Below are 267,212 nucleotides of genomic sequence, written 5' to 3' on the forward strand. Positions count from 1 at the left end.
CACATCGGCGGTCTATTATGAGAACCTGCTGATATGCACATTATATTTGCCATTGTTCATTTAGGCAACACCCAAAACTCCTCCCTTTTGACCCTGTGACCCCCTTAAGGCGGTATGTTTGTAAGTATAAATATGTGTAGCTATATGCTGTTACCCTTGTGCAGCTTTTTTGTACCTGATGAAGGGGAGTGATTCCCCGAAACGCGTTGTATCGCTGCAATAAAAGATTCCTTCTTGATCCTGGTGACTGGCTGATGGTAATTTGCGCCGTGGGACGTGTTTTGTTCTCTTACCCCCATGTCTAGGGCATCTTCATGCTTTTTACATGGAATCTCTCATTGTCCCGGCTCACAAAATGGAGCCCCAGCACTAACACATGGTTACAGCCACCTGCCCACACCCAGGCTTCTTAACAGGTCAGCTCCTCCCTGCGGGTGTCACCCAATTGTAGGGACCAGTCAGGAAAGTGATGGCGCTTCATACACTGCAGGTTTTATTGAAGACATTTCTACTTAGGTCTCATGCACACTAACATATGTTCTTTCTTTGTCTGTTCCGTTTTGTTTTGTTTTGCGGACCGTCTGCAGAATTATTCATTTCAATGGTTCCGCAAAATAAACAGAGACGACTCCATGTGCATTCCGTATCCGTATCTCCGTTCTGAAAAAAATAGAACATTCCCTATTATTATCCGCATTACGGACAAGGGGACTGTTCTATTAGGGGTCGGCTGTTCTGTTACGCAAAATACAGAATGCACACGGACGTCATCTGTACTTTTTGCAGATCTGTTTTTTTGCGGACCGCAAAATAAATACGGTCATGTGCATGTGCCGTTAGGTTGCTTTCACACGCAGCAGATTTTGTGGCAGAAAATTCCGCGACTATAAATCAGTTCAAAGAAAATAGTAAGACCAGGCACTCAAATATGGAGACAAACTGGGAACAATTTAATAAGGACTTTGCCCAATTGGCAATAAATCAGTTCAATAAATACAGTAAATATAGCAGCATATAATATACACAGCAACATACAAAAAGTAGTAATCAATGTGACATATAGATCATTTAGAACAGCAGCATATAAATAAATAGCAGCATTCAATATCAAACCAGAGTAATATTCATCGGAAATGTAAATATAAAAGCGTAGATATGAAAAATGGGGGCAGATATGGAAAAAGGGGCAGATATAAAAAACGCAATTCCTCCTTCTAATCGATGTTACTATAATCGCAAATAGCTCCAAATAGGGCAATCAATTCTATGTGTTGCTCCCAGCGCCAGTCAGCATAGCATTAGCAGGTATCACAAACACTCTGAAAGTCACAGAAACACTGTAAGTGCGGTAATGTATTGAGGTGGCGTCCCACCTATTTGCACAACTATGTTATTTTTTACCTAGATCGAACTGGTGTCCTCCTATCTTTATCCAAATTTTGGAATGTTCGTAATAGGCCAGACGCCAACTGGATATCCGTACACGTGGCTCCTTTATATTTCGTATAGTCGGAGCTCCTTATGCAGGGATTCCTCCAGTGCTCACCGGTCCTTGACCCAGCAGTTCAGCTCCAAAGTCCAGGGGAACTACTGTCCCAGCATGCCGGTACAAGGTATAGACCATACGCGTTTCGGGGTTACTTAGATGACCCCTTCCTCAGTGTTAACCTTGAAATGTTTCCCCATATCCTTTTATACAAAATCATGTTAAATGTCAAAATCCGAGCTGGAATCGCATCATCCCAAAGAGGCATAAAAGACCCGGATTTCTCAATAATGTGATTCCTAAGCATCTGCTGTGCGGTTATTATGCAATTTTTTTCGGAGATTGAATGTTATCTGTATCATATTTGAGCAGCAATAGTGTATAAAACACAATGTAAAATTTCATTTAAAACAAACTAGTATTTCATAATAAAACCCAACAGTCTCCGCCAAATCTAATCAATCAGACATCGAAGAGGCATGGAAAACCTGGATTCCTCAATAGTGTAATTCCCATGTATCTGCCATGCAGGTTTTATGCAGCATTGCTGCTTAAATCTAATATAGATGGCATTCAATGTAAAATTCAATGAAAAACAAACTATTATTTCATAATAAAACCAATAATTCATAATGAACTAGTATTTCATAATGAAACCCGGCAACCTCCACAGAATGCAATTATCAATCCAGCATCAGTTTACTGATATCACTATTCATATCCTTTAACGTATATAGTACGGTAGTATATGCACATATATGTGCCATATCATATACGGCATATGAAAAATAGCTTATTGGCAGAAAAGGAGACTAGATGTCAAGGGGCACCCGATCAATGGAAGCCATATAGCTCTCAGTCTGCATTTAATCCATTTGTGACCAAGGAGCCAAAAATCAAATATAAACTTGGATTCTATTCTTGACATCTTTTTTATCTCTACCTCTCCAATCTGGTGTCACATTTGTTAAGGCTGTATAGATTAGACCCGTCGGGTCTTTATTATGGCACAACTTAAAATGCTTTGAAACAGTATGATTCTCATAGCCTCTACGTATGTTGGCTACATGCTCTGAGATCCTCGTTTTTAGGCATCCTGAGATCATCGTTTTTAGCGTTTGTACCGAATTTTGGGGTGTTCGTGACACGGACCCAAACATTTACGTAAAAATTTGGGTTCGTTGTTCGGCGATTTCTATGGCGCATTTTGAAAGCCTGCAAAGCAGCCAATCAACAAGCGTCATACTACTTGCCCCAAGAGGCCATCACAGCCATGCCTACTATTAGCATGGCTGTGATTGGCCAGTGCAGCATGTCACCCAGCCTCTATTTAAGCTGGAGTCACGTAGCGCTGCATGTCACTCTGCTCTGATTAGTGTAGGGAGAGGATGCAGCTTCTGTTAGGACGAGATTAGGCAGGGATTAACTCAGCAAAAACACTTAATGAAGTGATCGATCTAAAGCTGTGAATCATTCAACTTCTGCTAGTTAATTGCTCTCTTTTTTTTCAGGCTGCCCAGAGCGTTTTTCTGTCACTTTTTTCTGGGGTGATCGGCGGCCATTTTGTGTATTGTGGTGCGCCAGCACAAGCTGCCACCATGTCCATTAATCCATCAATAGTAAGGTTTTTTTTTTTTGCTATATCCTACATCAGGGGCTTGGCTGTGCTTATTGTCACCCCTAGAAACTCAGGATAGAATTTTCTATATTTTATTGAGGGGTGAAATTCACTTGCAAAAACAGCAATCCCCTAAATCTGGTGTTCCAGCTGTGGCTAGCCAAGTGTAATACTGTCTGCTGTCTGGCAAAGGATATATTTTTTCTGGGGTGAAATTCAATTGCCAAAATAGCAATACCCTAAATCTGTGGTTTCAGCTGTGGCAGGACAAGTTTTATAGTGTCCGTCAAAGCATAGCTTTTGTTCTGGGGTGAAATTCAATTGCAAAATTGCAATACCCTAAATCAGTGGTTTCAGCTGTGGCTGGACAAGTTTCATAGTGTGCGTAAAAGAATAGCTTTTGTTCTGGGTTGAAATTCAATTGCCAAAATAGCAATACCGTAAATCTGGTGTTCCAGCTGTGGCTGGACAAGTTTTATAGTGTCCGTCAAAAGATAGCTTTTGTTCTGGGGTGAAATCCAATTGCCAAAATAGCAATACCCTAAATCAGTGGTTTCAGCTGTGGCTGGACAAGTTTCATAGTGTCCGTCAAAAGATAGCTTTTGTTCTGGGGTGAAATTCAATTGCCAAAATAGCAATACCCTAAATCAGTGGTTTCTGCTGTTGCAGGCCAAGTGTAAATCTGTCCGGAAAAGGGTAAATTACACTCAGCGTGCATCTCCAAGTGTATTTCTTTCCGTAAAAGGGTATATTACACAAAGTGTTAAATTACATTTGCTGAAAGCATAATCCTTTAAATTTGCACGCACTATTGTGCTCCTCATAGTGTATTTCTGTCCGTAAAAGGGTATATTACACTCAAGATGTAAATACAAGTGCTGATAGGGTCATCCTCAATAACTTCACACGCTACCATGCATCTCCAAGTGTATTTCTTTCCGTTAAAGGGTATATTACACTAAATGTTAAAATACAAGTGCTCAAAGCATAATCCTATATATTTTTTCACACGCTACCGTGCATCTCCAAGTGTAATTATGTCCGTAAAAGGATACCTTTCATCCAGGGCCTAAATACTAGGCCTACAATTGATATTCCACCAAATCTGTGGTTACTGCTGTGCCTGTATTAGTGTAATACGGTACATAAATAGATAGCCAGATAGTGTTAGATGCCTGTAAAAAAAAAAAAGGCCTGAATTTGAATTAAATACATTGGGCCAAATAATTATTTTCTTATTGTGGTGAACAGTAACAATGAGGAAAACATCTAGTAAGGGACGCGGACGCGGACATGGTCGTGGTGGTGTTAGTGGACCCTCTGGTGCTGAGAGAGGACGTGGCCGTTCTGCCACAGCCACACGTCCTAGGGAACCAACTACCTCCCAGTACCCGTCAGAATTTACAGCGATATTTGGTGGGGCCCAATGCAGTTCTAAGGATGGTAAGGCCTGAGCAGGTACAGGCATTAGTCAATTGGGTGTCCGACGGTGGATCCAGCACGTTCACAACATTATCTCCCACCCAGTCTTCTGCAGAAAGCGCACAGATGGCGCCTGAAAACCAAGCCCATCAGTCTGTCACATCACCCCCATGCATATCAGGGAAACTGTCTGAGCCTCAAGTTATGCAGCAGTCTCTTATGCTGTTTGAAGACTCTGCTGGCAGGGTTTCCCAAGGGCATCCACCTAGCCCTTCCCCAGCGGTGGAAGACATAGAATGCACTGACGCACAAACACTTATGTTTCCTGATGATGAGGACATGGGAATACCACCTCATCAGAGTGAGCACGTCTATGATGATGACGAAAGACAGGTGCCAACTGCTGCGTCTTTCTGCAGTGTGCAGACTGAACAGGAGGTCAGAGAGGAAGACTGGGTGGAAGACGATGCAGGGGACGATGAGGTCCTAGACCCCACATGGAATTAAGGTCGTGCCACTGACTTTCAGAGTTCAGAGGAAGAGGCAGTGGTGAGACCGAGCCAACAGCGTAGCTAAAGAGGGAGCAGGGGGCAAAAGCAGAACACCCGCCGCCAAGAGAGTTCGCCTGCTACTGGCCACCGCCACCTGGGACCGAGCACCCCAAAAGGCAGCTTCAAGGAGTTCCCTGGCGTGGCAGTTCTTCAAACAATGTGCTGACGACAAGATCCGAGTGGTTTGCACGCTGTGCCATCAGAGCCTGAAGCGAGGCATTAACGTTCTGAACCTTAGCACAACCTGCATGACCAGGCACCTGCATGCAAAAGCATGAACTGCAGTGGCGTAAACACCTTAAAAACAAGGAACTCACTCAGGCTCCCCCTGCTACCTCTTCTGCTGCTGGCACCTGCCGCCCAGCAAAAAGAGGATGTACCACCAACACCACCACCTCCGTCATCAAGCACCTCCGTCACCAAGCATCTCCACCATGTCACACGGCAGCGTTCAGCTCTCCATCTCACAAACATTGGAGAGAAAGCGTAAATTCCCACCTAGCCACCCTCGATCCCTGGCCCTGAATGCCAGCATTTCTATACTACTGGCCTAGGAAATGCTGGCATTCAGGCTGGTGGACACAGACAGCTTCAAACAGCTGATAGCGATGGCTGTCCCACAGTATGCTGTTCCCAGCCGCCACTACTTCTCCAAGAGAGCCGTGCCTTCCCTGCACAACCAAGTATCCGATAAAATCAAGTGTGCACTGCGCAACGCCATCTGTGGCAAGGTCCACCTAACCACAGATATGTGGACCAGTAAGCACGGCCAGGGACGCTATATCTCCCTAACTGCACACTGGGTAAATGTAGTGGTGGGTGGGCCCCAGGCGGAGAGCTGTTTGGCGCACGTCCTTCCGCCGCCAAGGATCGCAGGGCAACATTCTTTGCCTCTTGTAGCCTCCTCCTCCTACTCGGCATCCTCCTCCTCTTCTTCTACCTGCTCATCCAGTCAGCCACACACCTTCACCACCAACTTCAGCACAGCCCGGGGTAAACGTCAGCAGGCAATTCTGAAACTCATATATTTGGGGGACAGGCCCCACACCGCGCAGGAGTTGTGGCGGGGTATTGAACAACAGACCGACGAGTGGTTGCTGCCGGTGAGCCTCAAGGACCACCTGGTGGTGTGCGATAATGGGCGAAATATCGTCGCAGCTCTGGGACTAGCCGGTTTGACGCACATCCCTTGCCTGGCGCATGTGCTGAATTTGGTGGTGCAGAAGTTCATTCACAACTACTCCGACATGTCAGAGCTGCTGCATAAAGTGCAGGCCGTCTGTGCGCGCTTCCGACGTTCACATCCTGCCGCTGCTCGCCTGTCTGCGCTACAGCGCAACTTCGGCCTTTCCACTCACCGCCTCATATGCGACGTGCCCACCAGGTGGAACTCCACCTTGCACATGCTGGACAGACTGTGCGAGCAGCAGCAGGCCATAGTGGAGTTTCAGCTGCAGCACGCACGGGTCAGTCGCACTGCAGAACAGCACCACTTCACCACCAATGACTGGGCCTCTATGCGAGACCTGTTGTGCTGTTTCGAGTACTCCACCAACATGGCCAGTGGCGATGATGCCGTTATCAGCATTACAATACCACTTCTATGTCTCCTTGAGAAAACACTTAGGGCGATGATGGAGGAGGAGGAGGAAGAGGGGTAATTTTTAGCACTTTCAGGCCAGTCTTTTAGAAGTGACTCAGAGGGAGGTTTTTTGCAACAGCAGAGGCCAGGTACAAATGGGGCCAGCCAGGGCCCACTACTGGAGGAGGAGGTGGAGGAGGATGAGGATGAAGCATGTTCACAGTGGGGTGGCACCCAACGCAGCTCGGGCCCATCACTGGTGCGTGGCTGGGGGGAACGGAAGATGATGATGATGATACACCTCCCACAGAAGGCAGCTGCTGTCGTTGCGCAGGCACTGCAGCATGTAGAGTTGCCCACATTTTAACGTGTGCGGACTACTGGGTTGCCACCCTGCTGGATCCCCGGTACAAAGACAATGTGCCCACCTTACTTCCTGCACTGGAGCGTGATAGGAAGATGCGCGAGTACAAGTGCTTGTTGGTAGACGCGCTACTGAGAACATTCCCAAATGTCACAAGGGAACAAGTGGAAGCCCAAGGCGAAGGCAGAGGAGGAGCAAGAGGTCGCCAATGCAGCTATGTCACGACCAGCTCCTCTGAGGGCAGGGTTAGCATGGCAGAGATGTGGAAAAGTTTTGTCACCACGCCACATCTAACTGCACGTGTTAGCAGGAGGCAGAATTTCACTAACATGGTGGAACAGTACATGTGCACACCCCTCCACGTACTGACTGATGGTTCGGCCCCATTCAACTTCTGGGTCTCCAAATTGTCCACGTGGCCAGAGCTAGCCTTTTGTGCCTTGGAGGTGCTGGCCTGCCCCGCGGCCAGCTTTTTGTCTTAACGTGTATTCGGCACGGCAGGGGGCATCATTACAGACAAACGCAGCCGCCTGCCCACAGCCAATGTGGACAAGCTGACGTTCATAAAAATGAACCAGCATGGATCCCACAGGACCTGTCTATCCCTTGTGCAGATTAGACATTTATAACTACCTCCCCTTAACCATATATTCTTGTATTCCAGGGCACTTCTTCATTCAATCCTCTTTTTTTAATTTTACCATTATATTGCGGGGCAACCCAAAGTTGAATGAACCTCTCCTCCGTCTGGGTGCCTGGGTCTAAATATCTGAAAGTGGCCTTCTCCATCGGTGGGTGACATGAAGCCTGATTCTCTGCTATGGGACCTATCTCCTCTGTCTGGGTGTCAGGGGCCTAAATAAGTAAAAGTGGCCTTCTCCATCGGTGTGTGACATGAAGCCTGATTCTCTGCTATGCGACCTCTGTCTGGGTGCCGGGGCCTAAATATCTGAAAGTGGCCTGTTCCAGTGGTGGGTGAAATGAAGCCTGATTCTCTGCTATGCGACCTCTCTCCTCTGTCTCTGTGCTGGGGCCTAAATAAGTAAAAGTGGCCTTCTCCATCGGTGGGTGACATGAAGCCTGATTCTCTGCTATGCGACCTCTCTCCTGTGTCTGGGTGACGGGGCCTTAATATCTGAAAGTGACCTGTTCCAGTGGTGGGTGACATGAAGCCTGATTCTCTGCTATGCAACCTCTCTCCTCTGTCTGGGTGTCGGGGCCTTAATATCTGAAAGTGGCCTGTTCGAGTGGTGGATGACATGAAGCCTGATTCTTTGCAATGCGACCTCTCTCCTCTGTCTGGGTGCTGGGGCCTAAATAAGTAAAAGTGGTCTTCTCCATCGGTGAGTGACATGAAGCCTGATTCTCTGCTATGCGACCTCTGTCTGGGTGCCGGGGCCTAAATATCTGAAAGTGGCCTGTTCCAGTGGTGGGTGACATGAAGCCTGATTCTCTGCTATGCGACCTCTCTCCTCTGTCTGGGTGCCGGGGCCTTAATATCTGAAAGTGGCCTGTTCCAGTTGTGGGTGACATGAAGCCTGATTATTTGCTATGCGACCTCATAATCCATTTACTTAACCACATAGCTATACCTCTGCTGCTCCTTCCTGGCTCAAAACTAGGGTTAGCTGCAATTGGGAGATGCTTAGATATTCGATAAGGCAAACCATACATCTTCCGCAGTATTTTCCATACTACAATGGTATCTTTTAGTAGCAATGATTTTTTTAATTAATCCTGGTAAGTTATTTATACTGGTGTGCAATAATGCCATCAGGTCCCAAGGTCTTGCTAACTGTTTCTCCAGACTGAGATTGGTATAGTAAGAAGTCTGATTTGCCCAATCCAATATGTATCTGCTATTACAAGCGATATTGTAACCCCGGACGTCTGGGAAGTTGATTCCCCCTAGCTCCCTTCTCAGTTTCAGTTTGTCTAGAGCAATTCTCGGCTTCTTGCCCTGCCATATAAACCGCACGAATTTGCTTTCCAGGAGTTTGACATCAGGATGTCATAGTAATAGTGGAATAGTCTGCATTGGATATAGCAATTTAGCGACCCGCATCATCTTCACCAAGCAGCACCTTCCCATCAAGGAGAGGGGTAGACCCTGCCATCTATCCAGGTCAGCACCTATTTGAGACAGTAGTGGTGGGAAATTTAATTGATACAAGGAGTGCGGGTCCCTCCCTATTTTCACCCCGAGATATGTTATGCTAGATTTGGCTATACTAATTCCCTGATCCCTTTCCACCTTATGTAAGGTATTACTCATGGGTACTAAAGATAGGAGCTCACATTTGGAAATGTTTATCTTGTATCCTGAATAACTTCCAAAAGCCTCTAAGGCCTTAAAAATAACTGGGATGTGTTCCTCCGGTTTAGCCAGAAATAACACCACATCATTGGCAAAGAGCGCCGCCTTCACTTGCGTTAATCCCACCTCAACACCTGTATACAAGTCTGACAAGCAAAGAAGCCGTGCTAGGGGTTCAAGCGCCAGGTTGAATAGCAGAGGAGAAAGCGGACACCCCTGTCTTGTTCCCTTTTCCAGTTTAAACGGTTTGGAGAGGTAGCCCTGAGTATACACCTGCGCCTTTGGATTATTGTACAAGTTTGTAGTAAACGTCCTAAAAGCCCCCTTTAATCCCAATTTGTCTAGCACTGCCTCCAGTCATGCCCACCTTACATTATCAAAAGCTTTTTCAGCGTCTAAGGTGAGCATGGCTGGATGTTCCCCTGGCTGAGGATCGTGTCTAACCCTATCTAGGACTGCTAAGACCGTCCTAATATTTTTGACCGCTGAGCGGCCCTGGACAAACCCCACCTGCTCAGCGCCTATCAAAGACGGTAAAAAAGAGGCCAGACTGTCAGCAATGATTTTGGATAGGATCTTTGTGTCTACGTTTAATAGGGATATAGGTCTATATGAACTAGGCAGAAGGGGGTCTTCCCCTGGTTTAGGCAGGAGCTTAAGGTAAGACACATTATCCTTATCTGGTTTGAACTTGCCCCTCAGTATGTCATTGTAGAGCTGCACCATTATTGGGGAGACCTGCGAGATCAATATCTTATAATATTCTCCCGTGAAGCCATCAGGCCCTGGAGCTTTTGCGTTTTTTAGACCCCTAATGACCAATTGGAGTTCCTCCACGGTCACATCCGCGTTTAATTTCAGAAGCTGCTCAGATGTCACCGCCACATCGTCCAAGAGGGTATCAACTAGTGATGCTGGAGGGTGGTCCTTGTATAAAGCCGCATAATATTGACCTACTATCTCACTAATGCCTGCCGGGTCAATGACTCTCTTCCCCTCATCATCTGTTAGACAAGATATGTACTGAGGTGCTCTCCGGCCTTTTGCTATATTGGCCAGTAAGCAACCTGCTTTATTCCCAAAATGATACAATTTAGCTTCAAAATGGGTTTGTCTGAGAGGCCTGGCGTGCTTCTACCCATTTTACCTTATTATCCGCTGAGGGCATTTCTGTGAATTGCCTATACATTTGCCTAACTTTGTCGCTTGCTCTTTCTAATGACTGCTGGTACGCTCTCTTCCTGTCAAATATATAACTCATGATGCCCCCCTCAGGACCACCTTGGACGCCTGTCAAAAAAGTTCCGGATTGTCCATGTGGATCTGAATACTTTCCTTGTACTCTTCCCACCAGCCTATTAGCTTATTTTGAAAATCCTCATTTCCTAAAAGACCTGAGGGGAACCTCCATAGGTAATCTGAGCCCTTTGAGAAGGTGTCCCTCAGGATCAGGGTTACCGGAGCATGATCTGATATGCTAATGTCACCAACATCAGCATGTTCCACCAACCCCGATAGAGAACCCTGGACAAAGATGTAGTCAATGCGTGACCAGGAGTCTTGGGCATGCGAGTAGAAAGAGTAAGCCCTGTCATCTGGATGAAGCTGCCTCCAGGGATCCACCAACCCCACTGACTCTATCATCTTCCCCAATACTGCGTCATGGGCCATTGTAATTCTACCACCCTTCGACTTGGTCTTTCTGTCTTCCTGCCCCATCATAACTGAATTAAAGTCGCCTCCCACTATCAAGTTTGAAGTCTTGTCCAACAGTAATTCACCTTCCGGTGCCCTGAAAAATTGCGAATTGTTGGCATTCGGGCCATATTTTGAACCTTTATCGATACCTTGACCCACCTCCCTTTGTCATCAGCTACCGAACCCAGCAGGGTGAAATTGAACGCTCTGTTGAACAGTATCAGGACCCCCGCTTTCCGCTCTGAGGAGGACGATCCAATCACCTGACCAACCCATAATTTTTGCATGCTGCCAAAGTCCCCTGCCGATAAATGAGTTTCCTGAAGCAATGCTATATCAGGTTTTTATTTTTCAAGGTGATGGAGGATCATCCATCTCTTCTGCGGAGAGCGGAGGCCCTTCACATTCCAACTAACTATCTTCATACTTATAACTACCTACAAAGTTTGATCTTTGATAATGGCTGGATAGACATAATCCATTACCAAGATATTCCGGGAATAAGCGCCAGCTGATGCACAAGAATGAACATGAACAGTATCGTATACAATATCGTGAACCACCCCCCCCCCCCCCCCCCATTAGGAACATCTCCTAAAACCAAACTCTCACTGCTATACATATTACCCACTTAGTACCCTCCCTCCTTATTCCCTGACTTCTCTTTTTTCTGGGCTACAGTACTCACCCACCTGTCCCCCTTTTAACCCGTGTCCACTTTAAATCGCTGGTAGAAAAATGGGCCATTAAGAACCCGTAACAAAACTCAGCATAGCTACTAGGGATGAGCGAACCCGAACTGTATAGTTCGGGTTCGTACAGAATTTTGGGGTGTCCGTGACACGGACCCGAACCCGAACATTTTCGTAAAAGTCCGGGTTCGGGTTCGGGTTCGGTGCTTTCTTGGCGCTTTTTGAAAGGCTGCAAAGCAGCCAATCAACAAGCGTCATACTACTTGGCCCAAGAGGCCATCACAGCCATGCCTACTATTGGCATGGCTGTGATTGGCCAATGCACCATGTGACCCAGCCTCTATTTAAGCTGGAGTCACGTAGCGCCGCACGTCACTCTGCTATGATCAGTATAGGGAGAGGTTGCAGCTGCGACGTTAGGGCGAGATTAGGCAGATTAACTCCTCCAAAAGACTTCATTCTGTGATCGATCTGCAGCTGTGGATCATTGAAGTGCTATTATTGACTTGCTCACTTTTTTGAGGCTGCCCAGAGCGTTTTTAGATCACTTTTTTTCAGGGGTGATCGGCGGCCATTTTGTGACTTGTGGTGCGCCAGCACGAGCTATCACCAAGTGTATTTAACCATCGATAGTGTGGTTATTTTGTGCTATATCCTACATCAGCTGCAGGCTGAGCCTGTGTCACCGAAGTGCATTTAACCATCAACAGTCTGGTTATTTTTTGGCCATATACTACATCAGCTGCAGGCTGAGCCTGTGTCACCCAAGTGTATTTAACCATCGATAGTGTGGTTATTTTGTGCTATATCCTACATCAGCTGCAGGCTGAGCCTGTGTCACCCAAGTGCATTTAACCATCAACAGTCTGATTATTTTTTGGCCATATACTACATCTGGTGCAGGCTGAGCCTGTGTCACCCAAGTGCATTTAACCATCAACAGTCTGATTATTTTTTGGCCATATACTACATCTGGTGCAGGCTGAGCCTGTGTCACCCAAGTGCATTTAACCATCAACAGTGTGGTTATTTTTTGGCCATATATTACATCAGGGGCAAGTTGACCCAAGTCACCCAGCGCCTAAAAAATAGACCTGACATTTCTATTCAACCAAATCTGAACTGTTTTAGCTGGTCAAGTTATTTGTATTGACCGTAAAAGCACACTTTTTTTTCTGGGTTGAAAAAGCATTCCCAAATTTGCCATTCTCAAAATAACTAGTTCCTGGTATTTGAGGCCTACTTGAAATCTATCCCAAAAAGAAAATCTTACATTGAAGGTATTGATAGTGTCATTCAGAAAAACCTAAGACACACGCTAGCGTGCTGATAGAAGTGTGATTCTGTGATTAAACCTATACCTGTCACACAGCGCAAAAAAAAACAGGTCTCACATCTCTATTCAACCAAATCTGCACTGTTGTAGCTGGTCAAGTTATTTGTAGTGACCGTAAAAGCAGACTTTTTGTTCTGGGTTGAAAAAGCATTCCCAAATTTGCCATTCTCAAAATAACTAGTTTCTGGATATTTGAGGCCTACTTGAAATCTATCCCAAAAAGAAAATCTTAGATTGAAGGTATTGATAGTGTCATTCAGAAAAACCTAAGACACACGCTAGCGTGCTGATAGAAGTGTGATTCTGTGATTAAACCTATACCTGTCACACAGCGCAAAAAAAAACAGGTCTCACATCCCTATTCAACCGAATCTGCACTGTTGTAGCTGGTCAAGTTATTTGTAGTGACCGTAAAAGCAGACTTTTTGTTCTGGGTTGAAAAAGCATTCCCAAATTTGCCATTCTCAAAATAACTAGTTTCTGGTATTTGAGGCCTACTTGAAATCTATCCCAAAAAGAAAATCTTACATTGAAGGTATTGATAGTGTCATTCAGAAAAACCTAAGACACACGCTAGCGTGCTGATAGAAGTGTGATTCTGTGATTAAACCTATACCTGTCACACAGTGCAAAAAAAAACAGGTCTCACAGGCAGTGGAGAGAGGTCCCGTAACAGAGAATCTGGCCTCATGTCAGCAGAGAATCAATCTTCATGTCATAGCAGAGAATCAGGCTTCACGTCACCCACCACTGGAACAGGCCACTGTCAGATATTTTTAGGCCCCGACACCCAGACAGAGGAGAGAGGTCCCATAGCAGAGAATCAGTCTTCATGTCATAGCAGAGAATCAGGCTTCACGTCACCCACCACTGGAACAGTCCATTGTCACATATTTAGGCCCAGGCACCCAGGCAGAGGAGAGAGGTCCCATAACAGAGATTCAGGCTTCATGTCAGCAGAGAATCAGTCTTCATGTCATAGCAGAGAATCAGGCTTCACGTCACCCACCACTGGAACAGGCCACTGTCACATATTTAGGCCCAGGCACCCAGGCAGAGGAGAGGTTCATTCAACTTTGGGTTGCCCCGCAATATAATGGTAAAATGAAAATAAAAATAGGATTGAATGAGGAAGTGCCCTGGAGTACAATAATATATTGTTAAGGGGAGGTAGTTAATGTCTAATCTGCACAAGGGATGGACAGGTCCTGTGGGATCCATGCCTGGTTCATTTTTATGAACGTCAGCTTGTCCACATTGGCTGTAGACAGGCGGCTGCGTTTGTCTGTAATGACGCCCCCTGCCGTGCTGAATACACGTTCAGACAAAACGCTGGCCGCCAGGCAGGCCAGCACCTCCAAGGCATAAAAGGCTAGCTCTGGCCACGTGGACAATTTGGAGACCCAGAAGTTGAATGGGGCCGAACCATCAGTCAGTACGTGGAGGGGTGTGCACAGGTACTGTTCCACCATGTTATTGAAATGTTGCCTCCTGCTAACACGTTCCGTATCAGGTGGTGGTGCAGTTAGCTGTGGCGTGGTGACAAAACTTTTCCACATCTCTGCCATACTAACCCTGCCCTCTTGCTCCTCCTCTGCCTTCGCCTTGGGCTTCCACTTGTTCCCCTGTGACATTTGGGAATGCTCTCAGTAGCGCGTCTACCAACGTGCGCTTGTACTCGCGCATCTTACTATCACGCTCCAGTGCATGAAGTAAGGTGGGCACATTGTCTTTGTACCGTGGATCCAGCAGGGTGGCAACCCAGTAGTCCGCACACGTTAAAATGTGGGCAACTCTGCTGTCGTTGCGCAGGCACTGCAGCAGTAGTCACTCATGTGTGCCAGGCTGCCCAGAGGTAAGGACAAGCTGTCCTCTGTGGGAGGCGTATCGTCATCGTCCTGCGTTTCCCCTTAGCCACGCACCAGTGATGGGCCCGAGCTGTGTTGGGTGCCAGCCCGCTGTGAACCTGCTTCATCCTCATCCTCATCCTCCTCCACCTCCTCCTCATCCTCGTCCTCCTCGTCCTCCAGTAGTGGGCCCTGTCTGGCCACATTTGTTCCTGGCCTCTGCTGTTGCAAAAAACCTCCCTCTGAGTCACTTCGAAGAGACTGGCCTGAAAGTGCTAAAAATTACCCCTCTTCCTCCTCCTCCTCCTGGGCGACCTCCTCTTCCATCATCGCCCTAAGTGTTTTCTCAAGGAGACATAGAAGTCGTATTGTAACGCTGATAACGGCGTCATCGCCACTGGCCATGTTGGTGGAGTACTCGAAACAGCGCAACAGGGCACACAGGTCTCGCATGGAGGCCCAGTCATTGGTGGTGAAGGGGTGCTGTTCCGCAGTGCGACTGACCCGTGCAAGGTGCAGCTGAAACTCCACTATGGCCTGCTGTTGCTCGCACAGTCTGTCCAGCATGTGCAAGGTGGAGTTCCACCTGGTGGGCACGTCGCATAAGTGTCACGACTGTGACTGATCCAGACAGGTCTGGGAGGAGAAGGTCTCAGCGACTTGCTACTCACGATAGCTTGTGAGTTTGCTCCGTGGTTCAGGGTATGTCATCTGGGTTTTGCCTTGTGAACCTTTTTGTCCTGACTGGGAGTTTGTAGGCATCCTTCTCAGGTGAGTCCTGTCTGCCACTCCCAGCTACTATATTAGTTTCACTTTCACTTGCAGTCATTGCCAGATATAGTCCTTACTTCCAGTTCTATTCTGACCTTTGAAGGAGATCGTTTGATGGTGTTGCTGTGGAGCTCTTGTCCGGCGTGGACTGTCGTGATTGGGATCGCCTTCTCTGCTCGTGACTGGATAAGTCTATCTCTGATATAGTTTGTTTGTTGCTGTCTTTCCCTGCTGTTCTCCTAGACATGAGTGATGGTGACTAGTGCTCCCATCGGCCTTTCCCCACTCTAGGCTTTAGGGTGACTGAGGGTTTAGGCATCCTGCTCGCCGAACGGGTTCACACCCCGTCTAGGGTATCAGGGCAGACAGGTGCCAGCTTAGGGTTAGTCAGGGGTGGCCATACTATTCCTATCCGTAGATAAGGGTCCCCCTTCCCCTCCGTCTGGTGCGACACGACTGCTGCTGGGGTAGCGGTCGTGACAGTATATCTGGCCTTTTAAAAAAAAAAAAAAAAAAGTGACATTTCTTTTTTTTTTTTTGCTTGCTGTTTTGCTTTGTATTTTTCTGTTCCACTATGGATCCGGTTACGGTTTTGGCGAAACAATTACAGGGATTATCCCTTGAAGTGGCAGGATTAAAAGCAACAGTGCTGCAGCAGCAGCAGCCATCCTTGGGTTCCACCGTTGCTATGGGAAACCAAGGTACTCCTGAGCCAAAAGTGGCTTTACCTGATAGGTTCTCAGGAGGGAGAGACCAATTTGTAATCTTCAGAGAAGCTTGCAAATTGTTCTTCAGGTTACGCCATAGATCCTCCGGCGGGGAGGAACAACTGGTGGGTATTGTAATTTCTCTCCTGTAAGGAGATCCGCAGACTTGGGCTTTCTCCCTACCATCAGACTCTCTGGCCTTACAATCAGTGGAGGAGTTTTTTGAAGCCCTGGGTCTCGTATATGATGACCCGGACAGGGTCTCACTGGCTGAGTCTAAGCTACATGGACTTCGGCAGGAGAACCGGTCTGCTGAACTATATTGTTCCGAATTCCATAGGTGGGCTACTGATACGTTATGGAACGACTCGGCCCTTAGGAGTCAGCTCTGCCAGGGGTTGTCTGAAAAATTAAAAGACGCGCTGGCGGTATACGAGGTCCCTGGGTCTCTGGAGGCTGCTATGTCTCTGTCCATAAGAATCGACAGACGACTCAGGGACAGACTATTAAATTTTACGGAGGCCTCTATAGGGCAGGGATCGGTTTGTTATGATCCAGTCGAACCAATGCAAATAGTGGGCGCCACTAGACGGGTGAATCCTCCTAAGTTCCGCTGTATGTTAGAGGTTTGTTTTCGTTGTGGGGGGAGGGGTCATTTTGTAAAGGTTTGTCCCTCAGAACCCAAGAGACCACAAACAAAGGAGCCGCCGGGAAAACTAGAGTCCCCAGATTGTGCGGAGGATAACAGTCTGGGCGTATTCGTTTCCTCCATACGCATGTCTCAGTTTTTGTTGTCTGCTACCGTTGAGGCGGGCAATAAGACTGAGATCTGTTCCGTCTTTTTGGACAGTGGGGCGGGGGTCAACTTGGTGGATTCACGGTTTGCTCAGGCTCTGGGTTTTACTCCAGAACCGATACGCAGAACTATTCCTGTTTTTGCCATCGACTCCTCCCCTCTTACTCAGAAAGAGTTAACTCAGATCATTCATAATATCCATCTGCAGGTAGGGGACCTCCATAAAGAGCATATCTCGTGTTATGTCCTGGACGGTCTTCCGGCTCCTATGGTATTGGGACTTCCCTGGCTGGTGACTCACAATCCAGTGGTGGATTGGCAGGCCGGGGAGATTGTGGAGTGGAGTGAACATTGTAAGGACAACTGCTTGAGTAGTAGGTGCTCTACACTCTCTGTAACATCTTTACCTGCCTTTCTGTCAGATTTTATGGATGTGTTCTCTGAGAAGGGTTGTCAGGGGTTACCACCTCATCGTCCATATGATTGCCCGATTAATGTACTACCTGGGGCCAAACTACCTAAAACCCGGTTATACAATCTTTCCGGCCCGGAGAGGAAGGCTATGAAAGATTATATTTCGGAGAGTTTGGCTAAGGGACACATCAGACCCTATTCTTCACCTGTGGCTGCAGGGTTCTTTTTCGTTAAAAAGAAAGATGGGGGCCTACGTCCTTGCCTGGATTTCCGGGAATTAAACCGGATAACTATCCGAGATCCCTATCCTCTTCCTCTCATTCCCGACCTCTTTAATCAGGTTGCTGGTGCTAAATGGTTCTCCAAAATGGATCTCAAAGGAGCCTATAACCTGGTTCGCATCAAAGAGGGGGATGAGTGGAAGACGGCTTTTAATACCCTGGAAGGGCATTATGAAAATCTGGTCATGCCATTTGGTCTTACTAATGCGCCTGCGGTATTCCAACATTTTGTCAACGATATTTTTAGTCACCTTATCGGGAGATTTGTTGTGATATATCTTGATGACATACAGGTCTATTCCCCGGATCTGGATACACATAAGATCCATGTGAGACAAGTGCTGCAGATATTAAGGGCCAACAAATTGTTTGCTAAGTTAGAAAAATGTGTGTTCGCCGTAAAAGAACTGCCATTTCTGGGGTATGTGCTGTCAGATTCAGGTTTCCGCATGGATCCAGAGAAAGTCCGGGCGATTATAGACTGGGATCTGCCTGAGAACCTGAAGGCATTGCAACGCTTCCTGGGGTTTGCCAATTTTTATAGAAAGTTTATAAAAAACTATTCCTTGGTGGTCAAACCACTGACGGACATGACCCGAAAGGGATCCGATTTTTCTAAATGGTCACATGCAGCCAAAACTGCCTTTGCATCTCTGAAGGAGAGATTCACCTCGGCCCCTATTCTCGTACAGCCAGATGTCTCGCTTCCTTTTATTGTAGAGGTTGACGCATCAGAGGTGGGGGTGGGAGCGGTACTATCTCAGGGCCCGTCCCCTGGTGAATGGCGTCCGTGTGCTTTCTTTTCGAAGAAATTGTCTACTGCAGAAAGGAACTATGATATTGGCAACAGGGAACTTTTGGCTATTAAGTTGGCTTTTGAGGAGTGGCGTCATTTTTTGGAGGGGGCGGTTCATCCCGTCACGGTGATTACTGATCACAAAAACTTATTATATCTGGAGTCTGCTAAACGTCTCACCCCTAGACAGGCTCGGTGGTCGTTATTTTTTACTAGGTTTAATTTTGTAATAACCTATCGCCCGGGGGCAAAAAATACTAAGGCGGATGCATTGTCTCGAAGTTTTCCTGGAGGGGGTGATGTTGAGGTACCAGAGCCCATTTTGCAAAAGGGGGTGGTGGTCTCTGCATTACACTCAGGTTTGGAGGGGAGGGTGTTGGAAGCTCAGGGGGACGCCCCGGCCTCCTGCCCCTCGGGTAAACTGTTTGTGCCAGAAAATTTACGACTGGAGATACTAAAAGAACACCATAACTCCACACTGGCAGGACACCCAGGTAGTAGGGCAACCTCTGAGTTAGTGTCTCGTCGGTTCTGGTGGCCTAAATGGCGCCAGGAGGTGTTGAATTTTGAGTCTGCATGTGCTACCTGTGCTCGTTCTAAGGTAGATCATACTCGTCCGGCAGGGCGTCTTTTACCTCTGGCCATCCCCAACAGGCCTTGGACGCACCTGTCAATGGATTTCATTACGGATCTACCAGTATCAGCGGGGAAGACTGTTATCCTTGTAGTTGTTGACAGATTCAGTAAAATGGTGCACTTTATTGCTCTTGCCGCATTGCCTAATGCTAACACACTGGCTCAGGTTTTTATTGACCACATCGTGAAGCTTCACGGGGTCCCTTCCGATATTGTTTCGGATCGTGGTACCCAATTCGTTTCTAAATTTTGGAAAGCTTTTTGTTCTCATTTAGGGGTTCATCTGTCGTTTTCTTCATCTTTCCATCCACAGTCCAACGGTCAGACTGAACGTACCAATCAAAACCTAGAGACATATTTGAGATGCTTTGTTTCCGAAAATCAGGAGGAATGGTCATCTTATTTACCGTTAGCCGAGTTTGCCATTAATAATCGTCGTCAAGAATCCACCGATAAGTCACCATTTTTTGGTGCGTATGGTTTCCATCCTCAGTTTTGTACGTTTAGTGAGGGGGGGCCGTCTGGGATTCCCGAGGAGGAACGATTTGCGTCTTCACTTTCTTCAGTGTGGCAGAGTGTGCAAGAAAGTTTGAAGAGAATTGGTGGTAGATACAAACGTGCGGCTGATAGGAAGCGCTCTGAAGGTCCGGACCTTGGGGTGAATGACTTGGTGTGGTTGTCTACCAGAAATATCAAGTTGAAGGTTCCCTCGTGGAAATTAGGTCCGAGATTTATTGGTCCTTATAGGGTAATTAAGATCATTAACCCGGTGGCTTTTCGTCTGGAGCTACCTCAGACTCTATGGATCCATAATGTCTTCCACAGATCTCTGCTTAAGAGATATGTAGAACCTCCTGAACCATTGCCACTACCGCCTCCACCGGTGGTTGTTGATGGCAGTCTTGAGTTTCAGGTAGAAAAGATTGTTGATTCACGATATGTTCGCCGCTCTCTTCAGTACCTGGTGCACTGGAAAGGTTATGGTTCCGAAGAGAGAATGTGGGTTCCAGCATCAGAGATAAAAGCGGACAGACTCATTCGGGCTTTTCATAGCTCCCATCTGGAGAGGCCAGGTCTTGAGGGTCCAGGGGCCCCTCGTAGAAAGGGGGGTACTGTCACGACTGTGACTGATCCAGACAGGTCTGGGAGGAGAAGGTCTCAGCGACTTGCTACTCGCGATAGCTTGTGAGTTTGCTCCGTGGTTCAGGGTATGTCGTCTGGGTTTTGCCTTGTGAACCTTTTTGTCCTGACTGGGAGTTTGTAGGCATCCTTCTCAGGTGAGTCCTGTCTGCCACTCCCAGCTACTATATTAGTTTCACTTTCACTTGCAGTCATTGCCAGATATAGTCCTTACTTCCAGTTCTATTCTGACCTTTGAAGGAGATCGTTTGATGGTGTTGCTGTGGAGCTCTTGTCCGGCGTGGACTGTCGTGATTGGGATCGCCTTCTGTGTTCGTGACTGGATAAGTCTATCTCTGATATAGTTTGTTTGTTGCTGTCTTTCCCTGCTGTTCTCCTAGACATGAGTGATGGTGACTAGTGCTCCCATCGGCCTTTCCCCACTCTAGGCTTTAGGGTGACTGAGGGTTTAGGCATCCTGCTCGCCGCACGGGTTCACACCCCGTCTAGGGTATCAGGGCAGACAGGTGCCAGCTTAGGGTTAGTCAGGGGTGGCCATACTATTCCTATCCGTAGATAAGGGTCCCCCTTCCCCTCCGTCTGGTGCGACACGACTGCTGCTGGGGTAGCGGTCGTGACAATATGAGGCGGTGAGCGGGAAGGCCGAAGTTACGCTGTAGCGCAGACAGGCGAGCAGCGGCAGGATGTGAACGCCGGAAGCGCGAACAGATGGCCCGCACTTTATGCAGAAGCTCTGACATGTCGGGGTAGTTGTGAATGAACTTCTGCACCACCAAATTCAGCACATGCGCCAGGCAAGGGATGTGCATCAAACCGGCTAGTCCCAGAGCTGCAACGAGATTTCGCCCATTATCGCACACCACCAGGCCGGGCTTGAGGCTCACCGGCAGCAACCACTCGTCGGTCTGTTGTTCTATACCCCCCCACAACTCTGTGCGGTGTGGGGCCTGTCCCCCAAACATATGAGTTTCAGAACGGCGGCGGAAGGACGTGCGCCAAACAGCTCTCCGCCTGGGGCCCAGCCGCCACTACATTTACCCAGTGTGCAGTTAGGGAGATATAGCATCCCTGGCCGTGCTTACTGGTCCACGTATCTGTGGTTAGGTGGACCTTGCCACAGATGGCGTTGCGCAGTGCACACTTGATTTTATCGGATACTTGGTTGTGCAGGGAAGGCACGGCTCTCTTGGAGAAGTAGTGCCGGCTGGGAACAACATACTGTGGGACAGCAAGCAACATGAGCTGTTTGAAGCTGTCTGTGTCCACCAGCCTAAATGACAGCATTTCATAGGCCAGTAGTTTAGAAATGCTGGCATTCAGGGCCAGGGATCGAGGTGGGAATTCAGGGCTAGGTGGGAATTTACGCTTTCTCTCAAATGTTTGTGAGATGGAGAGCTGAACGCTGCCGTGTGACATGGTTGAGATGCTTGGTGACGCAGGTGGTGGTGTTGGTGGTACATCCCATGTTTGCTGGGCGGCAGGTGCCAACATTCCTCCAGAGGCGGAGGAAGAGGCCGAGGCGGCGGCAGCAGCTGAAGAGGCCGAGGCGGCAGCAGCAGAAGAGGTAGCAGGGGGAGCCTGAGTGACTTCCTTGTTTTTAAGGTGTTTACTCCACTGCAGTTCATGCTTTGCATGCAGGTGCCTGGTCATGCAGGTTGTGCTAAGGTTCAGAACGTTAATGCCTCGCTTCAGGCTCTGATGGCACAGCATGCAAACCACTCGGGTCTTGTCGTCAGCACATTGTTTGAAGAAGTGCCATGCCAGGGAACTCCTTGAAGCTGCCTTTGGGGTGCTCGGTCCCAGGTGGCGGCGGTCAGTAGCAGGCGGAGTCTCTTGGCGGCGGGTGTTCTGCTTTTGCCCACTGCTCTCTCTTTTGCTACGCTGTTGGCTCGGTCTCACCACTGCCTCTTCCTCCGAACTGTGAAAGTTAGTGGCACGACCTTCATTCCATGTGGGGTCTAGGACCTCATCATCCCTTGCATCGTCTTCCACTCAGTCTTGATCCCTGACCTCCTGTTCAGTCTGCACACTGCAGAAAGACGCAGCAGTTGGCACCTGTGTTTCGTCATCATCAGAGACGTGCTGAGGTGCTATTTCCATGTCCTCATCATCAGGAAACATAAGTGGTTGTGCGTCAGTGCATTCTATGTCTTCCACCGCTGGGGAAGGGCTAGGTGGATGCCCTTGGGAAACCCTGCCAGCAGAGTCTTCAAACAGCATAAGAGACTGCTGCATAACTTGAGGCTCAGACAGTTTCCTGGTATGCATGGGGGTGATGTGACAGACTGATGGGCTTGGTTTTCAGGCGTCATCTGTGCGCTTTCTGCAGAAGACTGGGTGGGAGATAATGTGAACGTGCTGGATCCACTGTCGGCCACCCAATTGACTAATTCCTGTACCTGCTCAGGCCTTACCATCCTTAGAACGGCATTTGGCCCCACCAAATATCGCTGTAAATTCTGGCGGCTACTGGGACCTGAGGTAGTTGGTACACTAGGACGTGTGGCTGTGGCAGAACGGCCACGTCCTCTCCCAGCACCAGAGGGTCCACTAACACCACCACGACCATGTCCGCGTCCCTTACAAGATGTTTTCCTCATTGTTACCGTTCACCACACTAAGAAAAATATTATTCGACCCAATGTATTGAATTCAAATTTAGGCCTTTTTTTACAGACACCTAACACTATCTGGCTATCTATTTAGGTACCGTATTACACTAATACAGGCACAGCAGTAATGACAGATTTAGCTGAATATAAATTTGAGGTCTATTATTTAGGCGCTGGGTGACAGGTATACGTTTACAGACAGAATTAGACTTGGAAATGCACAGTAGCGTGTGTGTGAAGTTATTGAGAATGACCCTATCAGCACCTTGAATCTAATATACCCTTTTAGGGATAGATTTAAAGTAGGCCTGATACAGCAGAAACCACTAATTTAGGAAATTGCTAAGTTGGGAATTGTATTTTAACCCAGAACAAAAACTGTGCTTTGACGGACATAAAATAACTTGACCAGCTATAGCAATAACCACAGATTTAGCTGAATATAAATTTGAGGCCTATTATTTAGGCGCTGGGTGACAGGTATACGTTTACAGACAGAATTAGACATGGAAATGCACAGTAGCGTGTGTGTGAAGTTATTGAGAATGACCCTATCAGCACCTTGAATCTAATATACCCTTTTATGGATAGATTTAAAGTAGGCCTGATACAGCAGAAACCACTAATTTAGGAAATTGCTAATTTGGGAATTGTATTTCAACCCAGAACAAAAATATATCCTTTGCCAGACAGCAGACAGTATTACAATTGGCTGGCCACAGCTGAAACACCAGATTTAGGGTACTGCTATTTTGGCAATTGTATTTCACCCCTCAATAAAATAGCAAGCACAGCCAAGCCCCTGATGTAGGATATAGCAAAAAAATAACCACACTATTGATGGTTAAATGGACTTGGTGGCAGCTTGCCCCTGTTGTAGGATATAGCCAAAAAATAACCACACTATTGATGGTTAAATGGACTTAGTGACAGCTTGCCCCTGATGAAGGACATAGCAAAAATATAACCACACTATTGATGGTTAAATGGACTTGGTGGCAGCTTGCCCCTGATGTAGGATATAGCAAAAAAATAACCACACTATTGATGGTTAAATGGACTTGGTGGCAGCTTGCCCCTGATGCAGGATATAGCCAAAAAATAACCACACTATTGATGGTTAAATGGACTTGGTGACAGCTTGCCCCTGATGTAGGATATAGCAACAAAAAAAACACACTATTGATGGTTAAATGGACTTGGTGACAGCTTGCCCCTGATGTAGGATATAGCAAAAAAAATAACCACACTATTGATGGTTAAATGGACTTGGTGGCAGCTTGTGCTGGCGCACCACAAGACACAAAATGGCCGCCGATCACCCCAGAAAAAAGTGACTGAAAAACGCTCTGGGCAGTCTAAAAACAGTGAGCAATTAAATAGCAGCAGTTCAATGATCCACAGCTGTAGATCGATCACTGAATGAAGTCTTTTGGAGGAGTTAATCACTGCCTAATCTTGCCCTAACAACAGTCGCAGCTGCAACCTCTCCCTACACAGCTTAAATAGAGGCTGGGTCACATGCTGCACTGGCCAATCACAGCCATGCCAATAGTAGGCATGGCTGTGATGGCCTCGTGGGGCAAGTAGTATGACGCTTGTTGATTGGCTGCTTTGCAGCCTTTCAAAAAGCGTCAAGAAAACGACGAACACCAAACCCGAACCCGGACTTTTACTAAAATGTTCGGGTTCGGGTCCGTGTCACAGACACCCCAAAATTCGGTACGAACCCGAACTATACAGTTCGGGTCCGCTCATCCCTACTTATGGGTTTAGATATATGTCCACCTTGGTTCCACAGCATCATCACATGTGAGATCAGGATGGATAGGGTCCAGTTCACACAGTGCGTTTCATTACTCTATATATATACACACATATTTGCAAGTTTAAACTAGTGCTATATTGGATTGCAGCCATTCAAGTGGATTGCAGCCATTTGTGGTTTTAACGACTTTTTGATATTTATTTTTTGCACAAGGGGTAAAATAAATGTAATATGTGTGCACTAGTCACATAGGTGTTAATTCCAGCCTCAATTTGAGATCCTGGGATTATTTCAGCTGTGTGGCTGGCTCACACATGAGGTTACGAGTAAGGACTAACAAGTCCGAAACATGTCAACCTAGCGGTGGAGGGAGAAGTTGTCCATGTATCTGAATTGCGACCATTATGAATAAAGAAAACATCTAGGCTTTATCCTGAATGCTGGAACTTCTCTTTTTCTTCGTCTGACGTGCAGGTGGTGTCGCCGCTGAATGTCATCAAGGCAAGGCAGGGCCGTGTAAGATCTTCTGAAATGGCCCGAGATTTTCCTGGCCTGCCGCAAGACGTCCTGGACCCCAGGGTACTTGACAACGAATTGCTGCACGACCAAGTTCAGGATGTGTGCCATGCACGGCACGTGTTTAATTTTGCCCTGTTTCAGCGCGCTTAGCAGATTGGCACAATTGTCGCACACCACTTTACCAACTGTCAAATGTAGCGGTGTTAGCCACTGATCGGCCTGTGAACGCAAAGCTGAAAGGAGTGCAGGACCGGTGTAGCTTTTGGCTTCCAGGCACAACAGACGCAGCAAAGCATGGTAACGTCTCACCTGGCATGTCGAATAGGTTCTGGGGATCTTGGGAGGCGCAGCAGAAGAGACAGTAGCAGCGGAAAAGGAGGAGTCAGCCGAGGAGGAGAGGGAGGATGGAGTAGGAGGAGGAGGAGGAGAAGAAGAGGCAGGCCTGCATGCAATCCGTGGCAGTAAAACCAAATCTACACGGGTGCCACAGGTTACATGCTTGACGGCCGTCAGAAGGTTCACCCAGTGGGCAGTAAAAGTTATATACCTTCCCTGCCCGTGTTTGCTAGACCACATGTCTGTGTGCCAGAGATACATTCACTTGTCACTGAACGTGGCCATATAGCTCTGGGATGCCATTCTGGGAGAAATATTTCCTTCCTGGGACCATCCATTGCGGTGTTCCAATGGCCACAAATTTTCTAAAGGCCTCCGAGTCCACCACTTTATATGGCAGTAGTTGGCGGGCTAGCAGTTCCGACAAGCCGGCGGTCAGCTGTTGGGCAAGAGGGTTATCCGGCGTCATCATTTTTTTTACGCTCAATCATTTGGGCCACGGAAGCCTGCCTTTTGCCAGATAAACGTGAGGACGGCACGATGGAAGGTGGAGGGGAGGACAATTGTGTGAGTGTGGCTTTGTGGGTTCTGACGGCGTTGCTCCCACTCGGCTCGGTGATGGGAGGCCAGGTGCCTTCTTAAGGCGGTCGTCCCTAGGTGAGTGTTGGGCTTACCGCGACTTATGCGTTGACTGCAAAGGCTGCAGATGGCAACACTATTGTCAGCAGCGGACACGTTAAAAAAAAGCCCACACTGCGGAGCCATGTACCGGCGTCCTGGGAGCGCCAGATGTGACCGTACATTAGAATTCTGTTTTTTCACGCCGGTGCAATGTAAGTTCTGCCTGCTTCTCCTCCCTATCTGCTGGTCCATCTCTCCCACTGAACTCCCCTCCACTTTCTCTCTTGTGGACACCCACGTGACGTCCATAGACACATTATCATTGACGTCACCTTCCCCACCACTAACATTAGAGATCTCGGAGTAGGCAGCAACAGCGTGGACCAACCTCCTTGAGCTGATCTGGGTACTGTCGTCAGACTGCTGAGTGGCGGCCGTTGCTACCTCCTTTTCCTGATCCGAAATCGGAAATGTCTTGTGATAGATAAGAAAATAATTCCAGTGACTCAAGCGGAGGGTATATGGTGGTGGTGTTGGTGGTGGTGTCTTTGGGGGTGCACACAGCAGAGAGTGAAGAGTGTGCAGATAGAGAGGATGAGGAGGGTGCAGAAGCGGAAGGCTGAGTGAGCCACTCAACCAAGTCTGGTGCATCCTTTGACGTAATCAAACGCACCTTCTGCAACTTCCCACTTTGGCTCCGGCCTGGTGCTCCTGCCCTACCCCTACCACCCCTGCTGAAGGGCCTGCCTCTTCCTCTGCCTGTCATTTTTTAAATCATCCTGTGACAAAAGTCTCTAGAGAAGCGCAGTGTATGTGGAAGAAGGTATATAACACCCTGCTTCAATCTGTCATTTTGGGGGGCCACTGGTCTATCACACCAGTTATAATACTTTTTTCTAATTGCGTTTGTCACTCTTTGTAGTTGTAGTATCGCTGCAGAACCGCTCACCAGTCACAATGTTGCACAATACAAATCCACTATAATATGCTTTCTATGTTAGAAAGTATATTAAAAAGTGTATTATACCCCTATATACTGCACACCAAACAATAGTACACCTATACCAATCCTTAAAAGCACTTTTGTGGCCCTATTAGCTAGCGTTTGGTGTCCCTAACAGCCTGTCCCTGCTCCACACAACAACCTCTCCCTATACTGACAAAAGACAGAATGTAAAATGGCAGCCAGATCAGGTCTATTTATAAGGTAGGGGGTATGTCCATGTGCTGAAATGTCTCAATTGGCTGTCCTGTACCACCTGATGGATGTGTCATGGGTCAAAGTTCTTCACAATGTATTAGAATAAGGCAGGCGCGAATATTGCCATATGTTCGGCGAACAGCGAACGAGCAAAGTTCGCCGCGAACCGACCGCCGGGCGAACAGCAAGGCCATCTCTAGATATGAAAGGACACCACTCATCACTGCAAAACTTGCCCTGATAATCCTGGCCTCTGCATAAAGGATTGATTCCTAATCTACCATTCATCCATGCAGCACTAATTGTATCCTTTATGCTCCCTGTACTTTTTCCACCTTACATCTCTGAGATGGTCTGCATCACTTACATATCCACTTTTCACCAACCACTACATATTCATTTCTGTGAGACACCTGTTTGCTCAAAGGTGCCCTTTCCACCCCTTAAAATGTTTGTACGTGACTGCTCTTTCCAAAATGGGGTCACTTCTAGTGTTTCCTAATTCTATGAAACACCTTTAGGGTAAAAGTGCTCATTACACATCTTGAAAGATTTCTTGAGGGGTGTAGTTACAGGGGTGCACTTTTCAACATGTGTGATTTATTTGGGTTTTTAATTTATGGGGACCTCAGGAATTTTTTACATGCGACATGGCTCCTAAAATCCATGTCTGCCAATTCAGGACTGCAAAATCCATATTTTGCCGTTTGCATGATGTGCACGCATGCAGCAGGCTGTAAGCACAATTGGTGTGCAGCCATGATGAGGAGAAAATGGGTAACACATACTAGGGTCCTTTAACTCTTGTTACCCTTTGAAAATGAAAAATTACTACCAGAGACCAATTTTTCACTTTCACAAAGCCGTGTGCTTTTAAATCCTTTGATAAGTGTTTTTGCTGTTTGTGAAATACTTGTTTAGTCAAAGGTTCCCTTTCCACCCCTTAAAATGTTCGTACAGGGGTGCACTTTCCAAAATGGGGTCATTTCTTGGAGATTTCTAAATCTGGGGACCTCAGTATTTTTTTTTACATGCAACAATTATTAGGGGTACAGATAGGGCGATCTGCAACAAAGACTGGGATAGTCAAACGGTGTGTTGTCTTCCTGGCGCTCGATTACGAAAACATTGCAGATCAGGTTGAAAGATTACTGGGAGGGGCTGGAGAAGATCCAGCAGTCATGGTCCATATCGGAACCAATGACAAAGTTAGAGGTAGGTGGGGCGTCCTTAAAAAGGATTTTAGGGATTTAGGTCAACAAGCTTAGGGCAGGGACCTCAAAGGTATTTTTTTCCGAAATACTACCTGTAACAAGAAAGGAAGCAGGAAAATAGGGAGGTAAACAAGTGACTCAAGAAATGGTGTAGGAAGGAGGAGTTTGGGTACCTGGAGAACTGGGCCGACTTCTGTGTCGGCTTCAGGCTCTATCGTAGGGATAGGCTGCACCTCAATGGGGAGGGGGCAGCTGTGTTGGGAGAGAAGATGGCTAGAAGGTTGGAGGAGTGTTTAAACTAGGAACTGGGGGAGGGTATTTACATTATAGAATGGGAAGATAGTGCAGATAGAGACAAGGGGCAAGGTAATGGGACTGGGGGAGGAATGGAAGGAGGGACTAGAACAGTTCATAAGGAAAAGTGTTGGGTAAAAAATATACATACAACTCTTAATTGTATGTATACTAATGCCAGAAGCCTGACTAATAAAACTGGTGAACTGGAAATAGTGATGTGTGAGGAGGACTATGACATAGTAAATCGCGGGCCGCAATACAAGGCCACAGTTACGTGTGCATTCCGCATCACGGATGCGGACCCATTCACTTCAATGGGTCCGCAAATCCGGAATCGCGGAACGGCCGCACGCAACGGGACCCCTCGGAAGCACTACGGAGTCCTATCTTTTAGCGGAACGGGCGGATCACGGACCCATTAAAGTGAATGGGTCCGCGATCCGATGCGGCTGACCTACGGCCGTCGATCGTGCATTGCGGCCCGCTATTTGCGGGCCGCAGCACGGGTCACACTCGTTCGTGTGAACTCGGCCTTAGAAAAAACTGGAGAAGGGTCTGCCTTCATGTAAAGTCCTCTCTAAAGCCCACAGTCCGAGAAGATATAAGTGAGGGACATGAACATGTGGAGTCACTGTGGGTGGAAATACATGGAGGTAAAAACAATAATAAAATACTAATAGGAGTTTATTATAAACCACCTAATATACAAGAGTCCACAGAAAATCTGCTATTAAACGAGATAGACGAGGCGGCAGATCATAATGAGGTCGTTATTATGGGTGACTTCAACTACCCAAATATAGACTGGGAAACTGAAATCTGTATATCTCATAAAGGAAACAGGTTCTTGGCAATAACCAAAGACAATTACCTTTCCCAACTGGTTCAGGACCTGACTAGAGGGACAGCCATACTGGACTTAGTATTAACCAATAGACCTGACAGAACAACAGATGTGCAGGTTGGGGGACACCTGGGAAATAGTGAGCATAAAGTAATAACCTTCCAATTGTCATTTAAAAGAGTGTTTCTTCAGGGAGGAACAAAAATATCAAACTTCAAAAAAAGCTCAATTTAGCCAACTAAGAGAGGCTATAGGCCTAACTAACTGGGACAAAGTCCTCAAAAATAAAAAATACATCCACAAAATAGGATATTTTTAAAAGCATCCTAAAATATAATTCTGAGAGGTACATACCTTATGGAAATAAAAGTAAATTCCCCATTAAAAGTGTCCTGTCTGACCCAGGAAGAAGTACAGCGGCGTCTTAAAAAGATTAAAATAGACAAATCGCCAGGACCAGATGACATACACCCCTGTATTCTTAGACAATTAAGTAATGTCATAGCCAGACCCTTATTTCTGATATTTAAGGACTCTAAACTGACAGGGAGTGTTCCACAAAATTGCCGCATAGCAAATGTGGTGCCAATATTCAAAAAGGGTCCAAAAACAGAGCCCCGAAACTGTAGGCCGGTAAGTTTAACATCTGTCATGGGTAAACTGAAGGTTTTCTAAGAGATGCTTTCTTGGAGTACCTCAATGAAAATAAGCAAATAACGCCATATCAGCATGGCTTCATGAGGGATCGGTCATGTCAAACTAATTTAATCATTTTCTATAAGGAGGTAAGTTCTAGATTTGACAGCAGCAAATCAATGGATGTCATATATCTGGACTGTGAAGGTGAAAAATTGGTCTCTGGTAATAATTTTTCATTTCCACAACCATGTGCTTTTAAGGCTACTTTCACACTAGCGTTTTTCTAGATCCGGCAGAGTTAAGCAAAAACGATTCCGTTACTGATAATACAACCATCTGCATCCGTTATAAACTGATCCGGTTGTATTATCTGTAACACTGCAAAGACGGATCCGTCATGAACTCCATTGAAAGTCAATGGAAAATGGATCAGTTTTCTATTGTGGCAGATAAAACGGATCGACTTGCATTGAGGGTCATGATGGATCCGTCTTGCACCACATCCCAGGACGGAAAGCAAACTACAACATGTTGCGGTTTTCTCTCCAGTATGGGAACTCAGCTAAACGGAACAGAATGCATTTTGGAGTATTCTGTTGTGTTCAGTTCAGCTTTTTTTTTTCGGTATTGAGCCCCTATGACGGATCTCAATACCGGAAAACTAAAATGCTAGTGTGAAAGTAGCCTAAATCTTTTGACAAGTGTTTCTGCCTTTAGTGAAACATCTGTTTGGTCAAAGGTGCCCTTTTCACCCATTAAAATGTTCGTACAGCGGTGCACTTTACAAAATGGGGTCATTTCTATTTGTTTTCAGTTTTTGAAGACCTTAGGAATTTTTTACATGCGACATGGCACCTAAAATCCATGCCTGCCATTTCAGACCTATAAAATCCATATTTAGCAGTTTGCCTTTTGGGTGCCCCTACAGCAGGCTACAAGCACATATCAGATTTTACCATCATGGGGAGAGATGGGCAACACATACTGGGGTCCATTTACTCCTGTTACCCTTTATGAAAGTGAAAAATTGGGGTTTGGTTGGAATTTTTCATTTTTAAAGCCATATGCTTTTAAATCCTTTGACAAGTGTTTCTGCCTTTTGTGAAACACCTGTTTGGTCAAAGGTGCCCTTTCCACCCTTTAAAATGTTCATATGGGGTGCACTTTGAAAATGGGGTCATTACTTGGTGTTTTAAATTTCTGGGGACCTCAGGAATTCCAGATTGCAAAAATCCATATTTAGTAATTTGCCTATTGTGCGTCTAAGGCCTCTTGCACACAAACATTTTTTTTTTCCCATTTACGTTCTGTTTTTTGCGTTCCGTATACAGTCCATATACAGAACCATTAATTTCAATGGGTCCGCAAAAAAAAAACAGAATGTATTCCGTTTCCGTATTTCTGTTTTTCTGTTCCGTTCAAAGATAGAACATGTCCTATTATTGTCTGCAAATCACGTTCCTTGGCTCCATTCAAATCAATGGGGCAGTAAAAAAAAATGGAACGGATACGGAATGCATCCATATGTCTTCCGTATCCGTTCCGTTTTTGTGGAACCATCTATTGAAAATTTTATGCCCAGCCCAATTTTTTTATGTAATTACTGTATACTGTATATGCCATGCTTCCGTTTCCGTTTGCGATCCACAAAAAACGGAAACCAAACGGAAAAACAGAATGGCAAAACGGAACGGAAGCGGAATGGAAACACTACTAAAACGGACCGCAAAAAAAACTGAAAAAGCCATACGGCTTTACAGCACCAATACAGCACATATGGGGTGTTGCAATGAAGGGGGTAGAAAATGGGTAACACATACTGGGGTTCATGACTCCTGTTACCCCTTGTAAAAGTGAAAAATTGGGCTCTGGTAGTAATTTTTCATTTTCACAACCGTGTGCTTTTAGATCCTTTGACAAGTGTTTCTGCCTTTTGTGAAACACCTGTTTGGTGAAAGGTGCCCTTTCCACCCTTTAAAATTTTTGTACAGGGATTACCAGGGACCTTTAGGATTTTTTTTCCATACGACATGGCACCTAAAATCCATGTCTGCCAATTGAGGCCTGCAAAATCTATATTTAACAGCTTGTCTTCAAAGCCCTGCTATGTGTCCATAAAGGAAGGAAAATGGGAAACAAAATGTGGGGTGTATTTTGTCCTGTTACACTTTTTGAAAGTGAGAAATGCGGCCCTAAAGCAACTTTTTCTTGAAAAAAAATGTATTTTTCATTTTCAAAGCCAAGTATTTCCTAATTCTATTAAACACCTTTTGGGCAAAAGTGCTCATTACATATCTTGAAAGATTCCTTGAGGGGTGTAGTTACCAAAATGGGCCATATATTTGACCATATATGGGGTGTTTCTGCAAACAGGATAATAAATATTGAGTTTTGTTTGCTGACCCTTGATGTGTCAGGAAAAAATTTATTAAAATGGAAAATCTGCCAAAAAAGTTAAAATTTAGAAATTTCATTTCCATATTCCTTTAATTCTTGTGGAACACCTAACGGGTTAACAAAGTTTGTAAAATCTGTTTTGAATAACTTGACGGGTGTAGTTTCTAAAATGGGTCATTTATGGGTGGCTTTTGCTGTGTGGTCCTTAAAAATGCGTGTTTTGGAAATTTTCTTCAAAATTAAAAATTTGCTTCTAAAGTTCTAAGTCTTCTAAAAAAATAAAATGACATTCTAAAAGTAATGTCAACATAAAATTAGACATATGGAAAATGTAGTTACTATTTTATTTGGTATCACTATCTGCCTTAGGCCTCATGCACACGGCCATTGCCCGGCTGTGGCCGTATTGCGGCCCGCATACAGCTGGTTCGCAATACAGGGGCACCGGCCATGTGCACCTCGCACCACGGATGTGGTCCTATTCACTTGAATGGGTCCGCAGTGCGGAACGGAGACACGGATTGGAAGCCCCCAGAAGCACTACGGAATGCTTCCATGGATTTTTTTGTCCGTACCTCCGCACCGCAAAAAAAAAAAACTGTTTTTTTTTATCCATTTTTTTCTGCTTTAATTTCACACAGCTGCATCCTAACAGAACGGATGCATCCTGATGTGCAAAATCAAAACAGATCTGTTTAATTCCGGTATTTATTAATTTCGGAAGTGTGAAAGTAGCTTTCAGCAAAAATTATTTTTGTAAAATGTTGGTTTATTTAATAAATAAAGGTGAAAAATATCTACTTAAATTGACCACTGTCAAGAAGTACAATAGAAAGTGACGAGTAAACAGTTTCAGAATGGCTTATATAAGTAAAAGCGTTTAAACCCCTTAAGGACCAGGCCATTTTTAGCAACTCTGACTTGTGTCACTTTATGTGGTAACTTTAAAACGCTTTAATAAATCCAGGCCATTCTGGGATCGTTTTCTCATCACATATTGTACTTTATGAAAGTGGTAAAATTGTGTCAAAATATTTCATTTTTATTTATAAAAAAAATGTAAAATTTACAAAAAAAATGATAAATTTTAAAATTTACAAATTTCTATTTCTCTACTTTTACAATAGATAGTAATACCTCAAAAAATAATTATTACTTTACATTTCCTATATGTCTACTTCATGTTTGGATCATTTTGAAAATGATTTTACAAAGTTTGTTAACCCCTTGGGTGCCCCACGAGATTTAAAGGAAAATGGAAATCAAATTTCAAAATTTCACTTTTTTTTGCAGATTTTAAATTGTAATCTATTTTTTCTGCAACAAATCAAGGGTCAACAGACAAACAAAAATCAAAATCTATTACCCTAAATCTGGAGTTTACAGAAACACTCCATGTGTGCTCAAAAACTGATGTATGGGGGCACAGCAGTCTTCAGAGTGGAAGGAGCACCATATGGCTTTTGGAGAGCGGAATTAGCCAGAATGGTAATTGGAACTATGTCGCATATGAAAACACCCTGAGGTGGCCCTACAGTTGAAACCCCCAAAAAGTGACCCCATTATGAAAACTACACCCCTCAATGAATATTTCAAAGTGTGTAGTGAGCACTTTGACCCATCAGGCATTTCAGAGAATTAGAAAACACTTGACTGTAAAAAGTTGTTTTACACCCACATTTTTCACTTTCACAAGGGGTAACAGGACAAAATGCATGCCCCATTTCCCCTCGATTATGGAAACGCCCCATATATGCTCAAACAATAATGTATCGGTGCACAGCAGGCTTCAGAGTGGAAGGAGCACCATATGGCTTTTGGATAGCGGATTTAGCTGGAATGGTAATTGGGAGCTGTCGCATATGAAGACACTTTGAGGTGGCCCAACAGTAAAAACCCCCAAAAAGTGACCCCATTCCAGAAACATCATCTGTCAAGGAATATTTTAAGGTGTGTAGTGAGAACTTTGACCCATCAGGCGTTTCACAGAATTAGGAAACACTTGGCTATAAAAAGAAAAAATTTTAAAAAAATTCCATAAAAAGTTGCTTTACACCCACATTTTTCACTTTCACAAGTGGTAACAGAACAAAATGCACCCCACATTTTGTAATGCATTTCCCCCAGAATATGGCAACACCCCATATATGCTCAATAAATGATTTATGGGCGCACAGCAGGTTTCAGAGTGGAAGGAGCAACATATGGCTTTTGGAGAGCGGATTTAGCTAGAATGGTAATTTGGAGCTATGTTGCATATGAAAACACCCTGAGGTGGCCCTACAGTGAAAACCCCCAAAAAGTGACCCCATTACGAAAACTACACCCCTCAAGGAATTTTTCAAGGTGTGTAGTGAGCAATTTGACCCATCAGGTGTTTCAGAGAATTAGGAAAAACTTGGCTGTGAATAGGAAAAATTTAACTTTTTCCAGAAAAAGTTGCATTACACCCACATTCTTGACTTTCACAAGGGGTAACAAGAATAAATGCACCCCACATATTGTTCCCCATTTCCCCCCAAATATGTCAACATGCAATATGTGCTCAAAAATGATGTATGGGGACACACAGCAGGTCTCTAAAGTAAAACAGCAAAATGTGGATTTTGCTGACCAGAATTGGCAGACATTGATTTTAGATGCCATGTCGCATTTAAAAGATTCCTGAGGTCTCCAGAAATTAAAACCCCCAAGAAGTGACCCCATTTTGTAAAGAGCTCCCCCGTACAAACATTTTAAGTGGTGGAAAGGGTACTTTTGAGCAAACAGGTGTCTCACAGATGGCAGAAACACTTTTTAAAGTATTATAAAGCACACATTTGTGAAAAAATGCTAGCAGACCCCAATAATTTTTCACAAGGGGTTAAAGAAGAAAATGCACTCCAGTATGTGTTTCCCATTTTCTCCCCATTCATACAAGGCCACAGTTACGTGTGCATTCCGCATCACGGATGCGGACCCATTCACTTCAATGGGTCCGCAAATCCGGAATCGCGGAACGGCCGCACGCAACGGGACCCCTCGGAAGCACTACGGAGTCCTATCTTTTAGCGGAACGGGCGGATCACGGACCCATTAAAGTGAATGGGTCCGCGATCCGATGCGGCTGACCTACGGCCGTCGATCGTGCATTGCGGCCCGCTATTTGCGGGCCGCAGCACGGGTCACACTCGTTCGTGTGAACTCGGCCTTAGAAAAAACTGGAGAAGGGTCTGCCTTCATGTAAAGTCCTCTCTAAAGCCCACAGTCCGAGAAGATATAAGTGAGGGACATGAACATGTGGAGTCACTGTGGGTGGAAATACATGGAGGTAAAAACAATAATAAAATACTAATAGGAGTTTATTATAAACCACCTAATATACAAGAGTCCACAGAAAATCTGCTATTAAACGAGATAGACGAGGCGGCAGATCATAATGAGGTCGTTATTATGGGTGACTTCAACTACCCAAATATAGACTGGGAAACTGAAATCTGTATATCTCATAAAGGAAACAGGTTCTTGGCAATAACCAAAGACAATTACCTTTCCCAACTGGTTCAGGACCTGACTAGAGGGACAGCCATACTGGACTTAGTATTAACCAATAGACCTGACAGAACAACAGATGTGCAGGTTGGGGGACACCTGGGAAATAGTGAGCATAAAGTAATAACCTTCCAATTGTCATTTAAAAGAGTGTTTCTTCAGGGAGGAACAAAAATATCAAACTTCAAAAAAAGCTCAATTTAGCCAACTAAGAGAGGCTATAGGCCTAACTAACTGGGACAAAGTCCTCAAAAATAAAAAATACATCCACAAAATAGGATATTTTTAAAAGCATCCTAAAATATAATTCTGAGAGGTACATACCTTATGGAAATAAAAGTAAATTCCCCATTAAAAGTGTCCTGTCTGACCCAGGAAGAAGTACAGCGGCGTCTTAAAAAGATTAAAATAGACAAATCGCCAGGACCAGATGACATACACCCCTGTATTCTTAGACAATTAAGTAATGTCATAGCCAGACCCTTATTTCTGATATTTAAGGACTCTAAACTGACAGGGAGTGTTCCACAAAATTGCCGCATAGCAAATGTGGTGCCAATATTCAAAAAGGGTCCAAAAACAGAGCCCCGAAACTGTAGGCCGGTAAGTTTAACATCTGTCATGGGTAAACTGAAGGTTTTCTAAGAGATGCTTTCTTGGAGTACCTCAATGAAAATAAGCAAATAACGCCATATCAGCATGGCTTCATGAGGGATCGGTCATGTCAAACTAATTTAATCATTTTCTATAAGGAGGTAAGTTCTAGATTTGACAGCAGCAAATCAATGGATGTCATATATCTGGACTGTGAAGGTGAAAAATTGGTCTCTGGTAATAATTTTTCATTTCCACAACCATGTGCTTTTAAGGCTACTTTCACACTAGCGTTTTTCTAGATCCGGCAGAGTTAAGCAAAAACGATTCCGTTACTGATAATACAACCATCTGCATCCGTTATAAACTGATCCGGTTGTATTATCTGTAACACTGCAAAGACGGATCCGTCATGAACTCCATTGAAAGTCAATGGAAAATGGATCAGTTTTCTATTGTGGCAGATAAAACGGATCGACTTGCATTGAGGGTCATGATGGATCCGTCTTGCACCACATCCCAGGACGGAAAGCAAACTACAACATGTTGCGGTTTTCTCTCCAGTATGGGAACTCAGCTAAACGGAACAGAATGCATTTTGGAGTATTCTGTTGTGTTCAGTTCAGCTTTTTTTTTTCGGTATTGAGCCCCTATGACGGATCTCAATACCGGAAAACTAAAATGCTAGTGTGAAAGTAGCCTAAATCTTTTGACAAGTGTTTCTGCCTTTAGTGAAACATCTGTTTGGTCAAAGGTGCCCTTTTCACCCATTAAAATGTTCGTACAGCGGTGCACTTTACAAAATGGGGTCATTTCTATTTGTTTTCAGTTTTTGAAGACCTTAGGAATTTTTTACATGCGACATGGCACCTAAAATCCATGCCTGCCATTTCAGACCTATAAAATCCATATTTAGCAGTTTGCCTTTTGGGTGCCCCTACAGCAGGCTACAAGCACATATCAGATTTTACCATCATGGGGAGAGATGGGCAACACATACTGGGGTCCATTTACTCCTGTTACCCTTTATGAAAGTGAAAAATTGGGGTTTGGTTGGAATTTTTCATTTTTAAAGCCATATGCTTTTAAATCCTTTGACAAGTGTTTCTGCCTTTTGTGAAACACCTGTTTGGTCAAAGGTGCCCTTTCCACCCTTTAAAATGTTCATATGGGGTGCACTTTGAAAATGGGGTCATTACTTGGTGTTTTAAATTTCTGGGGACCTCAGGAATTCCAGATTGCAAAAATCCATATTTAGTAATTTGCCTATTGTGCGTCTAAGGCCTCTTGCACACAAACATTTTTTTTTTCCCATTTACGTTCTGTTTTTTGCGTTCCGTATACAGTCCATATACAGAACCATTAATTTCAATGGGTCCGCAAAAAAAAAACAGAATGTATTCCGTTTCCGTATTTCTGTTTTTCTGTTCCGTTCAAAGATAGAACATGTCCTATTATTGTCTGCAAATCACGTTCCTTGGCTCCATTCAAATCAATGGGGCAGTAAAAAAAAATGGAACGGATACGGAATGCATCCATATGTCTTCCGTATCCGTTCCGTTTTTGTGGAACCATCTATTGAAAATTTTATGCCCAGCCCAATTTTTTTATGTAATTACTGTATACTGTATATGCCATGCTTCCGTTTCCGTTTGCGATCCACAAAAAACGGAAACCAAACGGAAAAACAGAATGGCAAAACGGAACGGAAGCGGAATGGAAACACTACTAAACCGGACCGCAAAACACTGAAAAAGCCATACGGCTTTACAGCACTAATACAGCACATATGGGGTGTTGCAATGAAGGGGGTAGAAAATGGGTAACACATACTGGGGTTCATGACTCCTGTCACCCCTTGTAAAAGTGAAAAATTGGGCTCTGGTAGTAATTTTTCATTTTCACAACCGTGTGCTTTTAGATCCTTTGACAAGTGTTTCTGCCTTTTGTGAAACACCTGTTTGGTGAAAGGTGCCCTTTCCACCCTTTAAAATTTTTGTACAGGGATTACCAGGGACCTTTAGGATTTTTTTTCCATACGACATGGCACCTAAAATCCATGTCTGCCAATTGAGGCCTGCAAAATCTATATTTAACAGCTTGTCTTCAAAGCCCTGCTATGTGTCCATAAAGGAAGGAAAATGGGAAACAAAATGTGGGGTGTATTTTGTCCTGTTACACTTTTTGAAAGTGAGAAATGCGGCCCTAAAGCAACTTTTTCTTGAAAAAAAATGTATTTTTCATTTTCAAAGCCAAGTATTTCCTAATTCTATTAAACACCTTTTGGGCAAAAGTGCTCATTACATATCTTGAAAGATTCCTTGAGGGGTGTAGTTACCAAAATGGGCCATATATTTGACCATATATGGGGTGTTTCTGCAAACAGGATAATAAATATTGAGTTTTGTTTGCTGACCCTTGATGTGTCAGGAAAAAATTTATTAAAATGGAAAATCTGCCAAAAAAGTTAAAATTTAGAAATTTCATTTCCATATTCCTTTAATTCTTGTGGAACACCTAACGGGTTAACAAAGTTTGTAAAATCTGTTTTGAATAACTTGACGGGTGTAGTTTCTAAAATGGGTCATTTATGGGTGGCTTTTGCTGTGTGGTCCTTAAAAATGCGTGTTTTGGAAATTTTCTTCAAAATTAAAAATTTGCTTCTAAAGTTCTAAGTCTTCTAAAAAAATAAAATGACATTCTAAAAGTAATGTCAACATAAAATTAGACATATGGAAAATGTAGTTACTATTTTATTTGGTATCACTATCTGCCTTAGGCCTCATGCACACGGCCATTGCCCGGCTGTGGCCGTATTGCGGCCCGCATACAGCTGGTTCGCAATACAGGGGCACCGGCCATGTGCACCTCGCACCACGGATGTGGTCCTATTCACTTGAATGGGTCCGCAGTGCGGAACGGAGACACGGATTGGAAGCCCCCAGAAGCACTACGGAATGCTTCCATGGATTTTTTTGTCCGTACCTCCGCACCGAAAAAAAAAAAAACTGTTTTTTTTTATCCATTTTTTTCTGCTTTAATTTCACACAGCTGCATCCTAACAGAACGGATGCATCCTGATGTGCAAAATCAAAACAGATCTGTTTAATTCCGGTATTTATTAATTTCGGAAGTGTGAAAGTAGCTTTCAGCAAAAATTATTTTTGTAAAATGTTGGTTTATTTAATAAATAAAGGTGAAAAATATCTACTTAAATTGACCACTGTCAAGAAGTACAATAGAAAGTGACGAGTAAACAGTTTCAGAATGGCTTATATAAGTAAAAGCGTTTAAACCCCTTAAGGACCAGGCCATTTTTAGCAACTCTGACTTGTGTCACTTTATGTGGTAACTTTAAAACGCTTTAATAAATCCAGGCCATTCTGGGATCGTTTTCTCATCACATATTGTACTTTATGAAAGTGGTAAAATTGTGTCAAAATATTTCATTTTTATTTATAAAAAAAATGTAAAATTTACAAAAAAAATGATAAATTTTAAAATTTACAAATTTCTATTTCTCTACTTTTACAATAGATAGTAATACCTCAAAAAATAATTATTACTTTACATTTCCTATATGTCTACTTCATGTTTGGATCATTTTGAAAATGATTTTACAAAGTTTGTTAACCCCTTGGGTGCCCCACGAGATTTAAAGGAAAATGGAAATCAAATTTCAAAATTTCACTTTTTTTTGCAGATTTTAAATTGTAATCTATTTTTTCTGCAACAAATCAAGGGTCAACAGACAAACAAAAATCAAAATCTATTACCCTAAATCTGGAGTTTACAGAAACACTCCATGTGTGCTCAAAAACTGATGTATGGGGGCACAGCAGTCTTCAGAGTGGAAGGAGCACCATATGGCTTTTGGAGAGCGGAATTAGCCAGAATGGTAATTGGAACTATGTCGCATATGAAAACACCCTGAGGTGGCCCTACAGTTGAAACCCCCAAAAAGTGACCCCATTATGAAAACTACACCCCTCAATGAATATTTCAAAGTGTGTAGTGAGCACTTTGACCCATCAGGCATTTCAGAGAATTAGAAAACACTTGACTGTAAAAAGTTGTTTTACACCCACATTTTTCACTTTCACAAGGGGTAACAGGACAAAATGCATGCCCCATTTCCCCTCGATTATGGAAACGCCCCATATATGCTCAAACAATAATGTATCGGTGCACAGCAGGCTTCAGAGTGGAAGGAGCACCATATGGCTTTTGGATAGCGGATTTAGCTGGAATGGTAATTGGGAGCTGTCGCATATGAAGACACTTTGAGGTGGCCCAACAGTAAAAACCCCCAAAAAGTGACCCCATTCCAGAAACATCATCTGTCAAGGAATATTTTAAGGTGTGTAGTGAGAACTTTGACCCATCAGGCGTTTCACAGAATTAGGAAACACTTGGCTATAAAAAGAAAAAATTTTAAAAAAATTCCATAAAAAGTTGCTTTACACCCACATTTTTCACTTTCACAAGTGGTAACAGAACAAAATGCACCCCACATTTTGTAATGCATTTCCCCCAGAATATGGCAACACCCCATATATGCTCAATAAATGATTTATGGGCGCACAGCAGGTTTCAGAGTGGAAGGAGCAACATATGGCTTTTGGAGAGCGGATTTAGCTAGAATGGTAATTTGGAGCTATGTTGCATATGAAAACACCCTGAGGTGGCCCTACAGTGGAAACCCCCAAAAAGTGACCCCATTACGAAAACTACACCCCTCAAGGAATTTTTCAAGGTGTGTAGTGAGCAATTTGACCCATCAGGTGTTTCAGAGAATTAGGAAAAACTTGGCTGTGAATAGGAAAAATTTAACTTTTTCCAGAAAAAGTTGCATTACACCCACATTCTTGACTTTCACAAGGGGTAACAAGAATAAATGCACCCCACATATTGTTCCCCATTTCCCCCCAAATATGTCAACATGCAATATGTGCTCAAAAATGATGTATGGGGACACACAGCAGGTCTCTAAAGTAAAACAGCAAAATGTGGATTTTGCTGACCAGAATTGGCAGACATTGATTTTAGATGCCATGTCGCATTTAAAAGATTCCTGAGGTCTCCAGAAATTAAAACCCCCAAGAAGTGACCCCATTTTGTAAAGAGCTCCCCCGTACAAACATTTTAAGTGGTGGAAAGGGTACTTTTGAGCAAACAGGTGTCTCACAGATGGCAGAAACACTTTTTAAAGTATTATAAAGCACACATTTGTGAAAAAATGCTAGCAGACCCCAATAATTTTTCACAAGGGGTTAAAGAAGAAAATGCACTCCAGTATGTGTTTCCCATTTTCTCCCCATTCAGGAAACATCCCACATGTGCTTATAGCCTGCTGTATGGGCACAGGCCTGAATTGGCAGACATGGATTTTAGGTGCCATTTCGCATTCAAAAAAATCATGAGGTCCCCAGAATATATGTTCCCTATTTTCTCCCCATTCAGGAAACACCCCATATGTGCTTGTAACCTGCTGTATTAGCAGGGCTCTAGATGCAAAGTGCAAAATATGTTTTTTGCATGCTTGAATTGGCAGACATGGATTATAGGTGCCATGTCACATAAAAAAAATCCTGAGGTCTGCAGAAATTAAAAACCTCAAAAAGTGACCCCATTTTGGAAAGAGCACCCCCGTACGAACATTTTAAGTGGTGGAAAGGGTACTTTTCAGCAGTTATCTCACAGAAGGCAGAAACAATTGTTAAAAGATTTCAAAGCACATATTTGTGAAAATACATTTTTCACAAGGAGTTAAAGGAGAAAATGTACTCCACTATGTGTTTCCCATTTTATCCCCATTCAGAAAACATGGGCACACAGCAGGCAGACAGAAAAATATGGATTTTGATGACAGGCCTGAATTGGCAGACATGGATTTTAGGTGCCATGTCACATTTGAAAAATTCCTGAGGTCCCCAGAAATTAAAAACCCAAAGAGTGACCCCATTTTGGAAATACGGTAGCACCCCTGTACGAACATTTTAAGTGGTGGAAAGGGTACTTTTTAACAAACAGCTTGTCTCACAGAAGGCAGAAACACTTGTTAAATGATTATAAAGCACACATTTCTGAAAAAATAAAATTACTAGCAGACACCATCTTTTTCCCCACAAGGGGTTAAAGGAGAAAATGCACCCCAGTATGTGTTCCCCATTTTCTCCCCATTCAGGAAACACCCCATATGTGCATGTAGCCTGCTGTATTGGCGCATAGCAGGGCTCTAGAGGCAAAATGCAAAATATGTTTTTTGTATGCTTGAATTGGCAGACATGGATTTTAGGTGCCATGTCGCGTAAAAAAAATCCTGAGGTCTCCAGAAATTAAAAATCTCAAAAAGTGACCCCATTTTGGAAAGAGTACCCCCGTACGAACATTTTAAGTGGTGGAAAGGGTACTTTTTAGCAAACAGGTGTCTCACAGAAGGCAGAAACACTTGTTAAAGGATTATAAAGCACACATTTGAAAAAAAATAAATTAGAAGCAGACCCTAATTTTTTTTTTCACAAGGGGTTAAAGGAGAAAATGTACCCCAGTATGTGTTCCTCATATTCTCCTCATTTAGGAAACACCCCATATGTGCTTGTAGTCTGCTGTATGGGTGCACAGAAGGCAAACAGCAAAATATGGATTTTGCTGACAGGTGTGAATGGGCAGACATGGATTTTAGGAGCCATGTCGCATTATAAAAAATTCCTGAGGTCCCCAGAAATTAAAAACCCCAAGAATCGACCCCATTTTGGAAAGAGCACCCCTGTACGAACATTTTAAGTGGTGAAAGGGTACTTTTCAGCAAACAGGTGTCTCACAGAAGGCAGAAATACTTGTTAAAGGATTTCAAAGCACACATTTGTGAAAAGAAAAAATTACTAGCAAACCCAATTTTTTTTTTCACAAGTGGCTCAAGGAGAAAATGCACCCCAGTATGTATTCCCAATTTTCTCCCCATTCAGGAAACACCCCATATGTGCTTGTAGCCTGCTGTATGGGCGCATGGCAGGCAAACAGCAAAAATATGGATTTTGCTGAAAGGCCTGAATTGGCAGACATGGCTTTTAGGTGCCATGTCACATTTGAAAAATTCCTGAGGTCCCCAGAAATTACAAACCCAAAGAGTGACCCCATTTTGGAAACAGCACTTCTGTACAAACATTTTAAGTGGTGGAAAGGGTACTTTTCAGCAAACAGGTGTCTTACAGGAGGCAAGAACACTTGTTAAATGATTGTAAAGCACACATTTGTGAAAAAATAAAATTACTAGCAGACCTAAAAAAAAAATTCCACAAGGGGTCAAAGGAATAAAAATAGTGCCCCAGTATGTGTTTCCCATTTTCTCACCATTTAGAAAACACCCCATATGTGCTTGTAGTCTGCTGTATGGGCGCACAGAAGGCAAACAGCAAAATATGGATTTTGATGACAGGCCTGAATTGGCAGTGCCATGTCACATTCAAAAGCAGACCCCAATTTTTTTTTCACAAGGGGTTAAAGGAGAAAATGCACTCCAGTATGTGTTCCCCATTTTCTCTTTATTCAAAAAACACTCCATACGTGCTTGCAGCCTGCTGTATGAGCGCATAGCAGGCAAACAGTAAAATATGGATTTTGCTGACAGGCCTGAATTGGCAGACATGGATTTTAGGTGCCATGTCGCATTTATAAAAAATTCCTGAGGTCCCCAGAAATTAAAAACCTGAAGTAGTGACTCCATTTTGGAAAGAGCACCCCCGTACGAACATTTTAAGGGGAAAAGGGTACCTAACCCAAAACCTAACGGGTTTGGGTTAGGTATTCTGTAGATTTGAATATTTTCCCTTCTAACATGGTTATAAGGGAAAATAATAGCATTCTTAATACAGAATGCTTAGTAAACTGTAGATTGAGGTGTTAAAAAAAAATAATCATTTACTTACCTGTTCCAATTGATCACACAGTCAGCATCCTCTTCTTGCTTCTTTTTTCAGGACCCGCAAAAGAACCTTTGGTGACGTAATCGTGCTCACCACGTAGTGAGCGTGGTGACGTCAGCACAGGTCCTGCTGAATGAAGATAAAATAATTCTATCTTCATTCTGCAGGACCTGCGCTAATGTCACCGCGCTCACCACATGGTGAGCACGATTATGTCACCAAAGGTCCTTTTGCAGGTCCTGAAAGAAGAAGCAAGAAGAGGATGCGGGCTGTGCAATCAATTGGAACAGGTAAGTAAATTTTTTCTTTTTTTTTTAACACCTCAATCTACATTTTACTAAGCATTCTGTATTAAGAATGCTATTATTTTCCCTTATAACCATGTTAGAAGGGAAAATATTAAAATCTACAGAATACCTAACCCAAACCCGAATGTCAGTGGGTACCACAGTCAATTTTTTTATCACACGCGTGCAAAACACATTGCACCCGCGCAATAAAAACTGAACATCGGAACGCAATCGCAGTCAAAATTGACTGCAATCACGTAGTTACTCGCACGATTTTCCCTGATCACAGATGCAATGCATCCGGACCTACAACGGACACGCTCGTCTGCAAGGGGCCTAATAGTGCAATGAAATGAGAAGCTGGCAACAAATTCCCAATGGGGTGGTATTGGGAAAAAACTGAATTCTACCATAGTTTTATGGGTTTAGTTTATACAATATTCATTTTATGGTAAAACTGACCTGGTATCTTCATTCTCTGGGTCAGTACGATTATAGCAATACCACACTTGTATAGTTTTCTTGTGTTTTAATAGTTAAAAAAAAATTAAGTTTGGAATTTTATTTCTTTTCATTACCATATTCTGACCCCCATACCCTTTTTATATTTATGTCTAAGAAGCCGTGTGAGTGCCTATTTTTGCAGGACAACCTGTTGCTTTCATTATGGGGTGTGCTCAATCACTTTTTATTCAATTTATTAGGGAGTTGAAGCAATGAAGAGACAGGGAATCGGCTGAATAGATATTTTTATATTTATTAATTTGGCTATTTTGGAATGTGGCGATGCCTATGATGTTTTTATTTATTTTTATTATTGGGAAATGGGGTGAGTTCAATTTTTATCATTTTTAATATTTTTTCCATTTTTTAAACACTTTTTAAAAGTTACTCTAGGGAACTTTATCAAGCGATGATAAGGTCGCTTCTCGCACAGACTCCAATGTATTAGCATTATAGTCTACAGTATGGGAAATTTGCTTGTACATAGCCTGCACATAGCTATGGCTGCCTCGGATCACTCAAAGGGACCAAGGCTCCCTGATCACAGCATGGGGAGAGCTGTTCCATAGCCAGGAGTGCACCGCTCATGGGTTTTCAGAGGGGTTAAATGTCTGTGATCGGTATTATCACTGATTGCAGACATTAGTCTCCTCTATGAAACAGCAGAAACCCAGCTGCTATGGTGCTTGCTCCGATCCTAAGGGCTCATTCACAAGACCATATGGCTGCCGTGCCTGTGTTGTGGACCGCAAATAGCGGTATGCAGTAAACGGGCACCAGCCTTGTGAATCCATATTGCGGTGCGGACCCACCAATCTGCAAAATACTGCAAAAGCTAGGACATGTCCTATCTTTTGCAGTGTGGAAGCGTGAACCCTAAAGTCCATGGAAGCGCTTCTGTGGGCTTCTGACCCGTGCCTCAGTCCCACAAAAGATAGGACATGCCCTATCTTTCCCCATTTCTTTCAGATCACGGACCCATTCAAGTAAATGAATCAGTGGCACGGAGCGCACATGGGAAGTGTCCGTATATTGCGAACCGGCTGTTTGTGGTCTGCAATATAGGCACAAAGCCCATAACGTCCATGTTTATGAGCCCTTGTAGTGTGGACATCTGCTGTATATGTATGACTGATGTCCTCAAAGGGTAATGGTCTCCAAAGACTTCCATGAAACACCTGGAGGTACTGTTCTTTTGCTTAGAAAATTAACCATTAGGCCTCATGCACAGACAGTTGTGCGGCCATTCCATGCATTGGGGACCGCAATTTGCTGTCCCCAATGCACGGGCTACTTCCGTGCGCCGGCCCAGATAGATCGAGACCCATTCAAGTGATCTCTCCGCACAGCAAAAGAAACAGAACATGTTTTTTTTTTTTGCGGTGCGGAGGCACGGAAAAAACACCACGGAAGCGCTCTGTAATGCTTCCGTGGGGTTCCGTTCCTTCGTTCTGCACCTCAGCTCCGGATTGCGGACCCATTTAAGTGAACGGGTCCGAATCCATGATGCGGGGAGCACACGGCCGGTGCCTGCATATTGCGAACCCGCTGTTTGCGGCCCGCAACATGGCGATGGCCAGGCAACAGCCATGGTGCATGAGGCCTTATATGTAGGATATTTCAGCACATTTTTTTTCTAGATCCAGATGCCAGTTGGAGGCCTGTGTATAATATGCTGCACCTTTTGGTGTTTTTCCGCACATTTTGACAACACCTTCTCTAAACGGGAAAAATGCAATTAATAAAACACCAGTTGTAAGTTATTTACAACATTTTTACACCAGTTTTTGGAGTCAAAACAATTGCAAGACTCCTTTTTGCAACTTCTTAAGTGCCTGTGCGACAATATTTTGTTGCACCGGCCTTTTTGCGTGATGTTCGCCACTTGGAAGTGGCAAGCGTGGTGGGGTCCGGCAAATTTTCTATTTCTAGTTATAGGGCTGAAAAGTTGCGCAACATTTTTTGTAATGATAGTCAATGGTGTCGCACTGTGACATGCGACATGCTGTGACTGCGACATTCGCCCAAAATTTGTGGATTTTCAACAAGAAGTCGTAGAACACATGTTGCTGTGTAGCTGCACACTATTTTGTCACACAACCTGCTGTCGTGCGACACATGTCACCGTGTAGCCCAATCCTTAAGGCTACATTCAGACGACCGTGGTGTTTTGCAGATCTGCAAATATTGGATCCGTAAAACACGGATACCAGCCCATGTGCGTTCCACATGCCGCCGCTATCATAGAAAAGGCCATGGTGTGCTGTCCGCATCTTTTGTGGCCCAATTATATTGAATGGGTCTCCAACCGTTCCGTAAAATTGCAGAACGGATGCGGACTCATTCTTGCAGTCGTGTGAATGAAGCCTAAATAGGTGCAAATACTGCTCCAGTCAGGGGCTAAAGTAGTTTTCACTCCAGGACTGGCGGACAGGGGCCTACATTGTAATGATGTGCACGCCTCGTCATAAATCAGGGGAAACAAGTAAAACGCTGAAGATTTTGTTGCAGAAACTTCTGTAACTGAATATTAGTTCCATTCATTTGACTGGATCTTGCAGAAATCCATGTGCTTTCTGCCAAAACATCCCCATTCAGGTGAATGAAAGCTGCAGTGTGTGAAGCGCCATCACTTTCCTGGAGCGTCTCTCCATGGGTTAATATGAGGAGTGGACATAGAGCCCGGTCGGGGGGTGTCCTGAGATCCATCCACCTTCCTGACTGGTCCCTACAATTGGGTGACACCCGCAGGGAGGAGCTGACCTGTTAAGAAGCCTGGGTGTGGGCAGGTGGCTGTAACCATGTGTTAGTGCTGGGGCTCCATCTTGTGAGCAGGGACAATGAGAGAGTCCATGTAAAAAGCATGAAGATGCCCTAGACATGGGGGTGCGAGAGTGTTGTGTGGGGCTCAGGAGCTGGTGCTATAGAAGAGTGTCAGGGGCCGTGTGGGAAATGAGAGGCCGAGACATCAGCTGGAGACTAATGAGCTCAGGGGCAGAGCAGTGTCTGTCCGCAGACCTCCTGTGTATGAGACTGCTGGGACTGACTACATGTAGTGAAGAGACAGAGCTATGAGACTGCTGGGACTGACTGCATGTAGTGAAGAGACAGAGCTATGAGACTGCTGGGACTGACTACATGTAGTGAAGAGACAGAGCTATGAGACTGCTGGGACTGACTACATGTAGTGAAGAGACAGAGCTATGAGACTGCTGGGACTGACTACATGTAGTGAAGAGACAGAGCTATGAGACTGCTGGGACTGACTACATGTAGTGAAGAGACAGAACAGACACATATGAGACTGCTGGGACTGACTACATGTAGTGAAGAGACAGAGATATGAGACTGCTGGGACTGACTACATGTAGTGAAGAGACAGAGCTATGAGACTGCTGGGACTGACTACATGTAGTGAAGAGACAGAGCTGTGAGACTGCTGGGACTGACTACATGTAGTGAAGAGACAGAGCTATGAGACTGCTGGGACTGACTACATGTAGTGAAGAGACAGAGCTATGAGACTGCTGGGACTGACTACATGTAGTGAAGAGACAGCAGACAACTTTGAGACTGCTGTGACTGACTACATGTAGTAAAGAGACACAACTATGAGACTGCTGGGACTGATTACATGTAGTAAAGAGACAGAACAAACATGAGACTGCTGTGACTGATTACATGTAGTGAAGAGACAGAGCTATGAGACTGCTGTGACAGGTTACATAAGGTAAAGAGACAGAACAGACACACATGAGACTGCTGTGAGTGGTTACATGTAGTAAAGAGACACAGAGCACATAGGGCTGAGCAGCTTCTGTCCCCAGACCTCCTGTGTATGAGACTGCTGGGACTGACTACATGTAGTAAAGAGACAGAGCTATGAGACTGCTGGGACTGACTACATGTAGTGAAGAGACAGAGCTATGAGACTGCTGGGACTGACTACATGTAGTGAAGAGACAGAGCTATGAGACTGCTGGGACTGACTACATGTAGTAAAGAGACAGAGCTATGAGACTGCTGGGACTGACTACATGTAGTAAAGAGACAGAGCTAAGAGACTGCTGGGACTGACTACATGTAGTGAAAAGACAGAGCTATGAGACTGCTGGGACTGACTACATGTAGTGAAGAGACAGAGCTATGAGACTGCTGTGACTGACTACATGTAGTGAAGAGACAGAGCTATGAGACTGCTGGGACTGACTACATGTAGTGAAGAGACAGAGCTATGAGACTGCTGTGACTGACTACATGTAGTGAAGAGACAGAGCTATGAGACTGCTGGGACTGACTACATGTAGTGAAGAGACAGAACAGACAACTATGAGACTGCTGGGACTGACTACATGTAGTGAAGAGACAGAACAGACATCCATGAGACTGCTGTGACTGACTACATGTAGTAAAGAGACAGAACAGACAACTATGAGACTGCTGTGACTGACTACATGTAGTAAAGAGACAGAACAGACAACTATGAGACTGCTGGGACTGACTACATGTAGTGAAGAGACAGAACAGACAGAACTATGAGACTGCTGTGACTGACTACATGTAGTAAAGAGACAGAACAGACAGTTATAAGACTGCTGTGACTGATTACATGTAGTAAAGAGACAGAACAGACAGCTATGAGACTGCTGTGACTGACTACATGTAGTGAAGAGACAGAGCTATGAGACTGCTGTGACTGACTATATGTAGTGAAGAGACAGAACAGACAACTATGAGACTGCTGGGACTGACTACATGTAGTGAAGAGACAGAACAGACATCCATGAGACTGCTGTGACTGACTACATGTAGTAAAGAGAGAGAACAGACAACTATGAGACTGCTGTGACTGACTACATGTAGTAAAGAGACAGAACAGACAACTATGAGACTGCTGTGACTGACTACATGTAGTAAAGAGACAGAACAGACAGCTATGAGACTGCTGTGACTGACTACATGTAGTAAAGAGACAGAACAGACAGCTATGAGACTGCTATGACTGACTATTTTAGGAGTTATACATGTTAACATGTTTACTGCCACCTGTAGGCTATATAGATATGACAGTTTTTAACCTTTGTCATATTGTTTGTGTCTGAATAAAGTTTGTTGAATTACCTCACATCGCCTCAGGAAACACTGACTACATGTAGTGAAGAGACAGAACTATGAGACTGCTGGGACTAACTACATGTAGTGAAGAGACAGAGCTATGAGACTGCTGGGACTGACTACATGTAGTGAAGAGACAGAGCTATGAGACTGCTGGGACTAACTACATGTAGTGAAGAGACAGAGCTATGAGACTGCTGGGACTGACTACATGTAGTGAAGAGACAGAGCTATGAGACTGCTGGGACTAACTACATGTAGTGAAGAGACAGAGCTATGAGACTGCTGGGACTGACTACATGTAGTGAAGAGACAGAGCTATGAGACTGCTGGGACTGACTACATGTAGTGAAGAGACAGAGCTATGAGACTGCTGGGACTGACTACATGTAGTGAAGAGACAGAGCTATGAGACTGCTGGGACTGACTGCATGTAGTGAAGAGACAGAACTATGAGACTGCTGGGACTGACTACATGTAGTGAAGAGACAGAGCTATGAGACTGCTGGGACTGACTACATGTAGTGAAGAGACAGAGCTATGAGACTGCTGGGAATAACTGAATGGGGGTCATTACTTACAAGGTTACACCTTTTCTGGGATAAAGTCAGAATCCTCACTTTTGTGGCTTTTTAAACCCTTCGGAGGTAATATTTTGATGCCGTTCCCCCCACTGGGGAGGCCCCTCCATATTCACACACATTTAGTCCTCTCTCACACAAGTGAGTTTTCCCGTACGGGTCCAATGCATGAAGTGAACGCAAAGAACCTACGTTGAATCCTGACCCATTTATTTCTATGGCTCTGTGCACATGAGCGTTGTTTCTCACACATTATTTCTGCGTTCAGAAAAATCACAGCACGTTCTATATTCTGCGTTTTTCACGCAGCCCTGGCCCCAAAGAAGTGAATGGCGCTTTAGTGAAAAACGCATTTCATCCGAATGCAGTAAATTTTTCATTGATGGTTGGTAGGAGATGTTAGTAAATCTTCAGTGTTTTTTTTTTTTTGTTTTTTTTTTACGTTCGTGAAAAATGCATCAAAACTGATTGCAACCGATGCAGAAAAAACTGGAACACTGAACGCAATTGCAGACAAAGGCCTCATGCACACGATGTTGTTTTATTCCGTGTCCGTTGCGTTTTTCGTGATTTTCTGCGGACCCATTGACCTAATGGGTCCGTTGAAAACTCGGCTAATTGTTTGCCATCCGCGTCCGTGATCCGTGGTTCCAGTCCGTCAAAAAAATATATCCTGTCCTATTTTTTTCACGAAAAACGGTTCACGGACCCATTCAAGTCAATGGGTCCGTTGAAAACTCGGCTAATGCAACGTTTGCCATCCGCGTCCGTGATCCGTGGTTCCAGTCCGTCAAAAAAATATAACCTGTCCTATTTTGTTCACGAACCCATTCAAGTCAATGGGACCGTGAAAAAACGTGGAAGCACACAAGATTGTCATCCGCGCGTCCGTTTTTTTCCTATCATTTGCATGGCAAACTTGACTTAGATTTTTTTTTACTTTCCTTCATGTCTGGTGATCCTCCAAAAATAAAGGAAGACACACGGAAACAAAAACGGATCACGGAACAACGGAACCCCATTTTGCGGAACGGAACACAACAACGGTCGTGTGCATGAGGCCAAAACTGAATGAACTTGGTCACAGTCTGTATCGTTTGTGGGAAAGAGGCCTTACACCATTTCCAGGCGCAAAATGCCGGAGCATGCGCATAATAACTTATGACGAGGCACATCCTCCAGCAGCTCGGGGGCCATCAAAGAGCTGCATAAAAAGCATGTTTTGATATGTGACCCCCGATAAATGTAGTAAAGCGACAGAACAGACATCTATATGAGACTAAGGCTACATACACACGACCGTGGTGTGTTTTGCGGTCCGCAGAACACGGATGGCGTCCATGCGCGTTCTGCAATTTGCGGAACGGCACGGACAGCCTTTTATATAACTGCCTATTCTTGTCCGCAAAGCGGGGACAGGAATAGGACATGTTGTTGTTGTTTTTTTGCGGGGCCACGGAACGGAGCAACTGATGCGGACAGCACACATTTTAGGGAGAAAACGGGATGTAAATGACTAGAAGTGGAAGGAGTACTGGTGAGAAGTCTAGAACTGTATGTGTGAAAAATCTAGCTGAATGGATATGGTGGATCAATCTAAGAGGAAGCAAAGGATGATTAGGAGTTAACTGTAATTGGATGTTCAGTGCATAACCGTATGCAGGATGTAGGAAACATTTCTAAGAAATTGTGACTGAGTGCATGTAGACGAGATAAAAAGGGTAAGAAACTGTATGATGTATGGAAGCCTATGAGACCCCGCCTAAACTAGGGCGCAGGGCTGGGACAAGGCCATTTGGTGCCCAGGGCGAAGATGGCAAACTGCGCCCCCCCCCCCCCCCCGTTTTTAAGAAAGAATCAATGTTGTTTCAAAACAAGAATATACTTAAAGCAATAGAACAAAGGACTGTGGGACTTTGATTGGACTGAGATGACCATAATTTTTTTAATAAAAAAATTAGTTTGTTATTTGTATTACATTATTTTCTTACTTTTTACAGTCTGTGTGTGAGTAGCAGCTAGTGAAGGCAGGCTCCTCGTGGCTTGTTCTTCACGCGCCGACACAGCTCCCTGTAGGCTGCGCGAGTCCTCCCTCTCTCACCTCACATCTCGCCTCCGGCGTGAGCCGCGTGACGTCACACGGCGCACGCCGGTGGTATCAACCAAATGAATCCTCCATGGGGGGGGGGGGGCGAGGAAACGCAGAGGAGGAAAGGGAGCCCGAGCCAGGAGCGCAGTCGGCACAAAATTCATAGGGGGAGAGAAGGAGCAGCGCTGACATGGCTGGTGTGGACGGTGTAGGCGGGTGCAGGAGCGCACTCAGCACAGCAAGCACAGCAAGTGGCGCTTGGCTAATGTGGTACAGTGAAGCTGTACACTGCTGGCACTTCACCTGCGCCCCCCTCCTGTCCGCAAATGGTAGCGCCCAGGGCACCCGCTCCTTCGGCCCCTGCCTTGTACCGGCCCTGCTAGGGCACCCTCATAGTCTGCGGGTACCAAATTTGAAGATGAGTTCTCCCCCAAGGGGTGGTAAGGAAATTGCTGGCCAGGAAGAGACAATACAAAGCACACAGGTGATGGGTGTTAAACAGAGTCCCTTATCCATGAGATCTCAGTTGCTTTATTTATAGTAAAATAACCTGGACCTGCCTCTTACAGCGAAAAGATAACATAGGACTTTACCATATATGTACATAACAAAACCTGAGACCAAGCAGCATCTGTCTGCAATAGTGGACATGTTAAAGGCTATGGCCCATGTGTTCATATATAGCAAGGTCAAAGGTTACTGGCATCTGGCAATACTTATGTTCACTTAGGTACACATTCCTCATTTTAAACATAGGTATTGCTCTTTAGGCTGGTCATTGCACCCGCATACTGTAGCTACTTCTGGCCAGATCCCCTGGACCAGGACATACTTGAATGTCATTCACCAATATGGGGGTTCTGACCAAACAGAAGTGGGCTGAGCTCCAGCAGACCAGATATACCACTACATTAATGGGATTAGCTTGATGTCGTATCATATAACACTGGAATGGTATGATGTAAATATGTGGCACCAAACTCCAGGGGTTCAAAGGTGACTTCAGCTTCTTTAATCATCTCCCCCTGGACTGTACTTTGTTTGGACCACATGGACTTGTATTGGTTCCTCCTTTCCGACGTTCTCTTTGCACACCCTTTTAGACAAGTAGAACAAAAGCTTAGTTCCGGCATCAAAACAAAACTGACCTAACTTGGCCACTGAAAATTCCAGTCCTCCGTTGAATTAGCTTTCTAAATTCTTCCTTTTAACCTTTTAGCTTGTTCAACATCATGCTTGACCTGCAAAAGACCAGAGGGATCTATGTAATGACAACAGGCAGGACCCACCACCTGACACATAATACCTTGCAAGGTTGTTAAATAATCCAGAACCAGGTTGTGCTGGTTAGATAACAATGCCAGCTGCCTCGTGATTGATGATTTTATGTTTAGGGCATCAAAAATATACTCTGTAACATTATCAAACAATTCTGCCAGTTTTTCTGTGTTATGAGTACTGGCAGACCCATAAGGTTCAAGGATATGCCAAATTGTACGTGCCAGGGAACATGCATCAGTTCCTTTGCCTTACTCTCTTACTTATATAGCATGTGCTGGGGGATGTTACCGTATGAAAAATCTGTATTCTCCTATACCCAAGTTACATAGTAACATAGTACATAAGGCTGAAAAAAGACATTTGTCCATCCAGTTCGGCCTGTTATCCTGCAAGTTGATCCAGAGGAAGGCAAAAAAAAACCTGTGCGGTAGAAGCCAATTTTCCTCACTTTAGGGGATTAAAAATTCCTTCCCGACTCCAATCAGGCAATCAGAATATCTCCCTGGACCAACGACCCCTCTCTAGTAGCTATAGCCTGTAATATTATTAAGCTCCAGAAATACATCCAGGCCCCTCTTGAATTCCTTTATTGTACTCACCATCACCACCTCCTCAGGCAGAGAGCTCCATAGTCTCACTGCTCTTACCGTAAAGAATCCTTTTCTATGTTTGTGTACAAACCTTCTTTCCTCCAGACGCAGAGGATGTCCCCTCGTCACAGTCACAGTCCTGGGGATAAATAGATGATGGGATAGATCTCTGTACTGACCCCTGATATATTTATATATAGTAATTAGATCTCCCCTCAGTCGTCTTTTTTCTAACGTGAATAACCCTAATTTTGATAATCTTTCAGGGTACTGTAGTTGCCCCATTCCAGTTATTACTTTAGTTGCCCTCCTCTGGACCCTCTCCAGCTCTGCTATGTCTGCCTTGTTCACTGGAGCCCAGAACTGTACACAGTACTCCATGTGTGGTCTGACTAATGATTTGTAAAGTAGTAGGAATATGTTCTCATCACGGGCATCTATGCCCCTTCTGATGCAACCCATTATCTTATTGGCCTTGGCAGCAGCTGCCTGACACTGTTTTTTGCAGCTTAGTTTGCTGTTTATTAAAATTCCTAGATCCAATTCCATGTCAGTGTTATCGAGTGTTTTACCATTTAGTATGTACGGGTGACTTGCATTATTCCTTCCCATGTGTATAACTTTACATTTGTCAGTGTTAAACCTCATCTGCCACTTATCTGCCCAAGCCTCTAATCTATCCAGATCCCTCTGTAGTAGTATACTGTCCTCTGTAGTAGTATACTGTCCTCTTCAGTGTTAATTACTTTACACAGTTTAGTGTCATCTGCGAAAATTGATATTTTACTATGCAAGCCTTCTACAAGATCATTAATAAATATATTGAAGAGAATAGGGCCCAATACTGACCCCTGAGGTACCCCACTAGTGACAGTGACCCAATCTGAGTATGTACCGTTAATAACCACCCTCTGTTTTCTATCATTGAGCCAGTTACTTACCCACATACAGACGTTTTCTCCCAGTCCGAGCATTCTCATTTTATATACTAACTTTTTATACGGTACAGTATCAAATGCTTTGGAGAAGTCCAGATACACGACATCCATTGATTCGCCGCTGTCAAGTCTAGAACTTACCTCCTCATAGAAACTGATTAAATTAGTTTGACATGACCGATCCCTCACAAAGCCATGCTGATATGGCGTTATTTGCTTATTTCCGTTAAGATGCTCTAAGATAGCATCTCTCAAAAAACCTTCAAACAGTTTACCCACAACAGATGTTAAACTTACCGGCCTATAGTTTCCAGGCTCTGTTTTTGGACCCTTTTTGAATATTGGCACCACATTTGCCATGCGCCAATCCTGTGGGACATTCCCTGTCAGTATAGAGTCCGCAAATATCAGAAATAAGGGTCTGGCTATGACATTACTTAATTCCCTTAGGATACGGGGGTGTATGCCATCCGGTCCTGGCGATTTGTCTATTTTGATCTTTTTAAGTCGCTGTTGTACTTTTTCCTGGGTCAGACAGGACACTTTTAATGGGGAATTTATTTCAACATTCAGCATTTCATCTGACAGTTTATATTCCTCAGTGAATACATTGGAGAAAAAAATATTTAACAGCTTTGCTTTCTCCTCGTCGCTCTCTGCGACTCCCCCCTCATTACTCTTTAAAGGGCCGACACCTTCAGATTTATACTTTTTAACAATTATATAATTGAAGAACATTTTAGGGTTAGTTTTACTCTCTTTGGCAATTAATCTCTCGGTCTCTAGTTTGGCCGCTTTTATTTGTTTTTTACATGTTCTGTTTTTTTCCTTATAGTTTTTCAGTGCTTCCGTGCTACCCTCCTGTTTTAGTGTTTTATATGCTTTCTTTTTGTCATTTATTGCTTTCTTTACAGTTCTGTTTATCCACATTGGTTTCTTTTTGTTCCTTAACCTTTTATTCCCATACGGTATGTACCTCTCACAATGAGATTTTAGGATGCTTTTAAAGATATCCCATTTTGTGGCTGTATTTTTATTTTTGAGGACTTTGTCCCAGTTAGTTAGGCCTATGGCCTCTCTTAGTTGGCTAAATTTAGCTTTTTTGAAGTTTGGTATTTTTGTTCCTCCCTGTAGAAACGCAATTTTGAATGATAATTGGAAGGTTATTACTTTATGGTCACTATTTCCCAGGTGTCCCCCAACCTGCACGTCTGTTGTTCTGTCAAGTTGCAGAAGTTAGCCTAGCCAGAGTACAGGATCCCTCTGCTCCCAAAGTTAACAACTTGCATGCATTATGACCACATACACTATAGACATCTTTGGGTAGCGCAAATGCGCTGCTTCTATAGTGCACCAACATATCTGCTAGCTCTACTAGCCTCAGGGATTTGTGGAAAAGGCGCCAAGGTGTACTAGTCTTGCTCCCCATGGGACTGTTATATTTTTCCCACGTGCATGGTGAAGCATCACTATGATTATACTCAGTCCCAAGATAAGTAATAGCTCCTTTCTGTGTATAAGTATGATTATCCCCTTCTGGGAAGTTGGATGCCCATGCCCAGGTTGGATCATGCACATACCGACCCAAGACATCTTTCGAGTATGGCATGTTGCAACCCATTTAGTCTGTGGCCTTTGGAAAACTAATTTTTAGCTTAAGGCTTGTAGTTTCTCCTAGCTTTAGTGCAGTTACATCGACCCTTTTCCAATTCCTTGGGGTTCCTTGTCTGTAATCCATTTTTGGATTTTCCCTTTTAATGATGTTAGCCGCCCAGGCATCTTCCTTACAGATCTTCACCTTGTATCTTTTCTTGCTACACTTCTGGCAGATCTGTGGAATTTCTGGTAAGTAGATGAGTCCTTAAAAGCCACCCAAGGAGAAGGCTTGGGGGAGGTGCTGGAGGCCCTCTTCCGTGGTCAGGTCTCGCTCTTGGAGAAGCCCTGATCCATAAGCATTTTCTTAAAAAATATCCTGTATGATATGTGCGGCTTCCTCCCATCCACTTCCTTAGGCAGTAGGGCCACAATGTTTTGCACTCAGGGCTCCAGCAGATGGAGAGCCTGGCTAGGCTTCCTGCTGTTGACCCCTTGCTGTGAGGAGGCAAAGGTGCTGGCATCCTGGGGAGGGCTTGAAGAGCTGGTGGAGGGGTTTGTATTGGCCGTTCCTCGGGTGCCTTTCTGTTACTTGCTGGTCGGGGCCATGACTTCTTCTGCAGGGTCTGCCTCTTTTATTTTCTTCTGGAGGGTCCTCGCAGGTTGGAAGAGCTGTGTGGGTCTTCTCTGGCTTGCTGGACAGGGTCTTCTGGGGAGCTGGGCTGTCAGTTTTCTCCTCGCTTTCAGGGATCCCCGGCACTCACTGATCCTTGTCGTCTGGGTTCCTCAGCGGTTCCTTGTCCTGAAGATCCTCCTCGATGATCACTGGGTTGCTGAAGATCTTCGATCGTATTTGTCAGTTGAGACCGAAGTAAGCACCATCTAATGTCGTACACCAGGACCGTCAGGCAGCAAGCTGAGAGGTGGTCGGGGACCGGGAACTCTTGTTCCTAGGGAAATAGCACCACGCTGAATAGCCGAAGTGGGCTTAAGACAAATGTGATTGCAGATGCCAAAAGGCCGAGTTTGGGGGGTACCCAATCATGCTTCAAAAAGTTAAAATTATATCCCCTGAAACCAGTTTTTTATTTTATTTATTCAAATTAAAAAACTAAAATAAAAACCAATAAAATACACTATTTTACATACTTATTCTATTAATTCTCCTTTAATCTAAAGCCTTCTTTATAAGCATAATACACCAACCTTTCAAAATTCCCTTTTAACCCCTTAAGGACCCGCGCCATACATGTACAGCGCATACGTCCGTGACTTAAAGACCAACGCCGTACATGTACGGCGCGGTGATCGGGCGGGTGCAGGAGCTGTGCCTGCCCGATCCGCAGCAGGGGTCTGGCAGTCACTGATAGCCGGACCCTGCTGCGTGCGCCGGCATTGGTGAAAACACAGATGCCGGCGCAATAACCCTTGATGTGCCGTGGTCCGCGCTGACCTAGGCACGTGCGATGTCCATGCAAGGATCGGAGCTGCCATTGGGTCCTCGCGCTGATGTGACAGGGACCCAATCGCAGGGAAGGCAGCCCGATGCCTTCCTTAGGCATCGTAGCTGCCTTCCGTGACAGCCTGTGAGATCCAGCCCCCTGTATCTCACAGGCAAGCAGGCTGTAAGTGTATTACACTGGTAATACACGTAAAGCCAATACTTTACAATACACAAGTATTGTAAAGGGGATCAGACCCCCAAAAGTTGAAGTTCCAGAGTGGGACAAAAAATAAAGTTTTACAAAAAATAAGTTTTAAGTAAAAAAAAAAGTCCTTTTCCCAAAATGAAGTAAAAATAAATAAATGTTAAAACAAAAAAAAAAGAAAGGTTGACATATTAGATATTGCCGCGTCCGTACCGACTGGCTCTATATCACATGAACTAACCCCTCAGATGAACACCATCCAAAAATTTTTAAATAAAAACTGTGCTAAAATTTTTTTTTTGGCACCTTACATCACTAAAAGTGCAATACCAAGCGATCAAAAAGGCGTATGACCCCCCCAAAATAGTACCAATCTAACCGTCACCTCATCCCGCAAAAATGAGCCCCTACCTAAGACCAATCGCCCACAAAATTAAAAAAAAACATAGCTCTCAGAATATATAGACACTAAAACATTTTTTTGTTTACAAAATGATGTTATTGAGTTAAATGTAAAAAAATAAAAATAAAAGTAGAAATATTCATAACAACCGGCTCTATAAAAATACCTGACCTAACCCCTCGTGTGAACACCGTAAAAAATTAAAAAATAAAAACTGTGTCAAAAGACCAATTTTTTGTCACAATACATCACAAAAAGTGTAATAGCAAGCGATCGAAAAGTCATATGCTCCCCAAAATAGTGCCAATCAAATCGTCATCTCATCCCGCAAAAATGATACCCCACCTAAGAAAGTCGCTCAAAAACTGAAAAAAACTATGGCTCTCAGACTATGGAGACACTAAAACATGATTTCTTTTGTTTAAAAAATATCATTGTGTACAACTTACTTTAAAAAATATATACATATTACGTATTGCCACGTCCGTAAAAATATCACATGACTTAACCCCTCAGGTGAACACTGTAAAAATGCAATTTTTTGTCACCTTACATCACAAAGTGTAATACCAAGCAATCAGTCATATCCACCCTAAAATAGTACCAATTAAACCATCATCTCATACAAAAAAAAAAAATTGACACTACATAAGACAGTAGCCCAAAAATTTAAAAAAAACTATAACTTACAGAATGTGGAGACACAAAAAATAATCTTTTTTCAAAGATTCTTTATGTAAACAAAAACAAACAACCAAAAAAGGTTGTCATATTCGGTATTGTCGTGTCCGTAACAATCTACTCTATAAAAATAGCACATGATCTATCCTGTCAGATGAACGTTGTAAATAATAAAAATGGTGCCAAAACAGCAATTTTTGGTTACCTTGCCTCACAAAATGTGTAATATAGAGCAACCAAAAATCATATGTCCTCTAAAATAGTACCAGCAAACCTGCGACCTTATTCCTTAGTTTCCAAAATGGGGTCACTTTTTTGGAATTTCTACTCTAGGGGTGCATCAGGGGGTGTTCAAATGTGACATGGAAGCTTAAAATTATCCCAGTGAAACCTGCTTTCCAAAAACTATATGGCGTTCCATTTCTTCTGCGCAGTTCTGTGTGCCTGTACAGCACTTTACGACCACACATGGGGTGTTAATGTAAACTACAGAATCAGGGCCATAAATATTGAGTTTAGTTTGGCTGTTAACCCTTGCTTTGTAACTGGAAAAAAATTGATTAAAATGGAAAATCTGGCGAAAAAGTGAAATTCTGAAATTTCATCTCCATTTTGCACTAATTCTTGTGGAACACCTAAAGGGTTAACAAAGTTTGTAAAATCTTTTTTGAATACCTTGATGGGTATAGTTTCTAAAATGGGGTTCTTTTTGGGTGGTTTCTATTATGTAGGCCTCACAAAGTGACTTCAGATATGAACTGATCCTTAAAAAGTGGGTTTTGATTATTATTTTTTTTAATTCAAGATTTGCTTCTAAAATTCTAAGGCCTCTTTCACACGGGCGTCATGGATTTGGTCCGGATGCGTTGCAGGTGCGTTCAGGGAAAATTGTGCGATTTTGCTTGCGAGTGCTGTCAGTTTTGTATGTGATTTCGTCGCGTTATTGTGTTTTTCCCGTGCATATGACATGCGGATTACATGCGTTTTTCACGCGCGTGAAAAAAAACTGATTCATCCTCTACATTCAACTTTACTGCCAACATATATCAAAACCCCAAGCATACATTATATTAGTGGAAAGGTAAATTTGTGACCGAGTTTTGGTTGTGTGGTTGGTTATAGTGTTGGGTGATAGGTTTTCATTTTATAGGAATAAATTAAATTTTAAACAGGTTATGTGAAATATGTACTAATACCTCATTACTGTACAGATAAATTTAAGCACTATTATTAAATGTATGCCAGTATCACCATCATAATTAAGAAAGTAGTAGTTGGCATCATTATCAAATACTAACAACTATCATTACATGTGTCATGTTACTAAACTACATCTGTATTGTCTAGACTATTGTGTGCATAATGGATATTAAAATGTTTGGAAGATTATTTGGAAGATATGTATAATGAATTGACAAATGTCGAATAAAGTCATTCTATTGGTTAATATACTTTTAATTCAACAAAATTCACATTTATGTGTGTGAATGATTTATAAATCATGTTTATATAGTAACGTGTATTTCGGTTCTATAAATGTATAGGAAACGTGTTCAATTATTGTGTTCTATCACTTTGTGCTAAATAAATTTAATTATTTCATGTGTATAAGAAAGACCGCAAACAAGGAAATGCACAGAGCATTAAGGAAAGTTTAAAAAATGAATAAATTAGCAAACAAAAAATATACATCACAAATTAAGATAACGGCTGGGTGAACCTGGCGCAGCCTAAAATTGCGACCCATGGTAGGTGTTTAGGGAAATAGGGATAGAGTGCTGGGATGTAGCCCTTGGAAGGCTGAGGGGCCAGGATGGCCATATGTAGTATCGACATACGGTTGCCTGTATGGACTACTTTGTGTCACATAATGATCCCTACTTGTAGGGTATTGTGGCGGCCCCTGTGGAAGCTGGGAAATTGGCTGGGGCCCAGACATGTGCCCCTATGTTCTCCAATTTTTCACGCCCCAAAAATATGTCGGACGGATCATGAGGAGGAATGGCAGCATACACAACAATGCCGATAGCCGCCTCAGTTCTCAGCAAAAGGTGTGGTGGCACACTCCTCAAATGATGCGCCAGACTTTTGGCAAAATGGTCCAAATGGTCCTCCTGCATGGGACGTCTTCTGGGTCTGCTGCTTATGGTCAAAGTGGGGGGGCCCTATCCATAGGTAGCGCCATGCGTGGCTGTAGATGTCTCCACACTTTCTGTGTCCTTAATAGAGCGGTCCTGGTATTCCCCCTGAACGGTTGTCCCAAATGCAGAGCCTCTCCTGCACGAGGCCAATGAGCCTCTCAACATCCATAGGTTTTGAGCCTTTGGACATGCTTAAATCATTCCGCAAGGGCAGGAGACTCTCAAAGCACACGTTTCTCACTACACAGCCTGAAGCCAGCCACTGAGAAACTGAACTTGCTGTCTTTAAATCCATTCACAGTTGCTTAGTTACTTGCGTTTATAACGCAACACAGTGCATCTGGATGAACTGCGTTTTTCATGCAGCTTCATTCATTTCTATGGGGCCTGCGTTGCGTGAAAAACACACAAAATAGAGCATGCTGCGATTTTTACGCAAAGCACAAGTGATGCGTGAAAATCACCGCTCATGTGCACAGCCCCATATAAATGAATGGGTCTGGATTCAGTGCTGGTGCAATGTGTTCACCTCACGCATTGCACCCATGCGGAAATCTCGCCCGTGTGAAAGAGGCCTAAGCTCCTCAATCTGGGTACGTTTATCTTGTATTTTTTTTTTTTAAAGTACCTGGAGCAGGTTTTTATTCTCTTTGAGGTGTTTTACTTTGGAACGAAATATAATCTCTTAACCTTTCTGCTTCAGGGACCGCAATAATTTTTTTTCATATCAATACCCAGATTTCGGAGCTTGTACTGCGTCTGCAGATGGGTGTTTAAATTGTCATAAAATTCCTTTTTTTCCTGGGCCTTACTTTTCCCTTTATTAATAAAAAAATGTCTTATTTTTTTTCTTCATTACCTCCCATCATTCAGCAATTGGCATTCTGGGGTTCTTTACCCCTCTGCAGTGCTTATAAAAGGCAATAAAATCAGATAAGATCTTTGGATCTTTTAAAAGGGAGACATTTAGTTTCCATGTTTTTTTCTTTTTATATTTGCCACCAAACTGCACCTTAAAAGATGTTAGTTAAAAGCTTACAATTAAAAGGCAGTACTTGATAAGAGCAGAAGATAAAATCAATTCACAACTTACAATTCGCAATAATCCAGGTAACGCTTGCCTCTTCAGATAAATTACGATTGCATTTAAAAAAATTTTTTTTAAATGTCAGAGTTTAAAATCTAAAATAATATTTTTTAGCAGAGAGAAGGATCATAATTTCTACTCACTGCGTTAGAGAATCGGCGTTCACCCTTTATAATACAATTAAAATCTCCTGCTAAAATCAATTGCTCAGAATCATTTATAAAAAAAAAAGGTATTTCTAGCATTTCAATTCTTTCCTTTTTATCTGTAAAACAATAAAACTGCTATTTAATACCATCGATAAAAGCTTTAACTAATAACATACTCCCCGGTAAAATCTCACTAATATGGTCTATTAAAATATTCCTTTTGAATAAAATAGCTACACCCCCAGACATACTTCCATTGGAACCTGACCACACTGAAGGTCCATCCTTCCAATCCTCTTTATATTTGTTATAATTTTGTCTGTGAGGGATGCAGCATTCTTGTAAAAAAATAAAAAACACCGTAGCAGATAAAACAGATAAATAGTTAAAATGAGCAATTCTCCTGGACTTTGAATGCTTCTGGTTAAAATAGCCATAATAAAAAAATTTAAGGGGAGTTTTATTATCTTCTTACCTAGGCACAGCTTCAGACAGCATCGGCAATGCCAAAGTACTCCTTTCCGCTTTCCTCACCACCTAGTACCCCATATGTCACAGTTTCCATCGAGCTGGTAGGAGAGGAGCTACCATCGCTCAGCTAACCCCTCCCACACCTCCCGGCACATACCCCGGAGGCCGCTCTCAAATTGAAGTCATGGAAGCGATATCAGGTATCTGAGCCACGGCATCGTCCCTCTCCCTTTACGGGGCAGAGGTCTCGTTCAGAACGGTTTACGGGATCAAATTTGTGGCATCTACCTCACCGCTTGGGTGGGAGGAGAGACTCTGCAGGGTGCCCTCTGGATCCGCTACTGGTCCCCCAGTTGGCGTCCCCCTTGGGCCTTCCCTTACCACGCTCGCCCAGTCTCTTTCCTTTTTTTTGATGCCTCGGCTGCACTTGGATCCTCAGTAGTGCTGGTTCCAGGGACCGAGTGCGGGCCAGGCGGATAAGCTTCATCCAGTCCGTCCTTATTCTCTGTTCTGGAGGGGTTTTATCTGTCCGCTGATCACTGGACTTTCGCTTATTCCGCTTTTCCCCCGTTCACCTGGTTGGGGGTGTCTGCTTGTAGTATCCATCTGTTCCAGCTCCTCTCCTTGGGGTTGTGGTTCGGCATGCTCCTCTTTTTCGGGTTGGAGATCCGTTTGCTCCTCTGGCCGCCTCTGCTGTCCTGACTGTACATTGGATCTAAATTTAAAAGGACAGTCACGGGAGAGATGGCCTTATCTTGCGCATGCATAACATTTTTTTCCTACAACACATTCTCTAGTCTCGTGTTGGGTACTAACACAATTTTTACATGTACTCTCACAGGACTCATTATAATGACCGTATTGTTTACAAATTCTGCAGAATGGTGGCACATTTGAAAAAAACATATCTCTTACCATGTCTCCCAATTTAAAACGGGCTGGGGTAGGATGCAACCTCCTGGGAGTTTAGAATCATGGCAACAGATTACTTTGTACAGCCATTTCGAAGTCCGATCCCGGCAGAATTCAGAATTTAAAATATGATGATAAAAAAGCAGAAATAATATTAACATCAGCAAATGGATAATACATTTTTATAATAACAGTTAAGGATTCGTCAATTTCGTGTTCATATATCTTAAGACCTTGTACTCTCGTATCATTAACAATTGCTGGAATTTTTGCCAAGAAACTTTTAAAGATACCATTTTGAGTAAACGTGACATCATAAACCTGACGTTTGGGATAGTCTTGTATGGCCAAGATCTCATGGTTTTTTAAAAATCTAAAGATAAAATCGCTGCCTTCCCCTTCCTTTCTTGAATATTATGAATGGCATCTTTTAAAAGGTTTAAATTATCCCATATACTCCTCCCGGGCACCCCACATACCTGGTTATGGTGTATTATTTTTTAGATGATTTTTTCCATTCGATTTGCCATAATTTTGCCATAATTTTATAGTCACAATTAAACAAAGTGATTGGCCTCCAGTTTTTAATATCGGTTTTCTCTCCTGTTTTGTATAATAATGAGACCTCTCCTTTTTTTCCCAGGAGCCCAGGAGAGATATTGTATTAAAAACTTCTTTAAAAAGATCAAATACATCTTCTTTTAAAATACCATAAAATATAAGATAAAACTCAATGGGTATACCGTCTGGTACGGGGACTTTCTTTTTTTAAACTTTTCACTGTTTCTAAAACTTCTTTCTCTGAGATATCCTGTAATAAAAATTTTTGAGAATCTTTATCTAAAATATTATCAATCACCTTCAGTGAGTCTTTCATAAAAAAAACTTGTCAATTTTTTTTCTCATTAAATATTTCAGTATAAAATTCATGGGCTTTATTTAAAATACCTGTTATATTTCTTTCACCATTTAACTCCTCGATCTGGGTTTGTTTCTCTTATATTTTTTTAAAGAAATACCTGGAGCAGGTTTTGTTCTCTTCTAAGTATTTCATTTTAGAACGAAATATAATTTCTTTACCTTTCTGCTCCAGGCATTGTTATTTCTTTTTTAATATCAATGATATCTTTTTCAACATCTACACCCAGATCTCGGTGTTTATATTGCGTCTGCAGACGGGTAGTTAATTTTTCATAATTTTTTTTTTTCTTGGGCTTTACGTTTCCCCATATTTATAAAGAAGGATATTATTTAAATTTTTTCCCACCATACTACTATAGATTCTTGTGGGTTTTTTTACCTGCCTGCAGTGCTTGTAAAATGAAATAAAATCTGATATAATTTTAGGATCATTTAGTAAGGAGACATTTAATTTCCAGCTCTTTTTCTTTTTATCTTTGCCATCGTACTGTACCTTAAAAAGCAATAACTTGTGATCAGAAAAAATATTAGATAAAAGCTCGCAATTAAAAGGCAGTATTTGACACGAACAGAAGATAAAATCTATTCTGGACTTTCAAGTTGCACTATTCCAGGTAACGCCGACCTCTTCAGGTAAATCACTGTAACATTTTTTAAAAACATCTGCAAGTTTAAAATCAATAATTATATTTTTCAACATAGAGGAGGTCTTATCATAATTTCTACTTACAGTGTTTGAGAACCGGCGTTCCCCTCTTAAAATACAATTAAAATCTCCTGCTAAAATCAAAGGTTCCGTGTCATTGATAAAAAGGGGTAAAATCTCTAGCATCTCCATTCTCTCCTTATCTGTAAAACCATAAACATTTAAAAACTGCCATTTAATACCATCGATAAAAGCTTTTACTAATAAAATTCTGCCTGGTAAAATCTCATTAACATTATCAATAAAAACATTTCCTTGAAATAAAATTGCCACTCTTGTAAAAAGATAACTGTGACGGTTAAAATAGATAAATAATTAAAAAGCACTAATCTTCTCGTTTTTGAATGCGCGCTGCAGGTATTAAAGGAAATAGCACTTAAAACAGTCATGGTAAAAAATTAAAAGAAAAGGTTTGTCTTTTTACCTCGGAACAGTATCAGACATCGTCGGCGAAACCAGAGTAGTTGCTCTCGCATATGTCACCTTCGCCACAAACTGCCCCTGAACCCTAAGTGTTAAATGATCCGGTTGGAGAGGAGCTTCCATCGCTCAGCTGACCCCCTTTTCTGCTCGCACGCTTGCAGAATACAGATTAAATCTTGTTGCCATTGGTAATACACCGGTCTCATCGGGTCTCAGAGCCACGGCCTCCACTCCCTCCCTTTCCGGGGCAGGGGTTCCACTTAAGGCTATTTCGGGTACAAACATTTGTTCTGCGGAATTTCTCAGCCGCACCCCCTCCCCACTGGTACGGGGAGGGAAACTCTTAGGACCCAAGGGATCATCAGCTGGTCCCCCAGCTGATTTCCTCCTCTGACCCTGCTTCACCGTATTTGCATAGCCTTTTTTTTCTTTTTGAAGCCACGACTCCTCCCGGATCCTCTGCCGTGCTCGCTCCAGGGGCTGAATGCGGGCCAGGCGGATCGGCATCATTCGGTTGACCTCTATACCCCATTTCTGGAGGGGGCTTGTCCGTCCACTGATCACTGGACTTCGAATTTGTTTCCCTCTTTGTTCTTTCGGCTCACCTAGTTGGGAAGGTCCGCTGGAAGTATCCATATGTTCTATATCAGCGGTTTGCTCCTCTCTTTGGGGTCCAGTTGGTGGTTCCTCTCGTTCCTCTGGCCGCCTCCGATGTCCTGGCTTTGCCTCCACACCTGATCTGGTAGGACAAAACCTCATAAGGTAACCAAATTTTTGACAAGTATGACATCTTTTCCCAGCAGTACATTCACTAAAATCATGATTTGGGCTTCCACAATTTTTACACATACTTTCGCAGTTTTCTATTTCATGGCCGTATTTCTTACACCTCCTACTGATGGCATGCCGGAAACAAACATGTATCCCACCAGTTCTCCTAATTTAAAACAGGCTGGGGGAAGTAAAAATCCCCCTTCTACTTCTGAGCTGCGGTAACAGGTGACTTTATACAGCCATTTTGAGGTCCAAATCCCAGCACTATTTAAAATCTTCCTTACTACTGTAACTGTCTTAAAATATTGGCTTAAAAACACATTAATAACACGCTCCTCAGCAAAAGGTCACTACATTTTAATTATTATAGTTTTGGACTCATCTATCATGTTAATAAATATTTAAACCTTCAAATCTTTTGTCTTTTAGTCTCAACTGAATTTTTGCCACAAAATCATGAAAAATTACATTTGAGATAAAAGTAACATCGTACACTCTGCATCTTGGGTAGTCCTGTATTACTAAAATCTTGTGTTTTTGCACACCAAAGACTCCCATTAAAACCGTTTTCACCAAATATTCAAGATTATACTTCTCCTTTTTCTCCTGGGTTACAAAAAGGCGCACTGTATCCTTGATACGAGCGTATGCTGGGATTTGGCCTTCCTCCTCTTGTCTTGGTATATTTTCTTTTAATTCCTCCTCTCCGCCTCTGGACTTTCCTCTGCTGGTTCCTTCTCCTCCTCTGCCTCCTTCATCATTAGATTTCCTCCTTATGGATTCTTCCTTCTTTTTCTTTTGTCTTTTTCCTCCAACCATAGTAAATTCTCCTCCTCCGTCTCCTCCTCCTCCTGGGTCGTCTGCCATGATGGTATTTGGCATTTTTGTCTCTCTATAAAGCAAAGACACAATGTGATCCCGTAGCTGTCCTTGGACCTCTAGGGGTAACGGGGATCGCAACTCGTTGTCTGGGGACTAGGCCGGTTGCCCAATAGCAGCAAAGCTTCCAGTGCAGGCTATGAACCTCCACCTTCCACAAAGGCCGAGCCCCGGGTACCCCAGACACTTCTCAACTAAGATCGCCTGTACAAGTACACTTGATCTTAGCCAAAAGACCGAAAAGCGATACCTGGTTGGCCTCGACGATCAGGCCTCTTCTTCCCAATGCAGAGCACTTCTCAAGGCAACAGCCTACAGGCCCCAGCCACAGTACAGGAGGCTTCTTGCTCTCACAAACCAGGGAGAACGTGCGTCCTCTGCTCAGCAAACACCATCACGCTCCTCTTCATGTTCGCCATCTGCATAGCACCGCCCACCCAGTGCACGCTTACTTTTGGCCACGCCTTTTCTTCGCACGCAAGTCCTGGTGACAAAGCACGCCAAGCAGAAAGACAGATAGGAGGAGTGAATGGAGCTGTAGTGTAGAGTTGTGTGTGAGAGAAGAAAAAAAAAAGGGCATGCATTGTTGATTGTGATGTGTGTTCCGTCAGGGCCCCTTGTGATGTCATCCAGTGACCTGACCTTACTTGACCTCTGACCTGACAAGCCTCCTGTGACACGTGCAGTGTTCCGTCCATTGTCCAGACAAGGAAGGTCCAGCTGCTGCAGATACATAGGAAGTGCTGGACTACTTTTTAGCCTCCAAGTAATCCAGTTCAAAAGATCCACAAGAGGGAGACACAGGCAAACTTTACTTACTTTACGGACTAGGTGGGTGACATTCCCGATAAGAAAATCTCCCTGAGGAGCCCTCCTTGGAAATCCTGCCGAGTGGCCCCAATTGGGGCTACTGACCCCAGACTTTCAGGGGTATCAGACAGTCGTCATGGCTTCTAGAGGAGACCCTAACCAAGCCGGAGTAACCCTTCCTCCCAGCATGGCAGTGGGGCATATTAGGTGACACATAATCATTTTCCCCAGTGGCAGATTTTTCCTAAGTGCCCTTCCCAAAGTCACACATTCGGTGGACCTTTCCTAAGGTTCCTTTAGGGGTACTGACTCCAGACTTTCAGGGATTGCAGAGTGGGGTCATAACTTCCAGGAGAGACCCCAACCAATCCTGTGCCTCCTTGCCTCCGGGAATGGCAATGGGTCAAAGTTTGCTGCCCTGCAGTTTGTGTGTTGGGCTCAGACAGCAGCCCCCACCTGGCAAGTCTGCTAAGCAAAGTTTCACACCTTGCTCAGCATGGCCTATTGTTCTAGGTAAGCTAAAAAAAAGTTTCACACCTTGCTCAGCAGGGCCTATTGTTCTGACAAACATTCCACAGGCCATTGGAAAAGAAAAGCCTTGAGAACCAAGCTGACACAGATCCCCCTGTAAACATTATGTGGGCCTCTAAAAATTATTTTATCTTCCTCATAAAATTGCAGCTAGTGGCCCAGTGTTGCATGCCTTTCTAATGCAGTTAGACACAGCCACTCTGATCCTAATAGTCTCTCTCTTTTCTTGGTTACACACCTGAGACTACTCAATAAAGGCTTGCAATAATTTTAAGTCATACAGCAGGGGTGCACAAATAGTAGAAGTCCAGCTGTTGCAACACAACAATTCCCAGCGTCCTCTGCTAGAATGAGCATATAAGGTCAGTCTTAGGATTTTTACAATCTTGTTTGCAAGGGATGCTGGGACTTGTAGTTTTGCAACAGACGGAGATCTACTTTTGGGCAACCCCGTCATACAGGAACATATGTGGACTCCATAGAAATATCCTGTGTTTAACATTCAATTCACTTGTATTTAATCCCACCTGTGCTGCATCAGAGTTTGAGATCTAAAATCTACTATCACTTACACTCAAACATGCAGAGACCATGAGAAAAACCACCATTAAGCCCCCACAGACATAACCTGAGAAGTTTTTAGCATGCTAAACACTTGCAGAACAGTGGGGTTCCCCTAGCCCCCCAAAACTGGGGGCCACCTAAGGACGCCCACAATCTTAAAATCACCCCAAATCACAACCCTGAGTCAAGGTCTGGACACCCAAAGTACTTTAAAAATGTTGGGGTACCCATACTATACTGGTTTATGTGCACACAGTTGATAATGCTCTTTGAAAAAGTTAATGTCGCTGCCTATGCCAAGATGGCTTTCATAACCAAGGCTAAGACCATATATGTTTTAGATCAAATTTTTATAAATAAATATATATATACACATACACTCACCTATAGAATTATTAGGAACACCATACTAATACGGTGTTGGACCCCCTTTTGCCTTCAGAACTGCCTTAATTCTACGTGGCATTGATTCAACGAGGTGCTGATAGAATTCTTTAGAAATGTTGGCCCATATTGATAGGATAGCATCTTGAAGTTGATGGAGATTTGAGGGATGCACATCCAGGGCACGAAGCTCCCGTTCCACCACATCCCAAAGATGCTCTATTGGGTTGAGATCAGGTGACTGTGGGGGCCATTTTAGTACAGTGAACTTATTGTCATGTTTAGGAAACCAATTTGAAATGATTAGAGCTTTGCGACATGGTGCATTATCGTGCTGGAAGTAGCCATCAGAGGATGGATACATGTTCTCATTCTGTTTACGCCAAATTCGGACTCTACCATTTGAATGTCTCAACAGAAATCGAGACTCATCAGACCAGGCAACATTTTTCCAGTCTTCAACAGTCCAATTTTGGTGAGCTTGTGCAAATTGTAGCCTCTTTTTCCTATTTGTAGTGGAGATGAGTGGTACCCGGTGGGGTCTTCTGCTGTTGTAGCCCATCCGCCTCAAGGTTGTGCATGTTGTGGCTTCACAAATGCTTTGCTGCATACCTCGGTTGTAACGAGTGGTTATTTCAGTCAACGTTGCTCTTCTATCAGCTTGAATCAGTCGTTTCATTCTCCTCTGACCTCAAGCATCCACAAGGCATTTTTGCCCACAGGACTGCCGCATACTGGATGTTTTTCCCTTTTCACACCATTCTTTGTAAACCCTATAAATGGTTGTGCGTGAAAATCCCAGTAACTGAGCAGATTGTGAAATACTCAGACCGGCCCGTCTGGCACCAACAACCATGCCACCCTCAAAATTGCTTAAATCACCTTTCTTTCCCATTCTGACATTCAGTTTGGAGTTCAGGAGATTGTCTTGCCCAGGACCACCCCCCTAAATACATTGAAGCAACTGCCATGTGATTGGTTGACTAGATAATTGCATTAATGAGAAATAGAACAGGTGTTCCTAATAATTCTTTAGGTGAGTGTATGTATATATATATATATATATATACACTGCTCAAAAAAATAAAGGGAACACTTAAACAACACAATGTAACTCCAAGTCAATCGCACTTCTGTGAAATCAAACTGTCCACTTAGGAAGCAACACTGAGTGACAATCAATTTCACATGCTGTTGTGCAACTGGGATAGACAACAGGTGGAAATTATAGGCAAATAGCAAGACACCCCCAATAAAGGAGTGGTTCTGCAGGTGGTGACCACAGACCTCTTCTCAGTTCCTATGTTTCCTGGCTGATGTTTTGGTCACTTTTGAATGCTGGCGGTGCTTTCACTCTAGTGGTAGCATGAGACGGAGTCTACAACCCACACAAGTGGCTCAGGTAGTGCAGCTTATCCAGGATGGCACATCAATGCGAGCTGTGGTAAGAAGGTTTGCTGTGTCTGTCAGCGTAGTGTCCAGAGCATGGAGGCACTACCAGGAGACAGGCCAGTACATCAGGAGACGTGGAGGAGGCCGTAGGAGGGCAACAACCCAGCAGCAGGACCGCTACCTCCGCCTTTGTGCAAGGAGGAACAGGAGGAGCACTGCCAGAGCCCTGCAAAATGACCTCCAGCAGGCCACAAAATGTGCATGTGTCTGCTCAAACGGTCAGAAACAGACTCCATAAGGGTGATATGAGGGCCCGACGTCCACAGGTGGGGGTTGTGCTTACAGCCCAACACCGTGCAGGACGTTTGGCATTTGCCAGAGAACACCAAGATTGGCAAATTCGCCACTGCCGCCCTGTGCTCTTCACAGATGAAAGCAGGTTCACACTGAGCACATGTGACAGACGTGATGAGTCTGGAGACGCCGTGGAGAACGTTCTGCTGCCTGCAACATCCTCCAGCATGACCAGTTTGGCATTGGGTCAGTAATGGTGTGGGGTGGCATTTCTTTGGAGGGCCGCACAGCCCTCCATGTGCTCGCCAGAGGTAGCCTGACTGCCATTAGGTACCGAGATGAGATCCTCAGACCCCTTGTGAGACCATATCCTGGTGCGGTTGGCCCTGGGTTCCTCCTAATGCAAGACAATGCTAGACCTCATGTGGCTGGAGTGTGTCAGCAGTTCCTGCAAGACGAAGGCATTGATGGTATGGACTGGCCCGCCCATTCCCCAGACCTGAATCCAATTGAGCACATCTGGGTCATCATGTCTCGCTCTATCCACCAATGTCACGTTGCACCACAGACTGTCCAGGAGTTGGCAGATGCTTTAGTCCAGGTCTGGGAGGAGATCCCTCAGGAGACCGTCCGCCACCTCATCAGGAGCATGCACAGGCGTTGTATGGAGGTCATACAGGCACGTGGAGGCCACACACACTACTGAGCTTCATTTTGACTTGTTTTAAAGGACATTACATCAAAGTTGGATCAGCCTGTAGTGTGTTTTTCCACTTTAATTTTGAGTGTGACTCCAAATCCAGACCTCCAAGGGTTAAAAAATTTGATTTCCATTTTTTAATTTTTGTGTGATTTTGTTGTCAGCACATTCAACTATGTAAAGAACAAAGTATTTCAGAAGAATATTTAATTAATTCAGATCTAGGATGTGTTATTTTTGTGTTACCTTTATTTTTTTGAGCAGTGTGTATATATATATATATATATATATATATATATATATATATATATATATATATATATATATATATATATATATGCACACACACAAACACTTTATATTTCACAGTTTGTGTATTGGACTCTGTGTGTATGCAGCCAACCCTCACCTGGCTAGGAAAGTTTCAGAGCTAGGCCTGGGCAGACATTACCATGTCTATTGTTCTATTAAAGTTGCTCTAACAAAGAATAGACACAGATCCCCCATCCCCCAGTGAGCTAAAGGCCAATAGTGACACTCAGCGGACAAATTTAAGATTGCACTACGGACAACTTTTTTTAAATCTGGTAGCTAAATAACATCTAATTTACATTAACATGCAACTGTATGGTTTCTTTTATACCTAAAAAAAACAACTGCCATTCACTTGCAATTAATCAAACCTATATATTGGAGGTACGCCTACAATCCCCCACCCTATGGCATGTGTGTGGTAGACTTCCAGAAACAGCACAGTATGAGCTATGACTTCCAAAGTCGTATAGAATCACATAGAGCTACCATAGAAGCATCCAGGGTTAAACCTTCCATTGACATACATTGAAACACACCTGTGCTGCATCAGAGTTTGAGAGCTAAAATCTACCTTACACTCAAACATGCAGAGACCATGAGAAAAACCACCATTGAGCCCCCACAGACATAACCTGAGCAGTTTTTAGCATGCTGAACACTTTTAGAATAGTGGGGTACCCCTTGCCCCCCTAAAGAGCCAGACTCCCAGGGACCCTCCCAGTATTTTAAAATCAACCAATGATATATCTGCTGCAAAATCTGGAAAGTAAGAGCAATTAAAAAAAATGGAGTTCCCCTGCACCCCATATCTTAGGAAGACCGCAGGGTCTAAAAGGACCTTCCCACAGACACTTTGGGGTCAGATCCACATTGATTCCTATGGGTGCTGCAGTCACACCAAGTCATACACCTTTGAAGCTGTATGTTAAGATAGGTTTTACAGCTTCAGTGCTGCTCAAGATGAGGTCTTGCAGCTTTCGAGCTGCAGAAAGATCAGTCTTTCACCTTTGGTGACGCTCAGGGTTAGGTCTTTTACCTTTGGTGACGCTCAAGGTTAGGTCTTTCACCTTTGGTGACGCTCAAGGTTAGGTCTTTCAGCTTCGGTGCTGCAAAAGATGAGTTTTTTTTTTATGCTAGGTTAACCTCAATAACTTCACACGCTACCGTGCATCTCCAAGTCTAATTCTGTCCGTAAAAGGGATACCGGTCATCCAGCGCCTAAATACTAGGCCTACAATTTATATTCAGCTAAATCTGTCGTTACTGTTGTGCCTGTATTAGTGTAATACGGTACCTAAATAGATAGCCAGATAGTGTTAGGTGACTGTAAAAAAAAAAGGCCTGAATTTGAATTCAATACATTGGGCCAAATAATTTTTTTCTTATTGTGGTGAACGGAAACAATTAGGAAAACATCTAGTAAAGGACGCGGACGCGGACATGGTTGTGGTGGTGTTAGTGGACCCTCTGGTGCTGGGAAAGGACGTGGCCGTTCTGCCACAGCCACACGTCCTAGTGAACCAACTACCTCAGGTCCCAGTAGCCAGCAGAATTTACAGCGATATTTGGTGGGGCCCAAAGCCGTTCTAAGGATGGTAAGGCCTGAGCAGGTACAGGCATTAGTCAATTGGGTGGCCGACAGTGGATCCAGCATGTTCACATTATCTCCCACCCAGTCTTCTGCAGAAAGCGCACAGATGGCGCATGAAAACGGAGCCCATCAGTCTGTCACATCACCCCCATGCATATCAGGGAAACTGTCTGAGCCTCAAGTTATGCAGCAGTCTCTTATGCTGTTTGAAGACTCTGCTGGCAGGGTTTCCCAAGGGCATCCACCTAGCCCTTCCCCAGGGGTGGAAGAGATAGAATGCACTAAAGCACAACCACTTATGTTTCCTAATGATGAGGACATGGGAATACCACCTCAGCACGTCTCTGATGATGACGAAACACAGGTGCCAACTGCTGCGTCTTTCTGCAGTGTGCAGACTGAACAGGAGGTCAGGGAGGAAGACGGGGTGGAACACGATGCAGGTCCTAGACCCCACATGGAATGAAGGTCGTGCCACTGACTTTCAGAATTCGGAGGAAGAGGCAGGTGGTGAGACCGAGTAAACAGCGTAGCAAAAGAGGGAGCAGTGGGCAAAAGCAGAACACCCGCCGCCAAGAGAGTCCGTCTGCTATTGGCCACCGCCATCTGGGACCCAGCACCCCAAAGGCAGCTTCAAGGAGTTCCCTGGCATGGCAGTTCTTCAAACAATGTGCTGACGACAAGACCCGAGTGGTTTGCACGCTATGCCATCAGATCCTGAAGCGAGGCATTAACGTTCTGAACCTTAGCACAACCTGCATGACCAGGCACCTGCATGCAAAGCATGAACTGCAGTGGAGTAAACACCTTAAAAACAAGGAACTCACTCAGGCTCCCCCTGCTACCTCTTCTGCTGCTGCCGCTGCCTCGGCCTCTTCCTCCGCCTCTGGTGGAATGTTGGCACCTGCTGCCCAGCAAACATGGGATGTACCACCAACACCACCACCTGCGTCACCAAGCATCTCAACCATGTCACACGGCAGCGTTCAGCTCTCCATCTCACAAACATTTGAGAGAAAGCGTAAATTCCCACCTAGCCACCCTCGATCCCTGGCCCTGAATGCCACATTTCTAAACTACTGGCCTATGAAATGCTGTCATTTAGGCTGGTGGACACACACAGCTTCAAACAGCTCATGTCGCTTGCTGTCCCACAGTATGTTGTTCCCAGCCAGCACTACTTCTCCAAGAGAGCAGTTCCTTCCCTGCACAACGCCATCTGTGGCAAGGTCCACCTAACCAGAGATACGTGGACCAGTAAGCACGGCCAGGGACGCTATATCTCCCTAACTGCACACTGGGTAAATGTAGTGGCGGCTGGGCCCCAGGCGGAGAGCTGTTTGGCGCACGTCCTTCCGCCGCCAAGGATCGCAGGGCAACATTCTTTGCCTCCTGTCTCCTCCTCCTCCTACTCAGCTTCCTCCTCCTCCTCTTCTTCCACCTGCTCATCCAGTCAGCCACACACCTTCACCACCAACTTCAGCACAGCCCGGGGTAAACGTCAGCAGGCCATTCTGAAACTCATATGTTTGGGGGACAGGCCCCACACCGCACAGGAGTTGTGGGGGGGTATAGAACAACAGACCGACGAGTGGTTGCTGCCGGTGAGCCTCAAGCCCGGCCTGGTGGTGTGCGATAATGGGCGAAATCTCGTTGCAGCTCTGGGACTAGCCGGTTTGACGCACATCCCTTGCCTGGCGCATGTGCTGAATTTGGTGGTGCAGAAGTTCATTCGCAACTACCCCGACATGTCAGAGCTGCTGCATAAAGTGCGGGCCGTCTGTTCGCGCTTCCGGCGTTCACACCCTGCCGCCGCTCGCCTGTCTGCGCTACAGTGTAACTTCGGCCTTCCCGCTCACCGCCTCATATGCGACGTGCCCACCAGGTGGAACTCCACCTTGCACATGCTGGACAGACTGTGTGAGCAGCAGCAGGCCATAGTGGAGTTTCAGCTGCAGCACGCACGGGTCAGTCGCACTGCGGATCAGCCCCACTTCACCACCAATGACTGGGCCTCCATGCGAGACCTGTGTGCCCTGTTGCGCTGTTTCGAGTACTCCACCAACATGGCCAGTGGCGATGACGCCGTTATCAGCGTTACAATACCACTTCTATGTCTCCTTGAGAAAACACTTAGGGCGATGATGGAGGAGGAGGAAGAGGGGTCATTTTTAGCACTTTCAGGCCAGTCTCTTCGAAGTGACTCAGAGGGAGGTTTTTTGCAACAGCAGAGGCCAGGTACAAATGTGGCCAGACAGGGCCCACTACTGGAGGACGAGGAGAAGGTGGAAGAGGATGAGGATGAAGCATGTTCACAGCGGGGTGGCACCCAAAGCAGCTCGGGCCCATCACTGGTGCGTGGACGATGACGATACGCCTCCCACAGAGGACAGCTTGTCCTTACCTCTGGGCAGCCTGGCACACATGAGCGACTACATGCTGCAGTGCCTGCGCAACGACAGCAGAGTTGCCCACATTTTAACGTGTGCGGACTACTGGGTTGCCACCCTGCTGGATCCCCGGTACAAAGACAATGTGCTCACCTTACTTCCTACACTGGAGCGTGATAGGAAGATGCGCGAGTACAAGCGCACGTTGGTAGACGCGCTACTGAGAGCATTCCCAAATGTCACAGGGGAACCAGTGGAAGCCCAAGGCGAAGGCAGAGGAGGAGCAAGAGGTCGCCAACGCAGCTGTGTCACGGTCAGCTCCTCTGAGGGCAGGGTTAGCATGGCAGCGATGTGGAAAAGTTTTGTCACCACGCCACAGCTAACTGCACCACCACCTAATACGGAATGTGTTAGCAGGAGGCAACATTTCACTAACATGGTGGAACAGTACCTGTGCACACTCCTCCACGTACTGACTGATGGTTCGGCCCCATTCAACTTCTGGGTCTCCAAATTGTCCACGTGGCCAGAGCTAGCCTTTTATGCCTTGGAGGTGCTGGCCTGCCCGGCGGCCAGCGTTTTGTCTGAACGTGTATTCAGCACGGCAGGGGGCGTCATTACAGACAAACGCAGCCGCCTGTCTACAGCCAATGTGGACAAGCTGACGTTCATAAAAATGAACCAGGCATGGATCCCACAGGACCTGTCCATCCCTTGTGCAGATTAGATATTAACTACCTCCCCTTAACAATATATTATTCTACTCCAGGGCACTTCCTCATTCAATACTATTTTTATTTTCATTTTACCATTATATTGCGGGGCAACCCAAAGTTGAATGAACCTCTCCTCTGTCTGGGTGCCGGGGCCTAAATGTGTGACAGTGGCCTGTTCCAGTGGTGGGTGACGTGAAGCCTGATTCTCTGCTATGACATGAAGACTGATTCTGTGCTGACATAAGGCCAGATTCTCTGTTACGGGACCTCTCTCCTCTGTCTGGGTGCCGGGGCCTAAATGTGTGACAGTGGCCTGTTCCAGTGGTGGGTGACGTGAAGCCTGATTCTCTGCTATGACATGAAGACTGATTCTGTGCTGACATAATGCCAGATTCTCTGTTACGGGACCTCTCTCCTCTGTCTGGGTTCCGGGGCCTAAATGTGTGACAGTGGCCTGTTCCAGTGGTGGGTGACATGAAGCCTGATTCTCTGCTATGACATGAAGACTGATTCTGTGCTGACATAAGGCCAGATTCTCTGTTACGGGACCTCTCTCTGCAGCGTACTCAAGTTAGGTTTAGAAATGTTTCTGGGTGTTGTAGTGCAATAGACACTAACCTGAGACGGCTGACTCTCTGCAAGGGCAGGTGATGATGAGAAATGTTCGTGACGCCAGTGCCAATTAAACGGTGGCACGCCGTTTGCTGATAGCAGGAATAACTGAGGAACCACGTGATGTTAAAACAGAATTCAAACTTTAGTAGTCATCATTTAGGGACATTGACGGAAGCGCAGTTCCTTTGAAGACAGTTGATTTTCAATACAGTTGATGCAGGCAATATATATATATATATAGCAAGGTGACGTTAGAGTGTTAAACACAGGACTTGCAGTACAGGCAGCTTGCACTCTATTCCTGACTGATCCTGGAACATAGAAACTCTTCTCCAAGGTCCAATGCCCTAGCTCTGGCGTATATCCTTGGTTTTATCTCTATCAAGTACCTCCTCTGTTGTCTTGAGTACCCCTTGCTTTTCTTGACTTGCCTCTGTCTCTCTCTGTTTCCTCAGGCTCTAGAAACTTTAGCACTCCTGCTTCTGCGTATATGAATTCAGGAGGGGAACCTTCTCCTTGGATCTGGAACCCGGTTACAGGGACTGCATTACCCTCTCCTAGTCTGCAGGCTTCAGGCCTGGACTTGACTCTGACATTGTCTAATCTCTGGTTAGACTAGACTATCAACCTTAGACTGACTTTCCCTTCCCTGACTGGGCCTTATATAAACTAGGGCTCCCTCTTGTGACTAAGAGCTGGAATAACACCCCTAGCAGGCCTGCACATGCAAATTTCACAGTAACAGGGAAGTACATAGCATTACATTATGAAGATGACTCATACCAACCTCCCCATAAATAAGGGGAAACGACAGCACAACAAGTGACCCTTCTGTAGTGACGGGCATTACAGTTCCCGTACACTACATCTCCTCTGTCTGGGTGCCGGGGCCTAAATGTGTGACAGTGGCCTGTTCCAGTGGTGGGTGACGTGAAGCCTGATTCTCTGCTGACATAAGGCCAGATTCTCTGTTACGGGACCTCTCTCCTCTGTCTGGGTGCCGGGGCCTAAATATGTGACAGTGGCCTGTTCCAGTGGTGAATGACGTGAAGCCTGATTCTCTGCTATGACAAGAAGACTGATTCTGTGCTGACATGAAGCCAGATTCTCTGCTATGGGACCTCTGTCCAATTGATATTGGTTAATTTTTATTTTTATTTCCCTATCCACATTTGTTTGCAGGGGATTTACCTACATGTTGCTGCCTTTTGCAGCCCTCTAGCTCTTTCCTGGTCTGTTTTACAGCCTTTTTAGTGCCGAAAAGTTCGGGTCCCCATTGACTTCAATGGGGTTCGGGTTCGGATCCCGAACCCGAACATTTCCGGGAAGTTCGGCCGAACTTCTCGAACCTGAACATCCAGGTGTTCGCTCAACTCTATTTCTGATCATTTCTACCAAAACGTCAAAAGAGAGGTGAGCTTCTGACTCAGGGGTGATTTCAGCCAGGAAAGCCGACATCCTGTCCCGTTCCAGATCCCTCTTCCCCAAGAGGCACGAGTAAAAGGATCTGACGACTTCCAGGATCCCTGATCTGGACCTGTTCAGAGACCCCGTACCGTCAACCAGTCCTGTTATTAACTTACTCTTCACTGATATCTTGCAGTTTCTGTAGGGGTCGGGCGAGCGGTACCTCCCGAAGTCCCTCTCAAAAACCAAAGATGCGTGTCTATCATACTGTCACCTCTTGAGCAAAGATTTCACCCTGGAGATATCCTCGCGGCTACCTCCAGTCGAGACCAGATCTTCGAGTTTCCTCCTCAGACTCTGATACAGGCGGTACCTGTCCAGGGACCTGAGGCTCGAGAGCTGGCGGAAGAACTTTGCAGCCCGGTCTTTGAATACCTCCCACCACTCTGACTTAGTGTCACAGAGATCCAGCAAGGTTACCTGATTCTGAAGAAAGTCCTCAAAGGATTGTCTCATCTCTGCTTCCTCCAGGACTCCCGCATTCAGCTTCCAGTAACCTCTTCCCATTTGGGGGGATTCTGAAATATTCAGAGAGAACATAATCAGACAGTGGTCAGAGAATTCTACCTCCACAACCCTTAAGGGTGAGAAAATAGCCGCCTCCTTCAAAAAAAAACCTGTCTATTCTAGACCTAATCCTATCTCCTCTATAGTAAGTGAAACCCCCGTGGTCTGGGGTGTGCCTGATGTGGACATCCACCAGACGAGCCTCACTAGCTATGCTATTTAAAGCTATACTGTCATAAGCCAGCCGGTCTCTGGTGCCTCCCCTATCTTGGGACCTTACGATGGTGTTAAAGTCCCCACCAAAGACCACTTGCCTCATAAAGAGACATTTCCTGTCCCACTTGGACTGGGGCCCATAGATATTGATTAGGCGCAGTTCCTGTCCCCTCATAAGGATATCCAAGATCAAACACCTCCCCATTTCCAGCTCAACCACCCGTCGGCATTCTACCGGTGCGGTGAAAAGAACCGCCACTCCGCTATACGGCTCAGCCGCAAGAGACCAGAAGGAGGGCCCAGATCTCCTCTCCCTCTTTGCCTTATGCACTTCTGCCAAGTTTGACAGTCTGGTCTCCTGAAAAAATAAAACATCAACCTCAACTCGGCTGAAAAAATCAAAGGCTGCATAGCGAGCCGCATCAGATTTAACGCTGGCGACATTAATGGTCGCCAGTGTGAGCTGAGTGGGTACCGCCATACTTGGTGTTTAAGCTGAATGTCCTCCTTCCTTCCCACCCTTCCTACCCCTCCCGGGGCTATCCTCTAAGGCAGCTCGTCCTCTTTTGAGAGAGACGGTGGTGTCCATACCCTCTGTCACCACCGATCCCTCTTGCGTACCGCCCCTGCCTTTCTTAGTTCCGGGAATCGGGTTCGCCTCCTCTTCTGGGGACCTTACATCCACACCAGAGAGGGGCACGGGGCCTCCTGGAAGCTCTCCCACCTTCGCCCCCGGTTCCCCACTCCTTACCTCCTCCCCGGATGAAGAGGAGGCGGAGGTCTTATCCAAAGTGAGATACCGGTTGGAGAGCTCAAGAGGGGAGCCAGTTACGCCTTCCCTGGCTACTTTGGTCGGGCTATTTTTCTTTTTTGAGTACCGTTTCCGTCTGTTGGTATAGGACCCAGTCTCACTACCCTCTGCTGTGCTTTCGTAGTGCGAAGACTGGGTCCCACCGGCTCGGTCTAGTCTCTCGATCTCCGCACTTAGCTCCCTGTCCCCTAGGGTCTCCGAACTACGGGAGTCAGCCACTTGGGGAGGGGCAGACATCACCCCATTGTGGCGGGGTTCCTTCCGCTCCCTCTCCGCCTGGCGTCTCTCCCTCCGCCTCTGCCGGGACGGACCGCTCTTGGTCTTCACTGACCCCTCAACTCGACTGTCTCCGCCAGCACCCGCCTCAGCCGAAGGGACCTCCCGGCCCACTCCTGCGTGAGCTCGGGCCGCATTGACCTCAGAGAGGGGACAGCGACTAAATGGGTGTCCGAGCACACCACACAAGTTGCACCTAATCTCCCCACAAGATGCGGCAAGGTGACCTGTCCCTCCACACAATGCGCACTTCTGCACTTGGCAGCTGGCGCTGAAGTGTGAAGGGCTGCCGCACTTGTGACAGAGCTTAGTCTGTCCCCTGTAGAAAACAAGAATCCTATCCCGGCCGATGAAGTCAGAGGATGGAATGTGGGAAACCGTACTTCCCAGACATTTCAACTTCACATTGAAAGTCCAGGCTCCCGACCAAATGCCAAATTCGTCCATGTTTTTGGATGGTACACCCTGGACGTCACCGTACCTGCTAAGCCAGGTCAGAATATCAATGCAAGAAAGTGATTCGTTACTGGTCAAAACGGTCACTTTCTTGACGTTCTGCCAGGTTATCGCCTGGGCGAAAAACCCCTTCCAATCCGGTAAGTTCTTCACAAGCTCTAGGCCCTCCGGCCGGGCAAAGCTGATGTCGAACTCCCTGGAACCATAGGGATGTATCAGGGCGAAGATGTCAGCCACCCTGAAACCCATCCCAAGCAGGAGCTCCACCACCCTTTTCCTTGTAGGGCAGGCATCATTGCTTCTCCACTTGAGACAGACTACATTCCGTCTGGTCCCAGGGCCGGTTGTGGGCAGGGACCAGGTGGTCTCGCCCCCCCCTTTCCTCTCGGAAAGCTCGCAGGCCGTGCCTATCTATTAATAAGGATAGGTCCACTTTCTCACCCTCTACTGTCATTGAACTCTCTCCCCTTTTGAGGGCCTCCAGGAGCCGCCGCTGCAAGTCACCAACCGCGACTTCCGGGAATGAGGAAGCCAACGAGGACAGCCCCTCCCCCCCCACGGCCGCAGCCACACTGGCATAACTTCTGCAAGGTGTTACGGCCGCAGGAGGGGCAACCGAACCGGCCCCCCCCTACTACACTAATACCAGATGCCACACCGGACCCCTCCGAAGGGCGGACACCAGGAGCCGCAGCCACCGATTTTTCAGCGACGGTCTGCTGACCCCCGGCATCCCTCCCCCTTTGGGACTAGATGCAGCACCTCTACCAATACCAATACCACTACCACTCTCCTTACATGCATCCTTTCTCCCTGCTGGGACAGCTGGTGCAGCAGATGTCTCCACATTATTTACAATATTTACATCATTATCCTTTTGCACATTGCCATTTTCATTGCCACTGGCCAAGCCCCTCCCCGCCGCCCTTAGGGTCTGGGCACTGACGATCATCCCCCCCTCCCCAGCGCCTGTTTCAGCGCCGGAGGAGGAGGCTTGTCCAGTGGCAATGTACACCGCCATATGTTCTGGCGCAATTATGCCCCTTTTTGTGGAGGACCGGAACGCCGCAGGCTTATCTCCCCCAGCAGCTCCGGCCCCGGATCCCTTGATGCATAGGCGCTTGTTTACTGCGCCTTCTTTTTCCACTCCGGGAGTGCGTCCAGAGGCACAACACTCGGACCCACCCCCAGACGCATCCCCGGCCGTGTCTCTAACCTCGCTCACGGCCACCTTCCCCGATCCCCGCTGCACACTCACGCCCCCACCACACAGCCCCAGCACCACCCTACATGCCGGAACGGCAGGCAGAGCAGCGGGCAGAGCGGCGAATGAAACAGCAGGCAGAGCGGTAGGCGGGGCTTCCCGATGCTTCTGCCCACCCCCTCCACCTCCAACAGGTGACTGCCGGCCCTGTCTCTCTGCCAGCTCCTCCTCCTCGCCTCCGCAAGCGAGGAAGGCATCCGGCGCCATTTTGGATCCCGGCGTCATCTCCCCGCTTCTCCGCTCAGACACCACCACAGGTGCCGAGCCGGGGAGTTTGGCGGGATACACGCTTGGTGTGGACTTTTCAGCCCCCACCAAGCGTGTATTATGCACATAAACATATCGGACTTCAGTACTTTATCTTTTTTTTTCTTTTTTTCCTTGCCACAGTTTCCTTCTAGCAGGTCTTCTCCAAACACAAAGTTCTGGAAGTCTACATTAGGTGATTCCAACATTCTAATTTCTTTTAATAAACCACCACCGTCCTCCTCACTGCCCTCCTCCTCCATGGCTGAGGCCTCGTCTGAGGAGGGCAAGCACGCCTGTTCAGGCCGAATGCCACTGCCTGTCCCCTGCATCGGGGTCACAGGTGGGGGGGCCGCTTCATGCTGCAAGGACTGGGGACCAGACAGGGGTGCCTGAGACTCGGAGCCTTCCAGCTCCTCACTCTCACTCTCTACACCCCCGCATGGCTCCCCTCTCCTCACAGCCTCCATTTCACTGAAACGGTCCCCATTCATCAATTTCTCCCTGAAGGGGCCGCTGCCTTCCAGCAGCTGCTGGTGCCGCCTCAGGGAGACCTCTAATACCATCTTCAACCCCTTAATCTTCTCATTCAGGGGGGGCTCTTTTTTTTTGCTGATATCGTGGCCTTAGCCCTGGTTTTCTTCAGGTCCTTTCTCAGGGCTCTGAGGTGCCGTCCCAGCTCATCAAACTCACGCAGGAGGGTGGCCAGGCGTGAGCTATAGGCGGAGGTATTTTCCCCCACCCGCCGAGACCCCCAACCTACCTGGGACGACACCTCCTGGCCCTCCGCAGGCTGACTCCTTCCTCTTGACGTTCCTGGGTCCTCAGGGGGGACACGGCTGTCATCACTGCGTCCTGATGAAATCACCCCCTCGCCGCCGTCACTCCTGGCCGGTTGATGCGACTCCCTGCTCCCCTCCGACCCATGCCGGGGAGCAGAGGCACTCTTGCGGGCTGCCATGGCCACAGGTCCCCACCAACTCCCTAGGGAGCGGCAGGGCCCGGGCTGGGGAGAAAGGTGGAAACTCTCCCCACAAGCCTGGTTCCGCCCAGGGGATTCAGATGGTAGGAAATCACCCTGGGCCTTGCTGCTTCCTGGTAACTGAGAGCTTCCAACTGCACGTCCTCCCTCCCCGCAGGTTGGAGCTGGAACTCTTTTTTATTTTATATAAAAGTACAAATCATAACAAATATATACAAAAACACAAACAGAAAACTTAAACAAACGACAGCATTCCAGCTGCCCCAGCCTCATTCTCACACACATTCTCACCTACAACTATAAACTTACTAATAACACTCTATCATGAAATGAAACTTACCTAGCCGGTTCGGCTGTAAATCCTAACTCAAAATAAACTAAAAAAAATAAAACTAAGAAAAAAAAAAAAAAAAGTCAAACTTTAAACCAAAACAAGGCTACTTCGCCATAACATAAAATTGGGCAACCTGCCCCTACAACAAAAGAAAAAAAAAAACAATTTTTTTTAATTATTTTTTTTAAATTTTTTTAATTATATAATAACACACAACAGACAACTTAGCCTAACCTAAACTGTCCCTAGCCATTCCCTAATCTGATCTAAGACCCTCAGGGCTGACCTCCGCCTCATGTCCTCAGCATGTCCGCATAGTCCGAGGCCAGCCCCTCCACCACCACCCACATCCAGCCCTCGCCCCATGTCCTCCCATGTCCGCGTAGTCCTGGACTGGATGCGGGCCTCCCCACACTTAAAAAGTGCCCTCCCCTCTCCCTAACCCACCCAACCTAACTAACTAACCCCCACTTGCCCTAACTTCAACATAATATAATAATATACAAATAACATTATACCACATACAATAAACATCACCACAACTCACACAAAACCGATCCCGAAGGACCAAGTTCAGCCTTTGCAAGCCTTTTAAAAAAAAACATATAATTTATCTCAAAACAAAAACCTAGGGTGAGAGTATCAGCCCACCACCAGGAGGAGTACTACTAGACTACGGTACACTAAAAGCAAAGCCTCTCCAGAGGAGAGAGGCCCTACTGGTACCCAGTCTTTCGTACTCAAGAGAACGCACCTTCACCAGGTCCCCCAGAATGTTCCTACACACCTCATCCACTGGGAGGACTTTCTGCTTCGTTGAAACTAAACATCGTGCATTCCACGTGTAGAACCTTACCACTATGCTAACTAAAAAACATGTGCACAGGTCCCTTCTTCCCAGGTCTCTGAGCACTCCATAGGCCCACTCCGCGTAGGAGAGGCTGGCTAGCCTAGGCCAGCCAATGGAAGCTCCCACCCGTTTGTACACCTCTGTATTAAAGGGACACTGAAGCAGGAAGTGCTCCATACTTTCCAGTATGGAGCCGCACTCCTCCCGGGGACAACCCCTTTCATCAGAGTTCCTGTACTTCAGATTGTCCCTTACATACAGCCTCCCGTGAAAGCAGCGCCAAGCCAAGTCCCAAAACTTTAAGGGGATCCTTGCAGAATTTAGCAACTGTAACCCCTTGTCTAGATCCCGGCTTGGGCAATCCCTGAGGGCCAGGGGCTTCTGGAAGTGGGACAACAAGACCCTCTCGTCAAGGGACCTCCTCGACAGAGTCCTGATTTCCCCTACCTCCAAACCCCACCGGCGGATTACCTTCAGAATCGGGGTGACATAAGCCGGAAGATATCCGTGAGGCGTACGCAAGTCCTTCACTTGCCCTCCCGTCTCCCATTCCTGGAAGAAAGGCCGAAACCACCCCCGGCAGGAGACTACCCACGGAGAAGCCCTCTCCATCCAGAGGTTTGCCAGATTTACCTTAACAAATGTGTTTACAAGAAACACCACGGGCTTGACCATAGATAACCCCCCTAGTCTCCTCGTGCGGTAAGTCACCTCCCTCTTGATCAGGTTCAGTCTATTCCCCCATAAGAGCTGGAAGAACAGACTGTAAACCCGAGTCCAGAGAGGCTCTGGCAAGATACACACACTGCCCAAATAGATCAGCAAAGGGAGCAGAGAAGCTTTGATCAGGTGCACCCTATCCCTGAGGGTCAAAGACCAGCCCTTCCACTGGTCGACCTTCTGATCGGCGATCTTAAGCCTGTCGTCCCAATTTTGGGTGGGATAATCCCCATGGCCGAAATGGATGCCTAGGACTTTGGCTGACGACTGGGGCTCTGGGAGGGTGTCCGGGAGATCGAAAGCTGGATCGCCCCCTCCCAGCCAGAGACTCTCACACTTATCCCGGTTAATCATGGACCCGGATGCCTCCGAGTAGCAGTCCACCTCAGACATCACGTATTCCGCCTCCCCTTTCGAGGACACGAAAATGGTGACATCGTCAGCGTACGCTACTGTCCTCAGAGTGGCTTCCGGCGCCGCCGGATCCATCCCGACTCCCGCCAACGGTCCACGACTAACCCTCTTAAGAAAGGGATCAATCGCGAACACGTATAAAAGCGGGCTCAAAGGACAACCCTGGCGAACGCCAGACCCAACCTCAAAAGGGCAGCCAGACCAACCGTTCACAAGCGGGAAACTCTTCGCCCCCGCATACAAGATCTTTAACCAATCGACAAACCCCCCCGGCAGGCCATACTTCAGAAGGACCGACCAGAGGTACTCGTGGTTCACCCGATCAAACGCCTTTGCTTGGTCTAAGGACAGCATGTACCCCTTCCAGTGGCCTGCCCTACTCTGTTCCACTGCCTCTCGGACACAGAGGACAGCACTAAAAGTGCTGCGGCCTGGAACTGAGCAATGCTGAGCCACCGAAAGAAGTTGAGGCGCGAACTTCACCAGCCTGTTAAACAGTATTTTGGCCAGAATCTTTCTGTCCGTATTGAGAAGTGCTATGGTACGCCAGTTCTCAATACGGCTCAGATCTTTACCCTTTGATAAAAGGATCAGTGCTGACCTCCTCATTGACTGAGGCAGAGTGCTCAAGGATAGACACTCATTGAATATCTCCGTCAAGAGGGGACACAAAGAGTCCTTAAAGGTCCTATAGAACTCGGATGTTAAGCCATCCGGGCCTGGCGACTTCTTCAGAGCTAACCCTTCCACCGCCAGGATAACTTCCTCCTTTCTGATCTCTTCTACCAAAACGTCAAAAGAGAGGTGAGCTTCTGACTCAGGGGTGATTTCAGCCAGGAAAGCCGACATCCTGTCCCGATCCAGATCCCTCTTCCCCAAGAGGCACGAGTAAAAGGATCTGACGACTTAGAGGATCCCTGATCTGGACCTGTTCAGAGACCCCGTACCATCAACCAGTCCTGTTATTAACTTACTCTTCACTGACATCTTACAGTTTCTGTAGGGGTCGGGCGAGCGGTACCCACCGAAGTCCCTCTCAAAAACCAAAGATGCGTGTCTATCATACTGGCACCTCTTGAGCAAAGATTTCACCCTGGAGATATCCTCGCGGCTACCTCCAGTCGAGACCAGATCTTCGAGTTTCCTCCTCAGACTCTGATATAGGCGGTACCTGTCCAGAGACCTGAGGCTCGAGAGCTGGCGGAAGAACTTTGCAGCCCGGTCTTTGAATACCTCCCACCACTCTGACTTAGTCTCACAGAGATCCAGCAAAGCTACCTGATTCTGAAGAAAGTCCTCAAAGGATTGTCTCACCTCTGCTTCCTCCAGGACTCCCGCATTCAGCTTCCAGTAACCTCTTCCCATTTGGGGGGATTCTGAAATATTCAGAGAAAACATAATCAGACAGTGGTCAGAGAATTCCACCTCCACAACCCTTAAGGGCGAGAAGGTAGCTTCCTCCTTTAAAAAAAACCTGTCTATTCTAGACCTAATCCTATCTCCTCTATAATAAGTGAAACCCCCGTGGTCTGGGGTGTGCCTGATGTGGACATCCACCAGACGAGCCTCACTAGCTATGCTGTTTAGAGCTATACTGTCATAAGCCAGCCGGTCTCTGGTGCCTCCCCTATCTTGGGACCTTACGATGGTGTTAAAGTCCCCACCAAAGACCACTTGCCGGCTTGTAAAAAGGAAAGGCTTGATCCTCATAAAGAGACATTTCCTGTCCCACTTGGACTGGGGCCCATAGATGATAATTAGGCGCAGTTCCTGTCCCTTCATGAGGATATCCAAGATCAAACACCTCCCCATTTCCAGCTCAACCACCCGTCGGCATTCTACCGGTACGGTGAAAAGGACCGCCACTCCGCTATACGGCTCGGCCGCAAGAGACCAGAAGGAGGGCCCAGATCTCCACTCCCTCTTCGCCTTGTGGATTTCTGCCAAGTTTGACAGTCTGGTCTCCTGCAAAAATAAAACGTCAGCTTCAACACGTCTGAAAAAATCAAAGGCTGCGTAGCGAGCCGCATCAGATTTAACGCTGGCGACATTAATGGTCGCCAGTGTGAGCTGAGTGGGTACCGCCATACTTGGTGTTTAAGCTGAATGTCCTCCATCCTTCCCACCCTTCCTACTCCTCCCGGGGCTATCCTCTAAGGCGGCACGACCTCTTTTGAGAGAGACGGTGGTGTCCATACCTTCTGTCACCACCGCTCCCTCTTGCGTACCGCCCCTGCCTTTCTTAGTTCCGGGATTCGGGTTTGCCTCCTCTTCTGGGGACCTTACATCCACACCAGAGAGGGGCACGGGGTCGCCTGGAAGCTCTCCCACCTTCGCCTCCGGTACCCCACTTCTTACCTCCTCCCCGGATGAAGAGGAGGCGGAGGTCTCATCCAAAGTGAGATACCGGTTGGAGAGCTCAAGAGGGGAGCCAGTTACGCCTTCCCTGGCTACTTTGGTCGGGCTATGTTTCTTTTTTGAGTACTGTTTCCGTCTGTTGGTATAGGACCCAGTCTCTCTATCCTCTGCTGCGCTTTCGTAGTGCGAAGACTGGGTCCCACCGGCTCGGTCTAGTCTCTCGATTTCCGCACTTACCTCCCTGTCCCCTAGGGTCTCCGAACTACGGGAGTCAGACACTTGGGGAGGGGCAGACATCACCCCATTGTGGTGGGGTTCCTTCTGCTCCCTCTCCGCCAGGCGTCTCTCCCTCCGCCTCTGCCGGGACGGACCGCTCTTGGTCTTCACTGACCCCTCAACTCGACTGTCTCCGCCAGCACTCGCCTCAGCCGAAGGGACCTCCCGGCCCACTCCTTAACCTCTGAGAGGGGACAACGACTAAATGGGTGTCCGAGCAAACCACACAGGTTGCACCTAATCTCCTTACAAGATGCGGCAAGGTGACCTGTCCCTCCACACAACGCGCACTTCTGCTGCCGCACTTGTGACAGAGCTTAGGCTGCCCCCTGTAGAAAACAAGAATCCTATCCCGGCCGATGAAGGCAGAGGATGGAATGTGTGAAACCGTACTTCCCAGACATTTCAACTTCACATTGAAAGTCCAGGCTCCCGACCAAATGCCAAATTCGTCCAGGTTTTTAGATGGTACACCCTGGACGTCACCGTACCTGCTTAGCCAAGTCAGAATGTCAACGCAAGAAAGCGATTCGTTATGGGTCAAAACGGTCACTTTCTTGACGTTGTTCTGACGGGTTATCGCCTGGGCGAAAAACCCCTTCCAATCCGGTAAGTTCTTCACCAGCTCATACCCGGACCAGAAAAGCTCTAGGCCCTCCGGCCGGGCAAAGCTGATGTCGAACTCCCTGGAACCATAGGGATGTATCAGGGCGAAGATGTCCACCACCCTTTTCCTTGTAGGGCAGGCATCATTGCTTCTCCACTTGAGACAGACAACATTCCGTCTGGTCCCAGGGCCGGTTGTGGGCAGGGACCAGGTGGTCTCGCCCCCCCCTTTCCTCTCGGAAAGCTCGCAGGCCGTGCCTGTCTATCCATAAGGATAGGTCTACTTTCTCACCCTCTACTAACATCGAACTCTCTCCCCTTTTGAGGGCCTCCAGGAGTCGCCGCTGCAAATCACCAACCGCGACCGCCGGGAATGAGGAAGCCAACGAGGATAGCCCCTCCCCCCCACGGCCGCAGCCACACTGGCATAACTTCTGCCAGGTGTTACGACCGCAGGAGGGGCAACCAAACCGGCACTCCCCACTACATTACCTCCCAGATGCCGCACCGGATCCCTCCGGAGGGCGGAAACCAGGAGCCGCAGCCACCGCTTTTTCAGCGACGATCCGCTGACCCCCAGCATCCACCCTGCCTTTGGGACCAGATGCAGCACCCCCACCAATACTACCACCAACACCCCGCTTGCACTCACCCCCTCCCCCTGCTGGGACAGCTGGTGCAGCAAATGTCACATCTTTAACACTTTTCTCATTAGTTACATTCTTCATATTAATATGCTTGTTGCCACTGCCGTTGCCACTGGTCAAGCCACCCCCTGCTGCCCTTACGACCTGGGCATTGGTAACTATACTCCTCCCCTCTCCAGCACTTAATTCAGCGCTGGAGGAGGAGGCAGAAACAGAGGGGGCGTGCCAAGCGGCAATATATGCCGCTAGATGTTTCGGCGCAATGATACCTGTTTTCCTAGAGGACCAGGGCGCGGACCCACCCTTTCCGGCGGCTCCAACTCCCGGTTTCTCAATGCATAAGCGCTTGCTTGCTGCGTCCGCGAAATCAACCGCGGCACTAGGAGCGCGCCCGGAAGCACGGCCCGGAACCCCCCCGGCCACGCCACCATGCGTGCCAACCGGAGGAGGCCCAGACGCGCACCCGGACACGCCCCCAGCCGCGACCCCCACCGCCACATCGCCGCTCCCCATTCCCCGCCGCAAACCGACAGCGGGGACCGAGGGAGCATCATCATGGGTGGGAGGAACGGCGATCCCGTCACACCGCCCCAGCACCACCTTACACACCGGGGAGGCGGACAGGACCGCCTCTATCACGGGAGCAGGCTCCCGCACCAAGCCACTCCCCCCTCCCACAGGGGAGTGACCCACAGCGCCGGAGGCCCCCGACCGGCCGCCATTACGAGAAACGCCATTACTAGGCGCCATCTTTTCTTTTGCTGACGCCGCACCTGACATAGACTTTTCAGCCCCTGCCAGGTGCGGAACAAAAACATATCTGATTTCCTCTTTTTTTCCTTTTTTCTTTTCTTTTTTCTTTTTACTACCTCCGTCCTCCAAGAGATCACCCCCAAAAGCAAAGTTCTGGAATTCTACCGGAGATTCCAATGTACGGATTTGCTCCATGAGCCCTCCGCCACCACGACTGCTGTTCTCAAAATCATCATCATTATCGTCTGTCTGGGGCAGCTCTGCTTGTTCAGCAGGAAGGCTGCTAAAGTCCCCTGGAACCGACATCTGAGAATCCAGGAGTGGTGCTGGCGCAGGCTCGGGAAGGGACGACCAGGGAGAGACAGCCATGCTGGACATGGGTAGCGTGCTGCCCTCTGCCTCCTCCCTGTTACCGTCACCCTCTTCCCAGCTGCTCCTTCCACACCGCTCCCCCCTTCTATCGATCCTCATTTAGCAGTTTTTCCTTAAAGGGACCACTCTTGTCTATTAAAGTTTCCCTTTTATTTTCAAACATGGCGATTTCTTTTTTCAGCTCCCTAACCCTCCTGGATATGGGGGGCCGCTTCTTACTAGACGAGACGTTCGCCTTCGCCCTCTGCACCTCGAGCTCCTGGCTCAGGATCCTGAGGTGCCGTCCCAGCTCCTTCACCTCGCGGAGGTGAAATGCCACGCGGGAGCTGTAGGTGGGGGTGGACTCTCCCTCCCGCCGGGACCCCACCTCATGACCTCCGGCGGGATGGCTTCCTCCTCCACGTGACTTCGGGTCCTCAGGGGGACATCACTGCGTCCGGGTGTAGAAACCCCCTCGCCGCCATCACTCCTGGTCGGTCGCTGCGACCCTCTACTCCCCTCCGACCCACGCCGGGGAGCAGAGGCACCCTTGCGGGCTGACATGGCCACAAGTCCCCACCAACTCCCTAGGGAGCGGCAGGGCCCGGGCTGGGGAGAGGTGGTGAAAAAACTCCACACAAGCCTGGTTCCGCCCAGGGGATTCAGATGAAATAAAATCACCCTGGGCCTTGCTGCCTCTGGAGGTTCAGGAGCTCTCAGCAGCACGTCCTTCCTCCCCGCTGGCTGGAGCTGTAACTCTTTTTTATTTTATATAAAATTACAAAACTTTACATAAAAAATATATACAAAACACAAACAGAAAAATTAAACAAAAGACAGCATTCCAGCTGCCCCAGCCACATTCTCACACACTTTCATACCTACAACTACAAACCTACTAAACAACACACTATAATAAATAAAACTTACCTAGCCGGTTCGGTTATAATCCTAACCCAAAAACAACAGAGAAAAATAAAACTAAAGAAAAACAAAAAAGTCAAACTTTAAACAAAACAAGGCTACTTCGCCATAAAATAAAATAACATTGGGCAACCTGCCCCAAAAGGAAAAAAAAATATATATATATTTTTGAATTTTTTAAATTTTTTTGAATTTTTTAAAAAAAATATTTTATTATTATAATAACACTACACACAACTTAGCCTAACCTAAACTGTCCCTAGCCATTCCCTATTCTGATCTAAGACCCTCAGGGCTGACCTCCGCCTCATGTCCTCAGCATGTCCGCATAGTCCGAGGCCAGCCCCACCTCCACCACCCACATCCAGCCCTCGCCCCATGTTCTCCCATGTCCGCATAGTCCTGGACTTGATGCAGGCCTCCACACACTTAAAAAGTGCCCTCCCCTCTCCCTAACCCACCCAACCTAACTAACTAACCCCCACTTGCCCTATCCTTAACATAACACAATATAATATAATATACGCACAACAATATACCACACACAATAAACATCACCATAACTCACACATAACCACTCCCGAAGGACCAAGTTCAGCCTTTGCAAGCCTTTCAAAAACCATATGCTTTATTTCAAAACAAAAACCTAGGGTGAGAGTATCAGCCCACCACCAGGAGGAGTACTACTAGACTACGGTACACTAAAAGCAAAGCCTCTCCAGAGGAGAGAGGCCCTACTGGTACCCAGTCTTTCGTACTCAAGAGAACGCACCTTCACCGGGTCCCCCAGAATGTTCCTACACACCTCATCCACTGGGAGGACTTTCTGCTTCGTTGAAACTAAACATCGTGCATTCCACGTGTAGAACCTAACCACTATGCTAACTAAAAAACATGTGCACAGGTCCCTTCTTCCCAGGTCTCTGAGCACTCCATAGGCCCACTCCGCGTAGGAGAGGCTGGCTAGCCTAGGCCAGCCAATGGAAGCTCCCACCCGTTTGTACACCTCTGTATTAAAGGGACACTGAAGCAGGAAGTGCTCCATACTTTCCAGTATGGAGCCGCACTCCTCCCGGGGACAACCCCTTTCATCAGAGTTCCTGTACTTCAGATTGTCCCTTACATACAGCCTCCCGTGAAAGCAGCGCCAAGCCAAGTCCCAAAACTTCAAGGGGATCCTTGAAGAATTTAGCAACTGTAACCCCTTGTCTAGATCCCGGCTTGGGCAATCCCTGAGGGCCAGGGGCTTCTGGAAGTGGGACAACAAGACCCTCTCGTCAAGGGACCTCCTTGACAGAGTCCTGATTTCCCCTACCTCCAAACCCCACCGGCGGATTACCTTCAGAATCGGGGTGACATAAGCCGGAAGATATCCGTGAGGCGTACGCAAGTCCTTCACTTGCCCTCCCGTCTCCCATTCCTGGAAGAAAGGCCGAAACCACCCCCGGCAGGAGACTACCCACGGAGAAGCCCTCTCCATCCAGAGGTTTGCCAGATTTACCTTAACAAATGTGTTTACAAGAAACACCACGGGGTTGACCATAGATAACCCCCCTAGTCTCCTCGTGCGGTAAGTCACCTCCCTCTTGATCAGGTTCAGTCTATTCCCCCATAAGAGCTGGAAGAACAGACTGTAAACCCGAGTCCAGAGAGGCTCTGGCAAGATACACACACTGCCCAAATAGATCAGCAAAGGGAGCAGAAAAGCTTTGATCAGGTGCAACCTTTCCCTGAGGGTCAAAGACCAGCCCTTCCACTGGTCGACCTTCTGAGTAGCGATCTTAAGCCTGTCGTCCCAATTTTGGGTGGGATAATCCCCATGGCCGAAATGGATGCCTAGGACTTTGGCTGACGACTGGGGCTCTGGGAGGGTGTCCGGGAGATCGAAAGCTGGATCGCCCCCTCCCAGCCAGAGACTCTCACACTTATCCCGGTTAATCATGGACCCGGATGCCTCCGAGTAGCGGTCCACCTCAGACATCACGTACTCCGCCTCCCCTTTCGAGGACACGAAAATGGTGACATCGTCAGCGTACGCTACTGTCCTCAGAGTGGCTTCCGGTGCCGCCGGATCCATCCCGACTCCCGCCAACGGTCCACGACTGACCCTCTTAAGAAAGGGATCAATCGCAAACACGTATAAAAGCGGGCTCAAAGGACAACCCTGGCGAACGCCAGACCCAACCTCAAAAGGACAGCCAGACCAACCGTTCACAAGCGGGAAACTCTCCGCCCCCGCATACAAGATCTTTAACCAATCGACAAACCCCCCCGGCAGGCCATACTTCAGAAGGACCGACCAGAGGTACTCGTGGTTCACCCGATCAAACGCCTTTGCTTGATCTAAGGACAGCATGTACCCCTTCCAGTGGCCTGCCCTACTCCGTTCCACTGCCTCTCGGACACCGAGGACAGCACTAAAAGTGCTGCGGCCTGGAACTGAGCAATGCTGAGCCACCGAAAGAAGTTGAGGCGCGAACTTCACCAGCCTGTTAAACAGTATCTTGGCCAGAATCTTTCTGTCCGTATTGAGAAGTGCTATGGGACGCCAGTTCTCAATACGGCTCGGATCTTTACCCTTTGATAGAAGGATCAGTGCTGACCTCCTCATTGACCGAGGCAGAGTGCCCGAGGATAGACACTCATTGAATACCTCAGTCAAGAGGGGACATAAAGAGTCCTTAAAGGTCCTATAAAACTCGGATGTTAAGCCATCCGGGCCTGGCGACTTCTTCAGAGCTAACCCTTCCACCGCCAGGATAACTTCCTCCTTTCTGATCTCTTCTACCAAAACGTCAAAAGAGAGGTGAGCTTCTGACTCAGGGGTGATTTCAGCCAGGAAAGCCGACATCCTGTCCCGATCCAGATCCCTCTTCCCCAAGAGGCACGAGTAAAAGGATCTGACGACTTCCAGGATCCCTGATCTGGACCTGTTCAGAGACCCCGTACCATCAACCAGTCCTGTTATTAACTTACTCTTCACTGACATCTTACAGTTTCTGTAGGGGTCAGGCGAGCGGTACCTCCCGAAGTCCCTCTCAAAAACCAAAGATGCGTGTCTATCATACTGGCACCTCTTGAGCAAAGATTTCACCCTGGAGATATCCTCGCGGCTACCTCCAGTCGAGACCAGATCTTCGAGTTTCCTCCTCAGACTCTGATACAGGCGGTACCTGTCCAGAGACCTGAGGCTCGAGAGCTGGCGGAAGAACTTTGCAGCCCGGTCTTTGAATACCTCCCACCACTCTGACTTAGTGTCACAGAGATCCAGCAAGGCTATCTGATTCTGAAGAAAGTCCTCAAAGGATTGTCTCACCTCTGCTTCCTCCAGGACTCCCGCATTCAGCTTCCAGTAACCTCTTCCCATTTGGGGGGATTCTGAAATATTCAGAGAAAACATAATCAGACAGTGGTCAGAGAATTCCACCTCCACAACCCTTAAGGGCGAGAAGGTAGCTTCCTCCTTTAAAAAAACCCTGTCTATTCTAGACCTTATTATATCTCCTCTATAATAAGTGAAACCCCTGTGGTCTGGGGTGTGCCTGATGTGGACATCCACCAGACGAGCCTCACTAGCTATGCTGTTTAGAGCTATACTGTCATAAGCCAGCCGGTCTCTGGTGCCTCCCCTATCTTGGGACCTTATGATGGTGTTAAAGTCCCCACCAAAAACCACTTGCCGGCTTGTAAAAAGGAAAGGCTTGATCCTCATAAAGAGACATTTCCTGTCCCACTTGGACTGGGGCCCATAGATATTAATTAGGCGCAGTTCCTGTCCCTTCATGAGGATATCCAAGATCAAACACCTCCCCATTTCCAGCTCAACCACCCGTCAGCATTCTACTCGTACGGTGAAAAGGACCGCCACTCCGCTATACGGCTCAGCCGCAAGAGACCAGAAGGAGGGCCCAGATCTCCACTCCCTCTTTGCCTTGTGGATTTCTGCCAAGTTTGACAGTCTGGTCTCCTGCAAAAATAAAACGTCAGCTTCAACACGGCTGAAAAAATCAAAGGCTGCGTAGCGAGCCGCATCAGATTTAACGCTGGCGACATTAATGGTCGCCAGTGTGAGCTGAGTGGGTACCGCCATACTTGGTGTTTAAGCTGAATGTCCTCCATCCTTCCCACCCTTCCTACTCCTCCCGGGGCTATCCTCTAAGGCGGCGCAACCTCTTTTGAGAGAGACGGTGGTGTCCATGCCTTCTGTCACCACCGCTCCCTCTTGCGTACCGCCCCTGCCTTTCTCAGTTCCGGGAATCGAGTTTGCCTCCTCTTCTGGGGACCTTACATCCACACCAGAGAGGGGCACGGGGCCTCCTGGACGCTCTCCCACCTTCGCCTCCGGTACCCCACTTCTTCCCTCCTCCCCGGATGAAGAGGAGGCGGAGGTCTCATCCAAAGTGAGATACCGGTTGGAGAGCTCAAGAGGGGAGCCAGTTACGCCTTCCCTGGCTACTTTGGTCGGGCTCGTTCTCTTTTTTGAGTACCGTTTCCGTCTATTGGTATAGGACCCAGTCTCACTACCCTCTGCTGCGCTTTCGTAGTGCGAAGACTGGGTCCCATCGGCTCGGTCTAGTCTCTTGATTTCCGCACTTAGCTCCCTGTCCCCTAGGGTCTCCGAACTACGGGAGTCAGCCACTTGGGGAGGGGCAGACATCACCCTATTGTGGTGGGGTTCCTTCTGCTCCCTCTCCGCCTGACGTCTCTCCCTCCGCCTCTGCCGGGACGGACCGCTCTTGGTCTTCACTGACCCCTCAACTCGACTGTCTCCGCCAGCACCCGCCTCAGCCGAAGGGACCTCCCGGCCCACTCCTGCGTGAGCTCGGGCCGCATTAACCTCTGAGAGGGGACAACGACTAAATGGGTGTCCGAGCACACCACACAGGTTGCACCTAATCTCCTTGCAAGATGCGGCAAGGTGACCTGTCCCTCCACACAACGCGCACTTGGCGCTGAAGTGTGAAGGGCTGCCGCACTTGTGACAGAGCTTAGGCTGCCCCCTGTAGAAAACAAGAATCCTATCCCGACCGATGAAGGCAGAGGATGGAATGTGGGAAACCGTACTTCCCAGACATTTCAACTTCACATTGAAAGTCCAGGCTCCCGACCAAATGCCAAATTCGTCCAGGTTTTTGGATGGTACACCCTGGACGTCACCATACCTGCTAAGCCAGGTCAGAATATCAACGCAAGAAAGCGATTTGTTACGGGTCAAAACGGTCACTTTCTTGACGTTGTTCTGACGGGTTATCGCCTGGGCGAAAAACCCCATCCAATCCAGTAAGTTCTTCACCAGCTCATACCCGGACCAGAAAAGCTCTAGGCCCTCCAGCCGGGCAAAGCTGATGTCGAACTCCTTGGAACCATAGGGATGTATCAGGGCGAAGATGTCAACCACCCTGAAACCCATCCCAAGCAGGAGCTCCACCACCCTTTTCCTTGTAGGGCAGGCATCATTGCTTCTCCACTTGAGACAGACTGCCGGTTGTGGGCAGGGACCAGGTGGTCTCGCCCCCCCTTTCCTCTCTGAAAGCTCGCAGGCCGTGCCTGTCTATCCATAAGGATAGGTCCACTTTCTCACCCTCTACTATCATCGAACTCTCCCCCCTTTTGAGGGTCTCCAGGAGCCGCCGCTGCAAGTCACCAACCGCGACTCCCGGGAATGAGGAAGCAAACGAGGACAGCCCCTCCCCCCCCACAGCCGCAGCCACACTGGCATAACTTCTGCCAGGTGTTACGTCCACAGGAGGGGCAACCGAACCGGCACCCCCCACTACATTACTACCAGATGCCACACCGGATCCCTCCGGAGGGCGGACACCAGGAGCCGCGGCCACCGCTTTTTCAGCGACGGTCCGCCGACCCCCAGCATCCCTCCCCCCTTTGGGATCCGATGCAGCACCTCCACCAACACCACCACCACTAGCCTGCTTACATGCATCCTTTCTCCCAGCTGGGACAGCTGGTGCAACAAAGGTTACCATACCAACTTTAGGCACACGGCCACTTTCACTGCCGCCGGCCAAGCCCCCCTCTGCTGCCCCTAAGACCTGGGCATTGATAACTATATTCCTCCCCTCTCCAGCACTCAATTCAGCGCTGGAGGAGGAGGCAGAAACAGAGGGGGCGTGTCCAGTGGCAATGTATGCCGCCAGATACTCTGGCGCAATAATTCCCCTTCTGGCTTAGGATCGGGGCACGGATCCATCTTTTCCGGCCGCCCCAACTTCCGATTCTTTTGTGCGCTGGCGTTTATTCACCGTGCCCGCAACATATCAGGGGGGAGGAGGATCGCGCCCAGACATGCCCCCGGCACCATCCCCACTCACAGGAACAGCGCCTTTTTTTTCGGGAACGCCCCCGGACCCGCCCCCAGCCGCGCCCCCCACCGCCGCATCTCCGCTCCCCGATCCCCGCCGCAAACCGACAGCGGGGACCACGGGAGCATCATTATGGGTGGGAGGAACGGCGATCCCGTCGCACCGCCCCAGCACCACCTTACACACTGGGGCGGCGGGCAGGACCGCCTCTATCACGGGAGCAGGCTCCCGCACCAAGCCACTCCCCCCTCCCACAGGGGAGTGACCCGCAGTGCCGGAGGCCCCCGAACCCGGGATGCCACTTGCTGGCGCCGCACCTGACACAGCCCCTGCCAGGTGCGGGACAAAAACAAGTTTGCTTTCAAATGCCTTTTTTCCTTCTTCTTTTTTTTTCCTTTTCCTTTTTTTTTTCCTCCTCCGTCCATTAGGAGCTCGTCCTCAAAAGCGAACCCTTGTAGCTCCACCGGAGACTCCAGCATCCGTATTTCCTCCATTAGCCCACCACCACCACCGCTGCCTTCAAAGTTATCACCATCATCATCCGAAGGGGGTAACGCCACTTGCTCAGCGGTAATACAGCTGTACCCCTCCGGCATTGACAGCTGAGAATTCAGAGGGGGAGCTGGTGCAGGCTCAGGCAGGGACGACCGGGGAGTGACAGTTGCGCCGGGCGTAGATGACTCACCCAGCACACTGCCTTCCTCCTCCTCCCCGCTATCCCCCCCTCACAGCCCCCCCCCCCTTTTCCTCCATAGCAGAAAATCTTTCCTCATTTAATAGCTTCTCTTCAAAGGGGCCGCTCTCCAAGTGTTTCTCTTTTGCCTGAAAATGTCAACTCATTTTTCAGTTCCTTTATCCTTAATGACACAGGGGGCCGCTTTTTACTAGACATAGTATTAGCCCTGGCCCTCTGCAGCCCAAGTTCCTGGCTCAGGATCTTGAGGTGCCGTCCCAGCTCCTTAATCTCACGGAGGTGAAACGCCACACGAGAGCTGTAGGTGGGGGTGGACTCTCCCTCCCGCCGGGACCCCCAACCTACCTGGGACGACACCTCTCCAGCCTCGGCAGTGCTTCCTCCCCTCTTTGCAGAGGTCCCAGGGCCTTTAGGGGGGCCTTGGCTGCCGCTACTTCGTCCACTCTTTTTCGCCTCCTCGCCTCCACCACTCGGCATCCGCATGCGGGATCCGCCGGATCCTGTCCGGGAAGCAGAAGAAGTCCTCCTTGACGCCATGGCCACAGGACCCTGCCAGCTCCCTAGGGAGAGGCAGGGCCTGGGCTGGGGAGAAAGATGGTAGCTTCTCCCCACAAGCCTGGTTCCGCCCAGGGGATTAAGGTGGAAAGAAATCACATAGGTTTAAATATGGATTATTCACATATAATCACTCACATAAATCTTTGAAGTCGTATTTTAGTGATCTGGATAATTTAAAACTTAGCTTTTAATATAGCTCTTATAAGATAAATGAGATTTTTTGTTCCTCAAAATGAAAGGTAAGAGGTAGGTAGTCGTAGATTGCTCGCAGTGTCCTATGATATAGCAGGACTTGTACTGAGGGCAATACTATAATGTCCACAAAGGCAAGAAGTGAAATAACTGATGTATTCCAAGCATGATGTTTCCAAGTCTAGACGATAAGGGTGGTGCACATCAGTAATCAAGCCACAGGTGGTCGGGTTTGGCACATGTAAGCGCCAATATCCGACACATGGGGTGGACATATGACAAATATTCAACAACAAAAAAAAAAAAACTATATACACAACGACAAACACAACACAAAAATGACATGGATGTTTGGATATCCGTGTTACATATTGTACACTAGTACATCCACAAAAATTAAGTGCACGGCGGCACCGCTTGAGAAAAAGACACACCACTAGGTGTCCTACCGTACAGGTTTGAAGTACTCCAGGCACCTGTGTTCTTGAGTCTTTATCAGGCAGGGTGGTCCTTTTCCGGCAGTTGGAGGGTATTTGGAGGGAAGGGAAGCAGTATTTTTCCTTTTCTACCCCTAGTTGGCCCTCACAGCCCTACAATAAGCCTCCAAAAGCTAGCCACGGGGTGTCCCACTATTTGGGCCCCCGTCCGGAACCTAGCCCTGGAATTGTGGTCCCTAAAGAAGGCCCTACAAGGATCCCTACATGCACGTTTCTGGGGTAGGGGGAAGAACCCCTCCCCTCATCAGGGGATATAATTTCTAAGGGCCGAAAAAAACAGAGGGTCACCAGAAATGGTGGCTCTCCTATATAATAAAGCGCACAGGTGGATGTGCGACCGGCAGCGGGAATGAAAGAGAGGGGACAGATAAAGTAAAGTTCCCTCCCTTTTGTCACTGAAGTGGAGCGCACAGATGGGTGCACAGCCGCAGTGAAGATAGAGAAGGGGGACAGATACAAACACCCCTTATCCTCTTGTAGTGCACAGGTTGGTGCCGCAGGCATATGTCTTACCTGATCTGGAAGTGTACGCGTCCTCTCTTTTAAGGGTTCGCGCCGGGATATCGGCGCGTCGCACGCCATGGTGACGTCAGCCCTTCCCCTAGTACGGCGGCAGGCAGTGATGACGTTTTGCCCTTACTTTGCGTATCATGCCCATACGCCGAATGGGCGCTGGGCATGCGCAGTAGTGCGCGCACATTGTATTTCCAATAGCATCGTGTTAATGCCTGAAATGATGTGTCCAGGCCACGATGTGCAAAGATAGTTATTGGATTCCAGTATACAGCCTCCATAGGTCAATATTTATATCTATGTTATGTCAGCAAACCATCGTACTGGTGACTTCACTCACATAATGGGGCTGCAATCAAAAAGGTGCTGTTGTTTTATTTGCATGTCGTCAATCAGATACTATTACTAGCGACATGCAAAAAAAAAAAAAGATAAAGTATACATCGGGCGTCGGACAAATTGATGTATGTTGTACAGGCGCACAATATAAGCCTACAAGTATAAAAATACAGACAGAGAATAGAAATATATATTTTCTCCTTGCCCATATATACGGGCATGTTGATATATAAGCTCCGTATAGAGGTGGATCTGTGGGCAGCGGAACATGTGTCCAACAGATTCACTCAGCAACCCTGGTGTGGGTATACAGCATACCCTGATATGGGTATATAGCATAGATTATTTAGTGGTATTTTTTGCGGTCTTGTTAATTTTATTTTTCAACAGTAGTCAGCAAGAAGTGACACCTGGTAGTTAGTAGGTATTGAATGCCATATCTCCCAGGTAGCCGAGATTTAATAAGGCAGGGTGAGGTAATTTTAGGTATTTATTTTAATACACTCTGTATGAGGGACAGAGACCTTGAGGGGGTATTCTTAAAGGAAGCAGCCAAAGTGGAGAGACTCATTCAAACCTTTGGGGGATACCGTGTCCAGTTGGAAAGTCCAACGTGCTTCTCGTTGAAGCAGGAGACGGTCCCAATCGCCACCACGTATTGGTGGTGGGATTTTGTCAATTCCGATGGCTCTGATGCAGTTCGAGTCTCCACCATGGTGTTCATTAACATGTCGGGCCACTGGGGTGTCGCGTTCGTTCGTGATGTCGCCCAGATGTTCTCCTAGGCGTCTACGCAACTCCCTCTTGGTTTTGCCGACGTATTCGAGTCCGCACACGCATGTGATCTTGTAGATGACACCGCGTGTGCGGCAATTGATAAAACCCTTGATAGTAAAGGACTTATCTAAATTCGAGCTGTAGAAGGTCTTACTGCTCTGTAGGATTTTGCAGGCTACACAGCCACTACACCTATAGCAGCCATTGATCTTGCGATCCAGCCACGTCGCTGCTTGGGTCGCCGGGGTGTAGTGGCTGTGCACCAGCATATCTTTTAGGCTGCTCCCTCTCCTGAAGGTAATTTGTGGGTAATCGAAGATGACTTTGTTGATCTCAGGGTCCATCAATAGGACAGGCCAGTGTTTCCGGAGGACATCCCTAATTTGTCCTGACGCGTCATCGTAGGTCGCAATAAGGCGGATCTTCTTTTCCGTCTCCTCCTTTCTAATTTTAGGTACTAGGAGGTCGGGGCGACTTGCTGTTAATGCAGTTTGATAGGCTTGTTTGAGAACCTTATTGGGATATCCCCTGTCCAAAAACCGATTTTGTAAGGCCTTAGCCTGGTCGACGAACTCTGACCTGCTGGAACAGTTGCGTCTGAGGCGGAAATACTGACTCTTTGGAATCCCTCTTTTTTGGGAGAAGGGATGGCCGCTGTCCCAGTGCAGGACAGAGTTCGTCGACGTCGGCTTCCTGTATATAGTGGTATCGAGTTCATTAGAGCCCCCCCTAGATATCTTAATGTCCAGGAATGCCAAACTGTCAGAGTTGGCCTCAGAGGTAAAACGTAGTCCCACTGTGTTAGTGTTGAGTCCATGGACAAATTCAAAGAAGGAGTCTTTTGTGTCATTCCAAATGACAAAAATGTCGTCTATGTAACGTGCCCACATGAGTATGGGCCCGGTACATGACGACATCGTATCCCCAAAAACTGTGGTTTCCTCCCACCAGCCCAGGAGCAAATTGGCGTAGGACGGCGCACATGAACATCCCATCGCCGTGCCCCTGAGCTGGTGGTAGATCCTGCCGTTAAAGAGGAAAAAATTGTGTGTCAACAGGAATTCCAGCACCCTGAGCACAAATCGACTATGGGCCCTGTACTGTATACCTCTTGTGTTCAGGTAGTACTCAACCGCCTTGAGTCCTTCCTCGTGCGGGATCGAGGAATACAGGGCCTCAACGTCTATGCTACCCAGAGTGCTCTCTTCCTCAATGGTCACACCGTCGATCCTCCGCAGAAGATCCATGCTGTCACGAATGTAGGACGGGAGACATACAACAAACGGCATTAGGATTTGATCTATATAGACACCAATATTCTGACACAAACTATTAATTCCTGACACAATGGGGCGGCCTTTGATTGGGCTAATCCCCTTGTGGATCTTTGGAAGGCTATAAAATGTAGCCATAGTTGGGTTCCGTGGATACATAAATTCAAATTCCTCATCTGAAATAATTTTTTCTTCCTTTGCCGCTAGCAGAATTCTCTTTAGCTCCCCCAAGAAAGCCACTGTGGGGTTGTGTGTGAGCACAGTGTAGTTATTTTTGTCATTAAGAAGTTGTTGACACATGTTGATATAGTCGGGAGTGTTGAGGATCACGGTGTTCCCACCCTTATCTGAGGGTTTTAGGGTAACACTGGAGTCTCGCTTGAGGGACTGTATAACATTCCATTCCTCTATAGAATAGTTACGATCCGTAGGGAATGGTCGGATCTTAGAAAGGTCCCTGCAAACTAGCTGCAGAAAGACGTCCAGGCAGGAAATTTCAGCTGCCGGTGGCATCCTTTTGCTGCTATTCCCCAGGGAAGTGAAGGGGCCTTCCCCCCTGTTCTCACAAGGGATCTCGGAAAGACCAAAAAGTAATCTCACATCTTGAAGCATGTCCGGTGGAATGCCCAAATCCCGACAGCTTCGTTTATCCGCATTGAGGTGAAATTTATGCCACCGCAACTTGCGGATAAAAAGATGAAGATCTTTAACCCATCCGAATTTGTCAAACCGTTGTGTTGGAACAAAAGTAAGTCCTTTACTGAGAACTGTCATCTCTGTTTTTGTAAGGGGGCGCTGAGATAGATTAATTACCTCTGGGCCGCCCCTCCCTGGGTATTCCGTCGATTTCTCAGTGGATATGGATTGGTCTGGTCTAAAAAATCGGGCGAGTGGCCTGTGGGATAGCTCCTACCTCTGCCTCCTCTTCCCCTCCCTCTCCCCTGGGTATTTTTGTATTTGCCGCGATTCGGCCTAGTAGTTTGTTCTCGATCACTATCTGAAATATCAGTTTCCGAAGTAGACAAATCGGACGCAATATCTCTACTAGTTGGTTTCTCCGCAAGGACACAGTAGGCTTTATTCTCTTTAAACTCGGAGAGATCCCGATTAAACTGTCGGTGTTTTCTTTCTCGTAAATAAAATTGATATTTTTCCACCGTGGTCTGAAGTAATTTCTCCTTATTTGAAAAATCCGGATCCAAAGAAAAAGACTTTGTTATTTCAATTTGGTTTTTTAGTTTGTCACCTAAGCCTGCTAATGCGATTTTTTCCTCCTCCAGGAGTAGTTTTATAAATTGCAGTGAGCTAGAGGTGGCAAGCTGTTCCCATCGGGAATTAAAACCAGTACTTCTTAGTTTAGGGACCGGAGTTAACGAGATTCTCAGACCACGTGGAACTATACCATGTTTGATGTAGTTTTCCAGACTCTGGACTTCCCACCAGCTGGAAATATGATCTTTATAAATTTTATTTAACTCCTTGAATGCTGTTTTAAATGAAGGGGTGAATTGCTTTTGTACATATACCTTCTCTGAGAATACCTCTTTTGCCTCATCTAGCCAGGAGTCAGGATTGAGACCACATGTCAAAAAACCCGCCATACCACAGATTAGTACAGTCAAATAGGTTTAAATATGGATTATTCACATATAATCACTCACATAAATCTTTGAAGTCGTATTTTAGTGATCTGGATAATTTAAAACTTAGCTTTTAATATAGCTCTTATAAGATAAATGAGATTTTTTGTTCCTCAAAATGAAAGGTAAGAGGTAGGTAGTCGTAGATTGCTCGCAGTGTCCTATGATATAGCAGGACTTGTACTGAGGGCAATACTATAATGTCCACAAAGGCAAGAAGTGAAATAACTGATGTATTCCAAGCATGATGTTTCCAAGTCTAGACGATAAGGGTGGTGCACATCAGTAATCAAGCCACAGGTGGTCGGGTTTGGCACATGTAAGCGCCAATATCCGACACATGAGGTGGACATATGACAAATATTCAACAACAAAAAAAAAAAACTATATACACAACGACAAACACAACACAAAAATGACATGGATGTTTGGATATCCGTGTTACATATTGTACACTAGTACATCCACAAAAATTAAGTGCACGGCGGCACCGCTTGAGAAAAAGACACACCACCAGGTGTCCTACCGTACAGGTTTGAAGTACTCCAGGCACCTGTGTTCTTGAGTCTTTATCAGGCAGGGTGGTCCTTTTCCGGCAGTTGGAGGGTATTTGGAGGGAAGGGAAGCAGTATTGGAAAGAAATCACCCTGGGCCTTGCTGCTTCAGGAGGTTCAGGAGCTCTAGACAGCCACACCCTTCCTCCTCTGCTGCTAGAGCTACACTGGATTACCGCGGCTGCTGGCACCAGACTTGCCCTCCAATAGATCCTCGTTAAAGGATTTAAAGTGTACTCATTCCAATTACAGGGCCTCGAAAGAGTCCTGTATTGTTATTTTTCATCACTACCTGTAATGACCGACGACACGCACAGGGAGGAAAATAGGGAAAGCCCTGCCCAAGGGAGAGGGAAAGGTGGTGACCCCTAACTCACCTTGCGGCTGGCACCTGACTGCCCTGACGTCCCTAGACGGGTTCCTCACCCGTGCGGCGATCACGTGCCTAAACCCTGGCTTTCCCTAATATGAGCCCTGGATAGTGAACAGGCCGGTGGGATCGCTAGTCCACACCACTATCACTAAGAGGGAAACACCAGGGAGAGGACAGACAAAACATACAAACACATACACCCAGGTGGGCAACCACAATAAACGAAAAAGGTCCAACAGGCATCTGGAGGGTAGCGTACTGGACCAACTACCAGCGAAACGCAGCAACACAGCTCCAGAAGGTCAGAATAGATGTCCAGGCAGGAAGCTCTATCTCTGGCAACCAGAGAAGTGTGAGAGAGAAATATAAGGAGGTCTGCGAGTGCTGGACAAGGAACTGCTGAGGAGAAGGAGCTACGGATCCCTGAGTGAGCCAAAAGGGTTTGCTAAGCAAACCCAGAAAGCTACCATAAGGAAAACAGCCCTATCTTAAATAGAGCGTGCAGCCAACCGCTGCGACTTCTGGGTATAACGGAGTCAGGCGTGGTCCTCGACACCCTCGTGACACTACCTCCCCGAGTCGGAAGTGGGTAATTTGCGCGCCTGCTGCCTTCCTTGGATGTGGTAGCCGTTTCTCAGGCTCCCTCTCCGTAATCGAACCCTGATTCCCCGTTACCCGTGGTCACTATGGTAGGCGCAGAAAGTACCATCGAAAGTTGATAGGGCAGACATCCGAATGGATCGTCGCCGTCACGGGGACGTGCGATCGGCCCGAGGTTATCTAGAGTCACCAAAGCGGCCGGGGAGAGCGGCGGCGGGCCGGAATCGGTGAGGCCGAGACCACCCCCGCCCGCGGGCCCCACCGCGCCCGGGCCCCCGGATTGGTTTTGGTCTGATAAATGCACACATCCCCGGGGTCAGCGCTCGTCGGCATGTATTAGCTCTAGAATTACCACAGTTATCCAAGTAACGGTTGGAGCGATCAAAGGAACCATAACTGATTTAATGAGCCATTCGCAGTTTCACTGTACCGGCCGTGCGTACTTACACGTGCATGGCTTAATCTTTGAGACAAGCATATGCTACTGGCAGGATCAACCAGGTAGGCGACGGAGCGAGGAGGGGCGGTTTCCCGGAGAAACCCGCGCCCCCTGGTGCGGAGAGGGAGGAGGAGGCGGACGGAAAGATCCAGAGTCTGACCGAACGCCCCTGAAGAGCCGAGTGCGGCCCTCTTCCTCCCCCTCCTAGTCGCTGAGAGCAGAGGAGCAGACGAGGGCGGTGGGGGTGAGAGGGAAGGAGGTGTATCCGGAGGACGAGGAGAAGAAGCCCCCAGGGCCGAGGCCCGGGGATGGGTCGCCTGCCTCTCGGGCTCCTTGTCTACCCGCTTCAACCCTGTAGTCTCTCTTCTCTGGCAAAACGCAGAGCTATATGCGGCATGGATGATCCCACACCCCGGCAGCCAGCCCCCGCGGGCGAGGTCGCTCGGAAGGCACAGGTCACCCTGCCGTGGGTCGCCAAAAAGTGGATCGCACAGCTGCAGCAGCCAGCCGGCGAGGAACCCGACAGCAGAGAAGATGTTCTGCCGCCGCACGGGAAACACCGTGGACATGGATCGCCTCAGGTTACTGGAGAGTGTCGGAGGGCAGACACCCCACGCATCCCTTAGGCCCAAAACAACTCGGGTGACTGGGGAGCGGCGGAGAGCATACAACCCACGCAATCCCTTAGGCCCTTGAAGGTCCTCCCATGGTGAGACCACACGACTTTAGAAACATTTTTTTCTGGAAGCCCGGGTTTACGGATGTCGACCGCAGAGATAATGTGCCGCAGCCACACAGAGAACACCACAGGAATGGAAAAACCGAGGTTACAGGGGAGTGTCAGCCGCAAGACACCCCACGCATCCCGTAGGCCCAAAACAAATCGGGTGACTGGGGAGCAGCAGAAGGGCATACAACCAACACATTCCCTTAGGCCCCGGAAGGTCCTCCCATGGTGAGACCACGCAACGTCAGACACATTTTTCTGCCAGCCCAGGTGTCCGATTGTCGACAGCACAGAAAAAATATGCCTCCGCCGCACGGGGAATGCCGCAGAGACGGAACAAACCAGGTTACTGGGGAGTGACAGAGGGCAGACACCCCACGCATCCCTTAGGCCCGAGGCAAATCGGGTGACTGGGGAGCAGCGGAGGGCATACAACCCACGCATCCCTTAGGCCCAGAAGGCCCTCCCGTGGTGAGACCGCACGGTTTCAAACACATTTTTCTGCCCGTTCGGATGTTCGGGTATCGACCGCAGAGAAGATGTGCCGCCGCACAGGGCACAACACAGGGATGGAACAACTCAGGTTACTGGGGAGAGGCAGAGGGCAGACACCCCACACATCCCTTAGGCCCAAAATAAATCGGGTGACTGGGGATCAGCGGAGGGCATACAACCCACACATCCCTTAGGCCCAAGGAGGTCCTCCCGTGGTGAGACCGCACGACTTTAGACACCTTTTTCTGCCCGTTCGGAGTGAGCTCAACAGGACAGCCAGAGAGGATCCCCCCAAGCACCCACGACCAGCAGGAGCTGGGTAGGGGGTTGCATGGATGAGGGGACCACCACGAGCGCCAAGACACATAGCATCGAACCCGGGCTAGAAGGGAGAGGGGACACGCTCGCCATATGCCGGCACGGACTCCAAAGTCCGGCCGAGCGAGGGTCCCTACCCACCGGGTCACTGTAGAATAACGTCCAGCATTTCTCTATTTTTCAAGAAATGCTTTAGAAGGAGCCCAACAAAATGCGCAAAGTTTGTGATGAAAGATAAAAATTAGAAGGATTTAATTCTCATAAAAAGAAAGTTACAAAGTTTAGAAAGAGAAAAATATAGCACAGCAAATAAGTCTTGAAAGTTAACAAGCAAGCAATTAAACAATTAAAATAAGTGAAAAAGCTTATTTCCCCAAAGTAACATGTATGTGTGAGTCTGTGTGTGTTGAGAGCAACAGGTGTCCGTCCAAGAATGCTCTGCCCTAGTCAAAGGATGAAGCCTTCTTTATAGTCTGACTCTCCATTGAGGTGTATTGTATCCTAAATTTAGCATTGTAACAGACATATATGGTTAGCTAGTAGAATCCCTTACATCATGGTTTCCTAATTGTTTCTTATAGGTCAAGCTAATAATAATATGCTGAAGTAGGAGAATTCCTAACCTTACCAAATGCTATTGTCGTCTCAACCTGTCAAAAATTGACATTCAACACAAGTGCTGCCCTTGCATGGTCCTCCAAATAACCCTAGCCTGCTAAAAAGTGTTAATTTATTATTTTACATTTCCCCCTGATTATGATTTGAAATATAAATCTTCAATCATAACCTCCTAATCTAACGCAATTACTCATCATTCGTATCTCATTCGTATCACATTCACTCATTGACCATGTTATAGCACTTGGTTGTTTGATCAATTTTTGATTCAGTATTCCATATAGAATTGGTATACTGAGTTCTTTTTAACATTTCTTTCAAAATGTTATCTCCTTTGTTAATTTCCTTCTTTATATTACTATATGTTTTCCTAATCCTATACATAACAAAAACTTGATAGATAATACACAAAAATATAATAATAAATATAATAATAATAGGATGGGATAACGTATTCTCAACTGCTGTTTGTGTAGAAGATTTTGACCACATATTTACAGATTTCTTCAATTTTCCCCACTAAGATGTTCCAGACATGATATTCCATTCATGTTCTATTTCTGATAATTGTCCTTGTTTATGATTAAATGCAATTTCTGCTTCTTTTATTTGTTCACTTAATATTTTTAAAAGACCTTTATCTTTTTTAATTTCTTTTGTCCACTCATCCCACGGAAATTTGTCAATTTGAGTGAGATTAAATTTCATTGGAAGGATTTTCAATTGGGTTGTATTTATGGAAAAAATATTGAGTCTTCCTAAATTCATAGAGATTGCTCTCCAGTCTCCTTCCAAACAATATAAACCCTTGGTTAAATTCTCGTGATGTACACAAGAAGAAAAGAATGCTACAACCTTTTCTTTCTCAGACATCACTTGTACATAAACTTTGTTTGGACCAACTTGAGTTACCAAATCATGAATTGAGTATACATTCTCAATTCGTGCATGGCAAGAAGTTTGATTATGGAAACAAGAATGATAAATCTCCTTATCTTGTTCCGGTAAACAGATTATTTTAGAAACAAAGTGTAAACATGAAGAAAGATCCAATTGTTCTATATGAGTACCATCATATGCAAATTCCGTATATTGCAATTGATAAAAAATCAACTGTGTTTCACTCACGGGAACTCCTAAAACAGTTACTGGAACTACCATTTGTTCTCTTCCAGCTACTGGAATCAATGAGGTAGCTATACATGTGTTCTTATTACATCCTAACCACTTATTTACCCATAAATCTATGTGTCTCATACTATAATTATATTCCATAGGTAAATTTTCCAATAAACCAAGTGGAGTAATTCCACTTTGTAAAGCCTGAGTCATTATTTTTAAATTCGTAGAATATTCTATTTGGATTTCCATACATGCCCTGGCTACTTCTGACTCTTGTTCACTTTGGATCAAACCTAAAGTAACATCTTGAAGATGTGAAACAGAAGATCCTAAAACAACTACAGAATTAACAATCATTTTCTCTAAAAGTTGGTTTAGACTTTTCTGTACTTTAATTCCTTTCTTTTCCAGATAACCTATGGTTTTTAAATCTGATTGTAATGAATTTACATTCATTGTATTTACCAAGCTTCCAAAGGTACCTATTCCTCCTAAAATACCTTCTACTATACCTCTTTTAGTTCTGGTTTGCTTGGAAACACTCTTTTTAAACCATCTTTCTAAACCTTCCTCCATATTAGCAAGATGCTTTCCACATTTAGGATATTTTGATGATATTTTCCAGTCTGATATATTAAATGTCCACATTATGGTGACATATTTACCATTCCTCAAAAGAGGCTTGGACTGGAAATGGTTAATCTGGAAAGGACTAGATGATTCAAATTTAACTTTGGTACAAATATTTTCTGTAGGTGACCATACAGTAACATTTACAGTTTCACATTGTTTATGGTTGTTTATAGTTAATATGCAACACTGATAAATTCCTGAATCTTTAGGAGATGGATGATCTTGATAAAATATAAACTTTTTATCAAACCATTTCACATTTCCAAATTGACCTCTATGAATTACATTAGTTGGACCATTTGATAAACTACCTAAAAATACCTCTCCTTTAGTCCATGTTATCACAGATTCGGATGGAATCTCTAATCTTGTGCTGCATTTTAAATATAATGGATTAGTTTCTTCCTGAATATTCACCAATGTTGGAGAAACTTGAAGTTCGAGATTAATAACATTTGTTCCTATGAAGTTAATGGTTATGTTAACTACAACAGGTTCCCTGATTATTTGGAATCTCCAATTTTTCACCCAATCTTCATCAACCTTTCCTGTTATGGGAAGAATTGATGGATCCATTATTTTTACATAGTTCTGGGTTTGAAACCAAATTTCCTCTCGAGATTTTCCCACTTTTCCTAATGCTATCTTATCATTTGTGAGATCTCCGGACCATGTAGCTGACTCATTTCCTTTTATCACAATACTCCAGTATAATACATCTATTGATGTACATTCCCATGAACCAGTTCTATTGTTATGTATGAATGTTCCTTGTAATTGTGTGAACTTTGGTTTGGGTCCTGCTGTTGCATGTAATTCAATGTGTGTATCATGTCTGAAGTGTATTTCAATACAACATCTAGCACCAAAACCTATACAAAGACTTCCGGAAATGTCTCTGGAATTGTCCTGAATTTGTTCTTCCAGAAAATCCTCAAGACGAAATCCTCTTCTTCTTCGTGCAAGGATTGAAGTCTCTTTGTCATGATTACTCTTTTTATCATCAAGGAATTCTGCGAACGTAGCAGTTGTAAATATCATCATCAACAATGACATTCCCATCATGAAACAGCTTTTCTGAAGACATCCTTGTTTGTTGTGGATTGTGTATAACGTGAAGAGTTTCATTCCCTGTGAAGAAAAGCAGTATCATTATTTTGGTGCATACAATTTACACTGATCAACATGTACCCACAGTTTTTGTTGTCTGCGAGTATTCTTTGAAGCATTTGGTGCTCTTTGAACCAAAATCATTACTTGCCCCATAGTGTCAATTATTTCGAAGGGACCTTCCCAATTGCTTTCCCAAGGTCCACTCTTCCTGAAGGTCTTAATCATTACAAAAGCACCTTTTACAAATTTAGAAGAGTGAGGTGGTATCATGTGTTGCATTTTAGATGCAGCATATGGAAGAATTGTACTTAAATTCTCCTGCAATAACTGTAACCACCTGGACCTTGCTATTGCATCTTTTTGAGGTGTAGTCAAGAATGGTTCGTTTGGGAATATTAATGGCATTGTTCTTCCCGTCATTAATTCAAATGGAGTATACTGTGTTGTAGAGGAAACGGTTCCTCTTATACTCATAAGAACAAAGGGTACTGCATCAACCCATGTATTTCCTTTGTCTAATAACATTTTTGCAATTCTTGTCTTAATTGTTCGGTTCATTCTTTCCACAATGCCTGCAGATTGTGGGTGATACGATACATGGAACTGTTGTTGTACTCCTAGAATAGCACAAACTGTCTGCATGATTTTTCCTGTAAAATGACTTCCTCTGTCAGAGGTAATCATTCTTGGGATCCCCCAAGTACAAAACACATGATTTACCAATGCCCTTGCTGTAGACAGAGCATCATCTTTCCTGACAGGTAAGATCTCTACCCATTTTGAAAATACATCCACCACCACTAATGCATACCTGAGTCCATGTTTACCTGAAGGTAGAGGACCAATGTAGTCTATCTGTAATGTAGACCAAGGACCATCAGCAGGTGCAATTCGTAAAAGTGGAGGTTTTTGTCCTTTAGGTCGTGGGTTGACTTGAGCACAAATGAGACATGACTGAACAACATCGTGGACAGTCTTCTCCATTTTGTCCCAATAAAATTTCTCTTTGAGAACTCCTAACAATTTTTCCTGACCCAAATGACCTAAACTCTCATGATTGTATTTGGTAAATTCCATTTGTAAATGTTTTGGGACAACAGGACGCAATTCCCCCTGACAGTCATGACACAAAACCCCGTTTTCACAAACAAAGGGAGGTTTTGGATCAACCTGAGAAGCAGCAAGGGACGAATCCTTCGCTTGTTCTTCTGCAAAAGAAGGAAAATGCGTGTCTGTTTTCCTCACTGGTAAAGCTTTCAAAGATTCAATTTCTTCCTTCAACTCTCCTGTCATAGCTGCTTCCTTAGCCAATGTGTCTACAGTGTTGTTTCCAATAACTAACTCATGTTCGCCTTTCTTATGTGCTGGGACTTTGACTATAGCATAGCTATTAGGATTTTTTGAAGCTATTTTGAATATGTCCTTGAGTGTATCACTATGAACCAGGACTTTGTTAGAGGAATCTACAAATCCTCTCCTCTCCCACACTGGTAAATCGTCTGTCAGTGATCTCACGACATATGAGCTGTCACTATAAATGACCAATGGATTCTTGTTTTCTTTCTCATCCATTGTCAGTACAGTCTTGACAGCTTCTAATTCTGCTCTCTGAGCTGAATAATGTCCTGGCAGTCTATGCTGAACTGCATATCCCTTTTCAGGATACCAGATAGCATAACCTGTATAGTACTTTCCCCCTGAACAGTATCTTGAACCATCAACAAATACTGGTTATCACTGTTCTCTGCATCTCTCCTAAACAAGCTAGGATATGATTCATAAAATGTTTCTGAACATTCATGAGTTTTCCCTTCATACTGCATTAATTGAGGAAGTACATACTTGGCCTTGTGATCAATCTCAATTTGTTTTGATGATAAGGATAACAACCAATGTGCAAATCTTTGATTTGACACACCTGGGAGGTTTTTCTCAAGGAGAAGTTTTAGTGTGGAGTGAGGAGTGTGCAGAATGATTTTGTTAAATCCAACAATGTGTTCTGTTGCCTTAACAGCAAAATAAACACCCACCAAATGTTTTGCACAAATTTCAAACCCTTTTTCCACAGGTGTGAGAAGCTTAGAGAAATAGCCCAAAATCCGCCATTCTCCCCCTTGCAACTGCAAGAGTACAGCTGACACAGCCGTGTCCGAGGTGTGAACCTGCAAAGCAAAAGGTGACTGAGTCATAGCTGTTGACAATGCTGGAGAATTTTGCATATCTCTCTTTAGAAGTTCAAAAGCCTTCTGTTGTTCCTCTTCCCATGGCCCAAAGGAGTCATCATCTTTATTTTTCAAGAGATCATATAGAGGCTTAGCTTTTTCTGCAAACCCTTCTACAAATTCTCTGGAAAAGTTTACCAGACCCAAGAAATGTCTCAGAGCCTTGTGTGATGTTGGAATGGGAAGAGAAGCAATAGCTTCAATCCTTTCTTGAAGAGGCTGTCTCTTTCCTGGACTGATTAACACTCCAAGATATCTCACTTCAGTCTGCAACAGCTTGACTTTCTTGGTGTTCAATTTCAAACCTGCTTCGTGCATCAACGAAAATAATTCTGCTAAGAGAGACAAATGCAACTCTCTATCCTCAGTGGCTAGAAGAATGTCATCAACATATTGCAACAGACAATCTGGTCTCAAAAATTTGGACAATATCTTTGCGACTGCCTGATGAAACATGCTAGGTGATAAATGTGCTCCTTGAGGTAATCTGCAAAATACATATTGCTCATCCATGAAAGTAAATGCAAATTTGTATTGACAGCTCTTTGCAAGAGGAATGCTGAAAAAAACATTACTGATGTCTAAAACAGAGAAAAACTTTGCCTTGGCATTCAATCGTGCCATCATGTCATGAGTATCTGCTACGATGGGTGCCACATTTGGGGTATACTTATTCAGCAATCTTAGGTCCAATAACATTCGGTATGAACCATCAGGCTTCACAGTACACCACAGTGGATTGTTTGTTACTGAATTTGCCTTTCTAATGACACCTTGATCAAGCAGTTCCTGTATGATTTTAGACATGGGACCAATTGATTCAGGTGGCAATTTGTACTGCTTTTGGGGAGGAGGGTCTCTCCCCTCCACATTGACAAGTACATCTTTCATGGTGCCCACTTCATTCCTGAATTGTGCCCACAAAGGAGGAGTACATTGTACAATTTCTTTTAGAACTTCATCATCACCAGTTTCTGGCCACAAATGTTCAGAAGAAACAACTTCGGTTAGGCAAACAGTACCAACATGACTGTACTCAGTGGGATCAATGACTACAGGTTTAGATCCATCAACATCTTTCCAGATCACCTTATTTCCTAAGTCAATGACCCAACCCTATTTTTTCATTAGGTCAGTTCCTATGATGTTTTCAGAATTAGTACTATGCCAAATGTCTATTTTAGTTTTCTGATAGCCTGGTATTTCCAAATTAACATTCTGTGCTAAAGTTGCCTTAGTGCCGCTTTTTCTACTAAAACCAACAATTGTACAAACAGGTGCATTTGGAGTTAGAGGCAAATCCTGTTTAGTCACACTTAATTGAGCTCCTGTGTCAATGAGAAATGTCACCTCTTTGCCCTGTAAGGATCCCCTTACAAAAGGTCTCCCACACTCATCCAGTGAAACTGGAGCTACTAATTCCAAAGGACGAGGGGTCAGAGTTCGTTCTAGTCATGGGGAAGGTAACAAACCAGTTGTCTCCTCAATCTTATTACCATAAGATTTCCCCTTGTACGAATTATTCAATGTTAATTCTCTAATTTGTCTTATTAAAGGTGCATATGGTGATTGTGACTGATCCTGCTCTGGAGGATGAGCAGTTGGCACAAAACCATTTTCTTTCCCTGCATTCTGTGTCTCATTTAGGAATTTCCTACATTGCCATTTTAAATGTCCTATTTTCCCACAATAATAACAAGTAACTTGTCCTCTTTGAAATGACACCTTTCCTTTCTGTTTATATTGGTCTCTTTTCATGGGAGGGTTTGATTTAGGACGATTTGAATTTGTTACCTGATTTTCATCCTTTTTTTTGGACTGCAGCAACTTTGACCCTTATTCTACTTTGTTTTATTGATCTCCTTATTTGATCAATAAATGTTGCTGCTTCCTGTAACGTAGGCTTTCCTAGTGCTAACTCCCTGGAGACTGGATCAAGATATTTGAACCGTTTTACAAATGACTTTATCATTGCAGTGGGTTCAGAATCATCCTCAATTTCCCTGACCATTCTATACGCCTGTTCAAATTTTATCAAGAATGCAAATGGATCATCCTGTAAAGTGGGCTTTAACATGTCAAGGATTTCAAATGTAGGAGTAGATTCTCCAGTAGTAAATAAAAGTAGTTGCCTCAATCGATCTGCTGGGGAACTATGTACTATTTCGTGCTCCTCATTTACTCTTGGTGTGGTCTCTAATCTCCTTGCCATATGTGAGGGAAGCCATACTTTAAATACTTTGTTTTTCTGTTCATTATTTAGATTGAACTTATCAGTATTAGATTCAAAGATATCAGCATTGTGAAATGCATCCATCTTATCAGTATAAGCTGGGATATCTTTACAAATTTTTATTAACTGATCATGTATTTTTAAATTTAGCTTGGCTGCCCTGTCATGTAATTTCCTCCTCCTGACTTCCTCAGCCTCTATGTCTTCATTTGCATCAGCTGGACTAGTGTCTGGAATGTAGGACGCACCCGTATCTATGCCACTTTTTGTAATAATAGAAACTTTTTTCGTACGATGGAATAATTTTGATATGAGCTGTGTCCTAGTTTCCATCTGATCTTCCAGATCTTCAATGTGTTGTGCCAAAATTTGACACTTTGGACAATCATTAAAATCATCCTCTTCTATGTGTTCCTGTGTGTCTGTATCATGTGTGTCTTTATTATTCACACATATACTATGTGTCTGAGTCTGTGGCTGCCTATCTTCAAGAACTAATGTATTGAATATTTTCACCATATGTAATACATTCCTGAGCTTCTTCTGCAATTTATCCATACACAACAACTGTTTGTCAATTCTTATGTTTTCTTCTTCACATTGACTATATAAACTTGCCCATAATTGTGCATTAGTATGCCTACTTACAACTTTAAACTCCAATTTACTTTTATCTGAATAAGAATTAAGAAATTCCATTACTAAGGCCTCTTTCACACTTGCGTTGTTGGGATCCGGCATGCACTTCCGTTGCCGGAGGTGCCTGCCGGATCCGTAACAACGCAAGTGTACTGAAAGCATTTGAAGACGGAACCGTCTTCCAAATGCGTTCAGTGTTACTATGGCACCCAGGACGCTATTAAAGTCCTGGTTGCCATAGTAGGAGCGGGGAGCGGGGGAGCGGTATACTTACAGTCCGTGCGGCTCCCGGGGCGCTCCAGAGTGACGTCAGAGCGCCCCATGCGCATGGATGACGTGATCCATGTGATCACGTGATCCATGCGCTTGGGGCGCCCTGACGTCACTCTGGAGCGCCCGGGGAGCCGCACGGACGGTAAGTATGCTGCTCCCCCGCTCCCCGCTACACTTTACCATGGCTGTCAGGACTTTAGCGTCCCGGCAGCCATGGTAACCACTCTGAAAAAGCTAAATGTCGGCTCCGGCAATGCGCCGAAACGACGTTTAGCTTAAAGCCGGATCCGGATCAATGCCTTTCAATGGGCATTGATCCCGGATCCGGCCTTGCGGCAAGTCTTCAGGATTTTTGGCCGGAGCAAAAAGCGCAGCATGCTGCGGTATTTTCTCCGGCCAAAAAACGTTCCGTACCGGAACTGAAGACATCCTGATGCATCCTGAACGGATTTCACTCCATTCAGAATGCATTAGGATAATCCTGATCAGTATTCTTCCGGCATAGAGTCCCGACGACGGAACTCTATGCCGGAAGACAATAACGCAGGTGTGAAAGAGCCCTTACTCAGGTACCGTGTCCTTGATGTCCCCTTCTTACGTCTTCTTCCCACAGTCAATGGAAGGATCTCTGTGTAGTAAATTCTTTCCTCAAAGGCCTTCGTCTGTATTACGTCTGGGAAGTGACACTTGCAACAGATGTGTGGCTCACTTCTTCTTCTATAGGTTCGTTGTTGTTGTTTTCCTGAAGCTTGTAATAATAATAATTACTCTCTTGGGCCCACCTCTTTACAAACTGAAGGAATTCAACAAAAATCCGCTGGCTCGCCAATGTAGAATAACGTCCAGCATTTCTCTATTTTTCAAGAAATGCTTTAGAAGGAGCCCAACAAAATGCGCAAAGTTCGTGATGAAAGATAAAAATTAGAAGGATTTAATTCTCATAAAAAGAAAGTTACAGAGAAAAATATAGCATAGCAAATAAGTCTTGAAAGTTAACAAGCAAGCAATTAAACAATTAAAATAAGTGAATAAGCTTATTTCCCCAAAGTAACATGTATGTGTGAGTCTGTGTGTGTTGAGAGCAACAGGTGTCCGTCCAAGAATGCTCTGCCCTAGTCAAAGGATGAAGCCTTCTTTATAGTCTGACTCTCCATTGAGGTGTATTGTATCCTAAATTTAGCATTGTAACAGACATATATGGTTAGCTAGTAGAATCCCTTACATCATGGTTTCCTAATTGCTCCTTATATGTCAAGCTAATAATAATATGCTGAAGTAGGAGAATTCCTAACCTTACCAAATGCTATTGTCGTCTCAACCTGTCAAAAATTGACATTCAACACAAGTGCTGCCCTTGCATGGTCCTCCAAATAACCCTAGCCTGCTAAAAAGTGTTAGTTTATTATTTTACAGTCACGACAAGCCAAATCGATCAAGGGTGGAGAAAGCAGGGGAAGGAGTGGAGGACTCCTTGCCCAGGCCCCTGGAACTGCCAGTGGGATGCGCCCACCCAGTTTGTTTCCCGGGGCCTCTCTACCTTCTTCCGGGAGGTGTTGGAAACTACCCCCTCATATTGTGTCACATGCCTCTGAGACCGAGGCGATGGCGCGGGTTGTACTAGAGGACCGGTTCTAAGCAGTTACTGGTCTTCACCAGAGCCCGCCGCAAGGCGGGATGGATTTGCCGCGGCGGTAACTACCAGGTCGTGTCCCCTAGTAACAACTCGACCTCTCTGGCAGCTGATAAGGCGTGGTACACAGGGAGAAGGTAAGAGCGTAGTCGGACGTAGCAGCGGTCAGGGCAGGCGGCAAAGGTTCAAAGGCGAGTGGACGGTAGCAACGGGTACGGCAACAGGTAAGGCAAGCTAACATCGTAGGGAACGCTTTCTCTGAGGCACAAGGCACAAAGATCCGGCAGAAAGCTGTGGGAGGAGAAGGTATAAATGGGCAGTGCACCGGTGCAGCCTAATTAAGTCAGCACTGCCTCTCACAACCTTAACCCTTAATAACCCCTTTGGGCCAGGCACCAATCACTGGTGCACTGGTCCTTTGAATCTAAGAGTCCCGGCACGCGCGTGCCCTAGAGAGCGAGGACGCACACGCCGAGACGCTGGAGTGCTGCCTGGGGGCATACGCTGTGAGCGCTCCGAGGCCAGCAGGGGACCCGGAGCGCTCAGCGTAACAGTACCCCCCCCTTTGGTCTCCCTCCCTTTTTGGTACCGAAGAACTTGCGGATGAGACTGCGGTCCAGGATGTTCTCCTCCGGCTCCCATGACATCTCCTCAGGACCGCAGCCCTCCCAGTCGACCAAAAAAAATCTTTTCCCCCGGGAGATCTTGGTCGCCAAGATCTCCTTGACAGAGAATATATCGGAGGTACCGGCGACAGGGGTGGGAGAAACAAGCTTGGGAGAAAAACGATTAAAGACAGCAGGTTTAAGAAGGGAGACATGGAAGGAGTTATGGATTCGGAGGGAGGGAGGAAGATGGAGCTGATAAGAAACTTGATTGATACGACTCTTGATTTTATAGGGTCCCAAGAAACGAGGGCCCAACTTGTAACTTGGGACCCTAAATCGGATGTACCTAGAGGAGAGCCACACCTTGTCACCCGGACGAAATTCCGGTGGAGATCTGCATCTCTTGTCAGCTTGAACCTTCATACGGGCGGAAGCCCTGAGGAGAGCAGCGTGGGTTTCTCGCCAGATGGAGGAAAAATCCTGTACAAGACTGTCAACGGCAGGTACAGAAGAAGGAGTGGGAGACTGCGGCAGAGGTGGAAGAGGATGACGGCCAAAAACTACAAGGAAAGGAGACTTGTTAGAGGCAGAGGATTGTTTGTAGTTGTAGGAGAACTCCGCCCAGGGAAGTAGATCAGCCCAGTCGTCATGGCGTGAGGATACAAAGTGACGCAGATAGTCACCCAAAATCTGGTTCACCCGTTCTACTTGGCCGTTAGCCTGAGGATGGTACGAAGAAGAAAAGTCCAATTTGATCCCGAGCTGAGCACATAGAGCCCTCCAGAATTTGGAGACTAAATGTACCCCACGATCCGAGACAATATGTTTGGGAAGGCCATGGAGACGGAAGATGTGTTGGAAAAATTGTTTGGCCAACATGGGTGCAGAGGGTAGACCAGGCAGTGGTACAAAGTGAGCCATCTTGGAGAAGCGATCCACCACGACCCAAATAATGGACTTGCCATGGGAGGAGGGAAGATCTGTAATAAAGTCCATGGCGATGTGAGACCAGGGAACTTCAGGAACAGGTAGAGGCAAGAGGAGACCCGCTGGTTTCTGGCGAGGCGATTTATCCCGGGCGCAAATCGTACAGGCCTGGACGAAGTCTGAGACATCTTTCTCCAGAGAAGACCACCAGTACCTTTGGGAGATTAGTTGGAGAGACTTTAGCACCCCTGGATGACCGGCAAAAGGGGAGGTGTGGCCCCACTTGAGAATTCGCAGCCGCTGACGTGGAGGTACGTAGGATTTGCCAGGAGGAAGAAGGCGCAGGTCCACGGGAGCGACTGTAATAAGGCGTTCTGGAGGGATAATATATCGGGCTGTTAACTCGTCGCCCACCACATCAGAGGAGCGAGACAGAGCATCTGCCCTAATGTTCTTACAAGCCGGACGGAAATGGATCTCAAAGTTAAAGCGGGCGAAGAACAGAGACCAACGAGCCTGACGGGGATTTAATCTCTGAGCAGACTGGAGATAAGCCAGGTTCTTGTGGTCCGTGAAGATGTACACAGGATGTGTGGCGCCCTCGAGTAAATGTCTCCATTCCTCCAGTGCCAATTTAATAGCCAGCAGTTCCCTGTCCCCAATGGAGTAATTTCTCTCTGCGGAAGAGAATGTTTTAGAAAAGAAGCCACAAGTTGAAGTCTTGGCCCGGGAAGACTTCTTGGTGAGGACAGCTCCGGCTCCCACCGAGGAGGCATCCACTTCAAGAGAGAAGGGCTTGGTGGAATCTGGTCTAGAGAGAACGGGTGCAGAGGCAAAGGCGGATTTCATGGACTGGAAGGCTTCCTCGGCTTGGGAAGGCCAGGATTTGGGGTTAGCTCCTTTTCTAGTGAGGGCCACGATAGGAGCTACCAGAGTGGAATAGTGAGGGATGAATTGCCTGTAGTAATTCGCAAAGCCCAGAAATCTTTGTATGGCTCGGAGACCAGAGGGACGTGGCCAATCCAGAACCGCCGAGAGTTTGGCTGGGTCCATTTGAAGTCCTTGGGCTGAGATAATGTAACCCAGGAAAGGCAGGGAGGTCCGTTCAAAAATACATTTTTCAAGTTTAGCGTACAGGCGATTTCTCCTAAGACGAGTAAGAACTTGTTGCACATGGATCCGGTGTTGATCCAAATTGGAGGAAAAGATGAGGATATCATCCAGGTATACGACCACGCAGGTGTAAAGTAAGTCCCTGAAAATATCATTGACGAATTCCTGGAAGACAGCAGGTGCGTTGCAGAGGCCGAAGGGCATCACCAAATACTCGAAATGGCCGTCCCTTGTGTTAAAGGCGGTCTTCCATTCGTCTCCCTCACGGATACGGATCAGATTATAGGCCCCTGGAAGGTCCAATTTAGTGAAGATCTTAGCCCCTCGGAGACTATCAAATAGCTCAGAGATTAGAGGCAGAGGGTAACGGTTCTTGATGGTAATTTTATTAAGACCTCTGTAGTCAATGCAGGGTCGGAGGGAGCCGTCTTTTTTAGTCACGAAGAAAAAACCGGCCCCAGCAGGAGAAGAAGATTTTCTTATGAATCCTCTCTGTAGGTTCTCACGTATATAGTCGGACATGGCAAGAGTCTCAGGAGGTGAGAGAGAATAAATTCTGCCCCGAGGTGGAGTAGAACCGAGTATCAGGTCGATCGGGCAATCATAGGATCGGTGAGGAGGAAGAACCTCAGCTTGTTTCTTGCAGAAGACATCCGTGAAGGAATGGTATGGCTTGGGCAGCCCAGAAGGCGGAGAAACTTGCGGGTTCTGTTTGACCAGAGCAGGCTTGAGACAGCGGTCCGAACAGGAGGAGCCCCAACGCAGGATCTCACCGGTGGACCAATTCAGGACAGGACTATGACGTTGAAGCCACGGCAGACCCAGGAGGAGTTCGGAGGAACAGAAGGGAAGGACAAAGAACTCTAAAGTCTCGGTATGAAATATTCCGATGTCCATCTGCAGAGGCTGGGTACGGAACTGCACGGTGGCTGAGAGTCTCTCACCGTTAACAGTAGAGATGAAAAACGGCTTGGGTAGATGGGTTACTGGAATACGGTACTTGTCAACCAAGGAGGCGTGAATGAAGTTGCCAGCTGAACCGGAATCCAAGAAGGCGGCTGCGGAGAAAGAGGACTTGGAAGAGATGATCAACTGCACGGGTATGATGAGACGTGGAGAGGAAGAATACACACCTAGCAACGCCTCTCCCACGCTTACTAGGTGCGAGATTTTCCCGAACGTGGTGGACGGAGAGGACAATCTCTAAGGAAGTGCTCGGTACTGGCACAGTACAGACGCGGGTTCTCGTTTCTGCGGCGGCTTCGTTCTTGCGGAGTCAAGCGTGACCGATCCACCTGCATGGCTTCCACGGCGGAAAACCCAGTAGCGGGTTGAGGTGGATGCGGAAAAACGGGAGCCAGACGAGTAAAGCGTCTAGGACGAGCTTTTTCCTTTTCAAGGAGGAGTTCCTCTTGTCTTTCGGCGAAACGTTTGTCTATTCTAGTGGCGAGCAAGATGAGGTCACTAAGAGTGGAAGGAAGCTCACGTGCAGCCAGAACGTCCTTTACTTCACTGTTAAGTCCTTTCTTGAAGGTGGCGCAAAGGGCTTCATTGTTCCAGTTCAGCTCAGAGGCCAGGGTGCGGAACTGAATGGCATAGTCACCCACGGAAGAACCTCCTTGGGTCAAATTTAGTAAGGCAGTCTCTGCGGAGGTAACCCGGGCAGGCTCCTCAAAAACATTCCGGAACTCTAGGCAGAAGCTCTGGACGGAAGCGGTGGCAGGATCTGCGCGGTCCCATAGTGGTGTAGCCCAGGCCAGGGCCTTCCCGGACAGTAAACTGAGAATAAAGGCTACCTTGGCTCGCTCAGAAGGAAACTGGTCGGACAGAAGCTCGAGGTGGAGAGAGCACTGCGACAAGAACCCACGGCACTGCTTAGGATCTCCGTCATATTTGTCTGGTAAGGACAAACGAATTCTGGAACCGGCGGTAACTGCAGGCGGAGGTGATGCAGCAGGAGCAGACGGAGGAGCTGGCTGTTGCAGAGAAGGCAGGAGCTGCTGCAACATAGCGGTCAACTGGGCCAGCTGTTGACCCTGCTGGGCCACAATGGTGGTGAGGTCTTCCAGGCTTGGCAGGGGAACATCAGCAGGATTCATAGCCGGATCTTACTGTCACGAACCGGCAGGACAGGTAGTGAATCCTCTGGACCAGAGAGGCGATGGCGCGGGTTGTACTAGAGGACCGGTTCTAAGCAGTTACTGGTCTTCACCAGAGCCCGCCGCAAGGCGGGATAGATTTGCCGCGGCGGTAACTACCAGGTCGTGTCCCCTAGTAACAACTCGACCTCTCTGGCAGCTGATAAGGCGTGGTACACAGGGAGAAGGTAAGAGCGTAGTCGGACGTAGCAGCGGTCAGGGCAGACGGCAAAGGTTCAAAGGCGAGTGGACGGTAGCAACGGGTACGGCAACAGGTAAGGCAAGCTAACATCGTAGGGAACGCTTTCTCTGAGGCACAAGGCACAAAGATCCGGCAGAAAGCTGTGGGAGGAGAAGGTATAAATGGGCAGTGCACAGGTGTAGCCTAATTAAGTCAGCACTGCCTCTTACAACCTTAACCCTTAATAACCCCTTTGGGCCAGGCAGTTACCGCCGGTTCCAGAATCCGTTTGTCCTTACCAGACAAATATGACGGAGATCCTAAGCAGTGCCGTGGGTTCTTGTCGCAGTGCTCTCTCCACCTCGAGCTTCTGTCCGACCAGTTTCCTTCTGAGCGAGCCAAGATAGCCTTTATTCTCAGTTTACTGTCCGGGAAGGCCCTGGCCTGGGCTACACCACTATGGGACCGCGCAGATCCTGCCACCGCTTCCGTCCAGAGCTTCTGCCTAGAGTTCCGGAATGTTTTTGAGGAGCCTGCCCGGGTTACCTCCGGAACTTCTGGTGGGATGAGACCACCCAGTTCGCCCCCGAGGCCTATCTCACTTCTTCCAAGGGGTGTGCGAGACTTGACTCCCATGCCATGATACACCACCTCTGTGAACCAGGAGAGGCCTATCATCATGCCCAGCCTCTGGAACTGATGACCTGAGCCAACTTTATTTGAGATAGAAAAATAGTTTATTTCATTTACACATACATATTAATCACTGCTACTTGAAGTGTTGGGCAGACATTCCATCTCCCTCTCCACCATGTTGATTTCCTCCTTGGGGGCAGCGGCAGATGGGGTCCGGCCCTCATCACTACTACAAGATCTCTTCACCAGCTTGTAACCATGACAGATGTCATCCAGCACTTTCTCTCGGTAGTGCCTGTCCGCCGTGGCGTTTGTGTGTGCCAAGTACTTTGCAAACAGAGACTTTTCAGGATCAGTGTACCTTGCAAGCGTCCAAGTTTCACAGACCTTCCTGACCACCTGACTGGAGATATCGGGGAGGTTATACCTGGGAACGAAGGGGAGAATAAGCTGAAGATCCGGGCAACAAAGAGGCAGAGAGCAGGGATGACTGCTTGGGCACTACTCACTTTGATTGGTAGCTCTTGATGTCTCGTGAAACAGTATGTCGCTCAGTTCTCACTGAAGAGAGGAAGAATTTATCCTTTGGATCGTCTGTCACTTCTGGTTAGCAATGGCCAGACTTTTTCATAGTAGGCCTGAAACCACTGAGGAGAGAACAAGGGTACAAAATGTTTAAATGGAAGAGGGTGGGAGCTGAATAACACCCGGGGACCAGCAAAGGGGCATCTCTGCTCACACTCACCGACTCTTCATCATTATCCAGCGCGAAAGCAGCAACTTGTTGAGTAGAGGTCTTGTGGGTTCTTACACCGATCACACATAGTTTTTCACCTTTGTACTCATGGTGAATCCTCTCATCCCACTCTCCCACCTGCAAGGAGAAGACATGAGGAGCGACGAATGGTGAAAAAGAACACCACATACTAAACCAAAAAAGCGGCTTACAGTCATGTTTTGGACTACCCACGGTCGCTGAAGATGCTTCAAGACAAGAAGGCACTCTAGGTAGAGGATAATTTCAGTTTGCTGATAGGAAGTTGCGCAGTTCGCCCAGGCTTGGGCTATGCACTTCAAAATCATGCTCTTGGCATCCCTGAGGACTGCTCGGCAATCGGACGGGCTGGGTGATTTTTGGCTCAGGGCCGCGTACCTAAGACAAGGGGAGAAAGAAGACCAGAGAAGTTAGGTACTCACCAACAGGGAGTGGGGGAAGACCAACAAATGACTCCACCATCCCAGCCCTACCCCTGGCTCCACATTCACCTCTTGTCGACCCTGTCTCTTGAGAGCCCCTTGGACAGGATCTTTTGGATGTCCTCGGTGACCGTGATAAAGAACTTGCACTTCTTATACAGGTCAGGCTGCCTGATGGAAAGGTTGGTGGAGCGCATATTGTACTTTACGAACCGCCGGATACGCTGGATGCAGTTGAGCCTAGTCTGGTTAGAGAGCTTGGCTTCTAAGAGCTTGTCAAAGTAAGAACGAACCTTCTCAATGTCGCTGACAAAGTCTAGGCAGGCACGTTGTGGGTTCATAATGTATAGGAACCGGGCAACCGCATCCACCTCCTGCCTGTGATTGCTCAGGCCCAGCGTAGACCACAGGTAATTGGCGTAAGGTTTCAACAGAGGATCCCCAGAGGAGGGATGACGGTTGTACAGCCCAGCGTCCTGCATCCTCTTCCGTGCAGCACCTTTCCCTGTGGTTTTAAAAGTCCTAGAGGCAGGGGAAAAGGATGATGAGAAAAAGGAAACGGTCACGGTGGAACCATGAAAGTCAAGGTTCATCACCGAGGGTCGTGTACCCACCTGGGAGTGCATTGAAAAAAATTATCGTCGCTATCATCTGGAGACTCGGTTGCAGATAATAGGCCCATGGATCCTGAAGGGGTCACATCCCCCTCCACACCTGAAGGGGCCAGATCCACCTCCACTAGGCTCAGGGTTACTGAGGCACACTCCTCCACTGGGCTCACGGTTCCTGAAGAAACCTCCACCACCACTGGGCTCACGGTTCCTGAAGAACCCTCCTCTGGGCTCACGGTTCCTGAAGAAACCTCCACCACCGGGCTCAAGGTTACTGAAGCACCCTTGTCCTCCACTAGGCTCAGGGTTATTGAAGCCTCATCCTCCTCCACTAGGCCCACGGTTTCTGAAGCTACATCCTCCCAATCACTGCTGAGCTGGCAAACAGTTCCATGATCGTTGGGGGTGGAAGATGAAAGATGCTGGCTGGCCTGGGCAGGAGGAATAGGAGTACCAGACGTCAAACTGGCAGCGCTATAGAGAGAAGTAGAAGGTACGTAAGTAACTAGAAGGGTGTTCAGATGGGAACACAGGTGCACCACACATTGCAGGACCTTACCAGGGAGAAGGGGGCTTATCAATGATGGTAAACCCTCTGTCTTCCAGGAACCGTACGATGTCCTCAGTGGATTGAAGGGAGGCGACCTGATGGTAGCTGATGGTGGTACCACGGCTGGCAATGTTTTTAAGGGAGGTCTTGGAAGATAACAGACTGGATTGGATCTCATCGTCTGTACAAAGTCTCATGCAGCATCGCCTCAAGTGTGTGGATAGGTCTTTGTACACTTTGTGACAGACGGCACAGGTGAGGACAGTCCGGTTGTGACTTGGAAGAGAGAGAAAATTACAATATAAACATGGGTATGACAAATCACACACGCCGGCTTAGTGCTACTTCATGGAACTGCTGGTGGGATGCACCCACCCAGTTCACCCACGGTGCCTCTATACCTTCTTCCGCAAGGTGTGAGAGACAGGGATCCCTCCATGGCATGACACACCACCTATGTGGCCGGGGATCGGGGACCCCAACATGGCCAGCCGCTAGAACTGCTGGACGGGTGCACCTGTTAGGTGCATGCTCATTCACGATCTCTCTCAAAACAACATAATCTGCCCTTCTCTTTGCCAGCGGGAGGAGTGAGGGACTCCTACCCAGGCCCCTGGAACTTCTGGTGGGATGAGACCACCCAGTTCCCCCCAGGGCCTATCTACCTTCTCCCATGAGGTGTGGGAGACGGGGTACATTCGAGCCCCCTCACCCTTCTATTGACAGGCGCTTCAGACCATGGAGCCACCAGCGGTCTGTCTGAAACAAGCTGAGCAGTGGACTGAGGGACGCGGTGTCCCGGGGGAATCTGCTGACTGGTTTCGGGGTGCACTTAGCAGCCATAGCCTTTGGAGGACACGCTCGGCTAGCATCCATTAAGCCGGCGGACGCTCGCATGGCGGCCGCTGGGCTGGCAGCACAGATGCCTCGGCGGACACTCGCATGGCGGCCGTGTGGCTGGCTGCCTGGAGGCTTCAGCGGACAACGGCATGACAGCCCCTGGGCTGGTACCCCCACAGGCTTCGGTGGACAGTCACCATGCAGCCCCTAGGACTCGGCGGACACTCGAATGGCAGCCCGCAGTGCTCGGCTAAAACTCGCCCGGCAGCTCCTCTGCAACCCACCCAGCAGAGAGGGTTCCCATCCATGGGTCATACTCACAGCATGCCTCGTTCACGGCTGATAGGTGTCTGTTTCGGGGACGGGTACATGGCGAAATGCAAGCGGAGAGCAGTCTGCAATACGTCACGTTGCTTGTGAAGCGAAAAAAAAATGGTAAACGGGATTTACTGCCTTCACAATCAGATGCACCTGTCCGCCCGGCGGCCCGGGAACTCGGCAGTCAATGGGCTGGCGGCCGGAGTGATTGTAAGCACCTGATGCATGTCAGGGTCTGTATTATTAGATAGGTTAGATTAGTTAGGTTAAAGATACAAGATACAGTTAGCTGATAGGTTTTAGTGCAGGGATCTGTGTAGGGCATTAGGGATAGGGAGTTAGGGACTTGAAAATACCTCTAGATATAGATTAATAGTTTAGGTTAGTGTTTAGGGCTATTTAGAACAGATTTTAGGTTAGGGATTTAGTGTAATTTTGTGTCTGTCTGTCCGTCCTTGTTAAAAAGTTTTGTTATAATAGTTTTTTGTTTGACTGTCTGCGTGTTTCTGTGTTAGAGTTTATTTAAAACTTTAGTTTTGTTATATCTGTCTTGTCTTTGCGTCTGATTGTCTGCGTTTTTCTGTTATATAGTTAGAAAAAAAAAAAAAAAGTTTAGCTTTGCTACATCTGTTTTGTCTGCGTCTGTCCGCGTTTTTTCCATTTTATAGTTAGAAAAAAAAAAAAGTTTAGCTTTGTTACATCTGTCTTGTCTTTGCGTCTGATTGTCCGCGTTTTTTCCGTTTTATAGTTAGAAAAAAAAAAAAAGTTTCGTTCTTTGTGTTTAGCTTTGTTACATCTGTCTTGTCTTTGCGTCTGATTGTCTGCGTGTTTCTGTGTTTCTTAGTTTATTGTCATAAAAAAACAAAAAATTTTTATATTTACTCTGAATTAGTTTGGTTTTTAAGTTAGGGGTTTTATTTATTTTCCGTTTATTACTTTAATTTATTTTTAAAAAATTTGTTTACATTACAAGTTAAATAGATTTTTTTTGACACACGTCCCTTCCCCAATAAACCTTTAGCCAAATCACCTTTGCATAAACTATGAGTGCACCGGGCCGTGCAGGCAGCCGCGGTCGGGCCAATAGACCCTCCAGTCATGGACAGGCAGGTGCAGGTGGCAGGGGTGTCCGCCTGATCCGTGAGTTTTTTAATTTAAGCAGCCGTCCAAGGGCCATACTTTCACAGGACGCCGAGACATTGATGGCTCTGGTGGCTGACTCGAGTGCCAGGGAGTCCTCAGCCCCAGTTCATAGTAGCAGCAGTAGCGGCAGATCTACGCCTCCTGTACAAGCAACCCCCACTCCCACAGAATTGTCCCCGCTCATGTTCGAAGACGAGGACACTGAGCTGGACATTCTGGGGGAGGCTATTCAGGAGGCAGAATTAAATTTCAGCCCTCAAGATGTGCAGGACTTTTTGGAAGGGATGGGGGATAATGAGGAGGAGGAGGAGGGGGCAACGACAATAAATACCCCTTTGAAATCCCTTCCAACAGGTGCGGGTGGTTTGAGCCACACAACTCCGCATCTAGTCAGACCCAGGCGTCAGCGAGGGGACAGCGGAGCACAGTCAGGGGCTCCATGTTAGCTGTTCCCCTCAGTCAACCACAGTTTGGCACCGGGTCTGACATTGCAGATGAGGAGGAGGGTGACGCCGAATGGGTGCCACCTACTTTGTCAAGTGACAGCAGCACTGAAGTAGGTAGGCACCCGAGGCAAACGATGCGGCAGGTCTCCAGGGAGCCCATTGGCAGGGGCTCTACTGTTGAGAGGAGCAGGCAGCAGCAGCATGCTCCGCCTGTGCACACTGAGCCCCAACAGGCGCAAGCCAGCACCATCCCATCGGATAGGAGGTTGGTGCGGAAGTCGCCTGTTTGGGCTTTCTTCACCCTGGCAACAGATGATGTTACTGTTGCCATTTGTAACCTCTGCCATGCCAGGGTGAGGAGAGGGAGGTCAGTTGGTCGGCTGGGTACCACAGCCCTGAACCAGCACATGCGACTGAACCACTGGCGGGAGTGGGAACAGAGTAAGAGTGGTAGTAGCAGCATCGCCACCGGCAGTGTGCAGGGGACAGCAGCTCCTGCCACTGTACAGCAGCTCCCCCTCTCTATTGCAACTACTGATTCCCACCCACCAGCTCCCTCTTGTAGAGGTATTGGTACCGGCAGCCATCCCTCTGCAACCTGTGCACCCTCCTCTGCCGTCCGGCGCCAGCCATCAGTTGCTGATGCTTTTGAACGCACCGCGCCCTACGCCCCAGTGGACCGACGTGTGCGTTCACTCAATGGGCTCCTGGCAAGGGTTATTGCCCAACATCTGCTTCCGTACAATCTGGTTGACAGCAAGCCATTTAGGCAGATGTTGGAGCAGGCCCAACCCAAATGGCGTGTCCCCAGCCGCCATTACTTTGCCAGGACTGCCCTGCACCAGCACCTTGTGCAGAATGTATGCCTGTTGCTGGATCATGCTGTCAGCGACAGGGTGCATCTCACAATGGATGCTTGGACCAGCAGGCATGGGCAGGATCGATACCTAAGTTTTACAGCCCATTGGGTTTCCCTCCGAGGCGCCGGGGAGGGAACGGCGGCATCTGAGTTTGTGGTGCCGCCCCGGGGTGTCCATGGGAGAAATGCTCCTCTCCCGCAAGCCACTGTCTCCACGGCTGCTGAGCCCCCAAGCAAGCATCCCCGTAGCTACGCAAGTGTGGGGCACGTCCGCTGCCCAGGCTGTGCTCCAGCTTGTGAGCTTGGGGGAACGGAGACACACTGGACCTGATGTTCTGTCCGCACTACAGGCTCAGGTCCAGAAGTGGCTGACACCCCGAAGGCTCCAGGCAGGTATGGTTGTATGTGACAATGGAAGCAACCTACTCGCCGCCCTTCAGGCTGGCAGTCTGACACACGTGCCCTGCATGGCACATGTCCTCAACCTTGTGGTACAGAAATTCCTCCGCACTTACCCAGGGTTGAGTGACATTGTGCAAAGGGAACGTAGGATTGCCGGCCACTTCCGCCGATCCCCAACCGCCGCCGCGTCCCTGTCCAAACTGCAGCGGGACAACAGGAGGCTGGGGAGAGTGCCTTGGTGGAGCATGAAGAGTCAACCATTCTCCACCAGGACCAGGCCCAGGACGAGGAGGAGGATGATGAATTAGTGAACATCCAGGAGTCTGGGCTTGGTCAGGAGGGAGAGCCGGTGCTGGAAGCACCGTTAGTCCGGGGGTGGGGTACCTCCGCCCGGGAGCAGCAGCATCGGCAGCAGGAGGACCAAGAGGTCATGGTCTCGGGCAGCTCTGAAGAGTCACAGCGGGCTGTGCTCTTCCCCATGGCTGCCCATATGCTGCGATGCCTCAGGAGGGACCCCGGATCAGAAAAATAAAGGAGAGGGATGAGTTTTGGTTGGCCACCCTTTTAGACCCTCACTGCAAGGGGAAACAGGAGAAGTTTCTACCAGGCAGTCGGAGGCAGGCCCGTATTGAAAAATTGCGGGCCTGTCTGGTCCACCGGCTGGAGGAGGCAAACCCTATGCCTCACGCTCCAGTTCTCCCCGCCCATCTCACCCAGCAGGTGGCTGGAACCAGCAGCACCAGCCGAGCAGGTGACCTTGAGGGTGAGATGAGGCTGTTCTACCAGTCTGCGCAACCCAGTACCAGCAGCAGCATCAGTAACCACCAGCGGCTGGCCCGCATGGTGGCAATCTACATGGGGTCGTTGGTGCTTCCGACAGCATGAGCACCGACGACTAGAGTTGAGCGAACACCTGGATGTTCGGGTTCGAGAAGTTTGGCCGAACTTCCCGGAAATGTTTGGGTTCGGGATCCGAACCCGACCCGAACTTCGTCCCGAACCCAAACCCCATTGAAGTCAATGGGGACCCGAACTTTTCGGCACTAAAAAGGCTGTAAAACAGCCCAGGAAAGGGCTAGAGGGCTGCAAAAGGCAGCAAAATGTAGTTAAATCCCCTGCAAACAAATGTGGATAGAAAAATGAATTAAAATAAAAATAAAATAAATAAAAATTAACCAATATCAATTGGAGAGAGGTCCCATAGCAGAGAATCTGGCATCATGTCAGCAGAGAATCAGTCTTCATGTGATAGCAGAGAATCAGGCTTCACGTCACCCACCACTGTAACAGTCCATTGTCAGATATTTAGGCCCCGGCACCCAGGCAGAGGAGAGAGGTCCCATAACATAGAATCTGGCTTCATGTCAGCAGAGAATCAGTCTTCATGTCATAGCAGAGAATCAGGCTTCACGTCACCCAACACTGGAACAGTCCATTGTCAGATATTTAGGCCCTGGCACCCAGGCAGAGGAGAGAGGTCCCATAACATAGAATCTGGCTTCATGTCAGCAGAGAATCAGTCTTCATGTCATAGCAGAGAATCATGCTTCACGTCACCCACCACTGGAACAGTTCATTGTCAGATATTTAGGCCCAGGCACCCAGGCAGAGGAGAGAGGTCCCATAGCAGAGAATCAGGCTTCACGTCACCCACCACTGGAACAGGCCACTGTCAGATATTTAGGCCCCGCCACCCAGGCAGAGGAGAGAGGTCCCATAACAGAGATTCAGGCTTCATGTCAGCAGAGAATCAGTCTTCATGTCATAGCAGAGAATCATGCTTCACGTCACCCAACATTGGAACAGTCCATTGTCATATAATTTAGGCCCCGGCACCCAGACAGAGGAGAGAGGTCCCATAACACAGAATCTGGCTTCATGTCAGCAGAGAATCAGTCTTCATGTCATAGCAGAGAATCATGCTTCACGTTACCCACCACTGGAACAGTCCATTGTCAGATATTTAGGCCCAGGCACCCAGGCAGAGGAGAGAGGTCCCATAGCAGAGAATCTGGCTTCATGTCAGCAGAGAATCAGTCTTCATGGCATAGCAGAGAATCAGGCTTCACGTCACCCACCACTGGAACAGTCCATTGTCAGATATTTAGGCCCCGGCACCCAGGCAGAGGAGAGAGGTCCCATAACAGAGATTCAGGCTTCATGTCAGCGACTCAGCAGAGAATCAGGCTTCATGTCATAGCAGAGAATCAGGCTTCATGTCACCCACCACTGGAACAGGCCACTGTCAGATATTTTTAGGCCCCGGCACCCAGACAGAGGAGAGGTTCATTCAACTTTGGGTTGCCCCGCAATATAATGGTAAAATAAAAATAAAAATAGGATTGAAAGAGGAAGTGCCCTGGAGTACAATAATATATTGTTAAGGGGAGGTAGGTAATGTCTAATCTGCACAAGGGATGGACAGGTTCTGTGGGATCCATGCCTGGTTCATTTTTATGAACGTCAGCTTGTCCACATTGGCTGTAGACAGGCGGCTGCGTTTGTCTGTAATGACGCCCCCTGCCGTGCTGAATACACGTTCAGACAAAACGCTGGCCGCATAAAAGGCTAGCTCTGGCCACGTGGACAATTTGGAGACCCAGAAGTTGAATGGGGCCGAACCATCAGTCAGTACGTGGAGGGGTGTGCACACGTACTGTTCCACCATGTTAGTGAAATGTTGCCTCCTGCTAACACGTTCCGTATCAGGTGGTGGTGCAGTTAGCTGTGGCGTGGTGACAAAACTTTTCCACATCTCTGCCATGCTAACACTGCCCTCAGAGGAGCTAGCCGTGACACAGCTGCGTTGGCGACCTCTTGCTCCTCCTCTGCCTTCGCCTTGGGCTTCAACTTGTTCCCCTGTGACATTTGGGAATGCTCTCAGTAGCGCGTCTACCAACGTGCGCTTGTACTCGCGCATCTTCCTATCACGCTCCAGTGCAGGAAGTAAGGTGGGTACATTGTCTTTGTACCGTGGATCCAGCAGGGTGGCAACCCAGTAGTCCGCACATGTTAAAATGTGGGCAACTCTGCTGTCGTTGCGCAGGCACTGCAGCATGTAGTCGCTCATGTGTGCCAGGCTGCCCAGAGGTAAGGACAAGCTGTCCTCTGTGGGAGGCGTATCGTCATCGTCCTGCGTTTCCCCCCAGCCACGCACAAGTGATGGGCCCAAGCTGCGTTGGGTGCCACCCCGCTGTGAACATGCTTCATCCTCATCCTCATCCTCATCCTCATCCTCCTCCACCTCCTCCTCATCCTCCTCCACCTCCTCCTCATCCTCGTCCTCCAGTAGTGGGCCCTGTCTGGCCACATTTGTACCTGGCCTCTGCTGTTGCAAAAAACCTCCCTCTGAGTCACTTCGAAGAGACTGGCGTGAAAGTGCTAAAAATGACCCCTCTTCCTCCTCCTCCTGGGCCACCTCCTCTTCCATCATCGCCCTAAGTGTTTTCTCAAGGAGACATAGAAGTGGTATTGTAACGCTAATAACAGCGTCATCGCCACTGGCTATGTTGGTGGAGTACTCTAAACAGCGCAACAGGGCACACAGGTCTCGCATGGAGGCCCAGTCATTGGTGGTGAAGTGGTGCTGTTCCGCAGTGCGACTGACCCGTGCGTGCTGCAGCTGAAACTCCACTATGGCCTGCTGCTGCTCGCACAGTCTGTCCAGCATGTGCAAGGTGGAGTTCCACCTGGTGGGCACGTCGCATATGAGGCGGTGAGCGGGAAGGCCGAAGTTACGCTGTAGCACAGACAGGCGAGCAGCGGCAGGATGTGAACGCCGGATGCGCGAACAGACGGCCCGCACTTTATGCAGCAGCTCTGACATGTCGGGGTAGTTGTGAATGAACTTCTGCACCACCAAATACAGCACATGCGCCAGGCAAGGGATGTGCGTCAAACCGGCTGGTCCCAGAGCTGCAACGAGATTTCGCCCATTATCGCACACCACCAGGCCGGGCTTGAGGCTCACCGGCAGCAACCACTCGTCGGTCTGTTGTTCTATACCCCGCCACAACTCCTGTGCGGTGTGGGGCATGTCCCCCAAACATATGAGTTTCAGAATGGCCTGCTGACGTTTACCCCGGGCTGTGCTGAAGTTGGTGGTGAAGGTGTGTGGCTGACTGGATGAGCAGGTGGAAGAAGAGGAGGAGGAAGCCGAGTAGGAGGAAGAGACAGGAGGCAAAGAATGTTGCCCTGCGATCCTTGGCGGCGGAAGGACGTGCGCCAAACAGCTCTCCGCCTGGGGCCCAGCCGCCACTACATTTACCCAGTGTGCAGTTAGGGAGATATAGCGTCCCTGGCCGTGCTTAATGGTCCACGTATCTGTGGTTAGGTGGACCTTGCCACAGATGGCGTTGCGCAGTGCACACTTGATTTTATCGGATACTTGGTTGTGCAGGGAAGGCACGGCTCTCTTGGAGAAGTAGTGGCGGCTGGGAACAACATACTGTGGGACAGCAAGCGACATGAGCTGTTTGAAGCTGTCTGTGTCCACCAGCCTAAATGACAGCATTTCATAGGCCAGTAGTTTAGAAATGCTGGCATTCAGGGCCAGGGATCGAGGGTGGCTAGGTGGGAATTTACGCTTTCTCTCAAATTTTTGTGAGATGGAGAGCTGAATGCTGCCGTGTGACATGGTTGAGATGCTTGGTGACGCAGGTGGTGGTGTTGGTGGTACATCCCATGTTTGCTGGGCGGCAGGTGCCAATGTTCCTCGAGAGGCGGAGGAAGAGTCCGAGGCGGCAGCAGCAGAAGAGGTAGCAGGGGGAGCCTGAGTGATTTCCTTGTTTTTAAGGTGTTTACTCCACTGCAGTTCATGCTTTGCATGCAGGTGCTTGGTCATGCAGGTTGTGCTAGGGTTCAGAACGTTAATGCCTCGCTTCAGGCTCTGATGGCACAGCGTGCAAACCACTCGGGTCTTGTCGTCAGCACATTGTTTGAAGAAGTGCCATGCCAGGGAACTCCTTGAAGCTGCCTTTGGGGTGCTCGGTCCCAGATGGCGCCGGTCAGTAGCAGGCGGAGTCTCTTGGCAGCGGGTGTTCTGCTTTTGCCCACTGCTCCCTCTTTTGCTACGCTGTTGGCTCGGTCTCACCACTGCCTCTTCCTCCGAACTGTGAAAGTCAGTGGCACGACCTTCATTCCATGTGGGGTCTAGGACCTCATCGTCTTCATCCCTGACCTCCTGTTCAGTCTGCACACTGCAGAAAGACGCAGCAGTTGGCACCTGTGTTTCGTCATCATCAGAGACGTGCTGAGGTGGTATTCCCATGTCCTCATCATCAGGAAACATAAGTGGTTGTGCGTTAGTGCATTCTATGTCTTCCACCGCTGGGGAAGGGCTAGGTGGATGCCCTTGGGAAACCCTGGCAGCAGAGTCTTCAAACAGCATAAGAGACTGCTGCATAACTTGAGGCTCAGACAGTTTCCCTGGTATGCATGGGGGTGATGTGACAGACTGATGGGCTTGGTTTTCATGCGCCATCTGTGCGCTTTCTGCAGAAGACTGGGTGGGAGATAATGTGAACGTGCTGGATCCACTGTCGGCCACCCAATTGACTAATGCCTGTACCTGCTCAGGCCTTACCATCCTGAGAACGGCATTGGGCCCCACCAAATATCCCTGTAAATTCTGGCGGCTACTGGGACCTGAGGTAGTTGGTACACTAGGACGTGTGGCTGTGGCAGAACGGCCAAGTCCTCTCCCAGCACCAGAGGGTCCACTAACACCACCACGACCATGTCCGCGTCCCTTACTAGATGTTTTCCTCATTGTTACCGTTCACCACAATAAGAAAAATATTATTTGGCCCAATGTATTGAATTCTAATTCAGGCCTTTTTTTTACAGACACCTAACACTATCTGGCTATCTATTTAGGTACCGTATTACACTAATACAGGCACAGCAGTAATGACAGATTTAGCTGAATATAAATTTGTGGCCTATTATTTAGGCGCTGGGTGACAGGTATACGTTTACGGACAGAATTAGACTTGGATATGCACAGTAGCGTGTGTGTGAAGTTATTAAAAATGACCCTATCAGCACCTTGAATCTAATATACCCTTTTAATGAATAGATTTAAAGTCGCCCTGATACAGCAGAAACCACTAATTTAGGAAATTGCTAAGTTGGGAATTGTATTTCAACCCAGAACAAAAATGTATCCTTTGCCAGACAGCAGACAGTATTACAATTGGCTGGCCACAGCTGAAACACCAGATTTAGGGTACTGCTCTTTTGGCAATTGTATTTCACCCCTCAATAAAATAGCAAGCACAGCCAAGCCCCTGATGTAGGATATAGCCAAAAAATAACCACACTATTGATGGTTAAATGGACTTGGTGGCAGCTTGTGCTGGCGCACCACAAGCCACAAAATGGCCGCCGATCACCCCAGAAAAAAGTGACTGAAAAACGCTCTGGGCAGCCTAAAAACAGTGAGCAATTGAATAGCAGCAGTTTAATGATCCACAGCTGTAGATCGATCACTGTCTTAAGTGTTTTGGAGGAGTTAATCACGGCCTAATCTCGCCATAACGTCGCAGCTGCAACCTCTCCCTACACCTGTAACAGCAGATTGACGTGCAGCGCTACGTGACCCAAGCTTATATAGAGGCTGGGTCACATGCTGCACTGGCCAATCACAGCCATGCCAATAGTAGGCATGGCTGTGATGGCCTCTTCGGGCAAGTAGTATGATGCTTGTTAATTGTCTGCTTTGCAGCCTTTCAAAAAACGCCAAGAAAGCGCCGAACACCGAACCCGGACTTTTACGAAAATGTTCGGGTTCGGGTACGTCTCACGGACACCCCAAAATTCGGTACGAACCCGAACGATACAGTTCGGGTTCGCTCATCCCTACCAACGACCCCATGGAGTACTGGGTTGCCAAGCTGGACACCTGCCATGAGCTCGCTCAATATGCGCTGGAGTTACTTTCTTGCCCCCCCTCCAGCATACTGTCTGAGGGGACTTTCAGCGCGGCAGGTGGGGTGGTCACCGACAAGAGGACCCGTCTGTACACTGACTCCGTGGACAGACTCACATTCATAAAAATGAATGAGTCCTGGATCGGCAGTGACTTCTTGGCCCCCGCTGTCGGTTCAGGGCGCTGAAGGGTCCCTTGTTCATCCCTCTCCTTTGCTCTCCTTCCAATACTCCGTTGTTTTTTTTTATGTTTTTAATGAAAAATCTATATTTTTAACATTATATATTTAATTATTATCATATTATTTATTTATTCACTATTTAATTTATAAATCATGCATTCGGTACAAAATTTGTTAAATTATGTATGAATTATTTCTTTATTCTAATCATGTAATGTTTAATTGACTGTATATTTATGAATTTTTTAAAATCATGTTTTTCTACTCTATTTTCAATAAATCAATCAGGTATCCTCTACACCAGCAACATTCAGCTATAATTTTCGATATAAGGCGCATCAATTCTGTAGCAGACCACTGCGTTAACGCAGCATGACTCTACGTGTTCTGATTCCTCTGAGCCAGAGGGATGAAGGACTGCAAGGGTTTAGTAGTGTCTCTGTTGTCCTCCGTTTGTCTATGAGGAGGGATGTGTAACACAGGTCTCCAAACCCAAACACGATTGTCGTTGCTCACATCCAGCGCCAAGTACATGTGCACGTCCACACCGTCCTCAGATCAAACAGAGCCCAAAAGTCAGTGAAGAAGTTGCTTCGCCTGGGACAGTTGTGTTAGTGTCCATGTCTCTGCCACCTGCGTCACTTCTCATTCCCCTCGTTTATGACTCTGTCATGGTCCCCATCTACTGTCGTTGTTCATCGTCAGCTGCTTTAAGTGCGCAGCATGGTTCATCCCGCTCATGTAGCTAAATAAGGCTATAGTTGCGAGGCTTGACTACACACGGGGAGAAGTGTCACACATCTCGTAGCAGACTTCACTAGGGTGGGGATGACAGGTACAGGGGAGCACCTACACTCTCATCCTGCAGAGCAAATGTTTGACTCTGTAAGCCAACATGTGTGCTGTTGTTACTCAGAAGTGGAGTTATTTTTGATTGATTTTACACTTCAATTAGTATTGTTTTAAGATCTGTAAAACAAGACTGCCATCCAGTCGTATATAATCCAGTTCTCGTTAACTGGAAGAATAATGCAGGGGTTTCCCGTTAGAGATGGGGTACATAGATATATACAAGTGGTCCATCCTGGAATAAATTATCTAGGTACCCTTTCTCTACAAAGTAGACTGGAAATTATATATAAATCAAAATATCACCATTATAGAGGAATGGATTACTAAAGTCTACATCCAATAAGCACTGTTACTTAAATAAGGTGGTTTAATAGTAACTGCTGTTCAATGTCACTCCAGCACGCATGTTGCCTTCCACAAAGTATACAAACATTGCTCTGCAGGATAACAGTGTAGGTGCTCCCCTGTGCTTGTCACCCCCTCCTAAATGAAGTATTCTATGGGATGTGTGAAACTACTCACAGTGTGTAGTACAGCCTCGCAACTATAGCCTTATTCAGCTGCATGACCGGCAATAGATGAACCATGCTGCGCATATGGGGATCATGACAGAGTCATTAATTAGGCCGAGTTCACACAAACGTGTGTGACCCATGCCCGTGCTGCGGCCCGCAATGCATGATCGCCGGCCGTAGGTAAGCCGCATCGGATCGCGGACCCATTAACTTTAACCGGTCTGCGATCCGCCCGTTCCGCAAAAAGATAGGACATGTTCTATATTTTTGCGGAATGGAAGTACGGGACGCAACCCCACGGAAGCACTCCGTAGTGCTTCCGAGGGGTCCAGTTTCGTGCGGCCGTTCTGCAATTCTGGATTTCCGGACCCATTGAAGTGAATGGGTCAGCATCCGTGATGTGGAATGCACACGGAACTGTAGCCGTGTATTGTGGTCTGCAATTTGCTGGCTGCAATACGGCCACGGATCACACACGTTCGTGTGAACTAGGCCTTAGGGGAATGAGAACTGACCCAGGTGGTGGAGACATGGACACTAACACAACTGGCCCAGGCCAAGCAACGTCTTCACTGACTTCTGGGCTCTGTTTGATCTGAGGACGGTGTGGACGTGCACATGTCCTTAGCGCTGGATGTGAGCAATGACAATCGTGTATGGGTTTGGAGACCTGTGTTATACATCCCTCCTCACAGACAAACGGAGGACAACAGAGACACTACTAAACCCTTGCAGTCCTTCATCCCTCTGGCTCAGAGGAATCAGAACACGTTGAGTCATGCTGCGTTAACGCAGTTATCTGCTACAGAATTGATGCGCCTTATATTGAAAATTATAGCTGAATGTTGCCGGTGTAGAGGATACCTGATTGATTTATTCAAAATAGAGTGTGTTCAAAATTTCAAATTGTTTTACAAAAACATTTTTTCATTGTAAATATTTCATAAATTATATATGTTACGACATTACAGCTTTAGACTATGAAAATTAAAATTTAACGTGTTTTTATTACATTTTTTGTTGTATTCATGGTCCGATGAGGGGTGCATTCATAAATTCACATTCGTGCTGCATAGTTAGAAAATGATACAATCTGAGGTGTATTATTTTAGTGTTGGTGCTGCACCTGTTTGTTCGTGGGGCCATTCTGTGTAATATATTTTGGATGCACCTTTAGCTGCTGCTTCTGCTGCTGCTGCCTGTCCTGCTGATTTTTCCCTAGCTATATGTGTGCCTCATTCGAGACCAATTTAAAAAATCCTCTGTTGGATTCTGCCGCCTGTCCTGACTCCTGATCTATCTGAGTCATCTAGGGGCCTAATAACACTCGATTTACTGCTGCTGCTGCTTCATGTCCTGCTGATTTGGGCCTAGCTATATGTGGGCCTCATTCAATAACATTTTCCAAAAACCTCTGGTGTATGCTGCCGCCTGTCCTGACTCCTGATCTATCTGAGTCATCTAGGGGCCTAATAACACTCGATTTACTGCTGCTGCTGCTTCATGTCCTGCTGATTTGGGCCTAGCTATATGTGGGCCTCATTCAATTCCATTTTCAAAAAACCTCTGGTGGATGCTGCCGCCTGTCCTGACTCCTGATCTATCTGAGTCATCTAGGGGCATAATAACACTCGATCTACTGCTGCTGCTGCTGAATGTAGGTGCTTTTTTAAAAAGCGCAATAAAAAGGGAACTGAAGACATTGGTACTGAACATTTGTTGACAATACCCTTATGAAAAAACATATAATATTTTTTGAATTTTGATATCTAAAAAATGTTTATGCTTAGGGAGCTTATAGATCGGACTCTGGAGCAATGTCAGAATTTTATGATTTTGAATGATTCAGGATTTAACATGTTCCAGAGTGAAAAGATGAAGTGATTCACCCATCATGCCTAGTGCCTACTGTACAAGCCTGTCGGTCCAGTGCTATATTCTGGCGTTGCTACAGTTGTTCAAGTCTATGTTCAGCATTGAGCAACATTATGTTTTGAAAGAATCAGGTCACAAGACTAAATCAACAGATCAAGTGACCAGGTTATTAATACATTAATTAATGTTTTCTTCCGTGATGCCATGAGCAGTCTAGAATAAGACAATGGCATCGTGCACCTTGTATCAAATGTGAACTAGTGGTTCAGGGAGCATTAGACCTAATTTAAATCCATGTACAAACAAGATATTTGAGACCTTTACGACCTTATTATTTTTTTTTTATAACAGTGTACTTAACGGTTATTTAATTCCATTATTCTGCATAGTTATGAATCAGAACTTTTGAGTCTGCATTTTACTACAGTGTTAACTGTAAAACATGAAGGTTCTTAATTGTGCGTAGGCAACCAGCATGGATCACTTTTTCTACTTTGCACTATAACAAGTCTAGAGTGTAGAATTCTCAAAACATGGTTTGGATTGTTCATATTCATGCATGTGCTGTGTTAATTATGTATTGTCAATATTTAGACAAAGAAATATGTATATAAATATTTCTATTTAAAAAAAAAATTCCTGTGTTTGGCTTCATTTACAAAATGAAATTATTTTACTTTATTTTATTATCTTTTGATTTTTTTTTTTAATTGGGTTTGGGGCGCCAGTGTTGTGGTTCACGATGTAGCAAGTTGTGGACCGCATGTGGCCTTCCCTTGTCAAAAGGTCTTGTGCAATAAAAATTGTACTGGACTTATTGATGAACCTAATGAAAAATTTAGATTTTATTTTTTTAATGTTTTTTTTTTTTTGCTACGGATTAAGGTTCTAACATGGTGTTGTCTGTTGTCCTGGGAGGGATGGCTGACTTCCGTGTTGACCTATCTACATGGTTGGGTCTGACTGGTGTTATACTCATCCGTGTGATAATCCGGTTTTGTTAATGAAGCCTGAATGACACATGTATATAGGGATATAAACTTTTATATATTTTTTTAAATATTGACAATAATCTAATGATAATTTGCACATGCAAAATATATATAGACACAGCTTTAAAAAAATTTAATTAAAAAATACGTACTATATAATGTTCCTCACCAGTTGGAGAATTCTTATACTTTGAGTCATGTAATCACATTTTTCGGTCTGTTTGGCGGAAGCAATGCCAGGACATTTAAATTTTGTTGTAATAAGTGCGCTATAAAGGATCCGTGCTGTTTAGTTTTTACAACATGCCTTTACCATTAAACTTATAATTACTGATTTTTATTTATATTTTTTTGTGGGGTATCCACAATTATTTCTAAATAAGAGATTACTGGTGGATTATAAGGCCTACACCAACTATAAATGCTCATATTATCCAATTGCTTAATAATTATGCGTAGGCAATATACTCAACGATTATCAAGGACTAATGCTATTATCAATATGCATTGAACTTCTGTGTTGGACAAATAATGCCAATTTTATATGTACCTGCAGGTGATGTTTGTCAGTGTACTGATGAGTTTGTGATGGAGTATAGGGGCCTTACTGTAACTTAATGTTTTGAAATTAATAGGAAAACTTCAATTAATAAAATAAAAACAAACACACAATATATATATTAACCATTAAAATATAATATTTATAAAAACATAAAAAAATAAAATAAATTAACAATTGGCAAGGCCTTTAGTTCATTAATGAGGTTGAGGATTTCCTCCACGGTCTTGCTGTGCTACTCCTCCAACACAGCCATCTTGCGGCAGTGCTGCTCCCGGAACTGCCGCAGTAGTGTCCTATGATCCTGTTGAAGGACCTTTTTACTTTTTTTTTCAGTGCTTTAATTACTGTTAAAAAAAAATAAAAAAATAAAATTATATATATAATGTAACTTTTAAATATGAGTTTATTAGTTTGACATCAGATTAAATGCAATTTAGTGAATATTGTATAAAGCTGTTGACTATTGGCGATTGTCGGTGAAAAAAATAATATGAATAATACATATTTCCGATGTTACGTCTATATAAAATCAGATTTTTGTTTTTTTAACCTAACATTAGTCCATGAATAGTCTGTCATTGAGGTCATAATTTACATATGATATTTGATTTGGATCATAAATTTTAATTTATTGGTATAAATGATAGGGCTCTTATTATTTTTTTAAATTTTATAATTTTATTTTTAAATAATATTGCAACGACAAGATTGAAAAGTGTAGATAAATTAATTTGTTTATATTTTTCACATCATAACCGTTATCTGATCTACTAAATAGCATTAGACTGTAATAAAGTATTCCTAAATAAATAAAAAATTATAATATTTTATTCATTGAGATATAAATAATATTCTAAAAATAAACAAATCTGATATGTAAACTGTGGTCAGTGGATTCACCTCCAGAAGTCTTTACTCTTGAGTAAAAGAGCCATGTATGGCGACTGTGGCAAAGTACGACGGGGTTGGCAGGTGGTTGGCACAATAGTGTTCTTGTTATAACTATATTTTTGCCTTAATTATTAAAAATTTTATTTTAACTATATTATATTTAGAAACTAGGATTGAAGTTGCTATATGCACTGTAGTAAACCAAAGGGGAGAATCAGGGATGCTTGCTTTGTCTCAAAGGGAATGTATGCCTCAGGGAGATAATTTACGTTAATCGTATATCTGGAATAAGCACACCTGTTTTGTTCTGAAGTTTTGTCTTTAATATTGATTTTTGAACGGGTTTTAAATAGTTAACAATGACATTGGGTGGGACATGTCTCACCCGTACTCCATCCTATGTTCTCATAACGGTGCTGTTAAAAAGGCTGTTAAGATAAAGTGTGGACAGGCCATCCCAACGCAGAACAATCTGAGAAGGGAACCCAGAAAGGTGACAGTGTTGCAATAGTACTGTCTTGTTACCCTGCTTGTAATGAACTGTAAGTGTGGGACTTTATGTTATCCAATACAACTAAACTAATACGTGTGTGTGTGTGAATAAGTTTAAACAACAAAAGCACATATTTACCCTCCCTGTGTGGGGTGGTGACTACCCCGTCATCATCCTCTTCCTCCTCGTCCTCATCCTCAAAAATGGGGGGGGGGGGGGCGACTCTGGTTGGGCTGCTGGTCCAGCCTCTTCCTCCACCATTAACTCCCCCTCCTGTGGTGGTGCAGGGGCATTTGGTGGCCCTGAGGGTCCTGGCTGCTCCTCCTGCTCCTCCTGCTCCCCCTCAGACGCAGACAATTCCCAGGAATCCCTGCTGGCAGGTCTGCGTCTGACACAAAGAAGGCGAGCCCCTATAATAACAAATTAGTACTTATGTAAAAATAAAAATCACAAATAATAAATGTACCTCAGCATTACGTTACTTTTGTTTAATTTACCAACACTCAGTAATCATTGTACCTGGGCAGTGTTGGTCACGGATCTGGCGGATTCTGGGTTGATGCCTCCGCTTAAGGTCCGACCACTTCTCGAGCATGGCCATTGGTGCGTGTTTGCCACCATGCTCCCTCCTCAACTCCTTCCGAATGTCCTTCATAATGAACTTTTTTTCTGTGTGAGATCGGAGGTCATCGTATCCTCTCTCTAACAGGCGCTGCGTGATTAAGAAATGAATTATTTTATCAAAAAAATTTAATAAAACTAAGATTACTCAACTTTAACATTAGCAAAAGTGGAGTACGTCAGGCTATTCCAGGAAGTTGAACAAGCTGTCGGATCCGTCCTGCCGCTAGTTCACTTATGCCCCCAGACAGTGGCGTAGCTAGAAATTACTTGGCCCCACAGCAAATTTTTTAATGGGGACAACCTAACTACCACAGAAATATTTTCACAAGCACTTCCTTTCACGCCACCTACATATCTGTGGATAGTAAAGATCGCTCTCTCACATCAGTCCCAGCAGCTGTTCCATCCGTTTAATACACTGTCTATACTGTCACTGTATATCATTTCATTGTGTAATACTGTTGAGGGGGCCCTGAAAAAATATTTTAGACCTCCTCCTCCTGGGTCAGGGCCCCCAAGCAGCCACTGTAAATACGCCACAGCGACAAGAATGACGATCTGTCAACATTTACTATAATGGTGGCGGCCAGGGGTGTAACTATCGGGGAAGCAGGAGAAGCGTCTGCTTTGCGGCCCTGACACAGAAGGAGGAGGACTAAAAGATTTGGTCAGGGCCCCCTCGGCAGTATTACACAATGAAATTATGTGACAGTATAGACAGTGAAGGAAACTGATGGAACAGCTGCCGGGCCTGCAGCTACACCACTGGTGGCGAGGGAAAAGTTCCAGCAGCAGCAAGGCAGCACACGGCGAGAGGCATGTTGTAGTTTAATTACAGGGAACCGCTCGCCGTGCGCTGCCTTGATGCCGCAGTAACTGACCACCACCATGTCATCATCATCTCAACCACCAAACCAACAATTATTATTGTTTGGGAGTGAAATACTACAATTTAAGTTAACGTAAACGTATAAAATCTAATTGTATTGAAATTGTATGTGTGTGGGGTATAAGCTATTAGATATTGTCCATCTGAGGAGAGATGTACCTGTCTAGTGACGTGACGACATAGTATGGGGTGTAAAGCTGGTCCGCCTCCACGTGGTGCACCCTGAGTAACGCTAAATGAACCAGCCAATATACTGTAGAATGTAAAAAATTACTTCTCCTGACCAACAGGACACTTATTAGAATCTTTAGACTAGCCATCCGCACACTGCGGGCCTCCAGCAAACTGCGGCCCTCTAGCTGTGGCAAAAATACAACTCCCATCATTCCATGACAGCCTACAGCTATCATCCTATAGAAGGGCATAATGGGAGTTGTAGTTTAAGAACAACTGGAGGACCGCTGTTTGAATAGACTGTGTGTGTGTGTGTGTGTGTTGGGGGTGGGGGGTGGTCAGAGGGGGTGTGGGTTTGAGGGGGGTTTGGTGGTATGCAGTGTGGGTATATTGTGTGAGGCAGGAAATTAGATGTGCAATGTGCATCTGATATAAATATTTGTCAGCTATCCATACATAATGACACGTCGGCCACATGTAAGTATGGATAGCATATAAATATATAGCAGATGCCAGTGAGATAGTGCTTTGATGGCAGACCAACCGTTTGTCAGATCAAAAATGCTTAACTATTTATTTTAGTAATATAGATAAAATCACATTTTATCTAGTATGAGTAGATGTTAATGATTATGTGAAAAAATTATTACTTTTGAATGTCAACAATACTTGTTTCAACCTATCATTTATATCTAATCAAAGTATGTACTATGCGAATTTGAATGCCATGCGAAAATAGTTTCCACATACAAATACATCCGAAAAATTAAATTCAATAAAGCTACATAAGAATATTACTAAGATATGCCAAACAAGTGTGTGCGATAGAATGTTCAATTTAATTATACTTACTATGATAAGGATCTCTTCCTCAGCTTGGGTAAACATGCTTGCCACCATATTTCCGATCGCATGTGATTTAATCTGACGCACGCTGGATTCTGGATGAAACCGGCGGTTACTTCCGGTCAGGAATAAATTACGCGCATGCGCATACGAAAATTTCAGTGCCGTTTCAGCTATGTGTATTTTTACGATTATTCGAAATATTGCTGATATATCAGGTTTTAGAATATTCGTATTAGTCGAAATCAATTACATATTACAATATCGATAATATTCGTAAAAGACACAGCGGATATAGTGCTTTAGTATTTTTTTAATCTTTAATTAAATTTTGACTAATATTGGCTATATTGCAATAACATTGTGTTTTATAATATTCGTCTGATTTTATATTGCAATATAGAGAATATTCGAAACGGTAAATATAGGAAAGTTGTGTTGTATAAATTGAACAGTGAATACTAGAGATTAGAGACATTTAGGAAATCGCAACACGCGACAATATAACGCAAATAATATGCGATTTATTAAACAAATTTACGAATGTTCTATTTTGGCAAATATAATACGAATATTCTTACGAATATTTGCGAAATATCACGAAATCGAATATGGCACCTCAAGCTCATCACTAACACTTACCCATACTCACTGGAATTAACATCCCTTTCATAACCTTATCCTTTCGCAGTAAACACATCAACACCTCAATTACACTGATAAAAAGCACAGGCGATCGAACTTTTACCTTATTACTCAACCATCCATTCACTAAAAACTTCCTATACAAACACCTTACATTCTTAAGAAATACTCCAGGAAAACCCATTCTTACCAAAACTGCAAACATAAAATCATGTGCTACCCTATCAAAAGCCTTCTCGAAATCTATTGAAAGTAACATACTGTACACCTTTGTTTTCTATTCATACAATCACTAATGACATCCCTTTAAAAGTATTAAATTCTCACTCATACACCTCCCAGGCACAGCACACACTTGATCATCACCTACCACACTTCCAACTACATCTCGCATTCTATTCTCTAACAGCTTACTAAAGATCTTATAATCGGAATTTAACAAAGAAATTGGTCTCCAATTCTCCAACTTATTCTTTTCCCCTTTCTTATAAATTAAAACTACCACACCATCTTTCATTGATTCGCACAATACCCCATTCTTCCACATGTGTTCATATACCTCTAACAAATCCTCTCCAAGCACATCCCAGGCAATCATATATAATTCTATTGGTAACCTATCCATACCAGGCGCTTTATTTTTCTTAAAACCCATCACAACTTTTCTAAGTTCATCCATTGAAATTTCCTCACACAAATATGCACATTCTTCTCTACTCAATTTAGCATCCAAACAACTTAATACATCTGACATCAGATTTTTATCCACCCATGAATACAATTTCTCATAAAAGTTTTCAACCACACTTATTACATCCTTTCCAAAAACACACTCTCCTTCTGCAGACATAATACAATTCATATCCTCTCTCTTTCCACATGATTTCTTAATACAGAATCTAGTACACTTTTCATTTTTATCGAGAAAATCTACTTTTGACCTATATATGATTTCTTTTCCCTTTTCTTCCACAACCTTCTTCCTTTCTTTTTTAGTTTCATCCAATAAATAACTTACATCAACGTCTAGCACACTCAATTTCCTCAACCATTCTAATCTCATATTCAATTCCTTATATTCATTTCTTAATCTTCTTGCTTTCTTATATCCCCACTTCTTAAAGAAAACCTTAATCCTACTTTTCACCCATTCCCGCCATTTTAATACATATTCAAAATCATTTTTCCTCTTTTTCCACCTATCATACTCATATTTGAAAGCATTCAAAACACATTCATCCTGCATTAAACTTATATTCAACTTCCAAAAACCTCAACCATGCAATAATTTTTCTTCACCCTCCACACAACATATAAGGCACATGTGATCAGAAAAGAAAACATCCTCCTGTACAAATTTTTTACAACTTAAATTTTTTGAAATAAAAATAAAGTCAATCCTAGATACTACATCACCTTTATCAGACTTATAAGTTGCCGGAAAAGGCTTACCCATCACCTCAGCAATATCCGTAAAGGAAAAATCCGTAATTAAATGACATAATTTCTTCCCCGTAATATCCATTTTTTTCCCTTCAATCGTGCAAATAAAATCACCAAGCAACACTGTGGGCATTCTACCAACCAAAAAAACACACAACTTATCAAATAATTCCAACCGCTCCTCCTTATCAACTGGACAATACACATTCACAATTCTTATCTTCCAGTTCATATATTTCACAACAGCCATCACACATCTTCCCGCCTCTATCACCGTGTAACTTTCAAAACTTAATTTCCTATTTCCCAACAAGATCACTACTCCATCATTTCTATTATGACAAGAGTCAGACCAGACTGATTCTCCATGCGGCCAGTCTTGCCCACTCAAGGCTTCTGAAATTTCACATTCCTTAGGCGAAATGATATCTGCATTGTGTTTTTGCAGATAGTCAAAGACAGTCATCCGCCTTGGCTTAGATTTTAAAAGCCTAACATTCAGAAATAAGAAATTAAGTGCAATTTTGGAAGCCATATGTCAAATCTTTGCCTGACAAAATTGCCTATAGACCATAATTTTCTCAGCCGCTGTCTCCGGGAGACGGGAAGCTGGAGGTAAAGATTTGAGTCCCTGCTTCGCCTAAAAAAGGCGCATTGTCAGGTATCATAGACTGAGGATAACATTCTTTTACAGGACTCATACCCTCCTCACTTCCAGGAGACTCCGCAACTCGGATCCTCTTCGGGGGTTGACTTGTCGTCTCTTCCGCCGATCTCGTCTAGTCGCAGTAGTAAAGTCTCCTTGTCCTCCGATCTCCTCCTTGGGTGGCAACTCTGCAGACCAATCCAACGGTGGCGTCTCAGGAAGGGACGAAGGTGCCTCATCCCCTCCCTCACCCTCACCATGAAGTCCAGTTTGGACGTCCGAAAGTTGGGAAAGCAAATCCTCCAACAGAGAGACCTCCATCTCTCCTCCTCCTCCATCATCAGCCACCTGCACCACCTGTTCCTCTTCTTGACCCACATCCTCAATTGGCCCTGCAGACTCACCTCTCACCACCTCAGCATACTGGTGTCCGGCAGATCGAAGCCTACAGTTTTTGAAGGCATGACCTTCCTCACCACACACATTGCAAACAATGTTATTTGTGCATGAACCAGCCAAATGTCCCGTTTTGTTGCACTTAGTGCACCTCAAGAAGGGATCAAAACAGTTTGCCTGGGTATGTCCATAGACTCTGCACCTCCTACAAAAACTGGGACATCCAGTAAAAAAAAGGAGACCAGAATCTCTCCCTATGGCGAATTTTTGTGGAGGATAGCACAGACCGCCTGGACCATTAGGATCAGAAGCAAAGCGGACAAAAAACTTTTATTTTCCTGTCCACAAGGATTCCGAGTTCATAACCTTATGTGAAAACTGCACGTAGTCACAATAATTCCTCAGGAAGGCTTCAATATGTTCTAGCTTTACATGTGGAGTATACATTAAAACTACAAGATGTACATCCTGACTGTAAAGCAGCACAAAAGTAAGTCCCTGCAAAGCTGGATTATCCTCTTCCTGTTTTAAGGACATATAAAAATTTTGACAGGCACTTATAGAGGTCAAAACAAGGGTGTATTTACCTCGTCTTGGGTCTTGCAGGCAAAGAATATCCTCCCGGCTGAGCTGAAGAACCTTGAACAAGACTTCCTGTACCAGATCTCTGACGGTGAAGACTTCAATGCAGATCCCATTCTTGACTCGGGAATATCCGGTCCCAGCGAAACGTATTGTGAAAACATGATGATCGCCTCCTCGTTGCTGTTGTCTTCCCCCTATAGCAGCAAGCAGCTTAAGCCACTAGGGCGATGCTGCAAGGCCGAGAGCATGACGTAAGCACCCCTGGCTAGATCCAATGATCTTTGCCAGGGGTGAAGCGATAACCTGAAAGGGTTCGCAGTACAGGCCGATGGTCCCTAATGCAGAGCACTTCTGAAGGCAATAGACTACAGGCCCCAGCCACAGACACAGTCCGGGAGGCTTCTTTCTCTCACAAACCAGGGAAAACGTGCGTGTGTCCTACGCTCAGAAATCGCAAGCATGCTCCTCTTCATGTTCGCTATCTGCAACTTTTGGCCACGCCTTTTCTTTGCACGCAATTCCTGGTGCCAAAGCACGCCAAGCAGAAAACATGATATGAGGAGTGAATGGAGAATGTTGTGCCATTTCATAGGTAAATACATTCATATCCAATTCATTATTGTCAAGATGGATGTTCATTACCTTTAAGAGCCATACTCGACTATAGTTTCAATTTTGTATGTCTTGAGTAGGCCAAATTAAGGTCACACAAAGGTTTAGTGTTATTCTTCTAATGAATGTACCAGTCTGAGAAGAGGCCTCCTTGTCTACTTTTAAATTTACGACGGTAGATAAAGATAAGCTCTATGCAGCTGGTGATAATTACCTATACAATTAGGCATTTAATAATGAAGCAAAATATATAATATGTATGTATTCATTTAATGAGCCTTAGTTAGTCCTTAGCATAAGACAATCAGTAGGACATATATTTATATATTACTTTATATTATATTGTTATATGTTACGAAGACAACATGTATCCAGTATATTGTATATATTTCTCATTAGAAGAGTGTCTGTGAAGATGTGTGTTTTGTAACGATTAATCACATCTTTGGTATGACAGAGGAGGTACTGATATCTTTGTGAGAAAACACGGCCATTTACGAGCCATAAATTAGCAGTGTGAGAAACGTTTAAAGAGACACCTAGAGGTCTGTCTCTAATTGCTACAAGTGTCAGAAATAATCCCTATAGCTTTGAATTAAAGCTTCAAAGGTCAAAATGTATATTCAGACTTATATAAGTTAACCCTTTATACTATGATGCAGAAAGCTTATACACTAGTGCCACCTAGGTATCAGTGGGTGACATTACAATAGTAGCAGAGGTGCATTCTGGGTAGGGTTATGATGTCACATTTTTTGTCAATGGTCACGCCCATCCGACAATGATTGGAAAGTTCCAAACTAGGAGGGTATGTCTAACTGATAAGTTTGGGATCATAAGCCATACACAGGAGGGAGAAAAAAAAGGAGAAAGAAAGGAGAGAGGAGAAGAGAAGTTGAGGTCTATCAAGATGAAAGCCATGGTGAGATGTGCTATGATGGACCACCCAGCTTTCCTAGGAGCAGAAGTTAGAATCCTACTAGGACTTGGTAAGAGACACAGAAAAAGATATTTCATTTTATTAAGACGAATTTGATAGTGTGGGTGAAATTATACCATCTAGATTGGCGAATAAATAAATAATTAAATTAATTGATCATCTCCATATTGAGATGTAGTCTTAGGATATTGTGAGGCTTTATTCTACCTGCAGAAGAATCAAGACTCATAATCTAGCAAAGCATTAAATAATTGCTTTTATATATATATATATATATATATATATATATATATATTAATAGAACATTCTTCGCCAAGCTAAGTGATGGATTCCCACAGGAAGGACTTATTTCAAGTCCTTCCCATTTAAGATATGGTCTAGCAAAATCCTAGATCCCTGTTATTTGTCTTAATAGTCTTACCAAAGTTATATGTGTGGAAATAGTCCAGGATGGGGCGGAAGGATACAGTTATCTATTCTAAGTTATATCCTTGAATGGATTTGCCCATCTTGAAGCCATGTGATGTGTAGTTGGTTAGAGGGGGGTGCAATGTATTTAGCATTCTATATTGATGTCTAGGATTAGACATGCCCGTCCTGATATCATGAGGTTTTCTCTGAACAGAAGTAATGTATGTAACTTATGTTCATATTTTGATATCCTAACCTAATAATAGCTTGGTTATAATGTGACAAGTTATTTCCACTCACATGTATTGTTAAGCTTGTAATGCTTTATATTAACGCTATATATATTCATTTGCATGTATCATTGTGTTTATTTACTTATATATGTTTATAATCTTGTAACCAATAAATCTGCATATTTTTATAATACCAGTGTATCATTGTATAATGCAGAACTACATTTTATCATTAACGTCATCTCACGTCAAAAATAACTTATTTATCTGAGGAAATAGTCAGACTCAGATGTGAATTGTATCAATTAGGTTGTCTACAATTCACCAGGTCATGATTTTAAGAATTTACAAATTTTATACATTTTATTTTTTTATGGTTAATTATTTTTATGACCATAATTAATAATTCTTAATTGAATTATTACCCCCCGACAAGAAGTAGTAGTGAGAAAAAAAAAAAGGGGGTATGCATTGTTGATTGTGATGTCAGGGCCCTTGTGATGTCATCCACTGACCTGACCTTACTTGACCTCTGACCTGACAAGCCTCCTGTGACACGTGCAGTGTTCCGTCCATTGTCCAGACAAGGTAGGTCCAGCTGATGCTGCAGATACATAGGAAGTGCTGGACTACTTTTTAGCCTCCAAGTAATCCAGTTCAAATGATAGATCCACAAGAGGAAGACACAGGCAAACTTTACTCATTTAATGAAGCAAGGAAAAATGGTTACATCCAGCCAACTTGCTACAAAAGGGTCAATTCCCAGGGACAACTCAGCATCGCAGGTGTGCACAACAGGCCCAAATCAAACCCAAGGTAATGTGCGTGGAGGTGGTCCAAACACTTTCATTCAGGTGATAAGCCAATTAACCCATCAGTCTTAATTGGATTTAGGGTGTGAGGAGACTGGCTGGCTGAGTTGCTTGGTGCTGGAACAAACCAACAGCTGATGCAATTAGGAGATTGACAGACTAGATGCAGGAAGCAGCACAGCACTGACTGGGCAGACAGAGGAAAAGCTGAAGTGCAGACTCCTGAGGGAGGCAGGACACACACAACTTTCCACTTGCTTGCTGGAAGGATGCTTGCAATCAATCAATCTCATTACGTTTTTCATACTGGATTAGAAGGGGTGCACCGGTCCTGGAGGTACTGCAATACCAGGTCAATGCGTGGAGTGGACAGAGCAAGCTCTTTTTCCATCTCCCTGTTTGAAAAATCCATTTAATATATGGTCCCCAGATAGGGGACGTATCAGATATTAAACTGATAAGAACATATTTTTTATTTATATTTGAAGATTTTTCTTCTTTTTCCCCACCCCTGAAATCTTCAAAACAGGAGCGGCGAGCAAAGTTCATAAGTCCAAAATGTTCAAAGTAAATTTTTCATAACTAAAATAAGAAATACTTCTTTCATAATAAAATTATTTAAATGCAAACTCAGTAAAGCCTTTATCCGATCGGAATAAACGTATTAATAATGCATCTTGGAAAACATTGAGTTCCTTCATTGACACATCGATTTTATATTCTAGAGGCTTTTTTCAGCGAAACATCCAGTAGAGTCTTTTCCACAAAATCAGCCGGATCACGGTCATAGCACTGCAGCTTTTGCTCTTTGTAAGTTTCCCCCATACTTTCTATCAATCTTTATTTTCCACTCCTTCATATTTTCTGGCAACTGTAGTTCCTCTGATTTTACTTCATCTTCAGTATCGGTAATTTCTAAACCCATTTCTTCTTCTAATCTCTGTTTTCTCTCCATTTCCTCAGTATCTGAAAATTCTATATTTACTGGATCAGATAATGTAGTACCAGGAACTTGTTTAGGCTGCCTTTTAACAGCTACCTCCTGAACAGCTTTATCTGGATTCCGTTTCTTATGCTTCTCTTTTAATGCAGTTGAAGCTGACTCCATAGGATTCTCACCAGATTGCTGTGATAATGCTAACTCCTATGGAATGATGGTTTCTTCTTCATTTATTTCCATCTCAGCAGCTTCGGCTGGGGTAGGCGCTCTGGGCTCTGGAGGTAACTGGATCCTTACTACATCAGCCCATGTCCTCTGGGTTGGAGTCTTTAAAGGACATTTTTTATATCCATAACCAGTTTTCCCGCACAAATTACAGATGATATCTTGATCACAGTTTTTAGTCACATGATCTTTTTGAAAACATCGCTTGTAGGTAGCGATTTCTTGCGGGCACTCATCTGCAGCATGTCCAAAAATTAAACACTTCCGGCAGAAGTCTGCATACCTGAATAATCTTCCTCTTTCTCGGCCGATCAAAAAAGTGGACGGTGGATGAGCATATCCTCCTACTCCTTCTGCATCTTCTTTAAGTTTTACGATAAACTTGTGCTTACCAGTCCACAGCCGTTCACTGTTCATGATCTTATGAGAATACTGGACTTGACTGCAGTAGCGCTGTAAGAATTGGGCTATATCATCAGCCGGGATGTGAGGCTGCTCATGTGAGCCACAAGATGGATTTCCGCACTTGGAGACAGTAGAACAAAAGAAAGTCCTTTTAAATACTCATGGTTCAAGTTGCTCTTGATCCTCTCATAGAGGTAGAAGACTTAAAATTCGCTGTCCAGAGTCAGGATGTAACGCCCAAGATTTTCTCCCTCTTCACCTTTAGAATCCCAAGCAGGATGTGACGGCCGAAGTAGGTCAGCTGCATCTTCTTCCTCAATTCCTCATTCTCCTCGACGTCGATCCGGATAGAGTTCTTGATATAGTGTTCGCCTCTCTCAGGGTGGCGCACGGTGGCCGCACACACTATAATGGCTCTGAAGACGGGTTTGCACCCAAGGGATCCACAACTCGTTGGTGTCCGGACTAAGCCTCTCCCCCAATAGCAGCAGGGGGGTGAAGTCCAGGCTATAAACCTGGACGATCACCCCAGGCCGAGGGAGAGGGTACCAGACACCACCTAAAGGACGATCGCCTGTATTTTTTTTATGTTGACTACCCCAAAGGGGTATATTTTATTAAAAGCTTATATTACAAACATAAATTATATTGTACAAAGATCTTAAAATACAACATAAATATCTTTGATTAGTCTTAAAAATTTTAACATCAAAATTATAAAACTCTGGAGATTTGGTGGCATCAAATTACAGAACCCCATTCTCTTAAAAACCATCTGTTACATATAAAAGGAGAGCGTTTTTTATCTAATAAATAATATTTAAACATTTCCTCTAAAACCATCTTTAAAACATTTTCCACAGAAATAACCTCATGTTTAAATAATAAAATATTTCTGGCCGCCCATAGAGCTGTTTTGACGCAGTTGGTAATCTTCCATGCCATCAGTCTTTGAATGTTCATTGGGCATTCCAGTTCCCCGTATAAAACACCCTCCAGGGATAAGGCTGACAGTCCTGTAATCCTTCTCATCAGTGGCAGCATCTTTGTCCAAATTCGCTGGGAAATAAAGCAATACCAGAACAGATGGGATACCGTTTCGTCTTCTCCACATCCTCCTCTTGGGCATACAGCAGTATTTGTCAATCCTCTTCGGAACTGAAATGCCCGGCATGGAAGACACCCATGCGTACAACTCCAGGCCAAGTCCTTCTGTTGATTAAATAAATAATTAGCACTTACATCTCTCCATATTTTTTGACACCTGTTCTCATTAAAATTACTTATGGGGGCCATAATCTTTTCTTCTTTAATTTTATTTAAAATCCTTTTGCTATTTTTCAGTTCTTCCACCATTTTTCCTTTTAAGTTAAAAGAGGTTACTATTTTTTCTAAAATTTTATACTCATCTGGCAGGTTAAAAGCATATGGGGAGTTTAAAACTGTGGTGAACCAACTATTTTTCCTCATAAGAAAAACCTGTATTGTATCTTTTAACATATGACCAGAAGTGTTCTTTAAAAAGGGCGTTTAGACACTGACTAAAATACTTGATTAACAGAAATGTTTTAAAATCAGGGAAATCCTTACCACCTTTAAGTTTAGGTAAAATCACTAGTTCTCTCCGAAGCTTCTCCATCCTAGAATTCCATAAAAAAAAATAAAACAGGTTGTATTAATTTTTTTCAATAAACGATCTGGGGGAGGGAAAACCATACTAAGAGAGTAACATAGTAACATAGTACATAAGGCCGAAAAAAGACATTTGTCCATCCAGTTCGGCCTGTCATCCTGCAAGTTGATCCAGAGGAAGGCAAAAAAAAACTGTGAGGTAGAAGCCAATTTTCCTCACTTTAGGGGAATAAAAAATTCCTTCCCGACTCCAATCAGGCAATCAGAATAACTCCCTGGATCAATGACCCCTCTCTAGTAGCTATATCCTGTAATATTATTACACTCCAGAAACACATCCAGGCCCCTCTTGAACTCTTTTATTGTACTCACCATCACCACCTCCTCAGGCAGAGAGTTCCATAGTCTCACTGCTCTTACCGTAAAGAATCCTTTTCTATGTGTACAAACCTTTTTTCCTCCAGACGCAGAGGATGTCCCCTCGTCCCATAAATAGATGATGGGATAGATCTTTGTACTGACCCCTGATATATTTATACATAGTAATTAGATCTCCCCTCAGTCGTCTTTTTTCTAACGTGAATAACCCTAATTTTAATAATCTTTCAGGGTACTGTAGTTGCCCCATTCCAGTTATTACTTTAGTTGCCCTCCTCTGGACCCTCTCCAGCTCTGCTATGTCTGCCTTGTTCACTGGAGCCCAGAACTGTACACAGTACTCCATGTGTGGTCTGACTAATGATTTGTAAAGTAGTAGGAATATGTTCTCATCACGGGCATCTATGCCCCTTTTGATGCAACCCATTATCCTATTGGCCTTGGCAGCAGCTGCCTGACACAGTTTTTTGCAGCTTAGTTTGCTGTTTATTAAAATTCCTAGATCCTTTTCCATGTCAGTGTTACCGAGTGTTTTACCATTTAGTATGTACGGGTGACTTGCATTATTCCTTCCCATGTGCATAACTTTACATTTGTCAGTGTTAAACCTCATCTGCCACTTATCTGCCCAAGCCTGCAATCTATCCAGATCCCTCTGTAGTAGTATACTGTCCTCTTCAGTGTTAATTACTTTACACAGTTTAGTGTCATCTGCGAAAATTGATATTTTACTATGCAAGCCTTCTCCAAGATCATTAATAAATATATTGAAGAGAATAGGGCCCAATACTGACCCCTGAGGTACTCCACTAGTGACAGTGACCCAATCTGAGTATGTACCGTTAATAACCACCCTCTGTTTTCTATCATTGAGCCAGTTACTTACCCACATACAGACGTTTTCTCCCAGTCCGAGCATTCTCATTTTATATACTAACCTTTTATGTGGTACAGTGTCAAATGCTTTGGAGAAGTCCAGATACACAACATCCATTGATTTGCCGCTGTCAAGTCTAGAACTTACCTCCTCATAGAAACTGATTAAATTAGTTTGACATGACCGATCCCTCACGAAGCCATGCTGATATGGCGTTAATTGCTTATTTCCGTTAAGATGCTCTAACATAGCATCTCTCAGAAAACCTTCAAACAGTTTACCCACAACAGATGTTAAACTTACCGGCCTATAGTTTCCAGGTTCTGTTTTTGGACCCTTTTTGAATATTGGCACCACATTTGCCATGCGCCAATCCTGTGGGACATTCCCTGTCAGTATAGAGTCTGCAAATATCAGAAATAAGGGTCTGACTATGACATTACTTAATTCCCTTAGGATACGGTGGTGTATGCTATCCGGTCCTGGCGATTTGTCTATTTTAATCTTTTTAAGTCGCTGTTGTACTTCTTCCTGGGTCAGACAGGACACTTTTAATGGGGAATTTATTTAAACATTCAGCATTTCATCTGACAGTTTATTTTCCTCAGTGAATACATTGGAGAAATAAATATTTAACAGCTTTGCTTTCTCCTCGTCGCTCTCTGCGACTCCCCCCTCATTACTCTTTAAAGGACCGACACCTTCAGATTTATACTTTATAACATTTATATAATTGAAGAACATTTTAGGGTTAGTTTTACTCACTTTGGCAGCTAATCTCTCGGTCTCTAGTTTGGCCGCTTTTATTTGTTTTTTACATGTTCTGTTTTTTTCCTTATAGTTTTTCAGTGCTTCCGTGCTACCCTCCTGTTTTAGTGTTTTATATGCTTTCTTTTTGTCATTTATTGCTTTCTTTACAGTTCTGTTTATCCACATTGGTTTCTTTTTGTTCCTTAACCTTTTATTCCCATACGGTATGTACCTCTCACAATGAGATTTTAGGATGCTTTTAAAGATATCCCATTTTGTGGCTGTATTTTTATTTGTGAGGTCTTTATCCCATTTAGTTAGGCCTATGGCCTCTCTTAGTTGGCTAAATTTAGTATTTTTGTTACTCCCTGTAGAAACGCTCTTTTGAATGATAATTGGAAGGTTATTACTTTATGGTCACTATTTCCCAGGTGTCCCCCAACCTGCACGTCTGTTTTTCTGTCAGGTCTATTGGTTAATACTAAGTCCAGTATGGCCGTCCCTCTAGTCGGGTCCTGAATCAGTTGGGAGAGGTAATTGTCTTTGGTTATTGCCAAGAACCTGTTTCCTTTATGAGATATGCAAGTTTCAGTTTCCCAGTCTATATCTGGGTAGTTGAAGTCCCCCATAATAACCACCTCATTATGATTTGCCGCCTTGTCTATCTCATTTAGTAGTAGATTTTCTGTGGACTCTGGAATATTAGGTGGTTTATAGTAAACTCCTATTAGTAATTTATTGTTCTTTTTAGCTCCATATATCTCTACCCACAGTGACTCCACATGTTCATGTCCCTCACTTATATCTTCACGGAGTGTGGGCTTTAGACAGGACTTTACATAAATGCAGACCCCTACCCCTCTCCGGTAATGACGATCCTTTCTAAACAGACTGTAACCTTGTACATTAACTGCCCAGTCATAGTTATCATCCAGCCATGTCTCAGTTATTCCCACTATGTCATAGTCCTCCTCACACATCACTAATTCCAGTTCACCAATTTTATTAGTCAGGCTTCTGGCATTAGTATACATACATTTGAGTAAAACCGGTAAAATCACCATCTTTGTAATTAAAACCTTCCCTTCCATCGTAAGTTTTCTTAAATTCCACATGCATTTTTTCTTATTGATTTTTTGTGCCACCAAATCCCAGCTGTTAAGACCATCATTTGACTTATTGAAGGTGACGCCTAAAATCTGCACAGATTCAGACTCAGGGAATAAAACATCTTTTATGAACATACCTCCAATATTTAAAATATTACTCTTATCAATATTAAAAAATGTGGGGGGTTGAATCAGCACAACCCGTATGTAGGTGCATATTACTATGGCGAAATACATATACAAACGGAAAATGCAAATGTGATCGCACACTACATCCAGCACTCTGCCCTGCCTCCATGCTGGATGAGACATTGGTGCACACTTTGGCCAAAGCGCAATAAGCCACTCACCGCGTCAAGGTCGTCTCATTTGAGTGGTCCCCAACACTAGCTCCTACCTGTTTATGGGCCATGACAGCCACACAAAGTCCAGGGAATGCAGGTCAGCATGCAAGCCAAGCACACTCTGCTTTTAACCCCGTCCGTTGCCATTACAGCTTTCATCGGATCCAGGGATGCAAGTACCAACATGCATGCTGAGCCCAACATATACTTCTCCTGGAGCCAAATGGCTACTGGTAGGTTCTATATAAGCAGACTCAGTTTTATACTGACTTTAAAACCAGCCTCCAGGACAGATTGACTGGTCAGGTGTGCATGACTCAAAGGAGATCGCCACGCCTCCAATATAGACTACAAAGAAAAAATGTGGGGGGTTGAATCAGCACAACCCGTATGGGCCATGACAGCCACACAAAGTCCAGGGAATGCAGGTCAGCATGCAAGCCAAGCACACTCTGCTTTTAACCCCGTCCGGTTACAGCTTTCATCGGATCCAGGTGGATCCTTATCAATATTAACCTTAAAACCAGACGCACAACAAAAATGATCTAACTGTTTGGAAGTCTTTCGGATCAACAGGGTGTCCCTACATAAAACCGCAACGTCATCCATGTACCCCACTACTCTTGCCTCTAGTCCCCCCCGCCTGGCAGGGGGACTCCACTTATCTGCTTATCCTTCCGTATCATACATAAGAGAGGCTCAAGTGCGCAAATAAAGAGTAGTGGGGACAAGGGACAACCCTGCTTCACCCCAGACCTCAAGTGGACCTCCTGAGTCTTAAAACCATTTATTAAAATTTTGCTTGTGCAGTGATCGTAAAAGGCTTTTAAAGACCATAAAAAACCTTCCGGTATACCCATCTTCTTTAAAACACTAAAAAGATAAAAATGTGACACTCTATCAAATATCTTCTCAAAGTCAATCGATAAAATTGCCACCTTTCCTTTCCTCTCCTTAATGTTATTTATGGCGTCTTATAAAAGATTTTAATTGTCCCATATGCTCCACAAACCTGATTAGAATTAATAATTTTATGGATGACCTTCTTCATTCTATTTGCACATATTTTGGCCATTATCTTATAATCACAATTTAATAAAGTAATTGGCCTCCAGTTCTTTATGTTTGTCTTGTCTCCTTTCTTATATTATAGATTAACTTTGCCTTTCTTCCATGAACCCGGGAGGGCCTTGGATCTAAAAACGTCTGAAAACAGAGAAAATAAATCATCTTTTAAAATCCCATTAAAAAAAATCACATAAAACTCAATAGGTATACCGTCAGGACCAGGAACTTTCTCTTTCTTAAAACTTTTAATAGTATCTAAAATTTCTTTTTCTGATAGTTCCTGTAATAAAAAAGACTGAGAATCACGATCTAAAACATTTTCGATCACCTTCAATGAGTCATTCATAAAATATTTGTCAACATTTTTTATAATAAAAAGATCAGTATAAAACTCATGTACTTTCCCTAAAATTCCTTCTATTTCCTTTTCTCCATCAATTTCCTCGATCTGGGTATGCTTGTCTTGAACCTTTTTTGAAAAAGTACCTAGAGCAGGTTTAATTTTCCTCAAAAATATTATCTCCTTCCCTCTTTGCTCTAGGCACTGTTTAATTTCTACAATCTCCTCTTCTACTTGCATACCCAGATCTCGGAATTTAAACTGGGTCTGCAGACGGGTATTTAGCTTTTCGTAAAATTCGCGTTTTTCTTTGGCCTTAGCTCTCCCCGCTTTAATAAAAAAAATCTCTTATTTTCCTCTTCATTTTTTCCCACCAATCAGTAATAGGTATATTGTTTTTTTTTACCCGTCTGCAGAGTTTATAAAAGGATATAAAATTGGATAAAATCTGGGGGTCTTTTAAAAGAGATACATTCATCTTCCACGCTTTCTTCATCATCTTTTTACCTTCATGTTTTACTTTAAAAACGAATAACTTATGATCCGATAAAACATTAGAAATTAACTCACATTTAAGAGGTAGAATTTGTTGAGAGCAAAAAATAAAATCAATCCTGGAGCTACAACTTGTGTTACTCCAGGTTACTCCAGCTTCCTCAGGTATATTGCTATTACATTTTTTAAAACTATCAATAAGTTTAAAATCTAAAACAATATCCTTTAAAATCTTAGAAGTTTTATCATAATTCCTACTTGTAGCATTAGAAAACCGGTGCTCCCCCCTTAAAATACAATTAAAATCCCGGCTAAAATCAAAGGTTCGGAATCATTAATAAACAAAGGTAAAATCTCTAGCATGTCTGCCCTTTCGTTTTTATCTGGGGAACCGTAAAAATTTAAAAACTGCCATTTAGTGGCGTTAATAAAAAGCTTTGACTAATAACATTCTACCGGGTAAAATCTCATAAATATTATCTATAAAAACATTGCCTTTAAATAAAATAGCAACACCAGCTGACTTAGAATCATTTGAGCCTGACCACACCGAAGGTCCATATTTCCAATCATCTTCATATTTTTTATAATGCAGGCGGTGGGGAATGCAACACTCTTGTAAAAACACTACTGTTGCGGTAAAAGCAGATAAAAAGTTAAAAAGAACGGCTCTCCTTGTCCTTGAATGAACGCTTCTGGTGTTTAAACAGAGTCCAGCAATCTCAGCCATGGTAAAAAAAATTAAAAGACAATATTCTTCTTACCTTAGCACAAACCTCAGCAATCCTCAGCAATCCTCAGCAGAACCAGAGGCCTCACTACTGCTGATGTCGCCTTGCATCCCCGATCCGACCGTTACCAAAGTGTTAGGAGAGGAGCTTCCATCACTCAGCTGACCCCCCTCCGCAAATAAGGCAGAAATCTCTTCTGGGACAAAAGTTGATTCCAATGGTAACATATTGGGTATCGGAGCCGCGGTGCCACTCCCCTCTCCCTCCGCTGGAGTAAGGGTTTCACACATTTCGGTTTCATCTACATGAGTAATACCAGAGGTACTTTCACCCCGCTCCCCCCTCTGGCTAGAAGGGGGGCAAGGATCACCTTGCTAGTCCCCCAGCGGACCCTCTCTCCCGCTCCGCCTTTACCACCTCAGAAAAGTCCCTCCGTCTTTTTGGCACTGCCGCTCCACCCGGGTCCTCTGCCGCACTCACAGGTTTCCCTGGTACCAGTTGCGGTCCAGTAGGATCAGCTTCATCTGGTCCCCCCTCTGGAGGGGGGGCATCCGTCGGCTGATCACTGGTTTTCCGCTTGGCCCTTCTCTGTTCCTTGGGTTCACCTGTTTGGGGGGGTCTGCTGGATATATCCATCGCCTCCTCTCCTTGTTGGGGATCGGCTCGGCCCTCTAGTTGCCTTGGATGCCTCGGTTGTGCTTCAGGTTGTTCCCGTTGTTGGTGCTGTTGAAATCTGTGGGGACAATTTTTAAAAAGATGACCAGTCCTCCTACAAATATTACATTTTTTCTCGTTAAAACATTCTTTGGTATCGTGTTGTGTACTGCCGCAATTCCTACATTGACTTTCACAATACTCGTTGACATGACCATAAGTACGACATCTTCTGCAAAATGGTGGCATTCCTGAAATAAAAAGATCACCTATCATATCCCCTAGTTTAAAATGAGCTGGTGGCAGAGATTCACCCTTTGAGAAATTAGCATTTTTGTCATAAAGGACCTTGAAACTCCTTCTTTATTAAAAATTTTACCTACCATTATTACTTTTTTTTAAATACCCAGATAAAAACGACATAACAGTATTCTCGTCAGCGAAAGGGCAGTACAGTACATCTTAACTGTAGCAATTTTAAAGGTATCAAACTCATGCTCAATAAAATCTATCCCTTCTAGTACTGGATCCATTTTTTTTCCCTGGAATAGCTGCCACAAAATCACGAAAAATTCCAACTTGGGTAAAGGTGATGTCATATACTCTTCTTTTAGGATAATCTTGAATAGCTAGGATTTCTTTCTTCTGAATCAAATTTTTTTAAATCAAAATTGCATTAATTACGAACGACACATTGTTGTTTCTCTCATCGGTTCCTACCTTCATCACGATACGAACGGTGTTCTTTATCCGGGCATACTCCGGTATCGTATTTTCCTCTCCTCCTCCTTCACCTCTTCTCCTGTCCTCTCCTCCTCCGCCTCTTCTCCTGTCCTCTCCTCCTCCGCCTCTTCTCCTGTCCTCTCCTCCTCCGCCTCTTCTCCTGTCCTCTCCTCCTCCGCCTCTGCCGTATCTCCTGTCCTCTCCCCCTCCGCCTCCTCCGTCTCCGCCTCTTCCTCCTCAGTCTCCTCCTCCTCCTCCTCAGTCTCCTCCTCCTCCTCCTGGATCGTCAGCCATAGTGGAAAAAGCTTGTCTAGAAAACGCTGTATAAGTAAAGAAAAATGCTCCTCTACAAGTCCTAAGACTTCCAGAGGTACGGGGGATCGCAACTCGATGCTCCCGGGACTAAGCCTCTCTCCCAATAGCAGCAGGGGTGAAGCCCAGGCAATAAACCTGGACGATCCCCTTCATAATCACTTCTTGGAGTTTGTCAGAATTAGTGGGTTTTTGTTTGTCCACACGCCTCTTGTGGATTGACCACAAGTTCTCAATGGGATTAAGATCTGGGAAGTTTCCAGGCCATGGACCCAAAATGTCAACGTTTTGGTCCCCGAGCCACTTAGTTATCACTTTTGCCTTATGGCACAGTGCTCCATCGTGCTGGAAAATGCATTGTTCTTCACCAAACTGTTGTTGGATTATTGGAAGAAGTTGCTGTTGGAGGGTGTTTTGGTACCATTCTTTATTCATGGCTGTGTTTTTGGGCAAAATTGGGAGTGAGCCCCACTCCCTTGGATGAAAAGCAACCCCACACATAAATGGTCTCAGGATGCTTTACTGTTGGCATGACACATTCTCAAAACTTTTGGCCACGACTGTACACTTGATCTTAGCCAAAAGGCCGATAAGCGATAACCTGAAAGGGTTCGCAGTACAGGCCGATGGTCCCCAATGCACTTCTGAAGGCAATAGACTAAAGGCCCCAGACCCACACACAGTCCGGGAGGCTTCTTTCTCTCAAATACCAGGGAAAACGTGCGTGCGTCCTACGCTCAGAAATCACCAGCATGCTCCTCTTCGTGTTTGCTATCTGCATAGCTCCGCCCACCTGCAACTTTTGGTCACGCCTTTTATTTGCACGCAATTCCTGGTGCCAAAGCACGCCAAGCAGAAAACATGATATGAGGAGTGAATGAAGAAGTAGTAGTAAAAAAAAACTTTAAAAAAAGGGTATGCATTGTTGTTGATTGTGATGTCAGGGCCCTTGTGATGTCATCCACTGACCTGACCTTACTTGACCTCTGACCTGACAAACCTCCTGTGACACGTGCAGTGTTCCGTTCATTGTCCAGACAAGGTAGGTCCAGCTGCTGCTGCTGCTGCTGCAGATACATAGGAAGTGCTGGACTACTTTTTAGCCTCCAAGTAATCTAGTTCAAATGATAGATCCACAAGAGGGAGACACAGGCAAACTTTACTCAATTAATGAAGCAAGGAAAAATGGTTACATCCAGCCAACTTGCTACAAAAGGGTCAATTCCCAGGGACAACTCAGCATCGCAGGTGTGCACAACAGGCCCAAATCAAACCCAAGGTAATGTGCGTGGAGGTGGTCCAAACACTTCATTCAGGTGATAAGTCAATTAACCCATCAGTCTTAATTGGATTTAGGGTGTGAGGAGACTGGCTGGCTGGGTTGCTTGGTGCTGGAACAAACCAACTGCTGATGCAATTAGGAGATTGACAGACTAGATGCAGGTATTAGATGCAGAAAGCAGCACAGCATTGACTGGGCAGACAGAGTAGAAGCTGAAGTGCAGAGTCCTGAGGGAGGCAGGACACACACAACTTTCCACTTGCTTGCTGGAAGGATGCTTGCAATCAATCAATTTCATTCTGTTTTTCATACTACAGTCGTGGCCAAAAGTTTTGAGAATGACAAAAATATTAGTTTTCACAAAGTTTGCTGCTAAAACTGCTTTTAGATCTTTGTTTCAGTTGTTTCTGTGATGTAGTGAAATATAATTACACGCACTTCATACTTTTCAAAGGCTTTTATCGACAATTACATGACATTTATGCAAAGAGTCATTATTTGCAGTGTTGACCCTTCTTTTTCAGGACCTCTGCAATTCGACTGGGCATGCTCTAAATCAACTTCTGGGCCAATTCCTGACTGATAGCAACCCATTCTTTCATAATCACTGTAATGTCTCGACTGCGTGTTGCTTTAGGTACACAGCTTAACATCAAGTATAAACCGAATCCCAATGAAAGATGCGCTGGTTTACTGAACTGATGCAATCTTTACTGAGATATAATGAACAGGAATGCGTACAATAGTGTTCATATAATATGAGATGATATGTGAGGTAAAACTGTGAAACAAACATAAAAAGAAAGATATAAGCATGGCTATTCAAGCAACATACATTATACATAGCTAATACAAAAGATAGGGCCTAACTAACATGTGCTTGCTTACTACACTGAAACACACATTATCTATCTGCAATGTCTAACATCCCTCTACACAAGCTGACTAGCAAAACCCCTTACTCACAGGCTTTGGTGTTCGTCAGGTTTGCAATCTGTAATAGCTTTAAGATGTCCTGTGGATCTGGTTACTACAGTAACTAGAGCTGAACTGAACAGGATATGTCCCAGCAAGCACTAGTGGTACAGAGAAGACCCGCCCCTAGGCTTCAAGAAAATGGAGGGTCTTAAAGAAACAGACACTGCTGAGTGCCAAGCATGTAATATACATTGCAAAGGCAGCACAATCACTTCTTGGAGTTTGTCAGAATTAGTGGGTTTTTGTTTGTCCACCTCTTGAGGATTGACCACAAGTTCTCAATGGGATTAAGATCTGGGGAGTTTCCAGGCCATGGACCCAAAATGTCAACGTTTTGGTCCCCGAGCCACTTAGTTATCACTTTTGCCTTATGGCACGGTGCTCCATCTTGCTGGAAATGCATTGTTCTTCACCAAACTGTTGTTGGATTGTTGGAAGAAGTTGCTGTTGGAGGGAGTTTTGGTACCATTCTTTATTCATGGCTGTGTTTTTGGGCAAAATTGTGAGTGAGCCCACACATGAATGGTCTCAGGATGCTTTACTGTTGGCATGACACAGGACTTATGGTAGCGCTCACCTTTTCTTCTCTGGACAAGCCTTTTTCCAGATGCCCCAAACAATCGGAAAGAGGCTTCATCGGAGAATATGACTTTGCCCCAGTCCTCAGCAGTCCATTCACCATACTTTCTGCAGAAGATCAATCTGTCCCTGATGTTTTTTTGGAGAGAAGTGGCTTCTTTGCTGCCCTTCTTGACACCAGGCCATCTTCCAAAAGTCTTCGCCTCACTGTGCGTGCAGATGCGCTCACACCTGCCTGCTGCCATTCCTGAGCAAGCTCTGCACTCGTGGCACTCTGATCCCGCAGCTGAATCCTCTTTAGGAGATGATCCTGGCACTTGCTGGACTTTCTTGGATGCCCTGAAGCCTTCTTAACAAGAATTTAACCTCTTTCCTTCAAGTTCTTGATGATCCTATAAATTGTTGATTGAGGTGCAATCTTAGTAGCCACAATATCCTTGCCTGTGAAGCCATTTTTATGCAACGCAATGATGGCTGCACGCGTTTCTTTGCAGGTCACCATGGTTAACAATGGAAGAACAATGATTTCAAGCATCACACTGCTTTTAACAGGTCAAGTCTGCCATTTTAACCCAATCAGCCTGACATAATGATCTCCAGCGTTGTGCTCGTCAACATTCTCACCTAAGTTAACAAGACGATTACTGAAATGATCTCAGCAGGTCCTTTAATGACAGCATGACAGCAATGTAATGCAGTGGAAAGGTTTTTTTGGGATTAAGTTAATTTTCATGGCAAAGAAGGACTATGCAATTCATCTGATCACTCTTCATAACATTCTGGAGTATATGCAAATTGCTATTATAAAAACTTAAGCAGAAACTTTTCCAATTTCCAATATTTATGTAATTCTCAAAACTTTTGGCCATGACTGTATACTTACGACACATTCAAGCCAGGCATGATCCGAGAACGGAACTCGTCTTAACGAAAAACTCTTAACCTTAAAGAACCTGGAAAGAAAACAGAAATCAATACGAGAATTTACATTTCCTTTGTCAGAAAAAATGGTAAAACCATCAGGATTATCACTTTGCTGTAAATAAGCATCCTGTAAACCAAAAAGACTAATTATCTCCTTAAGTTGTTTTCCACCACCTGTTCTATCCCCATCCCTAATTATACAGTTGAAGTCCCCAACTAGAATAGTATGTTCTCTCCCACCCAAGAAAAAATATAATTTTTCTAATAACTCCTCCCTCTCTTTCCTACAAGGAGGTGCATAAACATTTATTAGTTTAAACAAAACGCATTTCTTCTCGAACTTAACTAATAATTCCCTACCTGGGATAATATGAGTAACTTCTTTTATTTGTATATCAAAACCTCAAAATACAATTCCCACCCCACCATTTTTTTGTGTACACGTGGACCAGACACTAGGTCCTCCTGTCCACCCAGCTATTGAAGGTTCCTCCTCCAGACTGCATTCCTGTAACCAAATCACATCGTTATAATATGCTGAAATAACAGAAAAAATTGCACCCCTCCTAGAAGCAGATCTTAAACTTCTCACATTTAAGAAACCTATAGTAAGATGTGTCTTGTGTTACATAAAGATAGAAAAGAAAACATCATACCTATCATACCTCTCATTTCTCTTTTCGGGCCCGAGCCCTACTCTCTTTGGGTGGAGTGGAGGAGCTGGGCATATGTACTCCCTGCATCTCCTTCCACTCTGCACTCCCCTTTATAACATCCTGCACTCCCTTTACAAAATTTAGGGTATGGGTCAATTTGGTAACAGATCTACTGTCTAAGTATTCCTGACTTACAGATGAATTGTCAGAGTCTATATTCGAGTCCACTGAAGCCTCTCCCTCCTCCCCACTTCCCTTGCTTGGAGGGGCCACAGCCTTACTCCCCCCCCCTTTTTTTGAGAGTCCTCAGTCTTTGACTTCCTTTTGCGAGAAGCCACTTCAATTTCCATTCCTGGAGTCTCTTCCAGAGAAGTTCCAACCTCCAAACCTTCCTGCATCTGGAGCTCATCCCCCTTTGCCACCAAGGGGTCCGGGACAGTCTCTGACACAACATTCTGCTCCACGCCGGATTCAATGTCCGAAGGGACTTCTAAAGAGCCCCCAAATCTTATGGGTGCTGGCCCACTCCCTCCCACCACTTCCGAAAAGGATCTTTGTCTGGGCACGTTCACTTTCGGACAGAACCTGGTCAGATGCTCCTCGGAACCACAGAAGTGGCACTTTCTGGCCTCCATGCAATCTGCGGTTCTATGACCGCCCTTGAAACAGTTTCGACACACAGGGCCAGTTGTACATTCCTCCTTAGTGTGCCCAAAACAAAAGCAATTTCTGAAAAAAGTGGGCTGGTCCGGGTAAAAGAGAAAACCCCTATTGGGACCAATAGCAAAAGTCTGGGGTGGATGACACACCCCCATGTATCCATCGATATCAGGCAATAGCTCCACCCAGAATCGGCATTGGCCATTAAATGTCCCCAAAACATTATGCCTATAGCTTGCATACCTTTTCAAAAAGGCAATAATTTCCTCATCCGTGACAAAAGGATTGTACATCTGCACGGTGATAGGGGTTCTCTTCCGCCTTTCACCCCTTTCCCTGGGGCTAGAAGTCACCAACCTTACTCCCTGAAGATCCGGGTGGTCCTTCAACTGTTGACTCCTCGCCATACAAGTCATCAGGGCATCCTGGTTTGCAAAGGTAATGTCGTAGAAAACTTGACTCTTGAACACTTGGACGCAGTAGATCTGTTCTCGGCTCATCTTCAGAGTCTCTTCGATAATTCCGCCTTGGACATTCACGATACTCCAGGTCTCCTTCTTTTCCACAGGAACAAACAGCCTCGCTGTATTCGGAGCACTCGGGAACTCGCCAGCCATAACTCAGCTTCTTCCCCGACGTCGCCTTCCCTTCAGACCCTCTGGCTAAGCATAGTCAAGCTCGCTGTTCTTAAAAGAACACTTGAACTTAGTCAAAAGGCCGAGAAGCGATAACCTCAAAGTGTTCGCAATACAGGTCGATGGTCCCCAATGCAGACCACTTCTGAAGGCAATAGACTACAGGCCCCAGACCCAGACACAGTCCGGGAGGCTTCTTTCTCTCACAAACCAGGGAAAACGTGCGTGCATCCTACGCTCAGAAATCACCAGCATGCTCCTCTTCGTGTTTGCTATCTGCATAGCTCCGCCCACCCGCAACTTTTGGCCACGCCTTTTCTTTGCACGCAATTCCTGGTGCCAAAGCACGCCAAGCAGAAAACATGATATGAGGAGTGAATGGAGAAGTTGTAGTGAATAAAAAAAAAAAAGGGTACTGTGACACGTGCAGTGTTCCGTCCATTGTCCAGACAAGGTAGGTCCAGCTGCTGCTGCAGATACATAGGAAGTGCTGGACTACTTTTTAGCCTCCAAGTAATCCAGTTCAAATGATAGATCCACAAGAGGGAGACACAGGCAAACTTTACTCAATTAATGAAGCAAGGAAAAATGGTTACATCCAGCCAACTTGCTACAAAAGGGTCAATTCCCAGGGACAACTCAGCATCGTAGGTGTGCACAACAGGCCCAAATCAAACCCAAGGTAATGTGCGTGGAGGTGGTCCAAACACTTTCATTCAGGTGATAAGCCAATTAACCCATCAGTCTTAATTGGATTTAGGGTGTGAGGAGACTGGCTGGCTGGGTTGCTTGGTGCTGGAACAAACCAACAGCTGATGCAATTAGGAGATTGACAGACTAGATGCAGGTATGCAGAAAGCAGCACAGCACTGACTGGGCAGACAGAGGAGAAGCTGAAGTGCAGAGTCCTGAGGGAGGCAGGACACACACAACTTTCCACTTGCTTGCTGGAAGGATGCTTGCAATCAATCAAATTCATTCTGTTTTTCATACTGGATTAGAAGGGGTGCACCGGTCCTGGAGGTACTGCAATACCAGGTCAATGCGTGGAGTGGACAGAGCAAGCTCTTTTTCCATCTCCCTGTTCGAAAAATCCATTTAATATATGGTCCCCAGATAGGGGACGTATCAGATATTAAACTGACAAGAACAGATTTTTTTATTTTTTTTATTTTTATTTGAAAAAGTAACAAAGATATTCAACACAAACAATGTCATATACTTGACATAACAAAAATCTCTGACGCATACATCGTCACAATAAACATCAAAACTTCCTGACATACAATTAGTATTCAACATAATACAAAACAATTAACAGATTTCTTGTCTCCTGAGAAAAACAAGGAAAAACTAAATTTAGTTATTACAGCCAAAATCTCCACTTTTTGTACTTCCAAATGCCTTCCGCATCTGTTGTACCCATTTTTGCACGATCATGAAGCACATAAAGAAATAATCTACCGTGGATCATGCCCAAGCATTCACTCACTTCAATCTCACTCTTTTTAAACACTAAAATGTTCCTAACATCCCATAATACTTTCACACAGTTCACAATGAACCACAACACTCTCGCTTCTCTCTTACCCACGCCACACAGACCATACATCATCATGCAAAACGTTACAACCTCAATTCCTGTCAACCCTTTTATTAATCTCCCCATACCTTTCCATACATTCTTTGCAAACTCACACTCCCAGAACAAATGCACGTAACTCTCACATTCCCCACATCTATTCCTCAGGCATACCTCACTATTCACCATCCCTCTTCTCCACTGAAATTCTCTCGTTGGCACACACTTATGCACTAACATCCAAGCCAAATCTTTTTGTCTATTTCTTAGCTCCTTATCACACACCTTCTTCCAGACCTTTTTACACTCATTCTCTGCCAAATTTTCCACACCTTCTACGGTCTCTCTATCTTCTAAAATTCTCATTACTTTCTTACTGTCACACCAGTCAGTCTTACTTACCTCATTCAAAGCATTCCTCCTAATACACCTATCCATCCGCACATAGAACCAGGGAACATCATCCCCTGTAGGTACTCTCAAATCTGTTACCGTCCAATGATATTTTAGAAACAATCTCCCAGCCAAGTATCTCAACATATACCCATATACACTATCTTTCATACTAACAGTTACACAAAAACTCACATACTTAATAGCCAAAAACTTATCCAACTCCATCAAACCTTTCCCACCATTCATTCTTCCCTTGACCACTTTCTCTCGTTTCAACTTCTCCATTCGTGAACCCCAAAGAAACAGGAAAACCATTCGAATCACTCTCGCCAACATTCTATCTGGGGGGGGGGGGACATAATTAATATACAATATTACAGGTAAAATCACAGCTTTTATGACTAGTACTTTCCCTTCCATAGATAAAGTCCTTGTAGACCAGAAATTTATTTTCTTTTGAACTTTTGTAAAAACACCTTCCCAACTCTCCTTCCCATACAAATCTTCATCAAAAATCACTCCTGATATTTCCATACCATCCTCTCTAACCGGCCATACACATAAATCCTTCTCTCTCCATTCCCCCAAAAACTTGCATCCACTCTTTCCAACATTTAACTTAAACCCACTCATCAGGCAAAAACATTCAATCAACAATTTCGATCTCTTAACAGCCGCCATTGACTTACACACCACTGTCACGTCATCCATATAACCAATCACTCGCACATCCTTACCCATGCTTCCTGCAACCTCCACACACCTCATCATCTTATCTTTTTTAATCATTCCTAACAAAGGTTCAATAACACAAATAAATAAAATAGGGGACAAGGGACACCCCTGTCTCACACCTGACCTCACACATACGTCCTTACTCAAAACACCATTCACCTGAATTTTACTCGTAATACCCTTGTACAGACAACCAATCCATTCAATCATTCTTTCCGGCACACCCATCTTCCTTAACACTTTAAACATAAACTCATGCACTACCCTATCATACGCTTTTTCAAAATTAACCGCAACTACTGCCACACCTTGCTTCCTACTTTTACAATCATACAAGACATCTCTCAACCCTAACAAATACTCAGATATCCTCCTGCCAGGCACAACACACATTTGTTCCTCACCAACCATACACTCAGCAACACTTTTCAACCATTTGCTATCAGCTTCTCAATAATTTTATAATCGCCGTTTAAGAGCGCTATTGGCCTCCAATTTTTCAAACACTTCCTTTCCCCCTTCTTATACAACAACACAACTATACTCTCTTTCATACTTTTTGATAAATTCCCTTTTCCCAACACTTCCTTACATACTTCTCACACATAATCCCCAATCACCTCCCAGAACGTACAATAAAATTCTGCAGGCAACCCGTCACTCCCAGCAACTTTCCCTTTTTTCATCTCCTTCACAGCAGCCTCTATTTCACTTTTCCTTATATCCTCACTCAAAAACTCTTTATCAACCGTATTCAAGCACCCTTCAACATAACTAAAACATTCTTCTTCCAAACTACAATCACGACTTTTCTCTGTAAACAAATCTGAATAAAACTTCTACACTTCTTCTAACACTTCTTCTTTCCTCATTACTTTCACACCATCCTCTCTCAACACACTCACCATTTCAGTTTTTTTGTTGAAAGCTTTCTTAAAGAAAAATTTAGTACATTTTTCATCTTTTTCTTTGACTTACACTCTCGCTTGTGCAATTATTCTCTTCCCTCTTTCATCCAACATCTTCTTTACTTCCACGTTCGTTTCTTCAATTTCACGGCCCACATCCATCCCTAAACGTCTTAATTCATACAAATATTCCAATCTTTTCTGACACCTTTTATACTTTTCTCTCTCCTTTCTCGCCCTCTCACATCTCTTTTTCACAAAAAATCTCTTACTTTCTTGTTTCACCCATCCCCACCATTCAGATACACTATCAAATTCACACCTTCTCAATTCCCACACTCTAAACCACTCCTTATATTGCTCACGTACACATTCATCTTCCAACAATGATACATTTAATTTTCATACACCCTTCCCATATTCATACCTACCACCATTACTCACCACACACTCAATCCAGACATGATCCGTAAAAGGAAACCTTCTCCGTTTGAAATCTACAACAGAAAAAGACCTGGAGACAAAAATAAAGTCAATCCTAGACAAAACATTTCCTGTGTTACTAAAATAAGTGTACCCAAAGGAGCCGTCATCTTTCTCTTTGAAAGCATCCTTCAAATTAAAAAGACTAACTAATTCCTTTAACTGTCTCCCAGTAATGTCTACCACACCTTCCCCACCACTCCGTACATTACTTCTATCACCTACTCCTATAGTACAATTGAAATACCGAACTAACATAGTTTTCTCCCTCCCACCTAGAAAGAAATACAATTTTTCAAAAACCTCCCCCCTTTCTTGTCTCCCTGTTGGTGCATACACATTAAACAGCCTATAACCCACCCCTCTAAAATCAAATTCCACCAATATCACCCTCCCCTGTACTACGTGAACTACCTTTGAAAATTATCCCCACCCCTCCACTCCTTCCCTGAGATACAGACCATACTGACACCCCACCTTTCCATACAGCAGTTTCCGGTTCTTCTGATAAATTACACTCCTGTAAACACAAGATGTCAAATGGGTAATTTGAAACCAAATCAAAAATAGCCGCTCTTCTGGCTGGCGAACGGATACTCCTCACGTTCAAAGAACCAACTGAAAATTGCATGTTAGCAAGAAAGAAAAAATGAACACACACATACAGGTCCTTCTCAAAAAATTAGCATATTGTGATAAAGTTCATTATTTTCTGTAATGTACTCATAAGCATTAGACTTTCATATATTTTAGATTCATTACACACAACTGAAGTAGTTCAAGCCTTTTCTTGTTTTAATATTGATGATTTTGGCATACAGCTCATAAAAACCCCCAATTCCTATCTAAAAAAATTAGCATATCATGAAAAGGTTCTCTAAACGAGCTATTAACCTAATCATCTGAATCAACGAATTAACTCTAAACACCTGCAAAAGATTTTTGAGGCTTTTAAAAACTCCCAGCCTGGTTCATTACTCAAAACCGCAATCATGGGTAAGACTGCCGACCTGACTGCTGTCCAGAAGGCCATCATTGACACCCTCAAGCAAGAGGGTAAGACACAGAAAGAAATTTCTGAACGAATAGGCTGTTCCCAGAGTGCTGTATCAAGGCACCTCAGTGGGAAGTCTGTGGGAAGGAAAAAGTGTGGCAGAAAACGCTGCACAACGGGAAGAGGTGACCGTACCCTGAGGAAGATTGTGGAGAAGGACCGATTCCAGACCTTGGGGGACCTGCGGAAGCAGTGGACTGAGTCTGGAGTAGAAACATCCAGAGCCACCGTGTACAGGCGTGTGCAGGAAATGGGCTACAGGTGCCGCATTCCCCAGGTCAAGCCACTTTTGAACCAGAAACAGCGGCAGAAGCGCCTGACCTGGGCTACAGAGAAGCAGCACTGGACTGTTGCTCAGTGGTCCAAAGTACTTTTTTTGGATGAAAGCAAATTTTGCATGTCATTCGGAAATCAAGGTGCCAGAGTCTGGAGGAAGACTGGGGAGAGGGAAATGCCAAAATGCCTGAAGTCCAGTGTCATGTACCCACAGTCAGTGATGGTCTGGGGTGCCATGTCAGCTGCTGGTGTTGGTCCACTGTGTTTTATCAAGGGCAGGGTCAATGCAGCTAGCTATCAGGAGATTTTGGAGCACTTCATGCTTCCATCTGCTGAAAAGCTTTATGGAGATGAAGATTTCATTTTTCAGCATGACCTGGCACCTGCTCATAGTGCCAAAACCACTGGTAAATGGTTTACTGACCATGGTATTACTGTGCTCAATTGGCCTGCCAACTCTCCTGACCTGAACCCCATAGAGAATCTGTGGGATATTGGGAAGAGAAAGTTGAGAGAAGCAAGACCCAACACTCTGGATGAGCTTAAGGCCGCTATCGAAGCATCCTGGGCCTCCATAACATCTCAGCAGTGCCACAGGCTGATTGCCTCCATGCCACGCCGCATTGAAGCAGTCATTTCTGCAAAAGGTTGACTTTTTTGTATTAAAAACACTTCTTTTATTGGTCGGATGAAATATGCTAATTTTTTGAGATAGGAATTTGGGGTTTTCATGAGCTGTATGCCAAAATCATCAATATTAAAACAAGAAAAGGCTTGAACTACTTCAGTTGTGTGTAATGAATCTAAAATATATGAAAGTCTAATGTTTATCAGTACATTACAGAAAATAATGAACTTTATCGCAATATGCTAATTTTTTGAGAAGGACCTGTATTAAATATCCTATTACACTACCCCCCAACCATACCATCATTTCTTGTTCCTCTAAGACATTATGCTCCTGTAAACATAGAAAGTTCAAGGGATTATTTGAAACAAAGAAAAAAACTGTGGATCTTCTTACTGCAAAACAAATACACCCCATGATTAAGGAACAAAACAAAGTAAGCATGTTGAAAAACAAAGAGCAATAGACACATCACCTAGGGTAACCCCTCCCCTTCAACCTCGGTTTACCCGAGGGTTCCCCCTGGGCTCCCTTTTCCTTATCAGCCTCTTTTCTAATATTATCCACACTTTTCTGGAAACCTAAGGGTCTGGACAATTTCTTGGCCTCTTTCCCATGTCCCTGTCCGATGACGTGGAAGAGGAGTCTAACTCTATCTCATGAGAGTCTCCACCTCCCCCCCTCCGAACTCGAGAACTCTTTGATCCTCTGACTGGGCTTGGTATCCTCCGTCTTTCTTTTAAGAGACACTTTTTCCAGTTCCATTGCACTACTGTCCTCGGGGACCTCCAATTTCGGAGACTATGGTAGATCATATTCTGACAAAAAGTTCAAAACAGTTTCCGGAGCAACCTCCACCACCTCCGGGCTCCTCCTCAGGAACTGGAACAGGGGCCTCCGCAGGAGGATCATTCCTCACGACAGAAGCATATGACCTTGCTTGTTCTCGGGACTCCTCTAAAGTGGCACACTGTCTGGCCAGGTGAGTATCAGAACCACACAAGGGGCACTTCCGGCCATTAGGACACTCTGAAGCTACATGTCCAGTTTCCAGGCAGTTCCTACATACTGGACCTTTATTGCAGTCATTTTTTACATGCCCAAAACAGAAACAGTTGCGACAAAATTCTGGCTGCCCCGGATACCTTATATATCCTCTGTTCACTCCAATGGAAAAACTTTGCGGGGGGTGGCACAGTCCGCCCATCCCATTGGGGTCCTGTCGGAACTCCACCCATGCATTCTGCATACCATTGAAAGTTCCCAAGACATTCCTTCTTTCTTTAATCTCGGAAACAAAAGAACAGTACCTTTTTAAGAACGCCCGTATCTCCTCGTCAGAAACAAATGGATTGTAGATATGTACCATTACGGGGACTCGCTCCTTCAGGTCACTCGTCACAAACCGAATTCCTTGCAACTCCGCCCGGTTGGCAATTTCTTGGCTCCTTAAATAGCAGGTGTTTAGCTCACTCCGTGTATTGAAGCTCACGTCGAAAAAGCCTTGCTGAGAGAAGACTTGTACACAATAAATAGACTCGTGCGGCATCTTCAGCACCTCCTCGAGAACCTTCTTATGGATGTGGATCAGACCATACTCCCGCTTCTTTTCCTCAGCGACAAACAGCCGAACTGTATTGGGTGCCTTCGGTGCTTCAGCCATAGCTTGCCAGGCTACACCTCGGGGATCGCCTTCTCATTGTCACCGGGACTAAGCCGCTCCCCAATAGCAGCAGGGAGGTAAGACAACGGATATAAACCGCTGCCACCCTCCCAGGCCAAGGAGACGGGTACCCAGTGACACCTTATATCAGCCCAGACCAAGCGAGCAGAACTACACTTGATCTGAGCCAAAAGGCCGAGAAGCGATAACCTGAAAGGGTTCGCAGTACAGGCCGATGGTCCCCAATGCAGAGCACTTCTGAAGGCAATAGACTACAGGCCCCAGACCCAGACAGAGTCCGGGAGGCTTCTTTCTCTCACAAACCAGGGAAAACGTGCGTGCGTCCTACGCTCAGAAATCACCAGCATGCTCCTCTTCGTGTTCGCTATCTGCATAGCTCCGCCCACTCTCAACTTTTGGTCACGCCTTTTCTTTGCACGCAATTCCTGATGCCAAAGCATGCCAAGCAGAAAACATAATATGAGGAGTGAATGGAGAAGTTGTAGTGAATAAAAAAAAAAAAAGGGTATGCATTGTTGTTGATTGTGATGTCAGGGCCCCATTGTTGAGTGTTCCGTCAGGGCCCTTGTGATGTCATCCACTGACCTGAACTTACTCGACCTCTGACCTGACAAGACTCCTGTGACACAGTGTTCAGTGTTCAGTCCATTGTCCAGACAAGGTAGGTCCAGCTGCTGCAGATACATACAGAAGTGCAGAAGTGCTGGACTACTTTTTAGCCTCCAAGTAATCCAGTTCAAATGATAGATCCACAAGAGGGAGACACAGGCAAACTTTACTCATTTAATGAAGCAAGAAAAAATGGTTACATCCAGCCAACTTGCTACAAAAGGGTCAATTCCCAGGGACAACTCAGCATCGCAGGTGTGCACAACAGGCCCAAATCAAACCCAAGGTAATGTGCGTGGCGGTCCAAACACTTCATTCAGGTGATAAGCCAATTAACCCATCAGTCTTAATTGGATTTAGGGTGTGAGGAGACTGGCTGGCTGGGTTGCTTGGTGCTGGAACAAACCAACAGCTGATGCAATCAGGAGATTGACAGACTAGATGCAGGTATATGCAGAAAGCAGCACTGCACTGACTGGGCAGACAGAGGAGAAGCTGAAGTGCAGACTCCTGAGGGAGGCAGGACCATGGCCGGCGTCATAACCCGGCATCCCCGGGCAAGTGCCGGGGCCCAATGCTCCTGGGGGGGCCCACTGAGCTGCTATGGGCACTCCCATCAATACAGATGGAAGCTCTCACTGCTGTCATTTCACTTACGCAGTACCCCTTTGGTGGGCCCTCTGAGTCACATGGGTCCAGCTGCTGCAGAGACTCAGAACACGCCCCCTCTACACAGGACTTGCTGCCTGAGGAGAGAGACTGCAGGGCTGGAGCAGAGAAGTGTGAAGACAGTCTGTGAGTAAGTCTGCACTGTGACTGTCTCTTCTCTGTGGGACAGAAGGAAGGGGGAATCTTCGATCTGCTGCTTCATTCTATTTAGTGGTTTTACTGTTTCATTAAGCTGTTTGTCTCCATGACACCTGCCCCCCCATATCCTTTCCTATCTCATCCTCATGGAGCCCCTGCTGTCTCCTTTCCTCCCTCATGTATACAGAGCTCCTGTTCCACCCTCCTATCTCCTATTGCTGCCCTGCACAGACCTCCTGCCACTACTTGTATGAATCCCCCTCAGAGCCCCTTCCACCTACTTGCTGTGTCCACCCCTCCTGTCTCACTCCTCTACCTCTCATTATGGTGGCATCTGAACCGCATTCACCATAAGGACCTTCTAACATCACAGGGTCATGTGACTGTGCCCCCCACCCAGTACTGTGCCCCTTTATACCCTGCATTGTGCCCTCTTATACCCTTTTATCGGGTCACTGTATGATGGTTTTATCATTGTATGGCGGTGTTATCACTATATGGCGGTAGTATCCAATAACTGTATCTCTTCCCTGCCCACATCACTTTTTTTAGACCTGGCATGAGCGAGAAAAAAGATACAGATTGCGGTGCTAAGGACCTTTGCGCCACAATCTGTGTCAGATATTCGCCTAATATAGACGTATTTCTATATAATAAATGACCCCCTAATTGTATTATTATTCCGGGGTAGGGTTAATATCTTTATATTATATAGATTCTAGTGTATTATACCGTGCCATGTATTTCCCAGCAGAAAATGATCCTTGGGAAACACATTCCTCATCCCTGACCACCAGGACCAGTTAGCGCTCTGTACATGGCGGCCTCACCTCTCCGCCACGCTGCACCGCTGTGTACTGGTGCTTATTCTGACACTAGGGCTGGGTTCACATCCTATTTGTGCCATCCATTTAATGAATACCAAAAATGTATGCGTCAACAGATGCCTCAGACTGATGCCGTACAGTTGCATCCGTTCACAATACAGTTCCATGGTAGAAAAAAACATATACGTTAACGTATGCATTTTTTACTGGACTCTGCATGATACAAAAACATGGAGTGCTGCACATTTGTATACATCAAACCGATAGGAAAAGCGTGATGTGAACACACTTTAGGGGGGGGGCACGTACAAAAATTTGCTGTGGGGCCCAGTCAGTTATAGCTACATCACTGCACATCTCCTTCTCTCCTCCAGGCCCGGCCCAGTGGTGACGTCATGACGTGTGTCTCACTGCTGCAGCGGGCCGGAGGAGAGAAGGAGCGCAGGGAGCTACGGTTAGTGAATGACAGGCCGCCGGCTCCCCTGCGCTCCAGCAATGATAGGTATGTGAGGGGGCCACTGGGGGGTCATTCATTACACTGTGAGGGCCCCTTACACAGTATAATGACTCCCAGTGCCCCCCATTTAGTATAATGATCCCCATTGACCCTCCATTTAGTATAATGACCACCAGAGCCCCCATTCAATATAATGACCCCGAGTGCCCCCTCCATACAGTATAACCCCCAGTGTGGGGGCAACTGGGGGTCATTATTCTGAATGGAGGGCCACTGTGGGGTCATTATACTGTGAAGGCCCTTTACATAGTATAATGACCCCCAGTGTCCCCCATTTAGTATAATGATCCCCAATGACCCTCCATTCAGTATAATGACCCCAAAGAGCCCCCTCCATACAGTATTCCTCCAGTGTGGGGGCTACTGGGGCGAATGGGGGTTATTATTCTGAATGCAGGGCCACTGGGGTTCATTATACAGTGGGGGGGATTGGGGGTTCATTATACTATGTGAAGGGCCACTAGTGGTCATTATACTGTATAGGGGCCACTGGGGGTCATTATATTGTGTGGGAGCCACAGGGGGACATGTAAATGTAAAAAAATGCCTCATGGGGGCCCACTGGGATTTATCACCCAAGGGCCCACCTGAACCTGGAGCCGGCCCTGGGCAGGACACACACAACTTTCCACTTGCTTGCTATCAATCAATTTCCTTCTGTTTTTCATACTGGATTAGAAGGGGTGCACCGGTCCTAGAGGTACTGCAATACTAGGTCAATGCGTGGAGTGGACAGAGCAAGCTCTTTTTCCATCTCCCTGTTCGAAAAATCCATTTAATATATGGTCCCCAGATAGGGGACGTATCAGATATTAAACTGATAAGAACAGATTTTTTTTTTATATATATATTTTTTTTATTTAAATTTATATTTTCCTTCTTATTCATTTTTCCATTCTTCTTTCTTTTTTTTTCTCTCTCCTCTCCCCCCTCCCCACACCTTTCCACACTCCCCTCCTCCATTCCTTATTTACTTACTTTTCCATTTCTAGATCTATATGACGAATATATTCCAACTATCTTGCGCTTTCACTTCTCCCAACTTTATTTTGTCTCTCCAAAAGAAAACATAGAGGTAACTTAGACATAGCTTAATACAATTTTCTATTAACATTTCTCTCTTTTTAAATACAGCGATACACCTACATTTCCATAATGCTAATTTTCCGCAGGACAGAATCAACTATACTAATCTAAAATCTTCCTTTCCAATATTTAATCCATACAGTACCATCTCAAAGTTAATCCCATTAACTCTACTTACATTTTTAATTAAGTTTCCTAATTTTCTCCATACTCCTTGAGCAAATTTACAATCCCAAAAGACGTGAATTGGGTTTTCACATTCCGTACAATTACTTATTGGACATAATTCACTCCTAACAAAACCTCTTCTAAACTGAAATTCACGGGTTACTAAACAATCTTTTATGATACACCAATTAAGATCCTTCTGTTCATTTGATAAAAAATTGGCCTTTATATTCACTCATATTTTTTTGGCCACCATCTCTGTAAACATTCCCACTGGACTCATAAACTTTCTTTCATCTAAAATTTTTAACACATTCCTATGATTTTTTAAGACATTTATATCTTCTTCTCTTGACCTAAATTCTCTCAAGATTTTCTCAATTATTATATAATTCTCAGCAGGAATCAATCTATATGGCTTCCTAAGATTTAAACTCAACCATTTATATTTCCTAATGTAAAACCCCATATTATACCTCATAAAAAGTGTAGCTCTTGTTTCTGGTCCAATTAAGGTACTTATACAATACGATAGATATTTCACAAATAAAAATCTCCTAATATCTGGTAAACTTTTCCCTCCTAAAAGTTTTAAATTATATAATTCCTCTCTCTTTACTCTTTCCATTTTTGATCTCCAAAAAAATTAAAACACAACTTAACTATCTTTTTTATAATATTTACAGGGGGCATAAAAACAGCTGCTACGTATAAAAAAAATTGGTAATAAAACTTGTTTAATAATTAAGATCTTCCCCTCCATGGTTAAAAGCCTTAAATTCCAAAAATAAATCTTTTTTTTAACTCTTTCCAACAACGACTCCCAATTTTTCATGTTTCCAACTGATTTTGAAAAAAATATACCCAAAAATTTTCAATTCAGAAACACTTGCTAACCCACAACTTGAATCTAAAACCAGATCACCGATACACATAAAACTTGATTTATCATAATTTAATTTAAAACCTGACGCACCACAAAACCAATTTAAAATTCTACACACTCTATTCAAACTTCTTTGATCTTTTACTAAAACAGTCATATCATCCATGTAAGCAACAACTTTTGCATACTCATTCTTACTACCTGGAACAAAAATACCATTTATCACTTTGTCCTTCCTTATCGCGCACAACAAAGGCTCTATTGCACAAATTGGGGATAATGGGCATCCCTGTTTTAAACCACATAAAATTTCCACCTTATTTGACAAAGAACCATTAACAGATATTTTACTAAACTAACTTCTATATAAACATCAAATTTGATCAATAAAACTCTTTGGACAATTCATCTTCTCCAATACCTTAAATAAAAAACAATGTGACACCCTATCATAAGCTTTTTTCGAAATCTAATGAAACTACTGCCATTTTTTGATTCCTGTCAACACAATCCCACAAAATATCTCTTAATAGTATCAAGGAGTCTACAATTTTCCTTCCAGGCACAGCACATGATTGATCAAACTCAATAACGGTGGCAATAATTTGTTTAAATCTATTTGCTAGTATCTTTGCGTAGATTTTATAGTCTGTGTTCAACAATGTAATTGGTCTCCAATTCTTGATTAGCTGCTTTTCTCCTTTCTTAAATAACAAAACAATCACACCTTCTAACCACGACTTTGGCACTGACATTGACAATAAAATCACCTGAATCACTTCATTAAAATCATCCTTATTTAAACACCAAAAAGATTTATAAAATTCAATAGATATTCCATCTAATCCAGGAGTTTTTAAGTTCGAAAAACTATTAATTGTCTCATAGATTTCTTCTTTGGTCACCACACTAATTAGACTATTTTTTTTCTTCTTCATTCAACTTTTTATCCAAAGAACTAAAAAAAAAAATCACTCAGATTTATTACTGTTCTTTTTTTCAAATAGATTCCCATAAAAATCTTCAACCTTTTTTAACTTTCCCTCTAAAACCACTTCCCCTTCTAAAATATCCATAAAATCTTTTTTTCCTCTAATTTTTTTAAAGAAAAAATTTGAACATTTTTCGTCTTCCTCCAAAATTTTTACCATAGAATTAAAGATGATCTCTTTTCCTCTCTCATATAATATTCTTTTAATCTCGCCTTTAACGAATTCAATGTCTTCATCAAAGTTCAAACCACTATTTTTAAACTCATAAAAACTATGCAATCTGGCATTTAACAATGAGTATAATTTCTTTTTTTCTTCTGCCTTTTTCTTACTAATCCTTCTAAAAAATATTTTAAATTGTTCCTTTGCAAAATCCCACCACTCCAGAATGCTACTATAATCTTTCTTCTTAAAACCTGACTTCCTATAAAACCTACAAAAGCTATTCCTAACTTCCTTATCCTCCAAATAAGATACATTTAGTTTCCAGTAAGTCGGTTTCCTACACTCCTTTTCTTCCAAAGCTAAAACACACTTAATTAAATTATGATCTGAAAAACAACAATTAACTGATTTAAAACTGGTTGCTTTAAAATGATCTGATATAAAAAGACAGTCTATTCTAGATTCAACCATTCTACCTCTCCATGTAATTTCATCCTCTTTTTCCCTTCCACAAGCTACCCATACATCTTTCACATACCCTGACTCTAAAATCCCCCTTAAAACTGAAACTGAACTATCCTTTTTCCGATCTAAACAGCAATTAAAATCCCCACCAATAATTATGGGCACAGTACCAGAAATAAATAGTTGCAGCACTTCAAATAAATCTTTCCTTTTCTTTTTTTCCGGATAAGCATATACACAAAAGAATTTAATTTTTAAAATACTTCTCTTTACCACTACCATTAAGATTCTTCCTGGGAACACTTCTTCAAACCTTTCTATTTCCCACTGTTTTTTACATAAAAAACCTACCCCATCACTTTTACTCTCGTTACCTCCTGAAAAAAACTAAATTTCCACTCCAATCTTTCCCTAAATACTCATAATCAATTTTTCTCTTGTAGAAAAATAAAATCTAAATTCTCAGTTTCAAGATATTCGTAAAGTGCAGTTTGTTTATATTTTTTATTTAAGCCTTGAACATTCAAGGAACCACATTTTACCATCAACTAACGCCTGGTGTAGGGCTAACTCCCTGGCCCTCATTAATTCCACACATTTCCTCATTTTCTGAATCAGTGGAACTAGGAGATACAGATCCCAGTACCTCCCTTGCTCTTTTATTTCCTACCTCACCATCACTATCTTCCTCACAGAAATACTCCTTTTCACTAGGACCCCTCTTCAGACTTTTCACATTCCACTCCATTTGACCACATGGCAAACACTCATCTTCAACATTGCTTCCACCTATTTGAGTTAATTTTTCAACTTCCTTTTGTAATTCCACCATTCCGCTATTTTGCACTTCCTGTGGAATTTCCACCTTTGGGGGATCCACCACCTCCTTAACCACCTCCTCTTTTTTTCTTTTGTCTTTTCCTATTTTTAACACCTGATGATGTTTCGGCCGTTCTTTCATCTGGCACATCCTGAGTATTCCCTTCACTTTTGTTTATTTTTTCCTCCTCCTCATTCTCCACTGCCTTACTTCCTCCTATATTCCCCTCATCCTCCACCTCTGCCTCCATTGCACCTATTCCTCCTTCATTTTCTTGTAGGGAAGAACCTTCCTCTATGTTATTTTGATTGTCCTCTTGCTCTTTTCCCTTATGAGGACATTGATCCTCCTGGTGAACATCATAAGTACAATTCTTGCACCTTCTGCAGTCCAAATCACCATGTCCATATTTCCTACAACTTTTACAATATTTGGGCATACCTCAAAAAAACAGATACCCGCGGCATCTATTTAAATACACAATTGGGGGCGGTCTAGCCGCTCCTCCTTCTTCATTTGGGTCTTTTTTAAACAACACAGTATATATTCTCTTACCGTTCCATACTTCGAAATTTGCTTTTCCATAGGTTTTAAATATCACCTTTTCGCAGTATTGTAGTAAGAAACCCATTATTTCCTGATCAGAAACAAAAGGGCTATACATTTGAATAGTCAGCAATTTGGTCTGATACTGAAAAAGAGGTACAACTTTTAGACCCTCAAAGACTTCCCTTACTCTATTCCTCTCATAGAGGGCGAAAGTCTTTTCACATAGGTCCAAATTAACCAGAGTAACATGGTTATATTCCTCTAGAAAAAAAACTTTGTACACAATAATAGTTTTCTTTCTCCAAATTAAATATTGGGCACAGAATATGCCGGTAAATATATGATAAGTCTTTACCTTGTCGGTGTTCTGGTGCCACAAAAAAACGGATGGTATCCTTTAAACCGTATTCCTCTGAAAAGAAATCAGGACGGTATCCATCCCCAGGGTTTCTCCTGCCGCCGCCAAAAGACGCCATTCCGAAACCTTCGCTCTCTTCTCCTCTTTCCAATCCAAAAAACAGCCCACGAAAGGCTGGGATCGCCTCCGCTCAGTCGACAGGTCCCGTAGTCCAGCAGATTCCTCCACGATCCTCCGAATCCCGACGTCCTGAGAGCTGAAGCCACTGCTTCCTCCTACCCCCAATAGCAGCAAGCCTGTAAATACAAGCAAGGCCGAGGGCAAGGCTCCACAGTAGCACACCCGCCTCCTGACTCCAATCCATCAAGATCGAAGCGATAACCTGAAAGGGTTCGCAGTACAATCCGATGGTCCTCAATGCAGAGCACTTCTGAAGGCAATAGACTACAGGCCCCAGACCCACACACAGTCTGGGAGGCTTCTTTCTCTCAAAAAACAGGGAAAACGTGCGTGCGTCCTACGCTCAGAAATCACCAGCATGCTCCTCTTCGTGTTCGCTATCTGCATAGCTCCACCCACCTGCAACTTTTGGCCACGCCTTTTCTTTGCACGCAATTCCTGGTGCCAAAGCACGCCAAGCAGAAAACATGATATGAGGAGTGAATGGATTAGTAGTAGTGAAAAAAAAAAAAGGGTATGCATTGTTGTTGATTGTGATGTCAGGGCCCTTGTGATGTCATCCACTGACCTGACCTCTGACCTGACCTCTGACCTGACAAGACTCCTGTGACACGTGCAGTGTTCCGTCCATTGTCCAGACAAGGTAGGTCCAGCTGCTGCAGATACATAGGAAGTGCTGGACTACTTTTTAGCCTCCAAGTAATCCAGTTCAAATGATGGAGACACAGTCAAACTTTACTCATTTAATGAAGCAAGGGAAAATGGTTACATCCATCTAGCCAACTTGCTACAAAAGGGTCAATTCCCAGGGACAACTCAGCATCGTAGGTGTGCACAACAGGCCCAAATCAAACCCAAGGTAATGTGCGTGGCGGTCCAAACACTTTATTCAGGTGATAAGCCAATTAAACCATCAGTCTTAATTGGATTTAGGGTGTGAGGAGACTGGCTGGCTGGGTTGCTTGGTGCTGGAACAAACCAACAGCTGATGCAATTAGGAGATTGACAGACTAGATGCAGGTATGCAGAAAGCAGCACAGCACTGACTGGGCAGACAGAGGAGAAGCTGAAGTGCAGAGTCCTGAGGGAGGCAGGACACACACAACTTTCCACTTGCTTGCTATAAGGATGCTTGCAATCAATCAATTTCATTCTGTTTTTCATACTGGATTAGAAGGGGTGCGTGGAGTGGACAGAGCAAGCTTTTTTTCCATCTCCCTGTTCGAAAAATCCATTTAATATATGGTCCCCAGATAGGGGACGTATCAGATATTAAACTGACAAGAACAGATTTTTTTATTTTTTTTATTTTTATTTGAAAAAGTAACAAAGATATTCAACAATGGATGGAGAAGTTGTAGTGAATAAAAAAAAAAAAAAGGGTACTGTGACACGTGCAGTGTTCCGTCCATTGTCCAGACAAGGTAGGTCCATCTGCTGCTGCAGATACATAGGAAGTGCTGGACTACTTTTTAGCCTCCAAGTAATCCAGTTCAAATGATAGATCCAAAAGAGGGAGACACAGGCAAACTTTACTCATTTCATGAAGCAAGGAAAAATGGTTACATCCAGCCAACTTGATACAAAAGGGTCAATTCCCAGGGACAACTCAGCATCGTAGGTGTGCACAACAGGCCCAAATCAAATCCAAGGTAATGTGCGTGGTGGTCCAAACACTTCATTTAGGTGATAAGCCAATTCAGTCTTAATTGGATTTAGGGTGTGAGGAGACTGGCTGGCTGGGTTGCTTTTTTTTTTCTACCGCCATTCAGTTCAAAGGTTGCTCCTACATTGAAACTTACATCCCCAAGGGGAATAGCGGGCAACAAAGTTCCTTAGGATACACCTTTTACACATCCTCATGGCCACAAAAAATGTTCTTACTATATTTACAAAGATAAATAACTCAAACCTTTACCAGATGTCTCCATTTGAGAAATTTCCAGCTACCCTCCGCATCCAATCCCTTCTCCAAATCCCACTTGTACAGAAAATACAACTTATCAAGCACCATTCTAACACATCCACTCACTTCAATCTTTTCCTTCTTATAAACGTACAAGTTCCTACAGTCCCAAAGCACCTCTTTCACACATGTCAAAAACAACCATAATATCCTGTCTTTCCCTCTTCCTAATTGGCACAAAGCAAACATAACAATATCATACTTCAGTCTTTTCACACCAGTCAGTTCAGCACACAAACCACTCAGTTCACCCAATACCTGTTTCGCTGACCCACACTCTCTTCATCACCACACAAATCTCTCGGACACATCTCAGATACCACTAAACCTTTCCGCCTCTGCACACTCCTAACAGGTAGGGCATTATGCATTGACATTCACATCAGATCTCTCTGTCTATTTGAAGTCTCAAACCTATCTAACTTTTCCCAAACAATCTTTGTCTCATTTGAACTTAGCCCATCAATCGTACACATAAGTTTCCTTTCACATCTCCCTTTCACTTCAGCCTTCCCCTTCAAAAAATCTTCTTTGCGCACATCCTCTAACTTATATTTCCTAATGAAATTCTCAGCATACTGGTACCATACACTATTTTTAAAGGCAACAGGCCTACTTCTATCCTGTTCCTCCCATTTCAACTGGCGCAACATGTTCCCAGCTATATACCGGAACATACAAGCCGCATTATTGTCTTTTCGAAGTAGTTTAACTAAGAAACTTATAAGATTAAGGCCCAAAAAAACTTCTAGGTCAGGGAAATCTAATCCACCTAGCTTCCTTTTTTTAAACAAGATTTCTCTTTTAGTTTTTTCAATACTACTCCCCCAAAGAAAAATAGCAAGAGATCTTTCTACTTTTTTTTAACAACTTACCAGATGGAGGAAAAACCAAAGCAATATAGAGAATCATAGGTAAAATTACACTTTTTACCACCAACACCTTGCACGAAAAGGACAGGTCCCTCAGCCTCCACATCTCTAACTTTTTTGTAATCTTTGTCCCCAGCTCCAGCCAACTATCATCTCCTCTCAGTCTCTCATCAAACTCCACACCCAAGATTTTAATACTACCTGACATGCACTCCATATCACAATCACTCAAAGCACCCTTCCAAAAACCTTTCAACTTACTCTTCCCCCAATTGATCTTAAAGGAAGATGCTATACAAAACAAGTTAACTAACAATTTCACCCTTTGAACATCACACTCGGAATCACACAACACACACACATCATCCATATAGCCCAGAGCTTTCACACTTCTACCTCCACTCTCCGGCACAAAAAACCCTTTATGACTTTATCCTTCCTTATCATTTGTAATAAGGGCTCCATCGCACAAACAAAAAGAATTGGCAACAAGGGGCACCCCTGCCTAACCCCAGACTTAATTCCAAAAGGCAATATCAGAAAACCATTTACTTGTACCCTACTGCTAGCACCCTCATACAAACCAATCAACAATTCAACAAATCTCCCAGGCACACCCATCCTTCGCAAAACTTTGAACAAAAACTCATGCGCAACCCAATCAAACACTTTCTCAAAATCTAACGCACACACAATCATTCCCCTATCCCGATTCTTGCAATCCTCAATCAAATCTCTCACTAACACCAAATTATCCTGTATCCTCTCTCTGGTACCGCACACACCTGATCATTCACAATCACATGTGCAACCACTTCTCTCAGACGATTTGCTAAGATCTTAGCAAAGCATTTATAGTCTGTGTTGAGTAAAGTAATAGGGCGCCAATTACCTAAGCACCGTCTATCCCCTTTTTTAAATAAAAGAACCACAACCCCCTGCTTCATTTCGCTAGGCATCTCCGCACCTGAAAACAATAACTTCATAACGTCAGACAGATCACTCCCAACAATGTCCCAACACTTATAATTCCCACGGAATCCCATCTTTACCTGGTGACTTATTCCTAGCAGATTTTAGAATAACATCCTTCACCTCTGCTTCCGTTACATCACTCAGCAAGGAGACATCATCTTCAGGAATGAAGTTCTGCAAAATCTCCAAAAACTCATCATCCACACCTAGATCACACTTTTTCATACCATACAGCACCACATCCAGCACATCCATATCATCCTCATTCAGCAAAACATCCATCACTTTCTTCCCACCACACATCTTTTTAAAGAAAAAACGTGTACATTTTTCATTTTTCTCTCTTGCATCCACTTTAGACCTGAAAATAATTTCCCTCCCTTTCTGCTTAAACCAATCATCCACATCACTTTTCGCTCTTTCTAGATCATACTCCACATCATAACCCATACTCTTGCATTTTTGTAGGAAAGAAATTCTCCTATTGAACAACTTAAACCTTGATCTCTTTTCCCTAGCTTTAGCATAACCTATATGTTTAAAAAAAACATGCTATCCTACCCTTCACCCATTCCCACCACATCAAGACATTTGCGAACCTGCACTTTTCTCTCCTCCACATATTATATTTTTTCTCAAAAGCATCTCTAACCTTTCGGTCAGCTAGAAGAGAAATATTCATTTTCCATACCCCTCTCCCATAAACAAAATTACTAATTTCAAAAATGGCAAATAAACAATCATGGTCAGAAAAACAAACTCTCTCCTGATTATAAACCTTACATCCCACCGAAGAGCCAGAAAAGAAAAAATAATTCAGACGTGATTCAGTTCTCCCATCATCAGCATGATAGGTGAAAGCATACTTCTTCCCCCCTCCCACATCCTGCAAAGAAAAAACCTGCATATGTTGTTTCCACAGGTTACCGGTGACATCCACCTCTGATTCATAAGACTTGGCTCTTCCCTTCTTCTCAAGAATGCAATTGAAATCCCCACAAATAATAATCGGAATCCTCCCGTGTAGAAAAAAACTCAATTTCTCAAAGAGAGCCAGTCTATCTTTTTTGACTGCATGACCATATATGTTGATCAACTTAAAACGCCAACCACGAAAAGAAAGTACAAAACACATACATCTTCCTTCTTCTACTACTTCTCTTTGATCAACAATAATGTCCTTATTTTGAATTAGAACACCGATCCCATCGTTCCTGTTTACTCTTGAAAAGGACCAGAACGATTTAACGTATGTCCATTCACTTTCCTTCGGAGTAGCAGACAACCCACATTCTTGGACACAAACTATATCTGAGCCCTTAGAGGCTAAAAAGTCCAGGACCATCGCTCTTTTGTTGGCCGATTGAAAGAGCCTCACATTTTGAGACACTATCTTAAGTTGTAATGTCATAGATGGGAAAAAAAGGAGGTCAGGTTTCCAAGGAAAAGATCCCACCATGGCTCGGAACTTAACGTTCCCGAAAACTGCAGAGCCCTCTCCAAATCGGCAAGGTACCCTTAAATACTTGGTGTTTCACTCACATACTCTGGTGACTCAAGAGCGTGCCCATCATCAGGACTTAGCACCGCAAAAGGGTTGGGGGACTCAATCACCGAAGAGGGCCCAGGCAACATAGAACTCTTCCTCAACCTTTTAGGGTCTCGTTTAATCTTCCCAGTAGGTATTTTTGACACCACCTTGTGGAAAGTGGCTGCATTTTCGGCAGCGGGCATTCTTGCCTCCTCCAGCTCATCAGCAGACAATGACCACTCTATTGCAGATGCTCCTGACCCAGAAGCCATTGCCTCTTTCCCTGTTTCCGGACTTTCTGCCTCCACAATTTCCATGGTATTGCCCACCTCCTCCAGCTCAACCTCAGCCGCTGCTACCTCCTGAGGGGTTTCGGTAACCACCTCTTGCTGGACCTGCTCACTCATAGGGACGGCCTCTTCCAAATCCCGCTCCACCTCCTCCTCCTCCAAAGACTGACCCTCTGGAGACCCGGCTTCCTCCACCTCTTCCTCTTCTCCTCCCTCCTCTCCTTCTTCTGCTTCAGAATCCGGCTCAATCACAGTATTCTCACCTCTCTGCAATCTTTCCATCCTGGAATCTGCTCGCATCCTCTCATGATCTCTCGCCCATCGCCTTTCGCACTGCATCTCTGTTGCGAGACTGCCCATACTTGGACAGGCCCTGCAAGCATGTTCTGTGCTCCCACACAGGTCACAGGAGCGAGGATTTGAACACACTCTAGTTTCATGGCCCCGTTGCCCACAGTTCCTACAGACAACCCCAGTTCCACAGTTTTCTCGAGTGTGTCCGTACTTACCGCATCCGCGTCAGAAAGTGGCCATTCCTGGATAAAACAGCCTCTATTCCCACCAATACAAAAATTTGCAGGTGGATACATTATTCCACCGATGCCCTCCGGATCTGGCTTAAACTTTACCCAGAATTTGATGTTCCCATTAAATACACCATACGAATTCCTTTGCTCAAAATCGCCCTTTACCGTAGAACAGTATCTTGATAGGAAACCCTTGATTAGTGCTTTTTCCACAAAGGGGTTATACATATGCACGGTCAAAGGTCTCTCAATGGCAGAGAATAGAGCATTAAAAGTAAAGTGCTCCATATAGCGGTGGCGGCTATTGGCTCTTAGATCTTGAAAAAAGTTCAAACATTCCTCTTCCAGAAAAAAGTACACATCGTAGGAGCAGGTAGCCCGGGAACTCCTGGATGAAGAAGACTTGGTCCAGTGAAATTTTCCCCAATTTGATCAGAATCTTCTCCACGACAAATTTCAGGTTCAAGCGGTCCTTGTGACGGATGTCACCAACAAGGCGTACTGTGTTCTTTACTCCAGCCATATTCTTTCAAAATGCCCAATGCACAGGATCACTCTAGCACGACGGAAAGGTTTCCTCGTAGAAACGGCCCCTCTGACCCAGACCTAGCAGGGTTTCCCCAACCAGATATGAGCCAAAAGGCCGAGAAGCGATAACCTGAAAGGGTTCGCAGTACAGGCCGATGGTCCCCAATGCAGAGCACTTCTGAAGGCAATAGACTACAGGCCCCAGACCCACACACAGTCCGGGAGGCTTCTTTCTCTCAAAAACCAGGGAAAACGTGCGTGCGTCCTACGCTCAGAAATCACCAGCATGCTCCTCTTCGTGTTCGCTATCTGCATAGCTCCGCCCACCCGCAACTTTTGGCCACACCTTTTCTTCGCACGCAATTCCTGGTGCCAAAGCACGCCAGGCAGAAAACATGATATGAGGAGTGAATGGAGAAGTAGTAGTGAAAAAAAAAAAGGGTATGCATTGTTGTTGATTGTGATGTCAGGGCCCTTGTGATGTCATCCACTGACCTGACCTTACTTGACCTCTGACTTGACAAGACTCCTGTGACACGGTAGGTCCAGCTGCTGCTGCAGATACATAGGAAGTGCTGGACTACTTTTTAGCCTCCAAGTAATCCAGTTAAAAAAATAGATCCACAAGAGGGAGACACAGGCAAACTTTACTCATTTAATGAAGCAAGGAAAAATAGTTACATCCAGCCAACTTTCTACAAAAGGGTCAATTCCCAGGGCCAACTCAGCATCGCAGGTGTGCAGAACAGGCCCAAATCAAACCCTAGGTAATGTGCGTGGCGGTCCAAACACTTCATTCAGGTGATAAGCCAATTAACCCATCAGTCTTAATTGGATTTAGGATGTGAGGAGACTGGCTGGCTGGGTTGCTTGGTGCTCGAACAAACCAACAGCTGATGCAATTAGGAGATTGACAGACTAGATGCAGGTATGCAGGAAGCAGCACTGCACTGACTGGGCAAACAGAGGAGAAGCTGAAGTGCAGACTCCTGAGGGAGGCAGGACACACACAACTTTCCACTTGCTTGCTATAAGGATGCTTGCAATCAATCAATTTCATTCTGTTTTTCATACTGGATTAGAAGGGGTGCACCGGTCCTGGAGGTACTGCAATACCAGGTCAATGCGTGGAGTGGACAGAGCAAGCTCTTTTTCCATCTCCCTGTTTGAAAAATCCATTTAATATATGGTCCCCAGATAGGGGACGTATCAGATATTAAACTGATAAGAACAGATTTTTATTTATTTTTTTCACTTATATATTTTTTATCTTAAATTTTAAATCTCATATCTTAAGAGTAAAAATCATCATCGTGAAAACTCATCTTTTTTATTTCTCAAAACGCATACAACATTAAAACACATTTATAAAGTAAGTATATTCCAATTTTTTTGTTTCCATATTCTTTCTGCTTCCTCTTCTCCTAAATCTTTTTTATCTTTCCAAAAATATGTATACAAATAATTTACACTTAATTTAATACATCTTTCTACCAACAAATATTCCTACACTTCCACAGGGCTAACTTAACACAAGATATAATAAACCAAACCACTCTAAAATCTTCCTTTTTAACTCCTATACCATAAAATACTATCTTATACTCTAAAAGATTTAAGGTACTCACTGCTTTTATTAATTGACTTATTTTTCTCCACACTTTTTTTGCAAATTCACAATTCCAGAACACATGTATTGGAGTTTTACTATCATAACACCTATCTCTAGGACATTTCTCACATCTCACTAATCCTCGTCTATGTTGGAATTCCCTTGTCAATAAACAATCTTTTATTATACACCATGTTAAGTCACTTTGTTGATTTTGTACACCAGGAAAGTTAATATTCTTCCAAATATCTCTAACTATTTTATATGAGAAAGAACTAACAGGACTCATTTCAACCCGTTCCTTTAAAACCGCCAAAATCTTCCTATGATTCGCTAAAATACTAACATTCAAACAGGAAATTTTTAAACTCTCTCAAAGTTGACTCTAAAACCATATAATGTTCTGTCGGTAAAAATCTGTAAGGCCTATTCAATTCCAACTTTAACCATTTGTATTTCCTAATATAAAATCCCAAATTGTAAATAAGAAAAGACTTAACTTTTGATTCTGGGCCCAATACAGTACTAATACAATATGCAAGATATTTCATTAAAACCAACTTTCTAATGTCAGGGAAATTTTTCCCACCCTTTTCCTTAGGTTTATATAATTCTTCTCTTTTAATTCGTTCCATTTTTGAACCTCAAACAAAATTAAAGCATAACTTAATAATTTTCCTCATCATCCTAAAAGGTGGGATAAAAATTGCTGCCATATATCCAATCATGGGAAGTAACACTTGTCTAACAATTAAAATTTTTCCTTCTAACGTTAAAGACCTCAATTTCCAAAAACTGATCTTTTTTTTAAATCTTTCGAGCAGGGATTCCCAATTCTTTACATTCCCACAATTTTCCGAAAAGAATACACCTAAAATTTTCAACTCCGATACCTTCTTTAAATCACAATTCAACTCCACATTAAAACCCCTAGTAGCTAAAAGACCTGACTTATCCAAATTAATTTTAAAACCAGAAGCTCCACAAAACCACTCAATAATTCTAAGTACCCTATTTAACCGCCTCCGGACCGCCTAACGCAGGATCGCGTTCCGGAGGCGGCAGCCCTGCGCACAGTCACGCATATATGAGTCATCTCGCGAGACGCGCGCGTTCAGAGGATTGGAAGGTAAGCGAGTGGATCTCCAGCCTGCCAGCGGCGATCGTTCGCTGGCAGGCTGGAGATGCGATTTTTTTAACCCCTAACAGATATATTAGACGCTGTTTTGATAACAGCGTCTAATATACCTGCTACCTGGTCCTTTGGTGGTCCCTTTTGCTTGGATCGACCACCAGAGGACACAGGCAGCTCAGTAATAAGTAGCACCAAACACCACTACACTACACCCACCCCCCTGTCACTTATTAACCCCTTATTAACCCCTGATCACCCCCCTGTCATTAATCACCCCCCTGTAAGGCTCCATTCGGACGTCCGTATGTTTTTTACAGATCCACGGACACATGGATCGGATCCGCAAAACATGTACGGACATCTGAATGGAGCCTTACAGGGGGGTGATCAATGACAGGGGAGTGATCACCCCCCTGTCATTGATCACCCTTCTGTAAGGCTCCATTCGGACATCCGTATGTTTTTTACGGATCCACGAAACACGTACGGACATCTGAATGGAGCCTTACAGGGGGGTGATCAATGACAGGGGGGTGATCAGGGAGTCTATATGGGGTGATCACCCCCCTGTCATTGATCACCCCCCTGTAAGGCTCCATTCAGATGTCCGTACGTGTTTTGCGGATCCGATCCATGTATCCGTGGATCCGTAAAAAAACATACGGACGTCTGAATGGAGCCTTACAGGGGGGTGATCAATGACAGGGGGGTGATCACCCCCCCTGTCATTGATCACCCCCCTGTAAGGCTCCATTCAGACATTTTTTTGGCCCAAGTTAGCGGAAATTATTATTATTTTTTTCTTACAAACTCTCATATTCCACTAACTTGTGTCAAAAAATAAAATCTCACATGAACTCACCATACCCCTCACGGAATCCAAATGCGTAAATTTTTTTAGACATTTATATTCCAGACTTCTACTCACGCTTTAGGGCCCGTAAAATGCCAGGGCAGTATAAATACCCCACATGTGACCCCATTTCGGAAATTAGACACCCCAAGGTATTCGCTGAGGGGCATATTGAGTCCATGAAAGATTGAAATTTTTGTCCCAAGTTAGCGGAAAGGGAGACTTTGTGAGAAAAAAAATATAATAAATAAATTTCCGCTAACTTGTGGCAAAAAAAATAAATTCTATGAACTCGCCATGCCCCTCATTGAATACCTTGGGGTGTCTTCTTTCAAAAATGGGGTCAAATGTGGGGTATTTATACTGCCCTGGCATTTTAGGGGCCCTAAAGCGTGAGAAGAAGTCTGGGATCCAAATGTCTAAAAATGCCCTCCTAAAAGGAATGTGGGCCCCTTTGCCCACCTAGGCTTCAAAAAAGTGTCACACATGTGGTATCTCCGTACTCAGGAGAAGTTGGGGAATGTGTTTTGGGGTGTCATTTTGCATATACCCATGCTGGGTGAGAGAAATATCTCGGTCAAATGCCAACTTTGTATAAAAAAAAATGGGAAAAGTTGTCTTTTGCCGAGATATTTCTCTCACCCAGCATGGGTATATGTAAAATGACACCCCAAAGCACATTGCCCAACTTCTCCTGAGTACGGCGATACCACGTGTGACACTTTTTTGCAGCCTAGGTGGGCAAAGGGGCCCACATTCCAAAGAGCACCTTTAGGATTTCACAGGTAATTTTTTACAGATTTTGATTTCAAACTACTTACCACACATTAGGGCCCCTAGAATGCCAGGGCAGTATAACTACCCCACAAGTGACCCCATTTTGGAAAGAAGACACCACAAGGTATTTCGTGATGGGCATAGTGAGTTCATGGAAGTTTTTATTTTTTTAAGTTAGTGGAATATGAGACTTTGTAAGAAAAAAAAATCATCATTTTCCGCTAACTTGTGACAAAAAATAAAAAATTCTAGGAACTCGCCATGCCCCTCATGGAATACCTTGGGGTGTCTTCTTTCCAAAATGGGGTCACTTCTGGGGTAGTTATACTGCCCTGGCATTCTAGGGGCCCTAATGTGTGGTAAGTAGTTTGAAATCTACTGGTAGTCCATTTAGGCCCAGTGTTTTCAAGTTTTGAAAGCTCTTTATTGCATTTTTAATCTCATCTTTTGTAAAATCTTTTTCCAAACTCTCTTTATCTGTTCTATTAAAATTTTTGTCCAACTCTTCTAAAAAATAATTTTTTAAAGACCCATCAATTTTTTGGGCAGAAATTAAATCTTCATAAAAATCCTTTGCCTTCGCTAATTTTCCTTATAAACCCATTTCTCCTTCTAAGCCCTCAATAAAATGTTTTTGTTTTTTTTTGTTTTTTTTTATATATTTAGAACACTTTTCATCTTGCTCTAGGGCTTTCACCCTTGCATTAAATATTTTTTCATTCCCTTTATCATTAAGAATCTTTTTAATTTGTTTTTTCAACTCTTCTATTTCATCCTAAACATCTATACCATTTTTCCTTAACAAAAACATACATTGAAGTTTTGCATTTAAATTAGAATATAATCGCTTTTTAACCATCACCTTTCTTTTCCCAACTTTTACAAAAAAACGTTTAATTTGCTCTTTTGCGAAGTCCCACCATTCTGCTATATCATTAAAACAACTCTTGCTTACTTTTAATTTGTTATAAAAAGACTTAAACTGCTCTCTTATCATTTGATCTTCCAAAAGCGATACATTCAAACTCCAATGTGTTGCTTTTTTATTCTCTATACTGCCTAAAACCAAATTACTTATTATTAATTTATGATCTGAGAAACAATTTACTTCTGTTTTTAAAACTCGGATCCTTGAAATGCTCGGATATAAAAAAATAATCTATTCTGGACTAACTCCTCTTATTGCTCCAAGTTATTTCATCTTCACTCTTTTTTCCACACACCTCCCATACGTCTTTGAATTTATGAAGCTTTTCCAGTTAGAAGCCGAACTATCCTTTTTGTTTCCTACCGAGCAATTGAAATCACCCCCTATAATAATCGGTTAACTTCCGGTTATAAACAGTTGTACAATATCAAATAACTCATTTCTTTTCTGTTTTTCTGTATGCGCATACACACAAAAACACTTTAATTTCTTATCTTCTTTCTCCACCTCTACCATCAATAATCTTCCTGGGTAAATTTCTTCCAAATTTATAATATCCCATTCACCACTACACAAAAACCCAACTCCATCACTTTTTAATTCATTTCCACCTGAAAAAACTGCTTTCCCTTTCCAAAATTTCTTAAAATAATCATAATTAATTCTTTTCTCTATATTACATTCTTGTAAAAAAAAATGAAATCAAAACATTCATTATTTAGATAATCATAAAACGCTACTCTTTTTCTTGGGTTCTTAAACCCCTGAATATTCAGGGACACACACTTTATCATCTTTTCACATTTAACATAGGGCTACCCCCCCACCCTCATCAGTGACAGATTCAAACTCCTCAATTTTCAAATTTTCTGAATCACATGAACTAAATGGAGATCCCACTTCAAACACTTCCCTCATCACTGCTCTATTTTTCTCGTCACCTCTATTTTCTTCCTCCTCATCTACACCTTGACCTCAGTATACAGTCCTGACCTCAGTATCTGAGGAAAGGGATTTAGGAGTAATTATTTCAGAAGACTTAAAGGTGGGAAGACAATGTAATAGAGCAGCACGAAATGCCAGCAGAATGCTTGGATGTATAGGGAGAGGTATAAGCAGTAGAAAGAGTGAAGTGCTTATGCCGCTGTACAGAACACTGGTGAGACCTCACTTGGAGTATTGTGCGCAGTACTGGAGGCCATATCTCCAGAAGGATATAGATACTCTAGAGAGAGTTCAGAGAAGAGCTACTAAACTAGTACATGGATTGCAGGATAAAACTTACCAGGAAAGGTTAAAGGACCTTAATATGTATAGCTTGGAAGAAAGAAGAGACAGAGGGGATATGATAGAAACTTTTAAATACATAAAGGGAATCAACTCGGTAAAGGAAGAGAGCATATTTAAAAGAAGAAAAACTACCACAAGAGGACACAGTTTTAAATTAGAGGGGCAAAGGTTTAAAAGTAATATAAGGAAGTATTACTTTACTGAGAGAGTAGTGGATGCATGGAATAGCCTTCCTGCAGAAGTGGTAGCTGCAAATACAGTGAAGGGGTTTAAGCATGCATGGGATAGGCATAAGGCCATCCTTCATATAAGATAGGGCCGGGGGCTATCCATAGTATTCAGTATATTGGGCAGACTAGATGGGCCAAATGGTTCTTATCTGCCGACACATTCTATGTTTCTATGTTTCTATGTTTCTCTCGCACACCTCTTTTTAAGCTCTTTACTTGTATCTCCATATGTTCTTGGCCATAAGGCACTCCACTTTTACCTACTATACTTTGCAGGGACTCCATAACACATTTTACATCAGCCTCTACTGTCATTGGAACAAGCTCTTCCGTTCCTTGACCATCCACCACTCCTTGAGGCGCATTCACTCCTCTTTCTTCTGCATCTCTTCTTTCCCCCTGTAGTTGATCATTTATTAGACCCGCTCTTTGTTGCAGATCTATAATCTGTTGCAACACCTCAACATGTTGCTGACCAACAGTTTGTTGATGTTCTTCCCTCCGTTGTTGATCTTCATTCTGCTGATGATGATTTCCATCACTCTGCTGTTGACTCTCACTTTGATTTTGTTGTTCTCCATTCTGTTGTTGATCTTCATTTTCTCTTCTTTTTGGACACTTGGTTTCCTGATGATTAGTTCCTGGACATTCGGAACACCTTCTACAGGCAATCTTCTGCATGCCCTACAATATTTGGGCATCCCAGTAAAGAAAAGATAGCCTCTACATGATTTATGAAAACAATCGGAGGAGGCCTACAGACTCCACCAAATTCACATGGATCTTTTTTAAAGATTACATTGTAGATCCTTTTTCCATTCCACACTCCGAAATCTGTGTACCCCAATTTCTTTAGGGTAATTTTTTCGCAGAACCTATACAAATAGGATTCCACTTCTTGGTCCGAAATAAACGGACTATACATTTGAATTGTCAAAATCCTGGATTGAAATTATAAAAGTGGGGAGACTTTTATCCCCTTGAAAGCTTGATTCCCTTTATTTGCAACATAAAGGGCAAAAGCTTTTCCACAAAGAAAACCTGAATCCAAGGTCACATTGTAAATACCTCTTGAAAAAAAACTTTGAACACAAAAAAAATCTTCCTTTTTTATATCCAGGATGGGACATAGAATTTCCCGATAAATAAAAGATAAATCCTTTACTTGTCGCACAGCCGGGTCAACAAAAAAACAAAGAGTATCCTTCAAAGCGAAGTCCTCTGAAAAAAAATCCGGACGACCATCATCTTGTCTTTGGTTTTTCTTACAAACGCCATCTTCAAAATATTTCTCCTCTTTCCAGCAAAAAAGTAAACCCTCAGCGAGGATTTCGATCACTCCCAGTCCTGAAACAGCAGCACTCTTCCAATAGCGAATCCCGAACCTCAAGCCGAAGGAATCACAGTATCCGTCCACTCCCAATAGCAGCAAGTCAATACAGACAAGGCCAAGAGCACGACTTCCTCTGCAATACCTGCCTCTTGACTCTCAACCACACTTGATCGACAGCCAAAAGGCCGAGAAGCGATAACCTGAAAGGGTTCGCAGTACAGGCCGATGGTCCCCAATGCAGAGCACTTCTGAAGGCAATAGACTACAGACCCCAGACCCACACACAGTCCGGGAGGCATCTTTCTCTCAAAAACCAGGGAAAACGTGTGTGCGTCCTACGCTCAGAAATCACCAGTATGCTCCTCTTCGTGTTTGCTATCTGCATAGCTCCGCCCACCCGCAACTTTTGGCCATGCCTTTTCTTCGCACGCAATTCCTGGTGCCAAAGCACGCCAAGCAGAAAACATAATATGAGGAGTGAATGGAGAGGTAGTAGTGAAAAAAAAAAAAAAAGGGTATGCATTGTTGTTGATTGTGATGTCAGGGCCCCATTGTTGAGTGTTCAGTCAGGGCCCTTGTGATGTCATCCACTGACTTGACCTCTGACCTGACAAGACTCCTGTGACATGTGCAGTGTTCCGTCCATTGTCCAGACAAGGTAGGTCCAGCTGCTGCTGCAGATACATAGGAAGTGCTGGACTACTTTTTAGCCTCCAAGTAATCCAGTTTAAATGATAGATCCACAAGAGGGAGACACAGGCAAACTTTACTCATTTAATGAAGCAAGGAAAAATGGTTACATCCAGCCAACTTGCTACAAAAGGGTCAATTCCCAGGGACAACTCAGCATCGCAGGTGTGCACAACAGGCCCAAATCAAACCCAAGGTAATGTGCGTGGAGGTCCAAACACTTCATTCAGGTGATAAGCCAATTGACCCATCAGTCTTAATTGGATTTAGGGTGTGAGGAGACTGGATGGCTGGGTTGCTTGGTGCTGGAACAAACCAACAGCTGATGCAATTAGGAGATTGACAGACTAGATGCAGGTATGCAGGAAGCAGCACAGCACTGACTGGGCAGACAGAGGAGAAGCTGAAGTGCAGACTCCTGAGGGAGGCAGGACACACACAACTTTCCACTTGCTTGCTGGAAGGATGCTTGCAATCAATCAATTTCATTCTGTTTTTCATACTGGATTAGAAGGGGTGCACCGGTCCTGGAGGTACTGCAATACCAGGTCAATGCGTGGAGTGGACAGAGCAAGCTCTTTTTCCATCTCCCTGTTCGAAAAATCCATTTAATATATGGTCCCCAGATAGGGGATGTATCAGATATTAAACTGATAAGAACAGATTTTTTTTTATTTGTTGATATTTACCCATCAAGGGGTAAAATCATTTGTTAAAACATTGAAATTTACATTACATAAATATTATAAAACCATTTTTTTCAAATAGACTCATTAAAATGACAGGTTTTACAAATTCATATAATAGACCCCCATTCCCTTAAAAATCACTAATGGCACATAAAAGTGTTCTCTTCTTATCTATTAAATAATAATTGTACAATTCATCTAAAACCATCTTTAAAACATTTTCTTCCGTAATAACATCGTGCTTAAAACATAAAATGTTCCGGGCTGACCATAGAGCCACTTTAACACAGTTTGTGATCTTCCATGCCATAGTCTTTTTGATTCTTGAAGGGCACTCCAGACACCTATAAAAAAACACCGTCCATAGTTAGCGCTTTCAGTCCTGTTATTTTCTTCATCAAGGGGAGCATTTTTCTCCATATTTTTTTAGCAAAGTAACAATACCAAAATAAATGAAAAATGTCCTCCTCCTCTCTGCATGCTCCCCTGGGACACTCCGCGGTGCTTGTCAGTCCTCTTCGATGCTGGAATGCCCGGCATGGAAGACACTCGTGTATGCAGCTCCAGGCCAGGTCCTTCTGTGTGTTAAAAAGATAGTTCACAGTAATATCCTTATAAATTTGATTACATTTATTTTCATTAAAATTTTTAATAGGGGCCATCATCTTTTCATCATTAATTTCTTTTAAAATCGCTCTACTATTCTTTAAAACTTCAACCCTCTTTATTCGTTATTTTCTCTAAAATCTTGTAAAAACTTGACAGGTTAAAAGAATAAGGAGAATTTAAACCGTTTGAAACTAACCATTCTTCCTCATAAAATAACCAGTATTATGACCAATAATTATCTTTAAAACAGGAGCTAAAATATTTTATTAAAGGAAAGGTTTTAAGATCAGGAAAGTCTTTTCCGCCTTTACATTTATGAAGCATTACCGTATTTCTCCGCAACTTGTCCATCTTGGAACCCCAGAAGAAATTAAAACAAGCTTTATTAATTTTTTTTAAAAATACGGTCGCATGGAGGGAACACCATGCTAAGATACAGTAATATCGGTAAAATTATCATTAAAACCTTCCCCTCCATCGTCAGCTTCCTTAGATTCCACATGCATAATTTATTATTTACCTTTTCTGTAATCGTATCCCAATTCCTGAGGCCGTCATTAGACTCACTGAAGGTGATTCCTAAAATTTTTATTGACTCAGATTCAGGAATGTCAATATCATTTAAAACCATCTCTCCGACATTTAAAATATTACTTTTGTTAAAATTAATTTTAAAACCGGAGGCATGGCAAAAGTATTCTACTTGCTTTGTAGCTTTTTAAATTGCAGGGGTGTCCCTACAAATCACTGCAACATCATCCATGTACCCCACTAGTTTTGCCTCTAGGCCACCCCCGCCCGGCAGGGGGACTCCATGTATCCGCTTATCTTTTCTTATCATAATTAAAAGAGGCTCCAAGGCGCAAATAAAAAGTAGTGGGGACAAGGGACACCCCTGTTTCACACCAGATTTTAAAATGACATCCTGAGTAGAGTTGAGCGAACACCTGGATGTTCGGGTTCGAGAAGTTCGGCCGAACTTCCCGGAAATGATCGGGTTCGGGATCCGAACCCGAACCCGAACCCCATTGAAGTCAATGGGGACCCGAACCTTTGGGCACTAAAAAGGCTGTAAAACAGCCCAGGAAAGAGATAGAGGGCTGCAAAAGGCAGCAACATGTAGGTAAATCCCCTGCAAACAAATGTGGATAGCGAAATGAATTAAAATAAAAATAAAAAAAATAAAAATGACCCAATATCAATTGGACAGAGGTCCCATAGCAGAGAATCTGGCTTCACGTCAGCAGAAAATCAGTCTCTTCATGCCATAGCAAAGAATCTGGCTTCATGTCACCCACCACTGGAAGAGGCCACTGTCACATATTTAGGCCCCGGCACCCAGACAGAGGAGAGCGGTCCCGTAACAGAGAATCTGGCCTTATGTCAGCACAGAATCTGTCTTCATGTCATAGCAGAGAATCAGGCTTCACGTCACCCACCACTGGAACAGGCCACTGTCACACATTTAGGCCCAGGCACCCAGGCAGAGGAGAGAGGTCCCGTAACAGAGAACCTGGCCTTAGGTCAGCACAGAATCTGTCTTCATGTCATATCAGAGAATCAGGCTTCACGTCACCCACCACTGGAACAGGCCACTGTCACACATTTAGGCCCAGGCACCCAGGCAGAGGAGAGAGGTCCCGTAACAGAGAATCTGGCCTTATGTCAGCGCAGAATCTGTCTTCATGTCATAGCAGAGAATCAGGCTTCACGTCACCCACCATTGGAACAGGCCACTGTCACACATTTAGGCCCAGGCACCCAGGCAGAGGAGAGAGGTCCCGTAACAGAGAATCTGGCCTTATGTCAGCGCAGAATCTGTCTTCATGTCATAGCAGAGAATCAGGCTTCACGTCACCCACCACTGGAACAGGCCACTGTCACACATTTAGGCCCAGGCACCCAGGCAGAGGAGAGAGGTCCCGTAACAGAGAATCTGGCCTTATGTCAGCGCAGAATCTGTCTTCATGTCATAGCAGAGAATCAGGCTTCACGTCGCCCACCACTGGAACACATTTAGGCCCAGGCACCCAGGCAGAGGAGAGAGGTCCCGTAACAGAGAATCTGGCCTTATGTAAGCGCAGAATCTGTCTTCATGTCATAGCAGAGAATCAGGCTTCACGTCACCCACCACTGGAACAGGCCACTGTCACACATTTAGACCCAGGCAGAGGAGAGAGGTCTCGTAACTGAGAATCTGGCCTTATGTCAGCGCAGAATCTGTCTTCACGTCACCCACCACTGGAACAGGCCACTGTCACATATATAGGCCCAGGCACCCAGGCAGAGGAGAGAGGTCGCGTAACAGAGAATCTGGCTTCATGTCAGCACAGAATAAGTCTTCATGTCATAGCAGAGAATCAGGCTTCACGTCACCCACCACTGGAACAGGCCACTGTCACACATTTAGGCCCCGGCACCCAGACAGAGGAGAGGTTCATTCACCTTTGGGTTGCCCCGCAATATAATGGTAAAATGAAATTAAAAATAGTATTGAATGAGGAAGTGCCCTGGAGTAGAATAATATATTGTTAAGGGGAGGTAGTTAATATCTAATCTGCACAAGGGATGGACAGGTCCTGTGGGATCCATGCCTGGTTCATTTTTATGAACGTCAGCTTGTCCACATTGGCTGTAGACAGGCGGCTGCGTTTGTCTGTAATGACGCCCCCTGCCGTGCTGAATACACGTTCAGACAAAACGCTGGCCGCCGGGCAGGCCAGCACCTCCAAGGCATAAAAGGCTAGCTCTGGCCACGTGGACAATTTGGAGACCCAGAAGTTGAATGGGGCCGAACCATCAGTCAGTACGTGGAGGGGTGTGCACAGGTACTGTTCCACCATGTTAGTGAAATGTTGCCTCCTGCTAACACGTTCCGTTTCAGGTGGTGGTGCAGTTAGCTGAGGCGTGTTGACAAAACTTTTCCACATCTCTGCCATGCTAACCCTGCCCTCAGAGGAGCTGGCCGTGACACAGCTGCGTTGGCGACCTCTTGCTCCTCCTCTGCCTTCGCCTTGGGCTTCCACTGGTTCCCCTGTGACATTTGGGAATGCTCTCAGTAGCGCGTCTACCAACGTGCGCTTGTACTCGCGCATCTTCCTATCACGCTCCAGTGTAGGAAGTAAGGTGTGCACATTGTCTTTGTACCAAGGATCCAGCAGGGTGGCAACCCAGTAGTCCGCACACGTTAAAATGTGGGCAACTCTGCTGTCGTTGCGCAGGCACTGCAGCATGTAGTCGCTCATGTGTGCCAGGCTGCCCAGAGGTAAGGACAAGCTGTCCTCTGTGGGAGGCGTATCGTCATCGTCCTGAGTTTCCCCCCAGCCACGCACCAGTGATGGGCCCGAGCTGCTTTGGGTGCCACCCCGCTGTGAACATGCTTCATCCTCATCCTCCTCCTCATCCTCGTCCTCCTCGTCCTCCAGTAGTGGGCCCTGTCTGGCCACATTTGTACCTGGCCTCTGGTGTTGCAAAAAACCTCCCTCTGAGTCACTTCGAAGAGACTGGCCTGAAAGTGCTAAAAATGACCCCTCCTCTTCCTAAGTGTTTTCTCAAGGAGACATAGAAGTGGTATTGTAACGCTGATAATGGCGTCTTCGCCACTGGCCATGTTGGTGGAGTACTCGAAACAACGCAACAGGGCACACAGGTCTCGCATGGAGGCCCAGTCATTGGTGGTGAAGTGTGTCTGATCCGCAGTGCGACTGACCCGTGCGTGCTGCAGCTGAAACTCCACTATGGCCTGCTGCTGCTCGCACAGTCTGTCCAGCATATGCAAGGTGGAGTTCCACCTGGTGGGCACGTCGCATATGAGGCGGTGAGCGGGAAGGCCGAAGTTACGCTGTAGCGCAGACAGGCGAGCAGCGGCAGGGTGTGAACGCCGGAAGCGCGAACAGACGGCCCGCACTTTATGCAGCAGCTCTGACATGTCGGGGTAGTTGCGAATGAACTTCTGCACCACCAAATTCAGCACATGCGCCAGGCAAGGGATGTGCGTCAAACCGGCTAGTCCCAGAGCTGCAACGAGATTTCGCCCATTATCGCACACCACCAGGCCGGGCTCACCGGCAGCAACCACTCGTCGGTCTGTTGTTCTATACCCCGCCACAACTCCTGTGCGGTGTGGGGCCTGTCCCCCAAACATATGAGTTTCAGAATGGCCTGCTGACGTTTACCCCGGGCTGTGCTGAAGTTGGTGGTGAAGGTGTGTGGCAGACTGGATGAGCAGGTGGAAGAAGAGGAGGAGGAAGCTGAGTAGGAGGAGGAGACAGGAGGCAAAGAATGTTGCCCTGCGATCCTTGGCGGCGGAAGGACGTGCGCCAAACAGCTCTCCGCCTGGGCCCAGCCGCCACTACATTTACCCAGTGTGCAGTTAGGGAGATATAGCGTCCCTGGCCGTGCTTACTGGTCCACGTATCTGTGGTTAGGTGGACCTTGCCACAGATGGCGTTGCGCAGTGCACACTTGATTTTATCGGACACTTGTTTGTGCAGGGAAGGCACGGCTCTCTTGGAGAAGTAGTGGCGGCTGGGAACAACATACTGTGGGACAGCAAGTGACATGAGCTGTTTGAAGCTGTGTGTGTCCACCAGCCTAAATGACAGCATTTCATAGGCCAGTAGTTTAGAAATGCTGGCATTCAGGGCCAGGGATCGAGGGTGGCTAGGTGGGAATTTACGGTTTCTCTCAAATGTTTGTGAGATGGAGAGCTGAACGCTGCCATGTGACATGGTTGAGATGCTTTGTGACGCAGGTGGTGGTGTTGGTGGTACAGCCCATGTTTGCTGGGCGGCAGGTGCCAACGTTCCTTCAGAGGCAGAGGAAGAGGCCGAGGCGGCGGCAGCAGTAGCAGAAGAGGCAGAGGCGGCGGCAGCAGCAGAAGAGGTAGCAGGGGGAGCCTGAGTGAGTTCCTTGTTTTTAAGGTGTTTACTCCACTGCAGTTCATGCTTTGCATGCATGTGCCTGGTCATGCAGGTTGTGCTAAGGTTCAGAACGTTAATGCCTCGCTTCAGGCTCTGATGGCACAGCGTGCAAACCACTCGGGTCTTGTCGTCAGCACATTGTTTGAAGAAGTGCCATGCCAGGGAACTCCTTGAAGCTGCCTTTGGGGTGCTCGGTCCCAGATAGCGGCGGTCAGTAGCAGGCGGAGTCTCTTGGCGGCGGGTGTTCTGATTTTGCCCACTGCTCCCTCTTTTGCTACGCTGTTGGCTCGGTCTCACCACTGCCTCTTCCTCCAAACTGTGAAAGTCAGTGGCACGACCTTCATTCCATGTGGGGTCTAGGACCTCATCGTCCCCTGCATCGTCTTCCACCCAGTCTTGATCCCTGACCTCCTGTTCAGTCTGCACACTGCAGAAAGACGCAGCAGTTGGCACCTGTGTTTCGTCATCATCAGAGACGTGCTGAGGTGGTATTCCCATGTCCTCATCATCAGGAAAAATAAGTGGTTGTGCGTTAGTGCATTCTATCTCTTCCACCCCTGGGGAAGGGCTAGGTGGATGCCCTTGGGAAACCCTGGCAGCAGAGTCTTCAAACAGCATAAGAGACTGCTGCATAACTTGAGGCTCAGACAGTTTCCCTGATATGCATGGGGGTGATGTGACAGACCGATGGGCTTGGTTTTCATGCGCCATCTGTGCGCTTTCTGCAGAAGACTGGGTGGGAGATAATGTGAACGTGCTGGATCCACTGTCGGCCACCCAATTGACTATTGCCTGTACCTGCTCAGGCCTTACCATCCTTAGAACGTCATTGGGCCCCACCAAATATCGCTGTAAATTCTGCTGGCTACTGGGACCTGAGGTAGTTGGTTCACTAGGACGTGTGGCTGTGGCAGAACGGCCACGTCCTCACCCAGCACCAGAGGGTCCACTAACACCACCACGACCATGTCCACGTCCGCGTCCCTTATTAGATGTTTTCCTTATTGTTCCCGTTCACCACAATTTTGAGAATGGCAAATTTGGGAATAGTTTTTCAACCCAGAACAAAAAATGTGCTTTTACGTTCACTAAAAATAACTTGACCAGCTAAAACAGTACAGATTTGGTTGAATAGAAATGTCAGGCCTGTTTTTTTTTGCGCTGTGTGACAGGTATAGGTTTAATCACAGAATCTGCACGGTAGCGTGTGTCTTAGGTTTTTCTGAATGACACTATCAGCACCTTCAATGTAAGATTTCAAGTAGGCCTCAAATACCAGAAACTAGTTATTTTGAGAATGGCAAATTTGGGAATGGTTTTTCAACCCAGAACAAAAAGTCTGCTTTTACGGTCACTACAAATAACTTGACCAGCTAAAACAGTACAGATTTGGTTGAATAGAAATGTCAGGTCTATTTTTTAGGCGCTGGGTGACAGGCTCAACTTGCCCCTGATGTAGTATATGGCCAAAAAATAACCACACTGTTGATGGTTAAATGCACTTGGGTGACACAGGCTCAGCCTGCACCAGATGTAGTATATGGCCAAAAAATAACCAGACTGTTGATGGTTAAATGCACTTCGGTGACACAGGCTCAGCCTGCAGCTGATGTAGGATATAGCACAAAATAACCACACTATTGATGGTTAAATACACTTGGTGATAGCTTGTGCTGGCGCACCACAAGTCACAAAATGGCCGCCGATCACCCCAGAAAAAAAGTGATCTAAAAACGCTCTGGGCAGCCTCAAAAAAGTGAGCAAGTCAATATTAGCACTTCAATGATCCACAGCTGCAGATCGATCACAGAATGAAGTCTTTTGGAGGAGTTAATCTGCCTAATCTCGCCCTAACGTCGCAGCTGCAACCTCTCCCTATGCTTGAATCAGCAGAGTGACGTGCAGTGCAACGTGACCCAAGCTTATATAGAGGCTGGGTCACATGCTGCACTGGCCAATCACAGCCATGCCAATAGTAGGCAAGGCTGTGATGGCCTCTTGGGGCAAGTAGTATGACGCTTGTTGATTGGCTGCTTTGCAGCCTTTCAAAAAGCGCCAAGAAAGCGCCGAACACCGAACCCGAACCCAGACTTTTACGAAAATGTTCGGGTCCGTGTCACGGACACCCCAAAATTCGGTACGAACCCGAACTATACAGTTCGGGTTCGCTCATCCCTAATCCTGAGTCTTAAAACCATTGACTAAAATCTTGCTTGTACAGGTTATAAAAAGCTCTCAAAGATTGTATAAACCTCTCTGGTATACCGATTTTCTTTTAAACCTGAAAAAGATAAAAATACGATACACGGTCAAATGCCTTCTCAAAATCTAAAGATAAAATAGCAACTTTTCCTTTTCTTTCATTCGTATTATTAATAATATCTTTTAAAAGGTTAATATTGTCCCAGATACTTCTCCCGGGCACCCCACAGACTTGATTTTGGTGGATGAACTTGTGAATTATTTTTTTAAGTCTGTTTGCGCACAATTTTGCCATAATCTTATAGTCGCAGCATAATAGAGTGATAGGTCTCCAATTTCTTATGTCGGTTTTATCACCTTTTTTATATAATAGGGAAACCTCACCTTTCTTCCAGGAACCCGGGAGAGTCTTGGACCTAAAAACCTCTTTAAAAAGAGCAAATACATCCTCTTTTAAAATACCATAAAAGGTAATATAAAACTCAATGGGTATAGCATCGGGGCCAGGCACTTTCTCCTTCTTAAAACTCTTAATTGTTTCTAAAACTTCTTGTTCGGTAATCTCCTGTAATAAAAATCTTTGAGAGCTAGGATCTAAAACATTCTCAATCCCCTTCAGTGAGTCTTTCATAAAATGCTTATCTATTTTTTTCTCATTAAACAGGTCAGAATAAAACTCATGCACTTTCTTTAAAATACCTTTTATATTTGTTTTCCCCCCAAGCTCCTCAATCTGGGTACGCTTATCCTGTATTTTTTTAAAAAGTACCTGGAGCAGGTTTCATTTTCTTCGAGATGCTTCACTTTTGAATGAAAGATAATTTCCTTGCCCTTCTGCTCCAGGCACTGCGAAATTTCTTTTTTTGTATCTAAAATTTCTTTTTTCATATCAATACCCAGATCGCGGAGCTTGTACTGTGTCTGCAGACGGGTATTTAAATCATCATAAAATTTCTTTTTTTCTTGGGCATTACTTTTTCCCCTATTAATAAAAAAGGTCTTAATCTTTTTTTTCATAGTTTTCCACCATTCGGTAATAGGTCTTCTGGGGTTCCTTACCCATCTGCAGCGCTTGTAAAACACAATAAAATCAGATAAAACTTTGGGGTCTTTTAAAAGGGAGACCTTTAGCTTCCATGTCTTTTTCTTTTTGTAATTGCCACCAAGCTGCACCTTAAAAGATAATAACTTATGGTCTGAAAAAATATTAGTTAAAAGTTTACAATTAAAAGGCAGTACTTGATAAGAGCAGAAGATAAAATCGATTCTAGACTTACAAGTCGCGTTACCCCAGGTAACGCCGGCCTCTTCAGATAAATGACTATTATACTTTTTAAAAATGTCAGTGAGCTTGAAATCTATGACAATATTTTTGAGCAGAGAGGAGGATCTGTCATAGTTCCTGCTCACTGCGTTAGAGAACCGGCGTTCACCTCTTAAAATACAATTAAAATCTCCTGCTAAAATCAATGGCTCTGAATCATTTATAAAAAGGGGTAAAATCTCCAGCATTTCAGTCCTTTCTTTTTTGTCAGTAAAACCATAAAAAATTTAAAAACTGCCATCTAATACCATCAATAAAAACTTTAACTAATAAAATTCTCCCTGGTAAAATCTCATTAACATGATCTATTAAATAATAAATAAAATAGCCACACCCCCCGATTTGTTACAATTTGAACCGGACCAAACAGTTGGTCCGAGTTTCCAGTCATTTTTGTATTTTTTGTAGTTTGACTGTGGGGGATGCAGCATTCCTATAAAAAGAACACCGTTGCAGATAAAATTGATAAATAATTTAAAAGTGCAATTCTCCTGGATCTAGAATGTACACTTCTGGTGTTCAGGGAAATGCCGTTTAAAATAGCCATGATAAAAGATTAAAAAGGGAGTTTTTCGTTATCTTACCTCGGCACAGCTTCAGACAGCATCAGCAGGGCCAGAGTACTCGCATCCACTTTCTTCACCACCTAGTGCCCCAGATGTTACGATGTTCATCGATCCTGTAGGAGAGGAGCTACCATTGCTCAGCAGACCCCCCTCTCCCATCGGCATACCGTCCAGAGATAGCTGCCACACCGAGCTCACGGCCGCTACATCAGGTCTCGGAGCCACGGCGTCATCCCTCTCCCTTTCCGGGGCAGAGGTCTTGTTCAAGATCGTTTCTGGCACAGTGTATATTGTGGCCTCCATATCACCACTTGGGTGAGAGGAGAGACTTGGTTGGCTGCCTCCAGGATCCGCCACTGGTCCCCCAGTTGGCTTTCCCCTTCGGCCTTCTCTCACCACCGATGAAAAGTGTCTCCTCTTTTTGGACGCCGCGGCTCCACCTGGATCCTCTGGGGTATGCCCAGGGACCGAGTGCGGGCCAGGCGGATCAGCTTCATTCGATCCGCCCCCTTTCTCCATCTCTGGAGGGGGCTTACTCGTCGGCTGATCACTGGACTTTCTCTTATTCCGCTTTTCCCTCGGTTCACCTGATTAGGGGGTTTGCTCGTGGTGTCCATTCGCTCCGGCTCCTCTCCTTGGGGCTGTGGTTCGGCTTGTTCTCCCTTTTCCTGCTCCATCTGTTCCTCTGGCTGCGCCTCGGACCTGTGTTTAAAAGGACAATCATGAGAGAGATGCCCAAGTCTTGTACAAGCATAACATTTTTTCCGTGCGGCGCACTCCCTGGTCTCGTGTTGAGTGCTGCAGCAGTTTTTACATGTGCTCATGCATCTCTCTGCGTAATGTCCGTATTGTTTGCAAATTCTACAGAATGGTGGCATATTGGAAAAAAAACATGTCACCCACCATGTCTCCCAATTTAAAACGTGCTGGGGGTAAGATGAAGCCTCCTGGATGTTTGGGTTCACGGTTACAGATGACTTTAAACAGCCATTTTGAAGTCCAGATCCTGGCAGTATTCAAAATTTTTCTCACTGTAATAATTTTCCTAAAATATGTGGATAAAAACGCGGTAATGGTGTTAAGATCTGCAAAGGGTGAATACATTTTTATGACAACATTTAGAGATTCATCAATTTCGTACTCATAAATTATAAGACCTTGTACCCTTGCATCGTTCATACTTTGTGGAATCTTATTTCAAACTTTTAAAAATACAGTTTTGGGTAAAAGTGACGTCATACACACATCTCTTTGGATAGTCTTTCCTCTACTAAATAAAGAAGATTATACCCTTCTTTTTTAACCTCTGTGACATACAAACGAACGGTATCTTTAATTTTAGCATACTCCGGGACCTGGTGCTCATCGTCTTCTACTTTTCTAGGCACATTTTCTCTCAAATTTTCGGTTCCACCTCGAGATTCATCTTTCTTATCTTCCTCTTTTCTTTGGGTTCCTTCGTCTTTGGAATTGTTCCTTGGAGCTTCTCCTCTCCATTAAAATAAATCCGTCATCTCCAATTCCTCTGGCTCTACCGGTGACTCCGTCTCTTCCTCCTCCTCCGCCTCCTCCGACTCCGTCTCCTCCTCCTCCTGGGTCGTCAGCCATGCTGTTGCTTGGCGTTGGTATCTATGAATAAAGATACGTATGCTCCCCTAGCCGTCCTGAGACTTCTAGGGGTAACGGGGGATCACAACCCGACGCTCCCGAGATTAAGCCTCTCTCCCAATAGCAGCAGGGGGGTAAATCCCAGGCAATAAACCTGGACGATCTCTCCAGGCCGAGAGAGAGGGTACCCGAGAGCTACCTTCTGATGCAGAAACAAGTGCAGACCACAAGGATACTACACTTGATCTTAGCCAAAAGGCCGAGAAGTGATAACCTGAAAGGATAGTGGTAGGTTGTGCTGGCTCACTAGCAAGTAGTTAAGGTATGGTGCTGCAAGCTCATATAGAGGGAATCACCCCACCCTCTCTTAAAGGCAAATGTAGTAATAGGAAAATGAGCGAGCACTCATACACTTGGCAACCAGATTGACATGTGCAGAAAATATTTATTAAATCCCCATAAAATACAAGTAATAAAATTTATAAGAACAATGTAGCAATAATATACAACATTACAGTCACATATATTGTGGTAGATATGATCGACACTATATTCATATGACTCAATAGTGTCGATAAATTCAATAATATATATCACACCAAAAAACTTCAAGTATATGCTGTTATTTGGGAAGAGGGGGCATTATCTTCTAGCACTCTATCCCAGTTTGGGAAACTGAATGTCACTGAAAATGTTGTAGGTGTATTCACTGGGAGCGCAAAATGTTCATAACCTGATAACCTGAAAGGGTTCGCAGTACAGGCCGATGGTCCCCAATGAAGAGCACTTCTGAAGGCAATAGACTACAGGCCCCAGCCCCAGACACAGTCCGGGAGGCTTCTTTCTCTCACAAACCAGGGAAAACGTGTGTGCGTCCTACGCTCAGAAATCACCAGCATGCTCCTCTTCGTGTTCGCTATCTGCATAGCTCCGCCCACCAGCAACTTTTGGCCACGCCTTTTCTTCGTACGCAATTCCTGGTGCCAAAGCACGCCAAGCAGAAAACATGATTTGAGGAGTGAATGTAGAAGTAGTAGTGAAGAAAAAAAAAGGGTATGCATTGTTGATTGTGATGTCAGGGCCCCATTGTTGAGTGTTCCGTCAGGGCCCTTGTGATGTCATCCACTGACCTGACCTTACTTGACCTCTGACCTGACAAGCCTCCTGTGACACGTGCAGTGTTCTGTCCATTGTCCAGACAAGGTAGGTCCAGCTGCTGCTGCTGCAGATACATAGGAAGTGCTGGACTACTTTTTAGCCTCCAAGTAATCCAGTTCAAATGATAGATCCACAAGAGGGAGACACAGGCAAACTTTACTCATTTAATGAAGCAAGGAAAAATAGTTACATCCAGCCAACTTGCTACAAAAGGGTCAATTCCTAGGGACAACTCAGCATCGCAGGTGTGCACAACAGGCCCAAATCAAACCCAAGGTAATGTGCGTGGAGGTCCAAACACTTCATTCAGGTGATAAGCCAATTGACCCATCAGTCTTAATTGGATTTAGGGTGTGAGGAGACTGGCTGGCTGGGTTGCTTGGTGCTGGAACAAACCAACAGATGATGAAATTAGGAGATTGACAGACTAGATGCAGAAAGCAGCACTGCACTGACTGGGCAGACAGAGGAGAAGCTGAAGTGCAGACTCCTGAAGGAGGCAGATAGGGGACGTATCAGATATTAAACTGATAAGAACAGATTTTTTTTACATTTTTTTTTTTTTATTACCATTCAGGTTTGAATAAAAGCAACTAAAAAGTTTTTCTCAAAGTCTCAAGATCACTTATGCGTTGCAATTCAAACTTCATCATCATGGCATATTATTTATTTTCCAATTAAATGATATAGTACAAAGAAGAAGAAAAAAACTCAAACATCCTAATTCACTAAATACCTCCATTTCTTACATTTCCATACACCTTCCGAATCAACACCCAAATTTTTTTTTCTATCCCATACATATATAACATATAATCTAGATAACATCAACTTAACACACTCAGATACCGGCACTACCTTTCTCTTAAATACAATCAAATTCCTAACATACCATAAGCTTTCCATCATACATATCATAATAAACCATAATAACCTCTCATTCATCTTACCACATGCTCCTAATCCAAACAAAGCTACTTTCCATGTTACGTTTGTAACACCAGTCAACTCCTTAACCAATCTTTCCACATTCTTCCATACTAAACTTGAATATTCACAATCCCAAAACAGATGTTTTACAGTCTCTCTCTTGCTCCACATCCTTCCCTCGGACACATTTCTGATTTTATTAGATCCCTTCTTTTTTGCGTTTCTCTTACAGGCAAAATATTTTGACAACTCATCCAAACAACCTCTTTCTGCCTATTGGACACTCCAGAAAAGGACATTTTTTTCCCATACTCTCATTGTCTCATTCTGTCCTAATCCATTAATATCACAAGCAATCTCTTTTTCACGTAATCACTTCATTACCTTCTTTTATCTTTAAACTCATCCATTTTGACTGCAAACAAATCAAACTTCATAACAAATTTTTCAATCATTACATGCCATACTGGACATTTAAAAGATACAGTCACCCTAGCATCCCGTTTAACCCACCTTAATCCATACAACATCCAACCCGCCATGTACTTAACCATACATGCACTTTTATTATTTTTCCCTAGTAATATCACCGTCATTTTGATATAACTTAAGACAAAAAAAACACTTAAAATTTGGAAAATCAAGCCCGCCATTCTGAATCAACTTATACACATGCTCACGCTTCAACTTCTCCATCCGACTACCCCACAAAAAAGTAAAACACATTTTCTCCACCATCATCACCTTTTTCACATAAGTAGGGTATACCATAAATATTGACAAAATAATAGGTAACACAATTGCTTTTATATTCAAAACCTTTCCATTCAATGTCAGATCTCTCATTCTCCAAAAATGTAATTTCCTTTCGATTCGCTTACCACAATCATCCTTACCGAACGGCGCTCGCCCATCTCTTAGGACCGACTGACCCATGTTCAACTGCTGTTCACATGGAACCCTTCTCCACTTCGGCCTTCCAAGTTCTCATTTGAATATTTGCTACTACCACCAAGATCTGCAGCCGCGGCGGGTCCGCCCGGGCCCTCACCCTGGGCTTCCGCGCGCACACGCGGCGGCCCTCCTACTCATCGCGGCTTAGCCCCCCCGCGGTCGGCCGGCGAAGGACGGGTATTCCCGACGCTCCAGCGCCATCCATTTTCAGGGCTAGTTGATTCGGCAGGTGAGTTGTTACACACTCCTTAGCGGATTACGACTTCCATAGCCACCGTCCTGCTGTCTATATCAACCAACACCTTTTCTGGGGTCTGATGAGCGTCGGCATAGGGCGCCTTAACCCGGCGTTCGGTTCATTTCGCAGTTCTGCTTACCAAAAGTGGCCCACTGGGCGCTCTCATTCCACGCCCGGCTTCTTACCCATTTAAAGTTTGAGAATAGGTTGAGATCGTTTCGGCCCCAAGACCTCTAATCATTCGCTTTACCGGCTAAAACGGCTTTGAGAGGGTTGGTACGAGTGAGCGCCAGCTATCGTGAGGGAAACTTCGGAGGGAACCAGCTACTAGATGGTTCGATTAGTCTTTCACCCCTATACCCAGGTCGGACGACCGATTTGCACGTCAGGACCGCTGCGGACCTCCACCAGAGTTTCCTCTGGCTTCGCCCTGCCCAGCCAGAGGAAACTCTGGTGGAGGTCCGCAGTATGGAGCCGCACTCCTCCCGGGGACAACCCCTTTCCTCAGAGTTCCTGTACTTCAGGTTGTCCCTTACATACAGCCTCCCGTGAAAGCAGCGCCAAGCCAAGTCCCAAAACTTCAAGGGGATCCTTGCAGAATTTAGCAACTGTAACCCCCTGTCTAGATCCCGGCTTGGGCAATCCTTGAGGGCCAGGGGCTTTTGGAAGTGGGACAACAAGACCCTCTCTTCAAGGGACCTCCTTGACAGAGTCCTGATTTCCCCTACCTCCAAACCCCACCGGCAGATTACCTTCAGAATCGGGGTGACGTGAGGCGTACGCAAGTCCTTCACTTGCCCTCCCGTCTCCCATTCCTGGAAGAAAGGCCGAAACCACCCCCGGCAGGAGACTACCCACGGAGAAGCCCTCTCCATCCAGAGGTTTGCCAGATTTACCTTAACAAATGTGTTCACAAGAAACACCACGGGGTTGACCATAGATAACCCCCCTAGTCTCCTCGTGCGGTAAGTCACCTCCCTCTTGATCAGGTCTAGTCTATTCCCCCATAAGAGCTGTAAGAACAGACTGTAAACCCGAGTCCAGAGAGGCTCTGGCAAGATACACACACTACCCAAATAAATCAGCAAAGGGAGCAGAAAAGCTTTGATCAGGTGCACCCTTTCCCTGAGGGTCCAAGACCAGCCCTTCCACTGGTGTCGACCCTCTGAGCGGTGATCTTAAGCCTGTCGTCCAAATTTTGGGTGGGATAATCCCCATGGCCGAAATGGATGCCTAGGACTTTGGCTGACGACTGGGGCTCTGGGAGGGTGTCCGGGAGATCGAAAGCTGGATCGCCCCCTCCCAGCCAGAGACTCTCACACTTATCCCGGTTAATCATGGACCCGGATGCCTCCGAGTAGTGGTCCACCTCAGACATCACGTATTCCGCCTTTCGAGGACACGAAAATGGTGACATCATCAGCGAACGCTACTGTCCTCAGAGTGGCTTCCGGCGCCGCCGGATCCATCCCGACTCCCTCCAGCGGTCCACGATTGACCCTCTTAAGAAAGGGATCAATCGCGAACACGTATAAAAGCGGGCTCAAAGGACAACCCTGGCGAACGCCAAACCAACCGTTCACAAGCGGGAAACTCTCCGCCCCCGCATACAAGATCTTTAACCAATCGACAAACCCCCCTGGAAGGCCATACTTCAGAAGGACCGACCAGAGGTACTCGTGGTTCACCCGATCAAATGCCTTTGCTTGATCTAAGGACAGCATGTACCCCCTCCAATGGCCTGCCCTACTCTGTTCCACTGCCTCTCGGACACCGAGGACAGCACTAAAAGTGCTGCGGCCTGGAACTGAGCAATGCTGAGCCACCGAAAGAAGTCGAGGCGCGAACTTCACCAGCCTGTTAAACAGTATCTTGGCCAGAATCTTTCTGTCCATATTGAGAAGTGCTATGGGACGCCAGTTCTCAATACGGCTCGGATCTTTACCCTTTGACAGAAGGATCAGGGCTGACCTCCTCATTGACTGAGGCAGAGTGCCCGAGGATAGACACTCATTGAATACCTCAGTCAAGAGGGGACATAAAGAGTCCTTAAAGGTCTTATAAAACTCGGATGTTAAGCCATCCGGGCCTGGCGACTTCTTCAGAGCTAACCCTTCCACTGCCAGGATAACTTCCTCCTTCCTGATCTCTTTTGACGTTTTGGTAGAGGTGATCTCAGCCAGGAACGCCGACATCTTGTCCCGATCCAGATCCCTCTTCCCCAAGAGGCACGAGTAAAAGGATCTGACGACTTCCAGGATCCCTGATCTGGACCTGTTCAGAGACCCCGTACCATCAACCAGTCCTGTTATTAACTTACTCTTCACTGACATCTTACAGTTTCTGTAGGGGTCGGGCGAGCGGTACCTCCCGAAGTCCCTCTCAAAAACCAAAGACGTGTGTCTATCATACTGGCACCTCTTGAGCAAAGATTTCACCCTAGAGATATCCTCGCGGCTACCTCCAGTCGAGACCAGATCTTCGAGTTTCCTCCTCAGACTCTGATACAGGCGATACCTGTCCAGAGACCTGAGGCTCGAGAGCTGGCGGAAGAACTTTGCAGCCCGGTCTTTGAATACCTCCCACCACTCTGACTTAGTGTCACAGAAATCCAGCAAAGCTACCTGATTCTGAAGAAAGTCCTCAAAGGATTGTCTCACCTCTGCTTCCTCCAGGATTCCCGCATTCAGCTTCCAGTAACCTCTTCCCATTTGGGGGGATTCTGAAATATTCAGACAGAACATAATCAGACAGTGGTCGGGGAATTCTACCTCCACAACCCTTAAGGGCGAGAAAATAGCCTCCTCATTAAAAAAAAAACCTGTCTATTCTAGACCTAATCCTATCTCCTCTATAGTAAGTGAAACCCCCGTGGTCTGGGGTGTGCCTGATGTGGACATCCACCAGACGAGCCTCACTAGCTATGCTATTTAAAGCTATACTATCATAAGCCAGCCGGTCTCTGGTGCCTCCCCTATCTTGGGACCTTATGATGGTGTTAAAGTCCCCACCAAAGACCACTTGCCGGCTTGTAAAAAGGAAAGGCTTGATCCTCATAAAGAGACATTTCCTGTCCCACTTGGACTGGGGCCCATAGATATTGATTAGGCGCAGTTCCTGTCCCTTCATGAGGATATCCAAAATCAAACACCTCCCCATTTCCAGCTCAACCACCCGTCGGCATTATACCGGTACGGTGAAAAGAACCGCCACTCCGCTATACGGCTCAGCCGCAAGAGACCAGAAGGAGGGCCCAGATCTCCACTTCCTCTTCGCCTTATGCACTTCTGCCAAGTTTGACAGTCTGGTCTCCTGCAAAAATAAAACATCAGCTTCAACTCGGCTGAAAAAATCAAAGGCTGTATAGCGAGCCGCATCAGATTTAATGCTGGCGACATTAATGGTCGCCAGTGTCAGCTGAGTGGGTACCGCCATACTTGGTGTTTAAGCTGAATGTCCTCCTTCCTTCCCAACCTTCTTACCTCTCCCGGGGCTGTCCTCTAAGGCGGCACAACCTCTTTTGAGAGAGACGGTGGTGTCCATTCCATCTGTCACCACCGCTCCCTCTTGCGTACCGCCCCTGCCTTTCTTAGTTCCGGGAATCGGCTTTGCCTCCTTTTCTGGGGACCTTACATCCACACCAGAGAGGGGCACGGGGCCTCCTGGAAGCCCTCCCACCTTCGCCCCCAGATCCCCACTTCCTACCTCCTCCACGGATGAGGAGGAGGCGGAGGTCTCATCCAAAGTGAGATACCGGTTGGAGAGCTCAAGAGGGGAGCCAGTTACGCCTTCCCTGGCTTTTTTGAGTACCGTTTCCGTCTGTTGGTATAGGACCCAGTCTCACTACCCTCTGCTGCGCTTTCGTAGTGCGAAGACTGGGTCCCATCGGCTCGGTCTAGTCTCTCGATTTCCGCACTTAGCTCCCTGTCCCCTAGGGTCTCCGAACTACGGGAGTCAGCCACTTGGGGAGGGGCAGACATCACCCCATTGTGGCAGGGTTCCTTCTGCTCCCTCTCCGCCTGGCGTCCCTCCCTCCGCCTCTGCCGGGACGGACCGCTCTTGGTCTTCACCGACCCCTCAACTCGACTGTCTCCGCCAGCACCCGCCTCAGCCGAAGGGACCTCCCGGCCCACTTCTGCGTGAGCTCGGGCCGCATTGACCTCTGAGAGGGGACAGCGACTAAATAGGTGTCCGAGCACACCACACAAGTTGCACCTAATCTCCCCACAAGATGCGGCAAGGTGACCTGTCCCTCCACACAACGCGCACTTCTGCACTTGGCAGCTGGCGCTGAAGTGTGAAGGGCTGCCACACTTGTGACAGAGCTTAGGCTGCCCCCTGTAGAAAACAAGAATCCTATCCCGGCCGATGAAGGCAGAGGATGGAATGTGGGAAACCGTACTTCCCAGACATTTCAACTTCACATTGAAAGTCCAGGCTCCCGACCAAATGCCAAATTCGTCCAGGTTTTTGGATGGTACACCCTGGACGTCACCATATCAACGCAAGAAAGTGATTCGTTACGGGTCAAAATGGTCACTTTCTTGACGTTGTTCTGTCGGGTTATCGCCTGGGCGAAAAACCCCTTCCAATCCGGTAAGTTCTTCACCAGCTCATACCCGGACCAGAAAAAGCTCTAGGCCCTCCGGCTGGGCAAAGTAGATGTCGAACTCCCTGGAACCATAGGGATGTATCAGGGCGAAAATGTCAGCCACCCTGAAACCCATCTCAAGCAGGAGCTCCACCACCCTTTTCCTTGCCCACATGTGCGCCGACAGGAGGATGCCCGGACGGACCCCCAGACACGCCCCTGCCATGCCCACGGCCACGCCCCTGCACACCGCCGCCTCCTTTGATCCCCGCCGCACGTTTGCAGCTGCAGGCGGGGACCCAGAGCTATCACCGCCCTGTGTAGGAGGGACGTGACCTCATCATCACACCGCCCCAGCACCACCCTACACACCGGGACAGCAGGCAGGGCGGTAGTTAGAGCGGCGGGCGGGGCCTCCCGATTTTCCTGCCCACCCCCTCCACTTTCAATACATGGCTGCTGGTTCCCTCCTTCCACAGGCACCTCCTCCCTGCCTCCACATGCAAGGATGGCGTCCTGCGCTATTTTGGGCAGCACAATCTCCCCGCTCCTCCGCTCAGACACCACCCCAGATGCCGAGACAGGGAGTTTAGCGGGATACACGCCTGGTGAAGACTTTTTAGCCTCCACCAAGCGTGTATAGACCAAACGAGTCTGGATGTTTTCTTGCTGTTTTTCTTTTTTTTCCTTCTTGCCACCTCTCTCATCCTCGTCCACGTCCAGCAGGTCTTCTCCAAAGGCAAAACCCTGAAGGTCCATCGCTGGCGATTCCAGCATTCGGATTTCTCTCAGCAAACCGGGCTCCTCACTGCTACTCTCCATGGCTGATGTCTCATCTGAAGATGGCAACGCAGGTAAGTGTATTTGCTCCTGCTCCGGCGGAATGCCACTGTATCCCTCCATCACTGGGGTTACCGGGAGGGCTGGTTCAGATTGCAAGGTTTGGGGGCATGCTTGGGATGCCAGAGATTCGGAGTCCATTTCTAACTCCTCCTCCTCACTCTCCGCACCCCCGCACGGCTCCCCTCTCCCCACAGCCTCCATCTTCCTGAACCGATCCCCATTTACAAGTTTTTCCCTGAAGGGACCACTTCCCTCCAGTAATTGTTCTTGCTGCCTCAGAGAGGCCTCCAGGTCCTCTTTCAGGACCCTAATCTTCTCTCTGAGGGGGGGCTTCTTTGAATTAGAGGAGATGGTGGATCTGGCCCTCGTCTCCTTTAACTCCTTCCTTACGGCTTTGAGGTGCCGTCCCAGCGCATCATATTCCCGTAGGTGGGCTGCTACACGAGAGCTGTAGGTGAGGGTGCTCTCTCCCTCCCACCGGGACCCCCATCCTACCTGGGACGACACCTCTCGGCCTCTTGCTGGTAGACCTTTCCTTCCTGATGTCCTCGGGTCCTCAGGGGGGACTTGGCTACCTCCGCGTCCAGTTGTTCTCACCCCCTCGCCGCCGTCGTTCAGGGTCGGTCTCCGCACGTCCATGCTCCCCTCCGACCCAAGCCGGGTAGCAGGGGCACCCTTGCGGGATAACATGGGTGTAGGACCCTGCCAAACTCCCTAGGGAGAGGCAGGGCCTGGGCTGGGGAGAGGTGGTAGAGAACTCCCCGCAGGTCTGGAACTCCTCCTGGGGAACAGATGGTAGGAAAATCCCCAGGAAGGCCTGTGCTTCGGATGTTTAGGAGCTCAAGTGAAACACCTCCTACTCTTTTATTAAATTTTATACAAAAATACAAAACCTTGCCATAGTAAAATACAAACACAACACAGCATTATACATGACGCATAAAACCCAAACTGGCCCAGCTTCATTCATACTCCTCTCTATCTTCATAAATGCATAAAGGAAAACTAAAAATAAGTTGGTAAACAGACACAAAAACAAAAGGAAACTTAACCATCCGGTCTGACTGAAACCCTATATACAATATATACAATACCAAAGAAATAGAATAAAACAAAGCTAAAGAAATAGAATAAAACAAAAATAAAAGACAACTTGTCAAACAAAATAAATCCAATAATATTTATATATATATATATATTTTTTTTTTTTTTCCCCATCACCTTTTTATAATAAATAACAGAATACACCTATAAGCATAGCTCACTTATCCTACTCTATCCCTAACAAAATTGATTATCTTCCACTTCCCCTAAATACCCAGGGCTGACCTCCGCCTCATGTCTGTTGCATGTCCGCATAGTCCGAGGCCAGCCCTCCACCACCACCCACATCCAGCCCCTCGCCCCATGTCCTCCCATGTCCGCATAGTCCAGGGCTGGATGCAGGCCTCCCCACACAAATAACCCCCCCCCCCTCCCCTGCCCACCCAACCTAACTACAACCCTTTTACCCTACTATAACACAAATTCTACAATATATACAATATACACAATATTCCAATAATAACACTTACAAATAACAACATATAACAACATTAATGAAATTACCCGAAGGCCTAGGTTCAGTTTACCTGAAACCCTTCTTCAAAAACTTTTTTCTTTTTCAAAACAAAAATTCTAATGTGCCAGCATTAGCCCACCACCAGGAAGGAGTACTACTTGACTAAGGCACATCAAAGGTGAAGCCCCTCCAGAGGTAAGAGACTCCATCAGTACCCAGTCTTTCGCACTCAAGAGAACTGACCTTCCCCAGGTCACCTAGGATGTTCCTACATACCTCTTCCACAGGGAGGACTTTCTGTTGAGTGGTCACTAAACACTGTGCATTCCACGTGAAAATCCTAACCACTATGCTAACTAAAAACGCAGTGCAAGGGTCCCTCCTACCCAGGCCTTTGAACATTCCATAGGCCCACTCCGCATAGGAGAGGTCGGCCAGCCTAGGCCAGCCGATGGAGGCTCCCACCCGTTTGTACACTTCTGTATTAAAGGGACACCGAAGCAGGAAGTGCTCCATGCTTTCTAATGCAGAGCCACACTCCTCCCGGGGGCAACCCCTTTCCTCAGAGTTCCTGTACTTCAGGTTGTCCCTCACATACAGCTTCCCGTGAAAGCAGCGCCAAGTCAAGTCCCAATACTTCAAGGGGATCCTTGCTGAATTTAACAACTGCAACCCCCCGTCTAGATCCCGACTTGGGCAATCCTTAAGGGACAGGGGCTTTTGGAAGTGGGTCAACAAGACCCTCTCGTCAAGGGATCTCCTTGACAGGATCCTGATCTCCCTCACCTCCAAACCCCACCGGCGGATCACCTTCAGAGTCGGGGTGACATAAGCCGGGAGATATCCGTGCGGCGTACGCAAATCCTTCACACGCCCTCCAGTCTCCCATTGCTGGAAGAAAGGCAGAAACCAACCCCTGCAAGAGACTATCCACGGAGGAGCCCTCTCCTTCCAGAGTTCTGCTAGGTTGATCTTAACAAAGGTGTTCACAAGGAACACCACGGGGTTGATCATACCCAACCCCCCTAGTCTCCTCATGCGATAAGTCACTTCCCTCTTGACTAGGTTCAGCCTATTCCCCCATAACAGTTGGAAGAACAGGCTGTAGACCCGAGTCCAGAGAGGCTCTGGCAGGATACATACACTGGCCAAATAGATCAGCAAAGGGAGAAGGTAAGTTTTGATCAGGCTCACCCTCTCCCTGAGGGTCAAGGACCAACCCTTCCACTGGTCGACCTTCTGAGCGGCGATCTTAAGCCTGCCATCCCAATTTTGAGTGGGGTAATCCCCATGACAAAAATGCACGCCTAAGATTTTAGCTGACGGCTGGGGCTCTGGAAGGGTGTCCGGGAGAACAAAAGATGGATCTCCGCCTCCCAGCCAGAGACTCTCACACTTATCCCGGTTGATCAACGACCCGGAAGCCTCCGAGTAGTGCCCCACCTCAGACATCACATATTCCGCGAAAATAGTGACATCGTCAGCGTACGCCACAACCCTAAGAGTGGCTTCTGGCTCCGCCGGATCCATCCTGACTCCCGCCAACGGTCCACGATCAAGCCTCTTTAGAAGAGGATCAATCGCGAACACGTTTAAAAGCAGGCTCAACGGACAACCCTGGCAGACTCCAGACCCGACCAACCATTCACCAGCGGGAAACTCTCTGCCCCTGAGTATAAGATCTTTAACCAATTGACAAACCCCTCCGGCAGGCCATATCTCAGAAGGACCGACCAGAGGTACTCGTGATTAACCTGATCAAAGGCCTTTGCTTGATCCAAGGACAGCAAGTACCCCTTCCAGCCACCCGCCCTACTCTGCTTCACTGCCTCTCTGACACCGAGTACAGCACTAAAAGTGCTCCGGCCTGGAACAGAGCAATGTTGGGTGCCCAAAAGGAGCCGGGGTGCAAACTCCACCAACCGATTAAACAGTATCCTGGCCAGAATCTTCCTGTCCATATTGAGAAGCGCTATGGGACGCCAATTCTCAATACGGCTCGGATCCTTACCTTTTGACAGAAGGATCAGGGCTGACCTCCTCATTGACTGAGGCAGAGTGCCCGAGGATAAACACTCATTGACATAAAGAGTCCTTAAAGGCCTTATAAAACTCAGATGTTAAGCCATCCGGGCCTGGCGACTTCTTCAGAGCTAACCCTTCCACCGACAGGATAACTTCCTCCTTTCTAATCTCTTCTGTCAAAGCGCCAAGAGAGAGATGAGCTCCTGACTCAGGGATGGCCTCGGTCATGAAAGCCGAAATCCTGTCCCGATCCAGATCCCTCCTCCCCAAGAGGTGCGAGTAGAAAGATTCAACGATTTCCAAGATCCCTGATCTGGACAGATTCAGTGATCCTGTATCATCAATCAGACCCGTCACCAGTTTACTCTTCACTGACATCTTACAGTTTCTGTAGGGGTCGGGCGAGCGGTACCTCCCGAAATCCCTCTCAAAAACCAAGGATGCGTGTCTATCATACTGGCACCTATTAAGCAAGGATTTCACCCTGGAGATCTCCTCTCGGCTACCCCCAGTCAAGACCAGATGTTCGAGTTTCCTCCTCAGACCCTGATACAAGCGGTACCTGTCCAGGGACCTGAGGCTTGAAAGCTGACTGAAGAATTGTGCTACCCGTTCTTTGAACATCTCCCACCACTCAGACTTAGTGTCACATAGGTCCACTTGACTCTGAAGAAAGTCCTCAAAGGATTGTCTCACCTCTGCTTCCTCCAGGAGGGCCGAATTTAGCTTTCAATAACCCCTTCCCATTTGGGGGGACTCTTAAACATTCAAAGAAAACACAATTAGACAGTGATCGGAGAATTCCACTTCAACAACCTTTAAGGGTGAAAAAGTAGTCTCCTCCTTTAAAAAAAACCTGTCTATTCTAGACCTAGTCTGGCTACCTTGGAAGAAAGTGAACCCACCGTGACCTGGGGTGTGCCTAATGTGGACATCCACCAGGCGAGCCTCACTAGCTATGCTATTCAGGGCTATACTATCATAAGCCAGCCGATCTTTGGCGCCTCCCCTATCTTGGGACCTCGTGATTGTATTGAAGTCCCCGCCAAAGATCACCTCCCGACTCGTAAAAAGGAAGGGTTTTATCCTCATGAAGAGACTCTTCCGGTCCCACTTGGTTTGGGGACCATAAATGTTTATCAAACGAAGTTCCTGTCCCCTCATGAGGACATCTAAGATCAGGCACCTTCCCATTTCTAACTCGATCACCCGTCTGCTTTCTACTGGTGCGGTAAAAAGCACCGCCACTCCGCTATACGGCTCAGCCGCAAGAGACCAATATGATGGATCTAACCTCCACTCCTTTTTTGCTTTATGTATGGCCGCCAAATCTGGCAGCCTGGTCTCTTGCAAGAATAAAATGTCAGCTTTAATTCGGCTGAGAAAATCAAAGGCTGCGAATCTAGCCGCATCTGACTTGATACTGGCGACATTAATGGTCGCCAGAGTCAACGGAGTGAGTGCCGCAATAAAGAGTGATTGAGTTAGACGGCCTACCTCCTCCCCCTCCTTCTCCCTTTCTTATCTTTCTTCTTCTTACCCTTCCCGGGGCTGTCCTCTAAGGTGGTCCGGTTTCTTTTGAGAGAGGTGGTGGTGTCCATCACATTGGTCACCCCCAACTCCCCCTCCGCACCACCCTTGTCGTTCCCATTTCCAATGGCTGGACCCGCCTCCCCACCAGGGAGAGGCGCTGGCCCTTCTTGAGGCTCCTTCTCTTGCCCCTCCGGCACCCCACCTTCAACCTCCTCCCCATCAGGAGTGGAGGCGGAGATCTCATCCAAGATGAGGTACCGGTTGGAAAGATCCAGGGGAAGAGAACCAGGATTGGAAAGATCCAGGGAAGAGCTGGCTTCACCTTCCCTGGCAACACTGGCCGGGCTAGATCTTATTTTGGTCAGACATTTCCTTTTATTTGGCTCTGTCACATCCCCCTGTGACGCACTTTCGTAGCAGGAGGACAGACACTCCTCGGAACGGGCTAGTCTCCTGAGTTCCTTATTCACCGCCGAAACCCCCAGGGTCTCAGTGCCAGGAGAGGCAGCCTCCTGGGAGGGAACAGACATCACCCCAGGACGGTGTTCCGTCCGTTCCCTCTCCATTTGACGCCTCTCATTCCGCCTCTGCTGGGACGGACTAACCTTCTTCTTCACTGACCCCTCTGCTCTACTTCCTTCGCCAGTTTTACTCGCCTCGGCCGCGGCTGCCTCCCGGCCCACCTCTGCAATAGAGCGAGGGCAACGGCTGAATGGATGACCTAGCTCACCACACAGGTTACATCTAATCTGTTTACAAGATGCAGCTAGATGACCCTCACCCCCACACAATGCGCACTTCTGCACTTGGCAGCTGGCACTAAAGTGTGAAGGGCTGCCGCACTTGTAACACAGCTTAGGCTGTCCCCTGTAGAACACCATGATTCTATCCTTTCCGAGAAAAGCAGAATATGGTATGTGGGAAACTGACCCCCCGGAATGCTTCAACTTCATCTAAAAACGTCCAGGCACCCGACCAGATGCCGTACTCGTCTAGGTTCTTACTAGGAAGACCCTGGACTTCCCCGTACCTGCTCAACCACGTTAAAATGTCTATACAAGAAAGTGACTCATTACGGGTCAAAACGGTCACCTTCTTGACCTCACTCTGCCGGGTTATCGCTTGCACGAAACCCTTTCCAATCCGGCAGGTCCTTTGCCAGCTCATACCCAGACCAGAAGAGCTCAAGACCCTCGGGCCGGGCAAAGCTGACATCAAACTCCTGGGTACCAAACGGATGTATCAGGGCAAAGATATCACACGCCCTGATGCCCATCTGAAAGAGAAGCTCCGCCACCCTTTTCCTGGTAGGGCAGGCTTCATCGCCTCTCCACTTCAGACAGACAACATTCCGTCTGGTCGGCCCGGGGCCGGTTGTAGGTGAGGACCAGGTGGTCTCGCTCGAAACTTGCTCTCGGAAGGCACGCAGGCCATGCCTGTCTACCCAAAAGGACAGATCTACCTGCTGCCCCCCTACCGTAATGGAACTTTCCCCTCTCCTTAAAGCCTCTAGAAGTTGCCGCTCCAAGTTACCGTCACCAGTATTTGGAAATGTGGAGGACAATGGAGGACGACCCCCCCCCCCCCCCCGCTGGCATAACTCCTGCCAGGTGTCAAGGACGCAGGAGGGGCAGTCAGACCGGGCCCACCCTCCCCCACCAAACTACCTACCACCTGTGATGCACTAGATCCCCCCGGGGGGGTGACACGAGGGGGGCCAGCCACTTTCCCAGCGGCTGGTCTAACCCCCGTACCCGCCCCGGCCCGACGCCTCAGTCCCAACAAGGTCCCTGACCTCACATGACCCAGGGACCGCGAGGGCACTGACCAGCGCACCAGCAACTTTTCCAGCTACCGGCGCTCTGCCAGCCACCACCCCCACAGCCCCCCCGACCGCTGGCACAGCAGAGGGCGCAACTGAGGACTCCAACACCACCAAATCTGGGGGTCCCTCCACGCACACCGCTGGGCCAGTTGGGACCTTAGAACTCATTATATTAACATTATCACTAACAGTGACATCATTAACAGTGACATCACTAACAGTGACATAATTTACAGTAACATCATTAACATCATTAACAATAACATCATTAACAGCGATACCTTCCTTATTCTTCATGCCTTCCCCCTGACTACCTGTAGCCCCCAAGACCTGAGGCCCCCAGCCCCCGACGCTTAATTAATCGCCGGAAGAGAGGGTAGAGACAGAGGAAAGGTACCCCGTGGCCACATACCTGTCTACCCCGCCAGGGGAAACATATCCTTTTTTAATTTTCTTTTCCTCTGAGGGCTGCTGCTTTGCAGCACCACTGTCCCCAGCAGTCCCGATCATATTGACACTATCTCCCGGGTCCGCCCCCCCACTCACTTCCCCTGCAGCGCCGCTACCGGCCACAGATACAGTTACTCCAGTGGGCGGGGCCACAAGACCGGCGGCACCCGGGAGACTATTCATAACATCAATAGCCTCCTCTACCAATTCAGCCTCATGAGGGCTGCCCTCAGTAAGTCCTCCAATCTCTGGAGCACAGGATTTCGCGACGATCTTCTCTATCGCACACATACTTCCGGAGGCACCTTTGGCCACGCCCTCCGGTCCACCCCCGGCTCCAGCAGCACCGGAGCGCTCCCTCCTCCCCCCCCCTCTCTCGATGCTATCTTCTCTTCCACGTCACCCTCGCTACCAGCGAGGATAGCGTCCGGCGCCATCTTAAGTCTTTTGCTCTTCCCGCCTCTACGTCCCGATCCCACTTCAGAGACCGGGACTGGGAGGTTGACGGGGTCTGCGCCCTGAGCCGACTTTGCAGCCGGCCCAGAGCGCATTTGGTAAGGAACGAAAATCATTTTGGTCTCACCCACACTGTCTTTCTTCTTCTTTTCCTTTGTCCTTCCCCTCTTGGGACCAGCCTCGTCTGTCAACAATTCGTCCCCAAAGACCATGTTTTCCATGTGCACCCTTGGGGACTCCAGCATTCTAATCTGCTCCATCAGCTGCACCCCCACACCACTGCTCTCACCGTCGGTGTCCTCATCATCTGAGCTAGTGGGGGGCAGGCTGACTTGCTCCGGCAGCAACGAAGACCCGACAGACGAGGTCCTCCTGGCATCCGATATTTCCATCTCTGTATTTTTGCCACCCGCCATCTCTGCAAACCGCGCCTCATTCAGGAGTTTTTCCTGGAAAAGCCCGCCGTTTGAAAGGATGCAAGCCCTCCTCTCTTCCAGCTTGGTTACCGCCGCCTTGAGTTTTTTAATTCTGGCGGAGATCTCCGGGCGACGGCTTCTAGAGGCTCTGTCCGCCTTTAACCTCTCCACCTTCAGCTCCTCTCGGAGCCCTTTCAAGGTCTTACCAAGGTCCTCGTACTCCCTGAGGTATGCCAGGATGCGGGAGCCAAAGGTAGTAGCTGGCTCACCGGGCTTCATCTCGCCCCACCCAGCGACCGCTGGCCCTGGCTTCCCTCCAGGAGCACTCACCCCTCTCTTGCCGCAGATGGACATGGCTTCTGTGGAGCTCTTTTCACTCCCTGGGGTTGCAGGGGCTCCACAGACTTCATACCTGCCAGATCTTCCAGGCCAGAGGGAGGCTGATGATGATGCTGAGGCCTGTAGTTCACCTCCCCTACTCCCCGCCGGCCTACCCCGGGAAGCAGGATCCTGGGCCTTGCCTGAGCGTGAGCTCATGGCCCAGGTCCCTACCAGCTCCCTAGGGAGAGGCAGGGCCTGGGCTGGGGAGAGGTGGAAAAAACTCCCCACAAGTCTGGAACTCCTCCTGGGGAGCAGATGTTAGGAAACTTCCCAGAGAGGCCTGCACTGGAAGTTTCAGGAGCTCAGCAGACACACCTCCTCTCACTGTGGCTGCTGGCACCAGACTTGCCCTCCAATAGATCCTCGTTAAAGGATTTAAAGTGTACTCATTCCAATTACAGGGCGTCGAAAGAGTCCTGTATTGTTATTTTTCGTCACTACCTCCCCGAGTCGGGAGTGGGTAATTTGCGCGCCTGCTGCCTTCCTTGTATGTGGTAGCCGTTTCTCAGGCTCCCTCTCCGGAATCAAACCCTTATTCCCCGTTACCCGTGGTCACCATGGTAGGCGCAAAAAGTACCATCGAAAGTTGTTAGGGCAGACATCCGAATGGATCGTCGCCGTCACGGGGACGTGCAATCGGCCCGAGGTTATCTAGAGTCACCAAAGCGGCCGGGGAGGCCGAGACCACCCCCTCCCGCGGGCCCCGCCGCGCCCGGGCCCCCGGATTGGTTTTGGTCTGATAAATGCACGCATCCCTGGGGGTCAGCGCTCGTCGGCATGTATTAGCTCTAGAATTACCACAGTTATCCAAGTAACGGTTGGAGCGATCAAAGGAACCATAACTGATTTAATGAGCCATTCGCAGTTTCACTGTACCGGCCGTGCATACTTACACGTGCATGGCTTAATCTTTGAGACAAGCATATGCTACTGGCAGGATCAACCAGGTAGGCGACGGAGCGAGGAAGGCGGTTTCCCGGAGAAACCTGCCCCCCCAGTGCGGAGAGGGAGGAGGAGGCGGACGGAAAGATCCGGAGTCTGACCGAACGCCCCTGAAGGGGCGCGCGCGCAACCGAGCGCGGCCCTCTGCTCTCAGCGGCTAGGAGGGGGAGGAAGAGGAGCAGACGAGGGCGGTGGGGGTGAGAGGGAAGGAGGTGTATCCGGAGGATGAGGAGAAGAAGCCCCCAGGGCCGAGGCCCGGGGACGGGTCGCCAGCCTCTCGGGCTCCTTGTCTATCCGCTTCAACCCTGTAGTCTCTATTCTCTGGCAAAACGCAGGGCTATATGCGGCATGGATTATCCCACAACCCGGCAGCCAGCCCCCGCAGGGGAGGTCGCTCGGAAGGCACAGGTCACGCTGCCGTGGGTCGCCAAAAAGTGGATCGCACGACTGCACCAGGCAGCCGGCGAGGAACCCGACAGCAGAGAAAATGTTCTGTCGCCACACGGGAAACACCGTGGACATGGATCGACTCAGGTTACTGGAGAGTGTCGGAGGGCAGACACCCCACGCATCCCTTAGGCCCAAAACAACTCGGGTGACTGGGGAGCAGCGGAGAGCATACAACCCACGCAATCCCTTAGGCCCTTGAAGGTCCTCCCATGGTGAGACCACACGACTTTAGAAACATTTTTTCTGGAAGCCCGGGTTTACGGATGTCGACCGCAGAGATAATGTGCCGCAGCCACACAGAGAACACAACAGGAATGGAAAAACCGAGGTTACTGGGGAGTGTCAGCCGCAAGACACCCCACCCATCCCGTAGGCCCAAAACAAATCGAGTGACTGGGGAGCAGCGGAAGGGCATACAACCAACACATTCCCTTAGGCCCTGGAAGGTCCTCCCATGGTGAGACCACACAACTTCAGACACATTATTCTGCCCGCTCGGGTGTCCGGCTGTCAACTGCACAGTAAATGTGCCACCGCCACACAGAACACGACAGGAATGGAAAATCCGAGGTTACTGGGGAGTGTCAGCCGCAAGACACCCCACGCATCCCGTAGGCCCAAAACAAATCGGGTGACTGGGGAGCAGCAAAAGGGCATACAACCAACACATTCCCTTAGGCCCCGGAAGGTCCTCCCATGGTGAGACCACGCAACGTCAGACACATTTTTCTGCCAGCCCGGGTGTCCGGTTGTCGACTGCACAGAAAATATGCCTCCGCCGCACGGGGAACGCCGCAGAGACGGAACAAACCAGGTTACTGGCGAGTGACAGAGGGCAGACACCCCACGCATCCCTTAGGCCCGAGGCAAATCGGGTGACTGGGCAGCGGTGGAGGGCATACAACCAACGCATCCCTTAGGCCCAGAAGGCCCTCCCGTGGTGAGACCGCACGGTTTCAAACACATTTTTCTGCCCGTTCGGATGTTCGGGTATCGACCGCAGAGAAGATGTGCCGCCACACAGGGCACACCACAGGGATGGAACAACTCAGGTTACTGGGGAGAGGCAGAGGGCAGACACCCCACACATCCCTTAGGCCCAAAATAAATCGGGTGACTGGGGATCAGCGGAGGGCATGCAACCCAGGAGGTCCCGTGGTGAGACCGCACGACTTCAGACACCTTTTTCTGCCCGTTCGGAGTGAGCTCAACAGGACAGCCAGAGAGGATCCCCCCAAGCACCCACCACCAGCAGGAGCTGGGTAGGGGGTTGCATGGATGAGGGGACCGCCACGAGCGCCGCAACACACAGTGTCGAACCCGGGCTAGAAGGGAGAGGGGACACGCTAGCCATATGCCGGCACAGACTCCAAAGTCCGGCCGAGCGAGGGTCCCTACCCGTCGGGTCATGACAAGCCAAATCGATCGAGGGTGGAAAAAGCAGTGGGAGGAGTGGGGGACTCCTGCCCAGGCTCCTGGAACTGATCCTGGGGTGCGACGGCCAGGTTCAATCTCATTCGCGGTTCTCTCGCTCAAACCATCAAATGATACCTTCTCTTGCCGGTGGGAGGAGTGTGGGACTCCTGCCCAGCCCCCTGGAACTGTCAGTGGGATGCGCCCGCCCAGTTCGCCTCCCAGGGCCTCTCTACCTTCTTCCGGGAGGTGTTGGAAAGGACCCCCCCCTTTCGTGTCACATCACCCTGAGACCGGCATGTGGCAAGCCCTCCTGCCCAGCCCCTGGAACTGCTGCTGGGGTGAGACAGCCAGGTTCACTCTCATAGCTGGTTCTCTCGCTCAAACCATCAAATGATACCTTTTCTTGCCGGCAGGAGGAGTGTGGGACTCCTGCCCAGGCCCCTGGAACTGTCAGTGGGATGCGCCCACCCAGTTCGCCTCCCAGGGCCTCTCTACCTTCTTCCGGGAGGTGTTGGAAAGGACCCTCCCCTTTCGTGTCACATCACCCTGAGACCGGCATGTGGCAAGCCGTCCTGCCCAGCCCCTGGAACTGCTGCTGGGGTGAGACAGCCAGGTTCACTCTCATAGCTGGTTCTCTCGCTCAAACCATCAAATGATACCTTCTCTTGCCGGCGGGAGGAGTGTGGGACTCCTGCCCAGGCCCCTGGAACTGTCAGTGGGATGCGCCCACCCAGTTCGCCTCCCGGGGCCTCTGAAGGGAGAGGGGACGCACTCGCATATGCCGGCACGGACTCCAAAGTCCGGCCGAGCGAGGGTCCCTACCCGCCGGGTCGCGACATGCCAAATCGATCTAGGGTGGAGGAGGTTCGCACAGACAAGAAGATCCGAGGGTGGAGAAAGCAGGAGGAGGAGTGGGGGACTCCTACCCAGGCCCCTGGAACTGCTGGTGGTCTGCGACCACCCAGTTCGCCCCCGGGGCCTATCTCCCTTCTTCCAAGGGGTGTGCGAGACTTGACTCCCATGCCATGATACACCACCTCTGTGAACCAGGAGAGGCCTATCATCATGCCCAGCCTCTGGAACTGATGACCTGAGCCAACTTCATTTGAGATAGAAAAATAGTTTATTTCATTTACACATACATATTAATCACTGCAACTTGAAGTGTTGGGCAGACATTCCATCTCCCTCTCCACCATGTTGATTTCCTCCTTGGGGGCAGCGGCAGATGGGGTCCGGCCCTCATCACTACTACAAGATCTCTTCACCGGATTGTAACCATGACAGATGTCATCCAGCACTTTCTCTCGGTAGTGCCTGTCCGCCGTGGAGTTTGTGTGTGCCAAGTACTTTGCAAACAGAGACTTTTCAGGATCAGTGTACCTTGCAAGCGTCCCAGTTTCACAGACCTTCCTGACCACCTGACTGGAGATATCGGGGAGGTTATACCTGGGAACGAAGGGGAGAATAAGCTGAAGATCCGGGCAACAAAGAGACAGAGAGCAGGGATGACTGCTTGGGCACTACTCACTTTGATTGGTAGCTCTTGATGTCTCGTGAAACAGTATGTCGCTCAGTTCCCACTGAAGAGAGGAAGAATTTATCCTTTGGATCGTCTATGTCACTTCTGGTTAGCAATGGCCGGACTTTTTCATAGTAGGCCTGAAACCACTGAGGAGAGAACAAGGGTACAAAATGTTTAAATGGAAGAGGGTGGGAGCTGAATAACACCCGGGGACCAGCAAAGGGGCATCTCTGCTCACACTCACCGACTCTTCATCATTATCCAGCGCGAAAGCAGCAACTTGTTGAGTAGAGGTCTTGTGGGTTCTTACACCGATCACACATAGTTTTTCACCTTCGTACTCATGGTGAATCCTCTCATCCCACTCTCCCACCTGCAAGGAGAAGACATGAGGAGCGACGAATGGTGAAAAAGAACCCAACATACTGAACCAGAAAAGCGGCTTAGTCATGTTTTGGACTACCCCCGGTGGCTGAAGATGCTTCAAGACAAGAAGGCACTCTAGGTAGAGGATAATTTCAGTTTGCTGATAGGAAGTAGCGCAATTCGCCCAGGCTTGGGCTATGCACTTCAAGAACATGCTCTTGGCATCCATGAGGACTGCTCGGCAATCGGACGGGCTGGGTGATTTTTGGCTCAAGGCCGCGTACCTAAGACAAGGGGAGAAAGAAGACCAGAGAAGTTAGGTACTCACCAACAGGGAGTGGGGGAAGACCAACAAATGACTCCACTATCCCAGCCCTACATCTGGCTCCACATTCACCTCTTGTCGACCCTGTCTCTTGAGAGCCCCTTGGACAGGATCTTTTGGATGTCCTCGGTGACCGTGATGAAGAACTTGCACTTCTTGTACAGGTCAGGCTGCCTGATGGAAAGGTTGGTGGAGCGCATATTGTACTTTACGAACCGCCGGATATGCTGGATGCAGTTGAGCCTAGTCTGGTGAGAGAGCTTGGCTTCTAAGAGCTTGTCAAAGTAAGAACGAACCTTCTCAATGTCGCTGACAAAGTCTAGGCAGGCACGTTGTGGGTTCATAAAGTATAGGAACCGGGCAACCGCATCCACCTCCTGCTGTAATTGCTCAGGCCCAGCGTAGACCGCAGGTAATTGGCGTAAGGTTTCAACAGAGGATCCCCAGAGGGATGACGGTTGTACAGCCCAGCGTCCTGCATCCTCTTCCGTGCAGCACCTTTCCCTGTGGTTTTCAAAGTCCTAGAGGCAGGGGAAAAGGATGATGAGAAAAAGGAAACAGTCACGGTGGAACCATGAAAGTCAAGGTTCATCACCGAGGGTCGTGTACCCACCTGGGAGTGCATTGAAAGAAATTATCATCGCTATCATCTGGAGACTCGGTTGCAGATAATAGGCCCATGGATCCTGAAGGGGTCACATCCCCCTCCACACCTGAAGGGGCCAGATCCACCTCCACTAGGCTCAGGGTTACTGAGGCACACTCCTCCACTGGGCTCACGGTTCCTGAAGAAACCTCCATCACCACTGGGCTCACGGTTCCTGAAGAAACCTCCACCACCGGGCTCAAGGTTACTGAAGCATCCTTGTCCTCCACTAGGCTCAGGGTTATTGAAGCCTCATCCTCCTCCACTAGGCCCACGGTTTCTGAAGCTACATCCTCCCAATCACTGCTGAGCTGGCAAACAGTTCCATGATCGTTGTGGGTGGAAGATGAAAGATGCTGGCTGGCCTGGGCAGGAGGAATAGGAGTACCAGACGTCAAACTGGCAGCGCTATAGAGAGAAGTAGAAGGTACGTAAGTAACTAGAAGGGTGTTCAGATGGGAACACAGGTGCACCACACATTGCAGGACCTTACCAGGGAGAAGGGGGCTTATCAATGATGGTAAACCCTCTGTCTTCCAGGAAGCGTACGATGTCCTCAGTGGATTGAAGGGAGGCGACCTGATGGTAGCTGATGGTGGTACCACGGCTGGCAATGTTTTTTAGGGAGGTCTTGGAAGATAACAGACTGGATTGGATTTCATCGTCTGTACAAAGTCTCATGCAGCATCTCCTCAAGTGCGTGGATAGGTCTTTGTACACTTTGTGACAGACGGCACAGGTGAGGACAGTCCGGTTGTGACTTGGAAGAGAGATAAAATTACAATATAAACATGGGTATGACAAATCACACACGCTGGCTTAGTGCTACTTCATGGAACTGCTGGTGGGATGCACCCACCCAGTTCACCCACGGTGCCTCTATACCTTCTTCCGCAAGGTGTGAGAGACAGGGATCCCTCCATGGCATGACACACCACCTACAGTCATGTGAAAAAATTAGGACACCCTTTGAAAGCATGTGGTTTTTTGTAACATTTTTAATAAATGGTTATTTCATCTCCGTTTCAACAATACAGAGAGATTAAAGTAATCCGACTAAACAAAGAAAACTGAAGAAAAGTCTTTTCAAGATCTTCTGTAAATGTCATTCTACAAAAATGCCTATTCTAACTGAGGAAAAAGATAGGACACCCTTGCCCCTAATAGCGAGTGTTACCTCCTTTGGCTGAAATAACTGCAGTGAGACGGTTCTTGTAGCCATCTACCAGTCTTCGACATCGGTCTGAGGAAATTTTACCCCACTCCTCAATGCAGAACTTTTTCAGCTGTGAGATGTTTGAGGGGTTTCTTGCACGTACAGCCCTTTTCAAGTCACCCCACAGCATCTCAATGGGATTCAAATCTGGACTTTGACTTGGCCATTCCAGGACTCTCCATTTCTTCTTTTTCAGCCAATCTTTGGTTGATTTACTAGTATGTTTTGGGTCATTGTCATGTTGCATGGTCCAGTTCCGCTTCAGCTTTAATTTTCTAACTGATGGTCTCACATGTTCTTCAAGCACCTTCTGATACACAGTAGAATTCATCGTGGATTCTATGATGGTGAGCTGACCAGGTCCTGCTGCAGCAAAGCAGCCCCAAACCATGACACTTCCACCTCCATGCTTCACAGTTGGTATGAGGTTCTTTTCTTGGAATGCTGTGTTTGGTTTACGCCAAACATGTCCTCTGCTGTTGTGTCCAAATAATTCAATTTTGGACTCATCTGTCCAAAGAACATTATTCCAGAAGTCCTGGTCTTTGTCAACTTTATCTCTGGCAAATGTCAGTCTGGCCTCGATGTTTCTCTTGGAAAGCAAAGGTTTCCTCCTTGCACACCTCCCATGCAAGTTAAACTTGTACAGTCTCTTTCTGATTGTAGAGGCATGTACTTCTACATCAACAGTAGCCAGAGCCTGCTGTAGTTCTCGAGATGACACTTTAGGGTTTTTGGAGACCTCTTTTAGCATCTTGCGGTCTGCTCTTGGGGTGAACTTGCTGGGGCGACCAGTCCTGGGCATGTTGGCAGTTGTTTTGAAAGCCCTCCACTTGTAGACTATCTTCCGGACAGTGGAATGGCTGATTTCAAAATCTTTTGAGATCTTTTTAAATCCCTTCCCAGACTCATAGGCTGCTACAATCTTTTTTCTGAAGTCCTCTGACAGCTCTTTTGCTCTCACCATGGTGCTCACTCTCACTTCAACAGTCAGGAGCACACCAAACTAAATGTCTGAGGTTTAAATAGGGCAAGCCTCATTCAACATGCAGAGTAACGATCTACTAATTATGTGCACCTGGTGTGATATACCTGTGTGAGATCTGAGCCAATTTAAGAGGGAATACATGTGAGGGTGTCCTATCTTTTTCCTCAGTTAGAATAGGCATTTTTGTAGAATGACATTTACAGAAGATCTTGAAAAGACTTTTCTTCAGTTTTCTTTGTTTCGTTGGATTACTTTAATCTCTCTGTATTGTTGAAACGGAGATGAAATAACCTTTTATTAAAAATGTTACAAAAAACCACATGCTTTCAAAGGGTGTCCTAATTTTTTCACATGACTGTATGTGGCCGGGGATCGGGGACCCCAACATGGCCAGCCGCTGGAACTGCTGGACGGGTGCACCTGTTAGGTGCATGCTCATTCACGTTCTCTCTCAAAACAACATAATCTGCCCTTCTCTTTGCCAGCGGGAGGAGTGAGGGACTACTACCCAGGCCCCTGGAACTTCTGGTGGGATGAGACCACCCAGTTCACCCCAGGGCCTATCTACCTTCTCCCATGAGGTGTGGGAGACGGGGTACATTCGAGCCCCCTCACCCTTCTATTGACAGGCGCCTCAGACCATGGAGCCACCAGCGGTCTGTCTGAAACAAGCTGAGCAGTGGCCTGAGGGACGCGGTGTCCCGGGGGAATCTGCTGACTGGTTTCGGGGTGCACTTAGCAGCCATAACCTTTGGAGGACACGCTCGGCTAACATCCATTAAGCCGGCGGACACTCGCATGGCGGCCGTGTGGCTGGCTGCCTGGAGGCTTCAGCGGACACCGGCATGACAGCCCCTGGGCTGGTACCCCCACAGGCTTCGGTGGATAGTCGCCATGCAGCCCCTAGGACTCGGCGGAAACTCGAATGGCAGCCCGCAGTGCTCGGCTAAAACTCGCCCGGCAGCTCCTGTGCAACCCACCCAGCAGAGAGGGTTCCCATCCATGGGTCATACTCACAGCATGCCTCGTTCACGGCTGATAGGTGTCTGTTTCGGGGACGGGTACATGGCGAAATGCAAGCGGAGAGCAGTCTGCAATACATCACGTTGCTTGTGAAGCGAAAAAATAAAATGGTAAACAGGATTTACTGCCTTCACAATCAGATGCACCTGTCCGCCCGGCGGCCCGGGAACTCGGCAGCCGATGGGCTGGTGGCCGGAGTGATTGTAAGCACCTGATGCATGTCAGGGTCTGTATTATTAGAAAGGTTAGATTAGTTAGGTAAAAGATACAAGATACAGTTAGCTGATCCCTGGTTTTAGTGCAGGGATCTGTGTAGGGCATTAGGGATAGGAAGTTAGGGACTTGAAAATACCTCTAGATATAGATTAATAGTTTAGGTTAGTGTTTAGGGCTATTTAGAACAGATTTTAGGTTAGGGATTTAGTGTAATTTTGTGTCTGTCTGTCCGTCCTTGTTAAAAAGTTTTGTTTTAATAGTTTTTTGTTTGACTGTCTGCGTGTTTCTGTGTTAGAGGTTATTTAAAACTTTAGTTTTGTTATATCTGTCTTGTCTTTGCGTCTGATTGTCCACGTTTTTCTGTTTTATAGTTAGAAAAAAAAAAAAGTTTAGTTCTTTGTGTTTAGATTTGTTACATCTGTCTTGTCTTTGCGTGTGATTGTCCGTGTTTTTTCAGTTTTATAGTTAGAAAAAAAAAAAGTTTAGTTCTTTGTGTTTAGCTTTGTTACATCTGTCTTGTCTTTGCGTCTGATTGTCTGCGTGTTTCTATGTTTCTTAATTTATTGTCATAAAAAAAACAAAAAAAATTATATTTACTCTGAATTAGATTGGTTTTTAAGTTAGGGGTTTTATTTAATTTCCGTTTATTACTTTTATTTATTTTATTAATTTTTTTTTGTTTACATTACAAGTTAAATCAATTTTTTTTAACACACGTCCCTACCCCAATAAACCTTTAGCCAAATCACCTTTGCATAAACTATGAGTGCACCGGGCCGTGCAGGCAGCCGCGGTCGGGCCAATAGAGGAGTCAGTTCCGTTGCTGGACCGCTGCCAGCACGGGGCCGCTCCTCCAGTCATGGACAGGCTGGTGCAGGTGTCCGCCTGATCCGTGAGTTTTTTAATTTAAGCAGCCGTCCAAGGGCCATACTTTCACAGGACGCCGAGACAGTAATGGCTCTGGTGGCTGACTCGAGTGCCACGGAGTCCTCAGCCCCAACTTTGTCAAGTGACAGCAGCACTGAAGTAGGTAGGCACCCGAGGCAAACGGTGCCAAAGGTCTCCAAGGAGCCCATTGGCAGGGGCTCTACTGTTGAGAGGAGCAGGCAGCAGCAGCAGCATGCTCCGCCTGTGCACACTGAGCCCCAACAGGCGCAAGACAGCACCATCCCATCGGACAGGAGGTTGGTGCGGAAGTCACCTGTTTGGGCTTTCTTCACCCTGGCAACAGATGATGTTACTGTTGCCATTTGTAACCTCTGCCATGCCAGGGTGAGGAGAGGGAGGTCAGTTGGTCGGCTGGGTATCACAGCCCTAAACCAGCACATGCGACTGAACCACTGGCGGGAGTGGGAACAGAGTAAGAGTGGTAGTAGCAGCATCGCCACCGGCAGTGTGCAGGGGACAGCAGCTCCTGCCACTGTACAGCAGCTCCCCCTCTCTATTGCAACTACTGATTCCCACCCACCAGCTCCCTCTAGTAGAGGTATTGGTACCGGCAGCCATCCCTCTGCAACCAGTGCACTCTCCTCTATCTCCTCTGCCGTCCGGCGCCAGCCATCAGTTGCTGATGCTTTTGAACGCACCGCGCCCTACGCCCCAGGGGACCGACGTGTGCGTTCACTCAATGGGCTCCTGGCAAGGGTTATTGCCCAACATCTGCTTCCGTACAATCTGGTTGACAGCAACCCATTTAGGCAGATGTTGGAGCAGGCCCAACCCAAATGGTGTGTCCCCAGCCGCCATTACTTTGCCAGGACTGGCGTCCCTGCCCTGCACCAGCGCCTTGTGCAGAATGTATGCCTGTCGCTGGATCATGCTGTCAGCGACAGGGTGCATCTCACAATGGATGCTTGGACCAGCAGGCATGGGCAGGGTCGATACCTAAGTTTCACAGCCCATTGGGTTTCCCTCCGAGGAGCTGGGGAGGGAACGGCGGCATCTAATGCGGAGTGGGGGCATATTCAGCAAGTCTGCCACGTGTTGGCCCCATTCGAGCAGGCGACAAAGATGGTCAGCAGGGAGCATGTCGGCCTCAACGATGTGCTCCCCTTAGTGTTCCTGCTGGACAGGACACTAGATCGCCTGCTTGAAGCTGGGTAGAGTGCCTTGGTGGAGCATGAAGAGTCAACCATGCTCCACCAGGACCAGGCCCAGGACGAGGAGGATGATGAATTAGTGGACATCCAAGAGTCTGGGCTTGGTCAGGAGGGAGAGCCGGTGCTGGGGGCACCTATAGTCCGGGGGTGGGGCACCTCCAACCGGGAGCGCAGCATCGGCAGCAGGAGGACCAAGAGGTCATGGTCTCGGGCAGCTCTGAAGAGTCACAGTGGGCTGTGCTCTTTCCCATGGCTGCCCACATGCTGCGATGCCTCAGGAGGGACCCCCGGATCATAAAAATAAAGGAGAGGGATGAGTTTTGGTTGGCCACCCTTTTAGACCCTCGCTGCAAGGGGAAACTGGAGCAGTTTCTACCAGCCAGCCGGAGGCAGGCCCGTATTGAAAAATTGCGGGCCTGTCTGGTCCACCGGCTGGAGGAGGCAAACCCTATGCCTCACGCTCCAGTTCTCCCCGCCCATCTCACCCAGCAGGTGTCTGGAACCAGCAGCACCAGCCGAGCAGGTGACCTTGAGGGTGAGATGAGGCTGTTCTACCAGTCTGCGCGACCCAGTACCAGTACCAGCAGCAGCAGCATGAGTAACCACCAGCGGCTGGCCCGCATGGTGGCAGACTACATGGAGTCCGTTGGTGCTTCCGACAGCATGAGCACCGACGACCCCATGGAGTACTGGGTTGCCAGGCTGGACACCTGCCGCGAGCTCGCTCAGTATGCGCTGGAGTTACTTTCTTGCCCCCCCTCCAGCGTACTGTCTGAGCGGACTTTCAGCGCGGCAGGTGGGGTGGTCACCGACAAGAGGACCCGTCTGTCCACTGACTCTGTGGACAGACTCACATTCATAAAAATGAATGAGTCCTGGATTGGCAGTGACTTCTTGGCCCCCGCTGTCGGTTCAGGGCGCTGAAGGGTCCCTTGTTCATCCCTCTCCTTTGCTCTCCCTCCAATACTCCGTTGTTTTTTTTATGTTTTTAATGCAAAATCTATATTTTTAACATTATTTATTTAATTATTATCATATTATTTATTTATTCACTATTTCATTTATAAATCATGCTTTTGGTACAAAATTATTTCAATTATGTATGAATTATTTATTTATTCTAATCATGTAATGTTTAATTGGCTTTGTATATTTATGAATTTTTTAAAATCATGTTTTTCTACTCTATTTTCAATAAATCTATCAGGTATCCTCTACACTAGCAACATTCAGCTATAATTTTAGATCTAAGGCGCATCAATTCTGTAGCAGACCACTGCGTTAACGCAGCATGACTCAACGTGTTCTGATTCCTCTGAGCCAGAGGGATGAAGCACTGCAAGGGTCTAGTAGTGTCTCTGTTGCCCTCCGTTTGTCTGTGAGGAAGGATGTGTAACACAGGTCTCCGAACCCATACACGATTGTCGTTGCTCACATCCAGCGCTAAGGACATGTGCACGTACACACCGTCCTCAGATCAAACAGAGCCCTGCAGTCAGTGAAGACGTTGCTTGGCCTGGGCCAGTTGTGTTAGTGTCCATGTCTCCACCACCTGCGCCACTTCTCATTCCCCTCGTTCATGACTCTGTCATGGTCCCCATCTACTGTCGTTGTTCATCGTCAGCTGCCTTTAGTGCGCAGCATGGTTCATCCCGCTCATGTAGCTAAATAAGGCTATAGTTGCGAGGCTTGACTACACACGGGGAGTAGTGTCACACATCCCATAGAAGACTTCAATAGGGAGGGGATGACAGGTACAGGGAAGCACCTACACTCTCATCCTGCAGAGCAAATGTTTGACTCTGTAAGCCAACATGTGTGCTGTTGTTACACAGAAGTGGAGTTATTTTTGATTGATTTTACACTTCAATTAGTATTGTTTTAAGATCTGTAAAACAAGACTGCCATCCAGTCGTATATAATCCAGTTCTAGTTAACTGGAAGAATAATGCAGGGGTTTCCCGTTAGAGATGGGGTACATAGATATATACAAGTGGTCCATCCATCCTGGAATAAATTATCTAGGTACCCTTTCTCTACAAAGTAGACTGGAAATTATATATAAATCAAAATATAACCATTATAGAGGAATGGATTACTAAAGTCTACATCCAAGAAGCACTGTTACTTAAATAAGGTGGTTTAATAGTAACTGCTGTTCAATGTCACTCCAGCACGCATGTTGCCTACCAAAAAGTATACAAACATTGCTCTGCAGGATAACAGTGTAGGTGCTCCCCTGTGCTTGTCACCCCCTCCTAAATGAAGTATTCTATGGGATGTGTGAAACTAGTCACCGTGTGTAGTACTGCCTCGCAACTATAGCATTCAGCTGCATGACCGGCAATAGATGAACCATGCTGCGCACTAAAAAGAGCTGACGATGAACAACTACAGTATATGGGGACGATAACAGAGTCATTAATTAGGCCGAGTTCACACAAACGTGTGTGACTCACACACGTGCTGCGGCCCGCAATGCATGATTGCCGGCCGTAGTTAACCTGCATCGGATTGCGCACCCATTCACTTTAATCGGTCCGCGATCCGACCGTTCCGCAAAAAGATAGGACATGTTCTATATTTTTGTGGAATGGAAGTACGGGGCGCAACCCCACGGAAGCAGTACGTAGTGCTTCCGAGAGGTCCAGTTTCGTGCGGCCGTTCCGCAATTCCGGATTTTAGGACCCATTGAAGTAAATGGGTCCGCATCCGTGATGCGAAATGCACACGGAACTGTAGCCGTGTATTGTGGTCTGCAATTTGCTGGCCGCAATATTGCCACGGATAACACACGTTCGTGTGAACTAGGCCTTAGGGGAATGATAACTGACCCAGGTGGTGGAGACATGTCACTAACACAACTGGCCCATGCCAAGCAACGTCTTCACTGACTTCAGGGCTCTGTTTGATCTGAGGACGGTGTGGACGTGCACATGTCCTTAGCGCTGGATGTGAGCAACGACAATCGTGTATGGGTTCGGAGACCTGTGTTACACATCCCTCCTCACAGACAAACGGAGGGCAACAGAGACACTACTAGACCCTTGCAGTGCTTCATCCCTCTGGCTCAGAGAAATCAGAACACGTTGAGTCATGCTGCGTTAACGCAGTGGTCTGCTACAGAATTGATGCGCCTTAGATCTAAAATTATAGCTGAATGTTGCCGGTGTAGAGGATACCTGATAGATTTAATCAAAATTGAGTGATTTACAAATTTCAAATTGTTTTACAAAAACATTTTTTCATTGGAAAGATTTCATAAATTATATATGTTACGACATTACAGTTTTAAATTTAACGTGTTTTTATTAGATTTTTAATTGTATTCATGGTCTGATGGGTGGTGCATTCATAAATTCACATTCGTGCTACATAGTTCGAAAATGATACAATCTGAGGTGTATTATTTTAGTGTTGGTGCTGCACCTGTTTGATCGTGGGGCCATTCTTTTTATTTTTTTATTTTTTTTTTTAAACAATTTTATTGATTATTAATTATCACAAACACAACATTCGGGTGGATACCCCGACAAGCAATACAATGTATATGCAAAGTATAGAGGGTGCGCAGACCCACCTCTCAGTAAGTGTATCATTAAGTAAACAAACAGTCAAACTCGGGAACTCACGTCATAGGTCTCAGGTCTAACTCTATGAGACATTAATAGTTGCCGAGGCCTCATTTTTAGAGTGCAGTACATGAAAAGAAAAACTTCCCTTTGTTGTGGCTCGCTATCTGGTAATCGGTAGATAATGCACCGATAATAATTAACTATTAGTTGTGACTTGCATTTCCAACCTACCCAACCTGCCCTCCAATTGCTCCAACAGGTACCAACCCGTTAAAGTGAATGGTTGCATTATACTCCTTATTTCCGTGTCCGACATGTAACAAACAATAAAAGATTTCCATTTCTTAAAAAGGCTTTGTGCGTGCTTATCTTTTTCATTCATTATGAAAATCCTTTCTAAGTGGAATACCTTTTTCAATTGGGACTCTATCATGGTCATGGTAGGAGGCGCTGGTTCCAACCAGTGTTGTAGAATGGTGCGCTTCACTACCATACATATGGAATGAAAAAGATGTGGAAGACCTCTCTCTCCAGCCTCCTCCTCCTCACAGTGAAAGATACAGAGCAAGGGAGTCATACGAACTCTTATCCCCCAGATTTTGTGAATCATTTCTCCAACCAAGGTCCACAATTGCACACTTTGAGGGCAAGTCCACAGGCCATGTAACAAGTTTGTAAACCCCAAGTTACATTTAGGACAGTTAACTAAGCGGTCTGGCTTAAGCGGATGAGGGGGGATATTAAATCCGTAGATTGCCCTATGTATGATCCTTAACTGCGTATCCCTCCACACTTCATTCACTATATGCTTTCTGACCCTCAGCCACCCATTCTGTATTTTTGGGGCAATATTATCTACCCCCAACTGCTCTTCCCATTTATCAAAGCTGTTAACATTATAATTTTGTGCATCTTCCTTACGGAATCCATAGTATATAGATGATACTGAACTTCTACCTCCTCCCCCTCCCAAATCAAGGAGTTTGTCTAAAACGTTCCTTTTGATCTCCTTGTGTACAAGTAGCAGATTAGAATGGAAAGCATCTTTTATTTGAATAAATAGTATTATCTGAAAAGGGTGCAGTGAGAACTTATTAACGATCTCGTGGACAGACAACCACCTTGGCTCAGTGTCGTGCAAGAGATGCTTAACGTGTGTGATACCTTTGGACCTCCACTCAGCAAACAGCCTATTAGTCTGGCCCTGCTTAAATTCAGGGTTTCCCCACAAGGGAAGGTGTTTGGATATGCGGTAAGACAGCCAATACTTCCGTCTTAATATTCTCCAAGACGCTATGGTGTCCTTAATAAGAATAGAGCTTTTAATTACTGTTGGAATACATGTCAATCTTGCATGCAATAATGCTGCAAGAGACCAAGGAGCACAGAATTCGCTTTCCAATAGGAAATCGGAGTAATAGTTGGTTTTGTTCACCCAATCCGCTATGTGTCTAGCCATGCATGCAAGATTATAACGTCTGACATCAGGAGAGGCTATGCCGCATAACTCCCCAGGTGCTGTTAGTTTGTGGTAGCCAATCCTTGGTGGTTTACCCTTCCATAAAAAATCAGTAAAGGCACTTCTCAGCCTATTCACGTCGGCGTGCTTTAAAAGCAAGGGTATTGTTTGCATTGGGTACAATAATTTGGACATCGACATCATTTTAAGTAAATGATTGCGCCCCATCAGTGAAAGCGGGAGAGTACGCCAATTTTGTAATTCAGCTATAATTTTAGAGATCAAGGGTCCATAGTTAAGTCTATACACCGACTCCATTGTTCTTCCTATTTTAATGCCCAGATACGTGATGTAAGAGCTAGCAATAGGTATGTTTTCCACAGTCCTTAGTGAACTGCTAATAGTTGGGGCGCGTAAAAATAGAATCTCACTTTTGGAATAATTAACCCTAAGTCCCGAACACTCTCCAAAAGTTTGCAGAACTTGAGTAACCTTGGCCAAGTCTGAAACAGGGTTCGCCATAAATAAAACTACATCATCCGCAAACAATGCTAGTCGGAGCTGACGGGAACCCACCTCCAGGCCCTCAAATACATCAGATGAGTCTAAATATTGTGCAAGCGGTTCTATAGCCAAGTCGAATAAGAGGGGGGACAAGGGACATCCCTGCCTCGTTCCCCTTTGCAGAGAGAAACGTGGTGATAAAAAGCCCGGTGTGCTTACCCGTGCACGGGGATTCGAGTATATCCTAGTAAGGACCGAGCGGAAAAGACCTGAAAAGCCCATTTTATCCAATACATGATTAAGCCAGTCCCAGCTAATGCTGTCAAAAGCTTTCTCCGTATCTAGGGTAACCATAGCTGGATTCTTTCCTCTATACTTCACGGAGTTAGCCACCAACAGTGCCAAGAACGCCTTTCTTATGTTGGTTACAGCCGACCTTCCTTTGACGAAACCCGTTTGTCTCGGTGATATCAAGGAAGGAAGTATGTCCGCCAACCTATTAGCAAGGAGCTTTGACAGAATTTTCAAGTCCTGGTTAATCAAGGAAATAGGCCTATAAGATGAGGGGTCTTCCGGGTCCTTTCCTTTTTTGTGTATGAGCGTGATTAACGCAGTATTCATGTGCTCTGGAATAACATGACCATTAACTATGTCTAGGAAGGCCGTAGTCAATATAGGAGATAGTTGTTCGTTCAGAGCTTTATAAAAGTCCGCCGTGTACCCATCTGGACCCGGGGCTTTCCCAGAAGGAAAAGTTTTGATGGTGGCTTGTATTTCTACAGCAGTTATAGGGGCGTTAAGAATCGAGAGCTGATTCTCTGTGAGGGCTGGAAGAGACCGGCTACTTAAAAAGAGGCTATTCTCTCCCTCAACATTTTTGCTGTCCTGATAAAACTGTGAAAAATAAGTTCCTAGAAGATCTGTTATTTGCTTTGGTCTGTGCTCCCTGGTCCCGTCACCTTTCCGTAGACAATGTATGTGGGTCCTAGGCTGCCTACCCTTGGCCAGAGAGGCTAACAGTCTCCCTGATTTGTGCCCAAACTTGTGCAGTTCAGACTCTAATTTTGTTCTTCTAATGCTTTCCAATTTATCTGCCCATATGTCGAAGTCCCTTCGGGCCAAGACCCATTTTTCTCTGTTTGACGGAGTCTGAGCCCGAAGGAAGTCACCATACGCCCTGCGCACCACTTCACTCGCTGCCTGATATCGTTGTTTGGCCGTTTTTTTCAATGAGGAAACATGAGATATTAGTCTGCCTCTCAACACAGTTTTCCCGGTTTCCCAAAACAGTAATGGGGAGTGAACATGAGCCTGGTTATCAGTGCTATACTCCATCCACCATCCCCGTAATAAGGCCAGAAAACTCTCATCCTTTACTAGAAAATTAGGGAATCTCCAAATGTAGTCCTCGCCCCTGGGAAACCTGTCAGCTAGATCTACCAGCACAGGAGAGTGGTCCGAGACCACCATATCTCCAATTGAGACATGCAACACATTGTGAAGGGCCTCAGGGGATAGAAATATGTAGTCTATTCTGGACCAACTATCATGCGCATTCGAGTAGTGTGAGAACTCCCTGTCCTGGGGGTGGTGGATTCTCCAGCAATCCCTAAGAGTAGCCGAGTCAGCAAATCTCGCCAACAAGTCTACCGGTTTTCTATGACCTGCAGGTTTCTTATCTTCTTGGACGTCCATTACAAGATTAAAATCCCCACCCACTATTTTGTATGGATGTGAGTCGCTCAGCAATTTGTGCTGTACCGTATCTAAGAAAGCTTTCTGATCCTGGTTAGGAGCGTATATATTGTATATACTATAATTTCCGAAATGTGTATATGCACCATTCTACCTACGTCATCAGATTCAACTGAGTGTATTTCCGAAGAGAGATGACTTCCAAGCAGAATCAAAGCTCCTGCTTTCCTCCCCATGGCGGCAGAGCCTATTACAGTTCCCACCCACATCTTTTTCATCCTGTGGAAATCTTCCTCAGGGAGATGGGTCTCCTGCAGCAACGCTATGTCTACCTTAAGGCGCTTCAGATGGCGCAGTATTTTCATGCGTTTATTCGGGGAACGCAGCCCCTTAACATTCCAGGAAGCTATTCTCATACCAGCGTGCTGCAGGTCGAGCCATATTTCAGATCTAACAGCCTAAACCTTGGGCCATGTACTTGTTGGCCCACAAATAACAAGAGGTCACCTCCCAGCAGAGTGTCCCCCTGATCAGTTAAACCCAGTATATGACGGCCTATGAGACTGTGAGTGTAGATCCCATGAACATATAGAACAAACATAAAAAGAGGACAACAAGTAAACACGTAAATCCAATGTAGCATATTACTCTAAGTTGTAGACTTTCCTTTTTTCTGGCAATACCCTGTAAGCCACCAACCCTCCTCACTGGCAGCCTATATCCCATTAAAGGGCTCCGTGTTCAATGCAGTCTCCTGTGGAAAAAGATAAGTTAGCAAACAAAAAACCTGTCCTTTCTCAGACATTTGCAGGAAGATGCCGACACGGGGATCAGTATTTCTTGGGAGAAGCTCGACTTTTAGCAGACAGTCCAGCAGACATTCTACTCCAGTCCTGATGCCTGGGTGATTTACCCTGGGGCCTGGAATCCAAGCGAGGACTACTTGGTTCTGTCTCCGCAGCACTCAGATGTTGAATAAAATCCTCTGCTTCTGTAGGGTCAGCAAATTGATGAGTCGATCCGTCTGCATCTTGAATCTTGAGAATAGCTGGAAACATAAGCTGGAATTTAATTTTCTTCTGATACAGTCCAGAGCAAATATTGCTAAAGGCCCTTCGTTTACGCTGAACCTCAGCAGAGTAGTCAGCAAATAGGAGCACCTTACTGCCTCTCAGGACGAGCGGTTCTCTGTGACGTCTGTACGCTCTCAATATCTCTTCTTTATCAGAGTAATCTAGATATTTGCAGATGGCTTGATGTGGCCTCTGCTGCTGGCGGGATGCTGAGGTAGTCTGGATGTCCCTCTGTGGGCCAATACGATGAGCTCTCTCTACCCTCCTTTTCCCAGGGAGACCAAGAGCCTGAGGGAGTTCGGAGTCAAAAAGATGGCGTAACTCATGCTGCTGCACTGTTTCAGGAACACGCACCAGCCTCAGATTGCTTCTCCTGGATCTGTTTTCCAGGTCATCAACTTTGTCTGCTAGATGATTAGTAAGTTTAAGCAGATCATTGTATTTGGTGGAGATATCCGTAGCATCCTCCTCCATGCACGCCACCCTCTGCTCCAGCTCCTCAAAGCGGTGGTCATGCACTAAGATTTCCTCTTGCAGCTTATTTAACGTTGCCTGCACTGTGGAGGATAATGACGCTATAAGGTCAGGGGCTAGTTGTTTTGCCACCTCCATTGCCAACGCCTTTAAGTCCACCTTGCCCCCCTCCGATTCAAACATATCCACCTGTGTGGAGCAAAGCGCATCCATATGCTCCTTCCCGTCGGTCTGCCTCTCCGCTGTGGTAGGAGTTGGAGTCGGCGCCATCTTGGGAGACGCACACTCGGCGGCCTGAGATTCTCGGCTTGAGGAGACGCTTTTGTGCCCGCTTCGGAGCAGGTAACGCTCCATGTACTTCTGCAGCGGCGATTATGCAATGTCCCCCTCCTTAAAACAGGAGCGGGGGCTTGATAGTGGGCTGATGTAAAGCTGCACAGTGAGGAGCGGGCTTCTCTGTGTCCTCACATACCAGCGCCGGAACCGGAAGTTTTCGTGGGGCCATTCTGTGTAATATATTTTGGATGCACCTTTAGCTGCTGCTTTAGCTGCTTCTGCTGCTGCTGCCTGTCCTGCTGATTTGGGACAAGCTATATGTGTGCCTCATTTGATACCAATTTAAAAAATCCTCTGGTGGATGCTGCCGCCTGTCCTGACTCCTGATCTATCCTAGTCATCTAGGGGCATAATAACACTCAATCTACTGCTGCTGCTTCATGTCCTGCTGATTTGGGCCTAGCTATATGTGGGCCTCATTCAATACCATTTTCTAAAAACCTCTGGTGGATGATGCCGCCTGTCCTAACTCCTGATCTATCCTAGTCATCTAGGGGCATAATAACACTCAATCTACTGCTGCTGCTTCATGTCCTGCTGATTTGGGCCTCGCTATATGTGGGCCTCATTCAATCAAATTTTCTAAAAACCTCTGGTGGATGATGCCGCCTGTCCTAACTCCTGATCTATCCTAGTCATCTAGGGGCATAATAACACTCAATCTACTGCTGCTGCTTCATGTCCTGATGATTTGGGCCTAGCTATATGTGGGCCTCATTCAATCAAATTTTCTAAAAACCTCTGGTGGATGATGCCGCCTGTCCTGACTCATGATCTATCCTAGTCATCTAGGGGCATTATAACACTCGATCTACTGCTGCTGGTATTGAACATTTGTTGACAATACCCTAATGAAAAAACATATATAATATTTTTTTTATTTTGATATCTAAAAAATGTTCATGCTAGGGAGCTTATAGATCGTACTCTGGAGCAATATCAGAATTTTATGATTTTGAATGATTCAAGATTTAACATGTTCCGGAGTGATAGGCTCAACCAAAAAAGATGAAGTGATTCACCCATCATGACTAGTGTGTACTGTACAAGCTTGTTGGTCCAGTGCTATATTCTGGCGTTGCTAGAGTTGTCCCAGTCTATGTTCAGCATTGAGCAACATTATGTTTTTAAAGAATCAGGTCAAAAGACTAAATCAACAGATCAAGTGACCAGGTTAGTAATACATTAATTAATGTTTTCTTCCGTGATGCCATGAGCAGTCTAGAATAAGACAATGGCATCATGCATATTGTATCAAATGTGAACTAGTGGTTCAGGGAGCATTAGACCTAATTTAAATCCATGTACAAACAAGATATTTGAGACCTTTACGACCTTATTTTTTTTTTTTTAAAACAGTGTACTTAACGGTTATTTAATTCAATTATTCTGCAGAGTTATGAATCAGAACTTTTGAGTCTGCATTTTACTACAGTGTTAACTGTAAAACATGAAGGTTCTTAATTGTGCGTAGGCAACCAGCATGGATCACTTTTTCTACTTTGCACTATAACAAGTCTAGAGTGTAGAATTCTCAAAACATGTTTTGGATTGTTCATATTCATGCATGTGCTGTGTTAATTATGTATTGTCAATATTTAGACTAAGAAATACGTATATCAATAATACAATAAAAAAAAAGTGTTGTTTGGCTTCATTTACAAAATTAAATTATTTTACTTTATTTTATTATCTTTTGTTTATTTTAAAAAATTGGGTTTGGGGCACCAATGTTGTGGTTCACGATGTAGCAAGTTGTGGACCGCATGTGGCTTTCCCTTGTCAAAAGGTCTTGTGCAATAAAAATATTACTCGACTTATTGATGAACCTAATTAAAAAAAATATTTTTTATGTTTTTTTTCTTCTACGGATTAAGGTTCTAACATGGTGTTGTCTGTTGTCCTGGGAGGGATGGCTGACTTCCATGTTGATCTATCTACATGGTTGGGTCTGACTGGCGTTAGACTCATCCGTGTGACAATCCGGTTTTGTTAATGAAGCCTGAATGACACATGTATATAGGGATATTTACTTTTATATATTTCTTTAAATATTGACAATAATGTAATGATAATTTGCACATGCAAAATATATATAGACACAGCTTTAAAAAATTTTAATTAAAAAATACGTACTATATAATGTTCCTCACCAGTTGGAGAATTCCTATACTCTGAGTCATGTAATCACATTTTTTGGTCTGTTTGGCGGAAGCAATGCCAGGACATTTAAATTTTGTTGTAATAAGTGCACTATAAAGGATCCGTGCTGTTTAGTTTTTACAACATGCCTTTACCATTTTACTTATAATTACTGATTTATTTTTTTTGTTGTGGGGTATCCACAATTATTTCTAAATAAGAGATTAACGGTGGATTATAAGGCCTACACCAACCATAAATGCTCATATTATCCAATTGCTTAATAATTATGTGTAGGCAATATACTCAACGATTATCAAGGACTACTGCTATTATCAATATGCATTGAACTTCTGTGTAGGACAAATAATGCCAATTTTATATGTACATGCAGGTGATGTTTGTCAGTGTACTGATGAGTTTGTGATGGAGTATAGGGGCCTTACTGTAAACTAATGTTTTGAAATGAATAGGAAAACTTCAATTAATAAAATAAAAACAAACACACAATATATAAATCAACAAATAAAATAATATTTTTATAAAATCTGAATAAAATAACAATTTAACAATTGGCCTTAAGGCAAGGCCTTTATAACATTAATTAAGTTGAGGATTTCCTCTACCGCCTTGCTGTGCTGCTCCTCCAGGACAGCCATTTGGTGGGAGTACAGCACCCTCAGCTCCCTTATCTTGCGGCAGTGCTGCTCCCGGAACTGCCGCAGTAGTGCGACATGGTCCCTTTGAAGGACCTTCACCTTGTCCTTCAGGGCTTTAATTACTGTTAAAAATAAAAAATTATAATTAAATATATATATATAGTAATTTTTAAATATGGGTTTATTAGTTTGACATCTGATTAAATGCAATTTAGTGAATATTGTATAAAGCTGTTCACTATTGGCGATTGTAGGTGAAAAAAATAATATGAAAAATATATTTTTCAGATTAAACGTCTATATAAAATCAGATTTTTTTTTTTTTTACCTAACATTAGTCCATGAATAGTCTGTCATTGAGGTCATAATTTACATATGATATTTGATTTGTATCATAAATTTATATTTATTGGTATAAATGATAGGGCTCTTATTTTTTTTTACTTTTTATAATCATTTTATTTTTCAATAATATTGCAACGACGAGATTGAAAAGTGTGAAAAATATAAACGAATTTACGTTAATCAGTACGTCTGGAATAAGCACACCTGTTTTGTTTCTGGAGTTTTGTGTTTATCCCTTTCATGACCAAGGGTCATTGATGCCCCAGTGTCCAGGTCAAAATTTACAAATCTGACATGCGTTACTTTATGTGGTAATAGCTTTGGAACACTTTTACTTATCCACGCCATTCTGAGATTGTTTTCTCGTGACACATTGTACTTCATGATAGTCATATATTTGAGTCAATATATTTCACCTTTATTTATGAAAAAATCCCAAATTTACCAAAAATTTTGAAAAATTCACAATTTTCCAAATTTCAATTTCTCTGCTTCTAAAACAGAAAGTGATACCTAATAAAATATTTATTACTTAACATTCCCCATATGTCTACTTTATGTTGGCATCATTTTGGAAATGTCATTTTATTTTTTTAGGACGTTAGAAGGCTTAGAAGTTTAGAAGCAATTACAATTTTACAATTTTTAAGAAAATTTCCAAAACCCACTTTTTAAGAACCAGTTCAGGTCTGAAGTCACTTTGTGGGGCTTATATAGTGGTAACCCCCATGAATGACCCCATTGTATAAACTACACCCCTCAAGTTACTCAAAACTGATTTTACAAACTTTGTTAACCCTTTAGGCGTTCCACAAGAATTAAAGGAAAATGGAGATGAAATTTCTAAATTTCACCTTTTTGGCAGATTTTCCATTTTATAATTTTTTTTTCTTTAACACATTGAGGGTTAACAGCCAAACAAAACTCAATATTTATTACCCTGATTCTGTAGTTTACAGAAACACCCCACATGTGGTCGTAAACTGCTGTACGGGCACACGGCAGGGCGCAGAATGAAAGGAATGCCATACGGTTTTTGGAAGGTAGATTGTGCTGGATTAGTTTTCTGAACGCCATATGTTTTTTATTTTTCTGCCGATCGTCTTGCGCAGGGGCTCGTTTTTTGCAGAAAGTGTTGAGGTTTTTATTGGTACCATTTTTGGGTACATAGGATTTTTTGATCATTCATTATTACACTTTATGGGGCAAGGTGACCCAAAAATTGGCTGTTTTGGAACAGTTTTCATTTATTTATTTTTACAGCGTTCATCTGATAAGTTAGGTCATGTGATAGTTTTATAGAAAAGATCGTTACGGACGTGGCAATGCCTAATATGTATACTTTTTCTTATTTATTTAAGTTTTACACAATAATAGCATTTCTGAAACAAAAAAAATGATGTTTTAGTGTCTCTATAGTCTGAGAGCCATAGCTTTTTTATTTTTTGGGCGATTGTCTTAAATAGGGTATCATTTTTTGCGGAACGAGGTGACGGTTTGATTGGTACTATTTTGGGGGTCATAAACCTTTTTGGTCGCTTGCTGTTGCACTTTTTGTGATGTAAGGTGACAAAAATAGCTTTTTTGACACTGTTTTTTTAATTTTATTTTTATGGTGTTTATCGGACTGGGTCTATCATGTGATATATTTATAGAGACGGTTGTTACGGACGCGGTGACACCTAATATGTGTAGTTTATTTCATTTTTTCTTTTTTTTTTTATAGAAAAAGGCAATTTATTTTTTTCATTTACATTTTTTTTTTTCATTTTTATTATTTTCACTTTCTTTTTTTATCAAGTCCCACTTGGATCATGAAGATCCAGTGAAGCTGATGGCTGTACTATACTTTGCAATGCTCTTGCATTGCAAAGTATAATACTATTAGATGCCCTGTAGGTGGCAACAGCGGACGCTTTTGCAAAGCGTCCGGTTGCCATGGCAACCATCGGGTGCCGCAATCACAGCGCTGCAGCCCCGATGGTTGAGAGAGGGAGCTCCCTCCCTCTATTAACCCCATAAATGCCGCAATCGCGGCATCTATGGGGTTACAGGAGAGTGTCAGCATAGAGCTGACACTCTCTGCAGATGGCGGCGGCTCAGTAATGGAGCCGCCGCGATCACAAACAGCAGGGGGATCGGGGGGTTCGGGGGCAGCGCTGGAAAGGGGGGGGATCGGGGGGGGGGGTATGGCCGCCAATATTGAGGGAGGCTGGGGCAGGATGGGCGGGTCAGAATGAAAGCATGGGGCGGGGAGGGGGCGGACCGCATCAGGGCAGCTGCCTGCCTCTAGATGATCTGCAGACGGACACAAGGGGGGGCTTGGAGGGGCACAGCCACAGATCGGGGGCACAGATGGGGGGGTATTATGAGGACCCTACCTGATTTCATGCTCTGATCTGCAGAGCGCAGATCAGAGTATGAAACCGGCATTTTCTTCACTGCCGCGATCCGATTGGTTAGTCTGCACAGACTAACCAATCGGATCGATTGTCGGCAAGGGGCCACTCTGATTGGTCCCTTGCCGGCATTACTGCACTGTATGCTGTCCGTGACAGCAGCAGGGCACGGGCAGAAGCTTTAATCCAAGCGCTTTGCAGCGCTTGGATTAAAGAGCTGGTTTGACGTTTATACACGTGGTAGCTGCACGGGGTATGTGCAGCTATCACGTATATATACAGATTGCGGTCGGGAAGAGGTTAATATTGATTTTTGAACGGGGTTTAAATAGTTAACATAGACATTGGGTGGGACATGTCTCACCCGTACTCCATCCTATGTTCTCATAACGGTGCTGTTAAAAAGGCTTTTAAGATAAAGTGTGGACAGGCCATCCCAACGCAGAACAATCTGAGAAGGGAACCAGAATGGTGACAGACTGTAGTGTGTTGCGATAGTACTGTCTTTTTACCCTGCTTGTAATGAACTGTAAGTTTGGGACTTTATGTTATCCAATATAACTAAACTAATACGTGTGTGTGTGTGTGTGTGTGTGTGAATAAGTTTAAACAACAAAAGCACATTGTGGCAAACTCAGCCACTGTATATTGTCATTCCTGTATGTACGATGTTATTGCATATGTGTATGCCACTTTAAAGAACCAAGCGTATATATGTTTTGTGTAATATGGTTCAGGTGGGCTGTAACGTTCCTATGCTGGCTGCATGAAAACCGCCAGCATTCATGCAATTGTATGTTGTTATGTGAGGGCACCCAGATAGCTAATTTTATTGTATTTGTGTATTCTTTGCCTTGTGGACTTCTGCCAAGTTTGACAGTCTGGTCTGCTGCAAAAATAAAACATCAGCTTCAACACGGCTGAAAAAATCAAAGGCTGCGTAGCGAGCCGCATCAGATTTAACGCTGGCGACATTAATGGTCGCCAGTGTGAGCTGAGTGGGTACCGCCATACTTGGTGTTTAAGCTGAATGTCCTCCATCCTTCCCACCTTTCCTACTCCTCCCGGGGCTATCCTCTAAGGCGGCACGACCTCTTTTGAGAGAGACGGTGGTGTCCATACCTTCTGTCACCACCGCTCCCTCTTGCGTACCGCCCCTGTCTTTCTTAGTTCCGGGAATCGGGTTTGCCTCCTCTTCTGGGGACATTACATCCACACCAGAGAGGGGCACGGGGCCTCCTGGAAGTTCTCCCACCTTCGCCTCCGGTACCCCACTTTTTACCTCCTCCCCAGATGAAGAGGAGGCGGAGGTCTCATACAAAGTGAGATACCGGTTGGAGAGCTCAAGAGGGGAGCCAGTTACGCCTTCCCTGGCTACTTTGGTCAGGCTCGTTCTCTTTTTTGAGTATCGTTTCCATCTGTTGGTATAGGACCCAGTCTCACTACCCTCTGCTGCGCTTTCGTAGTGCGAAGACTGGGTCCCATCGGCTCGGTCTAGTCTCTTGATTTCCGCACTTAGCTCCCTGTCCCCTAGGGTCTCCGAACTACGGGAGTCAGCCACTTGGGGAGGGGCAGACATCACCCCATTGTGGTGGGGTTCCTTCCGCTCCCTCTCCGCCTGGCGCCTCTCCCTCCGCCTCTGCCGGGACGGACCGCTCTTGGTCTTCACTGACCCCTCAACTCGACTGTCTCCGCCAGCACCCGCCTCAGCCGAAGGGACCTCCCGGCCCACTCCTGCGTGAGCTTGGGCCGCATTAACCTCTGAGAGGGGACAACGACTAAATGCGTGTCCGAGCACACCACACAGGTTGCACCTAATCTCCTTACAAGATGCGGCAAGGTGACCTGTCCCTCCACACAACGCGCACTTCTGCACTTGGCAGCTGGCGCTGAAGTGTGAAGGGCTGCCGCACTTGTGACAGAGCTTAGGCTGCCCCCTGTAGAAAAAAAGAATCCTATCCTGGCCGATGAAGGCAGAGGATGGAATGTGGGAAACCGTACTTCCCAGACATTTCAACTTCACATTGAAAGTCCAGGCTCCCGACCAAATGCCAAATTCGTCCAGGTTTTTAGATGGTACACCCTGGACGTCACCGTACCTGCTTAGCCAGGTCAGAATGTCAACGCAAGAAAGCGATTCGTTACGGTTCAAAACGGTCACTTTCTTGACGTTGTTCTGACGGGTTATCGCCTGGGCGAAAAACCCCTTCCAATCCGGTAAGTTCTTCACCAGCTCATACCCGGACCACAAAAGCTCTAGGCCCTCCGGCCGGGCAAAGCTGATGTCGAACTCCCTGGAACCATAGGGATGTATCAGGGTGAAGATGTCAACCACCCTGAAACCCATCCCAAGCAGGAGCTCCACCACCCTTTTCCTTGTAGGGCAGGCATCATTGCTTCTCCACTTGAGACAGACTACATTCCGTCTGGTCCCAGGGCCGGTTGTGGGCAGGGACCAGGTGGTCTCGCCTCCCCTTTCCTCTCGGAAAGCCCGCAGGCCGTGCCTGTCTATCCATAAGGATAGGTCTACCTTCTCACCCTCTACTGTTATTGAACTCTCACCCCTTCTGAGAGCCTCCAGGTGTCGCCGTTGCAAGTCGCCAACCGCGACTCCCGGGTATGAGGAAGCCAACGAGGGCAGCCCCCCACGGCCGCAGCCACACTGGCATAACTTCTGCCAGGTGTTACAGCCGCAGGAAGAACCGGCCCCCCCCCCACTAAGCTAGTACCAGATGCTACACCGGATCCCTCCGGAGGGCGAATACCAGGAGCCGCAACCGCCACTTTTTCAGCGACGGTCCGCTGACCCCCGGTCCCCCCCCACCTTTGGGACCCGATGCAGCACCCCCACCACTACTACTATCAACACCCCGCTTGCAATCACCCCCTCTCCCTGCTGGGACAGCTGGCGCAGCAGATGTCACCACATTATTTACATTATTTACATTTTTATCATTAGCATTTTGCACACTGCCACTTTCATTGCCACTGGCCAAGCCCCCCCCCGCTGCCCTTAGGATATGGGCACTGACGATCATACCCCCCCCCCTCCCCAGCAATTGATTCAGCGCTGGAGGAGGAGGCAGAAACAGAGGGGGCTTGTCCAGCGGCAACGTACACCGCCATATGTTCTGGCGCAATGACTCCTTTTTTTACCGAGGACCGGAGCGCCGCAGACCTATTCTTCCCGGCAGCCCCGGCCCCCGGATCTTCAACGCGCGAACGTTTTATCGCGCCCGCGCGTCCACTTTCTCCTCCACTTTCTCCTCCGGGAGACCAGGCACCCCCCCAGCCGCGCCCACATGCGCGCCGACAGGAGGGCGCCCAGACACACCCCTAGCCATGCCTCCAACCGCACTCTCTGCCTTTTCCCCGATCCCCGCCGCAACTTGGCAGCCGCAGGCGGAGTCTCAGGTTCCATGTTGCTATGTGTGGGAGGAACGGTGACCCCATCGCACCGCCCCAGCACCACCCTACACGCCGGAACGGCGGGGCCACCTCTTTCACGGGGGCTAACTCCGGTGCCGGACCACCCCCCCTCCCACAGGGGAGTGGCCATCAGCTCCGGAGGTCCCCGACTGGGCAGTATTGCCCGTCACCGCAGGCACATATACAAAACATGTCTGTTCTTTTTTTTCTTTTTTCTTCTCTAGCAGCTCATCACCAAAAGCAAACCCCTGTAAATCAACAGGGGATTCCAGCAATTTAATCTCTTTTAACAGTCCACCACCGCCATCTTCCTCGCTGTACATCCCATCATCGTCTGATTCAGACGAAGGTAAGCAGAACTGCTCCGGGGGTACACCACTGTAAGTCTCAATTGCCACTGAGTCCATAGACGGGGGGGGGGGGGGCATGCTCCGGCAGTATGGGTTGGGATCCTGCCTGGGATGCCAGGGATCCAGAGCATACCTCTTCCCCCTCACCCCCCTCATCCCCATACAGATCCTTTTTAATTTCAGCTTCCATATCTGAGAAGCGCTCCCCATTTAGGAGTTTCTCCTTAAAGTAGAGGCAGGGCCTGGGCTGGGGAGAAAGGTGGAAACTCTCCCCACAAGCCTGGTTCCGCCCAGGGGATTAAGATGAAATCACCCTGGGCCTTGCTGCCTCTGGAGGTTCAGGAGCTCCACCCAAGCACGTCCTCCCTCCTTGCTGGCTGGAGCTGGAACTCTTTTATTTTATATAAAATTACAAAACATAACATAAAAATATATACAAAACACAAACAAACTTAAACAAAAGACAGCATTCCAGCTGCCCCAGCCACATTCTCACACACGTTCATACCTACAACTATAAACCTACTAAACAACACACTATAATAAATAAAACTTACCTAGCCGGTTCGGCTATAATCCTAACCCAAAAATAAACGGAGAAAAATAAAACTAAAGAAAATCAAAAAGTCAAACTGTAAACAAAACAAGGCTACTTCGCCATAACATAATATAACATTGGGCAACCTGCCCCTAAAGAAAAAAAAAATGTTAAAAAATTGTTTGTTTGTTTGTTGTTTTTTTTGGGGGGATTTTTTTTTTGGGGGGATTTTTTTTTGGGGGATTTTTTTTTAATTATTTTTTTTTTAATTATATAATAACACTACACACTAAACATCTTATCCTAACCTAAACTGTCCCTAGCCACTCCCTATTCTAAACTAAGACCCTCAGGGCTGACCTCCGCCTCATGTCCTCAGCATGTCCGCATAGTTCGAGGCCAGCCCCACCTCCACCACCCACATCCAGCCCTCGCCCCATGTCCTCCCATGTCCGCTTAGTCCAGGACTGGATGCAGGCCCCCCCACACTTTAAAAGTGCCCTCCCCTCTCCCTAACCCACCCAACCTAACTAACTAACCCCCACTTACCATAAGATAATATATAAATAATATATATAATACCACACCAATAAACATCACCATAACTCACACATAACCACTCCCGAAGGACCAAGTTCAGCCTTTGCAAGCCTTTCAAAAAACCATATGCTTTATTTCAAAACATAAACCTAGGGTGAGAGTATCAGCCCACCACCAGGAGGAGTACTACTAGACTACGGTACACTAAAAGCAAAGCCTCTCCAGAGGAGAGAGGCCCTACTGGTACCCAGTCTTTCGTACTCAAGAGAACGCACCTTCACCAGGTCCCCTAGAATGTTCCTACACACCTCATCCACTGGGAGGACTTTCTGCTTCGTCGAAACTAAACATCGTGCATTCCACGTGTAGAACCTAACCACTATGCTAACTAGAAAACATGTGCACAGGTCCCTTCTTCCCAGGTCTCTGAGCACTCCATAGGCCCACTCCGCGTAGGAGAGGCTGGCTAGCCTAGACCAGCCAATGGAAGCTCCCACCCGTTTGTACACCTCTGTATTAAAGGGACACTGAAGCAGGAAGTGCTCCATACTTTCCAGTATGGAGCCGCACTCCTCCCGGGGACAACCCCTTTCATCAGAGTTCCTGTACTTCAGTTTGTCCCTTACATACAGCCTCCCGTGAAAGCAGCGCCAAGCCAAGTCCAAAAACTTCAAGGGGATCCTTGCAGAATATAGCAACTGTAACCCCTTGTCTAGATCCCGGCTTGGGCAATCCTTGAGGGCCAGGGGCTTTTGGAAGTGGGACAACAAGACCCTCTCGTCAAGGGACCTCCTTGACAGAGTCCTGATTTCCCCTACCTCCAAACCCCACCGGCGGATTACCTTCAGAATCGGGGTGACATAAGCCGGAAGATATCCGTGAGGCGTACGCAAGTCCTTCACTTGCCCTCCCGTCTCCCATTCCTGGAAGAAAGGCCGAAACCGCCCCCGGCAGGAGACTACCCACGGAGAAGCCCTCTCCATCCAGAGGTTCGCCAGATTAACCTTAACAAATGTGTTTACAAGAAACACCACGGGGTTGACCATAGATAACCCCCCTAGTCTCCTCGTGCGGTAAGTCATCTCCCTCCTGATCAGGTTCAGTCTATTCCCCCATAAGAGTTGGAAGAACAGACTGTAAACCCGAGTCCAGAGAGGCTCTGGCAAGATACACACACTGCCCAAATAGATCAGCAAAGGGAGCAAGAAAGCTTTGATCAGGTGCACCCTTTCCCTGAGGGTCAAAGACCAGCCCTTCCACTGGCCGACCTTCTGAGCGGCGATCTTAAGCCTGTCGTCCCAATTTTGGGTGGGATAATCCCCATGGCCGAAATGGATGCCTAGGACTTTGGCTGACGACTGGGGCCCTGGGAGGGTGTCCGGGAGATCAAAAGCTGAATCACCCCCTCCCAGCCAGGGACTCTCACACTTATCCTGATTGATCATGGACCCGGATGCCTCCGAGTAGCGATCCACCTCAGACATCACGTATTCCGCCTCCCCTTTCGAGGACACGAAAATGGTGACATCGTCAGCGTACGCTACTGTCCTCAGAGTGGCTTCCGGGGCCGCCGGATCCATCCCGACTCCCGCCAACGGTCCACGATTGACCCTCCTAAGAAAGGGATCAATCGCGAACACGTATAAAAGCGGGCTCTAAGGACAACCCTGGCGAACGCCAGACCCAACCTCAAAAGGGCAGCCAGACCAACCGTTCACAAGCGGGAAACTCTCCGCCCCCGCATACAAGATCTTTAACCAATCGACAAACCCCCCCGGCAGGCCATGCTTCAGAAGGACCGACCAGAGGTACTCGCGGTTCACCCGATCAAACGCATTTGCTTGATCTAAAGACAGCATGTACCTCCTCCAGTGGCCTGCCCTACTCTGTTCCACTGCCTCTCGGACACCGAGGACAGCACTAAAAGTGCTGCGGCCTGGAACTGAGCAATGCTGAGCCACCGAAAGAAGTCGAGGCGCGAACTTCACCAGCCTGTTAAACAGTATGTTGGCCAGAATCTTTCTGTCCGTATTGAGAAGCGCTATGGGACGCCAGTTCTCAATACGGCTCGGATCTTTACCTTTTGACAGAAGGATCAGGGCTGACCTCCTCATTGACTGAGGCAGAGTGCCCGAGGATAGACACTCATTGAATACCTCAGTCAAGAGGGGACATAAAGAGTTCTTAAAGGTCTTATAAAACTCGGATGTTAAGCCATCCGGGCCTGGCGACTTCTTCAGAGCTAACCCTTCCACCGCCAGGATAACTTCCTCCTTTCTGATCTCTTCTACCAAAACGTCAAAAGAGAGGTGAGCTTCTGACTCAGGGGTGACTTCAGCCAGGAAAGCCGACATCTTGTCCCGATCCAGATCCCTCTTCCCCAAGAGGCACGAGTAAAAGGATCTGACGACTTCCAGGATCCCTTATCTGGACCTGTTCAGAGACCCCGTACGATCAACCAGTCCTGTTATTAACTTACTCTTCACTGACATCTTACAGTTTCTGTAGGGGTCGGGCGAGCGGTACCTCCCGAAGTCCCTCTCAAAAACCAAAGATGTGTGTCTATCATACTGGCACCTCTTGAGCAAAGATTTCACCCTGGAGATATCCTCGCGGCTACCTCCAGTCGAGACCAGATCTTCGAGTTTCCTCCTCAGACTCTGATACAGGCGGTACCTGTCCAGAGACCTGAGGCTCGAGAGCTGGCGGAAGAACTTTGCAGCCCGGTCTTTGAATACCTCCCACCACTCTGACTTAGTGTCACAGAGATCCAGCAAGGTTACCTGATTCTGAAGAAAGTCCTCAAAGGATTGTCTCACCTCTGCTTCCTCCAGGACTCCCGCATTCAGCTTCCAGTAACCTCTTCCCATTTGGGGGGATTCTGAAATATTCAGAGAGAACATAATCAGACAGTGGTCTGAGAATTCTACCTCCACAACCCTTAAGGGTGAGAAGGTAGCTTCCTCCTTCAAAAAAAACCTGTCTATTCTAGACCTAATCCTATCTCCTCTATAGTAAGTGAAACCCCCATGGTCTGGGGTGTGCTTAATGTGGACATCCACCAGACGAGCCTCACTAGCTATGCTATTTAAAGTTATACTATCATAAGCCAGCCGGTCTCTGGTGCCTCCCCTATCTTGGGACCTTATTATGGTGTTAAAGTCCCCACCAAAGACCACTTGCCGACTTGTAAAAAGGAAAGGCTTGATCCTCATAAAGAGACATTTCCTTGATCCTCATAAAGAGACATTTTGAGAGAGACGGTGGTGTCCATACCTTCTGTCACCACCGCTCCCTCTTGCGTACCGCCCCTGCCTTTCTTAGTTCCGGGAATCGGGTTTGCCTCCTCTTCTGGGGATCTTACATCCACACCAGAGAGGGGCACGGGGTCGCCTGGAAGCTCTCCCACCTTCGCCTCCGGTACCCCACTTCTTACCTCCTCCCCGGATGAAGAGGAGGCGGAGGTCTCATCCAAAGTGAGATACCGGTTGGAGAGCTCAAGAGGGGAGCCTGTTACGCCTTCCCTGGCTACTTTGGTCGGGCTCGTTCTCTTTTTTTAGTACCGTTTCCGTCTGTTGGTATAGGACCCAGTC

The 267,212-nt window shown here is 45.8% G+C and overlaps 2 long non-coding RNA genes, 3 other non-coding genes and 4 pseudogenes across 5 annotated transcripts in view; 1 reads left to right on the forward strand and 8 right to left on the reverse strand.

Annotated features, from left to right (window-relative positions):
- Positions 1 to 128,262: 128,262 nt before the first annotated feature.
- LOC121004602 lies at positions 128,263 to 238,787 on the reverse strand. The gene is made up of 3 exons (XR_005779790.1): positions 238,718 to 238,787; positions 192,819 to 192,824; positions 128,263 to 128,344 (listed from the first exon to the last, which is right to left on the reverse strand). It is a non-coding gene; the product is annotated as an uncharacterized LOC121004602 (long non-coding RNA).
- LOC121006458 lies at positions 155,515 to 155,691 on the reverse strand (annotated as a pseudogene).
- LOC121006408 lies at positions 172,898 to 173,086 on the reverse strand. The gene has a single exon (XR_005780257.1). It is a non-coding gene; the product is annotated as a U2 spliceosomal RNA (small nuclear RNA).
- On the reverse strand, positions 183,081 to 183,253 carry LOC121006439 (annotated as a pseudogene).
- On the reverse strand, positions 189,213 to 189,398 carry LOC121006522. Its single transcript, XR_005780327.1, has one exon. It is a non-coding gene; the product is annotated as a U2 spliceosomal RNA (small nuclear RNA).
- Positions 195,843 to 196,023, reverse strand: LOC121006447 (annotated as a pseudogene).
- On the reverse strand, positions 204,120 to 204,309 carry LOC121006422. The gene has a single exon (XR_005780268.1). It is a non-coding gene; the product is annotated as a U2 spliceosomal RNA (small nuclear RNA).
- LOC121006654 lies at positions 215,708 to 215,799 on the reverse strand (annotated as a pseudogene).
- An 11,050-nt stretch (positions 238,788 to 249,837) lies between the features above and the next one.
- The window catches only part of LOC121004601, a 23,264-nt gene continuing 5,889 nt past the window's right edge, over positions 249,838 to 267,212 (forward strand). The window contains exons 1-3 of the long non-coding RNA XR_005779789.1: positions 249,838 to 249,848; positions 253,133 to 253,140; positions 256,368 to 256,370. This is a non-coding gene — a long non-coding RNA (uncharacterized LOC121004601). The remainder of the gene's footprint in view (positions 249,849 to 253,132; positions 253,141 to 256,367; positions 256,371 to 267,212) is intronic.

This window comes from Bufo bufo, chromosome 6 (genome assembly GCF_905171765.1).
Source record: "Bufo bufo chromosome 6, aBufBuf1.1, whole genome shotgun sequence".
Classification (NCBI taxonomy): Eukaryota; Metazoa; Chordata; class Amphibia; order Anura; family Bufonidae; genus Bufo; species Bufo bufo.